General features: G+C 39.1%; 2 protein-coding genes and 1 long non-coding RNA gene across 3 annotated transcripts; 1 reads left to right on the top strand and 2 right to left on the bottom strand.

Annotated features, from left to right (window-relative positions):
- Positions 1 to 16,336: 16,336 nt before the first annotated feature.
- LOC129456694 (uncharacterized) lies at positions 16,337 to 17,706 on the bottom strand. Its single transcript, XR_008648904.1, has 3 exons — positions 17,518 to 17,706; positions 16,494 to 16,553; positions 16,337 to 16,415 (listed from the first exon to the last, which is right to left on the bottom strand). It is a non-coding gene; the product is annotated as an uncharacterized LOC129456694 (long non-coding RNA).
- Positions 17,707 to 103,662: 85,956 nt separating this feature from the next.
- Positions 103,663 to 224,004, bottom strand: si:ch211-127i16.2 (probable flavin-containing monoamine oxidase A). The gene is made up of 14 exons (XM_055225653.1): positions 223,933 to 224,004; positions 223,630 to 223,792; positions 216,569 to 216,919; positions 216,404 to 216,491; positions 206,381 to 206,561; positions 203,436 to 203,550; positions 200,748 to 200,910; positions 199,204 to 199,294; positions 195,709 to 195,793; positions 159,879 to 159,979; positions 147,487 to 147,645; positions 136,237 to 136,323; positions 122,300 to 122,400; positions 103,663 to 105,557 (listed from the first exon to the last, which is right to left on the bottom strand). Exons 3-14 carry the CDS (start codon positions 216,684 to 216,686, stop codon positions 105,221 to 105,223), a joined length of 1,626 nt encoding a protein of 541 aa, XP_055081628.1. The 5' UTR covers positions 216,687 to 216,919; positions 223,630 to 223,792; positions 223,933 to 224,004; the 3' UTR covers positions 103,663 to 105,220.
- Positions 224,005 to 233,263: 9,259 nt separating this feature from the next.
- On the top strand, positions 233,264 to 260,672 carry vsig8a (V-set and immunoglobulin domain containing 8a). Its single transcript, XM_033976255.2, has 7 exons — positions 233,264 to 233,346; positions 239,714 to 239,889; positions 242,806 to 243,016; positions 245,494 to 245,646; positions 247,961 to 248,083; positions 251,697 to 251,838; positions 258,643 to 260,672. Exons 1-7 carry the CDS (start codon positions 233,313 to 233,315, stop codon positions 258,845 to 258,847), a joined length of 1,044 nt encoding a protein of 347 aa, XP_033832146.2. The 5' UTR covers positions 233,264 to 233,312; the 3' UTR covers positions 258,848 to 260,672.
- The last annotated feature ends 872 nt before the right edge of the window (positions 260,673 to 261,544 follow it).

Below are 261,544 nucleotides of genomic sequence, written 5' to 3'. Positions count from 1 at the left end.
ATACATGCCGCCTCAATTGTTTTTTTTTTTTTTTTTTGGCAAACTTTTTTTTAAAGGGAAACTGAACAACAAAGGCTTGGATCTAATGTGCCTCAGCTAAGTGGAGATTTGAAGACTCCCTACACTGGAAAAAATTAAAATAGTTGGAGCGTGTGGCATTTTCAGGACTAAAACTCTTGATGAAGTTGTTTTTTATGTGTCAATCTTTTGTTTTTGTTTTTTTTTTTCTTCGCTAATTTTTGGGGGAGTTTTTCTAAAGCTGTTTCTAATTGCAATCAAGCCTTGACTATCCAGATGGATTTTGGAGGACGCAATCAGAAGCAAAATGCGAGAAAAAAAACAAAAAAACAAGAGGGGTTAAGTGTAATTTTTTCTGCAAATTATAATGTTGTTACTGTTGTACATTAAGAGTATGTGTTTTAGCCATTTTAACAAGTACCAAAGAGCCAAGAGGGTTTCATTGGCTTTTGGATTACCCCACTCTACGTCAATGGTTTGCTCTGAAATTCTCAGGCCAAGTCCTCTGGAAACTGTATGTGGATATTTTTATGAACACATTGGGTGTAGACCAAAAGAGCATGGAATTGCAGTAATAAACAGGCCATATCAAACTAACACTACCACACACTATCAGAGCTCAAATTTTCTCCATGGCTTGCCGACCGTGTGCCATTAGGTTTGGGAGCCAGAGGAGTACTGCTGCCAACTTCCACTTAGAGAAATAATTTAAGATAGAAAAAAATCTTGTGCAATTTTAGTTTAAAAGGTCCTCTATTACGCAAAATTGACTCTTGTGAGCTGTGTGTTTTGTTTTGCTTCATTCACACATGTCTGTCTAACCCGTTATTATTATTATTATTATTATTAGTCTGTCTGCATCTCCAAAGCTCAAAATGCTCTATTCCACCTTCTGATGTCATGTAGTGGTAGTTTTCAAGTTAACAGCTACCTTTTACATTTAGTTCAGTAGAGATTGGCAATTTCAAGGCTAAAATCATCCAAATGATTCTAGTGAAGGTGTGTGGAGTTTAAAAAGACAGTGGAGCACTTCCTGTTTTACCACATGACCTCAGAATCAGAAGACTTTTATTGCCATAGTCAGTTGGACACAACTCACAAACTAGGAACTTGCTTCGGTGATAAAGTACAACATAAAAACACTGAATAATAATAATATAAAAAATAAGAAATATAGCTATTATAATAAAAAATATACACAACAACAGTGCAAACATGACATATTAAAGTGACCGGTATTATAAGCGTCCAGTTTCGTACAGATGGTACAGATGTTTCATACAGATGGTACAGTTTTTTCTTTTTTTTTCAGAACACCAAATCACCAGGGCGACTGTACGTGGAAAGACTTTTGAACTTTTGAATTGAATCATAAGGTGTTTGAGAGAAGAACTCAGCCTAAATATGCAGGATTTGTGTGTTAAACATGTGTGAATGAAACGAAACACAACTCCAGGTCTGTTTGTGATGAGGAAAAAACATTATAACATAGATCAGAATATGGCCCTTTAAATACTGCACAATTTTTGATTTATGTTACATATTTATCCATCAAGTATTCTTTGTTCCAACAGCCCTGTGTTTTCAAATCTAGACCTTAACTAACTAATCTAACCAGGTCTTAACCAACCATACAATAAGGCCATAAATGTAACCGTTATCACGCAAAATGTTCCAAAACTTAACTATAAGCTTATATCAATGCCCTAGCCTTTACTATAACCCTAAAACGTGTCTCTAACCATCACTGTCACCTACATTTTGAGAAATACACTTATTGTATTGAGTTTTAGACGTTTGACAAGCCACAGCTGCCCCAAAGTAGATACCACTATTTTGGGTATCGTTAATATCAATTTTTCGATAGAGATACTCAATACTGGTCTAACCTTATGGGTAAAAGACATTTCAATAAATATATGTATACAAAAAGCGTTTCAAATAAGCTCTCAAGGACCACAGAACGCTTGACACAGATCGAGCTGTTCATAATCTGCTGTTAAGGTGATTTCTTGATTGTTTTGGGTCAAATATGCCCCAACATGTCTAAAATTGACGCTTAGCCTTAACATTTGCATATGATATTTACATAAGTGTATCAATACCCACATTTCATTGATACCGATACTCTCATCCCCAGCAATGACTCACACACCACATTCATACGAGGCAAGATGGACTAAGTGTCTTGTCCAAGAACACGACAACAGTACACACCGGTCTGAGCGAGGGTTGAAGTACTGACCTTCGTATTGTTGTCCTACTGAGATGCAATGGAAACACAGGGCTCTTTTTAAAATATTTCTACGAAACTTAGAATTGGGAGCTACAAAACTGCAGTGCGGATCTAATTTTTTTATATAAGGAACTTGGGAAAAGTGAGTTTCTTTGTTATGTAGATTAGGTATCCCAGTGGACAGTACCACAATAGCAAAATAAAATGGGTGTGATTTACAACCCATTCACAGATACTATATTGCATTCCATAAAAAATAATAACCTGGTTCCTGTTAGTCTCTTGGCTTTCGAAGCTAATAAAAATGTGTGTTGTTAAATTAAAATGGGTACTGTTCTAAAATTCATAAAAATAATGAATACAGTTTGTCACAGGGACTTAGCCTGGGGCAGTGCGGCGGTCCCAGCTGGCTTTCTTCATGTGTGTAACGTGTAAATGTCTTTGTAATTTAGGTGATCTTGCGAGCATCGGAGAGTCTGGAGCACTGTTTAAGTTTAGTACGACTGACTTTTTTGTTGATTTTTTTAATAATGAGTGCACTTTTTGGAAAATAAGTTGTGCTGTTTCAGACACGGACATGAGTATGAGTTCCAGACCATTTCTTGCCGAACATAACGTTAATAATCATAATGAGTTAGTCTTATTAAATTTTCTTCTAAACACTCTTGGAACGTTTCGTAGATTCTGGTAGGGCTGCACGATTTTGGGAAAAATATCAAATCGCTTTTCCTAACAAGCATTGCAATTGCAGTTAGATGTACGATTCATGCTTTAAGACTGAAAAAACACTGGAATATGAACTGACACTAATACAAGAATCACAATTATGAACATTTCTGGACAGATCTAAAGAGATTTTGTTGTTTGTGGAGGAAATTATAGTTAAGAAAATGGCAGCCTTCGCGATTTGCTAAGGGTTGCTAAGTTCATTCAAAGTGCGATAACGATTCGATCATGATTAATCTTGCAGCTCTACTTCCTGGAATATATTTTGTCCGTGCCCCATTAGAACTGGAGCCACAGTAAAGCGAAAAAGAGATACAGTGTAGTGCATGTTCTCCAGTCTTTGGCCTTTTTACACTTTTTATTTTTTGGCTCATAATTGCATATTTGCTATAAAAAGTTGGCATCATCACATCATCCCGATCAATAACATTCACCAGTCCAATCATCGTCGTGTTCTTGTCATTTTTGTTACTTACAAATGAATAAGTGGGATCAATACAGTGAATTATACTCTGACAATATCACAAGTCATACAAAATTGGCATGAAAGAGGGACATAAACTGGAGCCATTTATTCCAAATCTTGTAATTTTCCCTTGTCAATTTTTCCATTGTGAACACTTCCAAAAATGAGCCGAACCAATCCTCAAGTGCTGGAGGTGTCGGGGTTTAGCCATTTCCTAGTTACAGGCTTAGTAGCTCTTGCAGTAGTTTTATATTCCCTCCTCAGTCCAAAGTTGTGGCTCGACCTGCATACAGACTTGCAAAGTTGTTAGAAATGCATTATTTGAAGACAGCATTTAGAGCTGTTTGAATTCCAGACCGGCACTTACGCAACACCGGACAGTCCCAGAATACATCGATATGGTTCAACTCCACAGATCCACACCTCCTCCTGTCACAGTTTTACGTGAAAAAAGCAGCACACAACTGGTAAGTGGTTTAGCTGTTTATTGCCAGGCTAGTAATGAGGTCAGTTTGGTAAGTACGTGTCATAAAGACTGACGGGGGGACCAAAGATTCACACTCGGGTAAAGTTTGAACAAAGTTTATTTACAGACACGGAAAGGTGGATGAAGGTTGACGGGGCAGACAGTTGAGAGCGGTGTCATATGCAGTAGTCTTGGGGCAGGTCGTGGGTAGCGGGGTCAGAGGCTGGGGTGTTCGTGTCGGTTGAGGCAAGCTGGATCTGAGGCTGAGGTGTTCGTATCGGTTGAGGAGAGCTGGGTCAAAGGCGGAGGTGCAGAGTGATTCCAAGGAGCGGAATCAAGGTAGATATATGGTCGGATGCTCAGTCCTTTTGTAGTCACAAGTGCAGCTTGATTTTGGATGGATTAAAGGTTTGTATGGGAGGAGCCAGAATCTCCGCCCAGCTCCAGGCTCCGACACAAAAGGGATGGGGGGAAACAGCGTAGAACACACAAAGCCCTAAACCCAGACAGTATGAGGCTGGGGGTTCCAGAGGGGCAGGTAGGTATGAGGCTGGAAGGGGTCCGTTGGTGGGCTGGTTAGCACACAGGCTAGGAAGCAGGTGGGCTGACAGGTAGCAGCCAGGCAGATAGACAAGGAGACAGGCAGGCAGCTTCCAAAAAAATCTGACAAAGGAAACTGACACCTTCAACACAACATTCCCATTTTATTTACTTTAATCTAACACTGTTCTGTCCAGATCACAGTTCTCTAAATTTTTGTTTTGCTTTATTCATATCTTTTATATTTGATTTTTCTTATTATTTTGTGCATTAGTTTATAGATCTCAAAAGGATAACACCCTCTAAATCCAATATTTAATTACATTTACATTAGAGCTGATAATTTATCTTCGTTTTTCTTCCATCCAAACCCAGTCGCTGGGTTCCAGATGGCATCACAACATTCTGTAGGCCAATAATATTTAATACAGTTGGGGGCAGCTAAAATTAATATCGATTAAATGTGGATTTTTCTTGCAATACAGCAAGGTCTTGGGTCTAGTCACTAATAGAAATAACCAGGTTCAACATTTGTACGTTTACTTTTTGGATATTTCATGGCAAAGTACAATGTAATCTATATGGAAAACTGTCTCTTGCCCCTCATCTGGAAGAATTACATCACATTCTTGATATTAAAGTCATCCATAGCCTGTCCTAGATTCCTGTTTGATGAACAGTGGGGACTGGGAAGGTTCTTGGTACTTGGTTATGTATGAAAACCCCCTTAGGTCACAATTCTGTTCATTATTGATTACCTTTGCAGATTCAAGGTAGTTGGGTTCCTCTCTAGTCACAACTGCTCAAATGTAAAGCTACTTTATGACATATCCCAAAGTGGTTTTAAAAAGAAGAAGAATGCATTATACAGAGCCTTTAATAATGTCTTAAAAGCAAAGGGGGGCAGAGTAGCCAAAATTGTACATAAGTAAGTCTACTGTTACTTTAAATTATATCACTCAAGCAGAAGTTACAAAGTATTTGGAAAGAGTAATTGTATTGCCCTGACATATAAGATTTATAATTTGAAAGAAAAAAAAATATTTAAAAAACGAAAGGAAGTAGTTATGCAAGCTGTCACTTCTTGATAATGAGAAGAGGAACCAAAACTTTTACTCAAGTAAGAGTATTGTTGCACTGTAAAATACTATGACGAGTTGAAGCAAAAGTTTTGTGTATGTCTACTCAAAGAAGTACAATTTTATGAGAAAGTTACTCAAGTAAATGTATCTGAACACTACTCACCTCTGCCTATTAGTTTGTCCAAATGGCGATTATGATTTCCTTTAGCATTTTGGGCCATAAGGTCTGGACTTTACATTTAAAGAACACATATTTTGCAAAGCTGACTTTTTTTTTTACCTTGTATCCATGTTATGTTGTTGCCCCCATATCAAAAAGGTAAAATTCTCTGCACACTCAAATTTTGCCCATTTAGTTGCATCATAGATAAAACTCCGGTCTTCTCCTGTGGTAGTTTTGAACCCCATAAACCATCACTGGAGTTGCTCTGTGTTTAAATTTTAGCTTTTAGCATAGCAATCACAAGGGACAAGAACTTCTTTTGTTTATTTCTCATTGTTAATTCTCGTTGCCGACAGCAGGGTGAGCTCAAATGCCTGAATATCTAATTAGAAACAAAAAGTGTGTTTTCCAAATGCAGACAAGTTACAAAACGTGAAATGCTTATCCCAAGGTGAACAAAAGCATGTTTAAACGGAATTAAAGCCACAGGAATGCATAATGTGTTCTTTAAATTTGACTTTATCCAACTTTGTTGTTGTTTCTCAACTCCTGTCTGAAGCAGTCACAATCAGAATTCAGTGTGTTTAATGTACTTCTTGATTACATTGGATTTCCCTTTCATTCCGCCCTAGAACACTTTCTACACTACAAAAACAAAACATATTTTCTATTGTAAATTCCTTGCTTTTTTCCCTCCACAGGAACTGTTGATATTGCGGCTGTATACTTTCTGTTCACTTTCGACGGTATGTTTTATAATAAAAATAATATTGGTTGAATTAACTTCCATGAATTGTGCTGATTTCTCAAGCTTCCAATCTGATATTTGTTTCAATAAGCTCACACTGACAATGTTTACATGCAAAAATCTGATCATTATCTGGATTGAATTCTGTCAACTGGACAAATAGTTTTAATAGTGACATGTTTCGCTACTCAGTTCTGGCCAGGTTGTGGTAATTCACTGCCTTAAGTATCTGTCTGAATGGAGGAGCTAACTACACTGAACTAACACACCCTAGTTTTATACAGTAAGAAGACTATGTAACTAGTTAAGTCTACCCTAAGGTGTGAACTGTCACCAGATTTTGTATAATCGGCCCTGCCCCAAATGGGTCATATATTCTCTCTTTAAAATGTTTGTCCAATTGACAGACTTTTCTTTTGCTAGAATTACATCTGACCTGAGTAATCAGATTTCTTTCTGATTGTTCACACCTATGCATGGGTTGACAAGCAGAATGATGCAAAAAAAAAAGGACAAAAATAAAAGTGAAAATGTTAAAGTTATTTCAAAATTCACTGTACTTTGTCTGCCAAAACACTGACTCTTAAAATCTAATTATTAACTGACACATATCACCAGGTGTTAGACGTCAAATCAGATCCAGTTATTGGGTGATTTAAATTAGATTAGGCCATGAGAAAAAGATGTGATATTCAGGAACTATATATTGTATTGCAATAATGACACATTGGGGTCAGTTCAATTAAAATGAGATTGTACATGCATCTATTTACTAGTCAAACTGTGACAAAAAAAAACCAAGGCCAACACAAGATCATTAATAAACTCTACTTTTTTGTCAGTTTTACTTTAAAAAAACACAAAAAAGCCTGTAAAATGGTGAACCTTGTGTTGTTGCAATGTATTGATTTTCTTGTGATACTGATTATTGTATCAGCCAAGGTTACAGTATTGATATTTTGTGATAAATTGTGCAGCTTTGATAATAATTCCAGTTACATAATACTGAATACTGTACCCACTGTTCCCCCATCTCATTCATTGTCCAGTCTAACATGTCCCTTCTCCGGCGGACCTGCTATGGACCCATCACACCGGCATTAGCCTCTTTCATTTGGACCACGGATGTGCCTTCGACCGCTCTGTTCCCAGGGCTTCTCCACCAGCCTCTAATTGTGTTGCCTTTGCGATGTGTTGCATGGGTCTCCAGAGGGGGCCAAGCCGTGGTGAAGTGTTAGCCGCGGTTGGAACATGTCAGTTTGTCGACGCGGAGGTCCAGATGGCTGATCCCGGAGCTAATTTCACATCATGGGCTCTTGCAACACGTCCCCCTAGTGAGACCCATTTCTGCCCTCATGACAGAAGTTCAACTGCCGTCATGTTATTAATGTTACTGGACAGAACTGTGTTACACTAGTAGCAGTACGTCAAGGGCTGTGAATTTAAAGAACATAGATTACGTTTTCCACATGGTTGACATTGAGTTATAATGTATCAGTTAGGGCAAATGTAAGGGGTTGTGTAACATCATCAGTTTTTCTGGACCTCCGGACAAATATTTTAGACATATCAGGGACAAATCAGTTTCATACTAAATTATATCAGTGGATGTAAATATGTGTTAAATAAAATGGCTTGGTTTGGCATTTAAACAGGGGGTATTTAACTTCTATGGGGTATTAACTGTAAACACATGACATATTTAGATTACCATGACACCTTTTATTGTTTTTGACACACAGCCACCTTAGATTTGACAAGTTGTTGTATCATGTTTTTGTATATTTATGGAGAATTGTTGTGCGCGAGAATGGGAGACGTAGATTTGTGGGCTGAGCATTGGACAAAACCAAGAGATATCACTAAAATACTCAAACATGGCAATTAAAATATCTTCATGCATGCTTATTTGATGAACAACCTTATAGCATGGAAGAAAGATCCAAATAGTCAATTTTATATATCATAGTAACCCCTTTATAAATTAAATTATGTCAGTCAAAAATAATTTGATATCTCCTGTTTGAAAATTATCTCAAAAAGAAGACCAGGGTTCACCTTTTTTGTGCAGTTTTACATTTAAAAAGGCTTTGTTCAAAACCCTGGAGCAGGTTAAAATCACCAAAATGCCTCTGTAGTAAATGTAGCTAAAGTAAGAGTAATCTCATCATCACTTATCAATCCCATTCTACTAGTGATTCTCAAACTGTGGAACAAGGCGTCCTCTGCAAATGTATTTATTCAAAGAGACATTTTTATTTTTTCCTTTGGCTTAATTGTTACTTACAACTGCTTAAATTTAGTTTAGACCTATTAAAGACCCAGGGACATTGCTGCCAAACAGGCACTTAGAGTCCCCTGATCACATTGGGCTCCCAGACAGCAGTCCCTTGGTAAATAAAGGCTCTATACAGTAGAAGTACATTTCATTGACTGGTCACTTTCTTAACTACATCTTGAACCATGTCTCATGAAGCAATGTCTTACTTGTCTGGCAAATCCAGAATGATGTGTCTGTATTTTTTATACAGATTGATACTCGTCTGGTTCACACATAATCTTTTGTGTCTCCAGCCTGGACAAATGTGATCGTGCAATCAGATATTTATTTATTTTTTTATTATTTTTTTTTTTGTGAAACGAAGGAGCTCATTGGTCACCTATGATTTACAAATAAATATGTTTTGGTTTTGTTTTTAATTTATGAAAAAAAACAGAACAGAACAGTACAAAACATAACATAACAGGACTTGACAAAAGACAAAAACGTGCACAGGAGACAAAGAAACACACAAGAAAATTATAAACCTGGTACAAAGCAGAGGACAAGAAACAGAAATAAAACAATGATCAGAGCTTGGGATGGGTTGAGGGGGTTGATTGAGGGGGTGGGCTGGGGGCTTATGATGATACAGTGAGCTAATGTTTTATTATTGCGCAGGTAAAAATGAATGAGTGAGTATAGTTATGAAGTTAAACTAGTTTTGACATTCAGGTTCAGGGTTGGGTCTCCATTCTCTTTTATTTATTTTTCCTTCCCTTTTTTTCCTTCCTTTCCTTTCTTCCTTCTTTTTTCCTCCTCCTTTCTCCCTTTCCTTTTTTTCTTTGTTTTCTTCCTTTTTTTCCCTTCCCTTTTCCCTTTGTTTTTTTTTTTTTTTTTACAAATAAAATTCATCTCACCTCAGATTAGCAGAGTTTAGTTCTTCACTCATTGATTCTGCAGAAATCCACAATGTTTTTCAACCTCCTGTGATGTTATTTTCCTTTATTTGATCCATAAGGACAAACTACGATGGACATGTCCCTAATTGGCTAATCCACCTGTCAATCATGCCCTTCTGAAAACAGAGAGATTCACCGGTGACCAGACGTACATCTTTGGTAAGTACTGAAGAAGTGTGTACTCTGAATCCTGGGAAAATGACAGTTTATTATAGTTAAAATAAAAATAAAAAATGTTGGTTGGTTTTTGGTTGATTAATATTTTGGATGTCGTCAGTGGATTTATTGGTTTTCTGACGTGAATAATCAGAGGGGCCGTGATCAGAAAGAAATCTCATAATTTGAAAAAAATCTGATAATAATCCGATTTTGAGCACATGTAACCGACACTAATGTTTAAGCTGATCTGTAAATCATTTTTCTCTCTTTTAAAGTTACCTGAATCTTTCTGTTTGATTCTTTGTCCTTGATATACACTTTGCTAAGGCTCATTTTTTAAGTTCCTATGATAAATTAGGACTGAAAGGAAAATTCATCAAGGAACATTGTATTTTTAACCTTGTCTGACTTTCCCTTTCTGCCTATTATTTCTAAAAAAAATTCATAAAATGCACTTTAATGTTTCAGCTCCAAGTGACAACCTTTCAGCAGTAATGCCACCAGCCTCCTCAGACTATCCATATTCTTATCATGAGTCTCCAACATCTATTCAATAAGCTCTTCATTTGGCAGTGTCTGATAGATAAGTTTATCATGTTTAGAGGTAGAACATATCATTCTGAACAGAAGGTAATACAGTACTTTTTAATTACAAAATATTCTAAATAAAAAAAAAAAAAAAAAGATTAGATTTTATCTGTGGTAAAAAGGAGCTGAGTCGAAAGGCAAAGTTCTCGATTTACTGGTCAATCTACGTTCCTACCCTCACCTGTGGCCATGAGCTTTGGATAATGACCGAAAGGACAAGATCGCAGATACAAGAGGTCTGGGAACGCCTTGGGATCGCCCCAGAAGAGCCGAGGGAAGTGTGTGTGGAGGGGGAAGTCTGGGCCGCCCTGCTCAAACTGCTGCCTGAAGCTGAAGAAAATAGGTGGATGGAATAGAGTAACAGTGTGAAGAGAGAAATCACAGTTATAAATCTAATTAATTGCACAGCCTTTTTACCATTTATATTGTTCAGACTTACAGATTATTTGCTATTGTGATACGGTAAAAAGGCCCTCACCATCACTTACTGTAAAATATGTCCCAACTATTAGGGATAAATATATCTTATGCTCTCAACCATACATTTTTTCTTTCCCATTTCTAAAATGATCATATTATTATAACTAAACACTGCAATTTGTCTCAAACACAATTCTTTTCATTTACCCGACTTTGTTAAAAAAGAGAACTTTACCTTTAGCAGAATGCATTAGCTTGTACCGGGTGCACTTACACTAAAGCTTTTCACAACTGAATAAAATTAGGTTTCCTTGATGTGCATTAGCTAAATTAAGTGAATAGACCAGCCCGAGTGTTCCAAAACCTCACACTAATATGTCTGCTTACACCCAGCGTCCTAAAATGGTGTTAGCGGGGTCTTTCTGGATTGCAGTCAACAAATTATGTAACTAAGGACATATCTAAACTGAAAGGAAGAACTTTAGAGCTTTGCAGAGAATTACAGACAAAGAATGACCGACCTTGTTGGTGCTTGTTTACGATCACACAGGCGACAACTCAAATGACACGGTTATAAACGCAACATGACTTTTCTTTTATAACACGGTTGTCAGTTTACAGAGGTACATGGATTAGGTGCAAGTATAGACTGTATGTATAAATGGTAACTCCCACGGTCCAAAATTGTCACCCCTCTCTCTGTAACTGCTGCAGTGAGCCTCGTTGTTTTGGGCGTAAAGTGTTCATATTAACCCGCTCTACATGATCCTGGTGTTTTTATTTCACTATTTTGTCCATAAATCAAGATATGAACTTTAAAAAAAAAAGACAAATCAGGCGCCTTCTTTCCCCAAAGTCACTCCCACTAGCGTTAACAACAGGTTTGATTGACAGCTTTCCTAAGTACCAGCTCTCAACAGCCTGGCTCCCGATTGGCTCTTTGGTTGCTATGATACTTGCAGTCGAAACTCAGCTCGAAATTTGCCCCTGTAACTGCTAACCTCGATGAGCTCCATTTGACTGGAGCTGAACACAGTGGGTGACGTCACGTTCGCTTAAATCCACTTCTTTATCCAGTTGATGGGGCTGAGGGAGCGTGACATCACCCATACCGCTGCGCTCATGGTCACAGCAAGCGGCGCAAACGGGCAAACTCCGCACGTACTCTCGTTTGATTGAGAACTAACATACAACTCGCATATTCCAAACCCGTCAGCCCAATCGCATTTATGTCAATCTACAGAGCTAATGCAGGGACTGTCTCGGCTGCCTCGTGTTTTCACTCAGCGTCGCGGTGAAAGCTTTTAGATGACAAGTTAAATCTATTGTGAGGAGCCTGCATCTCCTCTCCGGTGTCGTGCGGTTGGTACAAAGTGGTTTTGCTGAAATATCTTTGCTAACAACAACGAGCATGTTAAAAGCACACTCCTCTTACTTCATGGTCCAAGGACAATAAACACTATAATTGGATGCAGACAGCACATGGTGGTCTCATTTTGACCCAAAGAACTGCTTTATAAAACTGTACACGGGCAAAACATATTCATCTACTGCTTTTGAGTTGCAGACCGAAGATTTAAAAGCAAAAATCCTCTTAGAGTGTGTAAACCAACATGTACAACATGTATTCTTCCCTTGAGCGGGGTCAGCTCTCCACCAGCCTTGACCTGCCTGTTTCCATGGAGATAGCAAAGTTTAATGTTATACCGAGGAACAATTATGGCATTTTTCAGGCAAGCTACTTTTGGTCTTAACCTTAGTCTTTCTGTATATATTTAAAAATGTGTTTTCTTAGGCATTTTTTAAGTACACATAACGGCAGCACAAAACAAACAAACTGCTTATCAGTGTTTGTCATGTGAATATATTATGTCTGAAATTGTCAAAGTCGGATGAAAGTGAATGGACTTAAAAACAAAATGGAGGACTTTTTTGGGTTTTCACTAGATGACATTACAACATGATTCTTGTGCATTTAGCAGACTCATATATTTTCTAATTATTACCTTGTTTAGGGGGACAGCATCAGCATTTTACACACAGACTGTATAAAAAAGTGGGTAGCACTTTAAAATACGGTCCGGGACTTACTGGTAATTATGGTGGTACTTACAGTGGTAGTTACTGTGGTAGTTACTATGGTACTTCTGGTGGTACTTTGTCTGGTAATTATACTGATACGTAGCGGTACCTTAGCTGGTACTTATACTGATACTTACTGTATAACTAATAGTGGTATTTTGTGGTACTTACAGTGGTACTTACAGTGGTACTTATAGTGGTACTTACAGTGATACTTATAGTGGTACTTAGTGGTACTTATAGTGGTACTTACAGTGGTACCAGAAGTGATACTTAGACTAATAACTACTGGTACTAGTACTGGTACTTACTGCAAAATCATATGAAGTGAATGATATTAAAGAATATGGTGTTATTAGGCATATGAATCATTGATTTCATTATAAGTTCATAGAAAATACACAAGACAAGACATTGTGAAAACACAAACACTTTATTATGACAAATTTCCCATTAATACAACAATCAGACTGAAAAGAAACTTCCAATAATGACAATAACAAATAAATTATACATTTTAAATGAACATGACAGTGATACATACTGTAAACTATCAATACTTTAACTGCTATTTTAAAGCAAGACATTATGGTACTGGCACTAGTAATTACTGGTACTTACTGTAGTTTATACTGGTACTTTGCGTGGTACTTACTGCTGTATGTACTGGTAATTACAATAATAGTTACTACTGTATGTACTGGTAAATACCACAGTAGTTACTACTGTATGTACTGGTAATTACCATAGTAGTTACTACTGTATGTACTGGTAATTACCATAGTAGTTACTACTGTATGTACTGGTAAATACCATAGTAATTACCAGTGAGACCGGACTGTATTTTAAAGCGAGACATTATGGTAGTTACCCTATTAATTACTGGTACTTTCCCTAGTACTTACTGCTGTATGTACTGGTAATTTACATAGTAGTTACCAGTGACAACGGACTGTATTTTAAAGCGAGACATTGTGATAGTTACACTATTAATTACTGGTACTTTCCCTAGTACTTACTGCTGTATGTACTAGTAATTACCCTAGTAGTTACCAGTGACAACGGACTGTATTTTAAAGCGAGACATTATGGTACAAACACTATTAATTACTGGTACTTTCCTTGGTACTTACTGCTGTATGTACTGGTAACTACTGGTACTATCTGAGGTACTTACTGCTGTATGTACTGGTAATTACTGGTACTTTCCCTGGTACTTCCTGCTGTATGTACTGGTAATTACCGTAGTAGTTACCAGTGACAACGGACTGTATTTTAAAGCGAGACATTATGATAGTTACACTATTAATTACTGGTACTTTCCCTAGTACTTACTGCTGTATGTACTAGTAATTACCAGAGTAGTTACCAGTGACAACAGAGTGTATTTTAAAGCGAGACATTATGATAGGAACACTATTAATTACTGGTGCTTTCCCTAGTACTTACTGCTGTATGTACTGGTAATTACTGGTACTTTCACTAGTACTTACTGCTGTATGTACTGGTAATTACTCGTACCTTCCCTAGTACTTTCTGCTGTATGTACTGGTAATTACCATAGTAGTTACCAGTGACAACGGACTGTATTTTAAAGCAAGACATTATGATAGGAACACTATTAATTACTGGTGCTTTCCCTAGTACTTACTGCTGTATGTACTGGTAATTACTGGTACTTTCACTAGTACTTACTGCTGTATGTACTGGTAATTACTCGTACCTTCCCTAGTACTTTCTGCTGTATGTACTGGTAATTACCATAGTAGTTACCAGTGACAACGGACTGTATTTTAAAGCGAGACATTATGATAGTTACACTATTAAAAACTGGTACTTTCCCTAGTACTTACTGCTGTATGTACTAGTAAATACTGGTACTTTCCCTAGTACTTACTGCTGTATGTACTGGTAAATACTGGTACTTTCCCTAGTACCTACTGCTGTATGTACTGGTAACTACTGGTACTTTCTGAGGTACTTACTGCTGTATGTAGTGGTAATTACTGGTACTTTCCATAGTAGTTACTGCTGTATGTACTGGTAAGTACCATAGTAGTTACCAGTGACAACGGACTGTATTTTAAAGCGAGACATTCTGATAGTTACACTATTAATTACTAGTACTTACTGCTGTATGGACTGGTAATTACTGGTACTTACTGCTGTATGTACTGGTAATTACTGGTACTTTCTGAGGTACTTACGGCTGTATGTACTGGTAATTACTGGTACTTTCCATAGTAGTTACTGCTGTATGTACTGGTAAGTAATGGTACTTTCCCTAGTACTTACTGCTGTATCTACTTGTAATTACCATAGTAGTTACCAGTGACAACGGACTGTATTTTAAAGCGAGACATTGTGATAGTTACACTATTAATTACTGGTACTTTCCCTAGTACTTACTGCTGTATGTACTGGTAATTACTGGTACTTTCCCTGGTACTTACTGCTGTATGTACTGGTAATTACCGTAGTACTTACCAGTGACAACGGACTGTATTTTAAAGCGAGACATTGTGATAGTTACACTATTAATTACTGGTACTTTCCCTAGTACTTACTGCTGTATGTACTGGTAATTACTGGTACTTACGGCTGTATGTACTGGTAAGTACTGGTACTTTCCCTAGTACTTACTGCTGTATCTACTTGTAATTACCATAGTAGTTACCAGTGACAACGGACTGTATTTTAAAGCGAGACATTGTGGTAGTTACACTATTATTTACTGGTACTTTCCCTAGTACTTACTGCTGTATGTACTGGTAATTACTGGTACTTTCCCTGGTACTTACTGCTGTATGTACTGGTAATTAGTGGTACTTTCCATAGTACTTACTGCTATATGTACTGGTAATTACTGGTACTTACGGCTGTATGTACTGGTAATTACTGGTACTTTCCATAGTAGTTACTGCTGTATGTACTGGTAATTACCGTAGTAGTTACCAGTGACACCCGACTGTATTTTAAAGTGAGACATTATGGTAGTTGCACTGGTAATTACTGGTACCATCTATACTACTTAGTGCTATTTGTACAGGTAATTACTATAGAAGAATTAGCACAGACAAATACTGCTACCACTCCGTAGTAACTTGTACTGCTAATTACTTAGGTAGTCAAGAACAACACAAGGCTGTACCGCTGATATTTACAATGGTTTGTAGTACTACTTAGAAGAGGGGTAACTAATAAAAATAGTAGTCCACATTTTAAAAGACATACATTGTGCTTAGTGACACGGCGAGTACTCACTGTAGCCTTACATAGAAGTTTGCGCTACTTAATGCAGGAGTTACACTCAATATTCCCCTCTGAGCTTTAAATACTGGGCCAAAACTTGTGAGGGTCATGGTTAGATATGGCTGTACACAGTCACACTGAATACATTTTTCTCTGGAGTTAGTCTGCGTTTCTTCATAGCTCCAACTTCTTCCATCTTCAGTCTCTCACCATGGTGTTTACTGACATAATTAAGTGAAGGTCAAATCTGTAAAAAAGGAAGTTAGTATTATGGTCCAATCTGACTCTACACTTAAGAATCAGCATGTGGATAGTGGATACTTACCCATTACTTGCATTTATTCTGTTGTTGATTTTAGTCATGCAAGTGTGAAACTAACGGGACCTGAGGATTAAAGCAAAAGGTAAAATATTGGCACTCATTTCACATAATGGGGGTTTTTCCTGGATTTACCATAACAATTGTACTGCCAGTCACTTTTCAACTTTTCTGGTAATTTTGTCCTACCGTATAACTTCAGCATCTTTAGCAGCATATCAGAACATTGTACACATGTAAACACCTGTAAGATGTACTTACGTTCATTATACAAGTTTTTCTCCTTGTATGGAACACAGGGCTGCAACTAATGAGCATTTTGGTAGTTGACTTGTTTAATGACTATTTATATTGTACTCTGACACTTTCTCAATGCATTATATACAAAATAAAAGTAGAAACATGTTCAATGATGGCAAATATTTCCAAATTAAATGTATTATTGGTGAAAATATTTTTGTTTTGTGTTGATTTTTTTTTGTGTTACATTGTGATTCAACAATTCCACTGTCTTTGTAAAAACATTATAAAAAAGAAATGGGTTTTAGGGTGCACATAATGACTATTAAAACATACTATTATTATTATTGTTATTATATTTTTTATTGTCAACTAGTGATGATTAGTTGATTAATTGTTGCAGCCAACATTCATATAGTATGTGACCAGCTCAAAATTTGCTTAAGCTAAATTTAATGAAATATGTGCATTTCTTCACTTTCTTGCAGTATAGATGTTATTGAATGATTTTGATTTGTTTATTATCCTTCTTACTATTCCTCTGCGATCTGAATCTTTTATCAGTTACGTCGATGATCACTTCTACAATGTCAGTTTATTTACAGTACACATCCCTACTGCTGTAATTAAAAAGTGACCCTAAATTTTAGGGTGGCAGGATTAGAATATTGCATAGATTATGTTCTTGTTGTATGATTTCACAAAGGCTGCAAACGCAGCTCCAGACTCCCCAAAGTCAACCTTTAGGACTATAACAGGGCCATAACCCCTCTGCACTATGCCGACGTACCTGATTATCTACGTTCCTCTATCCTGTCCAAACCAATCTTGTCTGTGGTATGCTCTCGGGTAACACCGCACATCCAGACCTCTACTAGTGACTGCAGAGCATCCCAGCTCATCTTCACTGAAGCATACTGGTACCTTTCCTGCGCCAAGAAAAGAAGAAAATCCTGAGATAACAACAACAGATAAGTTAATTTAGTATTTTTCTCCCTGTCATTTAAAACACCAGGAACTGCAGCTTTCAAAGTGAATATGTGCGGGGCAACACGCCTACTGTAACTGCTAGACGCGCGTTTCAATGTACCCACACACATAAACCCACATTGGAGGACCCTCTAAAAGCTGTCACAGTCAGCTCAGGACTCTCTTCTGGCCTTTCCGGAGAGTCTGTTCACTTTACCTGTGCGCAACTCATTCGGTCACGGCCGATCTCCGTGGAAACGCACGAAGCGCAGGGCACATTTGTCGGGTGCATTGAAAAGGGAGAGCCCTTGTCGCGCGACAAGGTGCATCTTCCAATGGTGCATCTAAGAGCATTTTTGCGAATTGGGACACGGCCATGGACAGTCACAGTTTCCTCTTGTACTTCTGTGCGCGTAGTTAAATGTCCGATCTGTAGGACATAAGACTAGTAAAAAAAGCGCCTTTCCTTTTCTATGCAACGCTTCCTATGCTGTAGAGAAAACGTATTCTCAAACACTAACAAACACTAACGCCCTAGTACGCATTGACACTCGTACGGCAACATTAAATTCCAATTTCCCCCGCATTACCTCCTTTGCTATGTTAACGCCATCTAACGCCTAGCCTACACACTTAGATGGATTTCCCTTACCTTTACATTCACACGTTAGCATCTTGCGTTTAGTATATCAACCCCGCATTGGCGGTATTAACCCGTATTAGCCGCCAGATGACCACGCCCTACATCCGCTTGCGCCACACTCTGCTACCGGGCCGCGGGCTGGCTACATATTAATTGTTTACGTAAATAATTGCCACATAATCGTGTGCAAAGGAGTGTTTTGCAGCGATAGGTCATTAAAATATGCAATAGGTTGAATGATTGCAAACAACAAAACCTTTTGCTCCACGGACAGATTTGGTAGCTACAACGCCATCTAGTGTGTCTAGAGGAAAACCTGTCTACTACTACTACTTTCATAGTATAGATTACGGATCCAAATTGTGTATCACATACATTCGACAGATGAAACAATTGATAAATTAAAATAGTATTAGTGGGATTCATTGGTGAAATTCCCATTAATTGGAACGTTATAATATAGCCTACTTGGGAATTATTAACTTCAATTAATAAATAAATAAATGGATACATATATAGAGATAAACTCGTCAAACTACTCTCCATTTATTGGCAGTCTTTGTCAGGAAAGAAGCAATCTACTCTGCATCTGACACTGAACTATTAAAATCATTTTGTGATCCACACCAAGGCCCACACTCCAGCACAGTATTTGGCGAGAATGCACCTAAATGTTGGTTGACACCCGCCATAAAAGGAAACGAAGAAGAAGTGAATTATAGACAAACCCCGTGGAAGGCCACTCTGTGCAATTGAAGTTAACTTAGCCATCCGCGGCCAACTAGAAAAAAACACGGTGAGTTGTCAAGTACATTATGAAAAAATACCTACTATGTTAATTTTCTTCTGTTGATGTGCAGATGGGCCCAAAGAAGACACTGCGAAAAAGGGGCACCCCCTTACATTCATCGGGTTCAATAGCTGGTAAGACGGCCCTCCGTGTGAGTGTGGTAAATTTCCAGTCCGTGCATTCACCAACTGAACTGCAAAAAATGCAACAAGGCTACATCCTGTAAACCTCCATAGTTTTTCATAGAACTTATTGACCTTTGACTTATTTATCCCCAGGAGCAATCGAAACCTTGGAGGCAGAGGTGGCCCTGCTCAGCGATGAGTGTCAGCAGTAAGTACTAGGGAAAGTACCAGTAATTAATAGTGTTTCTATCATAATGTCTCGCTTTAAAATACAGTCCGTTGTCACTGGTAACTACTATGGTAATTACCAGTACATACAGCAGTAAGTACTAGGGAAAGTACCAGTAATTAATAGTGTTTCTATCATAATGTCTCGCTTTAAAATACAGTCCGTTGTCACTGGTAACTACTCTGGTAATTACTAGTACATACAGCAGTAAGTACTAGGGAAAGTACCAGTAATTAATAGTGTAACTATCATAATGTCTCGCTTTAAAATACAGTCCGTTGTCACTGGTAACTACTACGGTAATTACCAGTACATACAGCAGGAAGTACCAGGGAAAGTACCAGTAATTACCAGTACATACAGCAGTAAGTACCTCAGATAGTACCAGTAGTTACCAGTACATACAGCAGTAAGTACCAAGGAAAGTACCAGTAATTAATAGTGTTTGTACCATAATGTCTCGCTTTAAAATACAGTCCGTTGTCACTGGTAACTACTAGGGTAATTACTAGTACATACAGCAGTAAGTACTAGGGAAAGTACCAGTAATTAATAGTGTAACTATCACAATGTCTCGCTTTAAAATACAGTCCGTTGTCACTGGTAACTACTATGTAAATTACCAGTACATACAGCAGTAAGTACTAGGGAAAGTACCAGTAATTAATAGGGTAACTACCATAATGTCTCGCTTTAAAATACAGTCCGGTCTCACTGGTAATTACTATGGTATTTACCAGTACATACAGTAGTAACTACTATGGTAATTACCAGTACATACAGTAGTAACTACTATGGTAATTACCAGTACATACAGTAGTAACTACTGTGGTATTTACCAGTACATACAGTAGTAACTATTATTGTAATTACCAGTACATACAGCAGTAAGTACCACGCAAAGTACCAGTATAAACTACAGTAAGTACCAGTAATTACTAGTGCCAGTACCATAATGTCTTGCTTTAAAATAGCAGTTAAAGTATTGATAGTTTACAGTATGTATCACTGTCATGTTCATTTAAAATGTATAATTTATTTGTTATTGTCATTATTGGAAGTTTCTTTTCAGTCTGATTGTTGTATTAATGGGAAATTTGTCATAATAAAGTGTTTGTGTTTTCACAATGTCTTGTCTTGTGTATTTTCTATGAACTTATAATGAAATCAATGATTCATATGCCTAATAACACCATATTCTTTAATATCATTCACTTCATATGATTTTGCAGTAAGTACCAGTACTAGTACCAGTAGTTATTAGTCTAAGTATCACTTCTGGTACCACTGTAAGTACCACTATAAGTACCACTATAAGTATCACTGTAAGTACCACTATAAGTACCACTGTAAGTACCACTAAGTACCACTATAAGTATCACTGTAAGTACCACTGTAAGTACCACTATAAGTACCACTATAAGTACCACTATAAGTACCACTAAGTACCACTATAAGTATCACTGTAAGTACCACTATAAGTACCACTATAAGTACCACTATAAGTACCACTAAGTACCACTATAAGTATCACTGTAAGTACCACTATAAGTACCACTATAAGTACCACTGTAAGTACCACTGTAAGTACCACAAAATACCACTATTAGTTATACAGTAAGTATCAGTATAAGTACCAGCTAAGGTACCGCTACGTATCAGTATAATTACCAGACAAAGTACCACCAGAAGTACCATAGTAACTACCACAGTAACTACCACTGTAAGTACCACCATAATTACCAGTAAGTCCCGGACCGTATTTTAAAGTGCTACCAAAAAGTGGATTAAGGGAGTGCACCGTCACCCACAACGTTCAGCTCCGGCGTTCCAACCAAAGATCCAGTGTGCTAGCAGGTACGACTTCTGGGAAAGAAGGCGCCTGATTTGTTAATGTTCATATCTTAGTTTATTGCGTTGTTATTGTGATTTTTGCCCATCTAATGTTGTGTCGACTCGGCGGTTAGCAGGTTAGCTATGTCCATTTATATATACAGTCTATGATTTTGAAAATAAAAGGTGGAAAATACAGGAAGTAACTGTCTCTCTCTACTTATGTCATCAACTCCAACATGCGACAACAATTTATGACAGTTTAAACATTGATCTAACAAAAAAAACAAAAACGTCATTCATTTTTATTTGTCAAAGTATAAGTATTGTGTAACTTAGACATGTTTTCACCCTCGTTAACCTTACAGTCACTAGGTAACATACATTTCCGTGTCATATCTGCTGCCTGTGCCCAACCAGGAAGTAAAACGACCTATCTATCCACTCATCACTTCGCCAAAATTACAGAACTAGAAAAGACTATGCCATTTTTTGGGGGGAAAATCTTAAATCTAATGATGTTTTAGAGAAATTAGTAGTCTGACTTGTCATACTTATGTTAAAGAGAGTTTTCTATTGCTGGATTTCAGATGACATCACGACATTATAGGCCAATAATATTTAATACTGATGGGGGCAGCTAACATTAGTATTGTTAAAATGCAGCTTTTTGTTAGAATACAGTGAGTTCTTGGGTCTAATTACTAATAGGACTGATCAGGTTTAACATTTGTAAATTAACTTTTTGGATAGTTCATGGTAAAGTACAGTGTATTCAATGAGGAAAACTGGTTCTTTCCCTCATCTAGGAGTAGGACATCATCTCATTCTAGTATCTGAAAACCACCAATTATACCAAATCTTTAATTCCAACAGGTTGTTTTACAGTTGTCTCTTCTCCGTGTCAACATGTTCTTCATGTCACTCTCTGCTACAATGGTCTTCTCTGGGCGTGTACTGGTGCTGAGTGCAGTGGCAGCACAGACAGGTCTGTATGCCCCAAGGCCGACGCGCTGAATTATTCATGCTCTCTGGGGCTGTGTTTTTCACCCCAGTCCAAGCCAATGCCAATCTTAAATTCACTCCGCAGCAGCCAAACCCAGACGTTAGCCTGTACACGTGAAACCATCAGCTGGTGATCTTTCAAACAGGCAATGCTCATAATATTTTAATGTACATATTGACTAACTGACTGATTGATTGACAAGAAATGAATGAAAATGAGCAGAAAGAATCGTAATATGTGCCTGTGCCTCTCTGCCAGTGCCAGGCTGTATCTGAATAGAGATAGTAAACACAATGGTACAGTGCGTCACTATGTGTAAATACATGTACCTTTAATTAGTAAGTGTGCAGACTGGTTCACACTGTGTTCATTCATTTAAATGTCTATCGCTAAAAGTAAAATTACTGCAAAATCGACTTTTCAGAGCTTGCTATAGTTGTTTCCCTTCGCATTTACCCTTTTGAAGTTGTTTTTGGAGTGATTTGTGCACGTTTGAACAATCTTTAATAACTTATTTTCAAGACACTGCTTTCTACTTACTTGTTTCTCCAATTTAATGTTCTTAATCAGTGATATATATAGGATTCAGCAGCATCACATACTCATTTTGGTACAAATAAAAAAAAAACTTGTGAAAAACTGTTGTGATAATGTTTACGCCAACGTCAGCTCCCATTGGGCACCGCAGTTTTCTAACGCGGAAGTCAGAGGAGTTATTTCTTTTATTAACTGTTACGACCCAACTCGTGTGGGAAGGGGAAGTAACAAAAAGAAAACCAAGATGGCAAAATGGTAAAATAACAAGTAATTTAATGAACTCACTCTGTTCGTAAGACTTTGTTACTTATTGGGAAATTCATGTTTTAGTTACTTTAGCTTTGTCTTTTGGTTTAAATCCTTGCAAGGAACCTTTTATTTATCTGTTTAGTCCCTTTTTGTTTAGTTTACCCTTACATTCCTGTTAAATTACTTCTTATTTTACCATTTCTCCATCTTATTTTTCATTTTTGTTACTTCCCTTTCCCTAACTGAGCTAGGTTGTCTAAGCTAAAAGGATTAGCAGGTCAAAGACAAAGACAAACTGTACGAAAAATACAAACACTCACCACAGTCACATCAAGCAAAAGTAGAATCTCATGAAAACTCCTTTAAAACAAAATATCCAATCTGTGAGTAATAATAAACTCTATCAATGGCCTCCACTTGCAGCTCTAAACAGCAATAACACTAAGCGCTTCTGTCAGCCAATCAGTGCTGGAGCTGCAGAGTTGTCGGTCAAAAAAGTGTAGATCAGGTCTGCCAATCAGGTGCTGTCCTTCGAGTATCTGACCTGCCATCGCCCCACACACTACTCTGAAGCTTGACATCTGGGCGAGACTTTTTTTCCTTCTTTTTTTACATGTATCTAATCGTATTTACACTGATCTCATATTTCTGACTGATCTATATGAAATGCAGCACTAACACCAGCGAAGTTATGAGCTCAACACACTTCAGCAGACTTTTAAAGCACTTAAACAACAACACTTAGGACAATGGTAAACATTTAAAACGATGAAATTTTAGGGGACGCTTAGCTTCCCTTGACGTCTGTAAGAAATTGCCGCTGCCTCACAGATATATGATTTATCAAACCGCACCATGACAGAGTAAACAACTTAACTTTCAGACGGTTGCCGAGTCTGTCCGTTCGCAATAATTCATACGAGCGACAAGCGGAAGGGTCGGAGGATGGATAAAGCGCAGACAAACAAGCCTTTCGGGGCGATGTATCACAGTGGAGGAACAGCTGAGACATGCAGCTACCAGGTCTGGACCACGGGTAAACGGGAAAATGATGTACTTTAACAAGCTGTTGTGGGCATGTGGGAATATGGAGTGTGAGCGGGGTTGGTTCAGCAAAAACACAAAAGTAAAAAGATATAACTTCCCTTCAAACCACCAATAGAATCTTAGAAATCACATACAGATTTGATTACATCTTAAAGCTACTTCTGATGAAAGGTCCGCAACCTGCTTGTTCATGTGGAGATGCTATAAGCTTTGCCTGAAATGTGACATCATATGGCATTAAACGTATCTCGTATGTCATGTTACTGATTTCCTGGCAAATCCAAAATGATATCTCTGTATTGTTGAAACAGATATCAGTCTGGTCATCACTTCCTCCATCGTGAAGCCAGAGCAAACATAATCGTGAAATCAGATTTGTTTATTTCAGTGACGCATGTGAAACAAAGTTTAGTGCCTCACTCATTAATTATGCACAAATCGGCCACATTTTTCAATCTTTTCAAATTTTTTTCCTCGTAAGTAGCCATTTGTTTTGATACAGATGGACCGTGCATTCAGGGAATTCTAATCATCTTTTTTTGTTTTATGGAATGTCACCTGCTTGTCTCCATGTGACTGAAAACAAGTTTAAAGCCATACTGCTGAACATTTCAGAAGTTGTATGAGCATTAAAAACACAGAGGAGCAGTTCTTGGGGAAGCTGATCTAAGCAATTTCAGTTCAGCGCACAGAAGAAAAAAACAACAACATTACGTTTACAAGAATCAACCCATGATGCACAGCAAGTGTAGACATCCTGACAATTGGAGATCTGAACAAAATGCATGAAAAAACAAACAAAAACAACTTTTTGGCACATTTTGTGACCCCTTAGGATATTTTTCCAAGTAAAAAAAGAATAGAAAATCACAATTCTTGCTGTACGGAATGATGCAAGGCAACGAAACAACTGAACAGTTACCCAAACAATTTTCTTTATTAAAGAAGTGGACACATTTTTTGTACATTATGGGACGCTTTAGGATATTTCTTCAAGTACAATATTACAAAATCACCTTTACAGGAAAAATATGTGCTGTACAGAATTAGGCAAGCATAGGCAACAGGTACCCAAACAAGCATGTCAATAAATCATTTTCCATGTGTATTCTGTGTTGGACTTGACAGTGTTCTCCCACAGTCTGACAGGCAGCACTAGCTAAGCTCCTGTATCTTTGATGTTGTCGGTTTCATCAGTGTGAGTGGATTGATGATTGGCGTGGACGCAAAGGGAAACAGGGAAAAACAAGCCCTTTGATTCCCTCCTCCTCTTCATCTCCAGCTTCAAACAAATATGTCACTAATCATTTCGCCCAGTGCCCCGAAAGACAACTCAGACAGGATTCAGGCGTGTGTAATTCCGATTCACGGGTTACTTGGTTTAAGTAGAGTTACTTCAGGGATGACTTTCAATTACTCACTGTCCAGTAGTTTTCCGCACAGGCTCCTGGTCGTATGTTTTTTCAATTGAACTCTTAGATTTTCATTTTTGATGCCAAGAATTCAAATGGCTGAGCTTAAAGACATATTATCTTTATATATAATTCTTAGTTATTAACATATATGTTAATTATTTAACATTTTGTTTATTGTAAAGTGCAGTATTGATTTAAAACAATCAAAATTAAAAATGGGTTCTGGACCAACCCACGGTGATCATCTGGACTCTGCTTTTACCTCAGAAACCTTTTCTACATTTGAATAAAAAAACACAAAATAATAATAATAAAAAACCATCATCTCATTAGTGTTGTGGCATGACAGGTTTATTGGATTGTGCCAATAGAGAGCGGAGACTGGGAGCAATTACTAAGTTGAAGAAATTGGAGTCAGATCATAGCGATTCCCAGTGGATTCTCATTACAATTTTAAAGGGTAGTTTTAAGTGTGTTTTTAAATTTATCTGTTTAATACTTCTACTCAAGTAATAAGTTTTTTAATCTCTCTCTCTCTCTCTCTCTCATATATATGAAAGTACATATAAATATATATATATAAAGAACATGAAGTACAAGGCCCCAACAGGCGACATCAAGAAATCCTACTGATGGCTTGAGAAAGCTGGACTGAAGGACAGCACAGAGGCACTCATTCTGTCTGCACAGGGGCAGGCCTTGAGCACCAGAGCGATAGAGCCCCAGATCTACCACACGACCCAAGGTGTAGGCTGTGCAAAGCCCCTGAGACAATCCAGCACATAACTGCAGGGTGTAAGATGCTATCAGGGAAAGCATACATGGAGCGGCCTAACCAAGTGGAGCCATAGTGTACAGAAACATCTGTGCAGAGTACAGACTGGAAACCCCGAGGTCAAGGGGTTTCCAGTCCGTACTCTGCATGTTCCAGGTGGGAAACACCTCCAAAGGTAGTGTAGAATGATCGAGCCAAGATCCTGTGAGACCTCCAGATAGAGACCGACAGAACAGTGGTGGTGGACAGGCAACAGTGCAAAGCTGCTGGTGGACATCGCAGAACCGAGTGATGGGAACATCAGGAAAAAGGAACATGAGAAACTAGAGAAATACCAGGGGATCAAGGAAGAGCTGGAGAAGCCCTGGATGGTGAACGCATCAGTACTGCCCGTGGTCATCGGAGCACTCGGGGCAGTGACCCCCATGAAGTGCTGTTAAACCCTTTATTGTCCAATCCAAATGTCCAAACACATGGAAAAGAAAATATCACAAGGTGTTTTTTTCTCTTGTGTGCACAACTTTGTGGTAATTTTGTCATGTGAGATCTTGTGGCATGAGAACTTATCCCATCTCTATTCAAACCTATACTGTGGCATTGAATAGGGATGGCACAGTATCACCATGGAAGCAGTAAGCAGACCCCCACCAGAAAAGTTCAATAGTACACCTTCGATTGTATTTCACTGTTGTATCTTCCTGTTCTGTGTAAGCGGTGTCCTTCACAGAAAACCATGTAACCAATATTTTCCCAAACATTGACGTCAGAGCAGTGCGGTCCACAGTTTTTACACTTCATCTGCACGCTCCATCTGCTCCCCTCTCGCCAACTTCACACTTCGCCTTAGACCAACTCGGACACGGGCACTGCCAAACGCTACTTCCAGGCTCTCCGCTGCTTCTCCAACACTCCTACAATATGGGTGAGCAAACAGTGGACCAAGGAAATGTGTTTTTTTACTGATAACTAAGAATTAAATAACAGCCCAATTATTGCAAGCCAGTGTCAAAACAACAACTGCAGTGTGATATTTGCAATTTGATACTAGGGCTGCAAGGATTAGTGCAATTGTATTTTCCTGGATGTATTTAAAATGTGAACTTTGAACAGAATAATTTTATCAAAACATTAATTGCAAATCTTATCACAGACTTAATTGTCAGACAAATTGCTATAACTGAAGAGGTTTTATTTGTAATCCATGTATGTTTGAGTAGTCATGCAATTCTTCGACAAAACAATACACTACAACTTCACAAACCTGATGCGATGTGTAGTAGTTTCAAAAGCAGAATGCACGGCGATTGTGTTGTGATGGCGCTCTGGAGGAGGAGTGATTTAGCGTGGAGAGCAAAACGTGGGGAGATTCAGAGCATTGTGAACTTATTAAACATGTAAATACATTGTTTTCAGTGAATCTAGTGTGATGGAAATTTGAGTATATTCATGTTGTGAAGTAAAAATATTCTTACCATTTGTCTTTGTATAGATGCAGAGACCCAGACTAGACATTAACACGTGTGAAGACTGCGTCCCGTCCTCCAGGAAAGACTTTGTTGTCTTATCTGTCCTGTCCGGGTAAAAGTTCATCATCTCATGGGTGTGAAACAAAAGTCACTGCTTTGTCATTCTGGTATAAATACTCAGAGCTCAGATGCCTGGGGGAGATGCAGGACCACAGGGAGAGATGCTCTAGGGGAGAGACTTGGGACACCCGAAGGCTACCAGTCTGCTGCCAGGGCAGGTCTGGGCCTTGTCCTGTCTGTATCTGCTGTAACAAAGAATAAACTTTTTTGTATTTCATAACTCACCGGGCTTCGCAAATGGATTACTTTTCATCTAGAATTGTAATTTTTCCACAACAGTAGCTTTAAAAAAAATGATAAAAGGTAGCATGGTGACCTGAATATGCTAAGTGTTAGCAGTTAATACCCCATAGATGTGTAATAGCCCCACTTTTATGAACACATTTCCTGCCTTTTCAGTATAAAACAGCCCCGTGCCCTTTCAAATTTCCCTTTGTTAAACTGTGGTTTTATTTGTCATTTTCTCTTTGCCACAGCTATATTTGAAAAAGTATCACCTCCTATGAAACTCTACAGTTCTATTCCCCCTCTCTGCCCTTAAATCCTGTGGTAAATTGGTCATTTGGCTCACCGCTGAAGCTAACAGCCAGTACTAGTGTTAGCTTAGGGGCGCCCCAGTCCACTCCTTTAGCCCAGTCCCATTCTGAGTCTCCAGGGACTTGTTAACGTCTGCTAATAGAGCGGTCCAACCACACAGTCGGTGACAGCAGGACTCTGGTCGTTATTCTCTGCCCTGCTGTAATGGTGGCACATGGTCCGGACTGGGACATATACTGGGAATGAAGTTAACCAAGAACAGGAGCAAGTAGATGTTGAATGTGAAATTGGGTTTGGAGAATGTTGTTTTTATTCAAATTGCTGTTTTATTCATTATTCATAGCAAACTCAAACAGCATTACTTTTGAAAACAAGAACATTAAACACTAAATTAACAAAGAACACTATCTTGATTTTTAATTCAATATATTTTTGTAAACCCCAAAATCACAAGAGTTGTCGCCTCATGGGTCTTAACAAAATTGTTGATTTAACCAAATAAAGTTATAAAATCAAACTGGGAACAGTCAGTCATTTGTAAATAACAGATGAGCAGATTAACCAATATTAAGAGGATCACAAGATTAAAATTCTTATCAACTCAGTCAATCCACTCTGCAATATTATCTCAGACTTTGGTAGTGACTGATCTAATAAGCTGGCATTTAATAATCTAATTTGCACCATAACCTTTAGTTCATGTATGAATTATGAACCTGACCTTACAAGTAAAAGCACATCAAAGACAACCAAATATGATGGTAAAACCCTCCTGGAATGTTTGCCAAAGAAGGGCTTTAATGCAAGTATTTAAAAAAGATTAAAAATATATATATATATAAATAAATGTTGGAGGGTCCACATACCAAATAAGGGTACTCATATCAAATAAAGATTTTGGCAAGATTGTGGGAGATATTTGGTGATTTTTCTGTTCCTACAGAGTATCTATATATCTTGATCAGGAATCACTCCTCTTGTCATATTTAGATCACATGTTAGAAAAACATGAGTTCCATTTATTTATTCCATCTATCCATCCATTTTCTTCCACTTATCTGGAGCCAGGTCACGGGGGCAGCAGTCTAAGCAGGGACTCCCAGACTTCCCTCACCTCCAGTGTCCTCCAGCTCCTCCGGTGGGACCCCAAGGTGTTTCCAGGCCGGCCGAGACACATAGTCCCTCCTGGGTCTTTCCTAGGGCCTCCTCCCGGTGGGACATGCCCGGAACACCTCCCTAGAGAGGCGTCCAGGGGGCATCCTTAACAGATGTCCGAGCCACCTCAGCTGGCTCCTCTTGATGTGGAGGAGAAGCGGCTCTATTCTGAGCTCCTCCCATGTGACCGAGCTCCTCTACAACAATCCAATACAGCGATCGCATCAATATGGACGCATCACCGATCCTCGTGTATTTATTTATTTGGATTAATGTAGCACTTGGGTAGAGAGAATGTCTGTGTTTACATTGACATAATAATTGTCACAAAAGACCCCGAGAAAAAATAACGAAAGATGACTTGGTAGCGCCACCTCAAACTTTCATTTTCATGGGGCCAATGGGAGCCCGACTCGGAAAAAAGTCAACGTAAAAATCCCACACTCACATAAAAAAATAGAACATATCGGGATATGACAAAAATTATATTATGGCCTCGCCCTAAAATGTACAGAATGTCGGCCATATTGGATCAAACCTGGGAATGACAAAAGTGCACACCCTCACATTTAGGACATCTCCTCACACAGATTGCATCACAAACACTTAAAATTTTGTCAAATCCCACTAAACCCATGTGTGATTAAAGATTATCAATTACATTTTGAATCCGACTTTGGGTGTGGTCATTGTAAAATTTTCAAGAAAACCGCAATTTTTTGGATAAATTCAATAAAATATTTCTCTTTCACACATTTTTTGTTGGGAAAATGCTAATACAGCATTTATGTACATTTGTGAGCTGAACGCAATGATATAGAAATCGTGGCACTCGAGCACCCTCTTCAAATGTAATTTTCAAAAATTCGTAGAAGACAATCGATTTGTCGTGGACTTAAGAAAAAATACACAGGGGCCTTATTTGTGATGGGGCACAATGTGAGAAACTCAAATGTTTCTATCTCTTATTGTTGAGGAGAAAAATAATGGGTGGGAAAAAAAAATCCATTATTATTGTTATTCTTCTTTATTATTTTGGTGGCCGGATTGAAGCCATGGTGAGAGCTGAAGTGGTTGAACTTGAGGCCTGTTGAGTTCAAGATCCGCTGAAAAACAAACAAAGAATTAGCTGATTAGCTTGATGCTATTAGCTAGTTAGCTTAGCTTAGCTTCTCTCTCCGAGTGCAGAGAGAAAATGGCAGAAAATTGGAATGTAAGGGCTTATATATGCAACTATTAGCAACCATGGAATGTATCTGGTTACCATGACAGCGGTTAGCTTGTTTTGATTTAATTTTAGGTTTGTTGTTATGGTTTTACATGGTGAAAAGAGCGCTAAACATTGTCAATTCTCAACTCACGTGTGGGTCACTATATAATCCCATGAACTCCACAGGGGGGAGGGGCAATGTAAGCGGGAATGAGAGGCAAGAACTCCATGGTGGCATGTACCCCACTGTCGCAAGAGATGGCGAGGGCCTTTATCACTGCTTGCAGTTTAAATTTGTTTTTATTTTTATTTTTTTTAAAGGTAAATACCAATCAGAAGTTCTAAGAGTGTTGAAAGAAATTACAAAATTAGAACTGTTCTCATGGCCCATGATCTGAGGGTGTGTTTGATCTATGTCTCTTCATCAAGCACATTATGTCCTACAGGAGGGAGATGGGAGACAAGAGGGGAAAGAGAGCAGAGAGGAGAAAGAGAGAGATTTAACTTCCATTTTGTTCTGAAACCATGACAAAGGCTTGTCTATATTTCCCCTTTAGATATATTTTATTGTCATTGTACAAAAATAGACCAAAACGGATTGAACAAACACAGCAGATGTGTCTGAAATGAATAAAATAGTCACTCATAAACACATACATTGTCTGTCTCCTTTCCTCTCTGTCAGGCTGCCTTGGGCGTGACTGAACCATTATGAGAGAGGGAGTAATTAAATCATCAAAAGTTGTTTTCTTTTTCAAATACAGAAAGTACGCAAGTATTGCGTATTCATGGGTCCGAATTGACGTCACACATTCATTGGTACTGCCATTTTCAGAGCCGATGCAGCTATACCATCTGCTTGCTGTACTGTGGGTTTTACCAACAATAAGTCTCTAAAAAGAAAGGATTATTTTCCTGTAACATTCTACAACCCTCTGTTCATCACCAGAAATAGATTAATGCCAGTGGATCAGTGGACTCCAACAATTCATTCCAGACTGTGCACTGAACACTTTGTTTCAGGTAACTTGCTGGGCCTAGCGTTAACTTGTTTACAAGTTGCTAGCAGCAGTTCCCGGTTAGTCTACAGTGTAGCAGACATAAGATCAGATCCTCAAGCTCCGATCCTATGCTTCATGTGCCACTGAATGAAGCATGTCCTCCAAATTATTCATGTAGCAACCTCCTTTGTCTGGTTGTGCGATTATATAAAAGTGTGCTACTCTAGCCTGTCAATCATTTTATCATTTGAATATTTGATGTTGCATCTCTGCTGCCAAAATCTGATAGTCTGCATACTTGTCTATAGACCCCCCCAAAAAAAAGCCAAATTTTATACATGAATTTTCAGAGCTTCTCTCGAACACAGTATCAAAATATGACACAACTCTTATTCTTAGTGATGTTAATATCCATATCTCCTGCCCTACATTATCCACTTTAACTTCTAACGTTATTAAAATTGTTGAATCATGTAATTTATCTCAACATGTGAATGTTCTAACCCCCTCTAGACAGCATACTCTTGACCTAATATTATTGTATTCAATTTCAATTGAGAATTTAGGTCTTATTGATTTTATTATGTCTGACCACAAACAGCCACTCCACTAAGAGGATGTACCAACACTCGTGTGAGAGCTCCTCTGGACCCCAGTCTGCTGTACATCTCTTCTTTTCCAGAGAAAAGAAATAGTTTGAGAGTGGAGTTAAAGAAGTTATTTTTGTTAGGAAAGACAAAGACAATTAAACAGGAATAGGGGCCTGAGACATAATCTCTCATCGATCTACAACTCTATCGTCAGACCCAAAACAAGGAGAACAATAGGTGGCCATTACAGACTGAATAGTCGTTAAGGCGGAAACTGGAAACAATAGCTGTTTACATTTCCAGTGTGGTTAGTCTCTCCCTTTAGATAGATATAAGGCAGTGTCCACCAGCAATCTGACCAGACGTGAAGAAGTGGCTTGGATGAGCAGCGAAACGTTTTTACTCCTACGATTTGTCCAGCTGACAGATTTAATTTTGTTTTTTGCTTTGTCTGACCACAAAGTCCTGTCAGATACAATTTGAATTCCCTGCCTTACCTGTCTCAAGCTCTCACTTGCGGACCTTTAAAACCAAATTCAGCAGTGACTCTTTGTGTACTGTTTTCGGCTGCTTCTGATGATGCCTCCACAGATGTGTCTCCTGACCCATTGCTGGACAGGTTCAATTCAATCTGTGAAAATATTCATGATCATACAAGACAGTTAAAAAGCTAATGCGGAAAAGCATAAAGAAAGTGGGAAAAGGACCATCTTGTGTCTCTAGAAAACGTAAGAGATCAAATGCTGTAAAAGATGGTAAATGGTCACATTTTTATATAGCGCTTTTCCACCTTCAAGGCACTCAAAGCGCTTTACATCAAGGAACTACTCACATTCATACATGTTTATGTCGAGTGTGGGATTCAATCCACCAACCTTCAGATTAGTGGATAAACACTCTGCCAACTGAGCTACTGAAGATGCATATTTAATAATGCATATCTAATAAGTCACAATAGCCATGATTCAAGAGTACTTTTCAAAACTATAAATTACATTGTGGACCCTTCTACAAATCAACTGACTGATGCCTGATACTGCAAAACATGAACAGTTCCTTGCTCATTTCACAATAGAGATCACAAAATAGAGATGATAAGGCATAATATCACTCCAACAACTTGTAGCCTCACCTCCAAATTGGACAGTTTTGACCAAATTACTACATCTCAGTTACAAAAACTCATTACTCATATAAGCTCCTCTAGCTGTCAGTTAGACGTTATACCTCCAGATTTTCTAAAAGTCATTTTCTATACAATTAGTCCGCACTTGTTCTCCATTGTGAACCACTCCTTATCTGCTGGTCAGTTCCCTGCCTTTTTTCAAACATGCAGTAGTACAACCAACACCTGACCATGGATTTAAATCACTTCAGGCTGATCTCATACTTACCGTGTATCTCAAAAGTACTAGAAAAATCTGTCTCAACTAATTGCCCGAATAAATAATAACCACATTTTTGAAAATTGGTTTCCGTAGCAACTATAGTACAGAGACAGCCTTATTAAAGTAACACATTATCTAGATCTAGCAGCAGACAGTTTAATCTTAGTCTTGCTTGATCTTAGCCAAGTCTTTGATACTGTAAGACTCTGTTAGAGAGACTGGAAAGCTGGATGAGTCTGTCAGGCACAACACTCACGTCTTATTTATTGAAAGGGTCTTTTTCAGTTTTAATGGGACAATTCTTATCATCTTTAGCAGCCCTTTCTTATGGTGTTCCACAAGGTTCAATTCTAGGTCCAATTTTGTTCACAATTTACGTGCTTCCAATTGGTCATATTTTTCGAAAAACATAATATTAATTGGCAATATTACGCAAATCAACTATACTTACCTTTGGCTAATAATGATCCCAATGCTTTATCTTGTGTTTTCAACTGGCTCAATGATATATATAACTGGATGTCACTTTTTTTTTTCTTCTTCTTTTTGTCACTAAACAGTCTTAAGGCAATCTTGTTATTTCGCCCAACAAATGCAAGGAGTGATTTCGAATACCGTCTTGGGACTTTTATCCTCCCTTATAAAACAACCTTCCTGCAACCTGGGAGTGATCATTGACAGAAATTTCACTCATGACTTTTAAATTTCAGAAATCGTTCAAACTTGTTTCCTGCAAATTAGAAATATTGCCAAAATTTTCTTTCACCCGGTAACCTAGAAAAATGTTATCATCTCATGTTATCTCATGTCAACACTGATCTGTATTTGTATGCAGTAGCATATATGTCCATTTTTAACATAATATTTGAGTAATTTTAAATGGGGAAATGTGGAGTGTGATGTTTTAAATGACAGAATGGGAGAATGCGTGGTTTAACTGTAACTGGATGGATACTTGGATGTGTTTTAATTATGTTTGTTTGTTACCTGCCCGGGACTGCAGATTGAAATAAGATAAATCTGGTGTAAAGCATCTCTTCTTTTATGAGATTAATGTATTTGCACATGGTCCCTGTTAAAATAAACCAATAAACTAAAGTAATCTATCTCCAAATTGTGCAGAACTCAGCGGCAAGACTGTTGACTAATAAAAAGACACACGGGCACATTACACCGATACTCGACTGACTTCTCTGGCTCCCCATCAACTTTCGAATCAATTTTAAAATTTTATGAAGAACTTAATGGCCCCTGCCTCCCTCAACTCCATGCTAGAGGGGACTGTGTCTTTTCTATCAGAGCCCCAAAGCTGTGGACCTTTTTACCCGAGGAACTAAGAGCGGCTGTACGCACTTTCAAATCTAAGTTAAACACACACTTATATAGAATGACATTTGTATAGTAGCATAGTTATTTTAATTTTAATCTGTGCCTTCTGCCTACTTTGTTACAGAAAGTGGTATATAAATAGTTACTATATTATACAAGGTGGATATTGAAAAATAGACGTGTAATACATGTAGATAGATATTTTAGAAGCCTAACTAATTTTATAATATAGCTAGGTAATGGGGGAATTGATGAAGATTTGATTATCCTCCTCCAAATATGAGTTGAGTTACCTTTTGAAATTATGGGTAGTATAAATAAAACTTTTTGTATTTAAATAAACATATAAATACATACATATCGTTGACTAATATGCTTGGATGCTATTTTTTGATTTCTTTCAAATTCAGTATGTGCAGATTGAAAGGATTTGTCACTTTTGAAAACAGACCTCTGCTTGCTGCTGATGTGTCCAGAAAAAAATAAATAAAAAATCTCAACATGCTCAGTGAAAAAATGTTTCTTTTTAAGGTTTGCTCATATTCTTCAAGGGTGTGTGTGAAAAAAAAAAAAAAAAAAAAGCCACATTATTTGGGCTGTATTTTCTATGTCAATTTGTTTTCACTTTGAGCTTGTAGGTCATTTTAAAAATTATTATTATCATTATTTTTTACCATAGTCGGTGTGGCTTATTTATTTATTTAGTGGAGGAGAGAAAATCATAAATCAAACGCTTTTTTTTTTTTTTTTTTGCTTGCTACTCAGGTCTTCCATAGTAAAAATGTGTCCTCTACATTTGACTCATCCTTCAACACCACCGGGGCACCTCTTCAGGAGCAGTGGGTGCCGCAGTGTCAGGCCCGGGGATCCATCTCCATGACCTTGTTGTTAGTATTGTTCAGGACTACCTTAGCTGGAGGATTTGACTTGACGTGATTTACTGACCGGGTTAGGGTGAAGAATGGCATTTTGGAGATAAAGGTGCGACTTCCTTCTCTCAGGTACATTCTGTTTGGAGTTAGAAAGAGTGACTGGAATTCCTTTGGTGTTAAAATGCCACTTTTCTCCAGACAGTTCAAGTGTGAGAAGTATAGCCCACAAAAGAGCAAACTGTACAAAGGTCAAAATATGAAAAAGTAAAGTGCTTTGGTTATTGTTCCCTTTGTTCAAAATGTGTGACAAACTGTGTGTCACCAAGGTACACTCCAGATCACACCTGGCTCTCTTCTATTCCCTGCCCCCTTAAATCGAGTGAGGGGGCACAGAGACACAATACAGGTCTGCTGCCATAGAATTTCACCTACAGCACTGATTACATGAGTTAAAAGTTGAATTCAGAATTGTTATTTTGGTTTAGAAAAGTTTTGGGGTAATAAAATAAGTTTAAGAATTCACCAAAGTCCAACAGGCCAAAAACCCTTGTCCATAGTCAAATTAAACAAGTCCAAATTAATTAAAACTGTAAACTGTTGACCTTCTAACTTATGGAACATACACTGTCTGGCCAAAAAAAAAATGTCGCCATCAAAAAAAAGGTCACAGACTAATATTTCATTGGACCGCCTTTAGCTTTGCCTTTAGACCTGACCAACTGCAGGAGGCTCGTACCTATTTGCTTAGTTAAATCCAGGTGGTGACTTTTTTGTGGGCCAGGCAGTGTATGTTATGCATTCTTGTAGCTTTGATTATCTTTTTTAACATGCTTTTGGTCACCTTGGGATAAGTCTTGCATTTTTTTCTAACTTAAAATATTGTCTGCATATGGAAAACGTACTTTACAAACTTCACCTCCGTTTCCAATGAGGCATTTATGCGCTGGAGCTCCCTCTGCTGTCTGCAAGGGGTGTTAACATTTAGAAGGTAAACAATTGAAATTCGTATCCCCCGTGAATGCTTTGCTAGTATATGCCATTTATGAGCACTCAGAAAAGACGACTCTGGATTAATGGATTAATTAAACAAGCGTGAATGAAACAAAACACAACATCAGGTATGTTTCTGATGAGGGGACAACAATATAATATGATTAAAAGCGCAATTTTGCCCAATATATGTTCTTTAATAAATCTAAACTAGGGTGAAAGTATTTCTGAATTAAAAAAATATATAGCAAACAAGTATGTTTTCTCTGTGTGTAAAAAAAATAAATAAATAAATCTGTGTTTAGCTGTAATTAATATGAAACAAATACTGTCATTGAGTTTGGTGGACATGGCAATTAGCAACAAGATTAAAAAGATTTGTGAGTTTATGCATAAAATCACCAACTAAAATAATCTATTTCAATGTTCACTGTTTTTCTAAGGATTATTGAAAAGTAAAAAAAAAAAGTAAAAAACAAAAAATGTACAACTACGTTTGCATTTCTGCACCAGCATTTTTGTCTGGTCGTCTCTATGGTCTTTTATCATCACTGATCCATGACTAATATATATTGTCCATGGCCCCATATGTATAAGCCTAGAATAAATAATGGACTTGTATGTCACTTAAAGACCATAAGTGTGGACTGCAAAAGTCACCATGGAAATCTGTCCATGTCTGGCACATGTGCAGTTATGAAGACTTTACTAAAGGTCATCAGTGATTGGTCTGCATACAAAGAGCTGCTCAGAACACAGGATAAAGTGAATACGTTTACTGTGTATGTACTGGATGTTGACCTTTTTTGAAATAATAATGCTGCCATGATGGTAGAAAATGTGAAAAAAAAGAAAGAAAAGAAAAGTGGATGGACTACTCATTTTACTAAAACAGGATCAATATATTTAAGATTTTTAAAAAAGAATTAAAAATGTTATTTTGATTCCTGTTTGGAGAGCATGACATCACATTACGGAATGATTTTATGGTGGAGAGAATGCTCAAGTAAAAGGACACTGACATGGCAAAAAATTTAGTCAATTATAAGTACTACTCACATACTGAGCATTTTTTGAAACTTTGGTTTTTGAGCTTAGTTTTTAATATCATGTCATGGGATTTTAACCAACTAAGATGTGCAGCATGTGCAGGTCAAAGGACAGTAGTAAGGGACTGTTGAACTGTGTGAAATAAGCTGTTTGTTTTTCCATTCTCCATGGAGACTAGAAGAGGCCAGCTTAGGAGCGAGCTATGGACCGTTGAGATGCTACAGGCTTTTCACACCAAATGTGGCTTTTTGCACCAAAATGTGGCTGCAAATGTGGCAGAAGACATTCCAGAGGAAATATTTTGAGGGGATGGCCCTTTTTGCCACTAACTGAGACAACAAAGCAGAGTGAGAATGAGGCTTAGAAAGAAAAGCCTTTCCTGTTGTGTTCCCTGGTTTCTCTTGGACACTGTTGTGAGCCCAGGCTGCAGGACACAGAGGAGGGACACTTTTGACTGTTTGTCTCCTCAAACTGCCCTGACACAGGATTTGCCAATCCTACCTGACCAGTAATCTTGTTAAACTGTACTGAGACCTTTGACTGAGACAATAGGAGACTGAGAAGTGCAGGACACTGCTGCAGCTGAACTTGAATTCCCCAATAAATTATCCATCTATGTATTTATCTGTCTATATCTTTAAATGTAATTACTTACAATTACAACATAGCTAGAACTATACACAATTACAAGTACTTATTTAAACATCTACTCAATTACAGTAATGTGAGTATTTGTAATGAGTTACACTCCAACTCTCTCACCCAAAAATTATTATTTGAGAAATGAAAAAGAAGATACCTTTAGCTTGTTTCATGCAAGTAAACTGTGCCAAATTTTAGGATAGAATTCTCCTCAGAGTTATGTCATCAATCAAGTCTATTTCATATAATTTTCCACATATTTTTAAATATTTTCAATTTACATTTAGGCTACAATAAGTACTATCCCACCAAATTAAGTAAAACTGGAGAATCATAAAATCCTTTTTTATACTCACAACAAAAATAGAGGTGCTGTACTTGTTTTTTCTTAGGTTCACTGACTAAGACCAATGGTTAGTTTTATTTTCAGGTAGACAAACAGCATGTTTCCACAGCTCTCTGCCAGCCTTCTTATAAGCGTCACAGGTCCTGGAGACACATCATAACAGCACTTGTTACTGCACTTCTTGCTGCTCCTCTGTGACGGTTGATGGTGTCTGTGCCTCGCTTCCTGGTTTTAATGGTGAATGAGAGTTGATGGACAGAGGGCATAGAGAAAGTTAAGCCACACACTTCTTAAGTTTGCTCTGATGATAGCGGAAGACACACTTATCACCACCACTTGACTGTTGCAAATGGTGTTATTAGCTTATATATCTTCGGTGTTAGGTAAGTTACCCGTTATTTCTCCCCCAAAGCAGTTACTGTGTGACGAATAACTAATTACCAGATAAAGTTAGTATTATAATGCTAAACAAAATCTCCAAAAATACATCCACAGGTTATATTCAGCCTTACTTGGCCTACAAGTCACCAAATTCTCCCAGAACCAGTGTGATTTAGAAGGTTTTCTCCTCCTCAGAGCTAAAAAGCACCAAAACTGACTCATCCTTCCAATCAGAACCAATCTATTGTCACCTAAGCAGCAGACAGTGAGTAAACAGCATATTTATTAAATTATATATCAGAACATAGCAAACATATCCACGCTACATGACAACGCTAGCACACTTGTAAAACCAGAGGAGATATTAAAATAACTGCACTTACGAAAAGTAGCATTAGATGGATACATACACTGTTGCCTGGCTCATGTCTTTTTAGCCTTTTGTAAACTCTAAACATTCATAAACAATTACTGTCTTCCCAAAACAAAGAAAAACACTTTTCAGCTCCTCAGAATAAGATGAGAGAGAGCAGTCTGATCTGTCGCCACAGTAAAATAATGAGCCCCGTTACGTTGACAGTAACTATAACAGCGTTACAGTGGAGGAAGGCAAGGTAAGGTAAGTTTATTTCTATAGCACAATTTGTACACAAGGTGATTCAAAGTGCTTTACAGAATGAGAAGGACATTAAAATCACAATACAACAAATCAAGACATAAATGGTTCACGTGGCACTAACATGTCGGAGATGTACTTTGGTGCTGGTCCATGGAGAGACTTGTTCACAAACAGAGCTGCTTTAAAGTTTATTCTCTGAGCCACAGGAGCCAGAGACCTGAGCACAGGACACATGTGTGAAGTACTTCCTGGTTCTAGTCAGGACCCGAGCAGCAGTGTTCTGGATGTACTGTAGCTGTTTTAACACTCGTTTGGAGAGGCCAGTGAGCAGGATGTTATTGATTTTATGTGGCTGTTAAAGTTCAAGTCTCAGTCCATCATTATCCCTAGATTTCTAGCCTGATTTGAAGGTTTTAGAGAGAGAGACTGGAGGTGACTGCTGACACTTTCTCTATATTTTCTGTGGGTCAAAGACTATGACTTCAGTCTTATCTGAGGAAAGAGTCATACATTAGATTACTCACTGCTGGTAAAAGCCGGTAGTAGCATCATTATACTTAAATTGTATTATTCCAAACACTGTATATCTTTGATCATGGTAAGTCTGCAAAAACATGGTCACTGCATCATCCTTACATATGTCAACCTGGCCCCCACCAGATTGATCACAGCAGCTCAAAAACTAAACTTTTGTTAAATCCAGATGAGAGAAAATCCACAAATGTACAGAGCACTTTCCTTTTTTTTAATCTGTGTTGCCATGTTTGTTTTGGTTCTTTTAGCAGTAGCCTCCGCTGAAACTGTAATGCTTCTCTGTGATTGGTCAGGACCTATCACAAGCAAATGCTAACAAGATGGATTCTCATGAGTTTTGCAAGAATCACTAGGATTTATCTTGCTGGCAACCTTATACATATGTTACAGTTGTCCAGATTTAATTAAAGATTGTTTCAACTTGTTTCAGATCACAACAGAACTCAAATCAATCACCTGTGCATTTATCACCGACAGATGGGCTTTTTCAAATTATCCACACCTCCAAATTCTGCAGATGTGGGTCCAGGCAGGAGTGGGTCTATGGAAAATAACCTATAAAAAGTCATTTTTTTCCAGACACCACAAAGGGCTGGATTAGTTTTCAGATAATTAAACATCACATTTACATGTGAACCTGTGTTGCATTGTTCAAATACACTGCCTGGCCAAAAAACAAGCCGCCACCTGGATTTAACTAAGCAAATATGTTGGGGTTGCTGCAGTTGGTCAGGTCTAGGTTCAGCAACAGTCTGAGCTCAAAGAATGAGGTCAGCTGACACCTGAATATACTGAATGACCAGGTTATTCCAGCAATGGATTTGTTCTTCCCTGATGACACGGGCATATTCCAAGATGACAATGCCAGGATTCATCGGGCTCAAATTGTGAAAGAGTGGATCAGGAGCATGAGACATCATTTTCACACATGGATTGGCCACCGCAGAGTCCAGACCAGAGAAAAACGATTTACTATTCAACAGCAGTAGTCAAATGTTGATATTTGGCAGTGTGGCCTACAGGCCTCTTTAAGAGACTGGTCCCATGGGCTGAATAGCGCTTCCTCTGTGTCACTTGTCCTCTGACCTACGCACTTCCTGGGTCCCCCTGGTGTTTTTCCGCATCATCCACTCTTCAGTGCCATGGCCTGTGACCTGGCACCACATGTTGTGCTCCATATACATGATCGCTGGTCCAGGATAGTAAATAATAACTAAAGCATATCCAAACAATACCACTGGGGATAGCACTGAAAATAACTGAAAGGTCACACAGGTCAGATTAAGATTCTGATTAAAACAGAGGAACAAGTAATTGTTTATGCATTTTGCTCTTGTCAAGAATGTTCACGATATTTTACCTTAAGTTTTTTTTAGCTCTCACAACTGCAACCCAAAAATATAATTCATTAACTTGGGTCCGAGTGAAAAAGGAGACTACAATTTTAAAGAGTTAAGGGGATAAACAAGTCCTGTGCCAAAAGATGGACTAAATACTAGAGTTCATTGACCCTGTTGTGACTTGGTGAATACAATGAACCCCACAAAGAAAGTTAAGATTGGTGAGAAGGATTATTTTAATTACTAAACTACTAACTCAACTGAAGGACTCATTGACATTGAATATGAAAAAAAAAAACATTTATCTTAAAATCAGAAAAATCACTCAAAATTTTAGCAACCACATACAATAGAACCTGACACGAGCCAAAAGCCACATGAATGTAGACAGTGTGTGAAAACCTTTACTACATCATATCCCCAAACAACACATGACGATCCACAGCGGAGAGAAGCCTTAAAACTGTGACGACCGTGGCCAGACCTTCAGATGGCTCTCCATGCAAGAGAAACACCCTTCAAATGTGATGAAGGTAGGAAAAAGTTGTCACCTCTCACACCATCGACACATCCACAGTAATGACCTGTTACGTGTGACCAGTGCAATATGGCTTATAGAAGAAGAACAGATCTCACCGGGCACTACCGAAGCCACACGGGAGAAAGACCTTATGTCTGCGGTGAGTGTGGCAATGGATTTACTTACACAGCACCAACGGACTCACACAAGAGAATACATCTGTCGACATTGTGGAAAGCTTTGTTATTACCAAAGTTCAATTAAAGCAACACTATACTCTATGTAGGTCTGTGTCTCATCTCTCCAGACACAAAAAGATCCACACTGAACAAAAGCCATATGAGTGTGAACAGTATTCTCCCTAAACGTCGCAAAGTGCACACAAGGAAGGAGTCTTTGGAGGACTATTATGGGATGTATTATACGTTTGTAGCTATAATCTTTTTTTAATAAAGGTGACTCAAATAAGGAACTCTCCACTGTTATCATGAAAATGTGCCAAACATGATTAAATTGTGTCATTGATTCTCTGGAAAGAAGTCATATCTGTGCTGCAACAGTTTAACATATTTATAATACCAAGTCACGTTTATTGCACTGGATGTTCGCCCACACCAAGAATAAAGTTAAATAAAACATACAGCTCTGAACAATTTTGCTCAGTTAAGCCACTTAAGCCTTGTTTCCGCTGGCTCAGTTGGCTTTGGGACGCTTGTTCAATACAAAGTTAATGACCAAGACATCTATGGGCAGACGCTCGGCAAATAAAACTGTAGAGGTTTTGTAGTTTATTTAATAGTTTTAAGACCCTTGAAAATTAAAATGTGTATTATTGTAAATGATAATTGAAGAGACATGAGTCCATTCAAGAAAAAAAAGCTTTGCTGTTTCTTTGATTACTTTTAATTAATTGGTCATCTTGGTTATCTTGGTTATCTTGGTTATCTGCTTAACTCCACCCTCAGACCCAAAACAAACAGAACAATACCAGGGTCGTTAAAGGTTGAATAGGGTAGTTTCAGCTGAAACTGGAGACAATAGTTGTTTACAGTTACAGTGTGGTTAGCTCCTCCCTTCAGATGTAAGGCTTTGTCCACCAGCAATCTGACCAGAATTTAAGAAACGGCTTGGATGAGCCGTGGATGAGCCGTGAAACGTCTTCAATCCTGCAACGATTTGTCCAGTTGACAGATTTAAACTTTGTCTTTTGCTTTGGATCACCACCACTAACCAAATTTCTCAAAACCTATTACATTTGTGGTTGTCTCGCAAACGTAATAGAGTGTTTATTGGTGAATTAAGAATGAATGGCTACCAATTATAATACATTAGAGACCATTATTTAACATATTATTTTATTTAAATAAAATAAAATACAATTTTAAAATATTTTATTTTTAAAAATGTATTTTATTTAATTTATTATTATTATTGTTATTTAAATTTTATTTTATAACAAGAATATTTTTCGTATTAGCTGAAAGTTATGAATAAACAGACTGAGCAACTATGTTTGGAATACCAATGCTTTATTTTAAATGTCTTGGTTAATAACAAAAGGAAGGAAAAAATAAATAAGACAGCCCTGTTAAGTAATATTTTTTGCAATAGCTTAAGATTTTTCCTTCTGAACAATTGGTTTTGTCACATCCTGAAAAACCAATGAACCTATAAAACCTATGAATGCATTGTTCTTGTATTTACATTGTATTATTAATGTATTTTAATGCATTTTAACTTTGCATTATTCTCGAAAACATTCCTATAATTCTGATCTTCAGCGGAACATATGTTATTCAGATATTCTTACAGATCTTTCTTCTTTTGCAAGGGTTCAGATGGGAAAAGTATTCTGATTGTTAAAACAAAATGCTTTCTTTTAAGTAAATGTTTTAGTATCAACTTAATAATGTAAATGTACGAAAAAATAAAATAGAAGTCAGGGCTTACCTAATTTATAATTTATAACTCTTTCACAGGATCGTGGCCAAAACTCAGGTGAGCAAGGGTCATCTATGCTCGGAGCCATCCATTATTATTGGAAAATATAGTCCATTCTTTATCTGCTGGGCTAAGCCATATCCAGCTCTAAATATTTTAAGGATATCAGTATTATCCTGCTCACTTACGCTTACCTCTGCTAGCTGCGGTCTAATGTAAATTGCAAAAGACAAAAACGGCAATATAGTTCTCATTACTTGTTGCAATCTGAGTGAAGCGAGTTACAGAGGTGTTTTATTATGTTCTGCGGCGCTGTACTGTTCCACGCCTTCCCCCTTTTCTCATCCCGATAGTGCACATGCATCCACTGTCTTGAGCCATTGTGCATCGATGAGAAGAGCAAACAAAGGGCGAAACTTAATCTGATCCAACTAACTCCAAGGTGTCCAAGCATTGAGCCGCGATGTTTCCTTTGTTGTATTTTTCTCCATAGGCCTTTTATGTGGATGCAGCCAATTTGCCACGATAAACTGTACAGAGTTGTCAAAAGTGTCAAAAGCAAGATACTAATTGATACTAAGACTAGTATTGAAACTAGATACTCATTTGAGCAAGTTTCAGTACTAAAAAAAGTTATTATTCACTGTGTCTGAACAATCATAAGACCACATAGACTAATATCCTCCCATGGGTCACTAAGGAACCTATCTGCACGACTGAGGGATTACACAGATATAAGGCCTGTCGGGTTTTGTTCTGTTGCATGAGGAACAGACGCAGAGGCACGAGGATCGTTCTGTAGTTTTTTTTATTATCGGGTACAGCAATAAAGTCGGGTTAAAGGCAGCGTCCAGCAAAATTCAAAGCAGAGTCAAGTGGATAGTCATGTCTTAAGCAATGTCTGAGTCTAGTAGAGTCTTGTAGAGTCTAGTGCCAAGTCTTGTGTCGAGTCTTGTGTAGGGTCTTGTGTAGGGTCTTATGTAGTCTGACAGGGTGAGATTGTACCAGGCTTTTTATACTACTAGACGAGTGGGGGTTAAACATAACAAGGTGAGTGTTTTATAACCATCCCACAGTGGGAGGTACCCATCCCTGAGATGAGAGGGGCTGCAGATAACCAAACAGACAGCAGTTATCTTCCCCTTGTGTGTCATATGGTCACAGATGCATAGCAAACAGAACGTTTTGCACCTTTGTAAGAAAGTAAGCAATTTATTACATTTGTATGTTGTCCACAGGCCACATGGTGATATAAAAAGGTCACATGTTTTAATGTTGAAAATTACATTCTTTTGTTTCATTTTATTTTATTTTTTTTCAATGATCATCGTGATATTGGAATTGGTATTGAGTCTATTCTTTAGCATCAAAATCAGTTTGCAGTTAATATTGACCTACCTAACTCTAGTTTTATGAATGTGATAATGAGAGTGTTGGCACTGAAATCTTTCAAATGCTATTAGCTGTTAAGTGAAAGTTGATTTAGAGCTTCTCAAACTGTGGGTGACAGTCCAAGCCCAAATCCCCTTAAACGATGAAATATGGACAGTTTTATAGGCAACCAATTCCATGATGACAATGTAGACTGAAATTTCTAAGGACAAAAGTACACTCAAGGACAGTAATATCAATACTATAAATATATATAACATTTTTAAAACGGTAACTCATGGATACTGTAGTCCACTTTCAAACTTGTGATTGATGGAGTAAAAGAGCACAGGCCTTAATGCTTTTCCTAAATACCCAAAGCAGTATGCAGTGTTGTAGTATGGATCACCCACAATACTATAAGCTAAATTAGTTTTTAATTCACCAGCAAACATTGTATCACGTTTGTGGAGCTATTTCATTTGCAGGATGGCATGTTTGCACCCACAAATGTAATAAACTCCCACATCAGTAATAGGTGTTATGTTTGTGGGGCTTACAATGCTTCATTTGCTCATTTAACTGCTCTTATTGCATTTGAATCTTAATTGTTCTCTAAAAAGAAAATGAAACATGCAGTGCAATAAACTTGACTTAAATCACATGTGTGTAAAGATTGTTGGATAACCTTAAAGGATGTAGGATGTTCCAAGGAAAGAGAAATCCAGCATCTGTTTGTCCTTTTTCAAATATTGTGGATGCGTGACCCTAACCCTCCTCCTCCACTGCTCCTTCAGAAGAGACGTCTCCTCCTTATGCTAGAAATCATGCTTGTTTACAGCCGGTGCCCATTAAGAGTTGCTGTTGCTGCTGTTACTTTAACCACAGCCTCATTCTACCTCAAATAGGTGGGACTCATCTGTGGTAATCATCTGCATTTGTTAGTACAACTCTATACTTTTTAAAAATCACAATCCATCCAGCTTGTGTTTGCATGTTGCTAGTTTGAATTTCCCAGTCAGATGACATTTGCTCCCCAATCTATATATGTTGTACTGTATTTTCCTTTTTCTGTTTGTACCAGAAATGGTCGGGTAATTGTCATTGTTATACGTATTGTACTGATATAACTGGGAGCGTGGGAGAGCCAGCCTCAGAGGATACTGACTTTGAAAATGGTACAGACAGACCAGGAACATCTTCAACCCCAGGAGGCACAGACAGCAGCAGTGTGAGGGGGACTTCTGTCACGACAGGGCGAGGAAAACAAGGGAAAGGAAAACCACATGGACGACTTATACAAGAACATTTGACCAAGGAGGACATAACCAGGGTCCAAAATCTCTGGGATCAGAGGATTGCAAGTGACCGGGTACTTTTAATTCAGCACTATATTACTCTCAGTTAGGATTAAAATGTTTATTATCTACAAATCAAAGAAAATAAAACCACATTGGTAGAGATCAACCACATTATATCAATTTGTTTTGGTGCATTATTGTTAGTCAAAAAAAAATTGTGACTTTCTTTACATGCTTGGATACAGATACTGAGCCGCAAGGAGTTTCACCAGCTTCTGGAGCGCTGCCTTGACCATGAGCTCAGTCTTGTTTTTGATTTCCTAGACACTGATTCCACTCCAGCAGGCCCCCTCCCCCACAAACTCTGAGCTGGTCTGTCTGCAGAAATTGCAGGGACATGTCTATTCTAATAGAGTACAAGTGCTGTGAACAGCAGCGACTACACTGTGTATGTTTGATGCAACACATGGACCTATTTATTTTAGAAGACGGTGTTCTGCAGGTCGATCGCAGAATTTGGAATGACCTACGGGCTGAGCAGGACTCTCAAGAGCTTGAGAAAGAAATCGGCAGTTTAGATATGCAACCTAGAGACAGTTTATAGTGTGGAAGTATGGTATCCTTGGAAAAGGTCACAGGATAGTTGAACCAAGTTGCTGTGTGTGGAAGATCCGTGACTATTATAATTATGTTGGCAGTACTCACTGCAAGACAGTATGTGTTGGAGTGAGTTACTCATTTTGGAATTGTGCAATTAGCATCTAATGTGACCTTGTTTTATGTTTTATGCAATATTCCTGCCAATAAAGTTCATAAAAGCCAAAAAAACCCAAACTGAAATAATATTTTATTATTTCAATAAAAACACACAAACTATATAGTTATATTCAGAGGTCATGCAGGTCACATGGTTTATGCAGGTCAAATGGTTTATGTTGTGGTCTATTAAAATATTTGCCCGTTTGGGAACAAATAAAAGGAAGTTCATAACGAATAAGAGTAACAGTGTTGATTTTTTTCCACTGCTACCTCTAACAGATACTATTTACAATAGATGTGGTGAATGAAAGTGCCTACTACCAGTAGATATTTGTCAAAAAAAGTATACCCTATTTAAATGTGCACTTATTGATATACTGCCAACTTACATATCCCTCTGCTGATGTGTTGCTTCTCCAGTGCTTGTATTGCTGGGACAATGCCATCTGCTAGAGGCCCAAGCCTTAGTGGATCATCAGGTCTTCATGGGGACTATCAGACATTCCTCCCTAAGCCTTGAACAGAGTATGAGTGCCTGCAGATCAGGGATGTACTTGTACTATTTTTTTGGCTTCGAATGTGTACGATTGCCATGGCTGCATCTGCTATTTTTGAACTAAGATCCATACATATCACAATCTTTTAAAAAACATAAATTGAAAAGAATGAAAATGAAAGCAAATATAGTGCCATTTCCTCCATTTCTGCTTAATTTTCACCAAAAAAAACAAAAACGTTTTGTGTTTTTGAGAGATTGCGATAAGTTAAGGTCATCCAGCACTCTTTACATTCATGTGATTCAATTCGTTTGCTGTACTGCATGTTTCATATTATTTTTATACAACAATTAAGGTTGAAATGCATCAGTGGTTCTCAGACTTTTCACACCATCTACCACCTATAAGATAATTATAATAAGATAATTATTATCTTTCCTGGTACAACCGGATCTAAATCTGGACTTTATCAATCCTAACAATTACAGTTTGACGTTTAACTTGGTCAGGCCAATCGATGCCATTAGGGTGCATGCTATTGGAGCACACCAGTTTCGTTTCCTTGACCTCCACCACTTCTGGGGTAGGTGCGTTACCCTCCTTACGCTAGAGCAGCTGTTTTGGTATCTTCCAGTCCTTTTTCCACCTTACTAAAATCTCTGTGCTTGTGTCCTTTCCATTGTCAGCTACTATATGCATGTATGTTAACTCTTGCATTGCCACACATGAATAAAATTGTTGTAAATAGTGATTAACTCAAATTTCTCTACTTTTAAGGTCTTGGCTTAGTCAAGTAGTAAAGACAAATATTAAGAAGAGACACACAGAGGCAAACTGGAAAAAAATGTATTTGTTAAATCTTAAATTTAGATAAGACATCAGACTGAAAGGTTGTCTATTGTTTCTGTAAAGTGCATTAAAGGTAATTTATTAGTTTATTAACTAACTTCTTAAAAATAGGACATGATATGTGTAAAAATGTCCAAAATAGCACATATTTGGGACATATAAATCTGAGTTACATTGTTTCATTCATGGAAATGAGACAAGGTTGTCACTTATCCACTAAACTGTCTAAGATTGTAGTCTCCTTTTCTCTCAGACCCAAGTCAATCCATTCCATTGCTCTAAAGCAATGAATTCAATTTTTGGGTTGCAGTTGTGAGACCTGACAAAAACTTAAGGTACAGTAGATCTTAATAGTTGTAGCTGAGTCACAGTTTTGCCAGTTATCTCCTTAAAAGAGATTATTATCTTATGGAGTATTATGTAGGCTATATCTATATGAATATATTTTGGTCAGTTTACCTATGAACAAACACATTTTCCCACAAACTCCCATTTGCTTCTTTAGATATCCTGTAATTGAGAATTAACATGATTTTATGGAAAAAAAAAAAAAAAAAGGAGGACGGTATCCTCCTCCTAACTTCTTAAAAGTAGGACGTGTAAAAATATCCAAAATGTCACATATTTTGAAACATATAAATCTGAGTTGTATCTTCTATAGGGGAATGAGACAGGGTTGTCACTTAGCCCCTAAACTGTTTAAGATTGTAGTCTCCTTTTCTCTTGGGCCCGTCAATCCATTTCATTGCTCTAAAACAACTATTGATAAATTCATATATTTGGGTTGAAATTCTTGACAAGAGCAAAATGACCATGAACAGTTTATTACTCAATTTTGGCTTTTTTCAGACAGAAGAGCTACAGATGAGTCACAGTTTTACCAACTATCTCCTTAATGATGTGTAATAAAAGAAATATTCTATCATATGGATCATGGATCATACCTGGACGACTGAGGGATTACACAGACATCTTAAATGATGTAATTATTTTCTGTAGGCCAATGTATTTTAGTCAGTTTATCTATAAACAAACAAATTTTTCCACTATGAATCTGTACAAACTCCCATTTGCTTCTTTAGATCCTGTAGCTGAGAATCCAGATGATTTTTGAAAAAGGAGGATGTATCTAGTGAGTGTAAACAGTCGTCACGTCCATCAGCATCTCACTGCTGCTGTTGAATTGTAAATGTGATTGTGCAATAGAGAATTGATGAGGGTCTATTCATTAAATTAACACAGTCAAAAACCACAACAACAGCTGCCCTGGTTGTAAATACAAGGTGATTATAACCTTGCAATTTGAAGGGGACATTTCTTTGTTCTGGCTACAACCAGATCTGAATCTGGACTTTATCAGGAGCAACAAGGTTTAAAATGAGACTAAACCATGGATAAAACAGTTCTAAATTGTGGTTAACCCGAAAGTGTGAAAAACATCTCTAAAAAAAAAAAAAGTCTCTAAATCAAAGAAATACTTAAAGAGCAGAGAGCCTACTACACTGAAACCAAACAGGAATTTCCTCAAACAATGTACATTAGATTTAAACTAGTTTAAACTATTCAATTTAAATAATTGACATTTATTGATGCTATTTTGTAAAGTAGGAAGATAGACAGATTTCTACTTAGTAAAAAGTGTAATATTTAATTCCAGTCTGGACTGATAGAGTTGGGGGAGGAGCAGAGGAGCTTGGTTTCATCCAATCAGGTGAGTGGGAGGTTTCTTTGGGGTGTGGCTTTGTAACACAGAGCTATAAAAACCCAGTGACTGAAAGCAGAGGAAACAACTTCAGAGACCTGCAGTGAAGAGAAACAACCTGGGATCAGCTTTAAACAGCCAATGCAGCAGAGCTCACCAGACATGGCTTTCAATGAAGACACCAGCTTTAACCCAACCCACTGGGCCCAGAATCACATCAGCATCCAGACTGGAGGACAACCACACACACTGGACGAGGATGACAGAGGATTTAATCAATTTTTCCAGCTTTACAGACAAACTGGACGACATCCACATGACACTGGAGAAAACCCCCATGTCTGTTGTGTTTGTGGAGAAGATTTTACTTCCTTTAGTGACTTGAAAGCTCACGTCAGACTCCACACTAGTAAAGACGTACAAGACTGACATTTCTTTTTGGTCAAATCAAGTTGTTTTTTCATGTTTTGTTTTTTTAAATGATCTTGAAATAAAAGACGAGACATGACTTTTGGGTGTGCTCTTTTCTTATATATAGAATATACATAACATGAAAAAGAAACATGTAAAAGAAAAAGGCCTGAAAAAGACAACCAGTAAGCTGAGACACTAGGTGCTAGGAACAAGGACAAATAAATCTTAAATTTGACATAAATCAATTTGAAACTTTTTCTGTAGTTTACAAACATAAATGTAAGACCATCAACCATTGCATGGTTTTCAGTAGTTTCTTAAACATACTTCTTAAAAATAGTAAAAATGTCATAAACATAAACAAACATATAGTCTGAGTTGTATCTTCTTCTACAGGGGAATGAGACAAGGTTGTTACTTATCCCCTAAACTGTTTAAGATTGTAGTCTCCTTTCCTCTTGGTCACAAGGAAATCCTTTCCATTGCTGCTTAAGTTGTTTGTTGTTGTTTTTTTTTCCATTATTGACTGAGTTCTTCTATAAGGGAACTACAGAAATATTTTCAAATTAATTAATCAAAAATGTTTTTTTTTGTGTTCATCCAGTGTCTCATCTCAATATTTGTGTTTTTCTGACCTTTTTTATTTTTACATGTTTTCATTCTGTTTTTGAGCTAGCAGGACCAATACAAAGAATTTTCCCAAAAGTTATGCCACCTCTTTTACAATAAGATCATATAAAAGAGAAATGATTTCACACAAAAGTATAAAACTTCAGTATTGTACATTTTTACTAATTTGGAGTCTCACGTGATCTTTCAAGTTACTTTAGGAAGTAAAATCTTTTCTACAAACATAACAGACATGAGGGTTTTCTCCAGTGTCTCTATCATTACAGACTTGAATTAAATGTTTAACTTTTTACTAAGAAATCAGTCTGTCTTCCCAATTTACAAAAAACATCAATAAATGTCAGTTATTTACAGTGGGTAGGTTGAACTAGTTTAAATCTAATGTACATTGTTTGAGGAAATTCCTGTTTGGTTTCAGTGTAGTAGGCTCTCTGCTCTTTAAGTATTTCTTTGATTTAGAGACAAATGTTTTTCACACTTTCGGGTTAACCACAATTTAGAACTGTTTTATCCATCTTTTAGTCTCATTTTAAACCTTGTTGCTCCTGATAAAGTCCAGATTTAGATCTGGTTGTAGCCAGAACAAAGAAATGTCCCCTTCAAATTGCAAGGTTATAATCACCTTGTATTTACAACCAGGGCAGCTGTTGTTGTGGTTTTTGACTGTGTTAATTTAATGAATAGACCCTCATCAATTCTCTATTGCACAATCACATTTACAATTCAACAGCAGCAGTGAGATGTTGATGGGCGTGACGACTGTTTACACTCACTAGATACATCCTCCTTTTTCAAATATCATCTGGATTCTCAGCTACAGGATCTAAAGAAGCAAATGGGAGTTTGTACAGATTAATCATGGAAAAATGTGTTTGTTTATAGATAAACTGACAAAAATGCAGTTAGCCACAGATAATAATTACCACATCATTTAAGATGTCTATGCAATCCATATTACATTTTTTCTTTTACTGTGGTTCATACCTGGGCGACTGAGGGATTACACAGACTTCTTACAACAACAGCTGCCCTGGTTGTAAATACAAGGTGATTATAACCTTGCAATTTGAAGGGGACATTTCTTTGTTCTGGGTAAAACCAGATCTAAATCTGGACTTTATCAGGAGCAACAAGGTTTAAAATGAGACTAAACCATGGATAAAATACCGTAGTTCTTCTAAATTGTGGTTAACCCGAAAGTGTGAAAAACATTTGTTTCTAAATCTAATGTACATTGTTTGGTTTCAATTTAGTAGGCTCTGTGCCGTTTAGGTATTTCTTTGATTTAAACTAATTCAACCTACTCAGTTTAAATGACTGACATTTATTTAAGTTATTTTGTAAAGCAGGAAGATGGACAGATTTCTACTTAGTACAGACTGGAATTAAATATTACACTTTTTACTGATAGAGTTGGGGGAGGAGCACATGATCTTGGTTTCATCCAATCAGGTGAGTGGGAGGTTTCTTTGGGGTGTGGCTTTGTAACACAGAGCTATAAAAACCCAGTGACTGAAAGCAGAGGAAACAACTTCAGAGACCTGCAGTGAATCTTTTTTAAAGTGAAGAGAAACAACCTGGGATCAGCTATAACCTCCTGAGACCCGAGCTCTTGCAAGACTTTATTTGCAAAACCTACATTTTTTCACATACATTTTGCGTAAAAAACAAAATGAGAAACAAATGTGCCTCTTGGAACAATGTGATAGATATATGCCTTTAAATAAAAAAATGATAATAATAATAAAAGATAAATAAATAATTAATTAAAATAAAAATATAAAAATATAAAAATACAAAATAAAAAAAAGATTAAATAAAAAAACAACAAAAACAAATAATTACAAAAACACAACAACACAACAAAAAATAATTAAAATACAATAAAAAAGTTTAAATAAAAATAAAAATTACATTAAAAAAATTAAATTACAAAATAAAATAAAAATAAATATTAAAAAAAAATAATTCTAAACTCTTATTCAAAATTGAACATGTTCTTGTTGCTGTTCTTCTAAAAATTTGCACTGTGGCCTAAACAACCCAAAATGTGTTGTCCACAGATGAGGACACCAGGTCTCAGGAGGTTAAACAGTCATTGCAGTGGAGCTCACCAGACATGGCTTTCAATGAAAACACCAGCTTTAACCCAACCCACTGGGCCCAGAATCACATCAGCATCCAGACTGGAGGACAACCACACACACTGGACGAGGATGACAGAGGATTTAATCAATTATTCCAGATTTACAGCCAAACTGGACGACATCCACATGACACTGGAGAAAACCCCCATGTCTGTTGTGTTTGTGGAGAAGATTTTACTTCCTTTAGCAACTTGAAAGCTCACGTCACACTCCACACTAGTAAAAATGTACATGGGTGAAATGTTTATAATTTTCAGTCAAACTATGTTGTTTTTGTCTTAATATGATCTTGAAATAAAAGATGAGACAAAACTCTTGAGTGTGCTTGTCTTATATATACAGAATGTCAAATATCAGGAAAGAAAAAGGCCAGAAAGACATTCTTGTCTGTCAACTTGACAAAAAGTTTTAGGAGTGAAGACGTTTCACTGCTCATCCATTTCTTCAGTTCTAGTCAGATTACTGGTGGACACTGCCTTGTAAAACTGAAGCAGCAGTTTGAATGAGCAGGGAGCAGGGCTGTGGTATTTCAGCATTTGAGATGGGTTTAATTTGGTCCAGGATAAATTAGAATGTTTTAGCATCATTGAATTAGAAGAGGGCTGAAACAGCCCTGGCTTGTACTGAAATTGTCATTAAATAATTTTTAATTACCTCCTATGGCATCATCCATTGTGGGGAGGAATTTAGACCCAGGGGTCACAATCAAATTTACAGTTGAAAGACACACAGGCAAGGACCTGAATTCAAAGAAGTGAATGCACAGAAGTGAAACACATTTAAAAATCAATTTTATTTAAAAAGAGCATAGAAGCTGAAAACTTCTTGTATGTGGCTAAAATGAAATAAAACTAAACAAGGGAACTAAAAAGTATAACAATTTTAAGCAAAAGTTAAAATGTCCATCCATCCACTTTCTTCCGCTTATCCGGGGCTCCATGTCCAGAGATCCGGTCGTCGAGGCCTCTGCCTTCGACTGGCCCCCGTGGGCAAAGGCCCGGCCACCAGGCGCTCGCTGTCGAGCACCCACCCCAGGCCTGGCTCCAGGGTGGGGCCCCGGTAATGCCGGTCCGGGCGACGTAAACGGCCTTGTTTTTGCACTCGTCATAAGGGGCTTCTGAACCGCTCTTCGTTAAAATGTAGAAAAGCTTAATTTTATTACAAAAAAAGGGAAAGTTATTACCAGATAAAATTGGTTTGGTCATTTTAATTTTTAAACCTAAGAAACAAAATAAACTAGTTGTGGCCACCAGTGGTGAGCAGACTATCGGGCTGTGTCCAGGGTGCTACCACATACTCCCCTTAGTGGACACAGCAGACGGCACAGCAAATAAAAGTGCAAACACTAAACTTGTGATCCCAGTGCACTAAATCACATGCAAAGGTGGCAGAACTTCACCAATGTGTCTAGACCAACCACAAGAAGACACCCAACGTTGCCAAAACAAAACCAGAACGTTAATTGTATGACTAACCCAGTTGGCAAAAAGAAACAATCTGTTAAAAAGGCTCAACTTAATGGCAACCAAACTTACCACCCTTTAATGACAATCAGTAGCAGATCTACCCCGGGTTTGACTCTCCCAGACCAACGACCGCACAGAACAGGATAACTAATGGAATTAAGTCATTTAAATTAACTTACAATTTAATCTATTTGTAAAGTGCCTTTTGCAATCAACCCAAAAAGTAAAGCACAGCAGCAGCAAAGAGAGTGCCGTATTGGGAGCAGGTGGCTTAAATCATCTCTAACTAGGAGGGGGAAAGAAATCAGGGGTGGAGCCCACAGAGGTGCTTTCAAGGGCAGCAGGGGAAAACAGACAACCCTACTACACTCCTTTAATATTACACACTTTGAAAAGTCTTAACATATGTATAAATTCCTAACAAGAAAAATGTTATGAAGACTTCCAAGCATCTTGAGTGGGTTGACTCAAATCTCAAAGTATTATCATCTCCTATTAAACACACATTTTCAAATCTGAAGAGTTTTGAAAGTCGGTAGAAGCATTTGGTGTGTGCTCACAGTTACAACAACAAGTAGCAATATCAATGGCTGGTACTGAATGAAAATCTAAATACCACTAGAGAAAAAAAAAATCATATTTAATGCAGGTGCTTTGTTACAAATACTTGTTAATTAAATAAGAAAATCGATTTAGATATTAGTTTAGTTGGGCACATTTGACCAAAACACATATACAAAAACCACACATGCATTTTCAAATGTCACAATTACAACTACAAATATGCTGCATCCTACAATAGTCAAGTTTACAAATTAACATTACAAATGGCTTTCTTCAGATGCCACAGACGACTCTTTCATCACATGCACTTTGTCATGTACAGAAAGATATTCTTCTGTACTGAAAGTTTTACCACACTGTTCACACACATACAGCTTTTGTCCAGTGTGGATCTTTTTGTGTCTTGAGAGATGGAACGTGAGTTTGAAGGCTTTACCACACTGGTCACACTGGTATGGCCTTACTGAAGAATGGGTAAGCATATGTAGCTGTAAGCTACATTTGGTAGTAAATCCGTTACCACACTCACCACAGACATAAGGTTTTTCTCCCGTGTGGCTTCGGTAGTGCACGGTGAGATCTGTTCTTCTTCTATAAGCCATATTGCACTGGTCACACTTGTGTAACAGGTCATTATTATGGATACGTTGGTGGTGTGAGAGCTGAGACTTTGTGGCAAACTTCTTCCCACATTCCTCACATTTGATGGTGTTGGTGTTTCTCCAGTGTGAAGAGCACGGTGTTCATGAAAACAGCTTTTTCCTCTGAATGTCTGGCCTTAGTCATCACAGCTGTAAGGTTTCTCTCTCTCCACTTCCTCCTCGGAAATCTGTCCATAATGAACACCATGCTCGAGTACAAGGGTGTCCATCAGTGCACGTGGCACCAAGACACCCTTGGTCGGAGGTTGATGATCGACTTTGTTGTCATGTTGTCAACTGATCTCCGGCCGTGTCTTGGACACTCGGGTGAAGAGAGGGGCTGAGCTGTCAACCAATCACCACCTGGTGGTGAGTTGGATCCGCTGGCGGAGGAGGAAGCCGGACAGACCTGGCAGGCCCAAGCGCATCGTGAGGGTCTGTTGGGAACGTCTGTTGAGCCTTCTGTCAGAGGGGTCTTCAACTCACACCTCCGGGAGAGCTTCTCCCTGATCCTGGGAGAGGCTGGGCCATGTTCTCCACCTCTATTGTCTATTGTCGGGGTGAACATTATAACCTAGATTACAAAATAGTGTTATATGGGCCCTTAGGTTTTGTTAACTAACAAATACAAGCAATGTTCACTCTTGCTTAGTATTTGTTAGTTAGTTAGTAACGTTACTTAAAATAATTGAGTAAGGAACACAATTTTTTGCACTTAGGTTACTCTGTCAGTGTTAATACTGTAAACTACTGTTATGCCAGTAGTGGTAATTTAAGCCTTTAATTAATGACTAAGTTGATCATGTTACTGCAAAATTTAAGCTAAAAAGGAGACACCAAACTCAAATCTGAAAGTCAAAAATAATTTATTTTACCATGTTTAAGCACAAGATGAAGCCACACTGAAAATGCAACATCTTTAACAGTGGCAGGTGAATCAAAGCACCATGACATCTGTGCAATCTGCAGCATAAAACCTCTATATGTTTATCATTCAAAACACAATTACAATTATTATTTTTTTTTAACCATATTTCAATTAAAGGGCTCATATTGCTCTATTTTCTGATCTATGTTTAATGCTCTTTCCTCATCAAAACATACCTGTTGTTTTGTTTTATTTCACCCACACATGTTTAAGGCTAAGTTCTTCTTCAAAAAACGCAAAACACTCTGTTCCACCTTGTGATGTCATGTGGTAATACAGGAAGTGCTCTACTGCGTTTTTAAACTCCACACACCTTCACTAGAATCATTTTGATCATTTCAGCCCTGGAATTGCAAATCTCTGCTGAACAAAAGGTGAAAGTAGCTGTTAACTTGAAAACTATTACTTCATGACAAGGTGGAACAGAGCATTTTGAGCTTTGGAGATGTAAACAAACTAAAAATAAAGTTACTCAAACATGTGTGAATGAAAAAAACACAACTGCAGGTATGTTTATAATGATTTAACAACATTATAACACAATAATCCATTTAGTCTAATATAGGACCTTTAAAGATGAACCAAAGCCATAAAAAGTGTGCCAGCCCATAACGCTCCTTGGTGTGACAGTTTGTAGAGTCCTTGCGCCCTCTTCTGGTAACAGTGACCTCAGACACTGGATAACAGCAGCAGGATAACTAAGTACCACACTCCCTGTCCTTTATTATTAGCTGTATGCAGTATGATTTGGAGTTTGCTTGTGCTGTCATAACAAAAGCTTCTGTGTTGTATAGTGCAATATACTTAAAGAAGGGGGTGTTATGCAAAAAAAACCCAAAAAAACACAATTTATTTGACCTTTCTTCCATGTTATAACGCTGTCCCCTCATCAAAAACATGTCTACGTCACCCATGCTCCCATATTACACCTCCATAAATATACAAAACATGATACAAATCAGTACACAACAACTTCACAAACCTAATGCGATGTGCAGTAGTTTCATTTAAGTGGTGTGATAGTGCTCTGAAGGGGGAGTTATTTAACATGGGGAGCAAAGAGAGGGGAGGGGGGGCAGTTTTATTGTTGTATTTTTACTCTTTTTTTCAAATATCAACATTCAACAATAATTAACAAAACATAAAAGTGAGTTAATATGATTAGCTGAGATTCAGGAGCAGGACCACGACTCAACCTCTTTCTCCTCCTCTTCAGTGAACCACAGCTCACCTCAGCCACACCTCTAACTACCCAGAAGCCTATTTGTACCGGCCTGTCCCATCAAAATAGTTTGTCTCAGCTATCTCAAGCCCATCCTTCCACCCCCTCTCTAGTTTGTCTTTCAGCCGTAGCACATCTACAGAGCGGGGTCCTGTATCTGCTGGGCTGAGCACCTGAGATGAAGCCCCATCCTGAATCTCTACCCGGCCACCTCCACTTCATCTTATCATCATATTATCAATCTATAAATATATTCATTGTATATATTGGCATTAATATATGGGCCGATGACATCATCAAATGGAATCATGGACACGGTTGCCGTCAAGCGGTAGCCGTGGCGTCGATGGCACTGAGCTCTGAGTTCCCGCGGTTGTACCTGTGAGACAGGTCCTAGAATTGGTCATTTGATCTGGTTCTCGTGAACAGTCAACACGCATTTACACAGCTCCTGCTTTTGGTTACTTGTACTTGTACTCCTGCCCTTTGGTCGACCACTACTTGTACTTGTACACAGCGCTAGTTCTTCAGACTACCTGTGCCTGTACTTGTGCTGCTTTTTGTCGCACCTGCACGTGTATTTGTGGAGACCCTGACCCCTCCACACATAATGAACCCTGGAGGAATGATCTGGTCGTCCACCACCGTGTACCAGGTGCAGCGCCTGCTGGGCTCTGGGGCGTACGGAGACGTTTCTCTCTGTCACAACGTCAGAACCAACCAGACAGTGGCGCTCAAAGTGATGAAAGGCCCATATGCCACAATATCTGGCCTTCAAGAGGTTAGTTAGAACAGGCTATTTCTCGCATATTTGAGTAATAGGAGTAAAATACCCCCTCTTTATGTGAATCATGTGAATGACTAATATTTTGTCCCCACAGACGAGAATCCTCCAGACCCTCGCTGCACACGGCTCACACCATTTCCACATTGTGAGCTGGCTCGGCTCCTTTGGATGGTCGGCATTTTATTGTCATGAATTTGAGAAGCTGGACATCAGCCTCACAGAGTTTCTGAACCAGAATCCCTATAGGAGTCTGAGGCTGAATGAGATTCGACCAATCATCAAACAGGTACTGACAAATGGTCCTGCACCTCAGTTTGAGAAGCCTGTATCATACTCTAAACTGTAGCACTAACTCTGACCACTGTACTGGAACTTTACTCTAAACTGTAGCATTAACTCTGACCACTGCACACACACACAGTCCTGCACCACAGTTTGAGAAGTGATAATAATATAAATATATGATAAATGATGTGATGATATTGTCCTAACGTGTGGCCTATTTGCAGATGGCAGAAGCGCTCAAGTTCCTACAGTATGTAGGCATCATGCACTGTGACCTGAAACCAGATAACATCATGATGGTAGATCACGTGAAGCAGCCGCTGTGCATCAAAATCATAGACTTTGGTATAGCGTGTTCTGTGAGAGACGCCAGACAGGCAGAGGAGAGGCAGACGCTCTGGTACAGGTACGTGAATACACAGGGAAAGTACTGCACAGTATATTACAGGCACATGTACTTGAGGTACATGTTCAGTGTAGTATAGTGACCGCACACAGGGGCAGTCCTATAATGTAGCACTGATTTCTATATGTTGTAACTATAATGAATGGGTTTAAAACCTTTTAATCTATAGTTTGTAATAATTGATCGATATTGGTGTGTTATATGTTTAATTTACCTTTTCATATGTATATATTATATAATATTTAAAAATATATATTTTGCACACCTGACCATCAACCACAAGGTTGACAGTTCAAACCTCAGTGAAATATAGGGTCTGTAGAGGTAGGACTGTGTTGCAAATATTTTATTTGTGACTAACTGTAAAATGTGTGTGTTTGCAGAGCTCCAGAGTGTCTTCTCTGGGCCCCTGTCCATGGGGCCATAGACATGTGGTCTGCGGGCTGCATTGCTGCTCAGATGTTCCTGGGCACGATTCTGTTTCCGGCCAGAGATGAGCAGGACCTGATGAGGTTGATAGTGGAGATTGTGGGGCACCCTCCCAAATCCTGTCTGGACCGGGGCCTGCTGACCACAATGTTTTACAGCAGGTCCACGCCCACAGACGAGTGGAGATATAAAGTATGTACAGGTCCTTCTGTTCACACCTATCCATGTATGATTCTATGTACAGAGATATGTATATATGTATGTGATATATATGTGATTGTGATGCCTGTGCTCTTGTTTCAGCTCAGTCCTTTGGATCCCACTCGCCTGATCATACAGCAGGACCACATTTGCAACCCGCTGACCTCTGACATCACAGAGGAGCATGACCGGGGCGTCTTTGAGCACCTGCTCAAACGCATGCTGGACCTCAACCCAGAGACCAGGATCAGCCCCGAAGAGGTGCTCCAACACCCTTTTATCACCACCTCCTACCTCAGGAGGGGTGAGCCTGAGGCTTCTCCAACTACAGCATCCTCACAGGGACAAACTTCAGCTTTCAGAAGCTCCAAAGAAGTCAAAAAGAGACCCAGAGACACTTCTGAGAACTCTGCTCCCCAAGCCCACCTGGACTTGCTAGTCTCCAAGGAGGTTAGGAAAAGACCCGGAGAAACATTGGTGAGCTCTGCTCCCAAAAGAAGAAGGATTTCTAGTCCCAAGGCCCACACACACAAGGGCCATCAGGCACATCAACGCCACCAGGGATGTCAGGCTCCCCAAGTTCCCCAGGACCACCACGCTCTCCAGGACCATCAGGCTACCGAGAGCCACCAGGCTCCCCAAGCCCACCTGGGCTCGATAGTCCCCAAGGAGGTTAGGAAAAGACCAAGAGAAACATTGGTGAGCTCTGCTCCCAAAAGAAGAAGGATTTCCAGTCCCAAGGCCCACACACACAAGGGCCATCAGGCACATCAACGCTGCAAGGCTCACCAGGGATGTCAGGCTCCCCAAGTTCCCCAGGACCACCACGCTCTCCAGGACCATCAGGCTACCGAGGTCCACCAGGCTCCCCAAGCCCACCTGGACTCGATAGTCTCATTGGTCCAGAGACTCATTGGTGAGCTCTGCTTACAAAAGGAGCAGGAGGTTCCAGCCACGAAACAGGCCCCATGGCTGGCCATTAGGTTCGCCAGGCGCAGCCACAATCGCAAACGCCGCCAGGCTTACAGACGGCGTCAGGCTCACAAGCGCCTCCAGGCTCCCCTAGGCCACCAGGAGTGCCACACTGGCTAGAGCCACCAGGCTAACCAGGGTCCCCAAAAAGGTGGCAAAGAGATCCAGAGACATCTCTTTGAACTCTGCTCCTAAAAAGGAATAGAAGCTCCAGCCCGTACCAGGCTCGTCAACACAGCCAGACTCACCAATGCTGCAAGAACCATCCGGGTCCCCCAGGGCCACCATGCTCCACAGGCCCAGGACCAGTCTCTGCAAGCTCCCCTGCCTCCTCAGAATTGCCAGGCTCACCAGATTCACATGGTGTCTTCAGGAAAGAGAGGTCATAAGGAAGACCTCATTGACCTTAGGCAGCACGGTGGCAACACTCATGCCTCACAGCAAGAGGGTTTGGTTCGATTCCTGGGTCGCCCAGGCCTTTCTGTGTGGAGTTTTTCATGTTTCTCCCCATGTCTGGATGGGTTTCCTCCGGGTACTCCGGTTTCCCCCATCAACCAAAACATGAACGCCCTTCGAGACAACTGTTGTTGTGATTTTGGGTGTTACAAAAATAAATGAATTGAATTGACCTGACTTCTCCAACCCCTCCCAAAAGTACTAGACCAGGGGTCAGCAGGGTCAGCAGATATTATGTTTAATATTATTTATTTATTAATCATGTTTTTAATGTTGTAATAGAAATAAAGTTTGATTGATTGATCAACAGCACCAACTCTGCCCTCTTTATTAAACATGATTAAACATTCATTAGCATCCATTCCTTGTTTTGTGACTTTATTTTACAGCAGCTCACGGCGCACACACTCTCACACACACACACACACACACACACTTGCATGCTCTCACAGACACGGAACATTGTGCAAATAAAACCCCAACAAGCCAACCACATGGTCAGGTACTAAACTATGGTGAAGATGAGCCAGTGCACAACAGGGCCACAACCGTGCATCATCATGTTAGCCAGTAAACAAGAGTAGAGCAGTTTCTCTTTAAAACTCCTCCCTTTGGGGCTGGACACTGTTATCTCAGAGTAGGATAAAGCCCAGAGCTTCAAACCAGAACCATCAAATTGAAAATAGCTTTTTCATGGGAGCAGAAACATCTAGAAAAACAGTGTCCAGTATTGTTGCTAAGAAAACATAGATTAGGTAACATTAATAATCCACAGAGTTAGTACACAAGGTTCTGTTCACTAACAACTACTTAGCAATGAATACTCTTAAATCATGAGTAGGTAATAGTATTTTTGTACGATTTGGTTACTCTGTATCCTCTATTTTGGTATTGTAAACTGATGTTATATTATTAGTGGCACTTAAGCTCTTAAAGTAAGTTCCTCCTAGTAATGCAATGTCTTTAATGTTTAACTAAGTGCAGTCTGTAATATAAAAGGTCTATATGTTTACCAGTTATATGTTGCTTTAGCCAGAAGGGGATCAAACAGACAAATTAATATGGAGCGATGAAGAGCTTAGGTTCCACGATCAAAGAAAATTGAATTCTGTCAACTGGACGAAAGTTTTTAGGAGTGATTACGTTCCATCACTAATCCAAGAGGCTTCTTCAGTTCTGACAGAGTTCTGATAAGTCACTGCGTTACATTCTGTCTGAAGGGAGGAGCTAACGAGACTGAAACTAACACGCCCTGGTTGTTTACAGTAAAAAGTATCTGTTATTAGTTAAAAGTCACCATGTTATAACATAATTTCCTCACGAAAAACATACCTGGATTTGTTTTTCACTTCATTCACGCTGGTTTCAGTAATTGTAATAAAGTAATAAAAAGTAATTTGAATGTTAGAAAATATGCAGTTTGATTTTCCCCAGTATTGTAGCGTCACAGGTGGAAGCCTTGAACACTTGACTCAAAGCAATTGTACCTTCAAATTGTTTTCATTATTGTTGAACTGAGTCAAATCAAATCTGAAACCATTATCAACTTATATTAAACTAATCTGGATGAGTGAGAGACATTTTCTGAATGAAAATCTAAATACCACTAGCGGAAAATGTTCATGAGTTAATGAGTTCAAATCAGGTAGTCAATTTTGTTAAATAGTTGTTTATATTTACATTGCAAAAAGAAAAGCCCACATTCTTAAAAAAACATGGAAGTATTTGAGTAATAATGTATTTAGATATCAGAAGTTTAGTTATTGGAAATATGTTGTTAACTTGTATGAAAGTATTTAAGTAAAATTCATCTCATCTTCAGATAAAATAGTGCATCTCTTATTTTTTGTAGTCAGGCACTAAAGAGTTTAATTACTTCAAGGTTGTTCTGAATATATTTTTGATCCTGGGCAGCAAATAGTGACTGCTTATTTTCCACAAAATTGAAAATATTACTAAAATACTTTGAAGCTTCAAATAAGTAAACATATTTTATATTCAATTCAATTCAATTCAAGTTTATTTATATAGCACATTTAAAAAAAACCTCAGCTGACCAAAGTGCTTCACATAAAACAACTAAACACATAAAACACAATGAGTAATAATTACATTATACAAAAGAGCATAAAATACAATATAATAACAGTGCAAGTACCAACACATTCTATCTACACAATATTAAAAGCCAGGGAGAAAAGATAAGTTTTGAGCCGAGACATGATATGAAAATGTATTTTAAAAAACAAAAAAAACAATCAATGTTGACACAAAGAAACAATAGCCAAGCACAAGCTTTTTGTTCTTCATGGCGTCTTCTCCTCATTTATTTCTCACAGTTTAGTGCACATGTCTGACACCATCAACTTTACAAACATTAGTCTGTGGACATCATTTTTCCAAACACTAAATCATAAACCTCCTACATAGATCTCAGCAAAGTCTTTTCTACAGTCAGGCTTCTGACTGAGTGCTCTTCAATATGCTTTGACACAAATAAGACTCTCCCACACTCACCACACTGCTGGTGTTTGTCCAGTGTGCCTTCTGTTCTGGTGCCTGATGTTTAAGGAGGCCCCTATCCAGTGTGGATTCTAAAATGTGTGTTTAACTCAGTTAAGGATGTAAATGTTCTCACACATGGTACAGGGATAGAACCTTTCCCCGTTTGTGCACTCTTCGGTGTCTAGACAGTTTACGTGCTGTACTGAAAGCTTTACCACACTGGTCACACTCAAAAGGCCCCTCTTCTGTGTGGATCTTTTTGTGGGCATTTCGATTAGAGACTGTTGTAAATCCTTTCCCACACTTATCACACTTGTAATCGCTCTCTCCCGTGTGCAATTTCATATGGTGCTGAAGGGTAAGTAATTGAGTAAAAACTCTTTCCGCAGTCAGCACAGATATATGGCCTCTGTCCTGTGTGTGCTCTGTAGTGGACAGGTGGTGTGAAAGCGTTATCGCACTGGTCACACATGTATTTTGGTTCCTTGTGGATTTGTTGGTAACTCTTCCCACATTCATCACACTTGTAGGGCATTTCCCCTGTGTGTTTAGCCATGTGTTGTTTAAAAGTGTCCTGCCATCTGAAGGTTCCCCATAGTCATCACAGTTGTATGGCTTTTGTCCAGTGTGGATCCTTGAGTGTGTCTTGAGGGACTATGATGAAGTAAAGGCTTTCCCAGTCTTCACACATGTGTTTCATTCGTCTAGTTTGGCTGGGCCTGCCATCTACTGATTGAGAGACTCCTCCCCCATTCTCAAAGACATCATGTTGTTCTCCATGGGCGCTGTTGAGATTTTTCGTCATATGGGTTGTGTCTTCAGCCTTGTCAGTCTGTTTGGGCTTGTTGAAAACTCTGCCTGGGTTGTTCACCAAAACATTGACTTTGTTATCCTTAAGCCATTTTGTAACTTTGTAGTCAAGTTTAGTTTTGTCAGACCACAGGACAGGTCTCCAAAAATGAAGGTCTTTGTCTATGTGTGCATTGGCAAACCGTAAATGGCTTTTTAATGTTTCTTTTGGAGTAATGGCTTCTTCCTGGCCGTTTGGTCGTTTAGCCTACAGAGGTACACTACTCGATTCACCGTGAATAATGACACACACCAGCTTGAGCCAGCTTCTTCACGAGGTCTTTTACTTTTGTTCTTGGGTTGCTTTCAGATTAAAGCACGTTCATCTCTGGGACACAGAACCCATCTCCTTCCTGAGCGGTATGATGGCTGTACATTCCCATGGTGTTTATACTTGCATATAATTGTTTGAACAGATGAACGTGGCACCTTCAGGCATCTGGAAATTGCACCCAAGAATAAACCAGACTTGTGCAAGTCCTCAATTCTCTTCCTCTTGTGTTGGTTTGGGGCACTGAAACCACCGTTTGCCATAAAAACATTGAGCACTGCACTGTGAGCTAGAATAAGATGATTGTTCGCTTTTCTGTTAGTCTATTGGTCTATCTAAGCTACTGAAATCAGTTTAGCAATCCATGCTGTTCCAGTCGTTAGGTCACTGCTATCTGTTCACAAGGTAGCATGTTCTCCACCTGGCTGCACTTGGAATTTGGATTTGAAACAGTATAAAAGATGCAGAGATCAGAGCCTGCGTCACTCTCACTCACCTGTCCCTCCATATTTATTTAAAATAAAGCTGATACTTCGCGGATTTCGCCTAATGCGGGTTATTTTTAGAACGTAGCCCCCGAAATAGGCGAAATCCGCGAAGTATTTTTTACAGTTATCATATACTTTTAAGGCTATAAAACCCCTCACCACACACTTTACACACTTTTTGCAGACAGAAATTAATATTTTCTCACATTTCTCTTGCTTAAACACTCTCAAAGTTCAAACATTCATATATTGTATCCCCCTTCCTCAACAACTTAGAATTACAATACAAAAAAAACCCATAAAGGCAACAAAAGGAGGCTCTAAGAATAGAGTGCAAAGTCAATGAAATGGCATGCCGATTCACAACCAGAATCTGGCAGCCAGGAGTAGCAGGAGGCGGGTCCCTTTAAACTGGAGCAGCCACAGGTGGAGGGCGACGATTGGCCAAGCCTTGATTGTCCCTACAATCGCAGGTAGAACAGGGCTGTCAATCAACACCAGCTGTGGGACACACTGGAGGGGCCGAGAGAGAGGAAGAGAGAGAGAGAAAAGGGGAGAGGCAGACGGTAGGAGGAGCTAAAGGCCAGGGGCCGTAACATCTCTATAGAGACAAACAAAAAGTTCCTTTAATTGGAAGTAAACCAGGACCAAACCACAACTTTACCACAGCGGTAACAGTAAATTGAACTCGTATAAGCAGTGTGTAAAGTGAGACAGGACAGCAGCACTGGCATGGTCCACCATTTTTATTTTTTTTTCAATCAGACATCACATTGACATTAACAAACATCACAATGAACAACGATCACTTAAGAATTGACAGATGACTCCTATTACCACTGAAAGACAATTGATCACAGCCTTTTTGATGGCTAGGTGTGCAGTAGCTCAATTCTAAATTGCATTAAGGGAAATATGCCGGGTTGGCAAAGTTTTTTCTTTATTTTTTTTAGATAGGTAGGTCTGGGGTTGGATTGATTCTCCCAAAATGAGGTGTTAAGGTGCAATTAAAAAGATAGGACTGGGATTTACATTCCAGCGCTGGAACCTTTTTAAGGGAACTCATTTCACCAGAGACCCGTTTGACACAAGGAGGTAAGTTAAACTGATTCTCAAACACTATTCTCCAAAACAAATTACACTACACACACACAAACAGTTAACAACATCCTTAAACAAGTATTGTGCTATAATATTGCACATATCCAGTTCAATTCATTATTAGCTATTACATTTGAGTCTCATTTTCCCTCCAGAACACACAGCTTCAGTTAAAGTGTCGATGTGCCTCTGGATCTAAAATTGTGTGCAGTTGTCTTATTTGTTAAAGTGCAAATAATGTCCTGTGTGCTAAAGTGTAAGTGCAATTTAAAGTGCATATAGTGAAGGGTGTAAGGTGCTGAGTGGGTGGTTTGTTACAACTAGATCCTCAATAATTATGACACATTACATTCCACTAGCAGGGCCTGGGCCACAGTTTGACAATCAGTGGCCAAGTGTTGATTTTTTGACTAGGGCCAACCAGTCAGGTATAACTAAAGACTAGAGAGATTGCTGCCATGGAAACATACACTAGCCAACATCCAGTATTGTCACACAAACATGTACGCTGCATGAAGAGGTAGAGTTCCCAGCGTTATTAGGAGCAAATGGTCGACAGAGACTGGATAACTTTAAAGGTCTTATATTACACAAAATGAATTATGAGCTTTAAGACATGTTATAATGCGAATCATCACAAATATACCTGGAGTTGTGATTTTTTTCATTCATACATGTCTGCGTAAACCTGGTTCATTAGTCTGTGTACATCTCCAGTGCTCAAAATGCTCCGTTCCACCTTGTGATTCATGTAGGGTTAGTTTACAGCTACGTTTTACCTTTAGTTCAGTAAAGATGGCCAACTCCAATGCTGAAATCGTCCAAATGATTGTAGTGAAAGTGTATGGAGTTTAAAAACACTGAGTAACACATCATGTATTACCACATGACATTGCAGGGTAGATGGAGTGTTTTCCGTGTGAGAAAAGACCTCAGTCTAAATATGCAGGATATGTGTTAAATGTGTGAATGTAAAAAAAACAAAAAAAACAAAACAAAACACACATGCAATGGAGGTTTTGGAAGTTATTCAAATTAAATAGGAAACTGAACAGGGTGAGTGGAAAATATTATTATAATAGTTAAAAGAAATGTTTATAACACATTAAAAGGTCACAAATAAACCAATAAAATAGTCGTAAGGGGATCGACTGGTGGGCCACAATAGTTAAATTATTATATGACTTGCATAGAGGTAGCAGGGTCCTGTCCAGGCGAGATCCTGGTCCAGCGAGGTGACCTGGGCATAGAGAAGCAGGACACCAACATACAGGCGCACAACATAAAACAACGGGAGGGTGTCTGTAGTAAGCATTGACAAATCACACAAGCGGCTGGCAGTTCCACAAGAACCCACGACCCTACAGCTTGAGCACCACTACGACACAGGGATGGGGTACTCATAGGCGAGGCAGGGTGTCCGTACCCCGCCGCTGCATCTAATCCACGTCGTGCTGCTCCATCCCAGGGTGTTATCCACGTGTATCGGCTTCTGATGTGCTGTGTACTCCTCACTCCCACTTACAGCTGCCTTTTCCGTCCTGCGCTGACAGCCCTCAGATCTGATTCACTGTCCTTTTTTTCCCTTTCGTTTCGTTCCTTTCGCCCCCCCACCCGTGCAGTGAATTGATTACGGAGGCAGGCCATTGGACGAGGGACGCACATGTGTCTCAGGGGTTGCCAGCGCGACACACTGGGCCAGTGCAACAAATCAAACGTTTAAGTCAGAGCGAAAGCACGATAGAAGAAAAAAAAGTCTCCAGATGCCAGATTACACACAACTGCAGTTACGATTTTGATCAGGCAACGACATAATAACATAGATCAGAACATAGCGTTTACGAGAATAACTGCGTGACACTACCCCAGACAGTTGTTTCTGTGTCATGGTGCAATATGACAGTGCCAGAGAGGGCTTAAAGTTCAATCTAAACCATCTTTCAGACATAGGTAATGAAATCGGAACAGGCACTTTAATAATACCTCATTGAAGCCAAACGCACTTGAGACAAATACACTGGCTCTATCGGAATAATAGCCTATTATTGAGCATAGAGCCATATCCAAGGCCTATAAGACACTTCATCACCGTTTGCACATGTGAGCTGGGGTGGCAAGTCAAACGAACAGGACAGTTTCATTACGTTTCCCATGTAAGTCTGGAATTATAGCTCCCGTTGGTGGAATAATTCTACCGCATATAATTGGAGTACAGTTCCAGGATTCATTTTATCACCGCTCATCTCTCGGCTCCAGTAACCGCCATTTTATCCTCTGTAAATTATATATGTCCAGCTGTAACTGTAACAAGATATCTTTTATTTAACTTAGCCACCCACCAATTTGCATAATGATAGTCTGACTTGGCTGAGGAGAAAGCAGGACGAAATTCGCAAGGAGAGTAGAGTAGTTTATCCCGTTTTAATCCCGTTTTTTTTTTAAATGAATGTCTTTTTCAAAGTTGGTAGTATTACGTAGCTTAACCACTCACTCACTGGGATTATATTACACATCGCCGAGAGGGATGATTAAACTGTATGTGATAAGATAAAATGGGAAAGGAGTAAATATATCAGATGTGTAAAAATATCATCTAGAACTCTATCTCATAAACTAACCAGGAGTAGCCATATTAAAGAATCTGTTTTACCTTAAAATCTTGGGATAGAACTGGTCAGGAATATTGTAGCTGCAGAATTTGACCTATTGTGCGTGTTCTGGGCCCCTGAAGGAAACCCGCTCGCTTGGATAGCAACCTTAGCGGTTTTGACGCGGAACAGAGCAAAGCTGAGACGATTTGTCCAGTGCAGACCCAAGTGCATTTATTTCCAACACAAAAAAAACATTTACAAAAATAACAGCAAAATTTAAAATCAGCATGGCAGAAACATCCCATACACACAGCACTGACTGAGGTTGGCTCCTTTTATAGAGACCCTCCCTTAATTGGTTACTCCCACACTAAAGCACAGGTAAGTTATCTTTACAAAACGGTGTTAATCTTTATTCAATCAAATCTGTTAAAATAGAGCTCTACATCAATTTACCAATGTCAACTGTGGAAAACAAAGCAAGATACAACAAGCTAAATTATTTAGACACCCCTCCTCCTGCCCCGGAACCTTCTTAAGGTGCTCCGGCTCGCTAGGGACTCATTTGGCCGGAACACCTAAGACGGCAGATGACATGGGTAAGTAGAATTTCAGATATTTCAGTTGCAATCAGTTAGCTCAGGGGTGGCGAGCACGATATCACATTTCAAGGCTTCAAATCTTCAGCGTAATTTTAGCACTCTCCATGCTAATATTTACTGAACTACACAAGCGCAAACTGAGCACCTTGAAAAGCCAGGTAAAAAGACAGTGTCAAATGTTTCAGCAGTTGAACGAGCATGGAGAAACTGTGACACTTGGATCGTGTAAAGTGCCGTGGAACATTGCCCGTGCAAAAAAAAAAAAACACACAGCGAAGGAGAGTTTTGTGGATGTAATTGAAACCTTGGCTTCAGATAATAAAAAACTCAAAGAAATCCCATTGAGATTATCATCCCATCTCCAAAAAGTTGAAAATTTTGTGTCTAACTTGTTCGCCTCCCCTGAATTAGCTGATGCACTTACTCGCGTCTTTTATTACACGCAAACTTTAGCTGCAACCGTTTCAATTGATAAAACATTTTAAACTTCTTTGTGCATTGCCCTTTTTCCTTGTTAGCTTTAAGGTTAGGCCTATGTAATGGACTAGCTACTTTACATCTACCGAGACATAGCGAAAATATGCAAACTCCAGTGACAGTTTGTATGTTTAGTCTAACCCAGAATCTTCTTGCTGTGAGGCGAGAATGCTTACCGCTCCGTTACAATGTTCCCAGAGCTGTTGCCAGATGGAATAATATGCGTTTCTCTGATGCGTTAATCCATCTGTCAATTATACCCAGGATTGCAGGTGCAGACTACACGTCGTTGTATGGTAGAATTAAAGCATCCAAGAAAAGGGAAGCATTTGAGCCATCCTTAATGCCGCAGCAGAAGCCTTTCAAAAGCCGCAGCAACCGCACTGCAGTATTCAATTAGCTCTCAAATTAATTGTCAAAGCAAATCAGTGTTTTCACAGAAGTAAATAGGTTTTCTTAATGAAATATGTTAAACAGGGGCTCTTCAAAGACAAGGCTCAATGGCTAGCAAACAGTGAAATTAACCGAAACGTAAGCCCTGTTGTGTTTGAGTCAAAACCATAGACTGTAAAGAAGTGGACTAAGTGAGTGTGACGAGTTGCATATTAGTTGAGTATGAGGAATTCCGACCGCGAGTATCACAGCAACCAAAGAGCCAATCCGGAGCGAGGCTGTTGAACGTAACGCCTCTGGTTTAGTAGGGAGCAGGCGCTTAGCAACACTGTCAATCAAACCTGTCGCTAACGCTGGCGGGAGCGACCTCGGGGAAAGAAGGCGCCTGATTTCTCTGTTATTAATGTTCATATCTTAAGACACGGACACAATAGCGAAATAAAAACACCGGGATCATGCAGGACCAGGCCAGTACGAACATTTTAAGTCCAAAATAACGAGCGAGACAGCAGCAGTTATGAAGAGAGGGTGACAGGAAGATCCTATTTGCAACATGGCGGCTAGCAGGTTAGCTATGTCCATTTATATATACAGTGTTCTGTTCGAAACGCGCCGGCCCGTTCCATGTAACTAATAAAGGACTTTATTGCTAACAGAATCCCTTGGACCTTTCTGCTTTTTAACTTTTATCATAGTACGTTTTGTCTGCTACAAACATCGTCATTTTCTCGTAAGAGGAGGTTGGATATTTTAATTGTTGATTTTGCAACAACCCAATCATTAGAGTGGACCCGGGGGCTGTAAGAAAACAAAGTGAGTCCATCTACGGAAATGGACTTCTGTCTGTTTAGATCAATAGAACAGCTGCAGTCACTAATTTTGAGTTTAGTTGATCGATACGGTCGATGTAATAGCAGCTTTAACGTTAGCAATTGTGCGAGTGTTTCACAAACTGGACACTCAATACGAATGTTGTCTGCTGTTTATCAATCCCCCAAATGAGCAGCACATTGGATTAATTAGCTTACTTAGTTACTCCCTTTGACGCTCTTGTCATTAATTAAAGCAGCACAGTGGCACAGCAGTTAGTGCTTCAGCCTCACAGCAAGGAGGTAATGGGGTTTTACTGCTGAGCGGCATGGGGACTCTTTCTGTGTGGAGTTTGCATGTTCTACCTGTGTCTTTCCCTCTGGTTGCTTCGTTTTCTTTACCTGTCCAGTCAAAACCACACCTTGACAAAATCCTGCAAACCTCTTTTCAAACCTTTTGCCAACGCTAGCGGGAGTGTCCTCGGGGAAAGAAGGAGTCTGATTTGTGTCTTATTAAAGTTCATATCTTGCGTTACGGACACATTAGCGAAATAAAAACTCCAGGATCATGTAGAGCGGGTTAATCCGGACATTTTAAGACCAAAATGACGAGCCTGACAGCAGCAGTTATTTAGAGAGGGGCCATGGTTTTCTAATGTAAAGTGGATTCCTTTCATTAATTCCTTTCAAAACAAACGTGGGGGTTTACAAGTAAAAAAAAGAAAATGAAACAACACAGAGAAGTGACAAACAGCTCAACAATCGAAGCACAAAACTCTTTATCTCCAGGTAAAAGAAGCAATATATTTTGTTCTGGATGTTCGGAGAATTTTTGAGCGGAGGCTGAGTGGTCAGGCACAAAAAGATTCCATTTATTTCAAAAGCTTAAAGTGCTTTATGCTCTATGTAACTTTTCTGGTAAAGCATTTGTCACTTGTTATGGCATTGCCCTAAATGTTCCACAGTATAACATTAAACAGGTTCATCTTTATGGAGAAATACACATAGAAACATCAGGTCAAATTACAGGCCATATCTGTGAAGAGGCAAGCAAAAACATGTGTAACTGAATACATGCAAAATAGATAAGTTTAATGCCATACGGTGGGACATACTTGGCAAAACAATATAAACTTCATGGATACTAGGGAGGGTTAAATACATAATGAAAAATACATAGTGCATCTTTAAAGCCACCGTTTGCAACTTTTTAGCCAAAAAGTTGCATATTAGACTAAAAAAAGCATTTTTTCGTTGCATTAAAAAACATAAAAACATGTGTTCTTACTGTGACCGTGCTTGCATCTCCACAAACCTGACTATACTTGGCCTGGAAGAAGGTTCCTTTGGCTATAATCTTCCACAGTGTCTCATAAAATACATCTATCTCCATGGAGGATGTTCTGTATGGTTTTAACTTTGTATTTCCACAGAATCCTGCAGACGATGAGCCACCTCCAGAATGTTACAGACTGTAGCTTTATGTAAAATGTACATAACCATATCTAAGATGAGGCAATTAATCATAATGGACTTTCTCCTATTCAGTCCAGAATGAGTCATATGTTTCCATTTCCAGGCACTTGATAACGTAACTATGTTTAACGCTGGGCTTATAATGACAAAAATATACTCTATCTCCCATGATGCTCTCTTCCACTCCTCTTTGCTGCGAGCCATAATGTATTATTGACTAGACCGACAGAAACGGAAAGCGAAATTTGCATGGTGCCTCTCATAAACGCTCTGTGCATTATTTATTCAGAATTGGTAAAACTAAATCAGTTGGTTCACGGTGCAAATAGCGTGCGACAGAAAATACAGTGGCGGCAAGTCGACATGGTAAACAACGCAGATTAAATGATTGCGCGAAACGGTAAAACATTGCTTCAAATTGCTTCGGAATGAGAGGAGTTGTCAAATATGAAATGAGTTTTTGATTCGATTTGGAATGTGTTCATGCAGACTGCGAGTGGTTGTGAAGTCTGCGCTGTCGGGAGGGGACTTAGAGGTTTTTGGGGGTTGAATTTCAAGTCCACAGCATCCGTTTCATCTAAACCTCTGACACACATGGGGCAGAGTGGTTAGCCTACAGTGGGTCAGCTTCTCCCACAGGGCTTCAAGGCTTCTTAGGGTGAGATTAAAGGGGCTGTATTCGATTTTTTCCATGTACTTTAAAGGCACTGTATCTGAGTTTTACTGTGAAAAACAGAACAAGTTCATTTTAAACTGTTGGTCCAAAGTTATTCCTCACTTACCTTATGTATTCCAAGCATCCTAATTATGCATAGCAACGAGTTTTTTCACAGCTCTCATACACTAGGGCAGAGTTTTGCCATGGTGTTACACATAACAACAAGTAACATGCTAATACCCTTTTCTGGATTATCAGATAATAAAGTGCTTTGTAATTAGATGCAGACAGCACGCAGCCGATTTCACAGCTGCCTTGGGGTAGACAGATGGACACGAGGCTGCCAATCTGTGCCGTCAGCCCCTCCAACCAACACTCATGCACACACTATTTTCAAACTAGGCCAAACTGGGTGAAGTGTCTTGCCCAAGGCCACAGGAACAGTTTCCAGCAGAGTCACTACTACCGCACTGTGGCACCTGGCACTCCCAGCGGTTTCCCATTCAAGTACTAACCAGTCCTGGCCTTGTTTAGCTTCCGAGATCAGAGGAGATTAGGCTTCAACAAGCAGGCAGTGGTGGAAGGACCCAAAGTACAAGTGGGAAAGTAGAGTACTTAAGTACTTTACTTGAGTACATTTTACAGTGGATACTTTTTACTTTTACTTCACTACATTGGAAAGCAGGTATCTGTACTTTCTACTCTACTACATTTTTTAACTGAACTGAAAAGTAAAAATACTTTTCCTATGATTTGAAGGGCTATTTTTATCATGTTCATGGAAACATTCTGACTAAAGGTTTTGAGTTCAAGCTTTGATTCTGAGCAAACAAAAATAAACACTGAAAATTCATAAGAAAAATTAAGAAATTGATTTGTATTTCTACTGTCACTACATTTAACACAAGGCTATCAAAATCTGTGTGAAGTACTTTTACTTTTTACCTAACAGGTACTTAAATACTTATCTTAAATAGATTTTTTCATGTGATACTATTACATTTACTTAAATAAAACTACAGATTCAGAGGCAAAAAGTTCCTTAAGTAACAAAATTGGGTATTTCTTCCACCACTGCAACCAGGTATGAATATAATTATGCATTTTAAAAGTTGCCGTTAGAATTATGAAATAAAAAAACAAAACATGATAAAGTCTGAGTCCCTCCTGGTGGTGTTATGTTAATCAGAACTGGAACACACTGCTCCGTGTGGCCTTTACTTAAATGTCCAGGCATAAAATTTATATAACATTAACATTTTCCAATGCTTGATTTATACCAAACCAGAGACGATCGATAGACAGCATCCAGCACACACTAAGAGCCCTTTGAGCTCGTGTCGGGTTTGATTTTTTTGCCACAATATTTTCGTCCCTACTTCATAAATAGAAGCTAGGGATTTGGGCCAATTGATTATCTGGTATTGTCCACACAGCAGGGACAAGTTACTCACTGCTCCGAAATCAATGGACTGCTCTCATAAGGGAGGGGTGTAACTCTAAAGGGGGGAAAAGAAGAGAAATGAGATATTGTGTCAAAGTGCATATGACAAGTTACTAAAACATAGCTAACATCATTGTATTTAAAGGTGCTGTATCAGTTTTTATGGTCCTAAAAAATGTGAAAAAAAATGTAGGAAGTTCATTTGCAGTGGTCCAAAGTGATTCCTCATATCAATCCTTTCTTGAACAAGAATGGGGGCTATATAATTGCACCATCAGACCCAAAGCAAACAAAGGAAACAAGGAGAACAATAGAGCGAGCCAGTAGGGCCATTAAAGGTTGAATGGAGGATGAAACTGTAAACAATAGCCGTTTACAGTTTCAGTGTAGTTAGCTCCTCCCTTCAGATAGATATAAGACAGTGTCCACCAGTAATCTGACCAGAACTGAAGAAGCGGCTTAGATGAGCAGTGAAACTTCTACAACTTTTTGTTCAGTTGACAAATTTAACTTTGGCTTTTATTGTCATTTACCATATCCATTCCAGTAATCCTAATCATTCCTCATGATGAGTTTATTAGCGCTTCACAACATTCAGATATGAGAGTGCAGTTTCTGTGATGGTAACAACAATTAGCATGCTAGCAGTGCACTTACTGATTATCAGACAATAAAACACTTAATAACTATAAGCACATAGCAGTCGCATGGTAAATGGTCATATTTGTATATAGCCCTTTATATCAAGGAACCACTCACCCATTCATACTCCAGTGTACACAGACATTCATACTCCAGTGTACACAGACACTGGGGGCGAGTTGGGTTAAGTGTCTTGCCCAAGGACATAACAACAGCATTCTTTTGTGGGAGCTGAAATTGCACCGTCAACCTGTGGGTCAGTGATTCTGCTTGCTCTTCCAATGATGTTTATGTCGAGAGCAGGATTCAAACCTCCAACCTTCAGATCAGTGGAAAATGCTCTACCAGCTGAGCGACTTTCGACCTTATTTTGACCTCAAGAGACAAACTTTGCTCAAATACATAGAAAAAATTGTGTAAAGGCTTGTGTAAAAGGATTTTTTTAATATATACTTTTGGTGAGGTTTCATAACTGTTACTTGGCAACCATAATGTTTATAATATATAGCCTTTATGTCCTTAAATAAAGGTTCAAAATGCCAGAAAATTCCTTGTTGCTTGTAAAGTGTGTCTGCATTTTTGGATGGAATTTAATTTTGGTGTTGATGACGTAGTTACAAGTATTTATTTTAAGAACTTCTGCTTCTGCTATATCTCAATTTTTCCCCCACAAACTTCCACTATGAACAATATTAAACACAGGTCCTATCCCACGAAACCAAGCAATAATTAGAAACTGTCATATGCACTTTATGATTTGGAATCTCATTTTTAGAGATGTCCAGATGGGAGCCAATGGTACATATTTTTAGTGGTCGGGAAAGCCGGAGCACGGGGAGAATATGCAAAATCCACAAAGAAAACCAACACTGAAAAAATGTACTAATTTGTAAGCGGATTCAAGGTGCAACATGTAACTTTTCTGGTGACAGGTCTGTAACTGCTTGTCTTCATGGAGTATTCCTGTTGAAGAAAGGCTTAGAAAAGGCTTAGAATGACATCTCCATGGAAAAGCTACATAGTGCACCTTTAACACAACCATTTCCTCCGATTCCTCAGTACTTTAATTCACGTTTTATCACTTGCGACTTGTTTACACATCACCCCCTCACTGACTTCCTCTCTGGCTTCTTTCTTTGGCTGCAGAAAGGACGGTGTGAGCGTCCAACACGGAGCGCGCTCAGATCATTTCTGTTCATCCCACATGTATTAGAGACTCCTGTGCACTCATTAACAACAACGGCGACAGCATCAAATTAATTCTGTGTTTCCGAAACTTTGTGACAACGTTTAAAAAGGCAGGATTCACCAACACTAAACCTGTCATCTCCTGGAAAACTGCCTCTAGGTTTGCCAAGAGGGTTCTATAAAAGACTTTGAAACTTTTAGAGCGGTAAAGGCTGTTCAGCTGTGGCCACACTTTTAAAGGGCCAGTATTACGCTGTATTCTGATCTATGTTATAATGTTGTTTCCTCATTAAAAACATACCTGGAGTTGTGTTTTGTTTCATTCACACATGTTGTAAAGGTCAAGCGAGCTCTTTTATACATAACATACAGTTTATGATAGTAAAGAGTAAGGTTACACGCTTTTATTTTGGTAACTTCCTGTGAAATTAGCTTGATATGATGCGATAGTGACGTAAAGAAAAGACAACTTTCACTTTCACTTAACGATGAGAAACATAAAATTAGGATGAAAAGTTACACAAAAAAAAACAGAAATTGCAACAGTCGACAGTGGAGCAAGGTTTTTTTTTTTTTTGTATGAATGTGTATCTGATCAGCTTGAAATTTTTACTTATAAAATTAACGGTAAAATATGGATAACAGTTATGCTAATGTAATGAGCTAGTAATACGGTGACTTTATGGGCATATGGTAATTTCTGTTATTTTGCTTTTGTCTAGCTCTCACGTTGGCTCTGTGTAACGACATGGAAAAATTGAACCATCATTCAACTGGATACTAACACACAAACCTGCATATTTAGGCTGAGTTCTTCATAAAACATTCTGTTCCACCTTGTAATGTCATGCGGTAATACCAGAAGTACTACACTGTGTTATTAAACTCACTCATACACCTTCACTAGAATCATTTGGATAATTTCAGTCATGAAACTGCCAAACTCCACTAAACAAAAGGTAAAAAGTAGCTGTTAACTGTTGTCTTTACCACTTCATGACATCACAAGGTGGAACAGAGCATTTTGAGCTTTGAAAATGTCAACAGACTAATAATAAACTTGTGCGAATGAAACAAAACACAACTCCAGGTGTGTTTTTTGACAAGGTAATAATATTCCAACATGACTAACCAAGTGTGGAGTGATTGAAAAATGCACGAAGAGAAAGACATTTTAAAAGGCAGGATTCATAATCACTAAACCTGTCATTATCTCCTGGAAAACTGCCTCGAGGTGTGCCAAGAGGGTTCACGAAAAGGCTTTGAAACTTTTAGAGATGTGTAGCCTGACGCACTGGCATGTGATAAGACACAATTTTACTATTATTCACAGTTATTGACAACATAACCTGAGAACAGTCGCAGTGGGATTCGTATTTCAGTTTCTTTCATATTGTCTAATCCATGTTTACTACTTCAAGAATGTGACTTTCTGGATGATTAAGTGATGATAGATAACTGCCAGATTTAAAAAGCATTTTATTATACTATACTATGCTGTGCTGTGCTGTGCTATGCTATATTATACTACGCTATACTATACTATACTAATATAAAAGGTGTCCATAAAGTCTCTTTACAATAAAAATGTATTACAAAGGGAACTGATAAGATATCTTACTCAGACTTGTTCTATTGTACTCAGCGTTTTCATTTAATACACTTCTATATGTGCACCATTAGTCGAACCAAGCACACCAAGACGGACATCGATTTCTTGCCATGTTCGCTCAATTACAATCACATCTGTTATCTTTTGCTTTAGTTCAGTAATGTCCCGTATCTCTGTTCGATACACGACATCTTTAACATAGCCCCATAGAAAGAAATCCAGAGGTGCGATATCTGGAGAACGTGGGGAGCATGGAATTGGTCCATCACTTCCAATCCAATGATCTCGAAATGTTTGACTGAGTAATTCACGAACATGCAGAACCCAGTGTGATTAAAAACTTTTATAATCACTGAGTACAATAAAACAAATCATATTAATATATCTTATCAATGGCACTGAGACTTTATGGACACCCCCTGTACTCTACTACTGTACTATATACTATGATATAATTTATTATGCTGTACTGTCATGATCCCTGCCGGTCCCGCCCCTTTTTGCACCTCCCCACTCCCTCCTGTGTCCGAGCCTGAAGCGGGGCGGAGATTTCTGGCTCCTCCCGTGCACACCTGGGGCTAATCACCAACCAACCACACCTGGGAAGGAAAAGAGGAGCCAGGACCTGACACCCAGCGCCAGATCGTCCGCGTGTCTTTATGCTACTCCTTGTGTGGCTCCGTTCTTGTTTTTGCTCTCTTTTGGATTTTACTTACTGGATGTTCTTGCTCCTCACCAGATCCTCCCTAGACCTGCTCTGCCATCCCGTTTCCGACCCTGCTCTTCCTCACCGGTACTGTCCGCCCTGTCTCAGACCCTGCTCCTCACGCTCTCACCTTGGACCGTGGCGCTCTCCCCGATTCACCGTTTAATCTACCGTCATTTTGCACTTCTGTTGTAAATAAACACTGTTAAACTATTCCCCGGGTTCTGTCTTTTTGGTCCCCCTTGCCCGTCATTACGACACTATACTATCCATTTCAGAATGATGAAACGCTACGATAAATCATTTACAGTCCCTAAACTGGCACCACTGAACAGGAAGCTAAAACCTATGAATACTATTGAATGAAATTACAAATATTTGCTTCTAAAACTGTCACTGTTTTTGATTTTTTTTAGTTCTTTAGTTGTCACTCACCATTATCGATTACTGAAAAAATCTTGACATTCGTAGTATCAACTCAATGTATTTAACAAGCAGCAGGAAGTAAACGAAAATCTGACCAAGACTTCCAGACAACACCGTTAAAATATACGTCTTTTAAATAAGCAACTTTAGTTTTTGATCTGACCTAATCGTAAAACATTTGATTGTAAACCTGAAAAAAGTATACAAATTCAAGTTAAGCCATTCTCGATTTTCCCTCATAAACTCGTTGCGTATAAGACTCACCCACTCCTCAGTTGTGTCCTGTGGTCCTTGTTGTGGTGCTTGGGGCTGACATATTTTGCACTGGGTGGACAGGACTATTTTAGTGAATGGAAAAGACCATGACAGCAGTGGACAGCAAGGCCCAGAAGATATGTAAAAAGAAAAAAGTTTACTCATCCCCATGGACTTTTTATATAAATGTTTTCAGACTTGGAAATGGGCAACTCTTGAATAGTTTGGAGTTATTTGTACCGGAATACTTTGCGTTTAACATAACCGTAAGGAGGAAGTACACAGCCAAGTTATAGCCAGTATTCAAATGTATATTTACTTAAAGCTCAGGTTGGTGATATATAAGTATTTTTTTGTTACTTTAGCTGCTTCCTTTCTTATTGGGATTTGCTGTAGTGTACTTGTTGTATATTGATGTAAGCCAGATGCTCTTCTTTAACAATTTGCTACTACAGGGGCATTATTAAAGATGCACTATGTCACTTTTTGATGGAGCCTCAGCCATCTGCTTGTCTCCATGTAGATGCTACTGCTTTGCCTAGAGTGTTCCACAGTATAGCATTAAACTTATACATACTGCTAATATCCATGGAGACGAGCAGGTGATGCCACAAGGCCAAATTACAGGTCAGATCTGTGGAGAGGCAACCCAGCACATAGAAAGAATGCGTGTTTTGGAGCAATAAAAACATCATAATTGAGTAAATGCAAGATAGATTGATACCATCTGTAGAGACGAGCAGGTTACACAGTGTACCTTTAGATGCACTGTATGTAGATGTGAATAATTGTACCAGAAATTTGAAAAACTACATTTTAAATAATCAAATGTGTCCAATCTAACCTAATTAATGTACTGTTCTTTTTCACTGTAAAAACCTGCCCATAATGATTTCTTTATATTGGTATGGACTGTAGGAAACATCATGTACTGGACATTTTAGGAGACATTTTGTTGTATTTAACTGTTAATGTCAATGATGAACTGAATGAACATCTCATAATGTAACTGCAATGAAATGTGTATTTTAATGTGTGGTACAAATCATCTTTTCTTTTGTAAGATTAATGAGTTTTTGCATGGTCCCTGACAAATAAAGAATAAAAGAACATAATGTAAAAAAGTACAACTAGGACTTTTATATTCATTTGAGTGGATTTTATCTAGTTATTCACTTGAAGTTTCACTTGGTTTCTATTTTTTAGTATAATTTTACATAAATATTCTATATAAAGTAAACAATTTCAAGTTCATTTGAGATGCAGGAGAGGCAGTGTGGTTATGTGCCATTGTTGGTTTGGAAAGGAGCACAGACTGAGGTGAGTCAGCCGTGCACTGGGACAACTGAGACTTGTGCTGTACTCATTACTCATATCATTTTAAATAGAACTCATTTACTCAATTACAACTACAAGCACAGGTCAAAAAATGTATTCAAACAAGCGCAGTTATCTAACAAAATCTGCGCTATTACAGTAATGTGAGTAAGTGTAATTAGTGACTTTCCACCCCTACTGACTTGCCAATAAATACATTTTCAAAACATTTAAAGGTCCTATATTACACAAAATTGACTCTTTAAGCTTTAATCAATGTTATAATGTTGTTTCCTCATCAAAAACATACCTTTAGTTGTGTTTTGTTCCATTCACACGTTTGAGTAACGCTTTATTACAACAAAAATCCGCATTTTAACAATATTCATTTTAACTGCCCCTGTCTGTATTAAATATTATTGGCCTATAGAACGTTGTGATGTCATCTGTAACCGAGCAAAATAACAAGATATTGACCAATCAGTGGCGAGAATTGTTTTTTGTCCCTGTCCGTTGTTACTGAAAACTCCACTAGCTTCCTGTTCGAGTAGAAGGTCCTCCTGCACACCCACCACTGTCTCCACGGTGACGCCCCCACCTACCTCCCAGAACTGCTAATACCACACAGCTCAGCCAGGACCCGGTCAGACCAACAGCACCATCTACTCCCGCCCAAGGCACGGGTCAAAAGCAAGGGAGACCGGGCTGTCGAGGTTGCTGCTCCTTATCTGTGGAACGCCCTACTAGACCACCTCAAGGCTCCACGGACAATGGATACTTTTACGAAAGGTCTAATCCCTGCTCGTTTTAAGTTGCCTATCCATGTTTGTATTATTCTTTTACCGTAGTACTTTGAGATTTGTCTTCAGATGTAAAGTGCATTATACATAAAATTCATTATTATTACTATTAAAACATGTTTGTATTAGTTCTGCCTCCCAAGACTCATATCGCCCCTCTTGAATGACTTTGTCTTGCACGACCCTGACCCCCAGAGCTGTTCATATGGTGCGTATGGCTTTCATTACTGATGCGTGTTAGCCATTCCGTGCGGCGTCTTCGATAATGGATGTGACAGGTTACCGAGTCTGATGCAACGCGCTGTGACACGGGTGGCGTCTCAAACATGTCTGCCCTCCACCGCGCCCTCCTCCTCGCGCTGCCCTTCTGACACTGGCCTTTTCCAAACCATTTACGCGTGTTGATGGACACAGACGGAGTGGATGTATTGAAGAAATGCGCACGCGGGGAAAACTGATTGTCACTCTGTTGACACGGAGAGGGCGAAGGGCTGAAGACGTTGACGGACATCGACTTTGAAAATGACGTCGGTTCATGGGAAAGGGTCAGGCACCTATTTGTCTCTGGAATGTTCCACTGAATGGCATTAAATGTTTATAAGAAATCAATATCACTTTATTTGTCTCCGAAGGGCATTTCAAGCACGATGTGCAGTAAAATCCAATAATTAAACTCAAACAAAAGTCTCAGTGCAGCTCAACAGGTACGGTCAGATGCAGTGTCAGGGAATTATGTAAAATTATTAAAATAATATTACATAAACAAATATTGTGTCCCAATAAATTACAGAAAAGTATAATGCAAGCAACCTTAGTTTCTGTACTGGATTTCTGGGGATGTGGTACATGCAGACTTCAGCCTCTGCTTTGAAAACTATTTCACTCTGCTCTTCGTTTTATTACAGGTGATGGATCTGAAACCCATCACTGCATTCTGTATGAAAAAGTGGAAGAGAACAGCCCTGTATGAAATGTATCTATAAGGGACTATTTGAAAACTGCCAGAATACCTCACCTGTTTGTTTAACATTGAGACCGGAACATTTAATACCAGATCACATCCCTGTATAAGACTAAGGACTAGCCACACCAAAACTAAGACGGGAAACAAGGGCTTTTAGCTGTTTTGCTTCACAAAAATGGAATACACTCCAAGAAAAAGCAAAACTGGATCTGCTAACAAACTTTTATACACACACCTCCTGTTTTAATGTATGGACTTGTATACTTGTTTGTTTTGTTTTTTTCTGCTTGTATTGTATTTTAAACAGGGCTTCCATGAAAAAGAGAGCTCAAATGACAGCCCTCTTATTGGGTTCCCTGTATAAATAAAGATAAAGAAAGTAAAGGCAATTTTAGGAGCGTAACAACCCTCATGAGAAAAATGTCCCTGCTGTGTGTCCTGCAACATCACAGTCAGCCTCCAGGGGAAGATAAGGGAACTCTGGAGACACAAGAAAACCCCCTCTTCTAAGCATCACTCTGAATCTCAACAATATACAACTAGACCAAATTCATGCGTCAGATCTGTGGAAAGGTAAACCCACTCATAGTAAGAATGCAAGATATGCAAGACACGTATAATGTCCGATCTCGTATAATCTCAGAACCTAAGCAACGTGGGGCAGCAACGGCTCTAATGCAAACTGTTGATGTGTCTTTAGGCAAGACACTTCACTCAACTTGACTTGTGAATGTGTGAATCTGGTGTCTGACAGATTTTAATTTTTCTTTTACTATGGATAATAAGTGGATGACTGACGGATTACACAGACAACTGTAAAAGCGGCACCCTTCACCAGAAAATGTTAATATTCAATAATATTTTCTCCATTAGATCAGTAGTGTCTTAGGTGACCAACATATTTATTACTTTATTGGCCTTATAACACACACTGACTCACAATTCCAGCTCCCATCGCTATAGTTTCTGCTTGCAACGGTTTAGAAAAACTGTTTGAACAGGTGAGTGGTTCCTTGATGTAAAGCGCTTTAAGTGCCATAAAGACATAAACGTGCTATATAAATGTGACCTTTACGGTTTTATTCTGTACTGCTAGATTTTTACAAAGAAAGCCCAAGATTAAGGTGTCAAAAAGTAGTTGAAAAAAGATGAATACATAATAGAGAGACCTTTATGGAGTCGTATAGATGGTGAACTCCACATGCATTTACATTCAAATGCACAGTCTATTACAGTTAGATTTTCAAGGTAATGAATGACATCCACCTCAAAACAGATGCAGCCAAAGTCCCAGTCTTGATCCTGTTAGATCTGAGTGCTGCTTTTGACACTGTGGATCATGGGATCTTCTTACAGAGACTAGAGGACTGGGTGGGCATCTCTGGTACTACGGCACTAAACTGGGGAGTAAAAGGGAGTACTTTGTTGAAATTGGAAAATGTTTCTCAGGTAAAATGCCCCTGAAGTGTGGGGTGCCCCAAGGGTCAATCGTGGGACCCCTGTTGTTCAATCTCTACATGCTGCCTTTAGGTCAGTTAATACGCAGTTAAAACCTGTAACAATCTTCCTGAAAATGATGAGACAGTCCTCTACTTTGACAATGTTTCAATTCAGGCTCAAAATGGTTCTGTTTAGCAAATGACTGAAAGGTTTTTATCCTGCACTCTTCTGTTTTAATGTTAATTTTATTAATTTGATTTTACTGTCTTTCTTTGTCTGTAAAGCACTTTGAATTACTTTGTGTACAAATTGTGCTATACAAATAAACTTTCCTTTCCTTTTCATAAACATGACATAACTGTGATACGAGGAAGACATGTTCAAATCAAAAATAGCTCTTACTGGTAACAATTATAATGTTGATTCATTATTGATTACAAAAGCATTGGATATGATGGGCAAGCTGTCTGTTATAATTTGGTGTTTTGGTTTGACTGTTACCCAATCAGAAATCAGAATTAATTTTAAACTTGTTAATGCATTTTTTCAAAAACTACACACATGGAAAAAGTCTTTTACAGAATTAGCCCGACCTTTGCTTGTTGACTTTCTTTAAATATTAATAAAAGGTACATTTAAACATGTTTGGACACAACAAAACACAACTTCAGACTGACAAAAACATAGTATGAGAAGATGTCCTTGATAAAAGCCATCCATCCAACCAGCCAACCAAAAAAATCCAACTTTGCATAGCATATCTGCTTTAAATCTCTTTAAACACTTTTAAAACTTCTACATTTTACTATTCTGTAAAAGCAGTGCCGGCAGCCATTGCACCAAGCTGAGACGGACCTTCTGTTAGCTATAATGAGCGGAAAGATGTTATCCCACTCGGCTTCATGCAGACAGCAGCAGCCTCGGGCCAATTTAATGGTGACTAATACTTTTTTTCAAACTCCCTGTGCTCTCTCACTATGCTGCCAAATCATTTGCGCACAGGTCACAAGCGGGCGCCCGAGTCCTTCTGTTGCCGTGGCACTGTCACCGGGCCATATGCTGATTTGTGGGAGTAATATGTCGTTGCCGTGGAGGTCTGTTCAGCCATGAGGGTCAGGGATGATGTTGTCCCTTTGCCCCAAACTGGAATAGGTCATGATTTCAATCGCTGACCACCCGCAGATACATATACGTGATCTGCATTGAATTGAAGGAGAGAGCGCGCTGAGTGGAAGTCTCCAGCTGAGGCTGTAATGCTTTTGCTTTTAGAAATGTAATGTTTTGGTTGTGTGTTTTTATAGAGGGGGTATTACACTTCTGTGGATTACTAATTGACTATAGCATATTTAGATCACAATGATACATTTTGTATTGTTTTTGAAAATGCAATATTCAGCAAAAAACTACTTATTAACTTTTAATTTTAATAAGTTTCAGTTTCATTTTGGTGGTCCCCCCTTCAGAGCACTTCACAACACAATCAGAGTGGATCTCGCTAGAGAAACTACTGCTCATCGCGTCAGGTTTAGGACACTGTAGTGTAGGAGTGTGGGTGACATAGGCTGAGCTTTGGATAAGATCACACTGCCAAGGGTCCAATAGGGCTCAGAGGAGATCACTGGATTACTCAAACATGCCTGTGTTATTCAGGTCTGATCCATAGGAAAGGATTAAATTTAAATCTGTGAACTGGACCATCGTTGTAGGAGTGAAGACTGCAACGATGGACACTCTGCTTGGCTGACGTCATTTCCGGGTGAGTGCATTCTGTTTTGCGAGTTGTATATCTAGCGTATCTAGCGTCTCTCTCCTGAAATTGTTAATCCACGAATCTTTACAATTTTAAAAAGCAGTTTCTAACATCTACACTAGTGCCTGAATACTTCGCTAAACCACCGAAGTTTCATTCAGCATCTATTGCTCCGCACTTCGTGGATTAATCCCCTCTATCTCTCGGTTCAGCCTGAACTAGCCTAGCCGACTAGCATCATGGCTAAACCTTCCCCCTCTTCTCTCGCTTTTCCCTGCCCTGGTTGCCATATGTGGAGTGATGACCCTGGCTTATTTGATGATGATAGGGACAGTTGCGTTAAGTGTAGTGTAGTGGCAGTCCTGCAGGCCAGGGTCTCAGAGTTAGAAACGCGGATCCGCTCATTGGAGGCTCTGACCCCGAGTTACAGTCAGGTAGCAGCAGTAGGGACCGCGGACCGCAGTAGCTTTAGCGTAACTAGTGAGACTAGCCCCCCAGCGCAACCCGTGCAGCCGGGATCAGACCAGGACAGGTTTGTGACAGTTAGAAGAAAGCGTAGGACAGGCCAGGGACACAGGGCTGAGAATAGGACTGTAGCAGACCAGGGACACAGGGTTGAGAGTAGAGAGCTCCCCGTCCAGAACAGGTTTGCTCCCCTGAACTGGACCCGGGACACTTTAGTCATAGGGAGCTCCATAGTCAGGGACGTGGAACTGCCTGCAGCTTCCACGCGGTGTTACCCTGGAGCCAGACTGGGTGACATCGAGGGGAATCTTAGGCTTTTAAAGAAAAGTAAGAATAGGTACCGCCGGATCGTTATACACGCGGGGGGTAACGATACTCGGCGCGGTCAGTCAGAGGTGGTTAAGTTACAGATAGCTGCAGTCTGTCAATTGGCTAAGTCGATGTCGGAGTCCGTGTACTTCTCTGGCCCCCTCCCAACCTATACCAATTGTGAAATGTACAGCCGCTTTTCAGCAGTCAACCAGTGGTTGACCAATTGGTGCCCGCAGAATGGTGTCGTCTTCATAGATAATTGGAGGGCATTTGAGGGGAAGCCTAGGCTTATACGTAGAGACGGCATCCATCCCACGCAGGCTGGCTCCGCCCTGTTAGCTCAGAATATGATTGCTAGTCTAGATTGACCAGGTAAGACTAGCACGCAGAATAGCTCAGGGAAGCACAGTGACAGTGATAGTGACGTTAGGGAGCAGTTTAGACCAGTGAAGCACAACTCAGTCAGAGGGAACAGCTCCAAACAGACAGAGACTGTGTGTGCCCCACGTACAAAAAGCACAAATAAAACACCCCTAAACTCTGACAAGGAAGCTGTCAGATCTCATAACTTAACAAAAATAAATAAATGTGCCGCGAATAAACAAAATGATAAGTGTGTAAAATGTGGACTGCTAAACATCAGGTCTCTTTCCTCCAAATCTCTTTTAATAAATGAACTAATTGGCGACCTTAATATTGATCTGTTAGCCCTAACTGAAACATGGCTTCAGGAAAATGATTATGTTAGACTAAACGAATCTACACCATCAAGTCACATGAACTTTCAGAGTGCCCGGAGCACAGGTCGAGGTGGTGGTGTGGCCGTCATCTCTCATTCTAGTCTAATTCTCAGCCCCAAACCCAACTATACTTACCTCTCCTTTGAAAGCCTCGCACTCTCCATTACGTGCCCCAATTGGAAAAACCAAAAAGCTGTTATATTTATAATAATTTATCGACCTCCTGGTCCATATGCCGACTTCCTGACAGAGTTTTCTGATTTCATCTCAAGTTTAGTCTTGAACTGGGAAAGGATTGTTATAGTCGGAGATTTCAACATTCATGTAGATAACGGCAGTGATTGCCTCAGTAATGCTTTTGGTGCACTCCTGGATGGGATCGGTTTCACCCAGAGTGTGAATAAGCCGACTCACTGTCACAATCACACTCTAGATCTCGTTCTAACCTATGGTATTGAGATTAATGATCTAATTGTCCTTCCTCAAAACCCTATACTCTCTGACCATTTCTTAATTACCTTTCAATTTATACTAAAAGACTATCCAGCCCCACAGAAAAAAACTATAATGAAAAGAACATTATCAGATAAATCGGTTACAGAGTTTAAAGAAATTATTGAGCCATTACTGAAAGATATGTCATGTGACAATGGCAATAATTTTAATCCAATTGTCACTGATCGATTGGTTGACAGAACAATGCTCACCTTAAAATCTGCTCTCGATGTTGTAGCTCCGCTAAAACAGAAAAACATTAAACCAAGACCTCCGGCTCCATGGTACACGTTACAGCTCAGGACACTCAAACAACATGTAAGACGCACAGAGAAGCTTTGGCGCCGCTCGCGCTCTGAGCAGTCTCTGAAGGCATGGAAGCTCTGCCTGCTCACTTATAAGGCCGCTCTGCGGAAAGCCCGAACTAGATACTATTCAAATCTAATAGAAGTAAACAAAAATAACCCCAGATTTTTGTTCAGCACTGTAGCCAGGCTGACAAACTCCCACACTGCCAATGAGTCTCTTATCCCCTCGAACATTAGTTGTGATGACTTTCTTCACTTCTTTGATTACAAAATCACAACCATTAGAGACAAAATTAACAAAGCTACTCCAAAAATCAGCTCTGAGCAAATCCAGTCTGTAATGCCAATATCCCATATGGACCCTCTAATAATATTAGATCAATTTACTCCTGTTGATGAGGTGGAGATTACCTCAGTCATCATGTCGTCAAAACCATCAACCTGTTTGCTCGACCCTATTCCAATCAGACTCCTCAAAGAAGCCCTCCCCCTAATAATAGATTCCATCCATAACATATTAAATATGTCGTTAGAAAATGGCTACGTTCCTCAGTCCTTTAAGTATGCTGTGATTAAACCCCTTTTGAAAAAACCTAACCTAAATCCTGATGAATTAGTCAACTATAGACCTATCTCTAATCTTCCCTTCCTCTCAAAAATTCTAGAACGAGTTGTGGTGAAACAGCTCTGCCGCCACCTGCAGGACAATAATATATTTGAAAAATTTCAATCTGGATTCAGAGCTCACCACAGCACAGAGACTGCACTGCTTAAAGTAACAAATGATTTACTACTAGCTGCTGATAACGGGCTGGCTTCAGTCCTGGTCCTACTGGACCTCAGTGCAGCGTTTGACACCATTGATCACAACATTCTACTGCAGAGGTTAGAATGTGACATTGGAATCAGAGGGACCGCCCTCAAATGGTTTAAATCCTATCTATCAGATAGGTACCAGTTTGTTAGTATAAACCAGAGCACCTCTCCCTGTTCTAAAGTAGCCTGTGGTGTTCCACAAGGATCTGTGCTTGGTCCAATCCTATTTACTCTGTATATGTTGCCATTGGGGAACATTATCAGAAAACATGGCATTAATTTTCACTGCTACGCTGATGACACTCAGCTGTACTTATCAATGAAACCAAATCAGACTGATCAAATAGATAAACTCAGTGCCTGTGTGAAGGACATCAAAACCTGGATGACCTTGAATTACCTGCTCTTAAATCCTGAAAAAACAGAGGTCATTGTCGTTGGTCCCAAAGGTCAAAGAGATTCTCTGTCAGACCAGATATTCTCACTCGACAATGTGAATATAGCTTCTAGCCCTACTGTAAAAAATCTTGGAGTCCTATTTGATCAAAATCTCTCATTCACAGCCCATATAAACCTAGCTTGTAAAACCGCATACTTTCACCTGCGAAATATAACTAAAATTAGAAATATTTTACCTAAAAACGATGCTGAAAAACTCATCCATGCATTTGTTACTTCCAGACTTGATTACTGTAATTCCCTGCTTGCCGCCTGCCCCAAAAGTACTATAAGGAGCCTCCAGTTGGTCCAAAATGCAGCGGCCAGAGTCCTAACAGGAACTAAAAGAAGAGACCACATCAGTCCTGTACTAAAATATCTGCACTGGCTTCCTGTCGAGCTTAGAATCAAATTCAAAGTCCTCCTCCTGACATACAAAGCCCTAAACGGTATGGCCCCATCCTATCTGCAAGATGCTATTGTCCCGTACCAGCCAAACAGAGCACTCCGCTCTCAGAATGCAGGACTATTAGTGGTTCCTAGAGTGTCCAAAAGTACAGTGGGAGGGAGAGCATTCAGTTACCAAGCTCCTGTGCTATGGAATCAACTCCCTGCTGATGTTAAACAGGCCCCCACAGTCTCTGTATTTAAGACCAGGCTTAAAACCTTCCTCTTCGGTATAGCGTATGACCAGGTTACTTAGTGAGGGAGTTAGGGTTATTAAAACCCGGGATAAGATAAGCTGCAGTAGGAGTAACTAGCTGGGGGAAGTATGGCAACCTGAGCACTATCCTCTACTTTGCCCTATTTTCTCATCAGCAATGCTATTCACATGTTGTCCCCTGTCCCACTCCCCCTGTGGAGTGTATCTCTTTCAGATGCCCCGATGACAGTTGGACCTCCTCCTTGCCTGGCTCTCCTCCTCCTCGCCCGGCTCTCCTCCTCCTCGTCTGGTCTCCTGGCCGATTTCTTATGTTGTCTGATTTTTCCTGTTGTGTCTGATTTTTCCTGTTGTGTCTGATTTTTCTTGTTGTGTCTGATTCTTCCTGTTGTTTTGTTTTTTGTGTCTTGGCGGCACGGTGACTGAGTGCCATCACTCATGTCTCACAGCAAGAAGGTTGGTTCGATCCCCGGGTCACCAGGCCTTTCTGTGTGGAGTTTTTCATGTTTCTCCCCGTGTCTGGATGGGTTTCCTCCGGGTACTCCGGTTTCCCCCATCAACCAAAACATGAACGCCCTTCGAGACAACTGTTGTTGTGATTTTGGGCGTTACAAAAATAAATGAATTGAATTGAATTGAAAGACGTTTCACTGCTCATCCAAGCCGCTTCTTCAGTTCTGAAGAACTGAAGTAAAAAAGTATAATTTGCATAATATTCCTTCTTTAAATTGAGTTTATAGTGGAATTACATATCGACCACCTGCTTGTCTCCATAGAGATGCTTCTGCTTTAGGGAATGTCCGAATAGCAGTGGACACATCTAGCTAGAATTTAATTAATTGGGGGGGGTAACAGTAATTGAAATATTACTGTGTGCAGGCTGAATGTGTCTGGCCTGGTTGTGCCAAATGCTTGTCTCCTTGGAGATAGATGAGTTAAAAGCTATACAGTCAATATTTCACCAGAAAAGTTACATAGTTCATCTTTTGAGTAATTCCATTTATGCATTAGCATACCTGTGATATATGGTTCAAACACCACACTAACCATGATTTTATAAGTAGGAAATCAGGCATTCGATACAATAGTGCACATTGAAGTGATTAGCCATACCAAGCGCTAATGGAGATCGAGAGGTACCTTCATAAAGTACAGTATTCAAGATTTAATGACTCCTGTACAAGTGAAAAAAATAAATTATAATTATTAGAATAGATTAATATAATAGTTTACTATGGTTTACAATGCTGGAGGGGTATTTTTGCTAAAACACCTGACTAAAATGACCCCCAATTCAAACTGCATCTGTTTCTGAATTCTTTGGAGCACAGACAAATGGCTGGGCTCTTTGTGAAACTGAAGCTCTGAAGTTTTGGCCTCTGTCTGATCGATTCTCATTATGACTGTGAACAAACTCTTCACAGAAGAACAGCAGATTTCACCTGGATTTTATTTGGTAAACATAAGATTAGGTATCGCTGGTGTCTGCAGGGATGGTCTGATAGGCAGTAGATTGATTATTTGTTGGGTTTTGACAATTCCCATGTCAAAACTGAGGGATATCTCACTAAAAGTAAGATTTTGGGACTTGTAATAGGCGGAATTCCTATTAAATTTTTGTGAATTTTGGGGTTATGTTTGTGGGAGTACAAACGGGTCCAAATTCTTCCCAGAATGATTGATTTCACTGGAAATAAGTAGATTACAGCTTTCCTTTTGTTTCACATACCCAGGAGCTTCACAGTTTTCTTTTATTAGCCAAAAATAAAAGACACAAAAGGACAAAAAGAAAATAAAAACAAATCTGAGCACTGACAACTCAAACCAAAGCAATCTCCCAGTGCTTCAATGTGGTCAGTCTGTGGTCACTCATTCACTGCTTCACTGTTTGATTTTCTAACTTTTGGTTGGTCAAATAATGGTTAAATCAACAATTTTAGTGAAACCCCGCAAGGAGGCTGCACTGTAAAATAGAAATAGGGCATTTCAACTAGATATCGCTAGTGCCAAAGCTGCAGAGCAATTTCAGTTTGAATCAAATAGAATGCTGTATTTGACTGAACCAGCACACACAAGTTATCAAAAATATTTCATTCAGTCTACATGTTGACTTAACTTAACTACGTATAAAAGTAGTTGTATAATCATCACAGCGAACCATAGACTGTATATATAAATGGACATAGCTAACCTGCTAGCCGCCATGTTGCAAATAAGTGATTACGGGTGCACTCCGGCTCCACTGACTCTGGTTCCAATTCACTTTACATTGGAAAATTGTCACCCCTTTCTCCCCCTCTGCATGATCCTGGTATTTTTATTTCACTAATGTGTCCGAAAATCAAGATATGAACGATAATAACAGACAAATACGGTGCCGTCTTTCCTCAAGGTCACTCCCACTAGCGTTTGATTGAGAGCGTTGCTAAGTGGACGCTCCCTGCTAAACCAGCGGTGCAGGCGGGAAGGGGCGTTACCATCAACAGCCTCACTCCAGATTGGCTCTTTGGTTGCGGTCAGAATTCCATATCTGGCATTCCGAACGTGGAACTGCTAGGCTCGATGAGTTTCATTCGACCGGAGCTGAACACTATGGTTGATGTCACACTCCCTTAGTCCACTTCTTTACACAGTCTATGATTTCTACTAGATGGGGAAAGTTTATCCAGTTAGTTACTGTTCATTCTCATGGGGCTGTAATCCTTAAGTCGTTAAGTCGTCAATTCATTGGTTGATGGTGTTTTGGTCGATCATAATTGGTATTAGTCAGCTAATTACTGTATTTAGATTGGATTTATGTGGGACAACAGCAGAAATGAGTGACTGAAGTAGCAGATAATATTGTATTTTTTCATATTTATATACTGAAAGACAGATTAAACTCAGGATTCACAAGTTTGATCTATCTTTATACAAATTTCTGTATAAATAGTTGTTTTGCTTTAAGTCCTGTGCAGTTGTAGTCTGGAGAACACAATTTTGGGTCAGATACACAGATATACGCAATAGTTTTGAGCGCTTTTGCCACGCCCCCTTTTTAGTCGACTGCAGCCTACATTTGAAATCTTGGTTAACTAAGCCTTCCCCTTCAACTCTACATTAATATTTATGTTTCAACTAAGAATATAAAGTTGAAATAGTGTTGAACCTTTGTGTCACAGTCAAGACAAAGTCAATTTGACAGTTTTCATCCATACCATAGTAATGCATCGATACTAAAACTAGCATAAAAACTGGATGCTCATTTGAATAAGTCACATTCACAGAACTTAACCTTTCCTGAATAGTTTTATAATGACCTCGAGCTGTATCAGAACAAGTATAAACCCACATAGACCAGTATACGCCCCTGGACCACTACGGAACCTGAATCAGAATCGGTATCACGTCTATTCCTTAGTATCAAAATCAAGCTTGAAATTTTAGTATCATGACAACACTAGTGTGAGGTCTATCATCTTAGAGACAATTAACAACAGAGACCAAAACACATCCCGACTGCTCATTTGTGTTCACTAATTTAACAGCTTACCACCTTTGGTTAAATAACAGGATAAGTTTCTGAATTCGGTGCCAATGTTTCACGCTGTTCTTGATGAAAAGCCAGCAGCAAGAGAATCCCGCATCAGACAGACCTTCACTGAGCATTAATGAGCGGAAAGATGCTATCCTCGCTCGGCTCCACATTCGTACAAGCCGTGAGCCCGAGGACATTCCAGCTCTAAACAGCATTTAAACCTTTCTGCTCTCTCCATGCACTGAATTGAGGCTAGTTTTTTTTGTTGTTGTTTTGGTCTCTTTTTTAAGGTGAGGGTAGTTTAACTGTATATTCATATATTTTGTAGGGTTTTTATGTTGATAGTAGCTTTACTTACACTTCTATAGGCTATTCATTGCTATCACATAACATTTAGATGGTTGTGCTAGCTTTTGTTGGTTTCATCGTGTTTTATTCACTGAAAAATTATACTAGTTTCAGCAAGAATAATTCAGAAAACCGCTTCTGGCATGTTAATGAGGGAACAATGTTATAACAGGGTGGAAAGCTCATATTTGATTTGGCATAATATCCATTCTTTATATGAATAGAGTAAGGTATACTTTAACCCTTGAAGGACTGAGCACATGATGGACCATTATAGCTCGTCTAGACTTTTATTCTTTTTTCAGCCATAAAAATCATGTTAGAAGTATCAGCATGTACTGCTTTTTTCACACAACTTCCTTTATTTTACATATCCATCCTTATTTTTCCTTTGACACATGAAATAACTGACTGGGAGAATCCCGGCGGCACCTGCGCTCTGATTGGTCATCTTCGCGGGACAACATAAGCACATTACCGTAATGACAGCAACATATTTAAAGAGCCCCATGCCTCTGCTTTGAGACGCCGTTTGAATTTACATGATAGCACAATTGGTTGCGGAGTTACGGTAATGGAAAGTCCACAACCACGAGTCTATATACGAGTCAGCGATAGCATCCGACGCTATAGGGTTAACTTAAAATATCAAATTCACCTTTAGTTTTTTGAAGAAAGAGTTTTAAAGAACGCAGTGCTGTAACGACTGGTGGATCAAAAAAAGTTGCAGAAAAGTGAACTAAAAAATGAACAGGGTTTATTAACAAAAGACAAAGGCTGGGTGCTGGGAGGGAGCTGGGTCGGAGGCGGAGGAATGAGAAAGTCTTTGTATTACTGTATTATTGGCAATAGGCTGCAGGTGAGTAGCGGGTGGAAACATTGCTGAGGGTGGTGTCACACTCTCCGCCCAGCTCCAGGCCCACAGACACAGAAGGACGAGGGGAGACAAGGGAAACAAGGGAAAAACAGGACACACTCATTATGCATTATTTGTATTGTTATTGGCTTTTAAACATGCATGTCATGGAAAAGACATCAGGACAGAGTAATGATGAGTAATGCTTTGATGGCAGAAATTCTTAGAACAAGTCTGGGGATGATTTAAAGACTTAAAAACTTCCAGAGTCTCTACCTCTGACGTAATAATACTGGGAAAATTGAGCTGTTTTGTGAAGGCTCCACTTATCTAGTCATTTAGATTTGTGTCTATGGCTGCAGGATTTTGAACGAGGAAATCTAGCTGCGATTGTTCTGTATGTAAGTATTACACAATAAGATTCTGCTCAGAATGAGTCTGAAATATGTCGAGAGGTGATTATTGTCGTTTGCAGCTATTGTATTTTTTTCTTTCAAACTGTGAGATTGCCTGGCTTTAAAGATACATTTTTTGAACAATTTTATTAGTGATTATAGGTCTATAGAAATCTATTGCTTTACGGTTCTTTAAGTGCTTGGATCATGGCCAATCTCTCAAGTGGTCCTCAAGGTAATTTTTTTTTTTTTTTTTTTTTTATCAAGTTGAAAGAAACTGTAGACACTTAAGAATCAAGAGTTATATAATATAAGTGTCATGTAGCCATTTTGGTAGGTTGACAGGAAATCAGCAGCACAGTTTTGAGAGATATGTGTCGAGAGAGAGAGAGAGCAGAGAGGAGAGAGAGCAGAGAGGAGAGAAATATGTGTGTTGAGAGAGAGGGGAGAGAGAGAGCAGAGAGGAGTGAATAGAGAGGTAAAAGAGTAAAGCGATAAGAGAGAGGACAGAGGAAATAGAATAAAGAGGAAAGACAGTAGAAGGGAGAGAGAGTAGAGTGAGAGAAAGACAGCAGAGACAAGGGAAAGAATAGAAATGAGGGCAGATAGGAGAGAGAGAGCAGAGAGGAGAGAGCAGAGATGGCAGAAAGAGGAGAGAGAGAGCAGAGAGGAGAGAGCAGAGATGGGAGAGAGAAGAGAGAAAGAGCAGAGAAGAGAGAGAGAGAGCAGCGAGAAGACAGAACGAGATATGTCTGTCAGGAGAGAGAGCAGAGGATAGAGGAAATAGAGTAGAGAGGAGAGACAGTAGGCAAGAGAGAGAGAGTAGAGACAAGTGCAAAAGTAGAAACAAGAGTAAAGAGGAGAGAGATAAGACAGAGCAAAGAGAAAAAAGAGTAGAGAGGACAAAGAGGAGAGAGAGAGTAGAGGAGAGTGAGTGCAGATAGGAGATAGAGAGCAGAGAGAAGAGAATAGAGAGAGGAGAGAAATAAGAGAGCAGAGAGGAAAAGAAGATAGAGTAGAGAGATAAGAGAGAGTAGAGAGGAAATAGAGTACAAAGGAGAGAAAGGAGAGGGAATAGAGAGAGGGAAAGGGAGCAGAGACAGGATAAAGAGTAGAGACGAAAGTAGAGAGGACAGAGAGATAAGAGAGAGCAGAGAAGAAATAGATTAGAAAGGAAAAAGAGGAGAGAGGGAAAGAGCAGAGACAAGAGAAAGAGTAGAAATGACAGTAGAGACGAGAGGGATAAGAGAGAGCATGGAGGAAATAGAGTGGAGAGGAGAGAGGGTAGAGGAGAGAGAGTGGAGAGGGAAAAAGTGCAAACAAGAGAAAGAGTAGAAACGAGAGTAGAGAGTAGTGAGTAGAGATAAGAGAGCAGAGAGGAAATAGAGTAGAGAGGAGAGAGAGAAAGAGAGTAGATGAGAGAGAGTAGTGAGAAAAGAGAGAGTAGAAAGGAAATAGAGAGGAGAGAGCATAGAGAGAGAGAGTAGAGGGAAAGGAAATAGGAAATGGGAAAGAGGAAATAGAATAGAGAGAAGAAAGAGCAGAGACGAGAGACAGCAAAAATGATATAGAGTAGAGAGGAGAGAAAGAGGAGAGAGAATAGAGAGCAGAGAAGAGAGAGAGGAGGTGTGACAGATAACAAAGACAAACAGTGCGGGCTGTGCACCAGGCAGGAGTCAGGATCCTGTGATAAGAGGATGAGGGAGAAGAGGAACTCAATATCTCTCCAACTCTGGTGCCATCAAGTGTTCATCATTTACATTTTTTCCCATAGAAATGCCAAAAAAATAATATTAAAAGTTTAAATGTTTGCTCAGGGCTAATCAGCTATGTGGTAACTAATGACCACAAGGCTTATAATTTTATATAAAATCTTGTTTCTGAAACTTTATAATCCTCTATGTTATTAAAGTTGGACTTTTTAGCTCTGCTCTAGAGATTCTTTGCGGTGAATTGGAAGAGCACATTACCACAGACTCTTGTAGGTACACGGTGTAAGTGGTACGTGTGAACGGTCCACCACCTGCTTGTTGGTGTTTTCATGTAACATTTATCTCCATGGTTACAGGTCAGATCTGTGGTGAGGTGATCCCACTCTGGTGTAAAAAAACCCCAACAAAAAACAAAAAACAAAAAACAACAATAATAACGCATATAATTGAATACATTTAAGATGGATTTAAGACAGTTTTTTCACACCTAGTACTCCATGAAATGATTTTGCCATGAAATATCCATAAGGTGATTTCACAGTTGTTTAGCCCAATGACTTCTGTTAGTGACTAGACTCAAGAACTCACTGTTACAACAAAAATTGCATTCTGACAATAATAATTTAGCTGGGCCTCATCTGTATTAAGTATGATAGGCCTATAGAACGTGGTGATGTCATTTGAAGCCCAGCAACTGCATCTGTGGGACAATGAATAAATAGACCAGGCAGTTTTTTCAAGGCATTAAAAAAAATAATAATAATAATAAGATGTATAAATTTAATGCCATATGGTGGAACACGCCAGGCAAAATAATCTTTATGGAGATAGCCAGTAGCATTAAAGTGTTTTTTTTTATACGCAATATGGAGTTAATATGACTGACTGAGACTCAGGAGCAGGACCACTCCTCATCCTCCTTCTGCTTCTCTACAGCGAACCACAGCAAACCTGAAACCACATCTTTAATTACCCAGAAGGCCTATTTACTGTGTACAAGGCTATCCCGCCGGCAACAACGTCTGTCTCCGCTGTCTCGACCCCTCCCTCCGACCGTGTGTCTTTTGTTCATCCTTCAGCCAGAAGACCTCACCATGTAACTAGAGGAAGGGTCCTGAATCTGCTGGGCTAACCGCCAAAGACAGAGCCCCCATCCTGAGTCTCTATCCAGCCTCCACATCTATCTATCCAAAAAAAATAAATAAATAAATAAACAAATAAATAAAAATAAAAATAAAATAAAATAAAATAAAATAAAATAAAATAAAATAAAATAAAATAAAATAAAATAAAATAAAATAAAATAAAATAAAATAAAATAAAATAAAATAAAATAAAATAAAATAAAATAAAATAAAATGAATGAATAAATAAATATATACATAAATGCACAAATAAATACATGAATACATAAATAAATAAATATCTTTGTCATACACCAGCTTTGTGGGGTGGTCCTTTCTAGTGAAATTTACTATAAGTTAATTAAGACTCCATATGTAGTCACTTTACATAATCATGTCCTTTACTTCTCAGTTCACCTATTGTTCTGTAGCATCACAAGGTCAGGAGCGCAGTGGAGAGTTAATGCTGTGGTTACAGAGTTTGATGTTGTCCATACAGATTACACCGCACTGCAGCCCATGCATTTTTAAACCAGGGTCTCCTTCCCCGAGGCGGGTATCCGCTGGGTCGTCCTACAGGTGTTCACCCAGCCACGATCATTAGGCTGAGAGAGGAAACGATATAATACGATATGATTTTGTTTCTATTATTAACGGTCCTATACCTGATTTTTTTTCACATACATTTAAGCAAAACTGCACGGAAGTATTTTTATTGTCTGATAAGCAGGAAGGGCGTGTTAGCATGCTAGTTTTACCGTGGCTGCAGAAGTCCGCTCCATTCTCAGCGAGTTGTATGCGTTTTACGTGATTTTGATAGATAAGACAGATATATTGCTGAATATAGCGTTTTGAAAACCATAAAAGTTAACGTGGCGATCTAAATGTATTATGCGTTAACCATTAATAGCCAATAGAAGCATAATATCCCTTCTTTAAGTATTTTCCTCAGAGTTTTACATCACTCCCTCTCCACATTTCAATCTGTCAGTGTCGCCAAACAAACGACTCCATAATGACTGGCGCTCTGAAGGTGACTGCTGGACGTGTGACACCATATTATCTGACAGCGCTTTTATCCACAACACCGCTCCATTTAGCCTCTAATAGGGCAGAACGCACAGCAGCGGCCTTCTGCTAGTCAGCCGTTAACCTGATCGCCAATATCATCACAACATTATTTGTCTATCACACCGCCCCGCCACTTGAAAAAAGATATGGATTTTGGCTGTCTATGTGATTTCAAAGGACCTGATTTCAAAAGATAGAAAGTCTTGATATGTGTTTACTTAAGAAATGAAGTCAAGTGGTGGTTCAGTATCAGCTCTGTTGACGTGTCTTTGGGCAAAACATGATGTATGAATGTTGCATGAATGTGATGTGTGAGTGAATGATTGGAGGTGATCAGAAGGGTTGATGGTGCGAATTGGCAGCCTCTCTTTAGGGCAGAGGTGGATACATGCTTACCATCAGAATATACTTTAAAGTTGTCCCTCACTTTAACGTGATTCACCTTTCTGCGTCCTGATTGGCTAAGGACACAGAGGACGTAGACCACTGTCAATCAGTCTCCTCCGTGCCGTGTCTCCTGTACAGTACAGGATGTGTTCAGCCAAATTTACATACATGTTCGAACACAGTGTGACTCTGAAGTGCTGTGTGTTTGCAAGTTTTCTCCCTGACAAAACCCGCAATGTCGATGAAACGTTCTGCACCGACAAAGGCGCCTACGAAGGTTTGAACTTTGAGAGTGTTTAAACAAGAGAGAAATGTGAGAAAATGTTAATACCTGTCTGAGAAAAGTGTATAAAGTGTGTGGTGAGGGGTTTTACAGTGTTAAAACATATGTAATAATTGTAAAAAATAAAGCTAACTACTTTGCGGATTTCGCCTGTTGCGGGTTATTTTCAGAACGTAACCCCCGCGATAAATGAGGGACACCTGATTTGATGCTCATTTTCGATTCAGTAGGTAGATATTTTCATTATTTTTGTACAATTTTTATACTATTTCCACAGTTCTATGCACAACTGAAATGAAAAAAGGGGAAAAAAGAATGCATAAACTGCTAAAAAGTATCAAGAATACAACAAAAAAGATAAATCTATGTATAAAAATAGACAATATGAATAGAACAACGGCAGTCCAATTATGTCAGTGCGTTGGTGTTCATGAGTCCAACAGCAGAGGGGAAAAAACTGTTCTTGTGGGAGGGTCAGCCAACATCCGACCTGCTCGCCCCCGAATCCTGGAGACGTACAGGTCCTGGAGAGATCAGATCAATGTGTGTGGAGTGAATACATAATGCAGGGTAATGTCGGTCTGCTATTATAAGTAAAAACATGTCCCTAATAGAGAAAAATTGTCTGAGGCACTTCTGGTAATGCTCGAGTTATTTATTAAAAACTGATGCGTCGATGAAGACTGTCTCGCCGAAACGTGCTGGTGTTGAACTTTTAATAAATAACTCAAGCATAACCAGACGTGCCTCCGTAAATGTATCTTTATTGCAGATACCACCTGGTACCTGCATGTTTACTCTCTACATCATTAAGATCAAGAGAGCACTCGTAGCGTCCCCTCATGTTCCTAATAGGGTTGTGAAAATTCAATACCCAGATGTTAACTGATAGTAAAACTGGTTTCCAAACTACACAAATTTGAGCAAGTAAAACAAATTATTTTCTGAATAGTTTTGTAGTTGTAGTAGAACTAGTTTAAGATTGCATGGTGGAGTAACTACTATTATTTTGGCTTGAGAAACGACTTTCTATCTCATCAGGCAAGAAGGTTTTTCCCTGTGTCCGGGTGCGTTTCCTCTGGGCTCCAGTTTCCCCACAGCAACCCAAAACATGCTCAATAGGTTCAAATCCTCCAGCTAAAATAGTCCCGACCAAGCCTAGCTAAAGATCGTGGAGATGGGTCTGGTTGTCGCAGTAGTAGAGGTTGAAGGATGGGTCAAATGCAAAGATTGAGCTCCAACAGTGAACCTAAGTGGGTAAATTAAATATACAATGGTCCCTCATTTATCGCGGGGGTTACGTTCTTAAAATAACCCGCAATGGGCGAAATCCGTTAAGTATCAGCTTTATTTTTTACAATTCTATATGTTTTGTCGGATAAAGCGGAAGAAGATGGATGGATGGATGGATGTTTTGCAGCTGTAAAACCCCTCACCACACACTTTATACACTTTTCTCAGACAGGTATTAGCATTTTCTCACATTTCTCTCTTGTTTAAACACAAAGTTCACACCGTAAGCGCCTTTGTCGGTGCAGAACGTTTCATCGACATTGTGGGTTTTGTATATAAAACTGTATATAAAATAAAAGCGCTTTATATACCTAGAAAGACATACTGAAATTAGAATTCTTGTAAAACAGATGGAAATTAAAATGTCTCGCTACTAAAACCAAACGAATATTCCAAATAAATATTAAACACAGCAGAAAATTCTTCTTCCAGGATGTTTTTAATTCTAATTTGACAGTGTGGGGCAATGCATGTATCCTCAGAGACAGGAGACATGGCAGATGGTACGCTAGTCCACACACGTCAGTCCCCATTATAGCACCCCCCCATCATTTTAACCCTCCTTTCAAACGAGGTCAGCGATGAGAAATATGTCTGAAAATGGAATGGGAGGCATAGATGATCACATGAGCTCCTTACTGCCACTTAGATGCCATTGATTGGTAGAATGAAAAATGTGGTTGGCTTGAGTCCAGTCTGTGGCTATATGTAGAATGTGACCTGGTTTTATTCGGAACAGGTTGTGCTAAGTGAAGACACCCCATAAGCTTTGATGTGTTAAGAGCCCGAAAATAATTCATCAGAGATTTACTGGGAAAAAGAGATATTGCCATGCAGAAAGTAAAGTAAGTAAATGGAAAAAAGTCATTCATTCACAGCAAAAAAAAACTTTCTGAAAGGCCATATTTCACATTTTCTAACTTGAAATTATACAATATCTATATCTGGAAATGACATTTTATAAAATACAATGACGTATTTAGGCATACAAGCTCCTTCTGCTGTTAGCAATAGGAATTAACTATGAGAAAATAAACAAATGAAGCTCTTATCCGTGAATGCTATGCTAAAAGAGCTATGCATTCGTTGTGAGCACAGTTTGGTCACAATATGGGTCTGGAGGTGGTTTATGAGCTTAAAAATTGTGCAGGAGGTGTTTGGATTTTTACCTGTGACGCAACAATCTGGGCAAAATTCAAACAGCAGACAATTGAGACGATTTTGGTTTATTGGATTAATGAAACAACTTAAAACAACTTAAAAACTGTGCAGGAGGTGTCTGGATTTTTACCTGTGACGCAACAATCTGGGAAAAATTCAAACAATATTTTAGATTTTTGAGATTTTTATATAAAAGATTAATGAAACAAGCATGAATAAAGCAAAAGTACAACTGCAGGTATGTTTTTGATGAGGGGTAACAATATAACCGGGTTAAAAGCTCAAAAAGTAATTTATGCATAACGTGTCCTTTAAGAATTTGTTACATTTATTGAGAAAGTACTGCAGATTCTGCCGCCCACAGACAGACACATCGAAAACAACTCATTTATACCATTCTCCAAAAAGCAACATCCACAGTAAAGAAGGTTGGATTTGCGTTTCACCCATTTCTAACAGGCTTTGTCAGTTCCCTTTTCACCCCATAAAAGATTCAGATTTCTACTTTGGAGTTTCAAACCTTTTGTTGTTACTCATTTTGCCTGCATGACTGAGAGCCTTCACAGACTCCGACGTCAAAGAGCTCATACCTCGGCAGAATTAGATTTATTCTTTTGCCTGTGAACAAAAAGTCTCATAAAAGGTTGTTATTGGTTGTGTTATATTGATAGTTACATGTGTTTTGAAGGATTTTTACATGGCTTAAAAACATTCTTTGCTGATTCTATTTTTGGCAAATTATTCGTGCCAAAGCTGCGACAAACTTTTGCTTACATCATGAAAAAAATGGTCAAATATTACATTATTTACTCTTTCGGGCTATCTGCTGAAAAGGTGCAAATACATAAGGAGTGCGGCACTATATTAGCATGTTTTTTTGTTTTTTTTTTTAGCTGGTGAACCAAAAGCTAGTTCCAGCAACACAAGCAGGAAGGCAAAAGCAACCAATGTATAGAAAACAAAAGCGCTTAAAGGCATTGTACCTGTTCTATACTGACAGAACTAGTTAATTTCAAATGGTTTGCTGTGGTCTAAAGTTGTTCCTCACTTTATACCTTCCGAGAATCCTAATTATTATTGAAGATTACCGTGTTATCTTAAGTTTGGTAGCAGGAACCACACCTCCTCTGCTGCTGTGCTGTTTAAACCTACAGCTACACACATTTCTGTCCTTCGTGCACATCATTCTCCGCCTATATTTCAGATTCCAAGAGATACGAGGTCCATAAAAGCCCCAACACTGCTATATTGTGTATATTTGTGTTCTTCCAATAAATGTTTCGCATGCAATTGAGGTTGTGGTCCTTGCTAGTGAATTCACTGTGATGATTTTATAACTTTCAGAGGCCAGATTGAGCTTTGCCATCATGGTAATGCTAACAACAACTAGCAAGCCAACACATTTTTGTCAAATACATGGGAAAAATCAGGTACAGGGCTTTTAATGTCCAAAAAACGATAACTGAAACGATTATGGATATAGTCGATTAAATTAGCATGAAATTTACATTGATTAAAAGTAGACTAAAACAAACCAAAAGTATATACGTGTAATTAAAATCAGGTCAATACAGCCATAACATAACTGATAAAAGTTTGGCGCTGAAAATCATTAGTTCAGAGATAAGAGATAATCATTCTACAACGATAGAACTCTCCTTCTCTGCCCTCTCACCAGCTCCCAAGTGCGGAGAACACGTTCGTAAAGTGGAGTTTGACTTTGGCCTGAGTTTCGGGACATTGCATGAGAAGGACAGCACCACTTAGAGCCAATGCCGCAGCCACCGCCACCACCCCGGTCCTCAGAAGTGTGGCTCCGGGTGGGGGGGCCGGTTGCGGGAGGTCCTTGGCGGCGTAGCTCTTCCTCGCTTCCTCCCTCTCGTCCTCGTTCAAGGTGGAGGGGCAGAGTTCGTAGAGGACTTCCAGAGCCGCCCTGTCTCCGGCCTGCACAGCCCCGCTCATGTAGCCGCACCAACGGGTTGCGGTTTCCGTGCCAGCCCAGTGGATCCTGCAGGTCAGACACGCAGAGGTATTTTAGGTTTAAAGGTCTTTTTGAACATCCTATGGTAGTTTATTTGAGTTAGCGTTAGAGTTAAGTTACTTGCTGCGACAGAGACAGTGGTTACAGCAGTGGTCTCCCGACTCGAAGGTCAGGGAATCGATTTCCTCTTGGGCTATGTTCTGTCGTTGTGAAAATTGCACTTCATCCACATGGCCTAGTATGAATGTAGTGTGTGTATGTGAGTGTTTGTGGTGGTCAGTGGGGCAAATGGCGCAGATTGGCAGCCACGTTTCTGTCAGTCTGCCCCGCATTGCTTTTCAGTGCTCAGACAATATCCATCTTCACCTATCTTCTTCCAGCAGTACTTATACTTACTTATGATTCTTGCGAGAAAAAAAAAGAAAAAGAACTCCACTAAATGTACAAAAATGTGTTGCAGCCAGGACAACGTTATAAGAGTGAAATATAGCACAATATTTAGAATATATTTTGAATAGAATATATGGAAAGTAATAATAATTAAAGTAGCCTGTGGTACAAAGTAATCATAGTTTAATAATTAAAGGGCCTGTACTAATTTTTATTATTATTGTTGTTATTTTTTTCTTTTGCTCAGCTGAGGAGGTCAAAATAAGTCTGTTGTGTACGGTCTGCACCTTATTATAAATTGTTTCAATGTTCGACAATCAGGACGTGTACGGTTACCAAGCTAGTTGTTGTTATCATACCACTCTGGCCTCTAAGAGTTATGAAAAGCCCATATAAACTCATTGTGGTGAATAATTAGGATGCTCAGATAAGGTAAGTGAGGAATAACTTTGGACCAATGCAAACTGATTAAAATGAACTAGTTCTGTTTTTCAGCCCCTTTCAATAACAAATAATACAAGAAAACCCTTTTAATTATTATTTGTATACTCAGAATATTTGAAATTCTATTAAAGGACAGGTTTTATAAAACATAATTGATGGTTTTGCCTTGAAGCAGGTCTGACCGGAAAAGAAAAACAGATCATGATGTCCTCACCAAGTAAGGGCTGTTTTCTCAAAATCTTTTAGCTGTACTCCACTTTAGTTTAATCACATGTTATAAAGATCTATCCTTTGAAAAGATGCATCAAGAAGAGCGGATTGTCCATTTCCCTAATCAAATCTTTTAAGTCAAAATTGTATTTATTTATTTATGTTATTATTTCCAAAGCTAATTGTTGGAGTCTGAACAGACATCAGCAGGAGGCGATGACTTGAATAAACCCACATGGAGAGCTCAAAGGGAAGACGCATAAATACAAGTTTGATGTAATCATAAATGATGATTATGGGGATATGGTGTACATGCAGGCTTCAGTCTCTGCTTTGAAAGCATTGGATCTATCATTTCACTCTGCCCTTCGATTTATTAGAGGTGATGGATTTGAAACCCTTCACTGTACTCTTTATAGAAAAGTGGTTTGGCCATCACTGTCTGTTAGAAGAGAATAGTACTGTGTGAAATGCATCTATAAGAGACTACTTCAAAAACTGCCAGAATACCTCACCTGCTTGTTAATCATTGATACCGGAACATTTAATAACAGATCACATGACTGTATAAGCCTAAGTACTAGCTGTAACAAAACCAAGACGGGGAAGAGGGCTATTGGTTGTTTTGCATCACAATAATGGAATACAGCCCAAGAAAAAGCTTGTTTAGTGACCAGTACAAAACAGAGACGAGCGGTACGTTAGCGCCACCCATAGGGAGTGCTGGGTTGGCTGAGTGCGAAGCCAGGCCATTTGGTGCCGCTTGCATTTTTAATATGTCATTGTAATGCTAACAGGTATATTGTTTTTGCTAAAAATATTATTAGGCCCAAGCCCCTACAGGGCGTAGGATTTTGCCCAAAATTCAGGTCTGCGTAAAAATTAATTTTTTTATATGTTGCATAACTGGGCATAAAAATTGGCATAACAGCGCCACGTACAAAAGTCGAAACAGTCAAAAGGAATGTCAACTTTTTTCGTAGAGCCATGAAATTCAGTTCACACATTCAACAAAACAAAAAAATATTATGGCCACGCTCCCCACTTCACCAGCAATCCCTGACAAGTCTCAAAATCTAGACAAGTGAGGCATCAAAAGTTATGCAATTTATGTTGATACCTATCACGGTTGGTTTTTGGCTTGACCAAAAACTTTATATGTACACTTTAAAATACATTTCAGAATTATGTAACAGTTTAAAATCAAAACTTACAAAAACAACACTTATTTTCTATTCAAATTCCAATTATTAACCAATCGATTGGACTTGTCTTGGACTTGGACTTGTCTTGGAATCAGTTTGTCAGCCACTAAAAGTCTGATGAGTCAGATCACATTTCATATAGCACGGCTGCAGGTTATTAACCGCACCGGGGCCACAGACTGAATGCTAGTTAACACTGCGCTGGGTCTGTGGATTACTCACTGAATATAAGAGCAAACGTACGACTAAACTGTAAACTAAAATATACTTATACTACAGCACACAGGCAGAAGACAGAGGGGGCTCTAGATTACCCCATTAACTGCACAAATCCACTGCGTTTGTCACAATGTGTGTTTGGTCCGTGTTGAAGCTGTCCCTGGGCTCAGACAGCACACTGCGAAACTACAGCACAGTGGTCCCTTGATTTCTAAAGTATTAAAACTAACAAGAGAAGCTCAAACAGCACACTGAGCACTGTGACGGTGTCTGTGGAGGTGCCACGGTGCTCTGGATTCAGTTGGGAATCTATTCTGACCGGAGGGGATTATGTTATTGGGTGTCCATCATAACTCCTTTTACCTATGGATCAGACCTGGACGACTGAGGGATTACACAGACACCTACAGACATTGTTAGTTACCGCGTGGACTTGTGAGGGCAGCTTTTCTAGGCTGGGATCTGGCTGTGACCACAATAGCACAGTGATGGTCAATGTTGTCCAAAATATAGCACTATGATCCACAGGTGTCATAGATTATAACTATGTAGCAGATACAAGGGCAATATGTCTTCTTTAAGTTTTGTAAAAATATTAAAGTTAGCAATGTCTTAATAAGAGTATGTGAGGGCTGAGTAATGCTCCCAGGTCTCCCTTATCACAGAGCACAAAACCAGATATAAAGCAGGTCTAAACCAAATCTAAAACCAGGTCTAAACTGGGTCTAAACCAGGTCTAAACCAATACTAAAATAGGACTAAAATAGGACTAAAATAGGACTAAAACAGGTCTACGCTAGGTATAAACCAGGTCTAAACCTGATCTAAACTCAAACCAGGACTAAACCAGATATAAACCACATATGAATCAGGACTAAAACACCATCGGAAAGTGAAATAAATGACACTTAAAATACAATATAAATGCAATGCAGCAACACACGCTAGGATCTGCGGAGGCCTCGCAATTTTCAGCTGTTCTTTTTTTTTTATATGCCTTTGCTCACTCTTCACCCTTATTTCATACTGCTTTCTTTTTTTTTTCTATCTATTTATTCCACAATTGGAAATAAAAGAGATTTGTGAAAAAATAATAGCAAAAAACATAAAACAGGAAAATACAATAATCAAGGTTCCTTTTAATATTACATTTTATCAGAAGATCTATAGGAATAAATCAAAATAAATTCCATAGAGTGCTTACTACTGTTACTGCTGTCTTTGGGCAACGCACCTCATTCACATTTCCCATTCCAGCCACTGTCACCCCAACAAAAATCTTCCAACTCACCGTGCACTCACTTTTCTATGACAATCCTGTAAAAGAAAGGCAGCAAGATGGAAACCAAGAACCAAAACTCCATGGCTGTTTTTGTCTGCAGAGAAAGTACAGAACTGGAGTGTTTTGTATACCAGACCAATATGGCACACACCACACAGTCCTTGGCACAGCACGGCCCCGGTCCCCACAACAGAGTGTAAACCGAAGCTGATTATAATCTCCCATGGCCCCTAAACTCTGATTGCACAGTGGGGCCCCCAGCATCTCCTCCACCACATCCCTAGGCCCCGCACCGAAGGCCCTTGTGCGTATGTGTACTTACTTGCACTGCTTGTGGTGTGTGGTCAGTGTGTTTGCAATGGCGCTACGTAACACAAGCTCCAGGCCGAGGGAGCTGCAGGGGATTCTGGGTAAGCTCAATATGCTACAGTGGGTTCAAATGGCTACAGGAAAAGCGGGATGTAATTAGAGATAATGTGTCTTTCATTTTGGTTTTGTAGAAAATGAGAAGGCAGTGCTGTCACCATTTTCAGAAACCTCCCAGAGTCATCTAGATAAATCTGCATTGATTTGTACTTACTGTATGTGTGGAGGGATTTTAGCTTTGCGATCTGACGTTGCAACATAAACAGCAAGCTCCATGGCATATCTCAAAATTAGGGTTATCTAAAGTATGTAGAAGTGTATTTGGCACGCTGTTGCCATGGCGATGCCTCAAAAACCTATATTATTCCATTTTAGCGCAATATCTTTTAGCACAAGTACAGCACACGAGGGCCGTTCGATGCCACTTGCGGCTTTAATTATGCTTGTAACCATCTTTTATGTTTCTTTTTTTTTTTTTTTGCTTGTTTTAGTAATCCACCATACTAAATGTGTCCCCCTGTCGCGGCTATACACTACAGGCGAAACTCAATTTGTCGTTTTGGGGTCAGTTTGCTCTCCTAACGTCGTAAACATTCACCTGGAAATAACACAATAACATAATCCCCTCTGTAAAAAGGTTTGCATTTCATGTGTTCTTTCATTTATTTACTGCAGCTCATGTTCATTAACAATACGGAACTTATAGATTTGTCTTTTTTTGGGGTTATTGTGTCAGTGGCAAAATGGCGCGGTCATTTCAGCAGCAACCCGTCGTACTTTGAAACCGTTTATCGTGATGTGCCTTGCTACGTCCTGTGTTTTTGTTCTTCTTTTCAACTTTCATCCAGTTGACTTCCATTTCCAGTCATTTACTACAGATATTATCCCACCACACAAAGTTAGAAACGATAACAAAACTTGCCATATGCACATTTTAAACTAGCAGGTGGAACAATGTCACTTTTTTCTGAACAGCGGCAATAACCTTCTGTATAGCAAAAAGCAAAATAGCGCCTCTCTGTTTTGCCTAATGGTACTGTATACTTCTAACACACATTTCAGGCCATTGAGTTGACTTCACTGCTGCATTTTTAGAAACTTTTATGCAAAATGGCAATCTCCTATTGAACTGATATCCAGTATTGGCTCGTATATGCTTGGTTTTGCAATTTTGTCCTTTGTGAAATCATAATACCTCATTGTTAGTGATGGGACCACCTGCGTGCACCAACTGGAGTGCTCCATAAAGAAACCATTGTTAGATCCAAGTTATTATCAGACAATCTCAGTGAGTACTTTATATGTAAATGAAATGGTAAATGGTCAGAAGTTGGTTGTTTGGGTTTAAACAAAAGAGAATGTGTATGGAAAATCACCAGCTTTAGCACATTTTGCTCTTAGGCTGGACATTTAAGCCATCTTGTATGGAACACTTCATAATAACTGCATTTTAATTAGCCTTAGCAATGCAATAACAAATACTTCAAGTGATCCAAAGTTATTCCTCACTCACCTCGTGCATTCTGAGCATCCTAATTATTTACTGCATTAAGTTTATAAGCACTTTTCACAACTTTTAGAGACAAGACTGGAGTTTACAGTTGTACCGTAAGTGCAAACTCAAGTCCAGTAGTCTCCAGTCTAAGCTATCAACAAATAGCATGCTAACCACGCACTTTCTGCATCTTGGAAAGTAAAACACTTGATAATTTGATGTTGACAGTACACAGCAGACTAATTCTGACCTCTGCTGCATATATACGATATATCTAGTATAATTTTGCTCAAATACAAGTACAGGCTCGGGCTGGGTGATGTGGACACACAGCTCAATATCATTTACCAGCTCTAAATATATGATCAATATTTTGAAAACTTTTTTGAAATACAACCTTTCCCTATACACTGAAGATAAATAAATAAATAAATGATGTCAGACTTGTATTGGTGATGCCTGTTCTTGATTAAAATCCAACAGTAAGGCAAGGCAAGGCAAGTTTATTTGTATAGCACAATTCATACACAAGGTAATTCAAAGTGCTTTACAGAATAAGAAAGACATTAAAATCACACAAATCAAACATAAATAATCACAAATAATCATCATAAAATCAACATTAAAAGAGAAGAGTGCAGAATAAAAACCTGTCAGTCATATGCACAGCTAAACAGAACTGTTTTGAGTCTGGATTTAAACATTGTTAAAGTAGAGGCCTGTCTCACATCTTCAGGAAGACTGTTCCAAGTTTTAGCTGCATAAAATTTAAACGCTGATTCCCCATGTTTAGTCCTGACTCTGGGTACCAGCAGGAGGCCGATCCCTGAAGTCCTCAAATTGCGAGATGGTTCATATGGCACTAACATGTGGGAGATATACTTTGGACTTAGGCCATGGAGAGACTTATACACAAGCAGAGCTGCTTTAAAGTCTATTCTTTGAGCTACAGGAAGCCAGTGCAGAGACCTGAGCACAGGACTTATGTGCTCATCCTTCCTGGTTCTAGTCAGGACCCGAGCAGCAGCATTCTGGATGTACTGCAGCTGTGTTAAGGCTCGTTTGGAGAGGCCAGTGAGCAGGCCGTTACAGTAGTCTAACCTACTGGAGACAAATGCATGGATAAGTCTCTCTAAGTCTGGCTTTGACAGTATACCTTTGATTTTTGCAATGTTTTTTAGGTGGTAAAAAGCTGCAGATGTTATTGATTTGATGTGGCTGTTAAAGTTCAAGTCTGAGTCCATTATTACCCCTAGATTTCTAGCCTGATTTGAAGGTACAGTATTAACAGTATTATGCATAACAACTTGCTTGCCCTCAGTTATTGCCCAATAGGGCTGGGCATAATTATTTTAATTTACCTACTACAGTAAGTCTAATTGGTCAACTTTTCATTTTCTATCAGAATACTTTGAGACTTTTCTTGGTGGCAAACTGTTTTATATATGTAGTGCTCGTGTATTTCTGAGACAGGATTTATTTTAAAACAGGTGGAAAGTGAGCAAAATTCACTGAAACAACAGTGTAATGTACAGCACTGTCATGCATTAGTGGCTCCTGTAACTACAGCCCACATATCTCTTTTCTTTGTGGGGACACAGCGTGGTGTTAGTTCGGGACAGTTCCTGAGTGCATTTTGCACTAACGCTGAGTAACAGAAAGCTGTCTGCTGCGGACATGGGAAAAAAATGTTTCAAAGAAGCTATTCCTACTGGCCCTCGTGAACAATGAATCACTTTAGTCCAGATTCTGACAACAGGACATGCAGATGGAGCAGCCTGTGACATGAGGACACTGAGGCTGCAGCTCTGAGAGGAGGAGCCAAGAGAGAAACAAACAGGCTGAGGAGCAGGGCGGCTCAATGTTTATAACATAGCCAAATTTATATCTTGTGCAAAATTACATCGACATATTTTAAATAATACACTGGCCCTAGTACAGGCCCTTTAATTCATAATGAAAAAGAACGGATAAGGCTTAGAAACTTCTTAATTAATACTGATATTAATCATAACCCAGAAATCCTTAATTAAGTAAAAATCACAAATCTGGGATTTCTTAAATATGCTCAAAGCCAAAGGAACTCTTAACAGAATTAATGAAACCAGTGTGAATGAAGCCAAATATAACTCCAGGTATGTTTCAGATGAGGGAACAATGTTATAACATGGTTAAAAGCTCAAGAAATTTGATTTTGCAATGTGTCCTCTCAAACTGCAGAGATCGCTGGGTTTCGAAAGACATCACAGCATTTTAGACAAATAATATTTAATACTGTTGGGTACAGCTAAAATTTATATTGATAAAATGCAGGTTTCTGTTGTAATACAGGGACTTTTTGGGTCTAGTCACTGATAAAAATGACCCGGTTCAACATTCGTACATGAACCTTTTGAATATTTAATGGAAAAGTACAATGTAATAATTCAAGAAATAGGAAAAATTAAGAAAAACTGTCTCTCGCCCCCCATCTGGGAGTATGACATCATCAAATTTGAGAATCTGACACAGTCTATGGTTAAAACAGAAAAAACTAATGCTTTGGTGTTTTTGACTCACTCCACATCAGTGCGTTAAAACAATGTAAGGCACTCTTCCTTGTTTAATCCTTACTTACACAACGATACACCAACCTCTCTCCAAACTCATTTACCTGCTTGTCTCCTGCAAACGTATTACTTCCTGCTTGTCCAATCTGGTCCTCATTTAATAGTCCCGTTTGTTAAATACAGGTTTCAGCTGTCAGAAAAATGTCTTCCTTGTGTATAAATTGTGTCTGCATTTTGGATGGAATTTTTGGTGTTAATGAATTAGTTTTAGAACACATGATTTTTTGCTTTTCATAAAATTCCTGACAACTAATCTATGGTTGTCGCTGTCCTTCATACGAGTGCAAGACACTTAATTACTGCAGGATAATGTTGTCACGATAGTAAAATTTCAAACTCGATTTCGATACAAGGAATAGACTCGATACTCAATGCCGATTCCGAAACCACGATGACAATAAAAAAAACACTCTTTAGAGAATAGAATGCCATTTGAACATTAAATTGTAGTACTTTCTCTTTCTATATCTGTGTAATCCTCATATACTAGTCTATGTGGTCATACTTATTCTAATACAGCTCAAGATCCTTCTAAAAATATTCAGGAAAGGTTCATTTCTATCCTGTTTTTTATTTATTTACCTGCTGAAATATCTAGTTTTGAGTACTTTTACTATTGAGCTGATTTTCAATACTTCTATGATATTGCAAAACATCATCATGTCTGTAGTGTGCAATCGCCTGTACATAAACTCATTTGCCTGCTTGTCTTCTGCAAACGTATTACTTCCTCCTTGTCCAATCTGGTCCTCACTTAATAGTCCCACCGCGCGCTTGTAGTGTTTAATCTGTCAGCTCGTGGTGATGCAAAGTGACTGGTGGTAATGGAGAGGCGGTGAGCGATGTACCAACTTATTCAACCTCTCCTGGGATTTCATTGTTGCAGCACATCTTTGAAGTCCCTCTGAAAGGGCATGCGATGAAGTCATGGCAATTCTTTACCAAAATGGATGGCTTGTTCTTGCTTAAATAGTGTTTTTTATCCTGACAATTGACGGCCTTAAAGGACACGCATTATACAAAATTTACTTTTTTGTGCTTATGACTATGTTGTATTGTTGTCTCCTCATCAAAAAAACATACCTGGAGCTGTATTTTGATTATTCAGTGCTTGTTTCAATAAACCATTAATGCAACTTTATCTTCTCGGAGCACTCAAAAATGGTCTGTTTGCATTTTTCCCAGATTGTTGCGTCACAGGTAAAAATACAGACTTCTACGCAGTTTTTAAGCACATAAGCCATTACCAGACTCATTCTGTGGTCAGATTGTGTCCACGACGAACACATGGCTCATTTTGCCATTGTTCATTCTTGTTGCTAATGCCTAAATGCCTGATTATAAACGAACGTGTATGATGTGGATTTTCCAAAAGCATTATTATTTTAAGAAAATGTTAAATACTTATTCCAAGGTGACCAAAAGCATGTTTAAAAGGTCAAAGCCACTAGAATGCATAATGTGTTTATAATATGTGGGAAACTTTGTCCACAGACAGTAAAATAAAATAAAGTGAAAGGTGTAACTTGGCAGCCTGTCTCATTGCTTTTCTGTGTTGTTTTATATATCAATGGAAAGAGGTCTGTGTTGTATTAAAAATAAGTAAACAATGCATGGGGTCATACTGCTAACAATAAAAAGGTTTGAATAGTGCCCAGGAGAGATAATGAGATTAATCAAACATGCATGGATGACATCTAAAACCTCTTCAGGCACATTCTGATGAGGGAACAGTGCTATAACATGGTAGAAAGCTCTAAAAAGTTGATTGTGCATAATACCCCCTCTTTTACTAAGGCCATTAAAAGAAACACTTCTCATTACTTAAGTGGAGAAAATTCAGAATCCCTTTTGGCTACACTAATTTCTGTTTGTCTTACAACACAGGGCAGAATGTTCTTCAAAAATACCAGGTGCTTTAGAGGGCGTTAATGCAGATGTACAGCTTAAAGGTGGCATATTATGTAAAATCAACTTCTAAGAGCGGTGTCTGTGTAATCTCTCAGTCCAGGTATGATCCACATTAAAAGAAAAAAATCAGATCTGTCAACTGGACAAAAAGTTGTAGGAAGTGAAGTTCTTCTGTTCTGGTGAGATCGCTGGTGGACACTGGTGGTGCCTTATTTCTATCTGAAGGGAGGACCTAGCTACATCTATTTATAGTTTCTGTTTGTAGGCTCAGTCTAATGAGATACACTAAATATTAACTGTGCCTGAGTCATACTTGGCGTGATCATTCAGGCTCCAAATGGATGCCCTCACACCTATTAGCACTCACACCTATTAGCATACTGACTAGCCCTATTGTTTTTTTTCTCTTGATCTGGGTCTGAGGGTGGAGTTGTAAATAGGTGGTAGATGATGTCTAACGCCACCATTCCATGTCCATGTCTTTCCTAACAAAAACTGCTTCTTTAACTTCCCTCTCAAACCATTTCTTTTCTTTGGCTAAGATCTGTACCAAACTATCTTCAAATAAGTGGGTAGTAGCTTTGAGATGGAGATGTACAGCAGACTGGAGTCCTGAGGAGCTCTCACTGCGGTGTTGGTTCATTCTCTTATGGAGTTTTAACAGTGCTCTCTCATAATTTAGATGGCTTCATGTATGTTTGAGTTATCCGGTAACTCAAACTTAACTTACTACACCTACAACTAACCTCCGCCCACATGTCCATATTGATTTGCAGTGTCACATTTTTCAACAGTTAAAGCATTTGCGTTAAAATCTGCTGTTGTCTGTGGTAAAATGGTCATTTTTAGAGTTTTGAACAGAACTTTAACGTAGCTATTTCTATTATTAAACCATTTATACATCAACATTGTGTCAGGGTTTTATTTGGGAACAAAAGCAGCCCATAACTGCCAAGTACTTGAACTGTTTATTGTCCATGCTAGTAATAAGGTAAATTCATCACAATATTAAAATAAATATGAAAAAAATAGTAAAGTAGTAGTAGTTTTGTCAGATCTTAAATATTGGCTAATGATGTTAACTATGTTTTTGTGAAATGAGTAGTCTAACCCATCCTGTTTTGTTCTTTAATCGAACATTACAAGTAAAGCAACAACATCTCCATGGCGACTAGCAGGCAATGGACCCCTCACCAGAATAATTAGACACAGCACCTATAAAAACAACCACATTTGCATTATCTTGCTTGGTATCTTTTCCCACATTACCCTGGCCAAACTTGGCACTGCCCAGGCTCTGGCATAAGTCTCCCTCTTTCTCTTTCTCTCTGTCTCTGTGTGTTCCTCTCATACTATTAGCGGCTGTGATTCCCGCAGAGACAGACCTCGCGCTCAGTCAAAGATCATCGCTGCGGCACATCTCCCCCACCGTGCCGGGCTGTTGTGTGGCGTCCCCGGGCTGCGTTTGAAGTGCGTATTACCGGCACATATAATCCAGTCATGTCGGACGTGTGCGGAGTGTTGGGGATTCTGGAGCAGGATTTGTCATATCAAACATGGCACACCTGAGTACACCCGCCGTGCTTCAGATGTCCGTTTTTATATGGGAGGAAGATATGCAAAACGAGGACATGGGTGTTTAAGATGTCCCAATAGGCACAGAGCAAATATAGAGGTGCAATTTAAAATGCCCAGTGTAACATTTTATTCCCTGTGTTTGAGCAAAATTTGTCTTGCTCCAGTACAGATATATTGGGTAAGCCACTCTTGAGGTTAAAATAATTCTGCTAATGCCACTTGTTGTTAGCATTACTGTCACTGCAAACTCCGCTCCGCCTAAGGTACGTGCGGAATAACTATGGACCATTGTAAACCATTTGAAATTAACGAGTTTTTCATCTTTTTATGACAGCAAAGGTACAGCACTAAGGCCGGGTATCATTAAGATTTTGCCGATACGATACATACCTCGATACATAGGCCGTGATACGATACATATCTCAATACAGTACTCTTTCGATTCGATACAATATGATACGATATATTTCAGATCGATTCGATATGATTCAGTAACAAATTCGGCCTTTCGTGACCCTTAATGATCAACCCCACGTTCACAAAAAATAAACATTAATGGTGCTTTTATCTTCTGCTTACTAAAGATGGATGAACATAACCAAGTGCATTGTGTTTAGTGCATTTTGCTAACTAGAAGCACACATCGAACTGTTCTATTGGTCAATATTCCTCATCCACAGTTTATATGAGCTCTGCATTTACATTTAAACAGCGATATGTGCAGTTTAACGGCTCTGAAGGATCACAACATATCGACTAAATCATGACAGCGATAAATCGCTTTGTTAAACCACCATCTGAGCAAAGTTAATATAAAAGAAACCTATTTCAATAATCAAAACAGTGAATCAAATGTCAAATGTACTGTATGAACAATAGTACTATGACAGAATAATTTTGGTAAAATATAGAAAAAAATATATCCATACAGCAGCCCATGATATCAATACTGTATCATTAAATTAAACGATACGATATATTGATATTTTAGCATACCTTTATACAGCACCTTTTAATTTAATGCATTATGAAGCCCTTTAGAATAGTTTTGCTTAGAGTTAATTCAAAATTGTGTAAGAAAAAAAACGGTTAGAAGTTTATACAAGTTAAATATAAGTTAATTCAGCCATATTCCTGAGTATACAACACATATTTGTCACTATGAAGATGATATTGCTTTGCATGGAATGTTCTACAGTATGGCATTTTACTCATCTAACTACATGGAGACAAATAGGTGGCCAAGTTACTGATCAGATCTGCGGGAGGGTAAGCTTGCTTACTAAAATATATATATATATATATATATATATATATATATATATATATATATATAGCTTTTTTTTGTTTTTGTTTTTGAAAGTATTTTTGAGTAATAAACTGTGGAACCTGCAGGCAAAGCAATAACATCTCCATGGAGACAAGCAGGAGGAGGCTCCCCACCAGCAAAGTCATATTGTGCATCATGCTGTGGTCTACCTGAATTTTACTGTCTTTAAAATGTGAAAAACAGAACCTGTTCATGTTAAATGTTTTGTCCAAAGTTATTCCTCACTATGTAATTTGAGCATCCTTATTATTCACTGCGAGGAGTTACTAACAGGAACTAGCATGCTAATGTGCACTTCTTGATTATCAGACAATAAAATGGTTTATAATTTGATGCAGACAGCACACAGTGGACTTATTTTGAGCTACATCTACAATACATCTGCAGAGGGGCAAATTTTACTCAAATACATGAAAAAAAAAGTGTACAGGCTCTTTAATGCCAAACACTATCTGATTTAAGCAAACAAATATTGAACTACTACCTCACAACAACACATTTTTTTTTATTTATTTCAAACTAAGTCTCAACCTAATAAGGTGAAAATGTCAAAAATATAATTGTCACACTTTTCTTGAAACGCTCTATGCACTAGGGCTTGAATCCGCTAATCCTTGTTGTTTTCACCCAATCAATACAAAGACTCTGCTTTTGTTTTGAAAAATGTCAGCGCTCTCGTCGATGTGGCGTTAACGGTCTACAGTTTGTGCGGTGAAGCTGAGGTCCACAGGAGGTCAAATTATTCATAGTTCCTCAAGTATTTTTTTTGTTCTGGTTTCCTCCCCATCTGACCCGGGCTTCTTTACTGTGCCGTAAATTGAGTTTCACAAGTTTGATGAGAGAACTTGCAGGCACTGATGTGTGACTTCCGCAGAGGATAATTGCTTGAGTATAAAAAAACACAGAAAGATCAGAAATGTCTGTGCTCCTGCTTTTAAATGTTTTGTGTATAATTAAGTGATTAGCAGAGTTTCAAATGGAGCAATATGTAACTTTTCAATCCAGACTGATATCTCTCTGTATTTTTTATACAAACGGATATCAATCTGGTTGCAACTCCCTTTGTTACACCTCGAGATTGAAAGCTCCCTGATTTAGCAAAAAACTGCAATGTTTTTCAGTGTCTACCATATTTTTTTTCCCATCTTCTTTCTTCCTTGTATTTATTTTTGGGACAGATCATGAGTGTCCCTGATTGGCTAATCCACCAGTGAATAAAGTATTGGAGAAGTGTGTATTCTGGAAACATACCACTGACGTAACAATCCTGGGAAAATTCATCCTCTGAACAGACTTACTGAACAGAATTCATCAAACCAGCGCGAATGAACCAAAATACAATGGGTACGTTTTGGTGCGGGAACGATGTTAACATTAAAAGCTCAAAAAGTCAATTTTGCATAATATGTGTCATTGAAGGTCAACAAAGCTGTAATGTTTAGTTGAAAGTACTGACATATTTCCATCTGCCTCTTCAAACTTAACACAATTTCCCTGAACCATTGAACTCACATTGTACTACCTACTGCATATGAACATCCACCTGCTATTACTCTAAAAGCACTACCTTTCCATGAACGGAGCAGGACCTCATTCTGCGTGCCGTATCCGTGCCAAGGTCACGGCGTCCTCCGGGGTGCATTTTCTCTGTAGCGCTTGTACGTGTATGGGGGTGTGTTAGCGCTCCAAGTTAAGTCGCGTTATGCAATAAGCTAGCTTCCCTCCTCCCGGTTTCCCCGCGGACTTAATGCCATTATGGAAATCAGGTTCTATAGCTCCGGAGCCCGGGTTGGCTGTGCTGGGTGCGTACAGCGGAACAGGACATCACGAATGGATTATATGCAGGTTTTTTTCCTATGAGAACGCCGCCCTCCTTGACCTCCTGCCATTTCTTTAGTACTGAGCGAATACGAATCAGTCAAAAGGATAATCACTCCACTTACCCAGGTCAATAATCTGTAGACACGACAAGACGGAGCGAACGGTTTCATTGGTAAAAATAGCCAATGCCTCCAGCGAATTGTATTAATATGAGCAGGACTGATTCAATTTACAGATATCATATTTGGACATAAAGGTTTGTCATGTAACATTATAGCTGGAGGGTTCACTACTTGTATCCATAGAGATGTTATTGTGTTTTCCTGAAATATTCCACAGTACGACATTAAACCTTCCTTAATGTTATACTATGCAACATGCCTTTAATCCTTTCGTGCATTTTGGTTCAAATACATATGTTTTTATAGCGTTTTTCCATAGATCTGAACTGTAACTTGCCCTGGTAGCACAGCCTTGTCTCCATGGAGATTATTTTAATGCCATAGTGCGGAACAGGGTGGCTGAGTACGCAAACTAGCACTCACGCCTCACGGCAAGAAGGTTTCAAGTTCAATTCCCGAGTTAGCCAGGCTTTTCATGTGGAGTTTGCATGTTTTCATCGTGTCTAGGAGGGATTCACCTGAGCACTATAGTTTTCCCCATCAACCCAAAACATGCATAATAAGTAAAATCCTCCAGCTAGCATAGCTCTGAAGATGGGTCTCCGAGCACTGTACAGAATTTGCTCCTGACAGGTTGGCTCAGTGGCACTGGTTGAACGATTGGTCAAATACAGAGAATGTGTGTCTCTCATGAGGGATCGATAAAGTAGAATTTATACTCCAAGCCCTCTCTTCTTTTCACTTTAATATTAATATACTACTTACTTTTTGGACCTTTTTTGGACCCTCAAAGACACTTTACCTTGCATTATTCATTCACTCCACACCCGGTCATGATAAGATACTTCAGTAGCCACAGCTGCCCTGAGGCAAACCAACACCAATCACACACACTGCATTCATACTAAGCCAGGTGGGCGAAGTGTCTTGCCTAAGGACAGTGGTAAGAGCTAGAATCGACCCACAGTTGTTTACAGATTCACAACTGCAATGAAATGACCTAAGTTGTCCGAAGTAGTTCCATTGTAGAAGATTAAAACTAACTGAAGTGTCACAACTTTATGATGGCACCAAGCTGAACATTTTCCAATAACCTTTTCGCTGAAGCGTTCCATCTTTAAAGTTCAGCTTGGATCGATGCAGTCATATATTTAACGTTTACTACCGTTCTTTGTCTGCAGTTATTAGACGGGTTGTCATGGCCAGCTTCATGCTCCGTTTGTTTCATGATACCTTGTTGTAATTGAATCTGATAAACCACGAATATCTTCACTTTAAGTTTGAAAAGGGTACAGGTTTGGTTGCAATATTTGTTTTTCAAAGAACTTTGCAATAACAAAATAGCAGGACTTTTGCATTTGTCCATCTTTGTTCTACCTGGTTTTTAAAGCACCTTAACCTGATTTTCTAATGTATTTATTTGTATGCATTTGAGCAGCATCTAATTGGAAAACTTGATGTGTGCGCTGTTAGCCTGCTAGTTGTTAACATTACCATCACGGCAAACTCCGTTCTGGTCTCTGAAAGTTGTGAAAGGTGATTATAAACTTGCAGTGAATAATTTGGATGCTCGGAATGCATAATGTAAGTGAGGACTAAGTTTGAACCACTGCAAACTGTTTAAAATTAAGTGATTCTGACAAAAATCAGGTACAATGCTTTTAAGGAAAGTAAGGTATTAGAAAAAAATATATCTTTTTTGAAATTTCCAGGCAGAACACAGATGCACAAGCTAAAAACTTCAAACCACTCCAACAAAACTGAACTTTCTGCGTTGAGTGCATTACCTTCCACAGGGCCTCCTCAGACTGGGATGGTAGTACGTGAGTGAACCAGGGGACATGACGTTCACGGGGCAGCCTCCATTGTACTCCTCCTGGGCCCAATCCTGACAAACAAAACAACAAAAACAAAATGTGTTATTACGCTTATTATATATTTTTTAATGTATTTATTAATCTATACTACATAATAAACACAGACATACAAATGAGTGAGGTGTAATGTAATGGAGATTAAGATATTAATAAGCAAAGATTGTGTAATCCCTCAGTCATCCAGGAATGATGAAAAAAGACTAAATAAATAAATAAAATCCACCAGTAATCTGACCAGAACTGAAGAAGCGTCTGGATGAGCAGCAAAACGTCTTCACTCCTACAACTTTTTTGTCCAGTACAGATTTGATTTTGTCTTTTATTATTAATCACTGAATTGATTAAAATGGTGCACACAGATCCAAGCTAAGTTTATTCTTTCTCGTGATGGACCATGTACAATCTCATGAATCTAACAAACGAAAAAATGAACTGTACCTGATTTCGCTTTTGCTGCGTTCCAGTGCAGGCACATTTAACATAAACATTTTGACAGTACATATTAATGAACATGTCTGTGAACAAGCTAGAATTAGCCAAGAAAGTTATTTTTTATTACAATTACATTTCAACGCTCATTAACATTAGCTCAGTAAAATACAAAAGGTAGAAGACTAGACATTTATGAAAGTGAAGAGGATGAGGAGACACTGAGGTGACTAATGGTTTTGCTGCTGCGGTGAAGAGTGGAGGAGACCTTTGGCATTAGGGTGGGGGATATGATACAAATTATTACTATTTTCTTGGAGTCAAAATCACAATATACATTTAATCACAATTCTTAATATACTCTTATTTTGTTCATATTGACTTGAAGCGGTGAACAAAACTCTGGTTCTTCTTCATAAGCCACTGTGATATGTTAAATCATTCACTCAGAGCATGACAGAGACTGACCAATAGGAGGAGTGGATGTGGAAAGTGTCTGTGTTAGGACTATCCCAAACAGTTGTCTGTTCTCTGTCCTACAGTAAGTTTAGAATAAGAGTGGGTGGAGCTAACAGTTTATTCTGAGACATGTTCCTCACTCATGGTTCAAAATTAGCTGTAAGACCTTTAACCAAACAAAAAGCACTGCATTATAATGTAACGTCACCAAATACAGTATAGCATAGATCTAAATACTTATTGTCCTATTTGGAATGGGGAAAAAAGTGGAGAGTGCCTTAACTGTAATAGAATTGGGTTAAAAGGTGATTGGTTGAAATGCAAAAGTAGCGAGCTGTGATTGGCTGACAGCAACTACAAGACAAGATTTAAAATAGATGCAATAAATATTATACATATGTAGAGCATCCTTATGACAGACAGGTAACTAAACCCATGAGGTGTAATTAACAGCATGTTCTATGAGTCATGATACTGATATTTAATTTCTCCATCGATAAGACATCCCGGTGCAGTGGCATTTGAAAAAAGTCACTTAATCCTCTATTTGTCGGGTATTTGAGGCTGTTTACTAATAAAGCAGGTTTATAAGAGTGGAGGATGGGAGCTTGGGAGCTTATCGGGTTGTATAAAAAATTATTGGTGCAAGTTACTCTGGATATGATGGAAACTGAATGAAATTAAAACAGTAAATGTAATATTGTACATGGAAAATTTCTTCAGTCTAATCAAGATGGCGGAGGAGCCTATGGTGCAGATTCGCAACCTCACTTCAGTCAGTCTGCCCCACTGGCTACAATAGTAATAGAATTATTAAGAAAGACACATAGAGTTAGTGCTAGTTATGTAAATGTTCATATTAACCCACTCTACATGATCCTGGTGTTTTTATTTCAGCACCGTGTCCGTAAATAGAACTATAAACATTAATGACAGACAAATCAGGCACCATTTTTCCCCAAGGTTTCTCCCACTAGCGCTACTAATAGGTTTTATTGACAGAGTTGCTAAGTGCTCGCGCTCCCTGCTAAATCAGCGGTGCAGGCAGGAGGGGGAGGAACCTTCGACGGTCTATGGATGAGCTTCATCTGACTAAGGGTAATGTTGTGTTGTGTTGTGTACAATGATGGTACTTGTTTCTCCACCATTGTGTCCAAGAGCCCAGTGCCATCTTGACTGACACAGTAGTCAAATTGAAACAAATATTGTTGAAAATAGAATAAAACATAAAGCTAAAACTTGGATAGTGCTAAGCTACTTTTCGTACAAGGACTAAAACAACTGACAGTTTTTCTCCTCCTCTATGTATCTAACACAAACTGCATTCACAAGACTACAGGAGTTCATGCAAAAAAAAAAAAAAAAAAACTATTTATGCAAAAAAAAAAAAAAAGTCCTAAGAAAAAATGTATTTATAAAAAGGTAATTAAACTTCTGAATCATGAGCAGTCTATTAAGCAGCTGCTTAGGACCCCGAGGACAGCTGAGGGCCCCCAAGAGCCTATACATTTATATTGAAAATAATATAATATAGCAAGTTTTATTGGACACAGGGCTTGTGTGTTTACAGCAGCCTAAATATCCCTCTCAAACAATTACATTTGTTTTTTTTGTTTTTTTAATCTATAGTAGCAAAATATCTACTGCTGCCTATATTTGTTTTTGAGTCAGGCAGAGGTGAGGGCAGCTATGTGTTTACACCGGTGCAAGGACCCGACATAATGTAACTGTAAGCCCACTGTCGCCAACTGGAACACTTTAAAATTAACCAGAAACTTGTCTAGAATCTTGACTCTCCCTTATATGTTTGTGTTCTGTTCTTGTGGCTATAGTAGTTGTGACATTCTGGATGTTTTCAGTCTGATGTTGGTCAGATAAACACAAATACAATTGGTCAAGGCGATGAGAGCACAGTCATAATGTTGTCAAATGTGAATCACCAATAGCTGAGCTGCCGGGGCCCAAGAGACAAATTCAACTTAGGGCCCCCTGAAAGCTAAGACCGGCCCTGATCATGAGTTTACTTTTATACACATATATACCAAAAATACCAGATCTTCAACTAACTCACTCTCTCACTTCTCCTTTCTACTGTTGTCCCTTATACATTTTTATAATCTAAATAAAATGCTTAGTCAACTAATACACATTTAGGTTTACTGAGACTCCATCAACCAATTAATCGATTAAAAGACTAAAGACCTACTGAATGAATAATGAGGACGCTTAGAATGTGTTAAGACAGTGAGTAATACATGTAGACCACTCGAAACTGTTTGAAATTATACTAGTTCTGTCGCCAGGCTGGTAAAAAACAGGTGTCAATGATGGTTGAATGAGGTAGTAAAAGCTCTATATGTGATTTTTATTGTCTTAAAAACATTAAAAACACAACAAAAGTTCATTTTAAACAGGGAGTACTATGCAAAATCGACTTTTTGAAGCTTTCTACCATGTTGTAACATTGTTCTGTCGTCAAAAATATCAATATCAAATTTAAATATCATCCATGCATTTTTGAGTAATCTAGTGATCTCTCCCAGGCACTATTCGAACCCTCCTTATGGTTAGCAGTAAGATTCTGTCCTGTTGTGATAGGGGGAGTGACTTAGCATGGAGAGCAAATGATGGAGGGGGGGACTGAGAAACTTAAGAAACATCTCTATACGTCGTCTGCGTAATCCCTCAGTTGTCCCAGTCTGATCCATAGTAAAAGAAAATTATAAAATCTATCAACTGGACAAAAAAGTTGTAGGAGTAGGTGTTTGTAGTTTCAGTGTAGTTAGCTTCTCCTTTCAGATAGATATAAGGCATTGTCCACCTGTAGAAGCGGCTTGGATGAGCAGCGAAACGTCTTCACTCCAACTTTTTTGTCCAGTTGACAGATTTTACATTTTTCTTTTACTATCTCAATACGCTGTTTTTAGCGAATATGGCAGGTACCGTCAAAGCGGCTAGTTTGAGTCTAAACAGTATAGTGACGGCTTCATTAAAAACCCACCTGTTCCAGCTTTTGTAACAGTAAAAGTAACGAGCTTCAAATTAGCGTCATAAAAACATTCTTGTATCAGCGGACCTTTGCTTGTCCCAGTCCAATTTCATTTCTTACAGTCATTTTAGAGTCAGATCAGGTAAGGCACATTTTTAATCAGAAAGCGTACACCTGTTCCCCTATGCTCTGAACTGTAAAATAAGACCTCCCTTAGGCTCAAACGAAACGCAGTAATATTGGAATGCCTCCTTCACCATTGCACATCAAACACAGCCCAGAGCAATCTTTGACGGCGTTACCTGAACATTCTGTAATGGAAATGCTGTTTGGGGACTTGAATCGTACATCTGCATGACTAATGGTGTGTTTTATAGCACACTAATGTACGCTGTAGATCAAGCAATACAAAAGTGACATTAAAGGGACGCAGGGAAAGATATGTTTGCCACATTCTGAGATGAGAGTGATTTAATGTAGCACTTCCAAGATGCTTATAACTGCTAAGAACATTTTACAGTCTTGCACTTAAAGGTATTTTTTGTACGGTTTTGAACTCGGACACCTTAGTCTTGTGGTTTTATGTTGTTTTTTTCACTGGGTACAAGAAAAATGCAGTTCTGTCAACTGGACAAAAAGTTGTAGGAGTGAAGATGTTTTGCTGTTGATCCAGTTCTAGTCAGATTACTGGTGGACACGGCCTTATATCTATCTGAAGGGAGGCGCTAACTACTCTGAAACTAACACACCTGTTTATTTACCATTTCTGTTTGTTAGCTAGGTCAAATGAGCTAGACTAAGTGTGAACTGTGCCTGAGTCATATTTAACATAATCATTCAGGCCCCTAATGGTTGATTTCACACCTATTTGCATTTATTTCTGAGGATGGAGTTATAAAAAGGAGATAAATGATGTCTAAGACCTTCATTCCTGTTCAAAGACAGATGTCCTTTCCTAACAAAAATTGTCTCTGTAACTCCCATTTTAAACCATTTCTTTTCTCTGGCTGAGATCTGTACTTCACTGTCTTCAAAGGAGTTGTTAGTGGCTTTGAGATGGAGATGTACAGCAGACCTGAGGAGCTCTCACGGTGGTGTTGGTACAATTTAAATCACAAATTTTCATTGAATTGTTACTCAAGTGTGATGGACCAATGTGTTTAAGGGAACTGATTAGTTTAAATTACTTAGATTAGTCCAGGTTATTCAGTTTGCTTTGTTTTGTTATACTGATTTTATTCTGTTGGCGCAACTGGCACGTGCCTCCTCCTACCACTTTATGTAAAAAAACATTGCATGTTTTGGTTCTGGAATAAAAAGAGCCAAACATCTGGTTTGACTTCTTGTCTCATTATGATTGATTTATATTTGTTATGTCTGTTAGAAAAGAAGGGAGATAACAAAATATAACAGTCATTATAACAGTCATAATAAATGGTACACCACGTCCAATGTTTTTGTAACTAAAAATAAATCAGTATTACAATTGTTACCAGTAAAAGCTGCATTTGATTTGAACACATTTGCCTCGTATCTGAGGACACAGTAAGGTCATGGTTATGGAATTTAAAATCACATTTTTCCTTTAAAATACAAGTAGAAAGCTCCAATCACAGGCAACTTTTCCACTCACAGAATCAAATCAAATCAGCCAACACAATGAACAGCACAGACTTATATATATATATATATATATATATATATATATATATATATATATATATATATATAATGTACATGCGCACTAAAATCTACAGGAGTGAAGCAGCTTAAACCAGGATAAAAACAACAGCTGAACATTTCAAATTTCAGACATTTGAGCATTTCAGTCTAGTGGAGATAACGGGCTTTTACTTAATGTAGAAGCATTTGAGGATTAGCGTTAGATGTGTTCTTAAAACAATATTTTATTTTGACACATCAATATCTACTCAAAATGCACTGGTATTCTTGCCAGAATCAGGTCTGAGAGAGCATTTGTAGAGTCTCACCTCCAGAGATGGGCAGAGTAGCCAAAAAACTGCACTCAAGTAAGAGTAACTTAACTTCAAAATAATATGACTCAAGTAGAAGTGGAAAGTGGTGGTCCAAGAAAGTAACTGGCTGGACGTAACGTCTGATTTATTTGAAATGAATGTAACTGGAAGGACAGAAAATGAAATAATAAACAAATGCATCTGGTAAAGGACAGACACAAAAATGAGAAAAAAAACTATATTATATCTGAAGGATATTATGTAAGTATTGTCAATATGAAGCTTTTGTCACTTGTTGACTTAATTACAGTAACAAAACGACTAGTCTAGGAAAAAGTATGCCATGAGAAAAGTACTCTGAAATGTACAATATATTCAGAGAGTTACTCAAGTAAACCTAACAGTAGTACCCCTCTGCTCACCTCTCTGTACGGGACTATCATAACAGATGGCTGCTCCTTCTTTACTGAGCAGTGGGCCTTACCTGCACCTTGCTCCAGGCTGGGTTCCTGGTCTGGGGATTTATGCTAATGTATTCTATTTGTTTTTATGCTTTTGGACACGGACAGTTTAAGGAATGAGCTGCTATTTTGGTGTGTGCTAGCCGGGCCCGTGCTAGTGTAAAAACACACGTGTGTTAGCAACACAATACTGACCAAAGTGACCTTGCTCTCCTCTGGATCTTTTATGCTCGAACAATGATGCAGTTTATGTGTTGTATTTGCAGTGTAGGGCTATTGAAGTAATAATAGAATATGTGACTGCTTAGGAATGTCCCACACTATGGCATTGAACTTACAATTATTCAGTTATTCAAGTGTTCTTTATTGCTAAAACTAGAAATACATCCCTTTTTTAGAGTGTCCGGACTTGCCTATCCACAGATCTGAGCTGTAACTTGGCCTGATTGCGTCACCTAGTCACCTGTTTGTCTCCATGGAGATAGATGGGATTTATACCAGACTGTGGAACATTCCAGGTAACAAGCAGTTGTTGTGTCTTACACCAGAAAGGTTCCATTATGCACATTGAAAAAAGAAAAATAAACAAATTGACATTATTGTTACAGAATTATAAATAAATAAAATGAGCATTGTTGCCATAGCGATTAACAATTTAAAACAAAATATTATAACTTTGAATGGGTGTGTTAAAAATGTTGTAAATGTGGCATAGGAAAACTTGCTAACTTGACTAACTAACTTTTAACCTCAAATCATCTTGGTACATTTGACTAAGTTGTCTCATTCTGCATTTATAAAAGCTACTTTTACAAAAACTTGTACTGCGGCAAAATGGATTTTACTGCACTCATATATATATATAAATCCACACTAAAAAAAGTTTTACACACTTTGAAAATTTTCTCGTTCAAAATGTCCCAGGCAACACTTGATTTAGGCCTGTTGGCTTCTGCAACAGGGAAGAACTAGTGGAGCTTTAACATTCAGTTTTCCCATAGACTTTACCAAAAAAAGTTCATTAAAAGTTTGAAAACTTCCTCAGGACTAATCAGCTACGTGGTAACTAGAGGCAGTAGTAGCTCAGTACGTAGAGTGTCTGTCCATTGATGTGTAGGTTGACTAATTGAATCAAAACATCATTGGTAGAGCTGGTGATGCAATTCCAGCTCCCATAGAGTAAAGCTGCTGTTGTGTCCTTGGGCAAGACACCTAACCCACCTCGCCCCTAGTGTCTGCGTACACTGTTGTATGAATGTGTGAGTGATTCCTTGATGTAAAGTGCGTTGAGTCCTTTGAAGTTGGAAAGCGCAATATAAAAATGTGACAATTTACCTTTTAATGGCCACAATCTGCAAAATTAGTTTCTGAAACTTTATAAACCACCAAGGTGTTAAAACATTTCGCTGAATTTTGCTTTTGTCAATGTACTTTTTGGACTTGAAACAACTGCTTTATGGATATTGGTTATCACATAGCTGGTTAGCGTTCGCGATGCCTTTGAACTCTTAATATTTGAATTTTTCACAAAGTCTATGAGAAAAATCGATGGAAAATGTAGTTCCGAAACCAGAGCTTCAAAGTGGGCAGATCTGTGGGGACTGTGGGACTGTGGAGCGCCATAAAAATAATAATGCCTTATATTTGTAATGCACTTTTACAGGCATGTTGAAGCCTCTCAAAGTCATAATTCATTTACTCTATACTATATAAGCTATTGTAGCCAAAGATGCCCTGGGGAAGCTGCCCCATTGGCCCCTCTGACCAACCCCAATCACTCACACACAAACAATTTTCATACTAGACAATGCAGGTGAAGTGTTTTGCTTAGGGACACAACAACAGAACTTGGTCTAAGCAGGAATTGATCCTCCAGCCTTTGAGTTGGGGGACCACTGTTCTAACCACCGAGCCACCTTTGCCCCGACTGAGCATTTAGTACTACTTTAGTGATTACAGGCAATATAATTCTACATTTGTTTAAAGATTTCAAAAACATGACGCACATCTTGTTTTCAAGTGTTTACCAGGCTCAGATCAAGAGGAGATGGCTTCACTGTGTAAATTACTCAGACATAAGGGAATGAAACATATTACATCTCATTTATGTATATGAAGTACACACATCGTGCTCAAGCTTTAAAGCTATAACAGAAAAAAATCAATTCTGTCAACGAGATAAAAGGTTTTAGAGTGCAGACGTTTCGCCACCATCTAATTTCCTATTTTTTTCTCCATCATCAGATCTAAATCAAAACAAGGAAAACAACAACAGTAATAGCCTGTATGCTAATAGGTGTGAGGGCACCCATTAGGAGCTGAACATCCATCCATCCATTTTCTTCAGCTTATCTGGGGCCAGGTCATGTGGGCAGCAGTCTAAGTCTTCCCAGTCTTCCCTCACCCCAGACACGTCCTCCACCTCCTCCAGTGGGACTCCAAAGCGTTCCCAGGCCAGCCGAGTCCCTCCATCGTGTCCTGGGTCTTCCTCGGAGCCTCCTTCCGGTGGGACATGCCCGAAACACCTCCCCAGGGAGATGTCCAGGGGGCATCCGGAACAGATGCCCGAGCCACCTCAGCTGGCTCCTCTCAACGTGTAGGAGCAGTGGCTCTACTCTGAGCTCCTCCTGTGGAACTGAGCTAATCACCCTATCTCTAAGGGAGCGTCCAGCCATCACATCAGCTGCAGTGTCAAATTAATGAAAAAATACATAAAAACGCATGGCTGAAGTTTGAGAGTTTTGATGGTAAAACTTAAAATTCTGTTTAGGAGCCATTTAGCAATTTTCCATACAGGAATGTGCCAAAAAGATATCACCAATATCTCCAATATCTCCAAGTTACATATTGTACTTTTAAGTTTATTTCATTAGCAGGTTAAAAGTAATAATAATTTACTGTTTTGCAGAACAATATAATGATACCTTCAACGGGCTAATACAGAGACTATAATCTTTTTCTAATTTCACTAACTCACACTTGCTGATGAGGCCTCCCCCTCTTTTCTACATCAGACTTTCCTCCAGCAGTTAGCAGATTTTTTTTTCTTTTTTTACTGTGGCAGAATGTATTTGCTCAGCCTTATCTAATACACTTCAGTGACTGTCTGTCCTCCACACAAAGCACACCTTTGACAAGCTGCTTCCCTCCTGAGGTACACCACTCCAAATAGTTTAGGGACCGTTTTCAATGTCATCTCTCCCCAATCAAATCCTCTAATAGCATTTGAGATTAGGAAGTGTGAAAGTGGCTGTACCAGGCTGTCAGTGACGCTCCCCGAATCTGCAATTTAGAGGTAAAATACTTTAACACTAGAGTACAGTGGGGGACATGACGACTGTGTCAAAATGTTAGCTGGGTATAGTGAGAAAAGTTAAAACTCACTCAACACTTCTTTAAAGCCCCACTGTGCAACTTTTTCTCCAAAGGAAATAGATTAAATAAGAGTGTTTCCATTTGCTTTTATCACACTGACAAACATAGCAAATCATGTGTCCTTACTGTGAGCGGGCTTGCATCTCCACAAACCTGACTATTATTTGGCCAGGAGTAGGGTCGCCTGCTTGTCTCTATGGAAATGTTGTTCCTTTGACTATAATTTTCCACAATTGGACATAAAACTTTTTTCTCTCCATAGAAGTATGTTTTTTTTTTTTTTGCAGGTGACATGCCAGAAGGTTAGTGTTACTTTAACCCTTTAAGGACTGAGCACATTATAGACCATTATAGCTCACCTAGACTTTTCCCCCCCTTTTTTTTAGCCATAAAAATCATGTTAAAGGAAGTATCATTATGTACTTTTGCCTTTTTTCACACAACTACCTCTTTGGCACATCAAATAACTGACTGGGAGAATCCCGACGGCACCTGCGCTCTGATTGGTCATCTTCCAGTGAAAACATGAGCACATTACCGTAATGACACTAACGTATTTAAAGAGCCCCATGCCTCTGCTTTGAGATGTCGTTTGAATTTATAGGATAGCACAAATGGCTGCAGAGTTACAATAATGAAAAGTCCGCAACGATGATTCTATCGACGGCAATAACATCCAACGCTATAGGGTTAAGTTAATTTTTAACCAAATCAACCTAATCCGTTATTGGTGAAGTAAACTATTTAAGCCTTAACTGTAGACTGAATATATAAATGGACATCGCTAACCCGCTAACTGCCATGTTCCAAATAAGAAGTGATCATCAGTGCACTTACGACTCTGGCTTCAATTCACTTTACATTGAAAAACTCCTGCCACTCTCTCCAGAACTGCTGCTGTCAGGCTCATCGTTTTGGTCTTAAAATGTTCACATTAACCCAGATTTGCTGAGGGCAGAAAGGGGCGTTACCTTCAACAGCCCCACTCCAGATTGGCTCTTTGGTTGCTAAGATACGTGCGGTAAGAATTCCAAACATTAAACTCTGCTCCAAAATCGCCCGTATAACTGCTAACCGCGATGAGCTTCATTTGACTGGAGCCGAACGCTACGGGTGACGTCACACTCACTTAGTCGACTTCTTTATCCAGTCTATGTTCTCACCTGCACAGCTACCTCACTTTGACATTATTTTTGTTTTTGTTTTTATTTGAACAAGAATCTGTTTTACTCCTTGAGCCTCTTATGGCATTTTGCATCATAAACACAAGACTTGAGCTGTTTCTTTGCATATATTCGCACGCACTCTATACATACATTATTTTTGAGTTTGAGTACAACATCGCAGACCAAGACAAAGGCGTTAAAATGGCTGAGGTATTGCATAACAGAGGAAGACTTGCCAAAAATATGTACAAAAGCTCTAAGGTGAGCCTGAGGTTGGAGGCAGTTGTGTGCTTTCTCTAAACTGTCAGATAGTTTGTTCTTTCTTGTCACAACTTTCTAAGAATCCTTCAACACGACCACACCTGTATAAGCTGCACTACAAAACACACCGCTATAAATGCAATGCTTTAAAATAATTACAAAACAACTACAAACTCAAATTAATCCTGTATTATGTGACTTTTCAGGTACAATACATCCACCTGCTTGTCTCCATGGAGATGTTATTGCTTTGCCTTGAATGTTCAGTAGAATGACGCTGAAGTTATCTATCTCCACAGAACAAGCAGGTGACGCCATAGAGTTAGAGGTCAGATCTGTGGAGAGCCGAGCCTGCTGACAGTAACAAGGCATTTTCAAGATATTCTGTTGGCAATAACACAACTTGTAATTCAATTAATCTAAAATTAATAAGTGCAATGAAAAGTTAGAATGACGTTTAAATAGTAACTTCTATCTAAAGTCTAAGTTGGTTATCTGTATTTGTCTCCATGGAGATGTTATTGCTTTGCCTGGAATGTTCCACAGTATGCCAATAAAGTTATCTATCGCCATGTAGCCAAGTTACAGGTCAGATCTGCGGAAATACGAGACAGAATCCATGTTTGTCAAGGTATATTTGACCTATAAAAACACCCAGAATTAAATGTGTGTAACATCGATATGCATACTGCTGCACTGCGGAACATTACAGGCAAAGCAATAACATCTCCATGGAGACAAGCAGGTGGCATATCCTTTCCAAAAAAGTTACATAGTGTAGTTTTAAATTTCAGAATGTTATTTATTATGTAGGTAACCAATATCGACAATGGGAAGAATATATTACTATTATAAATTCATAAAACTAATAAACATAATATTAGGGCTATCAATCGATTCAAATGTTTAATTGCATTGAATCTGACTATTTTTAAATATGTTTTTTTTTAAAATCTTGTCTGTCATAAGGGCCTAACTGTAATAATGTGAAGCAGAGACATTAGGATATATTAGCAAAAGACAAATAAAATCTGTCAACGGGACAAAATGTTTACTTGACATTAGTGCTGGGCAATATGGAAAAAAATCATACACTCTTTCACGATATGGATTATTTTATATCATGATAACAGTATATATCACGATATACCACAATAAAGTATGTTTTCAGTTATTCTCTGAAAAGTTTGACAAAAATTTCATTGCTTACTTTTCTCCAACTTTATTTTGAAGTGACATTTAACGGAACTGTCACAAATGAGAAACCTACATTTTAGTGCAGCGATATAAATGCATCGTCCATCGTTCAGCACTCATAAGTAACGTAAAGCATGTCGCAAACCACCGTGAGAATCAAAGAATGTAAAGCAGCATCATGTCGCAAAACCAAAAGATGGAGTTTCTTTGCAAAAAATCCTTTTTTTTTTCTCCCTTCTTTGTTTTCACTTATATAAACTTAGAGTACGCATAGTGACAAGACAACACTAATACAATCGTCTTAGGGTATTTAATGATATATTTGCTGTAATAATTGATAAAATTAAGTTAGAAAGGATAGAAGCGGTAGAAGAGAAATGGCATGATACACACTTTTCTATCATCCCCGAGATATGTATCGTCATATCACCCAGCACTACTTGACATTATAAACAGCAGAACTTGTAGCAGTTATGATACTTTTAGAAGACTATTGTTTTGGTTATTTGGTTATGACATGAGAGGACACACCACCACATTTTGCAAACGTGCTCTAGGATTTTAAGCTCGGGCCACGACACGAGAAGGCGAGGACACTTAGCAGCACTTTTACGACTAGGATGGACGCACTGCTCGAATCTTCCTCTCCTACTCCGCGTGCATGAGGTAAACCACACGCCCTCCATAGACCTACGCACACACATACACACACACATACACACAGCAGCAAAGGAGAGGACCAAAACCTGCAGATTCAGAGGCAGCAGAGCCCAGTGCGACCCAGAGCCTCACTTTAAACTTGCACTCACTGCTTTTTGTATGAACCGCTTGCCCATCTCGTCAGTTCAGTGTTTGTCCACTGACCGGAAGGTTGCGAATCGGTTCGAATCCCGCTTTCAACATAAAACATCACCAGTAGAGCGGTTAGCAACACACTTCCTGCCAATGTCTGCGTACACTGTTGTATGAATGTGTAGAGTGAATGTGTGAGTGGTTCCTTGATCTAAAGTTCTTTAAAGTGCCTTAAAGGTGGAAAGGCACTACATAAAAAAGTGACCATTAACCTTTGAAGCTGGAGCGGGCGGATGGCCAAAACTCGCGATTAATTTGCGTTAAAAAAACTGCCGCCATTAAAGTGATTTTGTGTTAACGCGATAATAGTGCTCTAAAACTGACAGCTTATATAATAGTATAAGCCAAAAGTAAAATCTTACTATGGATCAGACCTGGGCGACTGATCTATTACACAGACGGTCTACATAATATCTATTTTTCTGAACTCTAAATGGTCTTCAGAGACGGCAAGAGCAGCACGGTTCACAGTGCTAGCAATTAACACCATTATATACCATTTGTTAGACTGCCTTTTACTCTATTATGGTTCGTTGAAAGCAAGTCTTTTTTTTTTTTTCCTTGTATACTTACGAGTACTTTGTGTTCTATGCTGCAGTCTCTCTCCCCACAGATTTGAGTGCAGTGGCCCTAAAGCACCTTGTGTATGTTTACTCACGTCAGCCAGGGCCTCGGTGCTTACCTTGTCTTCATAGTGGATAAAAGAGTGAGCTTCAGGTCCCAGGTAGTGCACCAGGCTGGAAACTACTGCTTTTCTTCTCTCCGCAGCCTGAGCAAAACAAACATGTTACTAGGAGATGAATGCATATTTTTTGTCTGCTTCACTGCTAGAAACAGCAGCAATGCACAGATGGGGAGTTACATAGACACTTTACTCCTCAGGAACAGACGCAGGAGCCGTCTCAGCTGGGCCCTCACAATCTGAAGGAGTAGCAGCTCTACTCTGAGCTCTTGGTGACTTGTGCTGGGTTTGACATATAGTTACCGCAAGTTACTTTTTACACCAACTACGACAACTGCGGTGCATATTTGACCAAAGTGGCGCTGTTTAATGTCGGCTCACGTGATAACACACGCCTAATGTCTAGGTGTCGTAAAGACTGACGGAGGGAACAAAGATACAGACTCGAGAAACAGTTCAACAGAGTTTATTTGCAGATACATGAATGTGAATGAAGGTAGACAGAGCAGACAGTTGGGAGCGTTGTCGTAGGCAGTAGTCCTGACACTAGGAAAAATAGACTTCTTTTGGATTCTTTCTGCGGATATTACTATCACTTAAAGGAGAAATCTTGACTTTTAAGAGTTTATGAGCATGCTTCAATGCTGTTCGTTCATCATAATATGACCAGTAGAGGGCGCATGAGATTATTGGATCAAAACAAATGAAAATAGAAACATGGGGCACACCACATCTGAGTTTATGGACCTGGGAGGAGCATGTATCTACAATCATCATAAATGTTCTATCTGGGAGCTGGGAAATGAACAATTTGTGAACAGCACTGGCGAGGCTGAGGTGTTTCAGGTGAGTTCAAAGAATAGAACCAACACTGTCACCTTTTATGAATTATAATTTACTGGAAAATCATTTAAAGTCTTTGGTTCACCCTAAAACCAGATTTTTTTATTTTTTATTTTTTTAATGTTGTAATCATATATATTTAAAAAAAACAAAAACAAAAACAAAACATTTAGTCGGTTAAAAAAAAGGTTTTTCTATTTTTTTTTTTTTTTTTTTTTTTTTTTTTTTTTGGTAGGTTAGACACTGGTCTGTAGTTGTTAAAATCATTAAAATCTCAATTGCTCTTCTTCAGCAGGAGCCTCACTGCTGCTTTAAAGACAGTGAGAAAGACCACTGTCTGAAGAGAGCAATTCATCACGTTTAAAAGCTCGTCTCCAAAAGATCCATAAAATGAGTTTAAAAAATGGGGTTGGAGTTGGATTTAAGACATGTGCCTCACTGAGGAGAAAACTTTATCAAGAGTCTGAGTATGACAAAACTATCCAGTGTTTCCTCTGGTACAGACAAACACTCTTCATCTTCCCCCTGAAGTGGTCTGCAAACCGCTCACAAAGGGACTGATTTTTTTTTTTCCCTTTTACATCATGGTTGGAAACATGGCCAATTGTAGAAAAAAGAACTTTAGGATTATTTTTGTTGTCTGTGATTACTTTCCCTGTATTTCTCACAGTTGTGTTTACTTTTTGTTGTTCTTTGTACATTTCCTTGTTAATTGTATTCCATTTTCTATCTGCTGCCCTGCAGTTTCTCTTCAGTTGCATTTCTCCAGGGGGGTATGGGTTTGGCATGAGTCTTTATTCATTTCAGAGGGGAAACCTGGTCAAGGGCAGACTGAAGCTTACTGTTAGAGCGGTCAACAATAAAATCACAGGGGTCGGTTAAAACAAGTGGAGATTGGTGTTCTTCAATACTTCAATAAAACGTACAGCCACTTCCTCGCAGGACGCTTCCTCACAGTTCCCACAGAGGTCCCCCGCTGTATAAAACCAGTGATATTAAAAACACACAGTGGTGGTCAGACACAGCGAAGTCAAAATCAGAGGACACACTAGTGAACAGGGCATAGGTGATGACCACGTCCAGAGCGTGCCCCCTGTTATGAGTTGGCTGTGTGATGTGTTGGGTAAAATCCATATAATTAAGCACATTTTAAATTTGTTTGTCATAGGGTCTAAAAGGTTGTCTATGTGCAAGTTAAAATCAGCGGTTAAAATAATCATATTAAAGGAATAGTGTAAAACTCATCAAGATTTAACATTGGGAGATAGAAAGATTACACTTTTTTGGAGGTCTGTAAATGATTATGGATAAAATTGTACTGTCAATAACAGGGCCGGCTGGGCCTATAAGTGGTCTAAGCGGCCGCTTAGGGTCCCGAGGCCACAGGAGGGCCCCCAATCTGGCAGCCTCCCCTAATATACAATGTATGTATATGCATAGTGCACGCTACTGACACATCTCTGCTGTAGCACAATAAGTGCACTTTATAATGCACACAGGATGTATTTGTGTTGACAATCTGGCAACCAATTGAATGACGCTGCACTATATCTTGCGATGATTGACCAACTTCATTGTAAGCGAGCACAAGCGGTGTGGAATAAACAGTTACAGTACAGTAAGTTGCATAAGTGCAATTATTTATTCAAGGCAATGCACTATGCACATTTATATGTACTCATAAGGTGGAGGCGTTAACATAAGCCCTTTTGGGCTTTCTGCTTCTTCCTGCACCTGTTTGTCCTTCTTATTTTCATGTGACTGCAAAATAAATTAATAAATAACGTAATCACAAAGTGCCTGTGATAAAGTGAGACATTGTTATATGAACACAATTTGACTCAATGTTATAGCCAATTTTGTATTTAATTATGTATACTAACATATTAACACAAGACTGATGTCTGTCACTTGCTCTTGGTAGTGATTATCATATCAAACATAAATAAAGGAAAAAGTGTATTTAGTGGGTCTTATGTTAAAACTGGTTTAGTTTTAACAACATGTTATTGTAGAAATATCAATATCATAAATCATTTTATAGCTTTTACAACCTGTAAGTATATTCTCACTTTAGCCAACAGGGCCACTTTATAATACACCACCTATTTTGATACCATTACTGTGTCTGATTTAAGATTCTTGATGTCTATACAAAAGGTTATGACCTGCAGTGTGGTTTTTGTGCCATCAATAGTTGAGTTCGGTTGGTGTTGCTGATGTTATGAGGGTCCCCAAGGCAGATTCTGGTTAGGGCCCACAAAAGGCAAGGGCCTGGTCACTAAAAACAACTGAGTGGGATTGAAAACTTGTGTAATTAACAAATAAAATATGTTTTGTGTGTCTCAGCTCTCTCAACACCATCCCCCTGAATCGGCAGAGAGCAGACATTTAAAAGTACCATGTTTATAGAAGGCAGGGGCTGATTAATAACAGGATTTAGTGGTAGATGAGAACTCTTTGCCCACTTAATTATTACAACACCAGCTGTTAGTACAGGAAATATTTAATAGCTGCAGGATGACAGCACCATCTGCAGATGACGTCAAATGTACGAAAACAAACTAAACTTTGGAATGAAAAAAGAATCAAATCTTTATTTTAGTTAAGATGGTGTTCATAGCCACATGCACACGACACATCAGATACATGTCCCTGTCCCTCAACAACTGAAGTGCTGTACTTTTCCCCCAAAGCACGCACTTCCAGAAGTTTTCCACCATGGAAACTATTGAGATTGGCGAGTGCGGTTCCCAAGCACACTGCAGCTAACATGAGCGTTGTTCATGCTGCTAGATGACACAGGAACAGAGGAAGAAACAGGTGGAGCAGGAGCCAGATACAACTAGTAACTGCGACCGTGTCCATGATGCCTTGACGCGTTTACATAGCATCCAAGTGTGCCTATTCATGCTCCTCGAACAGGTCTTGTGTTCTGCGGTCATGACAGCTCCCACAGCGTGTAATGTTGGGGGTGAAAGGTCAGATAGAGAAGCGACTAAAGCAAAGGAACAGCCTTTTATAGGAGGGTTTGGGAAGCATGTCAGCCCAACACTACAACAATTAGTTTTAGTGTATAGTGTTAGCAATTAGATGTATAAATGGACATAGCTAACTTGCTAGCCGCCACGTTCCAAATAGGAAGTGAGCATGGGCGTGGTTCAGGCTCCATCGACTCCAATTCGACTCCAATTCGACTCCAATTCGACTCCAATTCGACTCCAATTTACTTTCTATTAAAAAATCGTCACCTCCTCTGCTTCTTCTATCATCATTGAGGTTCACAATGATCCAAGTAAGTTTAATACTAAATACCTTCCGAAACATACTCCCACTTAGCTACTCCTCCTGCCTCCAAATGGACACTTATTGTGGTGCCCCTTAAGTCCGGGTACTCCGAGTGCGAGTGGATTTCAATAGGTCAGTTGTGGTCAGCCTGGCCGAGGTTGGAATGGTAGCTCACTGTGAGTTATAGAGGAGTGGAGGTGGAAGGGGAGGAGGTGGGGGGTCTGGCGGACACCCATCTCCATAAAAGTGGGCGACAGACGCAGGCGGTGTGCGTCCAAGAACCCTCCATCATCATCACTGTGGCTCCCAGCTCTGACATTTCCACTTCACGAAGGAAGCTAAAAGAAGCTAAAGTTATGCATTTTTTAAAAGTGAACTAAAGTGAGTTTTGGGGTTGGTATTATAATGTTTGAGGACATTTCAGCTGATGTACTGAGACTTGAAGCACTTTAAATGAGGTTACAGCAAAAGTTAGATTCTCCACGCATCTATATTCTGATTTCATCCATAACTTTGTTCTTACAGAAATGGCTTTAGGGACAACATGGATTGTGAGTGACAGGTGACTAAACATGTTCATCCTCACCTGCCTGAATGTCTACATTTCTCCTAGCGATGACTGACATTCATATTAGGTTTTTTTCTTGTATTTAGCAATACACTATCATGCAGTCATCGATTCTGTTCATTGTACACCTCAGTATTAGAGAACTGTATTGCTAACTTTGGTGTATCTATAAAATATCACATGGAAAAAAAAGTGATATAAAATTAGGGGGACTAAATAAGGACAAACAATTTCTCTCTGCTATGTGTAAAGAAGTCATCTGTCTCCCATAGCTCACCTCCTTCAGCCATGAGCTTCACTGTGGACGCATACAGTACTGACAAATAACCAACCTCCCAAGTGGGTAAAAAAAATTCATAACAACACAATCAGTGCAATTCATATCTTGCCATGTGTTCGCACAAGCATCAAAAGTAGATTGATCCTCCAGCGTTGCCGTACTTCTTTTAGCATTTCATGTCATTTCAGTAGCAGAGCCTTTCGCTAATACTGTAGCCCAGCGGTGTCCAAACTATGGCCCGGGTGCCAAAATTCTGCAATCGTCACAAACATTTTGATGTGATACGGACAAAACAAAAGTGTTCCAAGCGTGTTTAAAGGTGCGGTGGCTCAGTCAGACCTACATCAAGCGCAACAGCTCAAAACAAGCGCAATCCTCTAACTTAGAAAGGTATTGAAGGATGGGGACATTTCCTTACAGAGGACAATAAAGTGCACCTTAACCTTAACATTTAGAATGATTCACACATATTCCTGTAATCTGTAGTCCTTTGCTCCTTATAAGTTTCAATATACTCTGTGAAAAATGTCTGGCACCCCTGCTGTAGCTTATATAAGGGGAAATAACAGCGTTTAAATTGAGTCAAGCTCTGTATAAAGTGGCTTCATCGTGGATTTTCGCTTTTGTAAATTTTGCCAATACCTGCAGAAACACTTGCTTCTGTGTCAATTTGCAAACCAATTTTGCATTTCTTGTTTTTGATGAAATGAAAAAAATAAAGATAAGTGCACTCCCCACATTTTATGGTTACGATGTTTAAACAACCTTCAAGCATTTTTGCCACTTTGAACAGCATTCTACGGAGAAGTTATCATCTGCAGCCGAAACCCTGGTGTATTGTAGAAAAAGAGCAAAACCGCCCTGACATAGAAACAATATGTCTGCTAACCTCAAAGTTCATCGCTCCTCCATGTTCCAACAGCCTTTCTCCCTGTTTAGGGGCTGCGCGATGCATTTGAATTATTTACAAGTGTACGCAGCTCGGCACAGCGTGAACAAAACAACAGTGTAAATGGGATAAGGTCAACACTGGTGGAATTAGAGCGGAGGAGAGGCCGATATGATTGTTTTTAAGTGAGGGAGCATGAATAATATGAAAGGCCAGCCAGGTCAGGGGAGGAATATTCATAAAGTCGTTTCTATAAATAAGACTGCGAATGTGCTTCTGTGATTGCGTTTTCAAATATAAGATTCTAATGAGAATGGGTGGGCGTGAGTTAGTGCTGTATTAAAGTTCAAAGTTTTCCTCATTGCAAGTAAAATAGATTTGTTGTCAACCCACACTTTTTTCCATGGCTATTTGCATTGTAGATTCTCACTGAGAGCATTACAACTATGAAACAACAAAAATAAACACAAAATAACTCAAAGCTTGGATTATATGTTCTTTTTTTTTAAATCCCCACCCCTGGCATGCTCTCTTGGTGATTCTTGACCCTGATCAGACGCATCTGTGAAGTTAAAACCATTTCAGGAGACTTCATCAAAAAGCATCATGAAGTAGATGTGTTTTTATTGGGTGCTTCATTGACCTCTGAGCTCCTCTTTGTTTAAAATTGCACACATTGTCACTTTGCGTTTTTACTGCTCAAATGAATTGCCTCTGGTAGGATTAATAAAGAAGGCCAAGGGTTTGCAGCACTGTTATTAAAGCAAAGGGAGGCTACTTGAGGAATAAAAGAGTATAAAATATAAAACACATTCACTTTTTTTGCTACATAATTCCATATATATTGTTTCATTTGTTTGATGGCTTCAGTATGTGTCTAAAATGTAGAAAGTAGTAAACATTGAATGAGAAGGTGCGTCCAAACTGTTGACTGGTAGTATAGTGTAATCGTTGCAGTAGGGAAATGTGTCTTTGACTCATCAGTGTCACTGGGGCAGCCCGTCAGGAGCAGAGGACAACCACAATGCCACACCAAGGTACATAAACTAACAATCAAAAGTTTGGAGAAACCATCTCATTAGGTGTTTTTTTCTTTATGTTTACAACTTTTTACATTGTAGATACATACTGAAGTCGTCACATATATAAAACAGGATGTACAGAATTATGTAGCAAAGACAAAATGTTAAATAAAAAAATTTTTTTATGCCTTAGATTAAAATCCTCAAAGAACCCAATGCTTTGATGGTGCTGCAAACCCTTAGTTTTGTCTAAATGAGCTTCATGATGAAGTCACCTGAAATGGTTTTCACTTCAAAGTTGTGTCAAGGTTCATTAGTAGAATCCCAAGAATGTGCAGCCAGTGATCAAAGCAAAGGATGGTTATATTAAAGAACCTAAAATCTAAATCATGTTTTGAGGTATTCCACACTCTTTGTGATAAAATGGTCACAAACTTTGGATGTTACAATTTAAATGAAAAGTAACTGAAAAAGATATTTTTTAAAATATGATCTATTGTGCTTGTGTCTGCTATATAGCTATAATCTATGACACCCGTGGATCATTATGTTATTATTTGCACATTTTAATATTAATAAAAAATAACTTAATAAATGAAGTCTGCTGATTTCCGCTTTAGAAAACTGCAGTGCCCAATGGGAGCTGACGTTGCTGCAAACGTCATCACTACTAAGAGTCAGAACCTCTGGTGGATACTGTAGCTGTAGCTCACACTAGAGAGCAATGTTTTTTTTTCATTTGTTGCCAAAATGACTTTGCAATGTTACCGAGCAGTAGGTATATGCCTGTGATGGTGAAAACAGGGATTACCCATCGTTATGGCGTCTTGAAAGCTGCCACTACGAATTGTAACAGAAAACAATCAATTTAATTGGAGCGGGGACATATCAGATTTGAAAATGACCAAGTTGTTAGAGGGTTAGAGTAATCTTATGGGCTGGGTATGTCTTCAGATAAAATTAGCCTGGCGTAATAGTCTGAGTTTATCTGTACAATTTGACCTTTGTAGGTGGGTAAAGCAATTTCAATTCATTAATTTGACTCTATGTGCAAATGATTTCTTGTAGCAAAATCAGTCTCAAAGTGAGTTTCACCAGATAAAAATAAATCATAATTTCCATGAATGTATCTTCACCTCTGGATACTTTTATTTTCTGACATTTCCCCTCATCCTAACAAGTGCTGCGTCGACATAAAGGGTGTGAACTCATCCGCCCCGACCCCACAGCGGGACGTGGCATCAGAGGTGAGACAGAAATATATCATCAAAGTCACACTGCAGTGGGAAAAAATACTGTTTATTAGGACTTATTGTGAAGCAGGGGGGAACATCCAAGACTCCTAAGACCCCATGTGGTGCTTTAAAACTGCATAACACATAATCCTTCCTTGTTTTCCATGGAGAAACTCTCTGGTTGGAAGGCAAATGCTTTCTGACAGCCAGAGGAGGGGAGTAGTCAGTTGCATTTACTCAGTTACATTTACTTGAATATCTTTTTAAAGAAATTTTACTTGGATAAGGTTTGGATACCTCTTCCCATTGTGAGTAAGTCAAGTGACAAAAGCTTTAGGTCGACAATATGAAACCATTTGAACATTTGTGTTTCCTGCACCGCTTCTTCAGATATGATTTAGTTTTTCAATTTGTTTGCCCCAAATCTGAAAAAGACCAGATTTAGGGCATTATTTAATATTTTATTGTCAAATTACATCACCTCTGCTGATAGTACCACTGCCCTTGCATATACCTTAAGGCTGCGGTGCCAGATGGAAGTAGTTATTCTGTATTCTAGGTATAAATCAGTCTGACTCATCCGTAAATCTCACAAACCTTTTTTAGCTCATAATTAATATCCGCATGCATGAATTTTCAGGCACACGTGGCTTTAGTACTCCATTTTCTTCAGCTTATCTGGGGCCAGGTCGCGGGGGCAGCAGTCTAAGCAGGGACTCCCAGACTTCCCCCACCCCAGACACGTCCTCCAGCTCCTCCGGTGGGACCTCAAGGCGTTCCCAGGCCAGCCGAGAGACACAGTCCCTCTTCTTCAGACAGCAAACTGAAACTAGGGTTGACAGCCCAAGTGCAGCCAATAGGGTTGTCAAAAGTATCAAAAATCGATACTAAAACTAGTGTCAAAACTAGATACTCATTAGAGCAGGTATCGATACTAAAAAGTCACACACACAAGACAGAAATGAACCTTTCCTGAGTAGCTTTACGATGATCTTTAGCTGTATCCGAACAAGTTTAAGGTCACATGGACTAGTAAACGCCCATGGATCACTATGGAACCTACCTGGACGACTAAAGGATTACACAGATATTATAAGGGAAGAATGTGGTTTATTATCACCATGGTATCGGAGTATTGAGTCTATTCCTTAGTATCAAAATCGAGTTTGAGATTTTTGTATCGTGACAAAACTAGCAGCCAATCAGAGCACTACCTTCGGAGCTTATGTCCAGGTTGACAAGAAATAAAAAATACTTTATTAATAGCCGCAGACAGCTTGCAGCGATCGAATTTTGTCACAAGTGCTGCTTTTGATATACTCTTTGGAGAAGCACACAGAGTTTACTAATTTAGAAAAAAAAGTCAAGTACCACAGCTTTAACTACAGATGAGATTATTATTGAAAAAGTGCAGGGTATCGTGTCAAAACAGCTGGGTAGGCATGGGTGACTTTGGAAGTAGTACCATACTGCACTATTTTGTCTAACCTTTGGCAAAATGGGAGGTCCAAGAAGCCATGGTGGAGCTGGAGATGTAAATTAAAGCAATACATCAACATTGCATTGAATACACTGACCCTGTGACATGAAATACTGCTGCACACTAAATCCAAAGCACAAAGAACAAGGACCAAAGGAGAGCGGTTAACCTGAAGAAGAGCTTTTACTTTGTTTTAGGAAAGTGTCTTGTCTGGTATTATGAGCCTGTTGGATTAGATTAGATGTAGGACATATTTATTATTGAAGAAATATTAAAAAATACACTTTTACGAGCTTTTAAGCATGTTGTAACAGTGTGTCATCTTTAGCTTACTCAGAGTTGTATTTTGATTGATTCATGCTTGTTTGAGTAAGCTTGCTTTGTCCTGCATTTGAGAACTGAGAAGGTAAAAAAAATGTTACAATGATGGGTCAGCCTCTCAGTTTTAAACAGTAAGGTTATATTATTATTTAGATCAATCAAATTTTGAAGTGTGATATATTCCTGAAGTAAATATGGACAATATATAGACAATAAACTGTACTGAAACCAAACATAAAGCAGGATTATCCCCAAATATATATAATTTATCGTGACAGGCCTGGGTATATATAGTTTCTTACTTAATACGATGGGTCAGGATGCGTAGGAAGAGTCAGGTGGAATCATGTCCTGACAGTTTGATTGACGAGGGAACAGCTTTCAGGACAAAGGTGTTCAACCCAACCAGACAGATGAATCCTACGAACATGGAGTGTGATGGGTCCTGGAAGATCCTTCTCTGTGGTGTCTCTTACCCAGGTCATTGTAAAAGAGAACTTGTCCTCATCTGACTGTTTTGTTTTAATGCAATTAGCTTGGGATTACAGAGGTTCTTTTATGGTTTATTTTATTTGATCCCTGCACTAACAATATATGTGGCATTAACAAATAGAATGTAGTATTTAAAGAACATGCTTAAACATCAAATATGCGCTGTTTGTATTGTATTGTATTTAAACATGCTCTTGATTACCTTTGCTTTGGCATTGCATGTTTTAGGATTTAAAATAATGGCTATCTTCAGACAATTGACACCACATTTCTAAAAGTACAGAACAATACATGGAACAGGGGTTGGGTCGCCATCTACGGGGAGCAGGGGGAATTACTTTTCAATAAATGCCAACAACAACTACGGTTAGCTGCAGTTAGAATAAAGGCGATTAGATGACAGAAATGTTCAGATTTTGATTTATGGACTTAAAGACAACACAGGCGACCTCTGGACTTTTACGTCACACATCAAAGAACTGAATTTCAAAATCTTGTGTTTTCATGGGGCTTAGAAGGAGTGGACGTACTACATGGGGTTTATCAAATAAGCATGAATAAAGCAAACTACAACTCCAGGTCTGTTTTTGATGAAGGAACAATGTTATAACATGCTTAAAAGCTCAAAAATGTAAGTTAAAGAACACATATTATTTACTTTAGACCCCATCTCTAGAATTCACTAATTGAGCTGGTGAGATCTGCTCCAGCACTGATGTTTCAAGTTCTGGTGTTTTAGCGGTGACCGTTGAGATCGTAGAACACAAACTGGTAATGTTTATGAAATATATACGAAAAATGAAATGTTCTATAATTAAAAAAGTGTCTATACCTCTTTGTTGGTCCAGTACGAGGCCTGCTGCCCTGCGAAGAAGCCCACCAGAGCAGGGTTCCCCGTGGGGCTGGTGGCATCGAAAGTGACGCAGAACGGACAGCCAGTGGTCTCTCCGGTGACTATCTCCCCTGAGAATCCTTTCTCTTTCCAGAAGGCCTGCGCACACACATAGTTAGGTTAGGACCATCAGAGTTACACAGCTAATACGGCACAAAATGACCTGGCACATTAAAATACTTAGCCCAGTCTGGGTTTTATTCAAACTCCATTAAAAGTTAACGGAGTGTCGCGTAATCACCAGGAATGAAACCATACAGCTGTGAAGGTTATACAGATGGGGTAACATGGAGTCCTTGCATGTTGGACTGAGAAAAAGTCTAGACAGGCCCTCTGCTGTTACAAGGCATTTTGATGGGCAGAAGATTGACAAAGTAATCTATGAGAGAAACGGGCAGATCATATCCAGTTTACAAAACAAACACACAAATGACCACAAAAACTGACTTTGACAGAATCAAGAGCTCAAGAGGAAAGTACTCAACGCTGTAAGTCAAATAGGCTGAAAGATTTGGGCAAAATATCTAACATTGATTTGCCTCACAAGCTTTACAATGGAAATTAGACTTGTAATTCATGTTTTGTTAGTAGGATTCTGTTCAAATATTCAGCTCCCAGCTACGAGGGTTAGCAGGTTTTGTGACTCTGAATATTTTGTTGTTTGCAGGGGAGATTATGTCACTTAAAGAATTGTGTTTTAATTTTGCTTTATTTTTTTAAGATGTTGTAATTGCGACCATAAAAGTGCAATTCCGATTCAATTGCAATTTATCTTGTAGCTCCAATCAGGGGTGAGAAAAGATCCTAATGATATTGCTTAGTTTTTGCTTGAATGTTGTACTTGTAAAAATCATTCATTATGACTCCACGTGTTTCTGCTTTCAAAAACAAGATTGGAGTGCAAAAAGAAAACAATGAGAAGCGCTGTGTGGGTACAAGTATAGTTCAAAATTGTAGACCGGTGATCTTTAGAGAGGGCTTTTTTTTGTAACTTGAAAATATTTAAGTAGTTGTCTGTAGGGTCAAATCTCATCGGGGCACATATGAGCGTTTGTTCTTATGCCCTGATGAAGGCTATGTTGGCCAAAACGCGTTGGTCTGTATGTTTTTGTCCTTAATAGCCAAGATGCAATAAAGGCTTTTTAACGTTTCTAAACAGATGGAGTACCTTGGTTTGTGTTGGGTTTTTTTTTGTCTGATTTTCTATACGCATTTTGGAGATTTTACCCTACAGACACCTACTTAAATATTTTCAACTTGGAGTGGTTGGTTCCCTGTGCTGTTTATATACTGTTTATGATCTTTTTTTTTGTAGAAATGTCATGTTCTCTTCGAGTCTAGAGCTGCTTTTCTCAAACAATGTTCTGTTAAAGATCCAACTTCAAAATCCAGAGATAGTTTTTATAGGATGGTCCTCTATCTGTCAGTCGCTATAGAGATGTTGCCAGATCCCGCCTGTCCTCCTCCCTCACTCTCCCCTTTAGTCCTCCAGATCTCACCTCTCCTCCTCCTCCCTCACTCTCTTCTTTAGTCCTCCAAACCCCGCCTCTCCTCCTCCCCCTTCAGACTCTGCACTGTAACAAACAGGTCGAAGTTTCGCACATGCACTTTCATTTACCTTTCACTTTATACCATTTACATTGCACTTTAATAGCACAGAGGACATATAAAAGCCGCCGGTCTACAGTGACAAACAATACAAACAATTACAAACGTGCAATATATCTGCTGTATTTTAAATTAGCGGTGGCTTCTCTTGTCTTATATGTGTTTGTGTGTGTAGTGTGTATGTTTTTTAAAGTGTGAAAGTGGTATGTGTGTGTGTGGAGAATATTTTAGTGCTTTTACTTAGGTGTTTAGCCAAAAGATTCCCCAGGAGGCCAGACTCCGCTTTTGAGTTCTAGACCAGCTCAAGACGCCGGACATCGCGGGGAAACAACAATAGTTTTAATTGGGTTTCTCCAGGTTATATTTTATGATGTGTTTGGTTTTAGGGTTTCTTTTGTAACTGGTTTTATAAGGTTTATTTGGTTGGGTTTACTTGTCTTTCTTGGAGGATTCTTGGAGGATTTAGGATTTATGATTTTATGAGTTTACGTAGTGCTATATAAGGCGCCATGTACCATCACTGTATTGTTCTGCTGCTGGAGAAGACCTGCTCCGAAATGCTCCTATGAACTTTACTCGAACCTGCACTTTTTTTACTTTTTATTTTGAAAATTGGAAGATTAAAAAGAAGTGGACCGCGCTATTCCTGCCTATGTCTTCAGTTTAATGTGTAACTCACTGCAATCCAGCCGCTCTTAGCTTCTCCTGGCCATTAAACTTTTATACCTCCATGGAGACAAACAGGGGTGACACAGGGTCATGTTACAGAGCACATCTGCGGACAGGCAAACTCGCTCACAGAGTATCTTTTTTCAATGCATTTTGTCAACAATAAAAAAAAAAAAAAAACACTAATTGAATAGAGACTAGATTACAAACTGAATACATCTTACACTGAAATAATTATATTACACGGTCAGAATTTAATCCACTCTTTCCATCTGACCTTTATCAAAAAACTATTCTAGCTGTCCCTATTGTCTGCAGACTCCATCGCAGCAAAGAGTGAGTGGCATCGTGCTAAAGGATAGGCTACACTGATCACTGCTCCAGACAAGACAATTCCCCCAATCAATACAGTTTTATAACACTGCCATCACATCCCCAGCAGATTGCAGAACTCTTTTTAGAAGTTTAGGATGACAAATGTGTTCTCACCATAGACTATATAAAGAAGTGAACTGACCTCACCCATAGTGTTCGGCTCCAGTCAAATGAAGCTCATCGAGGGTAGCAGTTATAAAGGCGAATTTAGAGCCAGGTTGCATATTAAACATTTCAACCGCGAGTATCATAGCAACCAAAGAGCCAATCCGGAGCGAGGCTGTTGAAGGTAATGCCCCTTCCTCACCTCTGGTTTAGCAGAAAGGCAGTTGCTAATGCTAGTGGGAGCGATGTTGGGGAAAGGAGTGCATGATTTGTCTGTTATTAATGTTCATATCTTGATTTACGAACACAAAAGAGAAATAAAAATACCAGGATCATGTAGAGCAGGTTAATACAAACATTTTAAGACCCAAAATGACGAGCCTGACAGCAGTAGTTACGGAGAGAGGGGCGACAGTTTTCCAATGTAAAGTGAAGTGGAGCGAGAGTCGATAGAGCAGGAGGTTTGTAACTGCTCACTTCCTTTCTGGAACATGGCGGCCAGCAGCTTAGCTATGTTCATTTATATATACACAGTCTATGGTTCTAATATAGTTTTACACAACCTTCCCAGATAAGTTATGTAGTGCACCTTTAAAATCTCTCCTTTGGTTTACCATCTGGTCAACTTGGAATTCAATGACGAAAACCCCAATCTTTACTGGATATCTAACCTTTTGGTGATGTCACCCATTGGGAAAATACAGCAAAAAGTATGGAAGGGGTCTGTCCATGAAGTATAATCAAATCTGGAAGGTGAACACAAGATGTAGATGTATTGTTTTCAATGGCCTGTGTTCATTTGCGCTTTGGGCCCAAAAATCATTTTCTCTTCTGCTTTACTTGCTCAATACGGGCTAGTGCCTCCCACCATGTGATGTCAGAAACGTGCACCAAGTGACCAGTTCTGACCAATCAGAGCGATAGCTACAAGAGCAAAGCTAGCACTGACTCGGAGAACAGCTAGGCTAAATCTTACAATGTTAACTTTTAGGTGCTTTGAGGATTTAAATTGTTTATGTTGTGAAAATAGAAAAGAATACATTGCGCTCTTTGCAGTACCTATGGAGCGCTTGCTAGTTGTTCTCACCCCAAGACAGAGGCGGAATGTATTATTATAGATTCATGAGACTGACCAAACCAATCAAATACTAACTGTTGGCTAGTCCACAATGCTATGTGAACAAACCCATAAACCCTACTCCAGTTGTTATTTAGTGAAAACGCTGCCAGAACCAGCAAAAGCACTGAACAAGCTGTGTGAAATTTGCATTATGTTGTGTAATCTTCCATCCCACGCATAATCTTAACGAGGACACCTCCGGTCCTATCATTGTTGACATTTATATGTGGTTTACTCTCTCTGTTGTTTCTTATTGTGTTTTTATTGTGTTAAATTGGTGATTTTATTTCACTATGTGCAGCGCTAAAATGTGCTATAGAAATAAAGTGGGTTGGAAATGATCTGTGTGATCCAACTGTTACAGATTATGAGTGTGTGTGTTTGTGTCGACTCCAGACCTTGCTGGAATCAACAGAATGTACAAGGGTCCGGCAAACATGACTGTATGTGTGGTTTGTAGTTCCATTTTCCCTCATCAACCTAAAACAAACACTTACACGGCTATATACTCCTGTTCAGAATCCAGGTGAAAAAAACAACAAAAAACATAGATCCTAAGGGTGCACGTACAACAGCTACCCACTTCTGAATACACAGATGCTAAAAATCAGTTGCTAAACGCTGCTCACACCTCCTCAAGTGACATTGCCCTCTATAGGCAAGAAAGCATGACTGCCAAACCCTCTTTACCACCTCTTAAATTCTTGGCCGCGTTTACCTTCGGGCTCGACACCTGTCCTCTGTCCTAATCTCCTCCTCAAACAACCACTCGCGGTTATCCAAATGACTTCCCCTGCTCCCCGTCTGCTCCCGGGGGTCCCGATGAGGCTATTACACTGTGTTCACACTGCTTGTAAGTGCAATATGACTGGGTTAGTGGAAGAGCGGTGCAGTTACAGGTGAGTGGAGGAGCAGATGTGGAGGAAAGCTGCCCAGGGCCCCCCTCTGGGTTCTGGATCTAAACTGAACAAGCTGCAGCCCCCCAGATGCTGTGGGCAGAGCAGCCAACACAAGGATGCATGCATTCTGCTGAACAGGCAGGAGAGTTAGTGGAGGTATTTTTAGGCAGCTATGGGTAATAATCTTGACAAAGCAAATCTGTGGACCCAGTTCCTATCAAATTATATCCAAGTTGAAAAGTCAGAACTGTTGGACCTTTCCAATTTTTCAAAAACAGTGGATTTTCCATAAAGTTGAATGAAACTGACAATCATCTAAAACAATTTCAATCCTTCTTGGGTATAGAGCTGAAATAAGTTGATGAATTGCAACTAATCGATTACTGAAGTAGTTGACTAACTAACGAGTATGAACGTGCATTGTGTTCTGCGTCCTGATTGGCTAAGGGACTGTAGACCATTGTCCATCAGTCTCCTCTGTGCCGTGTCTCCTGTACAGTACAGAATGTGTTCAGACAAATTTACATAAATGTTCGATCGCAGTGTGACTCTGAAGTGCTGTATGTTTGCAGGTTTTCTCCCCAAATGCACCTACGAAGGTTTGAACTTTGAGAGTGTTTAAACAATCAGAATCAGACGACTTTTATTGCCATCGTTTGTGAACACAGTTCACAAACTAGGAACTTACTGCGGTGATAAAGTGCAACATAAAACACACTGAATAAATACAAATACAGATAAGGGCATGCACAAAGTTAAAAAAAAGATGCTTAAAAAAATCAAATAAAATACTTATAGGTAGAAAATATATACAACAGCAGCATCAGAACAACAGTGCAAACATGACTTATTAAAGTGACCGGTGTTATAAAGAGTCCAGTAAACAAGAGAGAAATGTGAGAAAATGTTAATGCCTGTCTGAGAAAACTGTAGAAAGTGTGTATATTACATATATAATAGCTGTAAAAAATAAAGCTGACTACTTCGCAGATTACGCCTATTGAGGTTTATTTTTAGAACGTAACTCCCGCGATAAATGAGGGACCACCGTACAACAAAATGACACATGCAACATGTACAATTGTGTTTTTAATGAACTAGGGTTGCACCAATTCAGCTTTTTCAGTTCCGATACCAATTTAGATACTGCCAATACCTGATATAAACCAATACCATTGCAGAGACCAGAAACAGCATTTATTTCAACAATCAAATCTGATCCAAATGTGTTATGGTGCTGTTATTTACCTCATTTAATTACAGAACAGCTTTGCGTGAATAAAAGTCCAAACATTACGAGATTTTCTGGGCCAGTAAACAAACAACTTATTACATCCATTCATATGTCCAACCAGGATAACGACGTAATCAATATTTGGGAGCAGATATCCAATCCAGCTCAATTTTCAGTATCAGCGCCAATATCCAATACTAGTATCAGATCGGTGCATCCCAAAATATACTCTCTTTACCTTTGTTTATCTTAATCAAATGTATTAAAATCTCATGTTCATTGGCCTTTTATGATCCAAACAACTAACTGATTAACTGTAAAACTTTAAATTACAAAAGCAATTACACAAATAAGCGTACATTTGTATACATAAACAGTTATTATTCACTTTGTATGAACCCTGTCACATTAAAAATAACCAAGGTAATATTCCATTCCACATCACAGGTTTTGCCTATTGAAAAACCCACCAGTGACAATATGGTCCAGTTCCAGGTGAGCAGTACAGCAGATGTGAAGAGAGGAGCCTGGAGACCCCCCTCAGGGCTTCTATCCCTCCACAATGCAACCGATCTGCTGAACAGGCACGGGCCGGACCAGCGGAGGCTATTGGTCCACTAAACTCTGTCTGCACCCAGCTTAGGCGTCACATATGCTGGCCACCATCTGCTCTGGCAGCCCCTCCGTAGCTGGAGATGGGCTGCTGGGAAAGAGCAATGCCTGTGGTAAATAAGTTGTGCAAATCGAATTACGGGGTGCGCAGTGGTAGAGTGGTTAGCACGGCCCAGATCTCTAACACGGAGGGGTTCAGATCAGGGCTAGCCCATTCTTACGTCTCTGGCTCATCCCTGGTTAGCATGTAGTAGGCAGGGTCAAGCTAGTTGTTGAAATGTTGTTGTTGTAGGCTTTGTGTCGTTATAAAAGGATCGTGGTGTTCTGGAAGATTTCACTAGGGTGGTAGGTGGAATGGAATACTCCTACATGGCATAAAGTGTATCAGTTATTTTAATATGGGTTTTTGTGCATGTAGGTCGGCAAAATGTGCTTTGCATTAGTACAGATTTATTGTAAATATCTTAGGGTCCAAATAAGACCATTGAGTGCTATCTGCATCTCATCATAAATAAGTCACTATGCTTATATGTACACCAGGAAAACCAGATAATTTAAACAGATTTTTCAAAATGGATGTAAAGTTAAGAAAAGACAAAGTTTAAATCTGTCAACTGGACAAATCGTTGTAAGAGTGAAGACATTTCGCTGCTCATCTTCAGTTCTGGTTAGATTACTGGTGGCGACTGCCTTATATCTATCTGAGGAGAGGGGCTAACCACACTGAAACTGTAAACAGCTATTGTAACAACCCTGCTGTTGTTCTCATTGTTCTGGGTCTAAGGATGGAGTTACAGATGGGGGAGAAATTATGTCTCAGGCCTCCATTCCTGTTTAAGGAAGGATTGTCTTTCCTAACAAAAAAAAAGCTTTAACTCCTCTCTCAAACCATTTCTTTTCTCTGGCTAAGATCTGACCTTCACTATCTTCAAAGGAGTGGTTAGTAGCTTTGAGATGGAGATGCACAGCTGACTGGTGTCCAGAGGAACTCTCACGCCGGTGGTGGATCATTCTCTTATTCTTTTAGTTTCTCCAATGTAACGCTCACTGCACTCTTCACTACACTGAATGGAGCAGACTACATTACTTTGTTTATGGCTCAGGGTTAAGTTGTAAAGTTAGGAATTACAATTGAGAGTGAACTGTGAATCGATTCTCAAAGATAACACATCTGGACCAGTTGGTACTCGGTTGCCCGCTGCATGCAAAATTGCAGTTTATTGCAGGTATTAAACAGAACACAGAAACAGGGTGTAAGGTATTTTCTAGCAGTGCAGCACTACATTGACATTGCCTAAAGTTTCTTAATGTATAACTCTATGCAAATAAGAAGAGGACTCGCCTTACACACACACACACACACACACACACACACATACATTGGAAAACCCTATAAACGCCGTCAGCAAGCACATCTCAGGACTCTCTTTCTATCCTTTCCAGAGAATCCATTGCTTCATTGTTCACTTTACCTGCGTGGAACCCATTAAAACCCTTCTGACTTTATGTTTCGGTCTCTTGCTCCTCTTTGACGCTTACACCAGAAACAAACATTCTAAAAAGGGTAAGAAATAACGTGAAAAATGGTACACAAGTTGTTTCATTGTTGCTCCACTATGTTAAAGTGAAAGTAAAACCCAAAGGAGCTTCAGTGTGCTTATTTGTGTGGCGAAGAGCAAATGACGGATGACAACGGATGACAACGGAAATGAGTTGTTGCTTACTGCCTTCCAAAAGTACGATAGCCATTTTTATTACTAATTATAGCTGTTACTAGATGCTGCTGATCGTCTTGTAGCCTCCCTTTGCACTTACTGGTTCTTTGACTTCCTTGTCGACTGTGACAAGAGTTGTCTCAAAGATTTTGGGACAAAGACTGTTAGAATTTGGTTGTTTCACGCACTTGGAGTTCTCTGTGCATGTGCATGTACTTAAAGACATATATACATGCACAACATAGTGAGTAATTTAGGGTTTTATCCTTCCAAAACCGTGAATTGCACCGGCAAAACGTGACTCTCTTCCCTGAAAGATGCTAAAAGTGTGTATAAACTCATCATGTTGAATAATTAGGATGCTAGGGATGTGTTCAGAAAGTGAGGAATAACTTTATGCCACTGCAAACAGTTTGAAATGAACTAGTTCTGTTTTTCATGTTCAAATTAATAAACATAGAACATGCATTTTTGAAAACCCACATGTCTCTGATCTCGAGCATGGCTAAGTATCTTGAAGTGTGTCTGTGGTTCACTTAAAGGGCACTCGATCAATGTTGTATTTGAAATCATCACTCTAATCACTCAGGTTGAATCAACATGCATAACACTTGTATCACTTGCACACACCAAAGCAAACGGAGTATCATGAGCTTCAATGGATAAGGAGGTATTTTCAAGGAGTCTTCAGTCTTAATGGTGAGTCATTTTGCTTCTAAAAATGATTTAATTTCCGCTGGATTTCTTACAATGTGAAAAGAACAAAGCAGTGAAGTATCTGTTAAGTAATTATAATTTTTTCTGTGACATTTCGAGAATTCACCAAGTCTCAATTGTAGGATTTATTATAGACTGAAAGACTTTTGTCTCCACCCGCGTTACAGATAGAGAACAGTTGCTCCAATATTTCACATTTGCATTAGGAGTATGTGTGTTTTTCTCTCACAAAAGATGTCAAAAAGTGTACTCCACCCTGTGCATATTTATTTAGCCTAATTCTTTTGTCGCATGAAAAGGGCAAACTGGATATTGCCATTTTTACATTTAATTCAAGTGAATGTTTTTGTTCCAAATATGAAAGGAAATAGTGTTACATTTAATTAGACGTGTGACTGAAATGGAGTAGAAAGAAGTGTAAGCCTGCACATGCACAAGGTCATGCTTTTTAGGTCTCTCACTTTCTCTCTCTCTCTCTCTCTCTGTCACACGCACGCGCACACACACACACACACAATCTCAGTCTCTCTCTCTCACTCCCTCTCATTCTCTTTCACTCCCTCTCTCTATCTCTCTCTCGGGAGCTGCTGTTGTTACCGTGCACTAAACAAAAAAGTCTTTCCATTCTTCAGAAGTTATTCTGCCTTGGCATTCTTGTCGTGGTGACTCGGCAGCGATTGCATAACTTTATTTAACTTTATAAATGTGTGATATCTGCCCCTTTTCACACACACACACACACACACACACACACCCCGATACACAGACACACACACCCCCACACACCCCCACACACACGCACGCACACAAAGATACACAGATACATGCACACATACACACGCACGCACACACCAATACCCAGGCACATACACACACATTAGGACACACATTATTCATTACTTTATTTGCCTTTAAGCTAGCATGCTAGTTGTTATTATATACCTATTATAAAGGACCAAAACTAAAATCTTACAGCTAAGAGTAATGAGGGCCCAAGAAAAATCACAAGTAGCACCAAAGAAAAGATTTGGCTTTTTGAGTACCACCAAAAGTATTTACCAGAACTATTCCAGGTCTACTCTAGTGCTAAACCTGGACTGCATCATTTCCACTGTAGTTGTAAATAGGGTTGGAAGGTAAAGAAGTAAAAGCAGTAAAGTACTGTACTTTTTTGGCATATGTACTTTACTTTAGTACATTTTACAGTGGATATTTTTTACTTTTACTTCATTACATTTGAAAGCAGGTATTTCTACTTTCTACTCTACTACATTTTTGACCTGGACTGAAAAGAAAAGTACTTTTCATATGATTTGAGGAATTATTTTTACCATGTTTGTTGTAACATCCTGACTAAAGATTTTCTGAGCAAAATTAAACAAAATTAAGAAGAAAAATTAAGAAATTGATTCATATTGCTACTGTTGACCAAAATATGTATATATTTTTTATGAATATCACTACATTTAACACTATAACAAATCAAGAGTCAAAAGTAAAAGTATTTCACAGAAGTGTTAAAGTACATTTTTAAACAAGTACTTAAATACTTTTATATCAGTAGATTTTTTCATTTGATACTTGTACCTTTACTTGAGTAACTTTTTTACCTCTGCATCTGTACTTTTACTTAAGTAACTAACTACTATTATTTAATGTTATGGAAGGAGTATGGAGTATATTCTTAAGTATCAAAATCAAGTTTGAAAATTTAATATCGTGACAACACTAGATCTAAACAATAAATTATCCGAAGAAGCATAAAAAATTGACAAAATGAACTATAAATTTGGCAAACCTACAAACTGAAGCAGTGTCCAAGTAATATTTGAAGGAGCTCACGTACCACAGTTGGAGATACACTCATCTGTACTGTTGCAAAGGCTGACATCGTTGACACCTGACCCCTGAGATGACGTTTAAGTGGTTCTGCTGCACTAAAATTTATCCATTCACTGTCGGAGCTAAATGTCACCAATAGATAGTGTGTTTGTGCATGTGCAGATCGCAGCCATTACCAGCAGACTGAATCCTGATAGGTCACATGTCTGAAATAAGTACATGAAGCCCCGTCACTTGATTCGAGCTCATCAAGGATACGTCACGACTGTATGGTAAAGTACAGGGCAATAGCACCAGGATTCAAAAGTTCTCAAAACTTCAGACTCTCCTGTAGAAGCCCATTCAGTGTATACCTACTCAGCACACTTAACATGAATATGACATTAGACCATGAGTATCATAGCAACCAAAGAGCCAATCCGGAGCGAGGCTGTTGAAGGTAACGCTCCTTCCCGACTGCACCGTTGGTTTAGTTTACCTCTGTCAGTCAAACCTGTTGCTAACGCTAACGGGAGCGACTTGGTATTAATGTTCATATCTTGATTTACGGACAAAATAGCACAATAAAAACACAGGATCATGTAGCGGGGATTAACACGAACGTTTTAAAACCAAAATTACGAGCCTGACAGCAACAGTTATGGAGAGAGAGGAGGCAGGTTTACAATAGAAAGTGAATTGGAGCCACAGCCAATGGAGCCAGGAGTGCGCCCATGCTCACATCCTATTTGGAACGCGGCAGCTAGCAGGTTAGCCATGTCCATTTATGTATACAGTCTATAATCATGCCTAGATGCAGATGTAGTTCTATAACTATTACCTAGCAACCATAATGTTAACAAAGGCTAAAAAATTATAGTAATGATTAGATTAATACAAATAAATGACAATCTCAGTGCTACTCGGTGAGCTCAGTGCTGCTTCCTGTTTTTTCCCACAAACTGCCATTTAACTGATGTAAAACTATAATAAATATTTACTATCTCACCAAACCAACAACTGACAATTTTAAACTAGTAAAATGTACATATGGATACAAGTTCAGTTATGCACAAAATACAAAAAAGTGAACTGGTTGGTCATATCATTTAGAACAAAAGGCACATTATGAGTTTAGTGTTTCACTTTCTTATTCTGCCATGATCCACAATGTTTTTCAGTCCTCTGTAACTTTTTTTTCATACTTTTTTCCCCGTAAACTGCCATATTTGTTTCGACACAGGTAGACCATGGTTGTCTCTGACTGGCTAATACACCTGTCCATCACACCCATCTGAACTCAAGGATATTCACCAGTGACCAGACTAAAACCTTGGTAAAGTATTGTATAAGTGTGTATTCTGAATCCCAGGTTAACAGACTATAGCCTGGAATATTACATGTTCAATCCCAGTTTTCATTATGTATCGTGTGCTGTATGGGTTGGACCAACTCACCGTAGGGTAGGTGATGATGAACTTGATCATGTGACCCACGAGCATGCTCTGCGTGAGGAAGGACCTCTGACTCGGGAGTGGGGGGTCGTACTGGATCTGAGCTGGAGCAAAACAAAGACATCAAAGCAGTGTTTCACTTGCATTAAAGGTGCATAATGTTACTTTTCTGGGCATTAAACATCGTCTCCAGTGTGGCAAACAAGTTGTACAAAGGTATTCAAGGTATTTGTGAGCAATAAAACAATATAGGTCAGATTAATGAGGCATGGAGTATGAATATAGAAAAGTGACATTGTGCATCTTAGAATTACATGAAGCTTCATATTAGCTTATTAAAACGTAAAATAAAAGTTTGTTTTTTTGACAAATTGCCATGTGTTCGAAATTCTTGGAAAATTCTGAACTACTTTATTATACAATATGTTGTAAGAAGGTGTTAAGAAGATTAGAGTTCATTTGCAAAAATATACTGCAGTTTTGAGAATATGTTTTCTTTGTTTCTCCAAGTCTACATTATTAAAAAGTGTTTTAACTGATTTTACGGTGAAAATGTGAAAAACTGAACTACGGTTCAAAGTGAACTTATGCATTCTGAGCGTCCTAATTATTCACCATGCTCCTTCACAACCTGTTTTGCCATGACGGTTAACTAAAGACAACTGGCCTGCTGGCACATAGAGGTGATAAACGTAGAGATTGTTGCCATGAACAACAGTTAAGCAAATTCATTCAATTGTATGCCAAATAATTAGATTCACAAATCAAAAGTGCTCTCTGCTTTTGCTAGGACTCTTCGAAGCCACTCAGAACATGTTGGAATTCCCAAGTGTAGACATGACATTTCCAGAAGTTATGTTGTATCCAGCAAGTCGAGTTCCAAGAAATTCCTCTGAATGTGCAACACTCAAGTCTAACAAGTGCAGACACTGTGGCTTTATCCAACATAACAGGCAGAGAAATCATCACAAAGTTTACACTGACAGAAAAAATAATAATAGAAAAACAGTTATAATTATGATTTTGACCCTATTTAGGTCCTGTACTATGTTTGTAATAACTTTTATTTCTTATCTTAATCTAAATAGACTATGAAATAATGTAAAAAGATGTTGTTTAAATGTAGTATGCATGTATCAGACTTGTGTGTATATATATATATATATATATATATATATATATATATATATATATATAAATATTACCCTCAGCACTGCAAAAACAAGTCACAAGTAAAAATACTCTTTAATCTGTTTGAAATACTTTTACTCTAAAAGTAAATTTTAAATGGGCACTTAAGTATATTTTGCTCCTGTATCAGTACGTTCACTTAAAGCCATCATCTGTAGTTAGACTGACCGACCCGTCCCTGCTGTAATTCTCACATATCACCACTAGATGCTATCTACATTACTGCAGTCCGACAGTGTGCCAGCTTTGGCCTGATAGAAGACGACGAGAGAGCACAAGTGAGTTTGACAAAGGCCAGGTGAGGGGAGGAGCCAGGTGAGAAGAGGAGGAAGAGGGGAGGAGCTAGGTGAGAGGGGGGAGAAGAGGTTTCATATCTGACACTGGTGAAAAACATTTAATTTGAATAAACCATGGGTGAAGCAGTTTATAATAATGATTAACTCAAAGGATAAAAAACATGTTTCTTCTCTAAATAAAACAGTTGCGACACTGTGATAAACAAACGTCAGAACTTTTCTAATTTGCACAACAATAAAATGTTGCAAGACTTTAATTTAGTAAAATTAAGGATTTGTCAGTCAGAAAAAAGAAAAAAAACTAACAAAAAAAAACAACGCATGTGTAAATTGCCCCTGCATTTTGGACGGAAAAGTCTGAAGTGATGACATAGTGGGTTTTTTTTCAAATTTTCTTCACAAACTGTCACTTTACTTGTATAAAACTAGGACAAATATTTACTACAGGCTCTATCCCACCAAATGAAGTCATAAAAACCTGTCATATGATTTTTTTTTTCCCCATTGGACTAATACTTGCACAACATTTCCATATCCCTCCTCCCTACTTGACACTGTACACTACCTCCAAAGTCCCCTCCCCTGTGTAAAATTCCCATAGCAGTGATGTGACACCTGTCTGATAACTGCCGGATACTGCGCATACTGAGGTGCTGTTGAGTCACTACTGCAACTGAAGCGATGTCTGGCCCCGTGCCCGGCTCTTAACCGATGAATCAGAGGAAGCCATCACTTTCACACTGTCACCGGGCTGTCAGCGAGCTAAAATAATGCCTGTAAAGCCCAAGCAAACTTATGAGCTGGTCAAAGTGGAATTATGATTTGATGATTAACAGAGAAGGCCACTTACACAACATACATTTCGTTTGTACTTAAATAATTAGCGTATTTTCTTTGATATTGTCGTGTTCTGGCGTAAAGAAGCACGCCGGATTCCTTCTGGTTGTTTATTTTCTGAACTGTACGCCGTAACCCACGTCGAAATAAGAGCAAAAACAGCAGCAGTCTCAACCCACTAGAGCCAGTCCAGAAACAAACCAGTAATTGACGAATCTGACGAATAGTACCTTGTTATCAACTTGTCGGCATAGCAACCAAGTGTCAAGTCATCCAGGTATGATCCATAGTAGTAGTAGTAGTAGCATTTGTTGGCTAAGTCTATTGAACTACAATAAGTGAGAGCTGTGCCTGAGTCATATTTAGTGTAATCATTCAGGCCCCTAATGGGTACACCTATTACACCTATTAGCATACCGGCTAGCACGATTGTTTTCCTTGTTTAGATCTGAGGAAGGAGTTATAAATAAGAGATAAAAGATGCCTAAGACACCCATCTTTTCTTTTACTATAGCAAACAAACAAAAAAAGTGTGATACAAAAGCAGTTACATTAACGACAACACATAAACAGTTACAAGAAGAAACAAAAAAGTGTCAGCTCTGAGCAAAACACAAAATATAGGATCATTACAATACGCTTTAGTTGTTCAGGTTACATGAAAAGCTCTATATAAAGGCACGTTGGGGATTTCAAACAACTTTGTAAAGTATAGGAATGGTATTTCTCTTTTATGATGATTATTTGTGATTATTTACATCTGTGTAAACCCTGAGTCATCCAGGTCTGATCCATAGCTAAAAGCCAAAGTTAAAATCTATCAACTGGATAAATCGTTGTAAAAGTGAAGACGCTTCACTGCTCATTAAAGCCGCGTCTTCACATCTGGTCAGATTGCTGGTGGACACTGCCTTATATCTATCTGAGGAGAGGGGCAAACTACACTGAAACTGTAAACAAATATTGTCTCCAGTTTCAGCTGGAACTACCCTATCCAGCCCTTAACGACCCTGCTATTGTTCTCATTGTTCTGGGTCTGAGGATGTTGTTATAGATGGGGGAGAGATTATGTCTCAGGTCCCCATTCCTGTTTAAGGAAAGATTGTCTTATCTAACAAAAATAGCTTCTTTACCTCCTCTCTCAAACCATTTCTTTTCCCTGGCTAAGATCTGAACTTCACTATCTTCAAAGGAGTGGTTAGTGGCTTTGAGATGGAGATGTACAACAGACTGGGGTCCAGAGGAGCTCTCACGCTGGTTTTGGTACATCCTCTTATGGAGTGTTTGCTTAGTTTCTCTAATATACAGCTCACTGCACTCTTCACTACACTGAATACAGTACACGACATTACTTTGTTTATGATTAGGGATTTTGTCCTTTGGGTGAACCAGTTTTTGTCTTAAACTATTACTAGGTTTGAAAAAGACAGGGATCTCAAACTGTTTCAGACAGTTTGAGTCCAGTTGACAGATTTTAACTTCCCCTTTTAGCCGTGATTATTTATGTTTTGATTTGTTGTATTGTGATTTTGATGTTTTTCTTATCCTGTAAAGCACTTTGAATTACCTTGTGAACGAATTGTGCTATACATATAAACTTGCCTTACCTTGCGTTGCCTTCCCTTGGTATAACTTTGAAAAATCATTTATGTATATCAGAGGTGTCCAAATTTGTACGTGAAGGGCTGTATATTATAAAAATATGCAAAGTGGAGAGGCTCAGATTGGTTGGCCGGCAAGTCCAGAATGTTATCTCCGTGTATTTTTTTATACAGATGGATATCAGTCAGGTTCAAACTCCCTCTGTCGTGTCTGGAGTCAAAACCAAACACGATGGTGCAATCAGATTTTCCTTTTTTTCAGTGATGCATTTAGCCTTTGCACAGACAGCCTTCTCATACAAGGGCATTAACGAATGGAACAAGCGCCCAGACAGACTAAAACTCTTCTCTGACATGAAGGACTTCTCTTATAAAGTTAGAAAAGTCCTTTTAGAGTCAGAATTGTCAACACTGATCTGTATTTGCATGTGGTAGCTTATATGGTAATTTTTAGCATAATATTGGAGTCTTTTTAAATGTAGAAATGTGGAGTGTGATGTTTTTAAATGAAAGAATGAGAGAATGTGAATGTGTGGTTAAATTATAAATGGATGGATACTTGGATATATTTTAATTTTTTGTTGAACTGCCCAGTGACTGCAGATGGAAACTAGCTTCTTCTTTTATGAGATTAATGTGTTTGCAGATGGACCCTGTTAAAATAAACCAATAAACTAAACTTATGAAGGAGCTCGTTGGTCAACTGGTCAATCATTTTGAACTTCTCAGATTAACAGTTTGCTGCTTCGCTCATTAATCCTGCAGAAATCCAGTTCCCTGTGATATTTTTTCTTTCGTTTCCTCATAAGCAGCCATATTGCTTTTGATATGGACGGACCTTGCTTGTCCCTGATTGGCTAATCCACCTGTCAATCATGCCCATCTGAACTCTGGGAGATTCACCGGTGACCAGACTCATATATTCGTGAAGTATTGAAGGTGTATTCGGGATCACAGACAAAAAACAAATTGGTTGCTACAGACAATCTCTCGGTTAAGTTTGATATTCATTTTATAAAGGTTTGAATTAGCCATCTTTTTCCAACTTAAAACCTTTATATCAGGTCTGACCCTCACCAAAATATTTGCTATCAAGGTTATTCCTGTAGACTATTTCTATATTTGCATTAAAAATAAGTTTTGGAAAATGTTGCCAATTCTCTGAAGGAAAATAAAAATTGGTCTTAGGTCTGTGTCTGGTCCCCGGGTCTTATTTGAACACCCCTGATTTAAATGTAGAGCGAATACTTCCATCCTCTTCTCTCCGCCCCCAAAAATAACAGGAGATAACAATAGATCTGTATCTGATAACATACTCAAACTGAACTTAGTTTGTTAAAAGCAAAGTCTGTTAATCCAGAGACAGCATCAGAACAAGTTTGGTGAAGATGAAAAGACAAGGAACTTTGAATTACTGACATGAATCACAATTACGTTTTTGCGTAATAGGTCCTTTTAACCCTAGATTAAAAATAAGAAGTAAAATCTGAAGTGTTACTAAGTGTTGTTGAATAAACTAGCCCAAGAGCTGGAATAAGTCCTCAACACATCGTGATAGTTCGCCAAGATCACAAGGACTGGGCTGGCACAGCACAGAAAGGCAGTTTGTCTATCGCTCAGTACTAAAGCAGTATTTTTACTCTTGCTTGCATGGTTACTTTTTTCTTCTACTTGAGTAAAACTACTTCAAAGTAATTCTATTCTTGCTCCAATATACTTCTTGGATTCTCTACCTAGCTCTAATAAGTATAACATGTTCTGACACAGGCGCAACTCTGTATAGCTCAGTACTAAAGTAAGTATTTTAACTCTTGCTTGGATGGTTCCTTCTTTCTTCTACTCGAGTAAAACTACTTCAAAATAATGCTATCTTACTCCAGCACACTTTTTGGCTCCTCTACCTACCTTTGATAAGTATAACATGTTCTGACACAGGCACACCTCTCTATCGCTCAGTACTCAAGTAGTATTTGTACTCTTGCTTGGATGGTTACTTTATTCTTCTACTGGAGTAATACTACTTCAAACTAATTATATTCTTACTTCAATATACTTTGTGGCTCCTCTACCTACCTTTGATAAGTATAATGTGTTCTGATGCAGCCACAACACACTATCGCTCAGGACTAATGTCGTATTTTTACTCTATTCTTCCATGTGAGTAATAGTACTTCAAAGTAATACTATCTCACACACACATTTTTGGCTCTTCTACCCTTGATAAATATAACGTATTCTGACACAGGCACATCAACTTCCCAATGTCAACCGGGTACACGTGAGCTGATTGTTTTGTCGAGCGATGCCCATTCAGTCTGACACGATGATGGACCAAGGTGAAAAACTCTCCAAGCGTTTCACCTCATTATTTGTCAAGTCAAATAGTGGATGGCTAAATGAAGGCTAAGCTGGCACAGAATCCCACTTCAGTGACTCTGTTTATTTGTGCAAATTTGCAGTGACAAGTGGCTACAACTCCGGCCCAGCGCTAAATCAACTGCATGAGAATAAACATGTCATTGAGCAGACAGACGCCGTGGCAGAGGAGACGCTCGTGTTATGGATGGGCAGGAAGGAGAGTGCGAGAGGGTAATGAGAAATAGGCTGCGTGCGTGTTGTAAATTCGATGTCAATATTTGTGATACAGGCTGGAGGACAGTGGACTATGTGTTAACTGCACGGTTTAGTGAGCAAATATCCAAGCAGAGGGTAACATTTTATACATATTTTTCCCAAATTTGGTTGTGTTTATTGCACTGAAAAGCATGCGTTCTCACTGTGATAAAGCATTTTACTGTGCAATAATCAGGAAGTGCGCTGTTTGTACACTAGTTTTTCCATTTTCTTGCGTTTATCCAGGGCCAGATCGCGGGGGCAGGGACTCCCAGACTTCCCTCACCCCAGACACATCCTCCAGCTCCTCCACTGAGACCCCAAGGCGTTCCCAGGCCAGCCGAGAGATATAGTCCCTCCAACGTGTCCTGTGTCTTCCCCGGGGCCTCCTCCCGGTGGGACATGCCCTTAACACCTCCCTAGAGTATTACAGTGATGGCTAAACTGATCTGGTCTCTAAAAATAGAAGAAATTACTCATAAACTCATTGCTGTGAATAATTAAGATGTACGGAATGCAGAATGTAAGTGAAGAATAACTTTGGACCACTGAAAACTGTTTAAAGTTAACTAGTTTTTCAGTGTCTTTAAATAATGTCAATATTTGTGATTCAGGCTAGAGTACAGTGGATTCTATGTTAAATACAGTTTAGTAAGTAAATATAAAATCAGAGGGTGACATTTTATAACAATTGCTCCTTTAATAGCATTAATAAAGCATGAACAAAGATTAGTAGTTTATTTATTCAAGTTGGTTGTGCTAGGAACACCTTGGGGTCCCATCGGAGAAGCTGGAGGACGTGTCTGGGGTGTGGGAAGTCTGGGAGTCCCTGCTTAGACTGCTGCCCCTGCGACCTGGCCCCGGATAAGAAGAAGAAAATGGATGGATGGAAGTTGGTTGAAAAACATGCATCTTATTGTGAGCATCTTGCATCTTCACAAATCAAGACTCCTGAAGGAAGGCCTGCTTATTTCAATGGAAATGTTGTTATTTTGACTATAATACTTCACAGTTTAGCATAAAATGTATCTATCTCCATAAAGAATGTTCCAAAGTATAGTTTTAACTTTCTGTTTCCATAGAATTGTGCAGGTGAGATGCTACCTCCAGAAAGTTATCCAGCTACGCCCTAACCTCAACTTCTAACCCAAACCGTTTAAGTACTAAGCCTGAGACAACGTTAAAAAACAATTTGTTGCATATGAATTAAGTCGTTGTTCATGATATATTAAGGCTAATTAGCATGTAGTTATTAAAAGTGATGCCAAGCAGAGACTCTAAACTAGTGGCTAAATATCTCAAGAAATGATTACTCTCATTTGACAGGATATTTGAATAACACATCTACGCTCATTTTAAATAATAATAATAGTAATGCATTTTATTTATATAGCTCTTTTCTGAACACGAAAAGACACTGCAAAAAGAATACAGTTAAAAAGAGTACAATGCCTGCCAAGAGAAAAATAGTCTCATTTATATAGTACTGTTCTACCTCCAGTTGGATTCAAGAGCTTTACCTCAAGGGACCGGTCACATACACACACACACACACACACACACACACATACACCAGTGTGCACAGACAGTGGGCGTGAGGCTTAAGTGTCTTGCCCAGTGACATAGCAACAATATTCATCACAGGGAGCGAGGATTAATCTGCCAACCTACAGCTACTGATGACCTGATGTTGAATTTTATTTCATGTGGGTTGCTCAGCTCAGTAATTAAAAGCTATGCCTTTTCAAAGTACATTTCTAATCTAATATGAACATATATATATATATATATATATATATATATACATACTGTCAATTCATTTTCTTTCTTGGATGTATCATTGCATTAAAAAGAACCTCTTCTCTCAAGAACAGAAGCGAAAATCTAAATGCCTCATAGTTACAAGATCTAACTCTCATATGCTCCCCTGAATATATTTTTTTCCATCTACAAAAAAAACATAACTGCACCTTAGAGTAACACGCAAACTCCACGTGAAAAGGCACTGCACATTTTAGGAACTGAACTAGAACCTTGCTATGAGACAAAAAAGCTATTGAAGAGCTATCAATGAGCTTCAAACGCATCTGTTTAGACAAGGCAACAACATTTTGCATATGAATCAATGCCACAAATCAGTGTTAAAAAACAACTTCAATTATGTTAAACTCTCGTAAAGACTGCTAAGACTATTATGTCACACTGCAGGACACTATAGCATCTCTCTTTGAATCAGAGTCTTTTAAAGAGCAATATGAAAAGACCCTTTTACAAGTCCCAAGCCAGAATGTTTTAAAAGACATATGGGATGTATGAGGAAGTTGGCCAATGTGGTCTTAAGTAGGACGCAGACTCAGAAAAATTCCTATTCAACAAAAATGTATTCAAATTCACCGTGGTAAAACATGGCAAAATATTACACATTTACAAAACTTAACTGTGATCAACTTAATCAAAAGCAACAGAAGTGAACAAAACTAACAAAAACCCCTTGTGCACGAGGCCACACTGATGCTCCCTGACGGACTAAACACCACTACTTTTATATTCTCCCCAAAGGCTTTAAAAATGGCTGACATTGAGCACGCCCAATGTGGATCATGTGGAGACTCGGGTAGGAAGTGAACGTGGATCTGTTTAATTGAACTGTATAACTGAAAGGAATCGTTTTAACCAAATAAAATATCTTTAAAGAAACTTGTGTATGTGTGGTACTTAACCTAAAGGTGACTATAATTAAACAAAGACTAAACAAACCCGGGATAGTTTAGTTGATTAGGTAGTAGGACTAGCAGTATTTTGGACAGAACATGTTTTTTGAGCCATTGGTTAAAGATCTTCAACACCTGGAGGAAACAGGCTTTGTTTTGAAAGATGGTACAGTGATTAAAGACTTTCTCAGGTCACATTGTATTGGAGCATTTGTGGAGGATTTTAGTGTATGTTCTCATTTTTGTAGATTTTGCGACACAGACAAAAAAAAACTAAGTTAACTTTTGTGTATTTGAGCTGTAGGATCATTAAGTTTACCTATCTCAGAAATGATGTAAGAGACACGGCTCCTGAAAGTGACCATGCTGTTCAGAAGTGGTGTCTTTTGAGCTGCCTGTATTAATTGGGGACAAAATCTAAAGCTCAGTTAAAAGTGATGTTTGGAAGCTTATTTTGCTCATGAGAGAAATGGTTTCCAATGTACAGTATGTGCTCCTGTAATCACTGCTGATCAGGTTTCTTACTTGCATGTTCTCATTGAATATTTTAAGCTGAAAGTAGAACTTTTTCCAAACCACATCCTCAAACCCAAGCATCATTATATTTGTCCCTACCCTCAGTAGATTCTTCAGTTTGAACCACTCCTGTCTATAGATATTAAGATGCAATAGCAAGCACAGCTTTTTCAAACAATGCGAAAGAAAATTGCACAATTTTAAAAGGTTTTGTGCAACTTTAGCAGAAAGACACCAACTGCTTCAGGCTTAAGTGCGGGCAGACTTTCTCTCCTGTCATCCAATTAGAAAAAGGAGCATATTTCTTTGCAGATTGCTTCAGTGAGAGTATGAAACATCATTTAACTTCAGTTACTGTTGCCTTGAAGCTGATCTGCAATCACTGTGGCAAGTAATGACTTTGCTGTCAAAGGCATTAGATATAAAAAGGGAATGCATGTTGTTCATGACCAGCAGAGTGCAGGTTTGAAGGTTGGAGAAGTCATATTGATTTTAGTTCACAGCAGAGGTATTGTTTATTTTGTTGTAAAACAACAAGTAGCTGCAGAAAGTAGCATTGCATTTTGACCAGAATCAGTCTGTGTGTAACACAATGAGTTAACAGATTATTATCCATTGGTCAAACACATTGTTAATGATGTGATTGCTTTACACCGCACTATTGTACATGTCAACCCTGGAGCACAAGGTGAGGCAGTCCTGCCAGGCCTGCCTACTGAAAAATGAGTTTCCTGCAAAGACTGGCCACTGTAGGGCTGGAGTCAAAAGAGGAGCACCTGCCATCAAACCTCTCACCAATCCAGTGGAGAAAGATTTTGAAAGTCTGGCAAACACGAGGTATTCATTCTTAGCAAAGATGATCATGATGATCTGATGTCATGTGGAAGAGGAAGCTTACATTGCACTGACTCCTATAGATTCTGACATAGTCTTCAACCAAAGCACTGAAGACTCAGACTCCATCACATCCAGCAATTCAAAAACACAGTCTTTTTACCAATTCAACTCCTAGGATGGTTGTCACTTTAAATGATTGGGCTGAAAACTTTGAAATTTCCTGGCACAGGATGCCTCCGGGCATTATTACAGCAATAGCACAAGAAAAAGGCTTTGTGGAAAGGGCAGAGGAGAAATTATCAGGATTATACTGGACGAAATGAGACTTTATGATGTCAACCCATCAAAATCTCAGTGCCTCACAGTAGCCAAAAAAACAAAAACAAAAAGTTGTAAAGGAAACCGCATCTGCTTTGGGATGTTTTAAGGGATGGGACTTACATTGGTAATGGTTATGGTTCTACTTTATCTCAAATAAAAATAAAAGTGGAGCATGTCAATCTTGGAAATACACAGTACACACAAAGAAATAAAAAAAGTTATCCTCCTGCAACTTGACCTTGAGGTCCATCTGACCAGTATGTACGGTCAAAATGTCCATTAGGTGAAACGGAAAATACCATCGAGGGGAAGCTCTTTTTTTGACAACAGACCACCTGGTCCTTCAAGTGAAATAGAGAAAATTCTCTGGAAGTACAATAACCTTGAGAGATGTGATCCCTGCCAATGTGTCATCCTGTTGCTCGTGGCTCACCAGAGGATGTAAGTGGACTAGTTTGTTTTGCACGTGTATTTTATATTTGTGTACAGTCTAAAAATTAAAGCGCATTTTTATCTTTCAAATTTCATCAACACCAACTGACTTAGAAAGAACCCAACATCCTGACTCTCCAAGACTTACATACGTCTACATAAGACAAGTCTTATGTAGGCTAGTGCTAATTGTTATTTGTTTGTGCAGTTAAACTATGTCTGCCTGAAGTCCTCAGCACAGTTAATTAACACGTGAATGGTGGAATGTGTCGTCATGCTCTACACATCTATTCAAGTGTTTGGGTTACAAATATTTGAGCGGGCAGAGCAGCTGTACTTCTGTGTTAAAGGCTCTGTACCTTTTGTTTTTTTCGCGTGTATTTATGAAAAAAGTTTTCTTGGCCCAGTACAGATATGCAGTATGAGCAGGTGTTGAGGTGAAAATAAGTGAGCTGTGTACTGTCAGCATCTAACTATACAGCATTTTATTGTCCAAAAATCAGGAAGTGTTACAATGCTAGTTGTTGTTAGCATTACAGTGACAGCAAAACTCCGCTCTGGTCTCTGAACATTGTAGAAAGAAAAGAAAGCTTATAAACTCATCACCGTGAATAATTGGGATGTTCAGAATGCATAAGGTAAGTAAAAATAACTTTGGATCACTGCAAACTGTTTAAATTTAACTAGTTCTGTTTTTCACATTTTTAAAACCATAAAAATCAGGCACAGCATCTTTACATGAATGAAACAAAAATAATGAAATGAAAATAATACAAAAAAACACAGTAGTGCCTAGTTCATTCACATCTGTATCTGTCGATTGTTTTGTTTGTTTTGCTTTGTTTTTGCAGCCTGCTCAGTTAATATTAGTGCTTTTTACAGTCTAAAAGCTTGGCATGCTTTCAAACCAAACCAAATTCTGTCAAAGTATCTCAAGTATTTCCTTTTATTTATTCTGGACTTGGGCAGGTGTTTTCTAGCCGTGTCTTGAATTGGCATCTTGGCTGAGTAAATGAGCACTTCTACTCCTTCAAACCAACTGGAAAAGTGGTTTGATAAAAAGAGGAAATCATATTCATAGGACTTATTTAGCGTTCGCTCGGCATCGTCATGGTGACAGTGATTTATGTGGCCATTACCAGGCGGTGTCAGTCACAAACTAATACAGAAGTTTCAAACGTGGCACACCTGATGAAGACGTGCCAAAGCTCTTTGTTTACACCATTAGAACACATTTACATAAAGCCAGTGCTGTGGAACAATTAAAGGTGGGATTGCTCAGGCATTGTATATACCAACATGTACATCAAAAAAGACAAGTTAAATGAGACATAACATCCAAAATGTCCTCTTTTGAATGTTTAACCATGTTGTATCAAAAACACACCTGGACTTGTATTTGCTTCATTAATCTTATTTATAATGTCATCTTCTCTGAGCACTTATCATCAGACCATAAGCAGAGCCACTGCTCTGCAGAGGTCGCAAGAATTCTAAAGATTTCCAAAGCACTACAAACCATTAAAAGTAAGAAGACGAGCTCACACAGACGAAGGTGCTGTGATGCTTTGGATGCACTCCGTTGGGAGTCTATTTTGACCAAATGCTGCAGCCCTCCACAAGCTTTTTCCTTTACAAATGGTAAGTTGTGGCATGAACACACGGACTCGCGAGTGCAGCTTTCGAAGCTTCAAAACAGCACCCCTTCTTCCTTTCTTAAAGCTTCATTCTGTCTTCAGTTTTAAACTATTAAATAACAGTTCTTTTTGTCAGGCAGGAGGATTTTGTTTACCTGCTTTACATTATGGAGTTATTGTGGAGCACAAGCTGTGTTTTGAACAATGGGTTGAGAACAGAGAATGTATTTTCTGAGGCAGATGAACACTTTTAATGTTTCTTTTTCTTTTCTTATCAAATTGATTTTAACTTTTTGCATAGCTGCATGATTCAGAAGCCTCTCCCTGACAAACAAAAATAGACCTGGTAGTCAGGTCAAAGTGGCCAACAAGATCTCAGGGGCAGTGTAGTCTCAGCCAGGTCTGTACAGTCGGCAGGTGCAAAGAAAGACTAGTGCTATAGTCAGTTCCCAAGGCCATCCTCTTAGGGCAGAGTTTGAACTTTTGCCCTCTGGAAGGCAAGATAGAGCTGCTGGGTGCAGGACTAAGAGGCTAGGACCGTAAAGCATCTCAATGGCACAAAACTCTTTGAGCACTTTTTGTGGCATATTTGCACTGTACCCTGTTGCTATATCGGTACAAATTCTTCTGGGCTATTTGTGACATGCCCTTCTTTCTTTCATCTTCTGTGTATGATTGTGTTGCTGTTTGTTTTCATATGTTGAGTGCTACAGAACTAATTTCCCCCAGTGGCACATTATAGAACTTGAAACTGAAGCTTAATGTGATGTTGTAGTAACGTGATATTGGTCATAGCTCCGTGTGCAGTCTGAACCCTCTGTTTTAGTCTCACCCAGATAGTTATGTAACAGAAAATATACTGCAAGTTCCCTGTGCAGTTTTAAGTCTATAAACCATCACCATTTTTATGGGCTCAAATTAACAACGGACACATTAGTATGAATTTATTTCTATCAATACAAACGGTTCTAGCAAATTCCACTAAACTGATCAATTGTTTAAGACTCCACAGTGTTATCTAAAAATAATCCCCTCCAACATTTCATACAATTAGCCTCATTCTTTGTCTCTTTAGCTTTATCTGTGTAATTTTCAGCTCACATTTTGCATCGTGACAGGTTGAAACCAATTTAGTGTCTTGGAGGCGGTAGTCGCGCTGTGAATGGTGCTGACATCTGCTTCTCTGCGTGGGTCCCGGGGGTAGCCCTGTCTGACAGCCCATCACACTTTGGGCTTTTTGCACCACAGCCGCGGCATCAAGAGCCCGGATGAGCTAGCGTACAGTCTGCGGAAGTGCTTGACCTTTGAACTCATCCTGACACAGTATGTTTGAGAGAGAGAGAGAGATGCGATTTGTGGATAGTGAAGCTAGAATTTGTGAAAGGGGGATAGAGGTAGTCAAAGTTTTAGTTTTCCTTGGTGTTGGGTGACAGTTGCACAGTAGGGTAAAGCTGGGGGCTGGACCTGTATTGTTATTAGGCTTTAAACACGCTCTTGAGTATCTTTGCTTTGGCATTTCATATTTTAGAACTTAAAATAACCTTCTGACATTACACACATTGTTTCTAAAGTATTTCTGCAATACTCGGAACTGAGGTTATGAGGCCATCTACCCATAGCGGAGGAAACTATAACAATAATAATATTTGCAAAATCACACAGCATGTCAGAAAAAGTTGCTAAATGTTTAACAAAAACATGAAGTTACAATGAACACATTTTGGCAGCAGAAATTCTCAGATTTTGAATTATCCATCCATCCATTTTCTTCCGCTTATCTGGGGCCGGGTCGCGGGGGCAGCAGTCTAAGCAGGGACTCCCAGACTTCCCTCACCCCGGACACGTCCTCCAGCTCCTCCGGTGGGACCCCAAGGCGTTCCCAGGCCAGCCGAGAGACATAGTCCCTCCAGCGTGTCCTGGGTCTTCCCCGGGGCCTCCTCCCGGTGGGACATGCCCAGAACACCTCCCTAGGGAGGCGTCCAGGAGGCATCCTGAGCAGATGCCCGAGCCACCTCAGCTGGTTCCTCTCAACGTGTAGGAGCAGCGGCTCTACTCAGAGCTCCTCCCGTGTGACCGAGCTCCTCGCCCTATCCCTAAGGGTGCGCCCGGCCACCCTACGGAGGAAACCCATTTCGGCCGCTTGTATCCGCGATCTTGTCCTTTCGGTCATTACCCAGAGCTCATGACCATAGGTGAGGGTAGGAACGTAGATTGACTGGTAAATCGAGAGCTTTGCCTTTGGCCTCAGCTCCTTCTTTACCACAACGGACCGGACCGGAACGGAATTATGAACCTGCAAACCTCCGGACATTTACCTATTGCGTAACAAAACTGGGAATTTCAAGATCAGATGTTTTTATGGGACTTGGAAGGAGCGAAATTAGTAAACGAGGATTCATCAAACAGGTGTGAATAAAACAAAATACTACTCCAGGTATGTTTTAGATGAGGGAACAAGGTTGAAACAAAACTATTGTTCTTTAAAAGTATATTGTTAAAGTAGCTTTAGTAGTGGTAGTGCTTTGTGAAAATACAGAACAAGACAAACAAAAAGACAAAAAAAATAACTACATGGGTCAGTTCAAAACATTAAAAGCAGGTGTAGGTGTGATTTTAAATGTTGATCACCAGATTATTAAAGTCCATTAGTGGCACCAATGCATCCAGTTTCGCATGTCCTCGAAATACATTACATTTACGGGAAGCAAAATAACCATCATTTTGGATTAGATGTCGAAAGTTGTGCTCTGATTGGCTGCGCAGTCCATTCCAGTTTCACTCCGTCGTCTGAAAAAGTTGTTCTAAAGCTTTACGCACGCCTGGAAATGAATGCGTGTGGACATTAAATTGCTCAAAGTGATGGGTGACCAATGAGATTTTTTGTTTCACATGTGTCTGATTGCGCAAACATGATTCTGACTCAAGGTGCAGAGTGACAAACACATGATTGGAACTAACCCGTTTTCAATGTTGCTGGAACATGAGTCCGTTGTCCACTGTGACATCGCCCAGAAGTTAAACTGTGCTGACAATCTTGTGCTTAAATGCATAAAAACATGAGCTCGACAGATGAGAGTGAAACACGCCGCGAGTCTCTACACACTTCCCCATCAGTAACCTGGTTGTTTTTAGATGCACTACTGAACTTACACGACCAGTCAAATGTTTGGACACACTTTTTCGTTTATCGTTTTTAGATTCTTTTCTTCATTTTAGGTTCTCGCTGAAGGCATCAAAACTCTGAATGACAGATACATTTTCTCGCTGCTTTTGACAATTTGCATTTCTTGACCCTGACACGGCACAGCTGTGAAGTGCAAACCGTTTCAGACTTCATCAAGAAGCTCATTGAGCGAAGGCCAAGGGTTTGCAGCGTTGTCGACAAAGCAGAGCGTGGAGGATTTGATTTTTTGTTTTTGATTTTTTTTTTAGTTATTTCACTTTTTTTCTTTGCTACATAATTCCATGCATGTATCATTTTAACCTTATAGCGTATGTATCATTTTAACCCTATCGCCGCTGATAGACTCGCGGTTGTGGACTTTCTATTACCGTGACTCCGCAACCAATTGTGCTATCATGTAAAATCAAACGGTATCTCAAAGCAAACGCATGGGGCTCTTTAAATATGTTACTGTCATTACGGTAATGTGCTTACGTTGTCCCTCAAAGATGACCAATCAGAGCGCAGGTGTTATTCGATGCGTCAAAGGAAAAATAAGGATATAGAATAGAGGTAGTTGTGTGAAAAAAGGCAAAAGTACATACTGATACTTCCTTTAACATGATTTTTACGGCTAAAAATGAATAAAAGTCTAAAGGGTTAAGAAAAAAATCAATGAATGAGAAGGTGTGTCTAAGCTTTTGACTGGTAGTGTCCATAACCAACACAAACTGCTCCTCTCAAGCTCAAGGCGCAATGGAGGGACTGGGGACCTTATACCGAGAGACATCAGTCTGGAAATTATATTAAGCAAGTAGGCAAGTAATCCGCTCAAAACCGTTCACATCTCCAGGTCTTGCACTGATGTCAAATTAAAATTTCGCTTCTTACTATTTTGCATCCTGTACTGTAATCATCACTTATGAACCAAATGATCTTGAAATCCTTAACGTTGATTTATAAAAGCCCACCCTTCCCCCACAATCTCCTCTGTGACTCCTATCGCTAACGTGGCAGATGTGTTGGTGCGCCCTGACCTAAGTGCCTCAGAAATATTTCATTACTTTGTCTCAGCGTGCTTAAGGAGTAGCAGGTTGTCCCTCTCAACGTCTCCCCCTGTCAGCGTGAGAGGGGAACACGGAACGGCACTCAAATCAAGCCGGCACATCAAAGCCATTGTCCCGCTGCGCAATCTCTCAATCAGGCTTCGCAAAGAGGAGATGAACAAAAAGCAAAATTTTACAGCTAAGTTTTTTCTCTGCGTTTGATTGGGAGAAGACAGTGTATTAATAAGATGTAGAGAATGTAGTTAAAGGGGCACTATGGAACTTTTCTGGTCTCTGTTAGAGATCGGCCGATACGTTTTTTCATGCCGAATGTTTAGAATCCAGAGCAATCAGTAAAAATGGGTGAGTTCTGTCAATATTTTTAGGGCCGATTTAGATTATTTTCCTCAAATTCTGTAATTTAAACCTATTTGCAAACTCATTTTTTTTTTTACCATAAACCTATAAGAAAGCTGTGCAGTCATGTTTTGTGCAGTTATCTCTTCAAATTAAAGTGTTCAAATAAAGTTTTGTGTGGATTCTTCAGGCAGCAAGTAAGTCAAAACAGAATATTAGTCTGTGCTGGAGATTCAAAGCTTATGTGTTAAAAAGTGCAAATATCTTCCGTCTCGATGTTATGTTATAGTTTGCTTGAAATAGTCCATGGTATGGCATTAAAGCTGCTTATGTTTATGGTCTTAGAAATCTTGGAAAACAGAACAAACTAATTTTACAAGGTTTACAGCTGTCCGAACTAACTTGCCACTTTATCAATACTTTTTTAACTATCCACTGCAATGAGTTTATAAACTGTGCCCTTGAGCAAGATGCTTTTAAAGGTGAATGTATTGTGTGAGTGTCCAATCAACAGGAGCAGCTACAATTCTTTCTGTTGGCTCCAAGGCAGAAAGTTATTGTGAATATCCCTGAGAAAAGTTTGCCAAACTTGGAAAACACAAAATAATAATAACAGTTTTATCAAATGAAAACAGAACGTTACTTAAAAAGGTTAGAAGCTCAACATATCTGACCTTTAAAGTGCAAATGACAAGTTAAACTGCTAATTTTACTAAAGCATTGTTAACAGAATTATATAAAGTTTAGGGTAAATAGCTGGCGAAGTTTTCCGTTGTTAAGCAAATTTGATTGTTCATAAGTTCACTTCCTGTTTGCGCATGTGCAGCAAATGTATGATGATGTAGAGGTTATCCCATGTTACCTAGCAACCACGCTGTAAACAAGGACCAACATTCATTATTTGACAAAGAAAAATAAATGACAAAACAAGCTGTGAATGAACTGCTATTGACTTATCCCTCATAAGTCATCAATTTTTTAGAACTTAATCAGCACATCCAATTTGATCTTGACGCAGCACTACTTGTAAAGCTGACATATTATTTATTTTGTTGGGAAAAAACTGTAAATATAACTATAAAAACCTGCCAGACGCACTTTAATCTCGATCAGATTTGTGCGTGCATCACTGACACAACCTCAAATCCATCAGACAAACCACCCCTATTGTACACATGCCATTTCTAGCCTTCAGATATACAATCATTCTAATCCATTACACCCGTGATGGGCATAGATCACCGCTAATCGACCTATTCGTTGCTTCTCTCGCGCTTAGGACGTGTGTGAGAATTCATTGCAGAGAGCCGCTAATATCGTATGGATTTGATAAGAGCGCCCCAAAGATGCATAAATCTAGAGCCCCATCAGGAGGAGAGGCACCTGAGCACTTAACCCAAATATGGAGGAAGAGGTTGTCTGCGCAGAGGCCGTACATCACAAGCTTTTATGAAATTATACAGGGGCCTCGTGACACTCGCTGAGAGATTGGGGAGGTAGTACCATCCCCCCTCTTGTATAGATATATATGAGGGAAATGACAGTACAAAGACATCGTATTGATTGAAAGGACTGGCTCGGGTTAAAGAGGGCCGTGCCATTTAAGGAGTACTAATATGGCAGGCTCGGTCCACTTTGAATTTATTTTGAATTACATACTTTATTTGCCTGAGACAGTAACGAAGTAAATGGTAAGGGGAATCGTGAAAAAGTTGATAAAGGAAAATTTTGGTGAAGGCAAATGAAAATCAGAACGGTGATAGAGAACAATGAGGAAGGCAAGAAGTCGGCCATATTGGATTGGAATTTCGACGCCACCAACTAGTCTTAGGTTTTTGGACCAACCATAGAATTGAACCTACTAAGACTTGAGCTCTTACATGACATGCTTTATTAATTTATCTTTGTTATTTGGGCTCATTGGGACCTGATGAGCATAAAAATAAAGATTTTTTTTTTTTTTTACATTATGAGAAAAATGATGTCCACATACTACTCTTTAATGATTTTGATAGAACAAAATTAAATCACATGTAAATAACGATTTGCAAAAACTATTAACTGCCTGAACACGGCAATATTTGTCCAGAGTGCCTCTTGGAACAGTGGCTCATTTGAAGTGCTGCAGAAACACATATGCCTTTAACAAAATCCATCTTGAATCTAAACTATAATGTGTTATACTCTTCTGTCACCTTTAAGTGGAAGTATAATGACCTCATACATGGACACTGGGACCTAGTAGAGAAACAAAACTGTTTTGTGGCCTAGACAGCCCAAAATGTGTTATATATATATGTGTGTGTGTGTGTGTGAACGCCAGGTCCTAGGAGGGTATATATAAGTGGACATAGCTAACCTGCTAGCTGCTGCATTCTTGAATAGGAAGTGAGCATGGGTGCTCTTCCGGCTTCATCGACACTGGCTCCAATTCACTTTATATTGAAAAATTGTCACCCTTCTCTTTGTAAGCACTGCAGTGAGCCTCGTCATTTTTCTCTTAAAAAATTGAGCTCCCTCTGCTGTCAGGAATGAACATTTAGAAAGTAAAGACACTTATGCCATGTGAATGCTATGCTAATAGAGTCTTGCGTTTGTTGTGCACACAGTTTGACCTCAGAACGAGTCAGGTTCATGAGCTTAAAAACTGAGCAAGAGAGGTCCAGAGTTTTATCTAAACAGGCAAAATGTGAAAAGAGCAATTTTGAGTGCTCAGAAAAGACGACTTTGGATTAATAGATTAATGAAACGAGCATGAATGAAGCCAAATACAACTCCAGGTATGTGCCTGTCGAGGAAGCAACAATGTAACATGATTAAAAAGGTCGAAAAAGTACATTTTGCATAATATGTGTTCTTTAAAGCAAAACTTTCCCAACTTTCCACTTTCCGCAATAATATGTCCAACTTTGATCACCCTTCAACATTAAACGAAAGACCCTTCTCCTTTCCTCTCCAAAGAACAAAGCTTGGCGTATAACCACTTTTTTTTTCCCTGTGGTGCCTGCTTACTAAATCAGCACCTATCACAGATTCCACCGATCACAGATAAGCACATTTATTCCCACAAAAGTTGAAACAGATAGATAAAAATCGCACTGCGTCACTTATCATCAGCATCACACAGACTGCCACTTCAGGTTTAATCGGCGAATTAAGGCCCATTAGTTTCAGTGGCGGCCCTGGCCCTGGCAGATCACTGTTAATGGACTGCTTACCTGTTTCCTAATAGAGTAAATAAAAGTGAATTGTATTTGGCAGGTGGCTGGGCTCCTCAGTATATAGCCCAAGCACTAGAGTTGTTGTTATTGTCAATTGCGTTTAATTGAGTGAATTTATTGTTCAGTAGGAAATGTTATCCAAGTTTTATACAGTACTGGATGATAATAGAAAAAAACAATATATATTTCCCTCATGTTAATCAGTTACAGTTTTTTGATGATAATTTTTTTGTATTAAAAACAAAAATATGGCTTTTAATAACAGGAATTGTAAACAAGAGAGGCTCATTTATGCTCTACATTCCAGATGCATGCAGGCTTATGTCTGTCCTGTGTTTTTATACCTGGTTCTGTCTGGTGTTCTGGTTCGTCTCTACATGCAGAATCTTGGCAACAGAGAATGAGAGAATACAGCCCTGAATCCAGTGAAGACAGCTCGCTATGTTTTTTGTTTTTTTTTGACTCTTTTCCAACAGATGTGATCTAAAAAGTGCCAAGGGTGCCTCCATGTTTGTTTATCTGTTGCTCTATTTCGTCTTTTTGGTCAATTCTCTAACTCACATGTGTCAAACTCAAGGCCCATGGGCCAAATGTGGCCCTCCACATCATTTTATGTGGCCCTCGATGGGGTAAATTAAAAGGTATGATGGTCTTAACATGTCATTTTATCAAGAGATATGCCGTTACACAGCTGTATTTTTACATTTATGCAAATTAATATGCAATATTTGTAACTTGAATAAGTAATAAATACAGAAGCAGTTAATTAAAAGTTAAAAAAGTAGTTACATTTATTTTACATCTGGCCCTTTAGCCATTTTGCTGATGTGGCCCTTGGTGAAAATGTGTTTGATATCCCTGCTCTAACTGATGTTGTGCGCCCTCTGGTGGTCATTTAAGAGAATGCAGCCTTGAATACAGTGAAGACGGCTCACTAGTTTTTTTCTTGCCTCTTTTCCAACAGTTGCGATCTAAAAAGTGCTAAGGGTGCGCGCTCTATTTCGTCCTTTTGGTTAATTCTCCAACTGATTTTGTGTGCCCTCTTGTGGTTATTTAAGAGAATGCAGCCTTAACGGTTACGACGCTTGGAACGTATGGGTCTGTTTACGTACAAAAATGGAGCATAAAAGAGCCTTTAAATGGAACTAGTGCGGAAAGCATTCACTGTCGGTTAAATATGCACTATGCCTTGTCTCCATTGAGATGTTTTTGCTTTAACCTGCAATCTTCCACAGTAGGGCATTAAACTTATCAGTCACGATCGATACGAACAAGTAGAGTCACCAAGCATATAGTTATAAATCAGGTCAATGGAGAGGCCACTCCGTTCACAGTAAGAATGCACTGCTTTTCGGAGTATATTTTAGTATTAAGAAGCATCTGTTGTTGAATAAATCTCTAACATAAGTTTAATGCCATACGGTGGAACATTTGAGGCAAAGCAATAACATGGCTGACATCCACCTTTAAAAGTCATCTCGTTTTTTTATTATTATTTGATCACAATTTGATTAAAATCGCATTACACTGCACTGCCCTGATATGATCCACTTACAAATCAGTGTCTCTGAGCATCTTGTCAGGAGAAGAGGGTGCAGCGCCTGGAGACCCGTTAACTTGGTCGTCAATGTCAAGCTATTATTAGGAGTATATGTTAGATTTAGTGAATTAGACGCAGTCCGCTGAAGTTGTGTTCTTAGTCAAACTCACTAGAGGCATTGTAAGTTAGAAGAATAAGGCCTATGGGAACAAAAAGATGCCCAGTCGAATCACGCTAGTGGCCAGAATTATAATGACGTTTTGGCAAGAATTAGTTTGAGGAGTTACATATTAGCAGTTTTGTTTTGAGTGTTTAGGGAAGGATGTCATTTTGTATCTTTTCATAGAGTGGAGTTTGAGTAAAGTTTCATATTTAAAGGGCACATATTATGCATAATATAACCTTTTACAGGCTGTTAAACATGTTATAATGGTACTGTACTCCCAAAACATTAGCTTACACTCAAAGTTGTATTCCGGTTGATTCATGCATATTTGAGTCATGTTGTATTGTTATTCATTCGAGGCTTGAGTGCTCAGAAAATTGCAGTTTTTACCAAGCCCCTACCGCCGTACTACAGTGAAATTATAAAGAGGTTCTGGAGTTTTTAACAGGAAACAGTAAATGGACTTATTTCTTACACCAAACCATTTTATATCAATATTACAATGTACACAATATAAAATAATCTATCTACAATATGTTACAGTTTTCTTCTGTAGTAACAAAAATAGACAATTTTGGAGCAATGCCTTTGTGTCTTGGAGCAAGGCACTTCATTCTATGTTGGTTATGTTTGGATGTGTTCGTGTGGGAATGTGGTGGGTGGTGGTTGATGGTGGTCGGAGAGACTGAGCAGATTGGCCGTCATGTCACCTTCATGATTCAGTGTCACTGGTGCAACCTGTTACAAGCAGTGAGAAACCACAGTGTACTGCCGGGGGGGAGGAGTACCTAGATGGAGGAAGACTGGGCGTGTGTAACTTCACCACTTTGTCACTGTGATGGAAACTACTATTTTTGTACTTTAAAAATATTATTGTTCTTCACCAGTAAAAAGAAATAAGTGATTTACAAAATTGCTTTCTAAAAGATGTAATTTAATTAGAGAGGAAAAACAATTTTTTTTTTTTTTTTTTGTTTTTTTTTGTTTTATAACCTGGATAGATTTCTTTTCTGGTGGAGCGGAATGACCCATAGCATGAATCTCTATGGGGACAGTTAGCATAACCAGGTCAAATTACAGGTCAGATCAGTGGAGAAATGACTCCGCTCACAGTGAGAATGTCTAACAAACTTTTTCTAAATGTTTTTTTTTTTTTTTTGAGGAAGAAAAACACATTTAATTAAACAGATACAAATTAAAAGTCTTGTAACTATTTTTTTATTTTTTATGTATTTAAGCAAAATTACAGTACAGATATATTGTAGTTAGGTCAGGTGTACTGTCTGCATCTGAAGCATTTTATTGTCCAATAATCAGGAAGTGTGCATCAGCATACTAGCAGCTAATGCACATTATTGGAAGTTCAGTAACAACTTTTGTGTCCTATTTGCAACAGTAAATAGATTAACAAACCCTCCAGCTCAGACGCCATTAGAACTAATTTCCACATCTAAGTGCAATGAGTTTTGAGCATCTCCCATATTTTAGTGCCATATGAACCATCTCGTACTTTGAGGACCTCAGGAATAGGTCTCCTGCTGGTGCCCAGAGTCAGGACTAAACATGGAGAGTCAACGTTTCAGTTTTATGTAGTTAAATCCTGGAACAGTCTGCCTGAAGATGTGAGACAGGCCTCTACTTTGACAATGTTTAAATCTATGTGCCAAACAGTTCTGTTTAGCTGTGCATACGACTGAAAGGTTTTTATTCTGCACTCTTCTTTTAATATTATTTTTACAATGATTATTTATGTTTTCATTTGTTGTATTGTGATTTTAATGTCTTTCTTATTCTGCAAAGCACTCTCAATTAGTTTGTGTACGAATTGTGCTATACAAATAAACTTCCCTAGCCGTTAGCTTTACCGTGATGCAAAAACTCCACACTGCTTTTGGAAAGTTGTATAAAGCTCTTGAAAAACTCATTGCGGTGAATAACTAGGACGCTCAGAATACTTTATAAGTGAGCAATAACTTTGGACCACTGCGAACTGTTTAAAATTTACTAGTACTGTATTTCACATTTTTAAGACGGTTAAAATCAGTTCAATTTTAAAGAGGATTTGTTAAATGTCTTAAAACTGCTGTATAACCATATACGTAATGATAAAACATAATGCTATTGAATCAGGAACACAATGCAGGTAGAACATTAAAGAGTTTGTAAAGTTAACCAGTAAGATCTGCAAGGGCACACGTCTAAAACCCGTGTTGTCACTTTGAGATCCTGACAGGACACAGCGGGGCGCCTCCTTTAATACAAAGTGTGATTAAAATGACTTCAAATCTGGCAACACTAAAAGGCTGCTCTCAGATGAACTTGCGAGGTCAGACAAGGCTACACCTGGGACTGCACTCCACTAAAGAAAAGTCCCCAAACCCCAAACCGTAAAATCAAATTATAATGTACAGATAGCGTAATACTGGGGAAAGAGTGCCGCAGTGATGCTTTACTGTGGCATTTTGAAATACAGGATAAGCAGTATGATCTTGTTTTATGTATAATTTGTGTTTGTTAATGTTGCTCAGTTCTTTAAATGTTTTGGGAGTATCTATAGACCCATACTGACTCAGCTGTACTCGAGTAAGCGTAACGTTACTTTAAAATAATATTACTCAAGTAGAAGTGCAAAGTAGTGGTCCAAGAAATTCCTCAAGTAAGAGTAACCTAAAGAGTAACTGTCAGCACGTAACATCTGATTTATAACTTTTAATAGAAGTCAATGTAATTTAAAGTACAAAACATGAAATAATGCACAAAATCTGGTATTTTCAAATGACAGACAAAAAAACAATTGAAAAAGTAAATCATATCGGAAGGAGCGGAGTAAGAAACACAAAAGCTCAAATCATTTCATATTGTCGATATAAAGCTTTTGTCACTTGTGGATTTACTCACAGTGTGAAGAGTACCCAAGACTTGTGTACTCTTACTTCAATAAAAATATTACTCTTACATGAGCACAAGTAGGAGTAAAAGTATACTGCTAGAAAAGTACTCTGAAAAGTACACTGCTCCCTCGTTGATCGTGGGGGTTACGTTCTAAAAATAACCTGCAATAGGCGAATTCCACAAAGTAGTCAGCTTTATTTTTTACAATTATTATATATTTTAAGGCTGTAAAACCCTCACCACACACTTTATACACTTTACTCACACAGGCATTAACATTTTCTCACATTTCTCTCTTGTTTATACTCTCTCAAAGTTCAAATCTTCGTAGGCACTTTTGTCGGTGCAGAACGTTTCATCGACATTGTGGGTTTTGTTGGGGAGAAAACTTGCAAATATACAGCACTTCAGAGTCACACTGCGATCGAACATTTATGTAAATTTGTCTGAACACATTCTGTACTGTACAGGAGACACGGCACAGAGGAGACTGATGGACAATGGTCTACGGTCCCTTAGCCAATCAGGACGCAGAACACAATGCACGTTCATAGGCTGTTAAAAAAGCATGCAAAACTACATGAAAAATCTGCAAAACAAGGCCACGAAAGGTGAACCGCGATATAGTGAGGGACAACTGTAAATGTAACTGTGTATTGATACAAAAAACTATCCTTATTTTACAACCACATAAATAAAACATAAAAGGTAAGAGAGACTGAAAGCCTTTTGAAATCATCTTTGGACAATTTGATGCTACAACTCTGCTCTGGAGAGGAACACAGACTAAATAAGCAGGATTACTAAAAAATTAAAATATGCGTGAATGAAATGCACGACTCCAATTATATTTTTTACACTAAAACAATATTGAAACATCATGAAAACATCAAAAACATAACATGTCATATAGTTGAAATATCTGTTAGAAAACTCATCCATCCAAACTCATCCAAAGTCTCCTGTTTACCATTACAAAATTCCCAATTCACCACAGGGACAATTTCCTCATTTGGCTCTTCTTTGTCATGCATAAAGATCTCAGATGCCCTGGAAATATAAACGCATCATAAATCACGGAGAGGGGCTGCAGCCAAAGGGAGCGCAGGCAAAATGGCGGACTGCTTATGGGAGATGGATGGATGAGAGCAGAGAGATATTCGTGATCCAGGAACAGGTGATGGATGACAAACGCGGCGCTCATATCCAGGATTAGCATTTTTGCACATGACTGCTAGCCGAGTGTCGCGTTTAATGCCAAACCCCACGCTCCCATGGTTTTATGTGTGCTATCAGTCATTCATAGAGAGAAGTGATGGGGAAATTTATTAGTAACGTCAAAACAAAAAGGAACCTTGTGGGGCAGGTATGTAGATTCTCGCGGATAATTCAGTTGGTTGTTTTGCCATCTTAAGAAGAAAGTGTGATACAATGAATATAAATGCGAATATAATCTCTTTTATCTGTAAAATTCAATTAGAAAAAGGGTATTTATGAAAAGTGACGAGTATTATAAAGGTGCGCTAGGTCATTTGCTCGTCTCTGTGGAAATGCTATTACTTAGATACGTTTAATAACATATTGTGAAGTCTATCTTACACTAATTTTAAGTGTTTTCATGCTAAAAACGCTTTAAAGTACTTATTGTGCACAGGCTTGCCTCTCCATAGAGCTTACCTTTGAACTAAACTAAACTAAAGTGCACAAAATATCGGAAATTGTACCAGTATATCTCCCAATATGAAATTCAACACACAAAAATTATAATATTTTTGAGTTATTTATTTTATTTAATTATTACCAACACTGGGAGAGGGATTTTTGCAAAACAAGACAAACGATAGAAGTACGTTTCACAAATACAAGTCTATGAAAGGTAAAAGGTTTAAAGAGACACAATATTGTCCTCCAACATAAAACAATTGACCATTAAAAATCCCACATCCAGTGTTGTTATATATTCACTTCAACAGAAATAATCAGACCTTGAAACCTTTGTCATCTGATAATTCCAGTTTGTGGGCACTGGGTGTTAAGGACAACAGCTGTGAGGTAAGATATGAAGCCTTGGAAAAAGTCAGCCAAGCCTTCAACTAGCAATCTAGCACCTCTTGCGGAGACTATTTATTTAGTGTGAAAGAAAGGGTGAAAGAAAGAACGAAAGGGCAAAACAAAGTATGGTAAGAGGTGCTAGACATGACCCAACGGGACCATGAACGACTATGGAAAGTTTTACTCAAGTGACAATTCATCTTAGTGTAGTTCAATGAACAGAACAGCAGCAGAACTGAACTTGAATGAGCGGAAAAAATGAAATGAATTCCTTTGTCTGCTGTCTGTACATCGGCTGCAATGTTCTGACAGCAGGTCAGACAGGAGTAAGGACACCTTTGTCCTAAGGGCTCTTTGCTACCTCAATCAAACTGCCCTGATTCATCATCCTGTTAACTCCTGTATGAAGACTACTCAATGTACTTGACTGGATTTAGTTGGAGAGCAAAACAACTGATGGAGAGTCTGCCACACGCTAGTTTCCAGATAGTATTGCTTCGCCTGTAACGTTACACAGTATAAAGTTACCGATCTCCGTGGAGATGAGCAGGTGATGGACCCTTCACTCTTTAAATTAGGAAGTTAGAAATGCGTCAGATAAGTGAGTAATGAGTTTGGAGAGCGGCTTAGAGGCTAAACCATCTCTTGTACCTTACAGCAATACCAAATAATAGAAAGTTGATAACATCTTCAACATTAAAACTCAACATGAGTAGACTAGACACTAGATAATACTTTCAGGGAATATATTACATCCTCTTTTTTCACTTTACTGGCACTTACAGGCCTCTCAGGGAACAGCCATTTTGTCTGAAATTAGAGTGAAAGCTGCTAGACACCACTTCAAGCAGCATGGTCCTTTTTAGCTTTTTGTAAGAGTGGTCTCGGTCGCGGTGCGCTTTAGAAAAACCTGCCGAGCTCCGTACATCTGACTCTACGGCATCATAATTCATCACAGCCCACCAAACTTTACATTAAAAGCACTGTCTGATTTTAGTGTCTTCAAAACAAAAACAAAAATTGTGTTGGTCCGAAGTCATTCCTCACTTACCTTCTGCGTTCAGAGCCTCCTAATTATTCACCGCGATGAGTTTATTAGAGCTTTTCACAACTCTCAAGGACCAGTGTGGAGATTTGCTGTGACGGTAAAGTTAACAACTAACAACTAGCATGCTAACTGATCGGACAGTAGAGCGGCCTTATTTTCACCTCAAGAGCTGCTTATGCAATATATCTGTAATGGGGCAAGACAAATTGTGCTCAAATGCATGGGGGAAAAAATCGTGTACAGGGCTTTTAAATTCTTGGCCATTCTCCGAGCTTTACAGACAGTCCTCAATCTCACCATAGCACAATTTACATATAGTGGTGGAAGTAACCCATATATGTGAAAAATATGATTAATAAATGTGATCACTAGTTGGTGGGGCACAACAAAATGTTAAAGAAACTGTATTTAACTAACACTCATGCTGTTTTAAAGAAGGTATCATCACAACTGAACCTGGGTTGCCAGTGACTTAACCTGCAGATAGAGGACATACACATTTTTCTCATTCTCATATGGACAGGACGTGCCTCATGTGAAAGATCAGAACCTCCAGAATTCATTCACTGAGCTGTAGAGGCTGCATTAGCACTGATTCATGACTGGCTGCAGGTGCTGGGGTTTAGATAGTGAGGATTCAGATCAGAGGGAGACCTTTTAGGTTTAAAACAATTGGATTTCAACATTGCAACTGGCAACCCAAATGAAAGGCTTATTTATGAATTGTAACATCAAAATCTGTTCCATTACATACAGTTTGTTTAAAGAGTTCATCTGTAAAAAAAACAAGTTAAAGGTCCAACATTAAGCAAAATTGACTCTTGTGAGCTTCAAGCCATGTTGTTATCTCCACAAAAATATACGAGGAGTTGTGTTTTGTTTCATTCACACGTTTGAGTAACCCTGCATTATTAGTCTACATCTCCAAAGGTCATAACGCTCTGTTCCACGTTGTGATGTCATGATGCGGTTGTTTTAAAACAGTTACCTTTTGCCTTTTGGTTAGTAGAGATTGAATTCCAGGATTATCTACAAGATTCTATTGAAGGTGTATGGAGTTTGAAAACACAGTGGAGCATTTCCTGTATTACCACATGACATCACAAGGTGGAACAGAGTGTTTTCTCAGAACTCAGCCTAAATATGCAGGTTTGTGTGTTAAACATGATCAGAAAATAGCGTAATATGGGCCATTTAAAAAGTGAGAAGTTATCAACAGTCATATCTATTTTAGTGCAATAAAAATATGAAATAATAATAATAATAATAATAATGCCTTCCACTTGTCGAAGTGTCTCAGTTATTATTCATTAACTTGCAATCTTTCCTATAAAGGGTTTTGTCGCAAATTTTTCAATCCTTTTACTTCTGACTGATTACCATAATACTGTCTGAACGTCCTCATCAGGATAATCCCCTAAAAATACGAAGAAATTCATTTTTGTTCATCTCATCCACCCTTAGTTCAGTAAATAGTGAATATGAGTAATATAATGGAGGCGCTGTGTACAGAAAGGAGGCTTGGTACACACTGATCTCGACTGGACCCATTTCCATTCACCTTCTCTCCATAGCTTTCACAGTAACACTCTCTTTGGACGCGCCTGGAGGCAAGCCAGTGGAACAAGCACATTATTTACCATAGCAGGTGGACCACCATTGGAATGGAGGAGGCTGTGTGAATACAGTGTTTTTACCACTGTGAGCGGAGCATGGATTTTGCCCATTGATTCTGACAGAGCTGCAGTGGGCACTCAATGTGAGATACAGTTCTAAAGCTCGCTAGTCTCACATCAACAAAGGTTTTAAGTGACTGACTGGTTTTAAATTAAGTTATTCACATGTTTTTTTTTTTGTTTGTTTGTTTTTGGATGCCTTCCCGAAAAGCTTTTATAGCGACGTTGAAAAAAGTGGTCCATTGCCAAAGTTTGCTATTGAAGAAAATATCATTAATTACGCAATGCAATTTTGGTTTGGTTTTGTTCCAAATGTTCTAAGACAAAAAACAAACATGAACAAACTACGGACCAATTTTAGATCAACTGATCAGCCTCCATGTTGCCAACTCTTCCAGCATAATATCATTTTTTTTGTTAATAAAAAACACAATTATGTAAAAAAAAAAAACGTTTGGAGTTTAGATAGTGAGGATTCAGATCAGAGAGAGTCCTTTTAGGTTTAAAACAACTGGATTTCAACGCTGAAACTGGCAACCCAAGTGAAAGGCTTAATCTGGAATTTTACCATCAAAATCTATATTTTATAATTCTAAAATAGTTTAAGTTCATCTGTAAAAACAAGTTTAAGGTCCTACATTAAGCAAAATTGACCCTTGTGAGCGTCAAGCCATGTTATAATGTTGTTACCTCCACATATCATTAATTACGCAATGCAAAAACACACACAAAAAAATTTCTAAGACAAAAAAAACAAAAAAAAACAAAACAAAAACATGAACAAACTACGGACCAATTTTAGACCAACTGATCAGCCTCCATGTTGCCTACTCTTCTAGCATATCATATTTTTTGGTAAAAAAAAATAAATAAAAAAATTATGTAAAAAAAAAAAAAAAAAAAAAAAGATACATGAAGGATGAAGGTTGATCAGTTTTTTGACAAGACGAAATTATGACATAATTTATTAAAAAGAAAGAAAAAATGCAATCCATTTCACAAGTTTTGGCCTCACCTTTTTTGTCTTATCCATTTTAATATCTATTTTTGTCTTTTTCTCTTCACATTACGGTACAGATAATCATTACTAAAACTAGTATCAAAACTAGAGACTCATTTGAGCAGGTATCACTGCTAAAAAAGTCTCACTCACAGGACAGAAATGAACCTTTCCTGAATCGCTTTAGAATGTTCTCGAGCTGTATTAGAACAAGTATAAGACACATAAACTAGTACACGCCCATGGATCACGATGGAACCTACCTGGACGACTGAGGGATTACACAGATATAAGGCCACACGGTAATATAAAAGAAAGTACTATGATTTAATATTGAAAATCACACCTATTTATCTAAAGAAAGCGTTTATCAAGCTTGAAAGTTCAGCATTATTTATCTAACAGTGCTCTCCCTCACTAAACTTCTAACTTCTTGTATAGTTTTGGTGCAGATCTCTCTGGCCCGGGCTCATGCGTCCCCTGAGAGTCTGTTTGCGCTGAGCTGACGATGACGTGTTTGGCACCACATACTCCCCTCAGCACTGACCCAAACATGTCACATTAGCCCACAGTTCAACTCCGGGCTTCAACACTCTTTCTGCTACTCTGTCAAGATCTCATCTAGTGACACTCAGCCACAGGGTCGCATCAGAATACAAAGTCAGTGCCACCACACTCACAAAACACACAAAACACAACAACGACACTACAAAATTATTTCTATTTGGAATATGCAGTGTATTTTACAGTACTATACCGTAAATCGCAATGGGTACTGGGAAGAAAAGGGGTGGGAGGGTTGGAAAAACTCATAGATTATATATATAAATGGACATAGTTAACACGCCAGCCACCGTGTTCCAAACAGGAAGTGAGCATGGGCGCACTTCCGGCTCCATTGACTCTCTCTGTAACTACTGCTGTCAGGCTCGTCATTTTGGTCTTAAAATGTTCATATTAACCTGCTCCACATGATCCTGGTATTTTTATTTTGCTATTGTGTCCGTAAATCAAAATATGAACATTAATAACAGACAAATCAGGCGCCTTCTTTCCCCGAAACTGCTCCCGTTAGTGTTAGCAACAGGTTTAATAGACTGCGTTGTCAAGCACCTGCTCCCAGCTAAACCAGTGGTGCAGGCGCGAAGGGGCGTTATCTCCAACAATTTCACTTTGGATTGGCTCTGTGGTTGCTATGATACTCGTGATCGGAATTCCCAATATGCAACTCAGCTCCAAATTGGCCCCTATAACTGCTAGCCTTGATGAGCTTCATTTGAGTGGAGCCGAAAGCTATGGGTGACATTACAGTGTGGAACGTTTCGAAGTAGCCATCTCTTCAGCAGGACTTTACAAAAAGTAAAACAAAATAAAAATATTTCACACATGAAGCCTGTCTGACTTTTATACCAGACATCTGAAGCAGAGATCGACCAATATGGGTTTTTCCATGGCCGACGCCGATTTAGAATACAGAGGAACCGATGGCCGATATGTTGGGCCGATTTAGATTATTTTCCTCAAATGATGTAATTTAAATTCACTACAAAATTACCGATAGCCCTTTTTTCACACCACAAACCTTTAAGAGAGCAGTGTATCACATTTAGCACTGATGTCACTTTGTATTAAAGTGTTAAAATAAAGCTTTGTGTGTATGTTTTAGGCAGAGAATTGACAAAACAAAGTATCGGCCTGTGCTGAAGATTTAAGGCCGATAGCCGATACGCTAAAAAGGCCAAAGATTTGAAGTTTTACCGGATATTTGTAATTTTTGAGAGTTTAAGACCTGTCTCCCCTCAGTCCCCAGTGGACCAGACATCAGCCTCTATGGGTAAGTTACTTTAAATTTTCAACTCTAATTTTATAGTTGAGGCAATATATATGAATGCATTAATTTTGTTAAAATACACTGGTGTTTAGTTGTTTAGGCCTTTTTATAATTCATTCCCATGCTGTATCCAGAGTTTTGTTGTAAGCTACTATCTGGTCTCCTGTATTATATTATTACAGTGAAGAAACACACATGTAGGCCTGTTGGCTAATATAGACACACCTGTGTGGTTTGTAGGGCTGTATTTTCATTTTATATTGTTAAATTAGGTAGAGCAGGTGTTCCCCCCATCCTCTCTCTGCTCTCGGAGATCAGACCTCTACACGGGCCTGACACAGGGACAGACACGGCCCAACAAGACGGAGAAGAGCGGGACAGAAGCATCTACATTTAAAGCTCTTTCTGAGTCAATACGAGCTATCCATCAAAACAATTCGGGTTCATTTCAGAAACAGCTCAGAAACTAGCGCTAGGTTTTGACAGCTCTTAGACAACAAGCAGAAACAGCCTGAAATAAGGACAGACAGAAAATGAGCTTTCCTGTAGCTCACAGCTGACAGTGCAGAGGAATGGAGCACACACACGAGAGAGTCTGAGCTGGTAAGAACATGTTTATGACGCTTTTAAATGTGCACTACGTATATAACACTTTTTGTCTGTGTTCAATACCAAGTTTTCTAGTAAATCTAATCTGTATTTTATTTTTCAGGACAAATGTCAGTCTGATGTGGAACACCACACAGTTCAGAGGTAGGGGTTCCACCTTATGTCTCCATTATGTTCACATTAAAGGTCATTGGTGTTGCACAAACGTGAGCAGTGGCTTGAAAGTGTCCGTGTGTTTAAGAATGGTGCAATATTAGGACTGCTGTCTCATGAATTAACAGTATGAAACTAAATATTTGTTCTTTTGAATGGTGAAAAATGTCATGTAACACATAAAACCCATGAATAGAATCCAGTCAGTGTTTCCAGTTGGAGCTGTGTTTGACAAAAGCAGCAGCTGGTTATTAATTTATGCATTGTTAATAAAACCATTATTTTTTTCATGTAGGACAATGTCACATGTTCTAAAATTATTATTTTGTGAAATAGGGAAGGGAACGTGAGCTTGGATTAGACTGTCGTGAGACTAGTTAGTTTTACCCTACTGGTGATGTGTTGCTGCATTAGTAACCCTGCTCAGTACGAGAGGAGCCACAGATTCAGACATTTGGTGCATGTGCTTGGCTGAGGAGCCAATGTGGTGATGCTACCATCTGTGGGATTATGACTGAATGCCTCTATGTCAGAATTGCCCCTAAACGTGATGATACCGTAGCGCTGTTTATCTTTGAGTGGTCAAAGATAGCCGGCCCGCGGGGGTCGGTGAGCAGTTCGTGACAGGGCTGGACAACACGGGTCGCCCCTCTCCTATCTCACACGTCATGCTTGTGGAGAACCTGGTGCTAAATCACTTGCAGATGACGTGATCATGAAAAGCACTATATAAATAAAGTGAACTTACTTACTTGCTTTGTTTTGTTTTTTACCCTTCGAACTAGCTAGCTAATTGTTAGGCTATATAATAACTATAAATAACACTGTTAAGCACAACTTTCAAAATGAGAATTATGACATTTAGTCTGCAGAGAACACCATATTAGCTAAATAAGATACATAACTGGAGCCTTTCTTCTTACTAATAACCATTCAAATACCACATATTTCAGTACCACATTTCATCTTGAAGATAGGACTGTTCAGTTATTATTGTCAGGAATTCAGAATACACACTTCTTCAATATTTTATGAAGTCTTGTCCCTAACATCCTGGCCCTGTACAACCAGGCCCCTAACATGTTTCATCTTTCATCCAGTTGGGGGTGCTAACATGCCTTTTGCGCAGATTTTAGGTTGTATTTTTTCAAAAAGTTTAATAAATGAAAATGTGGCAGCATTCGATGTCTCCATAGGATTACATGACATAGCACTTATGTCACATGATTAATCTAAGAGGGCAGATGTCTGATTTGTGAGGGGAAGACATTCAAATAGTCTGTTATGGCACATAGTGTTTGGCACAGTCCAGTTTAGACTATGTCATGTATATGTTTTTCATGGTCACTTCATACATGCTGTATATGTAAGGTACAATTATATAATTTCTGTCATCATTCTGAAGAGTGAAAATTAGCTGCACTTTTATACAGTAAAGCACATTGTTGCGACAGTAAACAACTGTTTGTTTATGATAACTTACAGGCAACCTATGTGCCTGCAATTTATCATTAATATACCCTTCCCAGTGTTACAGTGTGTATGGTTTGAGCAGTTGTGACTTGTTTCTGTGTCAATCTAAATATGTGACATGTTAACAATGAATACCCCATAGAAGTGCAATGCGCCTTTTCATGTCCTACAAATGTTTGATTCATTGGTCTGAAGCTGTCCATAGTTAGACTAGAGTGTAGTTTTGCATTGGGAAAACTAACAACAACTATCCTGGTAGCAGCGATATGATAAAAATACTTTATAATTAGCTTCAGTCCGTAACAGCAGTAAGTTTTTCCTTGCCAAGAAGGAGGGTCTAATCTTAGACAGTTATCCATTTGCTTGGTTTTTGTTGGTGAATCTGTTTGACCAATGTCTGTTTCACTGTTGATTTTCTAACTTTTTGTTGGTAAAATCAATTATCCTTAGCTTTACAAAAATAATCTGAACTAATGATCCGATTGAGCATGTTCGTGAAATCAGTGATTGGTGCATTGGTGAAACACTTTGCACTTTTTGAGCATAGTTTGCCTTGTGCGTGAATGAAGATGAGATTTAGCGCCTTGGTGGAGGTAGGGCGTTAGTAAACTGACCTGCTAAATGAGGGGGGCAGGAGATAATCACAGCCCTGCTCAGAAAGGTCCCGGTGGAGGTCTGAACACGCGCCCACTCCGAGTCCTGCGAGCACAAACAAAAGGTACATGAGGGGAGTGGGAAAGTACAGTAATGATGATGTAGAGTTAAAGGAGACATATGAAATTAACAGTAGCGACAGTAGCTCGGTTGGTAGAGTTTGTTCACTGATCGACCCACAGGTTGGCGGTACAATTCCAGCTCCCACAGATGAATGCTGTCATTGTGTCCTTGGGCAAGACACTTAACCCACCTCGTCCCAGTGTCTGTGTACACTGGTGTATGAATGTGTGTGTAAATGGGTGAGTGAGTCCTTTGAGTGCCTAGAAGGTTAAAAACTCATTGTGGTCACATTTTTATATAGCCCTTTTCCACCATGTTATAATGGTTTCTCTTCATCATTAGTTTATAGTACTTTTTACAACATTATTTACATTTTTTATTAACTTAGATTATTATTAAAAGGTGGATCAGCCAATCGGGGACAGGCATGGTCCGTATTGGAGAAAATAAAGGAGAAAAAAAATCCACAGGGGTCTGAAAAACATTGCGGATTTCTGTGGAATCAGTGAGCGAAGCACTAAACTGTTAATCTGAGGTGAGCAATTTGATTTTATTTGTAAATGACAGGTGACCAGTAACTAAAAAAAAAAAAAATCGAATTGCATGATCATGTTTGGTCTGGGTTGAGTCGAGTGTGACCAACTAAAAAAAACAAAAAAACAAAACCACAGGGTAATGGTAGCTTGTGACTTGTTATTTGAGATGTAACGAGTATCTCTATGTTGGTGCTTTGCCACGAATATTCCACAGCTGGGATTAAATTTATCCATCCCCATGGAGACAAACTGATTAGGCTTAGTTATAGGTCAGATCTGCAAAAAGGCAAGCCTCACACAATTTACAAGATCTGTTTGTTTTTTTGTTTTTTTTTCAATCATAACACTTGCAACTGAATAAATGCAAGATACAAAATTAATACCATACCGTATTGTCAAAAGTCAAATGAATTTCTGTGAAAATGTGTAAATATCCCTATATAACCCCAGAAGTGTGTGACCCTCAAGACTAAATATCTCTCCTGTCTCTCCTCTGGCACGGGTTCAGCTGAGTTGCCGGTTAAATTGCCCATGAGCTGAGAGTGAGAATGTGTCAACTTTGTCTGTCAATAAATGCCGGGCTGTCACAGAGCAGCTAAAATGTCTGTGGTGAGGCCGCACGGAGGGATTGCACGGGACGAGATTCACAAACAGAGTGTCAAAGCGAGAGTAGCAGCCTCACTAACCTGGCTAAAGTATCTGAAAAAAACGACTGCACTGCATCTCACTGACCACAAAAAAATGTTATAAAGTTATATTTCTTTCATTTCGCACAAACACTCTCGCTTCCCCTATGCACGGAGGTCTTTTCTTTCACCTGTGGTTAAATACACCGCTGAGGACTGTATGTGGAGGAGGGGAAAAAGCTTTTGCAATGAGACACAGACAAACCCTGGCTCACCTTCACAGACAGAGGCAGGAGGAGACCAGTGTCCTTCTGCAGACTGATATTAAGTTGATCCAAATTGCCTCGTCAGACGAATTTGTCAAGACGTCGGGAAACTATAAATGAACAACTGCATGACACTATCCCAGACAGTTGTTTCTGTGTCATGGCGCAATATCAGAGTGCCAGAAAGGACTAAGTGGGTGGGGCTAAAAGCTAAAACTAAATATGTCCCTGATTCACAGATCTGATCTGCAACTTGACCTAGCAGAGTCATCTTGCCTCTTGTGGGGATACAAAACTACTCCACTTTACTGTCATACTTAAGCAAAGCAATAACATTTCCACCAAAAAATGTTACATGGTACACTTTTAAACTATATTAAATACAAATGTGATGAAAAACACACAATCTTTGGAGAATAACACTGATTCGTTGGCAGGATAATTGAGTACGTTACTATTTCCACACTATAGTAAAAGAAAAACTCTAATCAACTGGACAAAAAGTTGTAGGAGTAAAGACGTTTTGCTGCTCATCCAAGCCACTTCTTCAGATATTAGACCGTGTCCACCAGACCTGAAGAAGCGGCTTGGATGAGCAGCGAAACATCTTCACTCCCACAACTTTTTGTTCAGTTGACATATTTGACTTTTCCTTTTACTATGGATCATACCTGGACGACTGAGGGATTACACAGAGAATTCCATACTGCACTTTCTGTCTATTGAAAAACTCCCAGCTGGGGAACGTACAGCTTCTAATTGGATAATTATAGAGCTATTACTAACATGAACCACCAAGGGCACCGTCAGAAATGCCTCGCCAACATACCTTCCTGCATCATGGTGCTAAATAATTCATGCAAAACCTCACATAACAAGAACAGCAGTTCACACATTCCCTCGGCTCTGTAGGTTTACCAAGCGAAAAACCTCACATGAAAATATCACATATGATGCAGAAACGGTGTGGAATTTGTGCTGTCATTGAACTCAAACTGTATCAAATAGTCTTTTTTGTTTTGTTTTAAGAGATTACACTTCTACGGGATGTTAAATGGTAACACATAACATATTTAGATGGTAACACATAACATATTTAGATCAGCATGTTACCTTTTATCGTTTTAAATGTGCTATATTCGCTGAAAACCTTACATTTTCTAATTTGTTCCAGTTTTTGACACTCTCAACACAATCAGCATGCATCCTACTCATGAAAAACTACTGCACATTAGGTTTGTGAAGTTGGAGTGTACTGTTTTGTATCTCGCTTTTGCACATTTATGGAAAAGGAGGGGTTCGAATAGGAGCTGGGAGCGATCGCAAGCTTACTCAAACATGCATGGATGACATAAAACCTCTTCAGGCATGATTAAGACATTAAACTGGAGAATGAAGTAAGTACAGAGCAGTGGCGTGTACTCGTGGCGGTGAAAACGGGGGTTGATTGGAGCGATGACGTCTTGAATGCAGGAGTATAACGATTACTCAAACATGCATGAATCACAGTAAAATACAACTTTCAGAGGGTAAATGAGAAGGAAAACAGTAATAACATGGTGAAAAGCTTAATTTTGTATAACAGGTTAAGGTTAGGACCAGGGTGACTGTAGGGATTTACTTTCAAAAATATCTTTTTAAAGTGAGAACATGACAGTGGAAACATTGAGTTATCCATGGCATTTTAGTTTGCCCCCTTTGAGATAAACAAGCATATATTTTATCTCTGCATCCATCTAACATTGGTACATTCCTAGGTATGTGCGTATCAAGTCGTTTCCTTAAATTCACAATCACATTTGCAATATTAGTATCGCGAAATCCCCAGCGAGGCTTTTCAACTACCTGTATAAACTGTACATCCATTTATACTGGATGTACTCCCCCTCCTCGCCCCGAACAGGACAGCTCTTCTCTGGCTACCCTCCCCCCTCCCTCCCCTGCGACATGTTACCGTATTGTACCTGCCATATGGCCCTGACAGCACAGCCCAGCCGGACATTCTTCCAGCCCACACGATCGGCCAGGCGCTCGCTCAGCTGCTGGGTGCCCCCCCTATGGACAAACGGAGATTACACATTAGAAGACTCCACACACGCCGCAGGCCCGCTGGGTGGGGACAGCGGGGTAACTGTACGTGGGGAGTTCTGAATGGATGTTGTTTTCAAGATGTGAACAAAAGCATTTAGTTGAGCCAGACAGTAGGGGGTTCCAGTGTAAAAGAATAAAAAGAATATGTTATTGTGTTTTGAAGCTCTGAAAAATAATAAATGGTACACCTGAAAAATACTTCTCAGAATAGTAGTTCCTAATGAGCAGTGTTGTAAATTTTAAGGCTGAATTTAGTCATTTTTTACTACAATCTGCATATTTGCTTGGTCCAATTAGAGCAGTGCTTATGTTCGGTGTGTTTGTCGGTTTAGAAAGGAGGAAACAGTCATGGATTGGTACAGTTGGACTTGTACAGTGCAATGATTTACAATTGCTTGACTAGAATTACCCAATGACAAGCACAGTTTCACTCAAAAACGTACAGTCACACAAAAAATCTACTCAATTACAGTTACGAGTATTGCAATTAGTTACTTTCCGCCCCTGCCTATCAGTTATCTAAGGTGAAGGTATGTGTTTATTGCTCCCAAAATCCCTCCACTGCATTTGATCCATCCTTCAGGGCCGGTGGGACAACCTGTCAGCACTCTCCAAGACACTGCTGTAGGCTCCTAAGACATTCATATAAATGCACTCTTCCTCGCTTTCTTCATCCTGTCACTTCTGCGGTAACATTCTGCTACCCCCATCTCCACCGCAGCAGTTGCCTGACCAGCCAGTCCCTTCTTAGTACAGAGGTTGGAGGCTCTTATGGTCCAGTTCTAGACCAACTTGGGACGGTCCTATAAACTGAACATATGAATGGACATAGCTAACAACACTAGCTGCCGCGTTACAAATAGGAAGTGAGCATGGGCGCCTTTGGCTCTGGTTCCAGTTCACCTTCTATTGAAAAACCTCGCTCTGTAACCACTACTCTACTACTATTTTGGTCCTAAAATGTTTGTGTTAACCCGCTGTACATGATTGAGTATTTTGAACATAACTAACCAATGAGTTGCCCTCTTTCACAGAGGTCATTCCCGTTAGCATTAGCAACGGGTTTGATTGACAGTGTTGCTAAGCACTCGTCCCCTGCCAAACCAGAGGTGCAGGTGGAAAGGGCGTAACCTTTAACAGCCATGAACTGGATTGGTTCTTTGATTGCTCACATACACTCGCTTAGACTTTCAAATATGGAACTTGGCTCCAAATTCACCCCTATAACTGCTAGCCTCGATGAGCTTCAACACTATGTCACACTCCATGGATGGTCCAAACACAGCCGCTAATTTGTATCATGGGTCTCTCAAATTTGGAAGACATCTCTTGGAAATTCTTGTTTCATTCAGGGCAAAATATATAGCTTATTTTATTTAAGACAAATAAAAGTGGCACTTCTCTTGTTGTACCAAGCTGTACCTTGATCTTGAACTCCTGGGCTGATCCTGGTGTAGACTCTAGCAGAGCCAGAAGTCCTCCAGCAGCTGTGGCGTACATGAGGAAGAAGAGCAGGGACATCTGAGCAGGCTCCACCCCGAACACTGAACGAGTGCACACGCCCAACTCCTCCTTCAACTCTGCCCAGGAAACGAGCACAACGCATAAGAGACGACTGCAAGGGACATGATTCCACAACACAAAGAGCATTGTCAATTCATGGCAATCATCCTCCCTTGTCTTAAACCCATGAATAGAGGTTATACTGCGTTTTAGTTCCCCTTGGAGGTCGTAACTCAGATCTCGGAATGATGTAATATCTGTTGGATGCCCGTTTCAGCGGTCAAGTTGGAAAAACAAACAATAGTGTATTACAGTAAAGATTCAATAAAGAAGTAAAACTAGGAAAGTGCTCAAATCAGCCAAAATGAGGATACAATTAATGTAGTAACAATGTCTGGGTTATTAACTTAACAGTAAATAAAGTAAAATAAGCATAACAGAGCTTAATCGTTGTGGAGGAGCAGGTTCACAGAAGCGGGTGGAAAGTACAGAGCAACTAAAGGGGAAATAACAAAAGTGCAAAAGTACAATAGAACTGTCAGATATCAAACTTTATTCAAAGGCAGGATGCCGCAGTGTTGGATTTTCTAACTTGGACTCTGAAATGTTGTCTGAGTTTCCAAGACCAATGTGGATTCCTGTCGTTAACACACCATTATGCACTGACATAATTTTTAAAAATGCCCCTCAACATTCCGACTGAGTAGCAGAACTAATGGGCAGCGTAACAGACAAATGTGTATGTGTCTGCAGTGCCCCTGTTGTTTAGCTGCTGGTTTAACTGTTCACTGGTTTTCTACTGCTGTTTGCTGAATATTTAGTTTGTACCTGACATCTAAACCAAGAAAATCAAGCAAAGTCATGAGCTTTTACAGAAGACAGTTTGGAATGTTGTGATGTCATCTACATATCCTCTATTCTCAAATTACATGCACAAAATATATACTGTTTAGAAAGAAAAACACACACACATACGTATACATACATACATTTAAAAACACATCATGAAAATGGGGTATGGCTTGGAAATAAACCGAAAAGGACTGATCTGAATCGTCACTACTTCATTAATTAATGCTAGTGCAACCTCTGCAGCTCACAGTGAGTGAATTCTGTAGGTTTTGAGGCCGTTATACTGAGAATGAGCAAAGCCTAGAGGTCCATATTGTGCTGTCTGTATGTAGGTTAAAATGCTGACAATCCAGGCTTGTTTATGATTTTAGTTTATTTTTTTAATGAATAGCAAAAGATGAAATTTAAGGCTGTCAACTGAACAAATCGTAGGAATGAAAACATTTTGCTGCTGATTCAAGCCGCTTCTTCAGTTCTGGTTAGAATGCTGGTGGACACTGCATTATATCGATCTGAAGGGAGGGGTTAACTACACTGAAACTAAACCGTTTTTGTCTTCAATTTCAGCCATAACGACCCTATTCAACCTTTAATGGCCCTCCTATTGTTCTCTTTTGTTTCTGTTTGCTTTGGGTCTGAGGATGGAATCATAGATCTGTGAGAGATTATGTCTCAGACCACCATTCCTGTTTAAGGAAGGATTGCCTTCCCTAACAAAAATAGCTTCTTTAACTCCCCTCTCAAACCATTTCTTTTCTCTGGCTAAGATGTGGTTCAGATCTTAGCCAGCAGCAAAATGTCTTCACTCCTACAACAATTTGTCCAGTTGACAGGTTTAAATTTCATGTTTTGCTATGGATCAGACCTGGTCAACTGAGGGATTACACAGACATCTTTTTAAATGAAGAGAAGTTATGTTATCTTAAGTTCGGGAGCAAGATCTCACCTCTTCCTACTCCTTCCGTCTCTCGTGCAGTATTTAAACCAACTGGGTAACATCAGACACACATCCTCCACTCCTCTGTCCTCTTCTCTGCTCATCCTTGCTCCATTCCTCCAAAGTCAGCAAGTGCTCCGCAGTCGCAAAATGAAGCTGAAGCTGGTAGAGGCTGAGTGCGCTGGCTTTTGTTTAGGCTACATCCCACTGTTTTAGTTTACATGATAAAACCTGAAAATGTGCACGAGAGATGCAAGCAAAACTGAAATCCACCTACAAATAAAGTTTTTGGACAGTAATTTGTCCAAAGTGCTATTCAAGACTATTCTATTTTCCCGTGTTTTTCTCCTGCGTGACTAAATAGCTTGTTTAAAATCATTCCTAACGCTGCGGACTCCATCAAAAATAGAGTGTCCTTGTGTATTTTTGCTGTAGAGCCGTGTATCGGACCGGAGACGTGACAGAATTGATGTAAATGAGGTGTGTCCTTGTTTACGTAAATGAATCCTTGCTAGTGAAACCAGGAAGAGCGGAAGGATACATACAGTTTCTTTAAGGTCAACAGAGCTACCACGTTTTCTGTGTAACGGTATTCATTTTTATTCAATTTATTTTTGTAGACCTCAAAATTATAAAAGAGTGCGCCTCAATATAATCCACAACAACAGTGGAAAAAGAAAAATTCCTCCACCCATCACAACACAGATTCCACTGTAAGACTGCGGACTGCTTTCACTCAATACTTGAAGTTCAACTGGACCCTTAACAGAGCGGTGTCATTATTGCTACAAAAAAGCGAAGAGTGCATCTCACCTTGTGTCCAGGTGTGCCGCTGGATATAAGAGTGCAGGGTCATGCTGTCCAATTCCGCCGCTTTGGGAGTGAGGGAGGGGTCCTGGACATTCACAGTGGCACATAATCGGTCAGTCTGTGGACAAAGAGCAACAGTTACGCCCACCCAAAGACGACAAGAAACTCCCCTTTTCAGAGTTTTAGTTTGAGGAGAACTTTTCTGTGGTAAAAACGGCTGCAACAAAATGACAACAGCATCATTTTGATCTGGGTGAAAGTAGTTTTTTTCTGTCTGCACAATCAAATGTCAAGGTTTTTATTGTACGCTCCAAAGATGTCTCACTTGAAGGTTTACAAATGAACCTAAACTCCATTTCAGAATTTTAAATAAAAAACTAAAACTGTATTAAGACTTAACACTTAAAATTCAGTATAATATGCAAAATTAAACTTTTTTGAGTATTTTGCAATGCCATAAAGCTTTATTATAAAAACCTGGAGGGGTTGTTTTGTTTCATTTTTTGTTAGTTTCAGTTTTTGTTTTTTTTGTCCTAACTAACTACTTCCTTCTTCTGTCTTGTATTATTTTATGTTAATAGCAACTAAGCCTGGAGGTATTTTTCAGACGCTTACAGTAAACACCAAAAGCAATGCATAATTAATAGCTTCTATAACTATGAATGTTTTTGTAGTATTCTATGGTAACTCTTCAGCTGATTAGACTTAGTCATTTAAAATGGTTTTCTGTGGTCCAAAGTTATTCCTCACTTACTTTATGCATTCTTAGCATCTTAATAATTCACCGTGATTATTTTATAAGTGCTTTTCACAGCTTTCAGGACTACTGCTAGAGTTTCTCACTCAAATTGCATGCTAACACGCACTTCCTGATTACCGGACATGCTTTAGACGCAGACAGCAGACATATTTTGACCCCAAGAGCTGCTTATACACAATAACTGCACTGAGGCAAGACGTTTTGCTCAAATACATGGGGAAAAAAAAATCTGGCACAGGGCATTTAAGTCAAAACCACACGGGATTTTGAGAGAGCTTTATTTTTTACTCTGTCCCTAAACGGGGCGTTGAAACAGGCAATTACACAACACCTGTGTGCCAGTTAAATTGCCTTTAATAACTTGTTTATCCATAATGAAATTAGCTATTAGGATCCAATATGCAGCATCAGGGGAGACAGAAATTAAAAGGGGATGTTTAATAAAGATGTCCCGGCTGAATGATATTAAAATTCTAATGCCGAAGCAAATTATTACAGGGCAAGTAAGGGCAACTTTACAGTCTATATAAATAAGCATGTTCATTGCATCTTATACCACTGGGGAAACCTAATAGGAGAATTTTGAATATAGGAGTTATTTGTACAAAATGTGTGTTGCCTCTACATATTAACACATATAGAGCAAATTTTATTTTTTTCAGCTTTTAATCATGTTCATATTCTGTTGTCCCCTCATAAAAAACATACATAGACTCGTATATTGTTTTATTCATGCTCGTTTCATTAATTCATTGATCCAAAGTCATCTTCTCAGACATATTGCCTGATTAGTTGTGTCAGATATAAATCCAGACTTCTCCGGTGCAGTCCTTAAACCGTTATGCCTGGTTTATGTATTACTTATTCTGCAGTCAAATTGTGTTCCCAACAAATGGCTCTACTAGCATAGCATTCATGGGGGATTTGTCTCATTGGAAACAGAGGTGTAGTTTTTAAAGTAGTGCTTTTCAAATGCAGACATTTTAAGTTTGAAAATGTGAAATACTTCACCATGTTTAAAAGGGAATTGAAGGCAAAAATGCAGAATTCCTTTAAAATGTGCACTTTTGTTTTTAATATATTGTTAATAATGACAATGATTTTAATTTTATTCAATATAGTGATAATAGTAACAAACTGATTGTGGTTAGTCAGGTTAGGTAAAAAAAGTTGACTCTGCTATGAGTTCCAGATTCCTTTTGTTTGCAGCATATGGGGAACCTACACTGTCTGGCCAAAGAAAAAGTCGCCACCTGGACTGAACTAAGCAAATAACAATGAGCTTCCTGCAGTTGGTCAAGTCTAGGTTCAGTAACAGTCTGTGCTCAAAGAATAAGGTCAGCTGACACCTGAATATACTGAATGACCAGGTTATTCCATCAGTGGATTTTTTTTCTTCCTGATTTTACTCATCATTTTCACACATGGATTGTCCACCACAGAGTCCAGACCTTAACCCCATTGAGAATCTTTGGGATGTGCTGGAGAAGGTTTTGTGCAGCGTCAGACTCGACCATCATCAATGCAACATCTTGGTGAAAAATTAATGCAACACTGAATGGAAATAAATCTTGTGACATTGCAGAAGCAAAATCGAAACAATGCCACAGTGAACGTGTGCCGTAATCAAAGCTAAAGGCTGAACAACGAAATATTAGAGTGTGTGACCTCTTTTTTTGGTGGTGACATTTTTTTGGTCAGGCAAGTGTATATCATATTTTGTTTGGTTTAAATTGTTAATCGCTATAGCAAATGTCAAAGACGACCTACTGTGCTGTCTGCTACATAGTTATAATCTATGGCACCCGAGGATAATTATGTCAGAATTTGCATTTTAAATCACAATATTCCTCTAAAATGACTTAATACAAAAAAAATCTGATGAGAAAACTACAGTGCCCAATGGGAGCTGATGTCACCGTAAATGTCAAAAGCTGCTGATCAGCAATGTGGCGTCTTGAAAATAAGCAATTAAAGATCACTCAAACATGAACAAATCACTCCACCTACAACTTCAAGAGAGTAAATGAGAAGGGGAAACTATAACATGGTTTATAGCTCTGAAAAGTCTGAAAAGTTAATTCATTTGTGCAGACCTATAAACAGCATATGAATCAACAGCTACAACCCTGCAACTTCCATGAAATGTGAATCATACAGTCCCTTTTTTTGTGCTGAGAGTCCAGACCTTGAAGAGGAAGAGGCTGAGGTCGAGCAGCACCAGGGGGGACAGAGCGGGGATACTCGAGGTGTAGGAGCGCACTGTGGCTCGGGGCCCTCCCATGTGGTGCACCTTCCTCCCTCTGTTGAACTGTGGGTAAGTCTCCAGGCCCAGCTCCTCGATCAGCTCCAGGACGTGGCTCTGTGTGCTGAAACAGAGGGGAGGTTTTACTGGGACTAAACATCTAAACTCCGCTCACAACCACATTTCAAATAGAGCTGCTAAACTGGGGAGTGCCTGGAGGACTAAAGAAGAGAGTGTGAGGGGAGGAAAGGCAGGGTCTGGACATATGAGGAACAGTGTGATTGGTTCAACTATAGACATTCATAGAAATTCTCCACCTCTGTCTGTTGCTAAAATTTGATCATTTGGTCTAGGTGCTGGAGCCAGGAGTTACGTCAAATCGAACGTTCGCTTACATATAAATGAATAGGGAAGCCAATCCCCATGTATATAAAATGTTTATTTCAAGATATTTGTGTCATGTATCTGGTCTCCTCCCCAGTCATATGTAAAAGAGGAGGTTTAGTGACTAGAACCAGGAAGTACTTCACACATGCGTCCTGTGCTCGGGTCTCTACACTGGCTCCTGTGGCTCAGAGAATAAACTTTAAAGCAGCTCTGATTGTGAACAAGTCTCTCCATGGACCAGCACCAAAATACATCTCTGACATATTATTGCCATATGAACCATCTCACACTCTGAGAACTTCAGGGACCGGCCTCCTGCTGGTGCCCAGAGTCAGGACTAAACATGGAGTGTTTCAGTTTGATGCAGCTAAAACCTGGAACAGTCTTTGTGAAGATGTGAGACAGGCCTCTACTTTGACAATGTTTAAATCCAGGATTAAAACAGTTCTCTTTTGCTGTGCAAATGACTGAAAGGTTTTTATTCTGCACTCTTCCCTTTCAATGTTAATTTTGATTTGTTTGTATTGTGATTTTCTTCTTCTGTAAAGCACTTTGAATTACTTTTTGTACGAACTGTGCTATACAAATAAACTTGCCTTGCCTTTTGTGGTCACTAGATGTTTACCAGAACTGCACAAATTCAGAAATCTCAGTTGAAAGTCAGTTAGCTGAAATGTCACTTTTACACAGCAATTATTATGTAAAATAAAAACACCAAAAGCTTAATACACTCAGCAATGACTTTAAAAGAGGCTTTGTCTTTGGGCTGTGCCAAAAATCAAACATCGATACAGAGGAGGGTTTACCGGATTTACTGCTCTCATTTAGGAGAAAGCTCTGCAGGTCTCCTCACGTTTCCCAACTTTTTATTTAAATCTGCACAATTTGACTAAAAGGCCCGTTTCCTTCTCTCTGCCTGTGTGTTGTCTGCCCCTGCTCCCCCTCTCTCTCTCTCTCTGCTTCAGCCACAGCCTCACCTTTTCTCCTCTTTCGCTCTGCTGTTGCTTCTTATCTTTATAATCCAAGTTATGGAAAGTATACGACTATTTTCTCACCATTTATGAGTGAAATTTAAGACCTAGTTTAGTGCAGGGACATGCACGTGTTTCTGCCAGTAGCGATAGCGCGTGCACGTGTTTCTGTCGGTAGCGTTCTGAAATGCTTTTAGGCTTAATATATTGCACAAACTCAATCCAAACTTTAAATGGATTGTTAAGTTTTCTCTGGAATTATTGGTCTTATCAGCACAAAATAAAACTGGAGTGATCCTGACACGCTGTTTGTTATGCCTGTGTCTGCAGCCGTGTCTTAATTCGACGGTTACACACAAGTACCGTTCGAAGGATCCGGCCGACGAAGGCTGCTCCTCCGTGTAGCCTCCAACGACCACAAAGGCCGTGCCGAAATGGGACAGGCCTACGCCACGGAGAGTACTTCAACCACTGTGTGCGCGCTTACGTTACGACACCTAGCAAACATGACGGCTATACATGTAAAGTGGAGACCAAAATGATTAGTTTTATTTTTTATTTTTTATTATTTCATCGAAGAGTCGTCAAGGTATCGCTGTCGCAGGTGTTTATTTCTGTTTAGACTAAATTAAGTAAATCATTAATATTTCCCTTTGAATATCAATAGGAACATATAAAGTTCGAGGTGATTTCTTCCCAATTGTAGCTAGTATTATATAACTGTAAAAAAAAATATATATATATATCTTTTTGCCAGTAGAAGAGTCACGCGCGGTGCATGATGGGAAATAGCAGTGTGTGAAGTGTGCTCGGATGCACCCTTCATTCATGGCTGACCTCCATGGAAAAGCTGAAAACGCACAATGTTTTTTTTTGTTTTTTTTAACATATCACCCAGCCCTAATTTGTCCTCCCCTAAATGTGGTCAATGGGTTAGTACCACCAGACACCCTCTTGATTCTACATAATTTGCGTGCTAATGCTAATGACTATAGGAAAAAATATAGGGGACTGGCTCAGGTGTTCCAAAAATCTTCCCGGACTAGCTGAGTTGCTAAATGGATGACGGCATTAGGATCGTACGCCGTGTCTACTAATTATATGCCTCTGGGTCTAATAGGTATCCACTCTTCAAACTCCGCCCTGCAGCCAGGTGTTTGTAATCAGAAAAACCTATAATCGGGGCAGTCCTGTGTGATGTCACAAAACTGCAACACACACATTTTTATACATTTTTGACAAAGCTGAAAATTTACATAGTCTGCACTACAGCTGCCAAAAAACTAGGAACAGTAAACTACTATTCAAACTCCATATGCTGAGTTTAAAACCAAAAAAATGTGATTTAATTCCACTTTAACAATGTTGTTTTCATTTTGATATTTTTGGTTCATTGTATTGTATTTATTCAATTGTGCATTTGTCAGTTTCATGTACATTTACTATAGTTACTGATGAAATTTTTACATCAAATTCCACAAAAATGAACGCAACCCATGGGAAGGTGGCCGGGCGCTAAATTGAGGCACTGCTTTGTCTTTGTCTAAAGCTCTGTTTTTCAAGTGAGACCTAATCTGAGTTTTATTTGAACGCAATCTGACTATAAATAACTGACTTAGATGGAACAACAATAGTTCTCTCTCAAATAACATTATGGTCACAACCTCAAAGTTTTTCAGTTAGTTTCACCCTTTTTTGTTGAAATTCAAACAAAATTTAACAATCCTCTATAGACAATAAAACAATTTAAGCAAAGGAACTTCTAACAGACCATGATATTATTGTGAGACTTTTTGCAATACAATATCACGATATTTCAGTTATTGTTATATATTTAATTTCTTATGGATTTGACAACTGGATGTTTGCAGAATGAACATCTAATACGTCCCGTTAAATTAATTTGTTTTGCTCAGTTTTGCTTTCTCGCTAAGGTTAGGTGGAGTTGCACATTTTCAGCCGCTTTATTCGCGCGATTACTAATTAAGCATTTTGTCACACCGACTTTAAAGGCTCAGTTTACGACTTTGTAATCTAATTAGCCCTTTGTGGAGAGGCACAATAGCACAGACCAAAACAGAGAGAAATATATATTTAAAGCACCTGTGTCCTCCTGTCCTCTCTTTCACACCACAGACTCGTTTAGATGGTTCATTAAGAGGGCACAACAACAGCCTGGACTTTTGCTCAAATCAACCAAAAAAGTAAAAAAAAAAAAATCACAAAAATGAAAAACAGGTAACAGTTGTTTTTGGAAAGTATTACCAAAGACGGCTCGACATGAAGGTTTTCCAGCTTGTACCAGTATCCAATATTCGTCTTGCTGTTGTGTTCAAGAAACGGTATTTGCAAATATCTATCAATATTAAATTTGAGATAAGTACTTTCACAGTTCATGATCAGATTTTTTTTTTTATTATTTTGAAAAATAGCCACACCCTTTGCACATGTGGCATTCCTTAACCGTGAAGCAGCAAGTGAAAACCACAACGCACCGCAACGCCATGACAAATATTTGAATCCGATTGGTTGAAACATTACAACATTAAAACATTATACAATTATCATATTCATCAATACATGAGAGAATTATGATTAACAACAAACTGCAACAAATATGTAAATAAAGTAGTAATAATCTATCATAACACAGGATTACCAGTGTGTATGTCTTACCATGAACACTAGCTTAGTGTGGCCTAGCTTCTTAGCCCAACCTCGTACACTTTCTGTCACAGTTGGGCCGTGTCTCAATTCGACGGTTGGACACTTCGTCGACTGCATTTGAAGGGCATTTACGTCACTTCCGGCCCCTTCACGCACTATTTTATTCACCCCACGAATGCAGCTGACAAACGTGCCCTGCGTTTCCAGTCTTTCCATAGAGACTGGCTGTGAACGAAGCGTGCATCCGAGCACACTGCACGCACTGCTATATCCCATCATGCACCGCGCGTGACTTCTATGGGAGAAACAAGGTATATTTTCTTAGTTATGTAATACTAGCTACGATTGGGCAAAAATCACCTAGAACGTTATATTTTCCTATTGATATTCAAAGGGAAAGAGTGATTCCTTACATCATCTAAACAGAAATAAACAGTTGTGATGACGACACCTTGACTCTTCTTCAATGAAATAAAAAAGAACTAAAAATAAAACTGTAATTATTTCAGTGTCCAGTGTTTTACAGGGTTAGGTTATGAGTCAGCAGCCGTCACAGTTGCTAGACAACGTAACATAAGCGCACAGATAGATCTCTTAAGGTCAATGGAGGCTACGTGGAGGAGTACCCATCGTCGACCTGATACTTCTAACAGTACTTTGAAGTGTGCAACCGTCAAATTGAGACACGGCCTTGGTGTTGAAGAACTACAATCCCTTTAAACTGTGAGATGTGTCATCGCTTAAATAGAGGAAATTGTGAGCATTGTTTTTAATCATTTGATGTGCTTTGGACCCAGAAGTGACATCACAATTAACAATCCTATATCATTGGTGATTAGACATTAAGGAATCACAATTAATTTCTATACATTTTTCATGTTTATGTATCTTTATTTATACAGGGAGAGCCCAATGACAACAACAGACCATTTTTCATGAGCGCTCTGAAAAAAAGAACAATACAAATTAAAACAAACAAAACAAATAACTAATAAGTCTATATAAAACATTAAAAACAGGTACAGGTGTGATTATAAATGTTTATCACCTGATTATTAAGGTGCATTGGTGGCACCAAAATATCCAGTTCTGCATGTCCTTGAAATATATTCCATGTTTGGGACACATAACCAAGTGCAGCCAGTTTTTAGACGTAGACAAACATAAGATCAAAAAGTTCAGCAAACAAGTCTATCAAGTAGTCCCTTATAAATACATTTTATATAGGGTTGTTCTCTTCTGATAAATAGCGATGGCCAACATACTTTCTCAGAGTGTACAGTGATGGGCTTGAAGTTCATCGCCTGTTATAAAAGGAAGGGCTGAGTGAAAGAGTATCTAAAGGTTTCAAAGTAGATGCAGAAGTCTGTATTTATATTACATCTTCATAATCTAGTACAGAAAGAAAAGTAGCTTGAATGATTTCTTTTCTGTAATTCAATGGGATACAACATTTGTTTTAAGTTTAAATGTTTTCATCAAGCCAGATATATAAGATATTTATAGGTGATGACTCGTTCAATCGATGTATCATTTAATATGTGAAAATTTGTAGCTTACACATCATTTAAATGTTTTTTTTTAATTTTTTTTTTTAGAAAAGATCATATAAAAGTTTTGCATATCAAACAGGCCTAACTCTTTTGGGACACTAGTCCTATTTCAGATTGACCGGGATTGAGTTGTCGCCTGGGAATTAGGTTTGTTAGTAATACTGATGTCTACAAGATATTCCTGAAACCTGCACATTAATTCAATAATCAATTGATTGCACATGCCTGGTTCAAACCTATCCTGGACTTTTTCCAAAGAGCAGTGAAGAGTAGCCCATTAAGTACACTTTGGAAAACTGGATCCTATTCAGTTCTATATCACGTATTGTGGATGGTGCAAATGGAGAGACAGATCAGTTTGAACTCATTCCCAGGGGCCAGTGGCAGCTCAGAGCCCTGCCTCGGTCATAAGGGCAGTACAGGGAAATGCAGTGAGGGAGTGGACTTTGGCTGCTGGGGGGACACAGCATTCACTTTTATTAACACAGTTTTCTATTGTGGAGGTGCAGATAATGCAGCAAATCTCAACCCACTCTATGTGCAATGTCCTTTCAAAAAATGAAATAAATTATATAAAAAGTAGGCTAAAGCTTTCCATTATCAAAATGCCACATACAAGAAATACGGAAAGTGCATTTTTGTGCAAGTAAAGATACATTATGTGATAAAGTATTGCAAAACATATAATCAGAGTTTGAACAATCATGTTTTACTTATGTATGTTTTTTAACCAGGCCTCAAATCTTGCAAATCTTGAAATGTTTCACAGTATGGCATTAAACTTATTCAAGACAAGAAGGTACAACCTTAGAGATTAGATCTGTGGAGAGGCAATCCCACTCAGTGTAAGAACAGCTACAAAAAATTCAAAACAGTGAGAGTGGGAAAAAAAATCAAGGTCAAAAAACGTTATTTGTTCTGTTTTGCAAGCCTGCGACCAGCTTGTTATGCAGTAAAGAAAACGTGACAAAATCATAGAATTTAAATACATGTTTGATGCCTCAGTTGTAAGAAACCCTCGTATGTATCTAAAATTTGCCAGATTAAATTTTAAGGAGTTACACTTTTTTTTCTTTTTTTTTACATGATTCTTAAAGGTTAAGTTTGGGTCAAGAGTAACACCCAAGTAAGTAAAATAGTTCACATTTTAAATTTTTTTGTCATTAATATAGATATCTGGGTAATCTGAGTATTTATGCCTGTTTGTAAAATTGCAACTGTCTTTTCTAGATTTAATGTGAGACAAGAATTCTGCAGCCAGGCAGCAATCTTTTGCAATTCCCTTGTTAATCTCATGGCCACGTCAGCATTGTTTTTCCCATGAGTGAACAGACTGTATCGTCCACATACATGATGACATTTATACTGCACACTGAGGGGAGATCATTGATGTACATAATGAAAAGCAGAGGCCCTAATATAGAGCCCTGCGGAACTCCCATGGTGCAGTCTTTAATGGGGGATAGTGTGTGATTTATTCGAACACACTGTTTCCTGCCACCCAGGTATGATTAATCAAACGATTAATTGGATTACGACAGTCCAAAATTTGATAGTTTCCTTAATAGGATACTGTGAGCTTGTTTCTAAATTGCGCATCAATATTTCATTACATTTCCAGAGCACAGCAAGTAGCAGTGGTGTTAAAATGATAATGAGACAGTTGACCTCTCATCTCTCTCTTAGTGAGGTTGAATTAGCCACTCAACAATAACTACTATACTAAATAATTCAAAATAAAACTGCTAATAAATATAATCCGGTGCTTTATTTCGCCCACGTGTTGTTGCTCTCCCTGAGTCACACTTGTGATGGAGGAGCAGATGTGTTGTGAAACTGAGCCATATCTTTTCATTAGGATTCTCAAACTCAGGGATGGGAGCAGGCTATCAAGTAACAAATGTTTGGTTTGCGGATAAATTATGTGATTATCCATTCTGAAAACAGCTAATTGGATCCCGTATCTTCAATCAGAAGCTATTCACAATTATAAACGGGTTTGTGCGTCGGGAAAGGGATGCTAAATGCAATTTGAAAAGGGATCTGAGTCAATGGTTTTAGGATGAAATTTGATTAGCATAAAAATAACAATTATATCATAAGCTAACTGCAAAACGAACGTGTGCTGTCACCATAACAACAAATTAAAAATATTGGTGCGGAGTCATTTCAGTTATTGCGGGGGTGGTATCATGGCAAACACAAAACCATCCATTTTCTTCCCCTTATCCCGGGCTGGGTCGCGGGCACAGCAGTCTAAGCAGGGACTTTGAGACTTCCTGCACCCCAGACACTTCCACCAGCTCTTCCAGTGGGACCCCAAAGCGATCCCAGGCCAGCCGAGAGACATAGTCCCTCCAGCATAGTTTAGTTTGTTAGTTTTAGTGAACTGAGAGCCTTAAGCCTGAACTGAGAGACTTAATGTTGGCTTTTTTGCTATTGATTTTGCAAAAAAAGTGTAGAAATGTCTCCATGTTTTTGCTTTTCCCGAAATATTCCACAGTATGACATTAAATCTCCATGGTGACGATAAGATTAGTTTTAGTCAGCGTTTAGTCAAATAATTCTTTTTAGTTTTAGTCATGCTAATTACATCAATTTAGATCTAAGACAGTTTTAATGCAACAAAAATTATCCACACATCATTTGTTTAGTTTTTATTATTTTACAAAAATATATCAATGCTAGTTGACAAAAACACGTAATGATTCAAACGTAAAGTTTTAGTTGTTCTGGTTATGTTTTAGTTGTTCTGGTTACTTTTTTTTATTTTAGTTAGAAAAACATGAAATTGATGAAAACTAACCATTTTTAGTTTCATTTAAGTTTGTTTCATTTATGGGTGTTTGAGTAAGCTTGTTTATTTTGGCAGCAAAAATGTTGAAAAATGTTTGGCTCCACTGCATGATGTCATCAGGTGGTAATCCAGGAAGTGCATGTATACATACACTGCACACACTTTATGCTCACCATTTGTGTGTTACATTTACTACTTATTTCTGTATCTGTTGTTGTCTTTTTATATTGCCAACCAATGTTAAGGCTTTGGTTCTATTCAAACATGAAGTCTAGTATGGCCTTAGTTATAAAAAAAAAATTAAAGGAGTCAAAGGGATTACTAGGAATTAAAAAAAATATTTTAAGTGTAAAATATTAGAGGAGCATTTCACATTTGAAAACATAACCTGCCCAAGACGGCAGCAACAATAAATACACAATTTAAATTTTGTTGGTCAGTTTGATTTCTTTGCATACAAGCTGTCATGTAGAAACAACAAACTGATCCACCCTGCACTGAAAGATATTTTAATATTTAATTACAAATGCTTTTCCCTCCCATAGCGACATGAGTATCACCCCTTAAAGTAGCACCTACATACACTAAACTTTACAGACTTCTACTAGGTTTTTTAAATCTAATTCCAAGTCTGATTTATTGAAGGTTTAACTCCAAAAAAATAGGTGCCTAAAATAACGAATTTTTAGGCGACTTTTCAGTGAGATTTAGTTTACTCAAATATTAAATAAGATATCCAAAATCCTCTTTGTAAATTTATAGTAACTAATGTTTCAACAAAATAGAAGCAAGAAAAACAAACTTGTCTCTGTTCATATTTGTTTCGAATGTCCCAAAAAGGGTTCATTTTGGCCATTCTTACACAATCCCTTACATTACCTGCATGAAGATTTTATTGTTTTGTAGTGTTCCACATTTATAGCATTAAAAGACACATGCTATGCTTTCTTGTGGCTTTATTTCCCTTTTAAATGCTTTTGGTCAATTTGGGATAAGAACTGAAAATAATTTTGCTATGGGTATAAAGTCAGTATCCCCTGTGAATGCTATTCTAATAGAGCCATGTGTTCGTTGTGAAAACAGTTTGACAACACAATGAGTGTAGTGATGGTTTATGGGCTTAAAACTCTGCAGAAATCTGGAGTTTTATCTATGATGCAACAATCTGTGCAAAATGTGAGTGGCCATTTATGAAACAAGCATGGGTGCAAAAGTAAAACTCCAGGTATGTTTTTTGGCAAGAAGACAGCAATGTAACATGGTTGAAAGGTTAAAAAAAAGCCAATTTTGTAAAATATGTATACATACGTACGTACGTAATATGTATATAGGTCCACTATGTTACTTTTTTTTTACTTCACAGCATTGTACTATGACGTGAACTAAATTGCCCTTGCATTGATTAAAGATTAGTGTGCTGCAACTGTTTTGACCTGTAGCTTGGCCTGTAACTTGACCTGATCACGTGTCCTACCTATCTTCATGGAGATAGGTACATTTAATGCTATACAGTGTCATTAAACATTCATGGACATGGTCAGACTGTGGACTTTTTTTTTACAAATATGAATATAAAACAAGTCAACATTACCTCCCAACCCACTGTCCTCCAAAGTCCCAGCGGTCCTTCCCATTGGCTGCCGGTATTTCACATGTCACTGTGCGCCCACCCACTCGATCTACACACAAACACAACATTTCACCTTACATGAACTCAAATCCTCACTTCTTTCAACTTAAAAATAATAACTTCTACCTTTGCCTTCAAGAACCAAGATTTTCAGCTTGGAGTTTCTCTTCCTGAGCACATGAGCAGCAGACAGGCCGGACAACCCAGCTCCCACTACAATAACATCCCAGATTTCAGCTGTCATGTTGGATATGAATGGTTCTTGTGAATGAATGGAAGTTGTGGTTCAGCCAGCTTTTCTAGTCCATATCGGAGAAGTTTATCTGGGAGTGTTTCGTAAGCGGCGCACTTTGGAACGGAGAGCTGCAGTGACTGAGTGACCTACTTGGCACCGTGTAGAGAGGCCAGCCTGAGTGATGTGTCAGTCCCAACAAAGGGAGCCAGAAGGGGACTGAGATCCAGGGGACAGAGAGGATACTGTAGGAAAGAGGTCAAAAAGTGAACTGTGAAAGAGGAGTATGAAAAGGCTTTCTTTTATAAACCAACATGTTAAGTCATCGATTTTTATCAGTACATTTTTGTTACACTTTAGTTTAGTGACCATTATTTATGAGTAACTAAATGATCATCTGCATGTTGGTTAGCTAAAAATAAAGATAATAGTTAAAGAACGGGTGTTTCACTTCTATGGGGTATGAACTGCTAATACATAACAGATTTAGCTCACTATGTTACTTTTTATTATTTGTCTCATAAGTTTTAGATTTGTTTTTGATGCTCTGAGTCTCCCTTCCCTTTGCGCTTCCTCCAAAGTCACTCCCCTTTCAGAGCACTATCACAACAATCGGCGTGCATTCCGCTAATTAAACTACTGCACATCGCATCAGGTTTGTGAAGTTGTAGCGTACAGTTTTGTATTCTGCTTTTGTATATTTATGGAGAATTGTCATCTGGGAGCATGGGTGAAGTAGTCTTTTGGGCAGAATCTTACAGGTAACCCGTAAGAAGGGTTCAAATAGGACCTGGGAGAGATCACTAGATTTTTCAAACATGCATGGATAATATGGATGAACCCTAATCCTCTTGAAGCATATTTCTTTAGGGAAAAACTTTATAACATTGTAGAAAGCTCTAAAAAGTTGATTTAGCATAATAAATCCTTCTATAAGGTAATGTCTTATAATATTCAGATGATGCTTAAAAACAGTGACCATGAGTATTAACTGAAAAACAAAATAGTTCATTGAAAAATTGATCTTAAATATAGTCATACAGATTAAAACATTAGAAAAGAGAAGAAAACATCAGCAAACATAAAAAATTGGAAATAAATGTGTTTTAAAGGACACAAATTATGAACATGTTTAAAAGCTCAAATACAGTGTTCCCACATCAAAAACATACTTGAAGTTGTATTTTGGTTCATTGAGAATCGTGTGCAGCAAGTCAGCTCGCTCTGAGCCAAAAAACTTGGTTTAAATCTTCCCAGGATTGTTGTGTCAGAGGTAGAAACCTTGCACAGTCCATAACTCATCTCCAGGGCAAGGAGGGAGGAACAGGTTTTCCATCTGCCATCTACTGGTGATACAAAAACAAACTTACAGATGGCAGTAACGCATAATATGTGTCCTTTAATGACACATGCATTGTCAAAGCAAATAAATGCAGCCAAAGCCTATAGCCTCTGCCTTATAAAAGACCCGAATTACAGTTGAAATAATACCGACTAATTTCAAAGTGTCACATTGAGGGAAAAGGCTACAGCGAGCAGCAGCTCATTAATTTGCACCTCTGATGGGGCCACTGCTAATGCCACACTCATTCACATGCAACGCTGTAATTACAGGTGGCAGTATGTAAAATTAGCTTTTGGACAATTGCCTTTTCACCAATATATTCAGTGACAGAAAAGTGGGACTTTTTGGTGTTTTTGCGGTTGTATTTAGCAGCAATGTTGAGTTATGTTTCTGACCTGAAAATCCATGTACTAACAACTGAATCAACAAAGATAGAAAGCTGGGTAACATTTATTTTAATAGCTGCATACTCTAAAGCTTTAACAAAGCATTAGTAGATATTTAATTAATCATTTGTTAATCATTAATTGTGTTATTAATAATTAATGGCGCTCTAACTGATTTTTACTGCCAAAAACGTGAAAAACATAACTCGTTCGCGTAACACTTTATAAGTTATTATAAAGTGTTACACCATATTTAGCCTTAATAAAGCATGAACAAAGACTTAATTAATAATGAACAAACAATTAATGATTCAGGCTTAATAACTATTTAATTACAACCTTAATTAACAATTAGCGATTAATTGGCCTGTGTTGTGTAGTTACTCATACTTATGTCACACTTAGTTAATCCTTAACTAACCATTTTTGTGTTTATTTGTAAATGCATATTTAAGTATCAACTCAAACACTTATTAATGATTAGTAAGCTATGAATGATGACAATGCTTTACTAATCCTGTAATACAATGATAATTCAGGCAGCTACTACTTGTTAAGTAAGTCTTTTTGAGAGCTTTTCTAAAGTGAAGAGTAATTATGCTTTATTAAGTATTTAAGGCTGGCCAAACTCCAGAGAAAAAATAATAGAATTTTCACATTATTTAAGCGTGTGATAATGATTAAGAAATGTCTAAGTAACTCCATTAGTTCGTGATTAGTTCAAGCAGTAACTAATACTCTTTAGTAAACACTTCTAAAGTACACATTATTTAGACTTGAGTATTTGTTAAGGTATTATACCAGTCATTATCTAAGCCCAGAGTGTCATGACCCATTTTCTCCTGAATTTTAACAGAGGTGAAAATCAACTCTACATAAAAACCAAGCCAAGAAACATGGATACAAAACATCTGGATGTGTATTAAAGTTTTCAGAACATTAACAAACACAATCAAAACATCTTATTGCAAACACTTTCAAATGTATAGCAACATTCTGGTTTATCATAAGTTATATGATACAAATAAATAAAATAAAATATTTAACAAGAAATGTGACTTTACAGTTTTGAGATCACATTTGAAAAGGTAAAAAAAAAAAAAGCAAGCAAGCAAACAAAAAAATTCAATAGTTTTGGAACCTCAATGGAACCTCAAAACTTGAAAGGCACATTTATAGTCACGTACTGGTACATGCAGCAGCCTGATGCAGAATAGGCTCTTCTTTAGGTACCAGTGGTTGCCCCTATAGGCCTGTGGTTAGTTTACTGTCCTGCATTCCTGCACAGGCTGTACGGGCAACTACTGGTATCTAAAGAAGGGCTTATTCTGTATTAGACTGATTCTGGGGCATGGACAAGAGAATCTTATGGATTTTTACCTATATATGTTTTACCTTTACATAATGTACAGTTTTAAAGCATTAATACATTCACCACTGAGCTCAGAATCAACCTGCCAGGTGAGCGGCAGGTGAGCGGCACGAGGGTGTGCGTCTGCGTGGTCTGCAGCTGGTGACACCATCAACACAAATCTCATCCTTCTGTTATGAAATCTAACTTTTTAAAAATCAAAATATGATTTGCGTATAGCACGTTCATAATACATATACTAAAGTACACATTTCTAAATTAAATATGAAAATGAAACCAGTGCACATTTGAGACCTACGTCACAAAATGGCGCAGAAAATGCGCCATTTTGTGACCATTATATATATATATATATATATATATATATATATATATATATATATATATATATATATATATATAAAATTATATATATTATCTATATTTGAGATCAATATTGTGGTTTATAATTGTAAATACAAAACAATTATTTACATTGGTGGTGCATTATTGTGGCTTTAAAGTCTATTCTCTGAGCCACAAGAGTCAGTGCAGAGACCTGAGCACAGGACTTATGTGCTTGTACTTCCTAGTTTTAGTCAGGACCCGAGCAGTAGTGTTCTGGATGTACTGTTCTATGTTAACGCTTGTTTGGAGAGGCCAGGGAGCAGGACGTTACAGTAGTCTAACCTACTGGAGAGACAAATGCATGGATAAACCTCTCCAAGTCTGGTTTAGATAGTAAACCTTACATTTTTGCAATGTTTTTAGATGGTAAAAAGCTGCTGATGTTATTGATTTGATGTAGCTGTTTAAGTTCACATCTGCGTCCATTATTACCCCTAGATTTCTAGCCTGGTTTGAATGGTTTAGAGAGCACCAACACTTTCTCTTTGTGTTGTGTATAAATCTGCTGCTTAAGGCCTAGATAAACCAAGGTTGGTAGAATATGTGGTACTAACGATCAACAAGTGTTTGTAAATGTGCTTATAATAAATGAGTAGTACTTTATTAATCATGAATTGTATTAAGTATTAAGTATATGATTCTTTCAGTATCTACTAGTACTTTGTTAAGGCTTCATAGTGTGCAGTTGTGAAGTGTTACTGAAAGCTGTGTACCAAGAGACATGCTGAGTCTATTGGCAGGCCTCCTGTGTAAGTGTGTCATGCCATCTTGTAAACTAAACTGTGCTATCAACCATTCCAAATGATTTCCTTGTTATGAATATTTATGGAAAAATAAATTATTATTATGCATGCAGATTTGTGTGTTTTGAAAATGGAACAGAAAAAGTTGTTCAAAAGAGGGAACCAGCTCGTACCACATGGTGAGTTTCAGACAGCATACTGTTTATTCCCTCACCTCTGGGTTATAGTCTTTCTTAGTGTTTGCATTTGAAAAATATGCTAATGTCCGTCTGCTCCCAGGAGACGTACAGAAGATTCTCTCATAGCACAGGCATTGTATTGTTGATTCGAGAACTGTGGAAAAGTTAGAGTGACTTTCAGAATTGTGTACATTTCAGCATTTTTCTGTGTCTGGACTTTTCAGTTTGGTGGCACAGCAGCAGCATCCCAGTAGGCAAACGTGGGGCGAGGATTTGAAGAGGGGTTATTACACTTCTATGGGGTATTGAGCCAAGCCACTTTATTTCTATAGCTCAACAACCAGACATTTGCAACATCAAGACAATATGGCTGTGTAATCCCTCAATCATCCAGGTATAATTGATAGTAGAAGAAAAATTCCAATCTATAAAATGGACAAAAAGTTGTAGGAGTGAAGTCGTTTTGTTGCTCATCCAAGCCGCTTCTTCAGTTCTGGTCAGATTGCTGGTGGACTAACACAACTATTGATTACAGTTTCTGTTTGTTGGCTAGGTCTAATGAGCCAACAAATAGAAACTGTAAACATTAGAAGTGTTATTTTCAGTGTAGTTAGCTCCTCCCTTCAGATAGATATGAGGCAGTGTGCACCAGTAATCTGACTAGAACTGAAGAAGCAGCTTGAAATGTTCTTCTTTACATGGATTGGGAGCTCATTCCAAAGTTTCAGGGCTATGACAGAGAAGGCCCTATCGCCTTTGGTTTTGAGAGGGGATGGAAGGACGCTCACTAAGTACTGTGAGGTTTATCTGAGGGCCCGAAGGACTGAGTAAGAGACCAGCATATCAGACAGGTAACCAGGGGCAACATCATTGAGAGTTTTAAAAAGAAATAATACAATTTTAAAATCTATTCTAAAGCCAGTGGAGTTGATTTGGGAGGTTGAAATGTCTTGCTTGATTTTGTGGACATAACCGTTACAAAAAAATTATAATAGAGGGGATTTTAAATATCTAATCTAGTATTTGAGCAAACTTGATCTTCCTGAAAATTTGCATAAAGGTATTTTCAAAGTTTAATACATTGTAGTATGTTTCCATCTTTAATAAAATACTTGAAATACAAAAAATCATTAATTGTACAGCTACAAATTAATAATAGTGAGCTTGTTATGATCACATGGTCGCATCCCCATCAAAGTTTATGCATCCTTTCTATCCTGTCATTTTACTTCTTTCTAAACCACTGAAATGCTCTGTATAAATATTCCTCATGCCAAAGAGTTAAAACTGGAGTGATGTGGTCTCTTTTTTACCGGTACCTGTTAAAATCCTGGCTGCTGCACTGGTGGTTATAAAAGCATGGATAATTGTTGCTTTGTCTTTGTGAGATAGGATTGGTTTTAATTTAGATATGATACAGAGTTGGAAGAAAACATTTCTAATAACATTACTTCTTTGTTTTTCAAACGTTAGGGAGGAGTCAAGATAAAGAACACGATTTATGACTGAACTCCTAACACATAACATATTTAGATCACTTTGTTACTTTTTGTTTTGAAAGCATGCATCCTTCTAATGAAACTACTGCATCAGATCAGGTTTGTGAAGTCGTAGTGTGCAATTTTGTATCACACTTTTGTACGTTTATGGAGAAATGCCGTGTGGGAGCATGTATCCTCTTGTGGGGTGAGCAATCGACATAATCGTACTGCTAACCAAAAGAAGGGTTCAAATAGTGCCCAGGAAAGATCACTAGATAACTCAAGCATGCATGGATGACTTATAAAAGATGAAGAAACATTAACACGTAATTCACAGTTTTTACTGAAAGAAAAACTAACTTCCAGGCATGTGTCCAAAACAAAGTAATCAACAAGTTTAAACAGCATGTGGAAAGTCTGAAAGGGCCCCCCAGAAGATAAAAAAAATTGTCAAACCCAATTGCAAAAAACAATATCCTTGTTATGTCCAGGCAATCTCATTTTTGTCAAGCCTAAAAATCCCAAAACAGCTCAAATTTGGATAAAATAAAAACATCACTAGCTGTTTTAACAATTTATTTAAAGTGGTTCGCTTTAATTTTGTTAGCGTCGGTGTTATTCGTGATAGGTAAATCTTTGACAGACAGGTGAGAAGGAGCCTTTGTGGATTTCTATTAATAATTCTTTTTCTCGTGACAGACACTTGCACAAATGCTGGAAGGCTGAGATAAAGTTGTCACAAAAAGTCAACCTGTATGTCAGTCTGGCAGCTTTTACATTTTATATGGAATCTACACAACTATAACGAGATATTTCACTGTCCTGTTACTACATGTAGCAGGGTGGAGTAACGGGCTGTTTTCCTATCTCCAAAGACACCGCAAACCACTCACCCAAGTCTCTGCTCGCATTAATTCAGTTTACACATGTTCTTTCTCAGAAATAATAAAGCAATAAAATGTTGCGTGACCGAGATCAATACAAGTTTTCACATGGTGGTGTTTCAGTACAGCGAAGCCGATGTGAAATGAGTCTGTAAGATGTGACTAGCAATCTCATTACCAGCAGATGGCGTTAGCGTTTAGACCGGGCGTCTCCAAACTGTAGCTCCAGAGTTACCAGTAGTGTAGTGTCATCAATATAACACCGACTTAAACCATTGGAGAAGGACTGGGTCCACAGTGGACGTTTTGTTGCTTTTATTTCCCTCTCCAGATGGTGAAAACTGAAAGAGAACAGTAACATAAGAGAACTGAATGTAACACGAAAATAAAGTTCATTCATCTTGTATAAAACTTAAAATTTCCGCTAAATAACATAAAAATATAGATAACTAGACATTTATTAACATATCGACAAACTTACAGCATTGCCATGTACGTGCTTCAAAGTGGATGGTGACAGATGTTGACAGATACCATGCCAGATCTCACATGCGTCTTGTTTGCCATGAAATCCGAAAACCGGAAGTAGCGCGGTAAAACCGGAAGTTGAATTATTCCGAAATATTTTTAAATTAAAAACCAGAATTAATAATGAAATGCTCATTCAAAAACACTTGTAAAGTATTATTAAACCATTTTTAGCTTTTTAATACATTTTAAGCATACTTATTTATTAAAGAAACCAATTACCACATTTTCCAAGTAGCTCGCTAAGGGATTTCTGCATTATACGTATTGTACAGAATAACTCAAAATTGGATGAAAGAAATGCCTCTACCATTTTAAGTGTATTATTTTGATGAATAACTTTGTGCACTCATAAATGGATAATGGTTTAAAGGCATCTAACTGTACCATAGTAAAAGAAAAATTCAAATCTGTCAATCGGACAAAAGGTTTTTGTCCACTTCTTTTACAACTGATCATACCTGGATGGCTGAGGGATTACACGGACATCGAACTGTACCCATCACTAAAATGAATAGCTCTCTGGTATTTTTGTTTTGTAAAGGTAGCTCGCCGCAGGCAAAAGGTTAGAGACCCCTGGTTTAGACTATAAGAGGCATCCACTTTGACCCTAACACACTAGCTGGTTGTGTCCCTCGGCTCTCCATGCTCAGGTACCCACAGTGTTTATGTAATAAATGTGAAGGTCATATGCAATATTTTGGTTTGTATCATAAGGCTGTGGTTAGGTCTGCAATGAAGGCTCCTGGGTGTTTTTTCATCAAGCTGTAGGCTACCTGCAGGAATGGTGTGTATCAGGTAGTAATGGGGCTCTTTTGTGGGATTCGAATCATTTGGATCTCTTCATTCAAAAGAGCAATTCAAAAGACTGGCTCTGTTACTATTTATTTATATGACAGAAACCAATGTGAGAACATATTTCATCTACAAACTAATCACAGAGTGAAACGACCAAGGCTTAAACATGTTTAAAATGGTTCAAACTGAGAGCAAGAGAGTGTGTACCCTTTGGAATTATGCACAATCGAAATAAAACAATAATTATAATTTTAGAACTAACTGTTATTATGATGCCAAATATGTTTGTTGTGCACAGATCTCTCACTCGTGTCGGCTGCTCTGCTTCTGAGCTGATTCTTGTGTCGCTTCATTGTAAATCAGTATAAAAATGCAGACAAATTAGAAAAAGATTCATCTATTTTTTTTAAATGAGATTTGGATTCAACTGTTCACATTAAAGAACCATTCAAAAGTGCCAACTCATTCATGAACATCACACTACAGACCATCACACCAAGAGATGTCTCCCTGCACTTATGTAGTCTGGGAATATAGGTGACTCAGGACCTTGCATTAACAGGTCACCATATTGTTATTATTGATTACAGATGGAGAGGATAAGCTTCGGAGCTGCAGAATAAGCGGGGCTTCCTTGTATTTCCTTGTTTTTGTTTTTGATAGAATGTGACATAGCAATAACTGTGTCTGACTCTGGTACAAACAAATAATCTCTGTATGAACTGTATTTGGCACCTGGGCTGGACCCGTGTCTTTTCCCCTGACGACGTTGCAACTGAAACTGAATTTTTACAGACAAAATGTACAATAAATAAGCTTGTTAACTTACTTGAATGATTTTTGCGCTACTCTATTAAATGAGCTTATCTGTGTCCTTATTAGTATTAGTTTGGCGTAGGCTGTGCTCTCATGTTAAAGGAAATGACCTGCAAATTAATTCAAAGTGCTTTACAGAATAAGAAAAACATTAAAATCACAATATGAACAAATCAAAACTTAAATAATCATCATAAAATTAACATTAAAAGGGAAGAGTGCAGAATAAAAACCTTTCAGTCATATGCACAGCTAAACAGAACTGTTTTGAGCCTGGATTTAAACATTGTCAAAGTAGAGGCCTGTCTCACATCTTTAGGAAGACTGTTCCAGATTTTAGCTGCGGAAAACTGAAACACTGATTCCCCATGTTTAGTCCTGACTCTGGGCACCAGCAGGAGGCCGGTCCCTGAAGTCCTCAGAGTGTGAGATGGTTCATATGGCACTAACATGTGGGAGATGTACTTTGATGGTGGTCCATGGAGAGACTTGTTCACAAACAGAGCTGCTTTAAAGTCTATTCTCTGAGCCACAGGAGCCAGTGCAGAGACCTGAGCACAGGACACATGTGTGAAGTACTTCCTGATTCTAGTCAGGACCCGAGCAGCAGCTGTTTTAATACTCGTTTGAAGAGCCCAGTGGTTTTGACAGTTTAACTTTGATTTTTACAAAGTTTTTTAGATGGTAAAAAGCTGCAGATGTTATTGATTTGATGTGGCTGTTAAAGTTGAAGTCTGAGTCCATTATTACCCCTAGATTTTTAGCCAAGGGATTGCACACACATTTTGTATTTTTAAATGATGGCTCACAAAAATTAGAAAAAAACAAAATCATATCTGAAGGAGCGATGCAAGAAACACAAATGTTCAAATCATTTCATATTGTCAACATAAAGCTATTGTCACTTGTAGACTTGCTCACAGTGGGAAAAGGAACCAAAACTTTAACTCAACCACTGTCGAATGTATTAACCAAGTAGCAGTAAAAGGATGACGTCTGAAACCCACTGAGGAATAAATGTGCTTAAGTAAATATAACTACCTACCTTTGCTTGTCACACTTGTCACTCACCAGCCATTTACAGCCTACTGCCTTTGCCTCTCGACCAATCACATCTCAGAGCAGTCAGGCGAAACGTACCCGTTAATCCTGCTCATATTCAGATGGTGTCGTAACGGTGCGGATAGGACCAAAGGATGCAGACCAGAGCAGTTTTAACAGTGTTTATTTACAGCGGTGAAAATGCAGTCTTTAAACAGGTCACAAGAGCAGGTACAGGAACCGGGGAGCGGGAGACGGGTCAGGCGGGTGCGGTGCAGGTAGAGGCGGGCAGGACAGGACCAGGACGGGGATAGAAGCAGGTGCGGTACCAGGGCAGGCGGATCAGACGAAGACCAGAGCGGGGAGCGGGTGACAAACCAGAGACCAGGACCGGACAGGAGACGAGACGAGCAGGAGACGAGACGAGCAGGAGACGAGACGAGCAGGAGACGAGACGAGCAGGAGACAAGACGAGCTGGAAGCGATACCGGGACTGGAACGTGGCGGCAGGAGCTGGGCGAGTAGAGGCAGGAATCTGGAGGGTGCATAAATCCAAATGAGCATTTGCCGGAAAGTACCATATAACAAAGCTTAGCAAGAAACATTCACGTTTTACACGCGGACGGTCTGGCACCGAGTGTAGACTGCCAAGCCTTCTTGTACTCAGCAGCAGGTGGTGGTGATTAGGCTGATGCACCCCAGGTGTGCACGGGAGGAGTCAGGCACTCCACCCAGCTCCAGACACACAGGTAGGGGAGGGGGAGAGAGCACGGGAGGACAGGGAAACTGACATCATGACAGTACCCCCCCCCTAAGGTCCACCTCCTGGTGGACCCCCAGGCTTGTCAGGATGAGCGCGGTGGAAGTCTCTCACCATGTCGGGGTCCAGAATGCGTGCCCTGGGCACCCAGGATCGCTCCTCCGGACCGTAACCCTCCCAATCGACGAGGTACTGGAGGCCCCTACCACGGCGACGAACGTCAATCAGGCGGCGGACGGTGAACGCCGGGTGGCCGTCAATGACTCGGGCGGGCGGTGGGGGATCGGCCGGAGGGCACAGGTCGCTGGTCCGGACTGGTTTAACCTGGGAGACGTGAAAGGTCGGATGAATCCGGAGAGACGGGGGTAACTGGAGGCGCACCGCCGATGGATTTATGATCCTCATGATCTTAAACGGTCCCAGGAATCGGGGGGACAGCTTACGGGAGTCCGTCTTCAGCGGGACCGTCTTGGCGGAGAGCCAAACCATCTGGCCAGGTTGGTATACGGGCGCCGGGACACGGTGGCGATCGGCCGTCGCCTTAGTGCGCGCTCCAGCCCGAAGAAGGGCCGCCCTGGCCTTCTTCCAGATCCGGCGACAGCGCTGGAGATGGCGCTGAACAGACGGGACGGCGAGGTCCCTCTCCTCCGTGGGAAAGAGAGGGGGTTGATATCCCAGCGATGCCTCGAAGGGGGACATACCAGTGGCGGAACTCACGAGGGAGTTGTGAGCATACTCTATCCAGGGCAGGTGAGTACTCCAGGTCGCGGGGTTGGCGGAGGCTGTGCACCGTAGGGCCGACTCCAGGTCTTGGTTGGCCCGCTCCGTCTGCCCATTAGATTGTGGATGGAACCCGGACGTGAGGCTAACCGTGGCCCCCAAACCGTCGCAGAAAGACCGCCATACCTGAGAGGTGAATTGGGTCCCTCTGTCGGACACGATGTCCACCGGGATGCCGTGGAGTCGGAAGACATGACTGGTCAGCTGGTCGGCAGTTTCTTTGGCTGTGGGGAGCTTAGGCAGGGCAACGAAATGGGCGGCCTTGGAGAAGCGGTCCACAATGGTGAGAACCACCGTGTTCCCCTGGGAAGGGGGAAGGCCCGTCACGAAGTCCAAGGCGATGTGGGACCAAGGGCGACGAGGAACTGGGAGAGGATGCAAGAGACCAGAAGGGGGTGAGTGGGAGGCCTTGGCCCGAGCACATACCTGGCAGGCGGCGACATAAGCCCGGGTGTCTGTGTCCATCGTGGGCCACCAGAAGCGTCTCCTGAGGAGGGAGAGAGAGCGACCGGCACCAGGATGGCAGGCGAAACGGGAGGCATGGACCCACTGGAGCACCTGAGACCGGACAGAATCGGGAACAAACAGTTTACCTGGAGGGCCGTTACCTGGGTCGGGGTCGTTGGTCTGGGCCTCTCGGACGGTGTCCTCGATATCCCAATGGACCGCGGCCACCACACACGAGGAGGGAATAATTGTTTCTGCGGTGACCGGGCTATCCTCCAGGGCGAACTGGCGGGAGAGGGCATCGGGTTTGACGTTCCGAGATCCGGGGCGGTAGGTGAGGAGAAAGTTGAAGCGGCTGAAGAAGAGGGACCAACGAGCTTGACGGGGATTGAGGCGCCTGGCGGACTGGATGTACTCCAAGTTTTTATGGTCGGTCCAGACGATGAATGGTTGCTCCGCCCCTTCGAGCCAGTGGCGCCACTCCTCCAAGGCCAGCTTTACGGCAAGGAGCTCCCGATCCCCCACGTCATAATTGACCTCGGCCGAGGACAATCGCCGGGAAAAGAAGGCGCAGGGACAGAGGCGGTTGTGGGGGTCGAACCTCTGCGAAAGCACGGCCCCCACTCCCGAGTCGGAGGCGTCGACCTCCACGATGAATTGCCGTGAAGGGTCGGGCTGGTGCAGGATGGGAGCGGAGGTAAATAGTCTCTTAAGCTTCTCGAAGGCTGTCTGCGCCTCAGGAGACCAGGCAAACGGCAAAGCAGGAGAGGTGAGTTTAGTTAAGGGCGAGATAACCCTACTAAAATCCCGGATGAAACGTCTATAAAAATTGGCAAAGCCGATAAATCTCTGGAGCTGTCTCCGGCTGGTAGGAACGGGCCACTCAGTGACAGCCTGGATCTTTTCAGGGTCAACTCTTACTTGGCCCCGCCCCACAATGAAGCCCAAAAAGCTGACCTCCTCTGCGTGAAACTCGCATTTCTCAGCTTTCACGAACAGTTTATTCTCGAGGAGGCGCTGGAGAACCTGGCGAACGTGCTGATGATGCTCCTGGGGGGACCGCGAGAAAATCAAGATGTCATCCAAGTAAACAAAGACGAATCGGTTAAGGAAATCACGGAGCACATCGTTGATGAGGGCTTGGAATACGGCAGGGGCGTTGGTGAGACCGAAGGGCATAACCAAGTATTCGAAATGTCCCAGGGGTGTCTTGAAGGCCGTCTTCCATTCGTCTCCCTCCCTGATGCGCACCAGGTGGTACGCATTCCGCAAATCCAACTTTGAGAAGATGGTCGCACCGTGGAGGGGCGTAAATGCCGAGTCCAGTAAGGGAAGCGGGTATTTATTCTTTACAGTTATATTGTTCAGACCCCGGTAATCAATGCAAGGCCGCAGGGATTTGTCCTTCTTAGCCACAAAGAAGAACCCCGCTCCCACGGGTGAAGTGGACGGGCGGATGATTCCGGCAGCCAGGGACCCACGGATATAGTCCTCCATTGACTCGCGTTCAGGTTTAGACAGGTTATATAGCCTGCTAGATGGTAGTGGGGCACCCGGCAGGAGGTCAATGGCGCAGTCATATGGACGGTGGGGCGGTAAAGAGAGGGCCTTGCTCTTGCTAAAAACCTCCCCCAGGTCGTGATATTCAGCAGGCACCGAGGACAGATTGGGGGTGTCTGGGGACGGATCAGCGACAGGAACGGACCTCCCGGCCGGAGGGAGGGCGGACCGAAGGCACTTGGCGTGGCAATCGGGACTCCAGCCCGAAACTCCGCCCCTGGCCCAATCGAAAACAGGGTTGTGGGCGCGTAGCCAGGGGTAACCAAGGACCAGAGGAGAAGCGGAGGAGGACAGGACATGAAACTGACGGTTCTCTTGGTGGTTGCCGGACAGAATCACGGTGACAGGTTCTGTGATGTGAGTGATGTGCCCCAGAAAACGTCCATTGAGCCCCTGGGCATTTAAGGGGCGTTCGAGGGGCTCCAGGTAGACCCCGAGCTGCTCCGCGACTTGGGCATCAATAAAGTCCCTCTCAGCCCCGGAGTCGATAAGGGCGGAAACGCATAAGGTCTCTGTGCGAACGCACAGGGTGGCGCTGAGCCGCAGTCTATTAGAAGAGTCCAGGATGTGTTGCTCGCCCACCAGTACTCCCAGTGCTACTGGTGGGCCCCCCCTTTTGGCCGAACTGGGCAAGTGACCACATAATGTCCGCGCTCACCGCAGTAGAGGCAAGCCCCGGCCAGACGACGCCTCCGTTGACGCTCCTCGGCCGACACAAGGGTCCTGTCGAGTTGCATGGGCTCATCCGGCGGGGGCGGGGCAGCGCGTGGCTCCGGCGGGACCGGTGACCGGCGTCTCTCTCGGCGACGAGCCCGTAGGCGGTTGTCTATACGGTGAGTGAGGGAGATGAGGGTCCGCAGGTCGGGGGGTTCGTCCCGGGAAACCAATTCATCTTTCAAAGTCTCGTTCAGGCCCGACACAAACACAGCCCGCAGCGCGCTGTCCGTCCAGTCCAGCTCCGCCGCATGTGTCCAGAATTCAATGGAATAATCCGCTACCGTCCTGGAGCCCTGGCTGAGAGTCAATAACCGGGAGGCAGCATTGTCCTGGTAGTGCGGGTGGTCAAACACCAGCTTAAACGTGGACACAAATTCATTAAAATCCAGGCTATCCACAGACGTCTTCATTAGGCGCGCCTCTGCCCACTGGAGAGCTCTGCCCCGGAGTAATCCACATATATATCGGATCTTGGTGGCCCCCGAGCTGAAACGAGAAGGGCATTGCTGGAACATGAACTCGCACTGGAACAGGAATCCGCGACAGAGGTGAGGTTGTCCAGCATACGGCTCCGGATCCGTGCCTCTCGGCTCCGGGAGGCGTGGCGGCGCTCCGGCTGCAGCAGGCGGGGTGACGAGGAGCGCGGCCACCTGGTGGTTAAGCTGTGCCACCTGCTGGGACAATGTCTGATTTAGCTCCAATAGAGTCCGAATGGATTGTTCATGCTGACCCAGCACCGCCGCGGGGTGAGAGTGCGTGAGGCGGCGCGTCTGGTCCGGATCTGAGCCTGCTTGGTCCATAGTGGCCAGAGCGTTCTGTCGTAACGGTGCGGATAGGACCAAAGGATGCAGACCAGAGCAGTTTTAACAGTGTTTATTTACAGCGGTGAAAATGCAGTCTTTAAACAGGTCACAAGAGCAGGTACAGGAACCGGGGAGCGGGAGACGGGTCAGGCGGGTGCGGTGCAGGTAGAGGCGGGCAGGACAGGACCAGGACGGGGATAGAAGCAGGTGCGGTACCAGGGCAGGCGGATCAGACGAAGACCAGAGCGGGGAGCGGGTGACAAACCAGAGACCAGGACCGGACAGGAGACGAGACGAGCAGGAGACGAGACGAGCAGGAGACGAGACGAGCAGGAGACGAGACGAGCAGGAGACAAGACGAGCTGGAAGCGATACCGGGACTGGAACGTGGCGGCAGGAGCTGGGCGAGTAGAGGCAGGAATCTGGAGGGTGCATAAATCCAAATGAGCATTTGCCGGAAAGTACCATATAACAAAGCTTAGCAAGAAACATTCACGTTTTACACGCGGACGGTCTGGCACCGAGTGTAGACTGCCAAGCCTTCTTGTACTCAGCAGCAGGTGGTGGTGATTAGGCTGATGCACCCCAGGTGTGCACGGGAGGAGTCAGGCACTCCACCCAGCTCCAGACACACAGGTAGGGGAGGGGGAGAGAGCACGGGAGGACAGGGAAACTGACATCATGACAGATGGGCACTAAACCCTGAGGATATTTACATTACAATTAACATCTGCTGGGTAAACATGAGGTCATAGCATATCCACATGGAGAGAATAGAAAGAATAGAGAGAACATGCTTCATATCCATGCAATGTGAGCAAAAGCTAATTAAAAATGCTAAGAGTTTTTTTTTTTAGGTTTTTTTTTTTTTTATTAAAGTACATTATGAGACAAAAATTGTACACTTTTATCAATTTAAAACATCTTCTGTAGTTTAATTAGTTCATCATGCAATATTTTCATGTATAAATAAGGAGTTTTATGTGTTAAAATGTCCAAAATTACACATATTTGGGGGAGTTAAAATGTCTTGCTTGATTTTGTGGACATAAACATTACAAAAAAATAAAAATAAAAAATGCAGATGCGATTTTGAATATGAAATTTACTATTTAAGTAAACTTGATTTTACTGAAAATTAGCATCAAAATTCAAAAGTGTATTACATTGTTGCATTGTTACTGTATTGTACTACAAGAATAATAAACTTCATGTTCACGTCCGCTTTCCCATCAAAGTTTGTGTAACCCTTTTTTGTATCCTGTCATTTTACTTCCTTCTAAACCACTAAAATGCTCTATATAAATATTCCCTCATGCCAAAGACAACAGGTGCAAACAGGTAAAACAGGTGAGGCAGGACCAATCAGATGGATTATGCTAATGAGGGGGAGGCGGCTTGAGTGAGTGAGACTCGGCTGCACCACACTGCTCCTTCCAAGTGTGTAGGACTGAAAGGAACTCATGTTTGGCTAGCTTTAGTTACTTTTGCTTGTAGATTTAGGGCTTTTTATACCCAAGACATTTCAGGTTTTTTTTTTTTTTATTTGGGTAAATGTTTAGACAAGTTCTTGAAAGATCTTTTGTACTTAAATTCTCATCTGAGCCTGCAATGTTCCTGCTGTGCATAACAGTTCTATGTGCAGGTAAGAAATCGAAATTTTATGAAACTTTTGTTGAAATATATTTAACAATACCCTCTAAAAAACTAAAAAACAAAAAACAAAATGTCTATTATTTGGTAAAGAGGTGTCAGTTTAGATAGAAGGTAGTTGACTAAAAATTGACTTGAGCTACTATAGAACTACTTAAAAGTATAAATATTGCAGTTGTTTTTTTTTATATTTGTTTTTTTTAGTTGTTGATTTTTGTGGTATTGGCAAAAACTCTGTGAAATTTTAAAAAAGCATAAAAAATGTAACTTTTTTTTTTAAGTAGGCCTATATTAAACAACTCCTTCTTACTCCATAAACATTAACTCAACTTTCCATTAAAGTATTGTCTTGTTTTATATTTGCACATAGTTTTTTTTTGTTTTTTTTTTCAGTAAAGAAAAACATTTTTAAAGTAGGATTACTGCGTTACTCAAGCGTTTATCTTTTGTACAGTGCAGCCCGCAGTGGTGTAAGTTTTCCCTTGGTTGTCACGGTGACGGGGCTCATCCAATCGCGCGCTGACCTCCTGTCCCCAGACTCAACTCAGTAACGTCTATGGGGAGTACACGGGACTTGTTGGTGTGTTTTATCTTTTCTTCTGTAAGGCGTGGCCCATACATTGTGAAGAATAGTGTATTGTAAGAGCTGATAATTGAGGTGTTTGTGAAGGAAAGTGGATACTGTTGTTTGGGATTCATGTCAATGAGACTAACACAAGTACAAAGATTAAACGCTCCAATTTTTCTTTTGAGTTTCCTTCTGGGGTTTTTTTTTTTTTTTAGGTGGAAGTAAAGTATCACCCTTTTTAGGTCACTTTCACACATGTTTCACACACGATTTTGTTGTTTCTTTTACATTTGGGTGGGTTTTGTTCACACACACCGCGCATCATTCTCCCCGAAGCTGTGTGAGAGTCCATCAGCTGATCGCCAAAATAGTTTCCATGACAACACGCTTCAAGAGACAGAGCCCTATGAATATATGGCGGTCTTTCTTCCACCTGTTGGTCCAACCTCCGTTATCAGACAAGTGTCAAACAGCAGCTCTGAGGTTCCCATTCATACACTTATACGTGATCTGAGAGGATTTTTTTGTCCAATTACAAGCACTTTTACTGTCACAACGGACTGCGCAGGTCGCCCCGCACTCGCCCCTCTCCAGAGTGGGGATGGGGCGGTATATGAACAACCTTAGACCCTCTTGATAGTATCTTTACCTGCAATGTTTTGTTTGATACAGGGTCCATTTCAGAATAAAAAGTAGGAAAAAAAATGTTTTGTTTTTTGAAAATGCAGTGCCTGATAACAGAAATAGTTCATTTTAAACGGTTTGCAGTGGTCCAAAGTTGTTCCTCACTTACCTTATACATTCTGAACATCCTAATTATTCACTGTAATGAGTTTATAAGTGCTTTTCACAGTGGAGTTTTGCTGCGATTAACATAAATAAAAATGGGTAGAGGACCTTCTAGGCAACTTAAAGAGGCTTAAAGAGTTTCAGACTGGTTTTAGCATCACAATGTTAAAACGCTGTCATCTGATCAAAAACATACCTGGCGTTGTGTTTGTTTTATTCATATGTTTGAGTAACCCTTTATTATCAGTCTGTCTACATCTCCAAAGTTCAAAATACTCTGTTCCACCTTGTGATGTCATCAAGTGGTATTTTTAAAGTTATACAAACTCATAAAATACTACTAATAAAGGGTTACTCAAACATGAATGAAACAAAACACAACTCTGGGTGTGTTTTTTGATGAGATACCAGCGTTCTAACCTGGCTAACACTTCACAGGAGTCAATTTTGCGTAATATATGACCTTTAACCTGCGTAAAATGAGAGCGCAAACACCCCTGTAGACCCGGGCCCGAGTATAAACTGCCACAGAAATTCTATTACATCTTCTCGTGCACCAGAAAGATAATGTTCAATGAGGCTAAAACAATAGTTCCAAATGCCTCCAGTATCACCACTCGATGACATCACAGGGTGGAAGAGAGTGTTTTCAGTCTGAGTGAACAACACAGCCTAGATATGTAGGATGTGCGTGTAAAACATGTGTGAATGAAATAAAAACAAACGTCCTGTATGTTTGATTATGGCATACATCTAAAATTTGCCCTTTGACCCTTTAATAAGTAAAAACTAACTATTCTGAATCAAATGGGAAGACTATGTTGCGTTTTTTTTCCTGAGAAATACTTCAGACCTTGTAAAAATCCTAGAAAATCTATGAACTACTCAAGTACTGATATGTTTTTCATGAAGGGTTTTACCTTGTTAAGAGGTCTGGTCCATATCCTGTTATTTTCTGTGTCCGCAGTATATACACTCCATTTGAAAATATTTTGCAGCAGAACTTCGAAATAGTTTGTCTTTCTTTTTATGATGGCCACTCTTAGAAACCTGCAGGAAAACTCTTTGCAGTGGCTGGTATGTGAATGCACCTTGGGCCTTGGGTTGAGCTGAGAAAATGGTGTTCTGAAAATAACCTTCAAAGTTTGTCTAGCTCGAGTGGACAGTTGCTTCACTGCTGTATTATCTATGTGCCAAGTTATTATGTAGGTTATATTGTACTTAGTGTGATGGGTACTACTGCTACTACTACTGCGCTTATTACTCCTCCTACTGCTGCTGCTACTAGATTATGTAGGTTATATTGTAGTCAGGTCAGAGATGACGACTTAATGTAAAAGATAATTTGAAAATGTTAGTCTTTAAATTATGCAAATATAGAACACCAAGTATAAAACTAATATTATTACTGCTACTACTACTACTACTATTGTTACTGTTACTACTACTACTACTACTACTGCTGCTGCTATTGTTACTGTTACTGCTACTACTAGTACTACTGCTATTGTTACTGTTACTGTTACTACTACTACGACTAGGACTACTACTATTGTTACTGTTACTACTACTCCTACTACTACTACCACTGCTGCTACGGTCGCTAGTACCACTCATACTACTAGTACTACTACTACTACTGCTACTACTATTACTACTACTACTGTTGCTGCTGCTACTACTATTATTACTGTTACTACTACTATTACTACTATTGTTACTACTACTGCTACTACTACCACTGCTGCTACGATCTCTAGTACCACTCATACTACTACTACTACTACTACTACTACTGCTCCCATTGGTGGTGCTACTATTGCTACTGATATTGAGAAAATAGTTTTCTCAAAATAACCTTCAAAGTTTGTCTATCTGGAGTGGAAAGTGGCCTCGCAGCTGTGCTCATACCTGTCAACGTTATTATGTCGGTTATATTGTACTTAGAGTGTGGGTTACTAATCCTACTATTTTTTCTCTACTACTACTACTACTACTACTACTACTACTACTACTACTACTACTACTACTACTACTACTACTAGTATTGGTGTTACTGCTGCGACTGCTACTACTGGTATTGCTACTGCTACTACTTTTAATGCTACTACTGTCATTACTGCTAGTGATGCCGAGAATAGTTTCTGTTGAGTTGACAGTGGCCTCACTGCTTTATTCATACCTGGCAAGTTAGTATGTATATGTGCAGTAACTATGGTGAGGGCTAGAGGTGGGTGACATGGTGTACAACAATATATGCAAAGTATTTAGAACTACTACTCCTACTGCAACTACTTCTGCTACAACTGCCTGTGTCCTATGCCAGACATTTTTAAAGGCTTGGGTGTGGTCGTGGGCCGGACCATGTGGAGAACAGAACTGGGTTAAGTTCTTTTTCTTTTTGTTTCAATATCTCCATGTATTTTGCAATGTTTAAGTGTTTACAGCAGGGGTGTCAGAACTACGGGGTCAAATGCGGCCCTCAGACCAATTTTTATTGGTCCTCATGCGTCAGTTGAACTGGCCCAATTGATATAATCAGTTCTTTTTACTGCAAATTTGAGTAATCCTACAAGTATAACCTAAATAACACCACACTGCATTGTCATACAGACCTAATATTAATACTTCAATCCTTATTTAAAGCATGTTAAATGATCCACTGTATTGACCACTGTATTGGTCTGTGGCCCTCCATGTCAAATATTTTTCAAAATATGGCCCTCGGTGAAACAAGTTTGGGCACCCCTGGTTTATAGTTTTATTTTGAACACTTTTTGAGTTAAAGAGATTTAGGCCCTAATGAGTCAGCAGTTTAGTATGAGATCCTGCTAAAGTTGTATCTACTATATCTGAGAAGTAAATGGTGTTTACTTGGGGGTGGTGCTTCTGGTTTGAGAGGGTATAAAAGCAGGGCGAGTCAGTTCTTGTTTGGGGGAGAACATCTGTGTCAGGGGGTACACATGGGGTGTTTCCTCAGTTTTTAAAATTTCTGTTGCTTTTTGCTCAAGTTGATCACAGTTATTTTTTTGTAAATTGTATTATTTTTTCCACGCATTACCACGGTGACTGAAATAAAGTTTGATAATTGATGAATTTTTTCTGAGTCTTCGACAACATCGGGCCAGCTTCCCCACAAATACACAAAATTAAATTATCTACAGTGGCCATTCAAAAAGTCTGTGTAATCCCTCAGTCGCCAGGTCTGATCCATCGTAAAAGCCAAACTTAAATCTGTCAACTGGACGAAAAGTTGTAGGAGTGAAAACGTTTCGCACCTCAGGAGTCTTACAACTTTTTGTCCAGTTGACACATTTAACTTCAGCTTTTACTGTGCCATTCAAGAAGTTAAAAAGCAATAATTTGACCACATTTAAAGTAACGTAGCAGGTTTCATGTCCATACTATTGCTTAATTAATAGGTCTATACTGTACAATGAGTTCAACTTCTTCAACAAAATACGCCCACATATTACAAATTATACCTGTTCAGGCCTATTATTGTTATTAGTTGCAATTACAGTTAATTATAATAAATCTTAAGCAGGGCGCAGCAGTGCATATTGTGACTAGAATATGGTGCAAGGTTATTGTTAGCTATACTTTATCGAGTGTATTTAAAACCCAGACTGAAACATGCTACTGTCTGCATTCCAACTCCAATGATACCAATGGGAAAGTATAATCCTCTAGTAATTGCCTGAAGAAGAGGATTAGCTAGCTACCAGCGTCCATTACATGCATGCAAATGAATGGCACAAGAAAAAGTACTCCGTTAAGTGTTTAAAATGTGTTGTTTTTACTACTACAATTCATTTTCATTTGACCCTCGTTTGATTTATAAAGGCATTTGTATAAATAAAACTATGCTGTGAAGTTGTCATTTTAAAACATTTCAATAATTAATAAATAGTGATGACTTTGCAGATGTCGGTAAAGGTTGTTAGTTCAGCTGCACATACAGTACTCATGTCTCTCATATTGTTTACTTCACTCCACAAAAAGGATGGCATCAGGTGTAAAACATGTCAGTAAGATGTTATATCACATAATCATTCAGAGGATTTCCACAGGATTGTGTACTTTCCCCCCTATTCTTCACTCTGTACTCAAATAGCTATACCTCCTACCACCATCCAGTAAAAGTTATGAAGTTTATAGACTCAGTTTACAGAGTCTGCCTACAGGACGGAGGTGTCCCCCATCTCTCCAGGACTCAGGGGTCAGATCATAGCTAACCTTTCTTACACTGGACACAAATGTTAAAAAAAAAAAAAATATATATTAAAATTTCAGCTTCCATAAAAGTAAACGCTGCTGGACGTCTTTAAACTAAATCCACTTTTTTCGCTGCTAAACTATGTGCCATTTTAATAGCATTATCTAGTGTTCCTAGTCATTTTGGCAGCATAAGTGCAAATCTAGGTATATTTGCAGCTTTTTAGTGAAAAATGCTAAAATTTAAGTTTGTGCTGCCTTCAGTGGCCTCAGCAATTTCCAGTAGTTGGTGACATCACACAAGACTGCCATAATTACAGCCAGGTGTTTCTGATTACAAACACCTGGCTACAGAGGCGGAGTTTGAAGTGTGAATACCTGTTAGACCAATCACACTCTTCTTATACCTCCAGACCCCGCCCTTTCTTCCCCCCTCACTTGTTTCTTTAGGGGCACTGCCCAGTTAAAACTGCTCAATTTGAAATGTGGTTGTGGATGGAGTTTAGGTGATTAGCCCAACGTTAAAATTCTACAAATTAAACTTCTATAAACAAAAAAATTACTTTCCTAATTGTTCAGTTATGTCTCTTCATGTGCATATGTGTAATTACAGTATTTTCTGGACTATAAGTCGCACTTTTTTTCATAGTTTGGCCGGGGGTGCGACTTATACTCAGATGCGATTTATATGTGAACTATATGTTTTTTTTTTCTTCATTATTATGCATTTTTAGGCTGGTGTGACTTATACTCTTTACTTCTTTTACATGTGTTGTGTCTGCAGAGCTCCGAGGCACGTGGACCATGGAGCTGGTCGACAGTGGGCCTCAGACCATGATGAAAGCCCAGGGAGAGAGCGTGGTTCTGGGCTGCAGGTACAAGCCCAGCCCTGCCGATACCGGAGACCTGGACATCGAGTGGTCCATAGTGAGCCCGGACACAACCCAGAAGGACCAGATGGTGAGAGATGGATTAGCTGTGTCATCTGCTATAATGTGCACGGGAATGGTCATTGTTGTTGTTGATTTAAGTTTAAAGGACATATATTAGCCAACGTTTACTTAGTTTTACTTTTAAACATGTTATATTGTGTCTCCGCATCAAAAAACTGCTGGAATTTTCCTTAATCTACATGTTTTATTAATCCAAAGTTATCCTCCCTAAGCGCTTACATTTTGCTAAAATTGCTGCGTCATAGGTAAAAAATTTGGACTTCCCCTATGCGGTTTTTAAGCCAATAAACCATCACCAGACTCATGCTGCGGTTACGTTGTGTCCACAATGAACACATGGCTCTGTTAGCATAGCGATAAGAACATTTGTTTACTTTACCTTGTTCACTGCCTTTGCTGACAACAGTAGGAACTAAAGCGCCAATAAATATCTAAACTGAGGTGTAGTTTATAAAGTATGTTTTCCAAATGTAGGTGGTATTTCAAGCTGGAAAATGTTAAATGCTACTCTTAAGGTGTCTAAAAGTATGTTTAAAATTCAAGATGTGTTCTTTAAAGGTCTTATGTCACACAAAATGGACTCTTGTGAGCTTTAAGTCATATTAGAATGTTGTTATCTTATCAAAAGTAGTTGTGTTTTGTTTCATTCACACATGTTTGAGTAATCTTTTATTATTAGTCTGCCTAAATCTCCACAGTTCAAAATGCTTTGTTCCACTTTGTGATGTCATGCAGTGGTTGTTTTCAAGTTAACAGCTCCTTTTACCTTTAATTTCGTAGAGATATCAAGGGCTCGAATGATTCTAGTGAAGGTGTATAGAATTTAAAAACACAGTGACACATGACTGTTTGAGAAAATAACTCTAAAAAATATGCAGGGTTTGTGTGTTAAACATGTGTGAGTGAAACAAAACAAAACTCTGGCTTTGTGATGAGGAAACAACATTATAACATAGAAAATAGCATAATATGGGCCTGTTAAGTCTAGGATCCTGGGATAAGTGTGTGCAATATGCTGCGGTCATGCGGTGGAACAGAGTCATACTTTCAGCGGGAGGTCCTATATAACTGGATGTAACGTGGGCCGTATTTTAAAGTGTGACGCTGAGGGTATATCTACACCCAAAATCTGATCATTATCTGATTTATGAAGCTTAAAGATTATTAAAATAAAGTGTAAATCATTGGACTTCTTTCTGATCATGGTCCCTGTTATTACTCACAGTTTGCATGTCCTTTAAGTATCATTTTAAAGGTCTAGAAATCGCTTTTGAATCAGATTTTGGTGAGCTTGTAACCGCAGCCATCGGTCCACTGGTACCTATGGTCATTATTGTGGTAGTTAATAACGATAGCAGGCCATATTTTCTATTATATTTTCTTTTTAGTGAAGGAGCTATGGTGTTCAATGTAGATGTTCACTCTACATGTTAATTTAGTCTTTTAACAACGGTGCGCCCCCCCCCCCCCCCACCCCCGACCATGTTTGCATTGCTGTTTGCAGATTTAACTTTTGTTTTCACTATTGCTGTTTTAAAAGTTTAAATGTAGTTAGCAACGTGTAGAGAGTTATTTTGAATACTCTGTAGTTGCCATTCGACATGTTTTTGTGGAAATTGGATATCCTATGAAAATGTATTAAAATTATTTGCCCTACTTTGCCCTAAATGTCCATTTATGAGGGTGCATTTGTCATTCCAGAGGATTTAGTGCGCACTCAAGCCCCTCCCCCGCAATTTTCAATGGTACTTAGTGGTATTTGTACTAGTAATCGTTATTCTTGTAAATAAAAGCAATTGTGTATACTGTATATTTATATTTTAAAGCAACCTATATAAGCCTATGGGAGATAAACTGTTTAAAGTAGAAATAACCAATCTGAATATCCACAAAAACATTGAACCAGTTTATTATTTGTTAGAGATCGGCTTCACAAACATGCCTCGTTCAACTCACGTCTCAAATGATTGTGTTATGTGTTTGCAAAATGCCACCACTTTCTGAAAATATTCTGAAAAAAAAAAACAAAAAAACAATGTTGCGAGTTTTTGTTTCATGTGGATAGACACAGTAATTAGAGAGATTAACCATAGACCAGGTCAGCAAATGTTTATTAAAAGCCAAATTCTGTCCTACAGCTGAATTTAAGACTATGAGCTGTTTAGAATATTCTGATTACACTTTAACACAATCTAAAAAAATGTTTCATATAGTTGCACTTGCATTATCTGACTTGTATATTCTGTATATATACGGTCACATAAATACTTCAAGAAAAATATATCCTTTAACCTTGTAGGAATATTATGAAAAGTATGGTTGTATAATAACAATAGTAGAAAGTCTAATAGCAGCTTTAACACACTCACTGACATGACCACGGTTTAATCTCTCTTACAGAACTGTCCTTGGGCAAGAGGCATCTTCTGCATTGCCTCCAGTCACAGTGTATACTAATAATGTACAGTATATGAAATAGATCCATAGATAGTAGTGCTGTCACGATACTAAAATGTCCCAATTTTGATATTAAGGAATAGGCTCAATACTAGATACAAATTTGGATATAAAAACACTCTCTTTAGACAATAGAATGTAATTTTCAACATTTAGGTTTAGTACTTTTTATGTTACCATGTGGCTTTATATCTGTGTAATCCCTCAGTCGTCCAGGTTTGTTAGTCTAATCATAACTAACCTGCACTTGTTAATATTACGGTTGCTAGGTAACAGAACTGGAAGTACCTTTGCATCTGTCATATATTCATGTCATGTCCAACCAGGAAGTAAAATTATAAAATTCACCAGGCAAAATGTTTAGTAATATCTTAAACCTAATTATATTATCTATGTCTTAGTAAAAAGTACTTCAACTTGTCATATGCAGTTTAAATGTACACTTAGCTCTGTCCTTGTTTTCCAGCTGGTCTCATACAGCGGCGGCACAAAGTACGTGCACTCGGAGAACCCTCTGTCCAAAGGCATGACCTTCTCCAGCCCTGACCCCTCCTCCTCCTCCGGGGATGCCTCCCTCTCCATCCCTGCAGCGAGCCCCGCCCACAGCGCCACCTACCAGTGCAAAGTGAAAAAATCCCCTGGGGTGGACACTCGCAAGGTGTCTCTGCTCGTCCTGGGTGAGTCCGCATCGGGTTACATCGCCACATGTCCCCCGGGTGAATTATTCATGTGGGTTATCCTGTTGTTGTCTAGTAGGTTTAGGTGTAATTTAATGTGTTCATGAGGAAATACTTCTTTTGTTTTTTACCAGTTTTTCTGTGTGAGGTGCATTAAGTTAAGTGTTGTTTTTGTTTTAACATGATTTAAAGGTGCACTTCATAACCTTTCTAGTGGTAGGAGGTACTGTGCGTCTGCCACTTGCTTGTCTCCATGGAGATGTTTTTTATCTTCAAGAGGACCAGCATCTCACAGTAAAAATAGGTCTCAAAGTTTTTGTTTGGCAATAAAAAGTTGGGCATTTTGGCAATAGGGCATATAAAATAATAAAATATAAAAGAATAAATAAATCTACAAATCACAACTGCCTTAACCGGTATATCTTTTTCTCATTCTCAGTATATGGACAAACTGTGCCTTATGTGAAAGCTCAGAACCTCCAGAATTCAATCACTTATTACTTATTACTTTCTAGAGCAGGCTCCTAAGTGTCCTAAATCAGAGCGGTTCAACAAAATATATAATTATATGTTAAAGCAACAATTATGTAAGATTCAGATTTTAAATTCTAAACATCCGAAGATACGAGATAAACATATTCAAAGAAAATGTACGTAGATTTGATGGATAAAAATCCTCATGCTGATTTATTCTTATTTCTTTAAGTCCTATATTACGCAAAATGACTCCTGAGAGCTTTTAGCCATGTTATAATGCTGTTACCTCCTCAAAAACATACCTGGAGTTATGTTTTTGTTTCACACATGTTTGCGTAATCCTTTATTATTCATTTGTCTGCATCTCCAAAGCTCAAAATGCTCTGTTCCACCTTGTGATGTCATGTAGTTTTCAATTTAACAGCTACATTTGACTATTTGTTCAGTGCAGATGGGAAATTCCAGGGATGAAATTATCTAAATGATTCTAGTGAAGTTGTATGGAGTTTAAAAACACAGTGGAGCACTTCCTGTATTACCACATGACATCACAAGGTGGAACTGAGTGTTTTCAGTTTGAGAAAAGACTCAACCTAAATATGAAGGTTTGTGTGTTAAATATGTGAATGAAACAAAACACAACTCCAGGTCTGTTTGTGATGAGGAAACAACATTATAATATAGATCATCAATATGAGCGCTTTAAATTGAGGCTAGCTGTTGCATCATTGGTGCAAGTGTGTATCGATAAGTACAGTACATTTATGAGAATGAATGTTCTGATAGATCCAATGATTACGCATATATACACTCAAAAGTCCATTCAAGTATGAAGGATGATCTGTGGTGACGTACTGTATTGACGCTCACACACTGGAGGAAATGGCTGGGAGATAATTGGATTAACTCAGAAAAAACTCTGGGAAACTGTTGATTTGAAGTGAGTCCCAAATGTTACATGACGTGAATGATCTTTGTTCCACATGAAAACGCTAAAAACATGAGAAACGGAGCGAGTTCATTTTAAACAGTTTGCAGTGGTCCAAAGTTATTCCTCATGTTCCTAACTCTTTCCGAGCATCCCAATTACTCACCATGATGAGTTTATAAGTGCTTTTCACAACTAGCATGCTAACAGAGCACCAGCATTACTTCCTGGTTCGCAAACTTAAAAAAAAAACACATTATATTTAGACGCAGACACCACACAGCGGTCTTTTGCAATATACACTCCTGATCAAAATGTTAGGACCAGTCGAAATATTGCAAGAATAACACATTTTGCACTGATGCAGCTCAACAATCCAACCACATTCAAAGAGTGAACGTTTTTTTGCCTTTGCCATCAGGAGGTCGTGACAGAAAATGACACTGAATCCACATTTTTGCGAAGATTTGGGCTTTTAAAGGCTGTGGACTTAAACTTTTGATCAGCTGATGAAAAGCCAATTTTAGTTTAATGGTTGTTTGCAATAAATTACTTACTCAAATTTTTCTTTCCATTTCTTCTTTTTGCATTTTGAAGCACTACTTAGAACCTTCTTAAGATCCAACAGTGCAAAATGTGAATTCTTGCAATTTTTCAACTGGTCTTAAAATTTTGATCAGTTGTGCATCTATACTGAGGCGTTACATGAAACTAATTGGATACGATCACCGCCCACTGATGTTTTGTATCATGTTTTTGTATGTTTATGGAAAATTGTCGTGTGGGAGCATGTATGACGTAGGTTTGTGGGCTGAGCATTGTACTGCCCCCTACTCGTACTGCTAACCATAAGAAGGGTTGGAATAGGGCCAGGCTGAGCTCACTGAATTAGGCAAACATGCACGGATGACATCTAAACCCTCTTCAGGCATGTTTTTGATGAGAGAGCAATGTTGTAACATGCTAGAATGCTCCAAAAAGGTGATTTTGCATAAGTCAATGTAATCTCCCCACACAAGACTGTAACCTCTCCTGTCTGTGTGTGTGTGTGTGTGTGTGTGTGTGTGCGCAGTGAAGCCGTCTGTGCCCCGGTGCTGGGTGGAGGGGTCCCAGATGGAGGGGGAGCCTGTGACTCTGCACTGTAAGTCTGCCAGCGGCTCAGGGCCCTTCACCTACACATGGAGGAGGCAGAGCGGACCGTTAGGGGCCAATTTAGAGCAACAGGGTAAGTGTGACCTCTACTGACAACAGAGCGCTACTGCACATCAAAGACTCAAGGCAATTAAGTAGCATTAGGTAAATTATGGATTTTTGTTTTGTTTTTTTTTCTCTTCTCATCGCAATTTGTCTCTCAATCTCTCTAGTTAAAGAAGACATATGCTTTTTCCAGTTAGTAATTATCAGCATTATTATAACAGAAGTAGATTATTGTTTCACATCAACTAATGTGGCCTTTAAGCAAAAAAAAAAAAAAAGAAATTTGAGTTTACAAAATGTGCTATACAAAAGTAGTATTGTTGTAAAAGACCATTCCAGGAGTGACATGATTAAAACTGTTGCACACACAGCCTGGTGCAGATATTAACATTTTATCCCATTAATTTTAATAAGACAGTAAAATAAAAACACTAATATGGATGTTTGTAGACAGCGCAGACTAATAGTTGCCAACAAGAATCAATAAGAGTCAATATCTAACTCCAGTTTCTAAAGTCTCTAGTCTTTGCAGGATTTGTGGTGCTTGATGACATAAAAATAAAATGTAACTGTCAAACTGCTGTGGCCCACTATATTTTTAGTGCATTATTGTCCAGCATAACTTTCAAGAAATGTTTATTACGTTGTTGTTGGCATGTATGGTAATTTTGTCACAAACCACTACAAATAATAATGTGTGAAACAGGGCTACACATGGTAATGTTTTCAAACGAGGCTCTGGTGTTACTCACGTGTGGTCGAGTCATCGTCAGTCACCAAAGCAGCCCTGGTTTTTCATAGATTGTGATGATTGTGATGGGCGTTCTGGTTACAAACACTGGAGGGGTTTATATGGATAAGGGGAATTCCGGATGGTAGGACAGTATAGGATAGTAGTATTATTTTTCCATGCTATAAAAATGCACTAAGTATAATTTTTGATAGATAAATTGATCCACCACTGACTTGTCTCCATGGAAATGTTATTGCAAGTGGTTCTCAAACCTTTTTTTTTTTTTGTTGTAGTTTTGTACCCCTTGAGACTTTTGATGATCAGTTGCGTAATCCCAACTCCCAATTCTCCAACACATTAAAAAAGGGTCTGCGGACACTGCCCATGCACAATAAAATCTAATCTAATCTAATACTTGTTATGCTTTTAATTATACTGAAGCATGTGGATGACATTTAAAAGATTTAGGCTGAACATGGAAGCCTCAAAATAATGAAATTAATGAAAAAATACATTCTTAGAAAATAAAGACAATGAGCATTTTCTTTTTGTCCATAACTCATAACTCTGTGTGTCTTGCGTCCTTGGAAGTACCCGAACCACAGTTTGAGAAGCACTGTTCTAAACAAGGTGAACAAACACCTAAACTCCACCCACAAACACATTTCAAATAGAGCTGCTAAACTGGGTAGTGCCTGGAGGACTAAAGAAGAGAGTGAAGGGGGAGGAGGGGCAGAGTATTGAGACATAAGAATAGTGGGATTGGTCTAACAGGTGTCCACATTTTAAGCTCCGCCCTTGCATCCAGGTGTTGATAATCAGAAACACCAGGCTGTAAGCAGGGCAGTTTTCCGTGATGTCAGCAACCACTGGAAATCGCAGAGGCCACAAAAGGGAGCACAGACGTCGATTTTGACAGAAAGCTGCAAATTTCCCTTGTTTGCACTTACTCTGCCAAAAAAATGACTATGAACATTCAATAATGGATTTAGTGTTTAGTTCCGCTTTAAAGAGAGGGTATTATTGAAAAATCGATTTTTGGAGCTTTCTGCTATGTTATAACATTGTTCCCTCATCAAAAACAAGCTTGACGAGGTTTTAGATGCCATCCACACATGTTTGAGTATTCAAACTCTGATTAACTGTAAGATTCTGTGCAATGCTCCGCCCACAAGCCTCCGTCACCCATGCTCCCAGGTGACAATTCTCCATAAATATGATACAAAACTGTACACTACAACTTGACAAACCTGATGTGATGTGCAGGAGTTTCATTAGCAAGATGCACAGTTGTGTTGTGATAGCGCTCTGAAGGGGGAGTGACTTAGACCAAAGGGAGGGGGGACTCAGAGCATCAAAAATGAAAGCAAAACATATAAAACAGGTTAGCAAGTTGTTTTTGGTGAATATAGCCTTTTCATAACAATAAAAGGTAGCACGGCCATCTGAATATGTTATGTGTTAAGAGCTAATACCCCATAGAAGTAAAATCCCCCCTTTAAACTACTATAAATGGCTGATTGGTTTATCCTACTTAGTGATAAGATGAAACTTAAAGCTTGTTCATACTAAACAGCTGGATATATTGATGCGGAATTGTGCTTTTCAGACAGTGTGACCGGAGAGCTGAAGATTAGCAACCACTCGCAGAGCCACGCGGGACTCTACCTCTGTGAAGTCAACAACGCCGTGGGCTCGGAGCGTTGCCAGGTCCACCTCCGAGCCAGCAAACGTGAGTACATGAAGAGAAAGCTCTTTGTGTCCAAGCCAAGCCTTTCAGGAGAAAGAGCTGCCGCATACAGGAGAAAGAGATTGCTTTGGGGAGTGTGTGGACGATATGTATGGATCGTTGTGTTGTAATGAGGACAGAGGCATGGGAATGGTGCACAGGAGTAGTACTGAGGCTGCGATATATTAAAAACAAAAGAAAGTTTATATTTTCATCAACCTAGGTACAAAATAAATAAATATATCCTAACATTTATGGTTATTGTTTTACAAATATAAGACGTGGATCTCCAATAATGCGCTTTAATGTGGCTCATGATGGTCTCAAAGTGTCATTTATTTTCTTAATGTCTAACTATATTTACATTTATTCATCTCATCAATATATGAAAGTGGTGTGTGATTTATACTCATCTCATCGTTGCGTAGTTTGCCTATTCAAGCTGTGACGTAAGGCATGCCGGAAACTAGAAGGTGCTTTATACATTTATATACTGTATAATTTTGTATGTATGTAATTAGTTTGCCTTTCAGAATGAAGCATATATGCTCCATGTGGAGATAATAGGGCTGTGATTCCCAAAGTAGTCAGAGAACATGTGCAGAACACCGCTGTGCCTGTCATATCTGAAGTCTAAAGTCTATAATGGGTGAAGAGGAAGGGGCCAAAAACAGACCCCTGGGGGAAACCCTTTATAGCCCACAGCTCACTCACAGCTTTGTAGTGTTGTTCCCCAACCCAAAAAGGCCCTATCCAGTAGCTATATGACAATAAAGAGAAACTAATAATAGTTCCTGGTACTGTACTTTTTTTTTTTTTTTTATGACTGTGAGAAACGCTAACCAAAGTATTTGCCATCATACCACCAGGCTATGCATCTACGTATCCATGATGTTCTCTTCTAGATCATTGTTGTTTTCATTTACAACAAAGTACATTTCCATAACAGCTGTTTAATCATTTCTTGTAAGATTTTAATTAATTTATTTTTATCTTTGTAACTCACATTTTTTTTTTTTTTTACAGAAGAAGTATTATTATGACGTTTTGTTAATTGTAATAATTTTGGCCATTCAGTATCACCCCATGTCTATTGTCCAGACATGCATTTCCAGTATTCCACGCAAACCTCATTTTTCTCCACATAATTATATAATTCAATATTCCAGTTTTGCCAATGAAGGAAATCTCATTTTGTTTGTAAACCGTTTAAAGCACATATGATAGGTTTGACTACTCATTTCGTCTTCCTTCTACTTAACTGTGTAATCCCTCAGTCGTCCAAGTCTGATCCGTGGCAAAACACGAAATTAAATCTGTCAGCTGGGCAAATCGTTTTGTCCAGTTGACAGATTTAATTTCGTCTTTTGCTATTCTTCTACTTAAATTGATAATTTTACTTCCTGGTTGGACGGGAGCAGCAGATATGACACATGAAGAGGTAATTACATAACTGCTACCCAGCAAATATACTGTAAACATGGACCAACTAAAACTAAATTACACAGTAGTTATAATTAAATGAACGTTTAAACTGCCAGATACGTAAATTATCCTTGCATTTTGGGTAGAATTTTTCAGTTGGTGACATGGGTAGAGGTACTCCGTTTAAGAACTCATTCCTACTTCCAGTTTTTTTTGTACTTTTATTCTCAACTATGCTTCACAAACTGCCACTTAACTGATATAAAACTATAATGACTCTTTACCACAGATACTATCCAACCAAACCAAGTCATAATTAGATCATCCTGAAAACCTGTTATATGCACTTTAAAATCTATAAACGCTCTTTCCCTCACAGAATATTAAAGCATTACATTACATTACATTAACGATATGAGATCCTGTCTGAAGAGGCCGGGGGGCGCGAATTAGCATAAGCAGCGGGTAATTACAGTTAGCAACAGGTGCGGTGTTTAAATGAGCGTTTATCACAGGACGACGCTAGTGCTGGAAGATTAGGCTGCTGATGGAGAGGTATCCGAGCGTTAAAGAGCTAACCAAGAACTATTAGGTACATCGAATGAAAGAGATACTGGTTGATTGGGGAGACGAGCGAGGTGGGTTGGGGTGGATGATGGGGTGATTGTGGATAAAAGAGGAAATCAATCGCACAGAAGTAGATAGAGGTTGAAGGTTCCAAATGTTAAGCTAAATCACTGAGCTCGGATGAAAAAGAGCCAGGTACCGTTCAAAAATATACATTACTGATTCAAATCTCATTGGCAAATTGAAAGCTGGAAATAACTGGCTGCTGGGTATTAATTTAGAGTTAAACTTTTTTCTCTCCATCAGTATTATAAGTATTATTTGCATTTAAAAGCTTTAAAACTAACTAGAAGCAACTACGTCGAGAGGAGCCAGCTGAGGTGGTTCAGGCATCTGTTCAAGACACGCTGGAGGGACTATGTCTCTCGTCTGGCCTGGGAATGTCTTGGGGTCCGACCAGAGGAGCTGGAGGACGTGTCTAGGGTGAGGGAAGTCTGGGAGTCCCTGCTTAGACTGCTGCCCCTGCGACCCAGTCCCAGATAAGCAAAAGAAAATGGATGGATGGATAGATAGAAGCAACTATAAGTTTAAATGTGCACAATAGAGATGTTATTGCTTTGTCTGGAATGTTCCACAGAGGGGCATTAAAAACATTTACTTCCACAGAGACATACATGTGATGCCATTCAAACCACACGAACACACGTACAATAAAAAATACCTGAATGAATGTAAGTGCAAGATAGAGAAGTTTAAAGCCATATTGTGTAACATTCCGAACAAAGCAATATAGAAACGAGCAGGTGGTGGACTTCCCTCCTCACAGTTACAAACTGCACAGGTTTCCAAAAGTTTGAAGCTGGGAGCCCCAAATTAAAGCCTGATTTTTACAGAACTAGTTCATTTTAAACAGTTTTCCTCACTTACTTTATGCCAGGGGTGTCCAAACTTTTCTTATTAAGGGCCACATATAAAAACACAGACAAAGCTGAGGGCCGATTGAGGGCCAATATAGTGAATACTTCAAATCTGTGCATTTATTACAAGTTAGACTGAACCACTAGACCTCTATTCATGCTAGCATCCTCAATGGGGACACATTAAATATTTGCTATGGGCAGTAGATATAGTATCTATATATAGAAATATACAGTAAAAAGTACTGTTTAAGGTAATATGGGCCAATTCACCTGGAATCTTGAGGGCCAAGAAAAATTGGTCTCCGCATTTGGCCCCTGGGCCACAGTTTGGGCGTGCCTGCTTTATGCATTCTGAGCATCCTCATTATTCACCACGATTAGTTTATAAGCACTCTTTTGAACTTTCAAAGATCAGAGCGGAGTAAATGTAACAACTAGCATAACAACCGTGCACTTCTTGATTATCAGACAACAAAAACTTTATTATTAGATGCAGATTTGCTTATACGTTATATCTGTATTGGGGCAAGACACATTTTGCTCAAATACGTGGGAAAGAAATTGGGTACAAACATAACTATGCTACCCACTGCAATATGAAGTTGACTATAGGAAGTTTGAGTTTTTAAATCATCTCCTGCCACCACTCAGCCTTACCTTTTCACAGGTGCTTCTGTTATAATGTGTATGTGTTGCTTTTGCAGCCCCCAACCGAGCGGCGGTGATCGTGGGAACAGTGATCGGCTGCATCCTCCTCATCCTCATCCTGCTGCTCTTCATCGCCGTGCTGTTCTGGAAACTCAGGGGCAGGCACAGATATGACAAAGAGTTTTCCAATGACATCAGGTACACACTGCTCAGGCTAGAATACATCTAATGCATTTGAACAGTCCAACACTGAATGATACACTTATATCTTTCACTGTACGTGCCTGGTAAATCAAGAATGATATCTCTATCATTTTTTTTTAAATACAGAGGGATTATCTGTCTGGTCGCTGCTTCCCTCTGAGCCAGATTCAGACAGTAGCGTCCAATCAGATTTGTTTATTTGAGTAACACATATCAAACAAAGGAGCTCATTGGTCACCCATTATTTTGAACAAAATGACATTTCTCTCAGCTCAGAAAAAGAATGTGATAATTTTTCCTCGTAAGGAGCCATATTTGATTTGATACAAATACAGTGCAGGTCCCTGATTGGCTAATTCACCTGTCAGTCACACTAGTCAGTTAATACTTAAACATCTTCATAAAGTGTTGGAGAAGTGTGTATTCTGGATCCCTTAGTGTACATTCAGGTCAGCCTCATAGACCTGATTTCTATGGGAGGTTGGATAGTCTATTATTTAGTACAAGCAGGGCTGTTGCTTCGGGGAGCAGACAAAGCTTTATTTTAGCAAAAGTTTGTCTGAGTTTCTAACTTTGAACTCACAGACACGTCAGATCTGCTCAGAACAGTGACTACACAAAGGTTTCAAACGCAGCAGAAGAGAGCAAACGCACTTAAGAATGGGATTATATCAGATGAGTGAGTCAGCCATCCTGACCTTTTAAGGACTTGATCTAATTCTTGCACTTCAGATAATGAGAAATTAATCGCATTACTGTCTCGCTATAACTACATTAACATAACTGTAGAAAGGTAAGTCAGTCTGTCTTCTTTCTATTAGAGATGGGTTGGGGTAGATATTAAAGGTCCTATATTACACATAATAATTTAATATTTTAAGCAAAAGATGAAGTCAACTGGACAAATCGTTGTAGGAGTGAAGACATTTCACTGCTGATCTTCAGTTCTGGTCAGATTACTGCTGGTGGACACTGCTTTATATCTATCTGAAGGGAGGGGATAACTACACTGAAATTGTTAACAGATATTGACTCCAGTTTCGGCATTTAATGGTCCTATTCAGCCCCTATTAATGGCCTCCTACTGCCCTCTTTTTTATTTAGTTTGCTTTGGGTTTGAGGATGGAATCATAGATCTGTGGAACATTATGTCTCAGGCCTCCATTCCTCTTTAGGGAATAATAATAATAATAATAATAGTTATTATTATTTAAGCCATGTTAGAATGTTGGTACCTCATCAAAAAACAGACCTGGAGTTGTGTTTTGTTTCATCCACACATATTTGACTAACCCTTTATTAGAACTTGGATGGGAGACCACTGGGAATCGCAGGTGCCACAGTTGGGCAAAAACTGTTGTTGTGTCCTTAGGCAAATCACTTCAGCCTTACTTCCGTCAGTCTACCCCAGGGCAGCTGTGGCTACAACGCTATATTACTGGAAGAGCATTATGTAAGAATATGTGTCATGTATCATACCATCACTACTTACTATCCTCTAAAGATTTTAATCACCGGAATTGAGACATATTTTGTTTTTTTTCTGAAACGTAGAAATAAAATCATTTGTTTTGCTGCAGCTGTTCTGATGCTGTGAAAAACTACTTCAATTAATCTTTCAATTTTTTAAACCGGAAATTTTGTACGCGGTTGGAATTGGTCATTTTGAACCCAGCTGCATTGTATCTACCTCGTGTCACAGAAAAAATAATTTGATGTTGTGTTTTGATTATGCAAATTTTCCGACTGGGTCCAAAAATCCGCTGCAGGGCCGTTTTTCCCTTCGCACAACAAATGTCGCCCAAATATTTGAAATTCATTGGCTGAAACGCTGGAGCTTACCTTGTTTTGGGTTTGACATGGAAATAGCAGTGTTGTGGGAGGACAGAACGGAGCAATGATCGCACACACAAAATACACAAAAACTAGGTATTTTCTACTCACAAATGTCACTTACTGGAGCCCCGGTAAAAAGTAAACACTGCAATTTGGGAGATGAGTCATGGTTAGTGTCAAAACTGCACCTGCTGGAAATGGTAGCATCAGAATCACCCTCATTTTCACAGCCATAAATTGTGAGGAAGTGACATACTGTGGAAGCCAAAGGTCCCCCTCCACCAAAAGACCAAAGAAGAGTCAAGTTTGTGGAGATGCAAGCCGGCTCAGAGTAAGGAAGCATGGTAAATAAAATAAATTAAACCAAAAATGTAGTTTAATATTATTTTATCTAAAAAGTTATACTGCGGCTTTAATTTTGGTGAAGTTTATCATTTTATTTCCTGGTTGGACACAGGAAGTAACTCCGTAACTGTTACCTAGCAACCATAGTACTAACAATGACCTTATCTAAAATGAGTAATAGTTCTGATTTGACAAATAAAAATATGAAAACACCATTATTTTGTTAAATGAAGATTTGTGTGTGATGACATCGCTTTCTGTATTTATGTAGTTTTTTTCTCAACTTTTTTTCCACAAATTGCCATGTAACTGATGGGAAACTACAAGTAAAAAAAATAAATATTTACCAGAGGCATTATCCCACCAGACAACCTGAGATATGCTCCTTAAAACATGTCCTGCATTTGAAGCTCGAGTACACTGGAAATTTTTGTTTTCACTTACCCCCTATCCCCGCCCACTGCTACTGCCCGCACACTGCACCTATGATTTTTTTTCTTTTAGCAAAACTATAGCTGTGTCCAGATTCAACGGCTGCACACTTTGTCGGCTGTATTTGAAGGGCACTTATGTCACTTCTGGCGTGACAAGTCCTCTCCCCCCACGAACCCCACGAATACGGTGAGCAAATGACTTATACTAGTAAAAGAAAATTGTTTCACTGTTCACCCAAGCCGCTTCTTCAGTTCTGGTCAGATTACTGCTGGACGCTGCTTTATATCTATGAACTGTGCTTGAGTCATACTTGGCATAATCATTCAGGCCCCTAATGACTGATGATTTCACACCTATTAGCCTACTGGCTAGCCCTATTGTTTAGGGAATAGCCAAAACTGTAAAAAATATAATCTCTGAAACAGGTTTTAGGAACACTTCAGCATCCTCTTCTTTAGCACTTTCACTTGACAGACACTTAAATCACTCTTGGTTAAAGTCTTTACATGGGCCACTCATTCGTGTGTGATAGACAAAACTACATCTCCTCCTTTGACATTTGGTTGGTGTTCAGTTCACTTTCTGTAGTTTCTGTAGTCTGGCAAATCCAGAATGATATCACTGTGTATTTTGTGACCAGACTCACATCTCCGTAAAGCATTGAAAAACACCTTTAAAGAAAATAAAAATAATAACAGTCCTGTGAAGAATGCAGCAAAGCACAGTAACACCATGTCCCTGCAAAGGTGGACACATGTGCACTAGGAGAATACAGAACCACATTTGAAAGTTACTTACAGCTTATGTACGACGGTAGTCCTTGGAACTTCTCTCCTCAGCATCTCAGCATACTCCCTTTGTGTTCAGATGTCACTCGGAGCGGTGCGCTTACACACAGAGTGAATGCTAACGGGCTGTAGCGCAGTGAGCTGGCAGCAGAGCGGATAGGAGCAGACTGGGCGGTGCAATAGTATTCGGAGCGTTGCCACGAGTCATCTCTACCTCTCTGAGTTATACCCGGGCCGGCCTTGAGAGGAGGAGAGGGAGGGGCAGGGTGGGACTGGAGCTACCGAGTGACATAAAACAGCGACTTGGCTCAGAACGGTCGTCAAGGTCTTCACAGACTAATGTAATTCTATTCAGGGGAGTTGGAGGTGCGTGGGGTGAATAGTAACCTTGAGCTCAACAAGTACCAAACGATGTATATTTGCATGATGAGTCTTACGCGATCAAAATTTATATTAGTTGTTTAATCGTTTTGTTCAGATGATACGGATTTACATGGGACTAGAGTAGAAAGTTAGCGAGTTAGCGAGCTGAGGGACTGTGTATGTAATCTGTCCTTATATAAATGCATTGTTTGGGTTAGATACATAGAGATACGCAATAGTTTTGAGAGCTTTTACCGCGCCATCTTTTAGTCGATGAATCATTCGGCAAGACATGTCCTTTGGCAACTAAGAATTTCTTTCGTTGACTACAGCCCTAGTTGCCAGATCCTCAAAACAAAGATTGTACAGAGTGTTAAAATGATCATATTATGGCCAAAACTATCGTACAGTGCCAAAATATAGACAACAATGTCACGCTGGTAAACTAGACTCAAATGCAACACAAAGAGAACAGACTACCCTGGGCTGATTGACAAAACGAGAGGCAGCTGCAGGGAAAACAGGGAGGTAACAAAAGAAAGGCCGGAACAAGCTGAAAAACAGAGCCGGACTGGGGAAAAAAACATGCAAACAGGCAGAACTGTGACAAATAATGTACTAAATATGAACTGTATGTAGGCTGTGCTCTTGCAGTTTTAAAAAAGATACTACAATCACAACTGAACCTGTGTTGCGAGAGTCTTAACCTGCAGATAGAGGACACAGATAAGTTTTTCTCAGTCTCAGTATATGGACAGGCTTTATGTGAAAGCTCAGAACCTCCTGAATTCACTCCCTGAGCTGCAGAGGCTGGGGTTGAGGTAGTGACGATTCAGTTCAGAGAGCGTCCTTTTAGGTTTGAAGCAACTGGAGTTCAGTACTGAAACTGGCAACGCAAATGAGAGACATACTGTACTATGCTATGTTATTGTGAATAAAGTTATGCTTTTATTATTAATGAATTGTATGCTTATATTGTGTTACGTGACTAAGGCAAGGCAAGGCAAGTTTATTTGTATAGCACAATTCGTACACAAGGTAATTCAAAGTGCTTTACAGAATAAGAAAGACATTGAAATCACACAAATCAAAACATAAATAATCACCCAATCTGCAACTCTCTCACCCACTCGTTTGCACCCTTTAAAAACTCTCTCTCACACTCTTTAAACACTGTCTTGCTCAGTTTAAGAACTTTCCCATTACTTTACAAAAAACTTTCCTGTCACTTCTCAAATACTTTCCTGTCACTTTACTATGTCTAATAAAAGTCCATCAGTCCATGTTTCTTTTGTCATCATAAAATTACCCTTAAAGGAGAAGAGTGCAGAATAAAAACCTTTCAGTCCTATGCACAACTAAACAGAACCGTTTTGACCTGGATTTAAATATTGTCAAAGTAGAGGCCTGTGTACTAACAGAGTATAATGGAAAACTACAAGCCTGTGTAACTGAAATGTATAACTAAGTAAGGTCAAAAGCTGTGTAACCTGAACTGAAAGATAAGAAAGATGATGTCATTGTGGGGAGAGGAATAGAATGTTGTTCTATTGATAAGCATGATGGGAGAACTGCTGAGTAATGTCAAGCTGTTAATAAAAGCCTGCTGTGACAAAGAGAGAGTCGGAGAAGGTTCAGAGGAGACCTGGTGGAAGCAGTCTGCGTAGCTTCTTCTCTGTGCTCGCTCCCCTCTGATCCCCTCTGATCAGAGTAGAAGATAAAGTCTAACACTTGTCTTGAGTCTTTTTGGGTAAACAGCGTGTCGAGAACAGAGTTTTCTTGACAGTTATGCTATGCTAAACTATTTATTTAAAGATAATGAACTCGTAATCATATAAACAAGCTTAATACCCAAAAGAAGATGCAAATTTTTCCAGTTGAGAGTCCATTACCTGCTCATCTCCATGGAGCTGTGACTGTTTCACCCACTGTATGTTTCACAGTATGACATTACACTGATACGCTTGTGGGTGTTTTCATTGCTCAGAAATCCTTCGACAAATATGCAAGAAGGGCCCATTCTTCTTCGCTTTCTAACGCTTTCTGAAACAGTGTGACCTCAAAAGAATTTTCCAGCAAAATGCAATTACCCTTATCCTGACATTTGGCTGCACAGTTCATCCTATTAAGAGTCCTTATTCACTTCGAAGCCTGCGGAAACATCAGATTCTTTTTCTTAGACATTAGCCACTATTGAGAAGTGTTATTAAGATTGTGAAGCTAAATGTGAACAGAAACTCTATAAAACTCAATAGATTTAAACCAATACACAAACGTTATACTAAATAATAAAATACAATCAAATAAACATTGATAGACTTTTTTATTTGAAGATTTTCCTTGATCTTCACCCACTCCAAATTCTGTAACTTGAATACAACTGTTTTATTATTTGATTGGTTGGTTGACATGAGCTACAATTTAAAGGTGTACTCTGTAATATTTCTTTTAGAAGGCCTGCTACCTGTGTGTCTCCATGGCGATGCTATTATTTTGCCCGAAATGTTCCACAACGTCAAATCTATGTAGGATTCTTACTGTGATTTGAGAGCGCTCCTCCACAGATCTCACCCGTCACTTGAACTGGTGGCATCACTGCATCATAACTTAATAATTTGTAGGTACTAACTAACTACTACATGTTACTATTGTACTATTATTTATTGTAGAACATATATATGATACAAAAAAATAAAAATAAAATAAAATAAAATAATAATAATAATTACACCCCATATTTTGTGATCATATATTTGTGAATAAAGTTAAATATAAAAAAGCATTAAAAAAAAATAAAAATCTAATTTTCACTCACTCACACACATACGTTTTTGTTTTGTGTTTTTTTTTTTTTTTTTTTTTTTTTTTTTTTGGGGAATCTGTACTGAGTATCAAATCTTTGCCTTAGTAGTTTGTAATGTTGTCATGATACTAAAACTTCAAACTCGATTTTGTTACTACTGAGATGATCCTTTAGGTACATTGTATTAGTGTCATACAAAGGTCTTCATCACCGTATCTTCTTTTGTAGAGAGGACGTCCCGCCTCCTGAGAGCCGCCCGGTCAGCCGCAGGACCACCAGGAGCAGCGGCCCCTCCCAACACCACGTGACCTATGACCCTTTGGGGGGCACGGAGCTCAGCTGGTCCGACGACGTGACCTCTGACCACCCCTCCAGCAAAAACCAAGTCTACACCCCAGTACAGTACGACAGCAAGTACGGATACGCAGTCTGATAGGAGCATGAAGGACTTAGGACTGGGGAATTCAAAGCTGTGAAGAACAACAAAAAAAAGGGACATTTTCTACAATTTTTAATCCAGATTTTCAAGATAATTAGGAAAAAACTGATACATGAATGAGTGCTGAATTGTTCCAATGGAGGAGATGGAGAGGCTGGGGAGGTTGATGGTTCTGCTGCTGTGGTATAGGTCAGTGATTCCCAACATTTTTGTCCGGAGTATCACCAAGCTTTGTCACCCTTACTCAGGTATTTTTTTTACCATTTTAATGATACCGATGTTCGCCACCTAAATATTACAAACATTAATACAAATATTGTTCGTTGTAGTAATAAATAATAGTAGGTGTACTGTATTTTCTGGAGTATAAGTCGCACTGGAGTATAAGTCGCACCAGCCAAAAAAATGCATAATAATGAAGAAAAATACATATATTTCACATATAAATTGCATCTAAGTATAAGTCGTACCCCTGTCCAAATTATAAAAAAAAGTGCGGCTTATAGTCCGGAAAATACAGATCTTTTAAAATCTGAAACCGTCCCAAGTACCCGCTAGTAAGTGCCAAGGGGCCCCCATATCCTTGGTTGGGACTGGTATACAATGCATGATGTTGTTCTGGCAAAATAACTTCTAGGGATGCACCGATACTGATACTGGGATCAAATATCAGCACCGATACTGAAAAAATTGGTGAATCGGGTATCGCTTCCATATCAGTTCTGCAGATATCCTGGAATGGTTCATAATGCTTGAACTTTTATTCGTACAAAGCGGTTCAGTCGTGATATGAAGGTTACAGTTACACAACACAATTCTCTGCTGCACAATAAGTTAACATTGTTTTAACTAAATAAGTCTCATTTTCTGTCTCTACACTGGTATCGGTTAATATAGGGTATTGCCAGTATCGATATTGGAATCAGAACTGGATAAACTGGACCGTGCATCCCTAGTAAATTCCGCATGCGTCAGTGGGGCTTATGATTGGTTAAGGTAAAACCATCAGGTTGATTTAACTGAATAAAAAGTTTCGTTTTATGTGTCCACTTCATTTTTTGTTTGTAGAATAAAGCTCTGAAGGACTAATGGAAGGATATTTGTCTCACAGTGAAATCCACATCTTTTCAAAATGGTCTGAATCACTGTTTTCAGAAAAATGAGACAGAAGAGTGACTCACATAGACTTTTGTACAGTTTTGTTAGAGAACACATGGAGCATTGTGTTGTATTATTCACTCATCAAACATGTGATGTGTGCAACTGGAAGGTCAAAAAAAACACTGATACTCTGCCAAAAAAATGTGGCACAAAAGCAAAATGTGAATTGAAATCGAAAATGAGAAATTTCTAGAACTCCAAGGAGTTATTGTTATGTCAAGACTGCAGTTATATTCACTTTAATTCATTTCATGTACATATGTTTGCAGTAGTTTTTTTTAAGTACTTCAATATTTTTTGACAATATTTTTTTTTTTGATTCTTTTTTTATTACTTTTTTTGAATTTTGAATTTAGATTTTTTTTTTTTTTTTTTTTTTGACTGGCCTTGCTTGTTTTCTCTTCCTTTTTTAAAGGCAAATTTTCAGATCTTTAAACATGCTGATTTACCTCTATCTATTTCTGAAATGTATAAAGAGTAAATTCTGTATTATGAAATGTTGTGGACAGGTTAAAAGTCATGCAGCTGTTTTTTTACTTTTATTTTCAAAAATCAAAACTGGAACAAATTTGTCCAATTCCTGAAGTGTACTGTATACGTAAATATTTGTCATTTTATATTGAATTCATAACATTGAATAAAGTACTCATTTATCCTCAATGTCAAATTGTATGATTGTATACATAAATGGATGTAGCTAACATGCTAGCTGCCACGTTCCATATAGGAAGTGATCATCTCTCTGTAACTGCTTAAAATGTTTGTATTAATGCACTGGTATTTTTTATTTCACTATTGTGTCCATAAATCAAGATGTGAACATTAATAAAAGACCTTTCGCTGAGGTTGCTCATGTTTATGTTAACAACAGGTTTGATTGACAGCGTTGTTAAGGAGGGGGCCTTACCTTCAACAGCCTCACTCTGGATTGGCTCTTTGGTTGCTATGATACCTGCGGTCGGAATTCCAAATATGGAACTCGGCTTCATTTGACTGGAACCAAACACTATGGATGACGTCACACTCACTTTAGTCCACTTCTTTATACAGTCTATGGCCAAATGTGAGAAGTACAAAAACAAGTTACAGACAGTGTTTTTAAATCAAAATGAATATTTATTTCATGATAGACCTCATTTGGAAATATTCAACCATTTAAAAAATGTACACGATTAAGTATGCATTTTTGGAGGATGTACTGAGGAGTTGAAATGAAAAGAAAAGCCACATGCAATGGGTGGTTTTCCATTACACAGACCACACCTAGCCCCTCCCCCTTAGAATACAGGGAGAGCGTATTTATTTCCTGTGTTTAATTAGTAGTATATTGTGTAGTTTTGGGGCAGTGAACCTTTAAATTCTAAATCAAAGTTGTTGTTTTTTTTTTGTTAGTTTTTTTTAATTTTTTATAATGATTGTGCTGGCAAGTTTACTGGCAATACATTTGATACTTTGCAGTGACATCACGATGAGAGGGTACTGCATGGATGTCTATGGCGAAATGCTCAGCCCTGATCATGACACAATGCA

Source organism: Periophthalmus magnuspinnatus, chromosome 12 (assembly GCF_009829125.3).
Source record: "Periophthalmus magnuspinnatus isolate fPerMag1 chromosome 12, fPerMag1.2.pri, whole genome shotgun sequence".
Classification (NCBI taxonomy): domain Eukaryota; kingdom Metazoa; phylum Chordata; class Actinopteri; order Gobiiformes; family Gobiidae; genus Periophthalmus; species Periophthalmus magnuspinnatus.
The sequence above is the reverse complement of the archived record's forward strand: the minus strand, read 5'-3'. Positions and strand labels throughout refer to the sequence as shown.

Excerpts from the sequence above, each read along its gene's own strand:
- si:ch211-127i16.2 (XM_055225653.1), bottom strand. The coding sequence starts at position 216,686 with ATGACAGCTGAAATCTGGGATGTTATTGTAGTGGGAGCTGGGTTGTCC. Across the intron at positions 199,295-200,747 it reads GAGTTCAAGATCAAGGTACA|GGGGGGCACCCAGCAGCTGA; the intron begins GCTTGGTACAAC and ends GTTTGTCCATAG. Across the intron at positions 195,794-199,203 it reads CTGTCAGGGCCATATGGCAG|GACTCGGAGTGGGCGCGTGT; the intron begins GTACAATACGGT and ends TTGTGCTCGCAG.
- vsig8a (XM_033976255.2), top strand. The coding sequence starts at position 233,313 with ATGTTCCTGCTGTGCATAACAGTTCTATGTGCAG. Across the intron at positions 233,347-239,713 it reads CATAACAGTTCTATGTGCAG|AGCTCCGAGGCACGTGGACC; the intron begins GTAAGAAATCGA and ends TTGTGTCTGCAG. Across the intron at positions 239,890-242,805 it reads CAACCCAGAAGGACCAGATG|CTGGTCTCATACAGCGGCGG; the intron begins GTGAGAGATGGA and ends CTTGTTTTCCAG.